The sequence below is a fragment of the Pseudopodoces humilis genome, chromosome 8 (assembly GCF_049639895.1).
Source record: "Pseudopodoces humilis isolate 2021_Gansu_Grassland_sample_001 chromosome 8, ASM4963989v1, whole genome shotgun sequence".
NCBI classification, from domain to species: domain Eukaryota; kingdom Metazoa; phylum Chordata; class Aves; order Passeriformes; family Paridae; genus Pseudopodoces; species Pseudopodoces humilis.
In genome coordinates this window covers 26,668,949-26,904,276 of record NC_142207.1, presented here as the reverse complement: position 1 = coordinate 26,904,276, position 235,328 = coordinate 26,668,949, and the positions used below count along the sequence as shown (strand labels likewise).

The following is a 235,328-nucleotide window of genomic DNA, read 5'->3' as shown; positions in this document are numbered from 1 at the left end:
TTGTTGATAGTTGACTTTTGGATTTGACAGAATCACACTGAGGTTTGAATAAGGAAATCTCATTGAGAAATCATGGAGGGAAGTCAAGTGTCTACAGTACGGGCCAAAGGCAGCAAGGAAGAAAAAAGCACTTCAATAGAAATTCAGTAGTAAATAGGATCCAGACAAAGCAATACCTTGAGTTTCCAATTGAGAGTGCCCGTGTGACAAGTAATGCAATAACATCATACCATTCAGCTTTCATTTTTTGTACTGCTTCCCCTCTGCATTCCATATTGTGCTGTCAGCTGATAGTTTTCTGGCAGTATCTGATTTGTAAATGATGCCAAATGCAGGTGATAACTCACTACCCACACAACTTTTACACATTACAATGGATAAGGTTCAGGCCCATTTTGCAGCAGAGAGACATTTTTGATGAGATAGAAATAAGGTAACTTATTTTAGTTATAGATGGTGGTTCTTCATGCATATGCAGTAGATGTTAGTTTACATGGGCTTAAAAATTCATCAGACATATTAATGGAAGAAATATCTATGAGAAATTACCAGAAACACCATTTGTGGCACAAGATGTTCCTGAATTGCAAATTTTTCGAAGATGATTCTGGAGAAGCCTTACTATGCCTTTGACCAATTATTGTACCTTTTCCAAGGACATTCCTTGTTGACACTTTCCGAGACAAGTTCTTTGGTTTGCTTGACGTTTTGTCTGATACAGCATGTCCCTTTTTAAGAGGTTTAACTGATATTCTTAAATGTATAATATATTTTTTAAAGTATACTTTTATAATATATTCTTAGAAAAATTATATTCTTAAAAACATTCTTTTAAATGTACTCTTTGTACTTCATTGTAGATTACATTGTAAGCTGGGAAGCTGCCTGAGAAAATAGTCCTTTAACACATGTTAAAAACAAGAAGGTGGTTGGGAGTAGCTGGCATTGATTTGCAATCAGGAAATCTGGCTTTATGAACATGATAGTCTTCTACAACTGTCTTGGTGGGTCAGGGTACAGCACTAGATGTTTGTCTCAGCTGTAGTAGGGCTTTTGACATTTTCTCTGATAACATTCCACAGACAAATTGACGAAGTATGGGTTTGTTAAGGCACAATGAGGTGAGTTGAAAACCGGGAAGGTTGTGATTAGTGCCAAATGGTCCAGCTGGAGGCAAAACATTAGAGCTCCTTATGGTTTCACACTGGTGCCAGCAGTGATTAATGAGTCAGTGCACCCTACACAAGTCTGCAGCTGATACAAAACTCGAAGGAGTGGCTGAAATACCCCGTGGTTCTGAGGGATCTGGTCAAGCTGGAGAAATGTGCTGAGAGGAATCTCAAGAAGTTCAGCATGAGGAACCAACATCCTTCTGTGAGTTGCCAGAATTTCAGCTGTGTATTTTGACAGAAAAAGGACTCATACATATCAAAACACACTCCTGGATATAGCTTCCAGGTTTGTCCATTCAACATGTAAGGCTGAATAATAACCATAAACACTAAGAGGCGTAAATGTATTATTTACAAACACTTAAATAATACCACAACTATTTTCTGCTGTGGTTATTTTGTTATGGTCTGTAGCCCTATGGCAGCGTCCTCAAGATCCTGTAGGATTTTCCATGTATTAATTTAGAGTTAAACGTATCACTAGTGAGTTTACAAAGGGGACATTTAGTCCCTAAACAGAGTTGTCTAGCTGTGGTACCAGTGGCAAAGATCATGTAAAGATTGTAAATATACAGCAGTAAGTAGAGCAAGGTATTTTCATATGGAGCCTTGCAGTACAAATAGAGTATTCAATCAGTATGAAAATTCTTCCAGTAAAAAAACTTATCACCCAGGCAATGTGATCTGCATTGCAAAACAGAGCTGTTAACATCTGGGAAGTTTCAGCAGTCAGTTTTTTTTCTTTCTGAAACATGCTGTGTATGTCACCCCATCAGCAAGACTATTATGAAGAGGTGCAGAAATGGTTGAGAAGATAGATTCTATCCTCCTTCAATGTTATTTTTTAAAAAGAAGTACACATAGAAATTATTAAGCATTTTTCTTGGTTTTTAGTTTATAATTAATTTATTTTCAATTGAAGTGTTCTTGCTAGCTTCTACTATTTATCAACATCACCAGCTGTGTCATTAGAAACCCTCAAGAAACACCTGTTAGAACTTGTGTTCCCAGTACTGGCACTGCAGCAGAAAAACACTGTGGTTTTTTAAATGGTTGTTTCTCTCTACTGCCTGTGGTTGGAAAGCTAGAAACAGAGGCATGTGTTTTATCTCCCCAGAAAACAAATGATCTCTTTTTGGATGGGCTTAATTATTTTTTCAGTGAAGGTCCTTCTGCTCTACACAGGCTCAGATGTTAGCAGCTAGACTGCTAGGGTGTCCCAAATACAAGCATATAATTTTCAATAAAAGTAAAAGGCCTAGGGCTTTATGCCTTTATTTCTTCCATTCCTTTAGTATAGATATCTTTCAAAGTAAGAAAGGATAAAAAGGTGGCTTGAAGATACACAGAAGTTATTTTAAATAACTCTGAAATCATATTATTGCTACTGCCCTTCTTTCCTTGTTTTCTCCATTCTCACTCTTGTTGCTCAAATTGATGTTCAATAATAGAAAACAGAGAAAACTCCCTTTGTTATTTCCTAGGTTTCTTTTGTTACACAAAATGAACACATAAAAGCAGCATAAAGAATGTTGCATTGTCTTTGAGCCTTTACTATATGTGCTTGTTTTACCAGGTCATTTGATATATTAGAAGCTCTTTCCAGGAAAATGATGTAAAAGCGGCTCATGATTTTTGACATTAAAATCAATTTGTAGCCATCACCAAGAATTAGGATAATTTTGCTGAGGATAAGGTAATTTGAACTTCTTTTCATAGCTTTAAAGTTGCTTTTTCTCATGTTTACTCAATCAAATTGAAATTTTGTAGGAAATGAATTCCATATATTTTGATTATACAGAACGGGTATTTTTTTAAATATAAACTCTTGCCTGCACAAGTAGCCCTTAAAAATGGTTATGATACCTGGACCTTACTGCTGATTATTTTGTGAATGCAAGTATAACCAAAAATCCCATTGGCCTCATGATCACTACATTACTGGATTTTATCTCAATTTAAAATTACTCTTGGTGACCTTATTATAAAAACCTGGTAACAGTCCACAGTGTTTATATTGCCGTTTTGCTCTGCAGGAACACCTGTGTCCTTTGACAAAGTGTAAGGTATGGCTTAGCTTTCGAACACTTAAATAACACCTTAAAGGGTAAGTAAATAAATGTTTGCAGTCAGCTCAGGCCTGAAAACAACACCCGTGTTCCCCTCTGGGTCGGGGGTGCCGGCGGGGCGCGGGGACCCCTCGGAGCGGCCGCGCTCTCGCCGCCCGCCCCGCGGCCCCGCCCCTCACAACAAAGCGCCTCCTGCTGCACGGCTTTCCCTGCTGCTCCCGGGGCCGGGACTGCGAGCCATGGCTCTGCAAGGGACCGCGGCGGATGAGGAGCTCGTTTTCTATGTGAATGGGAGGAAGGTAAGTAAAGCTCGGAGAAAAAGGGGCTGCTGTGGCTAAAGGAGCCCCAAAGGGCACTCGCAGACTTATTCATGCGAGTGTAATCGAATCCTCACACAAACCTCCAGAAGGAGGCTGGATAGTTGCATCCCATTTTGGCTAGCTCTGCTGTGTTTAGGAGAAAAACCGTGTCAAAAATGAAGTTGACTTTCAGCTGGGTATCAGACTTGGCTGATAAGGAAACCGCGTTTTTCATTCGTATGTCTGGCTTCTCATCTTTGACGGTGTCAGGTTTTCAGAGGCACAATTGAAAGCAAAGACTCCAGTACCCAAATTTGGATTATTGACTAAGATGATATTGCAAGGGCTGGTTGTTGATCCAAAGTAACTGTACGGAACCACCTGATTTTAAGTTACCGAATAAGAAATACTGTACTCGATTAAGAGTGTGGGTCTTTCTGTTGCTCTCTGTTGTCAGTTTCTAATGGCGAGTGGAAGTTAATAAAACTAGAAAAGAAATTGCTGCTGCTAATAGCCTTACAGGTTTCCTCTACGGTTTCTTCTAGTATGTCAGAATGCCAGGGAGTCTTTAAAATCTGCAAATCATTAGTTAGTTCTTTATGCTGTCTTTAAAGTTCTGCATTTTTATTTCTAGTGTGGCCGAAGGTCAGTTCCCTCAGTATAACGTTTCACTGAGCAGCAGTTATTTTTAGTTCTTGCAAGGTGCCCTAACACTTCTTTTCTGGAAATGTATCTGTCTGAAAAGGAATTTCCAGAACGAATCTAACTCTTCTGCAGTGTTTGGCAATTAGTGTAGTTCTATAAAAGGGAACCAGAGAAAGATTCTCTTCTGGCTTTGTGAATGTAGTCTGTACCCTGAATTTTGAAAGGCCTTGGTTTCTTAATTAAACCTTTCTTTTTAAACCTTGTTTTTTTTTACTTTTTTGCTGTAGATAATAGAGAAAAATGCTGATCCTGAACAAATGCTCTTGTCTTATCTGCGAAAGAGGCGTATCCTTTTCTTGTCTGTTCCCTAAAGTCACTCATGTGAAAGCCTTATTCAAGCAAAATCCTAATAAATTTTAATTCAAGGTTTAATTACCAGATTAAAGTAAGTTGTGATTCCTTTAAGATAAATCATTGACACTAGATGATGTCTCTTTCTTAATCCAAATATTCTTCAGCTGAGCTGCTGTATTTTTAGCCTGGCTTTTTAAACACACAGAGTTACACCATCAGGCACAATAAATATGTGTCTGCATTCTCCCTGCTTCCACCTGGTAAAGAAGTCTAAAAACCTAGTGGTCAGTGTATATAAACCTTAGACAGAATAGAAATCCCAAAGCTTTGTAACAGTCTCTCTCCTGGTAAAGGGGAGATCTTGTGATGAGAACCTGAGACTGATGGAATTTTGAGGGGCAAAAAGGCATCTTACTTTTGGTGGCTTTGGAACATTAAATTAGCTGTTTGTTGATTCACAGTTTTAGGTTGGCCACTGTTCCAGATTCACAGAAATGAGTACTTTTCTCAGAAGTGTGATCTCTCAGATGAGATGCAAGGCAAATATCCTGACTATAAATGGGTCTTCTAGGAGAAACTGGGAAATTGATTTTAATGTTCCACTGGAATTTCAGATATAAAGCTGGTTTTCCCTTTAGACATTTCTTCCTTTCATATTTTCACTTGGAGAACTATTTTTCACTGCCCTTATCTGTCCCAACTTACTATTCTTCCAAAATAAACCATAATCAAATTTTCTGTTTTCTTAAGAAGAGGATTTTGGTCATGTAATTCCTTAGCTTCCATCTTGCTTTAATTGAGAATTTTGTTCCAGTATAGAAAGGAGTCCAATACATATGCTGATACCAAACTGATTCTGTGTTCATTAGGGGTTTAGGAAAAAAGATGGTCTCAAGCCTTTGAGTGGAAGGCCAAAATGGAACCAGATAATTATTTTCCCTAATGACAACATTTTCAGTCTGTCTTACAGGAACTAAGTATGGCTGTGGAGGAGGTGGCTGTGGTGCCTGCACAGTGATGATATCAACTTATGAGCCAGCTTCAAAGAAGATACGGTATCCTCAACAGAATATTTTAAAAACTGCAAAAAATTTTATTCTAGTAGTTACCATGTCCAGATATGAAACTTTAAAAGCAGACTTGTTGAACTTGTACTTAATAGTAAAATAATCTAGAGGAATGGGCAATTTAATCCAAAAAGAGAATGCTGTAAAAATTGCAGCTAATTCAGCTATATTGTAAATTTGGTGAACTATCATACTCCAATGCTTGATTTACTTATAAATACTGGCAGCCCCTGCAAGAGGTTGTAGGAGGTGTTAATTTAAGATGCTTTGTCTTGACCACTGGAATGTGGCTCCTACCTGCAGCTTTGTATGGTGGTTTAAGTCCAGCTAGTAATTGAGGACCATGTAGCTGCTCACTCATTCCCCGCAATGGGATGGGGGGAGAATGAGAAGGGTAAAAGAGAAAACTCACGGGTTGAGAAAAGACAGTTTAATAGGTAAAGCAAAAGCTGTTGGTGCAAACAAAGCAAAGTAGGCAATTTACTCACTACTTCCCATCATGAAGCAGATGTCCAGCCACCGTCAGGACAGCAGGACACCATCATCTATAATGGTTACTTGGGAAGACAGACACAATTACTGTAAAACTCCCATCCTTTCTTCTTCTTCCCACAGCTCTGTATGCTGCACATGATGCCATATGACATGGAATATGGCTTTGGTCATTTTGGGACAGCTGTCCCAGCTGTGTCCCCTTCCAGTTTCTTGTGTCCCTCAGCCTCCTCATTGGTGGGGTGGGGTTAGAGGCAGAAAAGACCTTGACTCTGTGTAAGCCCTGCTCTGCAGTAACTAAACATCCCCGTGTTAGCAGCACAACACAGCCTCGCACTGGCTGCTGTGAAGAAAGTTAACTATCCCAGCCAAAAGCAGCATACTGGCATATGATTGGTGGGAAGGTAGGGCAGGCAGAAGTGTGAGTCTTACCAAACTTTTAAAACTCAACTCCACCCATTACACCCCACCCACAAAAAGGAAGACTTTGAAACTCAAAACCAAAGTTTCGTTAAGCTAAAAATTGGAATAAATTGCTCTTAAGTTGAGGAAACTCTAATCAAATTCTTAAATGGTTACATGTCATTGTGCATTGAAGTGTTTAAATGGGGAAAAAAGCATTCCAGTTGTCCTTTTGTACAGTTACATTACGTTGGAATGCAACACAAATGAAAATGTTTAAAGTTAATGGAAGAGCTAAACTTAAAGCAGACTCCTGAAAAGAAACATTTCAATTGTGTTAAAAAACCGAATAATTTTATTAAAGTTATTAAATGCTTTGAAGAATTTTCATTTTGGTGTGTTGTTCCTATTTAGTGTGACATTTATTTTACATCAGAATTTGCTTTGGATCAGAATTTTAATTATAAATTTGCCGCAGTAATTCTTTACTTCCTTCCAATGCCTACACCAATCTTCCCTTCCCTATCTTCCTCCTCCAAAACACAGTTGACAGATTGCTTGTGGGCAAGAGAGACAAGAGGGCAATTAGAAAAGACTGAGATATTAAGGAAGATATAAATTCCATGGAATTTTTATTAGGTACATTTTTACCCAGAGGACAAGAGACATAGCTAGAAAGTGATCCCTTCTCATTCCAAATGTTAATAGTGGCTGCTTTGTAGGTATGAACTATGTTTTGATTGCCTAAAAAATAATACTCAGACTTACTAAAATGATATTCATGTTCTTTATTCTCCTTTATGTTCCAAAGACACTATTCAGCCAATGCATGTTTGCTTCCCATTTGTTCCTTGTACGGTGCAGCAGTGACTACAGTGGAAGGTGTTGGAAGTACAAAAACCAGGATTCATCCAGTTCAGGTGAGAATACAGTATCACTGTACTGATTCATTTTTTGTTTGGATGGCTTTAGTGACAGGGCATAGGAATTTCATAAGATGGTTGTTTTCCCCGCTAAATGACAACAGAGGACAACAATGGTTTCTGGTGATTGATTGATCAAGGCTGATGACATGGCTCATGATGGATCTTACTTTAATATTGACAGTGTGATCAGTTGGTATGTAATGATTGTTCGAGTGGGTCAGGCTTTGCTGTCTTTGGGCTAATGACACATCTTGGACAATGTCCCTTTGGCTCATGTTTTAGTATAAATGCCAAAAAGACAGAAGTCCACTGAGGGTTAATTAGCTTCTTTAGTAAGATGTGCCTGAACATCACACCCAAAATAATTACTCTCATTTGATATTACTTAAAGTGTTTTAATTAAAAGGTCTGATTTATTACGAAGGCAACATTTTGTAATGGCATCTCCCATTTAAGAGAGCATTCATTGCGAGATGAGTGCTGGAAGGAGTGTTGTTTGTGGTATTTCATTTCAGGAAAGACTTGCCAAGTGCCATGGCTCCCAGTGTGGTTTCTGCACACCTGGAATGGTGATGTCCATATACACTTTGCTAAGAAACCACCCAGAACCAACTTCGGAGCAGATGATTGCAGCTCTGGCTGGTAAATATGCCACTTTTTAGTTTGCAGGTGTGTTCCTGAAGCATTTCTGCAGATGCTTTGTCTATGTGAGTATACATGCCTGCATGTGTGGATGATGTACTCTTACAAACTGTGCTTCCTAGAAGAGTTGCTCTGGATGCAGGCCTTGTATTCCCTGTAATTCTTTTCCCCTGGAAAATGAAACATGGAGCTGTGGATTGCTTCAGGTGTTCAAAACATTCCCATATGTGTCTTTTGAAGTGCTTAAAATCAGATGTGTAAAAATGATGTTATATTGGAGAAGCAGCTGCATCTGAGCATCTCCAGAGTCCTTTTATATCTGGCACTGACAATGTCAGAAGCCTTGCAGGACAGGCCCTTTGCAGTAGGATTAAAACAAATAAGATAGAAAGGTATAGACTACCTTCAGTAAGGGAAAGTGTAAGCATTTATTGTAGGTAAGATAGCCCTCTGTCATCTGTTGTGCTCTAGAGTCACAGTGGAGCCAAAACATTTCCTGTTGCTGTGTGGTGAACTTAGAGGTGTAATGTGAACATCCTTCATCTCTAGAAAAAAGTTAGGGGGAAGGAGAACAACATTTTGCGTGTGTGAAGAATACTGTACAATCTCTTATTCTCCTGCGTACTGAGCTGTAGCCAGCATTCACTCTAGTGCAGATCTTAACTATTTCACACTCCCCTTGAAACAACAGCATTTTTTGTCAGGAGCTGTGAGGTCCTAAGTCTTGTGACACTGTTCTATTTTGTCTTTCTGAGAGCTAACACTTCTTGAGCTTCAAAAACACAAGACTCACATAAAGAGATGACATTCTAAAGCCACGGGTTTTGGAGCAAAGCTTTTTCTGACTTGATTTCCTTCCTTCAGGGAACTTGTGCCGCTGTACTGGATACAGGCCAATCCTAGATGCCTGTAAAACTTTCTGTAAGGTAAGAAGTAGCAGCAATAAGATTGCTAGATTGGTGTCATCAATGTATATGCATAGACAAGCCATCAAGATTTTCATTAAAATCTTCCCTCTGTTTAAAAATGTCATTCTAAGTAAATGGCCTAACCTGTTACAAAAATTGATTAACACAAATTAACACAGTGTCTAGCCTGGATTATGAAGAGTAATCTGAAGTAACTCCACGTGTTTTACTGTGGGATAGTACTGGCATGAATAAAAGCAGAATTTCATTCCATGTTCTTAGTAAATTTATCATGCAATGTGTCAGAAACTTACAGAGGAGAAATGGGAGTGAACTGTTGGTAAGGGGAACAATACAGACTATCTACATCTGCTCTCACAATGTCAACTGAATTCTACATAGTAGGAATTCTTTTGTAGTAAGGACTTCAACATCTGATGATTTAAAATTATTTTTTTAATATCACTCCTTTAACACTTAATCCTTCTAATTTGACTTGTTATTAAACTTAATCTTTATTGAAATACAGAGTCACTCTTATGAGCTTTAACTCATTACCATTCTGGGTAGTATTTCACTAATGGGATATTCCTATTTTAGGAATCTATTTGTTGTCAAAGGAAAGCAAATGGAAAATGTTGCTTGGATCAGGAAGATGACTTGTTTGACAATAAAGAGAAGGTAAAGTTTTAAATATATTACTGACCCTACTTCAATATAAAACTTAGAGAAAGAATATTGCATAGAGTATTTAATAAATAAATTATTATTCCTCACAAGAAATTTAGAAATATTTTGAAAAATTGAGGATTCTATAGGTATATTTGTACGAGGAGGCAGTGATGTGTCAGATTGTTTATATAAGGTAGTTTGGCTCTCCAGAGCTGAGACTTGTACAGCTCTTCAGATTCAGTAATATTAATAGTCTGAGCTCTGCCAATACAGTGAGAATTATTTTGTGCAAGACATTAGGGCATATGTAAAATTTGCTTAAATCAATGATCAGTGATGCTCTAAGTAGTGGTCTTTTAGGAAAACTGCTGACTTGAGTCTAAAGAATTGATACACTCTTAAAAATTAGAGCTATGATTGTGATTTTATGTGAAACCTCTTATCCATACAAATATTTCACCTTGTTCTCAATTTTCTTTCAGTAGTATCTGATCTACTTCTTTCGGTTTTGAGTACTTTAGGTTGGCATGAAACTACTTTGTTATAGTAGAACTACAGGAAGCCTGTATTTAGTCCTTCAGTTGCTTGCTTCTGCACTGACATTTGTGTTAGCAGTAAAATTTGAGAAAATGTTATGAACACTTCTTTCACCTCAGCACTTCCAAATGGTGCATGTTGATTTAACAACAAATCAAATGATAATGAAATGACTGATTTTTACTGACTTCAGTGGCAGTCTCCTGGTTTGGTTTTGCTTTTGTTTTTATTGTTGCTGTATAAAAGTAATGATGAGAGAAAATTCTTGGTCTTTGCTTGTCTTCTTTTTAAGGTCTCCACCAGCCTGTTTTCAACAGATGAATTCCAGCCCTTAGATCCCACCCAGGAGCTTATATTCCCTCCAGAACTAATGGTACCTTTTGCTGCTTATAGACTATTCTGATGCTCTGTTCAGAATTAATTCTTAAGTTCTGCTTAGCAGTAATTCATCAGAAGAAATGTCAAAACATTTTCATGTTATTATACTCCTTTTTGGTTTTTTTCCCAGTAAGCTTACTGTATATTCACATACCAAAAAAGTCATATTGGGAAAATGAAGTTGCAGAGTTAAGTGTTAGGTGAGAAGATAAAGAAACAACCTAAACTGGGTTTTCAGTCCAGCAGCTGAAGTTACAAATACTTTGCAGTAAACTGAATGGCAAACAATTTTTAATACTGGAAAACAATTTTGTGGCTAAATAGTTTTGTTAGTGTGTTCTCAGATAGCCACCCAGATCAGAGTGTGTTTAACCCTCGTGATTAAAGCATGCCAAAGATATAAACTGCTGGAATGGAAAGTGTTATAATAATCCTTCATTATTTACAGCAGTATTTGCCCTAGAAAAACTGAAAGCTGCTTGTTTTACTCTATTGTCAGTGTAGAAATTCAAAGCCAGGTTCTCTATAGTTAGCTGACTAGCTTTCTGGAGAAAGTTTGATGACTAGAACATGAGTTCTTGGCTGTGCATTTGTACCAGCACTGGTTCACAAGCTATTTCCAAGTGATCAGTGAACAGTGCTAGAACAGCCAGACACCTAAGTGCATGCAAAATCTAGAAGGAGATGCTGCTGTCAGTGTCATGGATGCTCTCCAAGCAAGCTAAGTGGACAAATACCTCCGTACATATTTTTTATCACTTTTCTAACAGTTTTAGCAATTGCAGGATCTAGTCCTGCATATTTTGCTAGGGGACTGTTTATTATCAATCTTGTTTATCAGTCCATTGGAATTACTTGAAGACATTTCACCTACACAGTCTCAACTTTCATCACTTTGCAGAGAGCCAGCATAACATTTCTGTCTCCTTTTTGTCCAATTTTAAAGGATTATGTAGAATTGCTGTTGTTTAAGAACATTTTGGACTTTCAGTCTAGTGTATCTATTAGACCACACTTCTGTCTGTATGTCTATAAATATTTAAATCTGCCATGTTCCTCCATCAGAGAATGGCAGAAAATCAGCCAAAAAGAACTCTGGTTTTTCATGGGGAGCGAGTAACGTGGATTTCTCCTGTAAGCTTGGATGAACTGCTGGATCTGAAAGCCGCCCACCCTAAAGCACCTCTTGTGGTTGGGAACACTGGTGTGGGTATGTTTGTGATCAGAATGGCTCCTGTTGTTGTTTTTGCTTTAGTTCCGGTGTGCATGAGAGGAGTGGGGTTACATTTGTCCTTTTTGCATCTTCATCATCCCACTATGTGGGAGTTGTCGTTTTGGAAAAGCCTTTTGCCTAAGTCTATTCCTATCTTGTAGGACCTGACATGAAATTCAGAGGTGTGTTCCATCCAGTTCTTATTGCTCCTGCAAGGATCCCAGATCTGAATGTGTTGAAATACACAAATGATGGTCAGTAGACTTTACTTTTTTCCTAAGTAGGAGATTTCTTTGCAGTAAGGAATGCTGCACCATTCCAGAGTGCTGACCGTGTGAAGTGCTGTGCAACTCATTCCTAAGCATGCTTGGCTCTTTCCCAGGTCTAGGGGGCTGTTGCCAACATCACAGTGCAGGATGACTTTGTCTTCATGACGCAGTGCAGAACTGACCAGCAGTATTTTTTTGGGCTTTAGTGCAAGGGTGATTATTCTGGTAGTACTGGTTCTGGAGCTCAGTCATGCAGGCTCTGCTGAGTAGCAGAGAGAGACCCATACAGAACCACAGGGAGAGTTAGCATGTGGCATGCTTGGTTATGTTAGAAAAAAGGCTGTGATTAAACTGGCATAGCTGATATGCATTAACTAATCTTGTTCTCAATCATAACAGCATTGATTAGAATAGGTTAAAAAGTTTGTACCTCAACTTACATGCTTATAATAAGCATGGAAGTTTTTTTTAGTTAGACTAGGTTTTGGATTTTAAATAAATTCTGGTGGATTAGAAACACAACTAGAAATAGGTTTCAACTTACTATAATAGTCTAAAATAATTGAATAAAAATTACCCTATACAAGCTTATAGCCTTAAAATTTCAATGAAAGTCATATTTGATGAAATTACTTGCTCTATGCCCAAAGCCACTTTTTTTAAGTGGTGAACTGTGTTTGATAGTTCTGTCATTGCATTTACTATATCTATTTTATTTCAGATCAGTCATTCAATTTTATTCAAAGACTAGTTTTTCTTAGCTGAAAAGTAGTTAGGAGAAGCTGGGAGAACGCTAACTGCTTCTTTAAAGTGTGTAAATAAAACCTAGGTATTCAAAGCTGAGACTTACTAGTTCTAAAACAAGAAATATGAAGTTTAACTTATCAGCCAGAAATAGCATTTCCTCTCTTTAATCAGATATAAACGCAAAACATGTTTTGATTAAGTTTTTCTTTTAGATACACAAAATTTAATATTGCTTTGCTTGAGTAGAATTCATTAAATTTATTTATATTTTCATTTATACATTAAATTGAATTCCAGTATTCATTGAAAACATTCATATATTATGTAAATAATTATTTTTAATAGAAGGGAACTGTGTACCATTTAAAAAAATTCGAAGTATAATCTTACAATAAAACTTAAGTAAATGCATATGAGTTGTCTTTCTAGTGGGAAAAAGAATACTATTTTCATTGCTAGGGCTATTTGAGTCTTTGCTGCCAATGCTACCTACCCACACCTTAGAGGAATAACTAAAATGTATATATGCAAAGCAAGATCAAATTAGGATGAAAATCGTACTTAAAAATAGGAAGACTCTGTTAAAAGTATTTTGAAGCTGACTCATCTTTGTGTGAAGTGTCTCCTAAATGTTTACTCAGTCAAAGCATGGTGCAAGGGAAGCAGTTGGAATGTGCAGCTGGAAGCAGAGAAGGGATTTCCCTTCTTCAGAGAAGGCAGAAGAGCTGAGGTATTAGTTCAATTTCATAATTTCTGGGGATTTTACCCTCAGTCTCCTGAAATGAAAGGTTCCAGTTCCTTTAAAATGCAAAGGCCCATCTCCTTTTATCTGCCTTAGCCCATGTGAGGTGTCCTAACTCTACAGTCTGAACACACTTTCAAACCCAGGCAATAAAGCAATGCATACATTACACTTTCATAATCTTTTGGTTACAGGATTAACTCTGGGAGCTGCCTGCAGCCTCTCTCTAGTGAAAGACATCTTGACAAATGCAATTGCCGAGTTCCCTGAAGAGAAGACAAGGGTTTTCTGTGCAGTCTTGCAGCAATTGAGAACTCTGGGCGGAGAACAGATAAGAAATGTTGCTGTATGTTGGGAATTATTTGCAATTATAGTTTGAAAAAATTGTAACAGATGTGAAATTGGTCCTCACCACATGTAGAATTTGCATTTTTAATTTTGATTTTGCCATGAATTTTCTATCAATACCTCTTTTTGTAGCTTTCAATATGTATAAATGTACATATAGTTAGCATGTCATATTGTCACTTAACATAAAGATGTGACGATCATAGAGAAAGGTAACATAAACTGCTTTATTTTTTCAAGTCATTTGGTGGAAACATCATAAGTAGAAAATCGACATCAGACTTGAATCCTGTTCTGGCAGCCAGCAATTGTGTGCTCAATCTTGCTTCAAGAGGTAGGAGAAGATAGCCTGTCTCTGTAGCATAAATGAGGTTTTAAGTGTTCAAAGGGCTCTTAGAGATTTAGGTTTCTTGCAGAATTTTGTCATCTTCCCTTCTGAAAAATTTAACTTTAAAATTTAACTTTAGAATAACAAGTATGGTCACTTTTAGAATAAAATATCAAAAACAAAAAGGAAGAAGCAATAGCATTTATTTCTTTCTGGACTCCTGGAAATGTTCATAATCTCAGGAGAAAAGCAAACAAAGAAAAGAAGAAATGAACCTAAAAACTAAACAACAAAAGCCCCACCCTCCTAATAATTTTTCCTTTTACAGCAGTTGTTTATCACTTAGTTTACTTCCTCATTTTTTATGTTTTAGAATGAAAGGTAGTTATGACAGCAGCTGCAGAGATTTGGAATAGATTGACAGGAGTGAGGGTGGGATCATTATGGCAGTATCTGAAGGGAAGATTACAGAATGGGGATTGACCTCTGGGTAATTTTTTATGAATCTGGTATTATGATGTTATGGAAGATGGAGCAACCATTTGAATTTATATAGCATATCACTGTTAATTTTTATGTAAGCTCTGTAGTGGTTATTTGTTCAGGAAGGTAGCAGGTATTTATTGCCAATTAAAATACTGTTGATGTGTTGATTGCACAATTGTATGGAACTTTCTGGATTTGGGATTTTTTAAATTTTTTTATTTTTTTAGGACAAAAGAGACAGATTCCTATGAGTGATATTTTTGCAGATGGAGTTGGTAACAATGCCATTGCACCAGAAGAGGTCTTAGTCTCTATCCATATTCCTTATTCTAGGAAAGTAAGTTATTAGTTTGTTTAGATTTGCTTTATGCAGAGTTAGACTATGAAATAAAGAGCAGGAGGGGGCATAATCCATCTGTTTAAACTAGCACTGTTACTGCTCACTTTCTGAATTCCTTACATTCAGTGCCATATCTCCCATTTTCAGCCAAAAAGCACAATTCAGCAGGTATCTGGTGATGCTATATAAAGAGTAATATTCAAACAAAAGTTTGCCCTAAAATGATGGGGGCAATAGCAGCTGTCTAGATCCCCTACAGAAAGGGGTCTTGGACAAAGTTGCCATTGTGCTCACCAAATCAGGCTCCTCACTTGCGATATGGCTGGCATCAAATAGGTAAAGCATTGACATCTCCTGAGGATTTTTCTTTAAAATGGGATAAGACTGGATGTATGTGGTGGTTCCATAAATGTTTTTGAACTGAATAATAATCTTTAACTGATACTGGGTTTGCAAGAGTGGATATGGGATCTTGCAAGATCCCATATTGCAAGAGAATTCTGGATTATGTTATCTGAATAGTGAAGTATGGCTATACCTTGAAGCCTCTAAACTTGTGGTCTTCTTATAAATACAACTCTACAAGATCCCTGCCTTCCAGTTATCTACTATGAAAAATCTAGGTCATCTAAACTGTATAGGTGATGGAGGATTGGGTATGAGCAGCTAGAAAATCAAAGATGGTAAAGCTACTGAAAGGTCAAGAGACGAAAGTGCATGGTCTTGAATGCTCAGGAAGTTGTGCTCTTCATTTTTTTGTTCTCTTGCTTCACATAGTGCAATATCAGGTTCTACTTTCAGCTACTTACATGTCTGCACTTCTGTCTGATCTTGCTCAGGGGGAATATGTCGCTGCATTTCGACAAGCACCAAGACGGGAAAATGCTCTTCCAATAAGCAATGCTGGGATGAGAGTCCTTTTTGAAGAGGGAACAGACATTATAAAGGATCTAAGCATTTTCTATGGAGGTGCTGTCTTGACAACAGTCTGTGCAAAACAGACCTGTCAGACACTTACTGGAAGGTAAAATTTCCCTGTCTTGTCTGTGTCTCTGAACAAATGGACTTTGAAAGCTTGGGTTCATGTTCCTTGGGACATGAAAGTACAGAAAGATTTCATTTGCCTGACCAATGTTCAGGTAAATGATCAAGCCTTAATGATGAATTTTCAGGATTGTTACATTTTGGAGTTTGCACATGAAATGCAACTCCAGTGTGAATTATGCAGAGGGATAAGAGAGATGAGCTGTGAGATAGGTGGGTGAGATATACATCACTCAGTTGTGCACCTAAACCCAAGTATGGGTAAATTAGTCTGTATCCCATACATTTGATAATACTCTCATCAGTGTTCTTGAGTCCTTCAGCTTGTCTTTAAAAGATACAAAGTTTGAGAACTTTAGATGTGCCCAATAAAGTTAGAAGCACAAGTCAAGTCTTCACCTTTTCAATTACTCTTCAGCTACAGGGTCCAAATAATTTCTGGAATTAGTCCCTGACTTTCCCTCCCAGTTTGCAGCACCTTTCCAAGTTTTGGAGGAAAAAAATTCCAAATTCAAGCAGCATAAAAACAACACTAAATGAAGCCCCACTGGCCTGGTTTTCCATTTAATATGCAACTGTTTCATTAGTTGAAGTGCTCATTATTTTTTGATGCTTTACATGATTAAATTTAGTCTAACAGACTGATATTTTGGTATCCGCAGTTGTGTAACTGTGGAGAAGTAAGAGTGTTGAGATACTTGAAGAAGACAGCTTCCTCAGGAAATGTACAGCTAATTAGATCCCTTTAAAGTAGCTACATTTTGCATCTGTATCTTTATCTACTTTTCTTTAAATATGGGATAATATCTGCAATATGGTGAGAATCTGTAAGACTGCTAAAGCAGCTTTAAAGCTGTAATAGGGCTTGTTTAATTATGTATTTGTTTATTTAAAAATGCTGGCGTAGCACTTAATTCAGTTTACTTATGGGAGCTCAACTCTGTGAGCAACATTGATCTACACTGTTTTTAAAATTGCAGATATTATTAGAATCAATATTTTGGCTTCATTGTGAGCAGGATTATGTCTGTGGTTGATGGTACACATATATTACTGCAATCTGTATTTATTTTTTATTAGTCCTGGTCTGATTGTGTCTATTATTCTTCCTAACAGACACTGGAATGAACAAATGTTGGATGAAGCATGCAGACTAGTTCTTAAAGAAATGGCTCTTCCAGGCTCAGCTGATGGTGAAAATGTAGACTATAAGAAAACTTTGATGGTCAGTTTCTTCTACAGATTTTTCCTGGAAGTATCACAATCATTAAAGACAATGGTAAATTACTTTATAGAATCATAAAATCATGGAATATACTGAGTTACAAGACACCCATCAGGACCATTGAGTCCCACTCCTGGCCCTGCACAGGACACCACGGGAGTCCCACCCAAGTGCCTGATAGCATTGTCTAAATGCATTTGGAACTCAAGCTAGGGGCTGGGACTACTACTCTGGGGAGCCTGTTCCCACTCTCTGGGTGAAAAATCTCTCCCTTCCTGGCTTCATGACATTTCCTACAATCCTACCACTGGTCAGCAGACTGAAGAGGTGGGTTCCTACCTTGTGAAGATGTTGAAGACCTCAGTGAGGTCTCCCTTGAGTCTCCTCCAGGCTGAGCAAACCAGGCATTACCCATGTCTGCTCTTGTGCCAGCAAATAAAAGGAGTGTTCTTGCTATATGTTAGTGCTTGCAACTTGTACAGTGTGCTAAATCATTCTCTTTGGTGTTTGGAGCTATGCAAAAATCTGGGTGTTTAACTCCCAAAGAGACTGATAGAGACAGCCCATTTAACTTTTATGTGCTCAGATATCTTTACCGTGGACATTAGGCTTTAAAAGACATTTGAGTAATATTAATACAACATTACACCAGTAGCAAGCTCCCAGACCCAAAGAAAATATACAAGAGATCTTACTCTGTCTATAGTTCAAAACACAAATAGATTAAATGGCAATAAAGAATTTGGAAAAAATCTGTAGATGTTAAACCAGCCCTCCTTCTTGTATGAGCTGTTGATGGGGAGATGAGGACACTAAAATTTCACTTGACAAGACATTCTAGGTGTAATTTACAGGTTTTTTTGTCTTAAATATTGTTATAGAGAAAAATATCCCTTTTACATTTTTCTTCTGTGTTACCTTGAGGTCTTTCCTCTAAATTGCCATTACTAGGTAATTGTTTATTACCAGGAGTGATTCTGAGCCAGTTTTGATCAGATCTCAAAACAGAGGTCTTCTGTCTGTCCCTACTTTTGTTGCTTACTTTAAAAAGCATATTTGTTGAATCCAATATATTTTCAAATATTATTTAGTGATGTCTAAAGCCCCTACATTGTTTTCAGATTATTTTTTTTAGAGCCTTTCTAGTTTGAGCCTGGTAAGCATTTCCTGTATGAAGATTTTGTTTGATGTTTGTTGGCTTTTTTAATTGTAATGTACAAAATGTGAGTTTTAGTTGTAATTCACTTACTTTTCAGGATCCTTGCCATTTTCCTGGCATACCTATGGAATATGGGAGTATCCTACAAGATTTCAAAACCAGAATGCCCCAGAGTATCCAAATATACCAGGCAAGTGATTTCATTCTGACACTGTGTGCTTTATAAGACTAGGTAAAGTCACAATTCAAGCATGAGCCTTGATGTGAAGGTCAGGTACAGATTTTCCAAAGGACTGGAAGCAAGAGGGTTTTAGTGGTTGATTTTAACTGTATCTCATTTGGAGAGCCCTTGTTTTTAAAATTAGATTCTGGGGTATACTCACTTCTTCTAGACATTTCTTTGATAAATATGCTAAGCAAACTCCATTGTCAGACTGCTTAAAATTGGTTTATTGCAGTGTGCAACACAGTTAGAAAGAAATTAAAACAAAAAAATATTGCAAAGCTAAGGTATGGAATATATATATATATATATATATAGTGTAGCATAGCTATGGTGTTGTTTGTTGTCTCAAGATCTCAGGGAGCTCTTAGGTCTTACTGTAGATTTGGGAATTAAGATGGTGTGTGATGGTTGTGTGCTCTAATCAACACAAGCAGGTTGTCCTAAATCAACAGCAGAGAGCAGCAAAGAACACCTTTGGTATTTTCTGAGCTCATCATATAAATAGTTCCTGGTGGAAACACCTACAATGATTTTTGATATTTTGGCGCCCTCAATACGCAAGTCAAAATACCAACTTTTGAAAACCTAAAGAAAAATTCAGATGAAATATAGGTAAATTTTTGTTTTACTTTTAAGTTTTGGATATTCCCTAGAAAAACACTTTAGCTTTAAATACTTTAACTTTGTTCAAATTATCTTAAGTTTCCTTCAGAGTGTTTATTATTATTCTTATTAAAAATAAAGACAACAGGCAATAAGAGGAGCCAGGATCAAGGGAACTGTGTTTCTCTGTGACTTTTCCCCAGTTTTTTCACCATCTGTGATAAAGTAACTGAACATCAGAAATAGAAACAATTTGTTACTCAGATCAATTGGCACTGAGTAATAAGAGATTAGAAACCCAGAAAATTTGAGTTTTTCCACTTTAAATTTCTATTTAGATTTTGTAAGGCCATATTTTTTGTCTGCACTCCTTCATTTGGATTTTGTTAAGCTTTTAAAATAAAGATAAAAAAAAAAAAAGTTTATCCTGAAATCCAAATACCTTGTCATTCTTTTGTGGAAATGTTGAAACATCCATTTGAGGAGCTTTAGGCAGTAAAGTGAAGAGTGTTTGTTCTTGACTTTGTGCCAATAACAGACAGTGTGCCAGAAAGTGCAGGAAGGAGAAGTGTGTAGCCTGAGCACCTGTGTGCTGGAAGCTTTAGAAGTAAAAACATTTTAAGTTGTAAGCAATTAGCTAATTCTGAATATAGAAAAGGAAAAAAGTTAGCATGAATACCAGCACAAAAAATTGGAAAGGTGTGCTGGAATTTGGCAACATTAGTTGATGTGGCAGATTTAACAGGAAACACTGAATTAATTTTCAGAAAATCTTAGCAGAGTAAGATTATTAAGACACTAAATTCATACACAGGCGCAAGGAAATAATTGGGAAGAAAATATTTAGGCAGTATTTTGTCACTGACTTACAGTGAGGAAGACAAATCCTAGAAATCATTGCAAATAGCTCACAATACACCACCTGATACTGATAACGTTCAGAGCAGAATCTTGTGAGAATAATTCAGAAAATTATCAAAGCTTCATGACACCATTCAGTAAGGGAGGAAAATGTCCTTCTGAAAAAGTGCTGGGTTTGTCACTTTGATGTAAATAATTAAGGAAAAGAAATCTAACAAACCTGTGTGGTGTTCTTGGAAGGGTCCTTAAGGGAAGGAAGGAGGAGAAAGAAATCCCCATGAGCAGCAGTCACCTCCTACAGCCACATCTCTTTCAATGTTGAACCAGAAGATGATAGTATGAGCAGATGTTCATTCGTGTAATTTTCTGAGTAACAAGACTGTTCTTTTTTTAACTGGGTGTGCTGGGTGTGTGTTTCTGACTGTACAGGACGTAGGACCAAGCCAGTCTCTCCAGGACCCTGTAGGACGGCCCATTATGCACCAGTCTGGGATAAAGCATGCCACTGGTGAAGCAGTCTACATTGATGACCTTCCTTCTGTGGATGGGGAGCTTTTCCTGGCTGCTGTCACTAGTTCCAGAGCTCATGCTAAAATTGTGTAAGTGTTCAAAGTGGACCTGAAGAAAGTGTCATCATGAATTACTGCCTGAGATTTTTAGAGAGACTAATGAGTTATGCATGGACAGAACTGCATGCTTGATACCTGCAGGCAAATCCATGCTGGAAGCAGTATCATTGCACTAGTTTAGGGTTTGTTAGTATTTAAGTGTCTCACCCCATTTTACTGTACTAGTAAAGGTGAGCTGTTTCTGGTCCATAAACCAGCCCAGAGCTAGCCTAGCTAGCTCCACAAAGTGCTCAGTTGTGCAGTGCAAGCAGACTTCAAGATTCAGTTTTACCAACACTGCTTTGAAACCTCATGTCTATGATGAAAGAAAAAAATTGTTCAAAATGTAGGAAATGATGTGGCAACATTGCAGCAGCAAGATGGCAAAGCTCAAATGAGGCTAATAGGAGAAAGAGTGGAGAAGAGGATTTTATTTTGTAAGAAAACTGTTTTCATGTATGCTTTTATGCTGCCAGGATACACCTATTCTAGCAATTTGTTCAACATTTAGGCACCAAGACATATTCAAGTGATCTAGTCAGGATTGTCATGACATATAGGACTGGGGCTTCTAGCTAGAAATATGACAACAGTCCTTGTCATATCTCCTGACTTATTCTTAGGTCAGTGCTGGGTTTGACAGCCCTCTTTGGCCCCATCACAGAGCTGACATTACCCCCATCTCTGTGAGTCAATAGGATCTATTCAATCACCTTTGTCTCCTGATCTGGGTGTCCAGAGAAGATGCCTGTATGTGTGCTGGTATCTGATGACCTGCTGAATTAGATGCTATCAAAATACATTATCCTTATAGACCTTCTGCTGTTCCTTCTGATCCTTCTACACCTCAACATTTCCATTCCTTCTCCATTTATACTCTTCTTGTAATTTCTTTTATATCTCTCTACTCCATCTGAGTATCTACTCCATCTGAATCCTCCATCTGAGGGATGAGTATTTGTATCTTGCAATATATATGTAGGCTGTTAGGTCTTAGAAAGTTGCAGTTGTAACATCATAATTGTGCAGTGATTTTTATTAAACCAATGCAGTTCAGGCAATCTAATGGGCCAATGATTTCCCTGTTGTATCTAAATTATCTCCTAAAAATGAAGCAGGTTAGTAGAATCTTAAATTGTCTTTTATCTGTACTTTTCCACATACCTGAAAGAAAGACAGAAAGAAAAGACATGTGTGTGCCTATGAGCAGATCTTGGTAGTACAAGAAATATACCTCTGTATTGTGTTCCCTTCCTCTGTGACCAGTTTGTAAAATTAATGAATTGCACTTGTCTCTTCCCATATCCCAATCAGATCTATAGATACCTCAGAGGCCCTAAAAGGAGCAGGTGTGTTTGATGTCATAACAGTTCGTGATGTGCCAGCTGCAAATGAATTTTATTTTTTTGATGATCCAGAGATTATATTTGCAAGAAACGAGGTATAACTACAATTTTTTTGCAACTGATTTTCTTAATTTTAACTGTTTTTTCTACAGCCTTTTATCTTCTCACTATCCATTTGTGAATACTGTATTTTCCTTGATTCTGTAGTTGTAGTGGCATTTTTATCATTTGTTTGCTTCATGGATGATGTAAAAATACAAAAGTTTTAAGTGAAAGAAAACTTCTGAACAGGAAACATAAGTGGTGGTTACATAAAATAAGAATATCAATAGCACATATGGGAATTGTTTGAATTCACTGCTCCATCACGTGATGTGTATTTTACAGGTGATTTGTGTGGGTCAGATTGTCTGTGCTGTGGTTGCAGATTCAGATGTTCATGCCAAACAAGCAGCTGCAAAAGTGAAGATAGAGTATGAAATGCTGGAACCAGTAATTTTAACAATTGAGGTACTAAAAATTTCTTCTGCTTTTTTATTATTTTACCTGTTTAATTAATAAAAGCAGTACTTAATACACTAGTTGCTTTTTAAATTTAATTTTTAAGGAAACAAGATTAATTTAAACATCCAATTAAACAGTCTGAGTATCTCCCTATAAATAAATTTTTAACTTTTTTGTCTAATTTTGACCACTTGTAATAGGCAAAGTTTCAAAAGTATGAAGTTTTCACAAGTTTTACAATAAGAAACATTAGAATGCAAAAAAAAAAAAAAAACCACAAAAAAACCCACAAAAAACCTCTTCTAATGCTCCTAGTGAGGAAAAGATAATGAGCATGCTGGTTTCTAATTTTTTGGTAGCTACCAACTGGTCAGTCAGCATATGTATAGTGGCTAACAGTCAGCTCCTGATTAGCATTTTTATCTGTTGTCTAGCTTGAAAGCTAGGCTGGAGACATAGGAATTGTTGGGGGAATATGAAGGAAAGTTGTTAGGCATGTACAGCATTTTAGAAGTTTAATGTGGGAGTCACATATGGATTGCCCTGGATTAAAGAGAGTAGAAGTATTGGTAATCACTTTACAACTTGTTTTAATAATGTGGGTGTGGTCTGTCTGATAGCAAAATAGATAAAGGCTGACAAATTTTGTTAACATTTCATTAGAATTGAAACTTCAATGAAATCTTATTAGAAATAAAGCAAATGCTGATGTATAAATAGATCCCACCTTTACTTACTTGTGATTTCTTCCCCTCTTACTGGCATCACTCTTTGGATGATGTGGTTGCATTCTTGGTCACTTCCTCAATGTATGGCAGGGAAGAGCAGGTTGAATAAATTGAATGCATTTCCTTCAGAAACTGCTGTCATCAGTTACACAAGATGCATCAGAAAAGAATTGCTGCTATTGAATAAACAAACTCAATAATGACAGACAGTAAAGTGATGAAATACAGTTGTTCATTGACTTTGGTAGCTGGTAGTTCCAATCTCTGAAGATAATGGTGTTAGTCCTGAGACTAAAATGCTGCAACAAGCTGGGGATCTTAAAAATATTTAAAACCCCCTATTTCTCTTTTTCTCCATTGCAGGAAGCTATAAAACACAACTCGTTCTTTGAGCCAAAAAGAAAATTAGAACAAGGAAATGTTGATGAGGCATTTGAAACTGTAGATAATATAATTGAAGGTAAACTGCAGAATACATTTCATGAGGAATTTTTGGTTGCTTGTATTTGAGTTTGTCTGTGTGCTCTTCAAGTCCCGGTTGTACCTTTTTTGTATAGGTAAAGTCATTAGACCTTTAGGAGAAAACTCTTGGGCACTTGGAAGACAATATGACTAAACCTAGTGTATTGTTGTTCTGCTACTACATTCAAGCTTTCTGCATCATCTGTTCTTGAAAATGTTACAGAGTAATGAGGTTGGAAAGGAGTCTTTTAGTCCAACCTCCTACTTAAAGCAGGTCTGGTTAGAGCAGGTTGTTAAGGGTCATGTCCAGTCATGTTTTTAGTATCTCCAAATATGAGGATTATGCAACATCTGTAGGCATCCAGTGTTCCATCGTTTTCATACTGATTTTGATTTTTCTTATATCTAGCTGGGATTTCTTGTGTTCTTTGCCTCTTATCCTTCCATTGGAAATCTCTGAGAACAGTCTGGCTTGCTCTTGTCTACACTATTAGGTAGTTGTAGACAGCAATAAGATCTCTTCTTAAACCTTTTCTTCTTATGGATGAATAAATGCAATTCTCTCAACCTGTTCCCATATATCCCATGATTCAGCCCCCTGATGATCTTGGTGGCCCTCTTCTTGACCTGCTCCAGAATGTGCATGCTTTGTTTAACTTATCTATGCTTTATTTATTGTTGTCACTACTTGTGGGCAATAGTGTTCTGATCTTAATTCAGTTCTGGTGATGCTATGGGAACAAGACAAATTTAATCTTACAAGGATTTTAATTTGTGTTTTTATTTTAGATGTTGCTCTTTCACACAAAAAAAAAAAATCAGAGGATTTGACACCAATTGCCATAATTTACATGATGGTGGGCTGTTAGTTCTTCTCTGGTTCATTTCTTCTGTCCATTTCCCTCAGTTACAATTGTGTTTTTCTCACTGGATCAGGGGAGATTTGCATTGGGGGACAGAAACACTTTTACATGGAGACTCAGAGTATGCTTGCTGTTCCAAAAGGAGAGGATGAAGAAATGGATTTGTATGTGTCAACACAGCATCCAGCAATTATTCAGGTAATGCAGAGCATTCTCAGAGGAAGTGCTTGGACTTGTGACAATAGAGCTTTCAAAGTTTGGCTTACAAATCTGTAAACACGAACAGAAGCCATAGAAACATGAAACTGCCCATCTGGACTGTCCAATAACAGCTGCTTTGTAGTACTGCTGTATTCTGATAAACACTGAGCACTACACTGTCAGGAGAAGTCTCTCCTTTCCCTTTGAACAAAGTACTTCATACTCCACTATTGTAAGCATGAAAAACTCCCTGTGGACTGTTGAGGCTCCTCCATCTGTCTTATTTTTCCACTGGAATAAGGAGCAATCAGTTCCCTACAGAGTCAGAACCTGCTGAGGATCTGATCAAGTCTAAAAGCTGTAGGGGAGACTGCTACTCCATGCAGCAGTCTCGTAATCACAGATTGGTTTGGGTTTCAAGGAACGTTTACAGACTATTTAATTCAACACCCCTGCCAGAGACAGGGATGTCTTTGCACCAAATTTCTCAAAGTCCCATCCAACGTGCCCTTGAACACTCCCAGTAATGGGGTGTCCACAAGTTCTCTGAGCAACCTATTCCTGTGCTTCACCACCCTCATTGTAAAAAATTTCTTCCTCTTGTCCAGTCTAAACCTGGCCTCTTAGTTTAAAACTATAGCCCTTTGTCCTGTCAATACAAGCTTTGCTAAAAAGTCTTGCTCTATTTCTTGTAAACCCCTTTTATAGTTTGAAAGGCCACAGTAAAGTCTCCCTGGAGCTGTTTTCTCCTGGCTGAGCAACTCTTAAGTGTCTCAGACTTCATAGTAGAGGTGTTCTAGCACTCTAAACATTGTCATGATGGTAAATGAAAAAACAAAAATGCCATAGCTTGTGGCCTGAATAGCAATAGCCATAGTGCATGAAACTGATGGTGTTTCAGCTCAACACTGGCCTTTTTTGTGTTCAAATCCCAGTTCAGCTCCTTTTATAATTGCCATTATTATTATTATTATTATAATATTATTATTGCCATTAGCCAGGTAGTATGAAGAACTTTGTGTTTGAGAAAGTAATTTCAAGCAAAACATTCCTGACACTAGCACAGCCTTAGATTGTTAAGACACAGATATTTTTATTACTAAGATAATACCTTTTATTTTAATTTAAAATAAAACTAATAGATACTGTATACTAATCCATTTTTATTATACCTGAAGCTTTTTAATCTTTAGATAATGTAATACAAGGGTATTATTATTCATATTGGCCAATGTCCTTTCCACAGTCTGCAGGGTAAAGATTTGAAATGTGAGCGCTGTTGAGAGTTTGTTGTTATTATTTCTTTGCTTTTTAACCTAGGGTAAGAGAAAAGTTATAGTCATCTGGTAGAAGAATAGAAACATCTATGGAACCCTTTCCTAAAAAAGGTTTCTATTTCAGAACCTAGGTTTTAAGCTTGGTTTGAGTTGGTGTAAAATATTAAAACTTGTTTTACAGGAGATGGTAGCTGCAAGTTTAGGTGTTCCAGCCAACAGGATCATGTGCCATGTTAAACGAGTTGGTGGAGCTTTTGGTGGGAAAATCCTGAGAACTGGCTTGCTGGCATCAGTTGCTGCTGTGGCAGCAAACAAGTAAGTGCAGTATGTGCATGTTGGAATATGAAAAAAAAATGAAGCAAACAAGTTTTCCATTTTGGTTAAAATGTTTTGTCCCTTTCCAAAGCTGCTAGTCAAAAAGTCATACAATCCTGATTTCACATTTTACAAGACTGTTTGGTGCATTTCTTTGTTTTTTTTCGTTGGACTATTTATGTTAAGCAGCCCTAGCCTCAACTAAATTAATGGTATGTGAGAACTTGGTATTAGTATAAGCTAGAAATACTCAAAAGGACCAGTCCCTAACTACTGAGACTTTGTACATACATGACATTAACCCTCCAGTTGTGAACTTCACTGACACAGCAGAATGCAGAAGGAAGAGTTCATGAGCTCGAGCTGCTTTTAAGAAAAAGCAGCTCTCGTTCAGTCCTCAACATCTTTCAGTCAAAATTAGCTTAAATCTATGAGGTGTTATGCCTTTTCTAATACTGCTTGTATTAGTTTAAGAACGTTAACACATAAGCTCCATCCCCCATCTTCCAAATTTGGCAGGGCAATATTGGCAATTAGCTGTCAGGGCATACTGAACTCCTTTAAAAGTGTAACTGATTTGCTGCAGAATTCACATCAGGCTACATCCTGTATCTAGCCTGATCTTGTTATCTGAGGGGTTGCTCAATAGGTTGATGTTGCTTCTACTGTCACTGGTATAAAATTTGCTCTTGATTATTTTTGGCCACATTATGTGTTTTTTAATAAAAGGTCATGCTAATTTTTTTTTTTAATGCTTTAAACTTTTTTATTCTTAGGACCTTATTTTACACCTTATGTCCATTTTTCTATAAACTAATTATTTTAAATGGTATATGCATTTCTAGATTAATTTTCATATTTTTATTGTTAATCATATTTTGGTTTCATTCCAAGACACTCCATTTCAGTTTGATTCTGAATAGCTAATGGGTGACAAACACTTAATACTGAGATAGTTTCTTCAGGAGTAGTTTGCACTGAGTTATCTTGTCGGTTTTCAAGAGATGAAATGAAAATTCTGACATGATTGTTAATGTGAGAAATATGAACTCTGGACCTAGTGTTAAGCATATGTTCAGACTTATTAAAGTTAAGTTTAATCTAAATGCATGTTTATATGCATGGCTGGATCTAGGTACATAATGAGTAGCCATGGCCATCTTATAAATAACATGCTTTATTTTAATTGCAATTTGACTTTTCTTTTTTGAATTTAGAACCAGCAGAGCAGTCCGTCTTATTCTGAGCCGAGAGGATGATATGGTAATCACTGGTGGCCGACATCCTTTCATTGCTAAATACAAAGTGAGTGCCACAAGAATCCAGTGGAAAAATACCTACCTATATTCTGTGAATAAGTACTTCAGTGTTAATGTTACACAGTATTTCAGTATAATGTCTTCTATTAATGGAAATTGGTATAACCAATTCAATATTAAAACAAAACTACAAGCCAGGAACCCAAGAGATAAAGCTGCTGTACAGCCCCTTTTTCTGCTTCTAGCTCTTCTCTTCAGGGTTTTATTATTTTTCTAGTTCCTTCATGGTCGTTATCCTTTTATAGCTCTTTCTGTCTTTCTTTCTTGGAACAGGAAGCTAACCTATAGCAGACTTCTGCAGAACTTTATTTTAAACTCTCCATGTGGTTAGATTCACACAAAGAAGCAGCTAATTTTTCGTAGTGTCATGTAGAAAACTCGCACTGTGGAGGAAATTAATCTCATCCCTGCCCATGTATTGTCGTCAGTCATAATTATTCATTGGGATAATTTCTGCCTTCTTTTCCTTCTCTACTTGTCATATAAATTACTTATGCCAGCCACCATAATGGGGTTTAAGTCCAAGTTTCTGCTGAATCAATAAGATGAAAGATTTCTCTTAAAAAGTACCTTTAGTTAATAGTACTACAGCTCAAGCTGAATGCCTTCAAAGAGAGACTCTCAACAATGGGATTATACCTGGGCAGTTATACCCTTACAGCCTAAGCTCCCCATCCCTCATGTGCCAGTACAAACCAATAGTAATATTAAGGGTCTGGAGTCTTCACATTCTTCATGGGTTTCTTTGATTGTCTGTAGCTGGGCCATTTATTTTCTTGTATCTAAGTATGCAGCCTCTGCTAGAGATTGTAGCTTCCTTATCTTTCTGCTTGAACTGACTCTGAGGTCTTCTTTTACTTGACTAGGTAACAGTTCAACAAACCTAGGTGAAAGTTCACTGCTTGCAACCTAAGGCTGCTGAAAATTTAACTGTTAATACTAAGCAAGTTGAATGACATTCGACATACTTAAAGTAAGAGAGGTTTTATAAGATGCATCACTAAAGCTGAAAATGAGCTATAGCTCATGTTGAGAATTCAGGAACTCCTAGCAGAAACAGGTGAAAAGAGAGATGTGAGATAAAGATAACATTTCTTCATTAATAAACATAAATGTCATACTCCATCTGCCAGACACTGTTCCTACCACTAAAGTGGGATTTGATTTCATCTACAGTAAACACTCCTAGGTGACACTCTTGTCAGCCAGCTCAGGCAATAGAGAGGAAGCCACTGCTTCTGCCTTTCTCAGTGATCTTATGTTGCTTGTTCTATGCTGTACCTATGCAGATCAGATACCAGGAGGGAAAGCCTATATCTTAGAAACATGGTTTCTTTCTCTCTTGCCCTTCTATAGTTTCAGAATGCTGCCCAGAAATTAATAGTGCAGTATGACCCTGAATGTGTGGCTTATGTTAATTTTCAAAATATACAAGTGCTTCAGAAACAAATGAATACTGAATTCTAAATAATGTACTGTTGATCCTTCTAGGTTGGCTTCATGAATGATGGTAGAATCACAGCTGTGGATGCCAAATATTATGTTAATGGAGGATGTACCCCTGATGAATCTGTCCTGGTAAGGATTTTGTACTGACAAACCTTACAACGCAGAGGAATCATTAGCTGGAAGATTATGAAGCCAAATTCCCTTGCCCATGTATTATTAATCATATTGACTTTTGATATAGGGATTGTGGGTTGTTGGAAGAATCTACTCTGAGCAGGTTAACATTTCCTTATTAAATTTAGTGAAGCATCTTACTACTTTCTTATATTGCCCTACACATTGACTTCATGCATGTTTTCTCAGGCTTATTTTTCTGTTATGAACATCTCCTCTAACAGTGTGTTCCTTTTAAAACACATAGTACCTGCATTTGTCCCTGCCTAAAGCTTTATATCTTCAGGGCTGGGAAGACCTTTCTTGACCTTCAGAAAATTGATAGTGATAGTTATCCTGTTGCTATTGATATACATTTCTGTACTGGGTCAGCATTTGTTGTGCTATATACCTCAGCTCCTCACTGACAGGTCTGCAAAGTATAAAATGTTTCTTGCTTTGATATCATCACTAGGTATTTGTGCTTGTACAGGCTATTCTAGCTGTAACTGAAGTATTTACTGTACTACCCCTCATCTGCTTGTTATTGCCCCACCTATGAGTATTTTCTGCATCCTGAAATCTGTCAGTGTAACTGCTCATGGTATTGCTGCCTAGCTTGTCTATGAAAAATAGCCTAGGGTAGAAGAAAATCCATTATTAGAAGCATGTACATTAATGCAGATCATGTCAGAACTGTCTCAAGATGAAGTCATACAATGATACAGTGAAGCTACTGGACCTAGTGAGAATAACCGAGGCTTAAATTTGTCATTCTGAGAAATCTACTTAACATTGAAGAGAGACAGTGACCTCTTCATCAGGCATCAAAACATTTTTAATTTTTTTTTTTTTATACTGACTCCTAGAGCCTAATTTTGACTCTCTAGGATTTTCCTCTTCATGTGGTTTTGTGTTTGTCATGTAAAACCTCTAAATGAAAGCCTTAAGAACAAGAAGACACTGTAGATTGCACTACATAGGCTTTCTGGTGGAACTAAACCTTAAATGTGGATTTCCATAGGATGTGATAGTTCAGAATGCTTTAATCAGTTCCTTTCATAGCTGCTCTTGCTTTTTAAATTCAGTCTGCCTATTTTTAGTTTGTGTGGCTTTGGTGTTGAAGTAGAAGCAAAATCAATCAAGAAATGATCTATCTGTTACATCCTTAACTACTGCTAACATTCACGTACAAGTAACATCACCTGTGTTCTATATAAAAAAAAAAAACCTGAAAATTAATATATTGCATGAAAAATATATTAATGAAGTCTGTATGTGTGCATGAGTACCCTTACTTACCAGTGATTGCCAGAAACTCAATTTTAAAGCTAAGTGTCTCAAGTTAAGGTCTTTTATACAAGAGATGAGGAAGATATAAACGTAAATTTGAAAGAAGCACTGTTCTGACATTAAAATATATCTGTTTGTCCCCTCAGGTAGCAGAAGTATCTTTATTAAAAATGGACAATGCATACAAGATTCCCAACTTGAGATGCTGGGCTTATGTCTGCAAAACAAACTTGCCATCAAATACGGCCTTCCGAGGCTTTGGCTTTCCTCAATCAGGACTGGTGACAGAAACTTGGATAACAGATGTTGCAGATAAAACTGGTTTATCACCAGAAAAGGTGACTAAATGAAGGCATCTTCACTCCTGAAATGAAGTCTGTGGAACTGGAAAGTTAAAAACCTTTAGATTAGTTTAATTGTTTGAACAAGTCTTTTCTAAGTCAAACATCACTTGTGCTGAAATTAATATTTTTTTTTAATTGGTGTCTGGTTGTTGAATGAATACCATGGTCTTACAAAATGGTAATGTTCAAAAAAAACACAGATATCTTCTTGTTGTCTATTAGTCCCCCTAGATGGTCAGTCTGACTAACAGGATTTTGTGATAGCTGTAATTTCATTTTTTCAGATTAGGGAAATAAATATGTATAAGAAGAACAAGCAGACACACTTCAAACAAAAACTTGATCCACAGAATTTAATACGATGTTGGAACGAATGTATGGAGAAATCTGCATACTACAGTAGGAGAACAGCTATCAATGAATTTAACAAACAAAATTACTGGAAGAAAAGAGGGATTGCCATTGTACCAATGAAATTTCCATTTGGAGTAAGCACACCTTACCTTTCTCAGGTGAGTTTCGTTAAGAGCAAGTGAGCTCAGCATTTATCCATGGACAATTACCGTCACTTTATCTTAGGATACGAAAGAAATATGTTATTTTTTCTTGGGAAATTATGATCCTCCTGATGACTATTACCTGAAGAGGCTATAGTAGCCTGTAGCTCTTTTCAAGCTGAGATCAAAACTGTTTGGTTTTCAGGACTCAGGCAGTTTGGGCCCTGCCCAAAGGTTGGTCCCATCTGCTGTGGTGCAGTGTTGGAATAGGTGAGTCGAACTAACTTGGAAAAAGTTTTTGAAGACTGATAGCAAAATGTTCATTGAATAAGTTGTCCACTCCAGAAATAGTTCTGAATCTCCTCTTTCTGCCCATGGAAGTACTATGGGATGCTGCTCTTACAGACTTTAATCCTCTGATGCCATCAAAGGCTAAGATTAAGGATGCAACAAAGGACAGTAGTATTTTTGGTCCTTGCATTTTTTTAATGTAGGCATCCAGTGCTTCTGAAACAGACAACATTCTATCAGTTGAAAATTAATTAATTGACTGACTTATGTCCTATCAAACTGGCTGTCTCTGTTCAATATTGAAGTCACAGTGTCTTTGTAGTCTACAGTGCTACATCTAGCTGAGTCTAGGAAGAAAATGTCATTCAGAAATTCAACCTATACCATTTAAAAACCTACAGGCTCTCACATGTCAATGAGAAAATGGAACTTGTAGCAAATTGAACTTAGAGCCCCTCCTCTTAGTGAGGGGTTTCTTCCAGCTTCTTTTGGAACCACTGAAATGCTCTTGCATTTTGTAGGTTTGTTTCAGGATCTACTAACAGGAAAAGCAAACCACCAAGGATTTGTATCTTTTTCTTTTGTAGTTCATTATAGAGAAAAAGCAGAGAGTAGACTTTCAAATTTTTCCTTCTATTCAAAAGCACTAAACAGATAACTGAAATACACTCAAACAGTCTTTTTTTTTTTTATTCAATTCATTACCACATAGAACAGATTGCTCACTAGTCTGATCTTGATTTTGTTTTTCTTTTTTAGGCTGCTGCACTGGTTCATATTTATACTGATGGGTCTGTCCTTCTGACACATGGTGGAATTGAAATGGGGCAGGGTATTCATACAAAAATGATCCAGGTAACAAAGCATCTAAATAAATACTGCCGTGTGCTTTATCTGTCATGCATATAAACAGTGCAAAGGTTTTCTTTTTGGTTAGTGCGCCAGCAGGACAGTTTCTTTATCAGCATAGCCACTACTTCTTTACATTGACAGAGATAGAAAACAAAGGTACTTTCATTAATTCATAGAGGCAGAAGGAAAGGAAAAATAGACTGGTTTTGTTCTTCCAATAGCATGGGAAGAGGCTTCTTAGAACTAAGAGTTTTGGGGGCTGATCCTATAAAGCCCATAGTGAAAAAGGCAGAGATTATTCAGATTGGTATAGTAATGATGATAACATTATGATCCTATTTGGTTAATGGATAATTCTGAGAGAGATCTGTAAAGATATTTTTCAAGTTAATGAAAGTTTGCGATCTGGGCTTGCATAATTTGCTGTAAGTCTTACAAGGTATAAGCAGAAAAATCAGGAATGAATGTTGGACTTCAGAGTCTCAATCCAGAGTTTGAGTACAGCTAGAACATTGTCCTTTTCTGTTTCTTAGTACTACCAAATTGGACAGAATGATTTCAGCTGGAGATTGGAAGAGAACTTGCTAAATTTTTTATTTTTCCTGCTATCACTGACTTCTAGCAAATACTGAGGAATTGTTGGAGTGTTCAGATTTTTTCTAAAAGTAAGAATACGTTGTTCTTCCTGGAACAGGTTGCTAGTCGGGAATTGAACATCCCCATGTCATGTATTCACTTCTGTGAAACAAGCACAACAACTGTTCCCAATGCATGTGCCTCAGTAGGATCTGCAGGGACAGATGTCAATGGCATGGCTGTGAAGGTAAAGAATTTAGTTGAAAAAAATACCCTATCCCTTAAGGTGTGTGCTTACCAAACTTTAGGCCCTAGTGAACCCATAAAAATCAAGTTTGGGATTACCAATAATACTGCTGGAGATGGCCAAGAAGAAACATGACTTGACAGTTTCTCAGTAATGGTGCTTATGAGTTTTCAGAATATGATCTGTACTTTCCCAAAAAGGCTTATACTTGACAAAATCTGTTTCTAACTAGTCCCATACAAATCTTGCACCCTGTTCGTGTTTGAAATGTACTGATTCATACAGATCCCAGCTCTTGTAACTTAACCATTAGAAATTTTATGTCTATGTAGTTAATATGACACTTCCTGCAATACCTTTTCAAACTAAGATAACAGAAAATCATATATTAATTACATAGTAACTAGAACATAACTTGAATAGTACCAAATGTATAGTGTTAATTTTGTTATATATTGTCCTGATTCTCACCAGGATGCTTGCCAAACTCTTCTGAAACGCCTGCAGCCCATCATCAAGAAGAACCCGACAGGGACCTGGAATGATTGGGTAAGACCTGTAAATCCTACGGAATGTGTTTGAGTGCTGGCAAAAACTGTGATATATATACTCTAGTCTATAAATCTGCTCAGCCTAATAATCATAAAATTAAAAACTGTATAAACAGGCTATTTCACAAAAAGGTGAAAGTCAAGAGAAGGTTCTTGGGTAGGCACAAATGATAATGTGGATGTTAACAATTAGACTTATTGCTAGTACAGTATTTAAATACTGGCAGTGCAATATCTATCATCCGTTACAATGGATTACAGTAAAATCAGATTATGGTCCCTCCTGTTGAGTCAAGAGCATCAGTGAGATCCCCTGGCTTTCTAAACTTTCCAGAGGAGTCTAAGTGCAGCCAGGCCTGCTTAGTCTCAGATTTGGTCCCCAGCCTGTGCCTAAAGGGTTACAATATGTTGTGGTGTAACCTCAGCCAGCCACCAAGCACCACACAACTGCTCAGTCATTCCCCCACTAGTGGAATCAGGGAGAGTCAGAAGAGTGAAAGCTAGAAAACTTGTGAGTTGAATTAAAGACAGTTTAATGGGTAAAGCAAAAGCCATACACACAACCAAAGCAAAGCAAATAATTCTTTCATTCTTTTCCATGGGCAGGCAGGTGCTCAGCCATCTCCAGAGAGCAGGGTGCCATCACATGTAATGGTTGCTTGGGAAGACAAACTTCTTCAAGTGTCAGCACTTCAAATGTCACCCTGTTCCTCCTCCTTCCCCCCACTTTATATACTGAGCATGATTCCACACGGTCTGGAATATCCCCTCAATCGGTTATCCCTGCTTCCCATGCACCTCCAGCCTCCTCACCAGTGGGGAAATCCAAAAAGCAGAAAAGGCCTTGGCTTTTCTGTGTAAGCCCTGCTTAGGAATAACAATAAAACACAGATATGAAACACCTGATCTCCTCTAATTGGTATACAATTACTTTGGATCATTCAGACACACCAAAAGTATTATCAGAAATGGCTGACCAAAGAAGGAATGCTAATATATGCAGTGAAGTAACTACATCTTAGAAAGTCACTAAAACCAACCAAAAACCTCAAAAGAAATTCTTGACTTGTAAACTGAGTAAATCTAACATGAGAATCAATCAAAGGGAATAGATTTTGGACCTCATACTGTCACTTTTCTGACTGGCAGAACTTTACTAAGAGCATTCCTCTTGAAAACTGTCATTTTTGTGCAAATAGGTCATGCAGATCTTTTATGCCAGTGTAGCGGTTTGACCTTGGAATGGACTCCAGGTGCCCAACAAACTGCTCTATCACTCCCTTTCTCAGTGAGATAGGAGAAGAAAATAAGATGGAAAAACCCCAACAAGTCAGTGGGTTAAGATAAAGGCAGTTTATCAAAGAAAAAGCAAAAGGTTGCACATGCACACAGTCACGTGACCCAATAAAAACAGTGACTTATCAATCAGATCTGGTTAGCGGACAGAGAGGGACCCATCTCTATTGAACTTGACCAGAAAAACTGAGCAGGGCCCTTTCTGACTATGGCATTACCAGTAATAAAGATTTTGCAAGAACACCGCTGTTGACAGGTCTATTCCTTCTTGTATTGCCAAAAGAATTCAGATTTTCATGCAAGAGAGGTTTAGTTCTGTAGTACTAGACAGCATGTGCAGCTAAACATGCTGAACTCAGCTTGTCTTCCTTTCTTTACAATTTTTACAGTTTGGGTTTTAAGTAAATATGTGTGGGTAAGTATATATATGTAAATAAAGTAAATATGTCTATGCTGTGTTCTTCCCTGACTCCTTCCTTGGTTTACCACAAGCACTGCTATATTTTACAGATTAAAGAAGCTTTTAAACAGAGTGTGAGCCTTTCAGCTACTGGCTATTTTAGGTAATATATTTTTGTTCCTTAAAAATGCATAAATTAAACAAGGACTGATTTCTGAAGATAATGCTGTAAAGAGAAGATCCTGTATAACAGGTCTTTCTAATAGCTCATTTTATGTTTTATATAATTAGTTGATATATGGAGGGTTGGAAGCATAAAGTTTAGGTGTTAATTTATATCTACTCCTCTGTGGACTCTCTAGAAAGTATTAGAAGAATATTTTGTGCCATATTTGCTCCATGATTTGACATTCAGCAAATCAGAAAGCATCAAAAATGTGACTGCTTCCTGTAACAGTCATGTGCAAAGTGGGATATAGTAAATAAACTATAGGAGGCTGGATTGCTATAAGCTATAAATATCATCATTCCCACTGCTCTCAGAGCAGTCTCTTGGTCCTTTTTCTTTGAGTTCTTTCACAGTGTTTATAAAGAGCCAGAAATGGAAAATTTCTGTGCTATAACTCAGGTGGGATTCAAAGCAAAGCTTTGCTCTTAGCCTGCTGAGCCTTATCTCTTCTCTTCTTCTGCTGGTGGTTCTTCCTTATCAATACCAACTTGTCAGGTTTCTGGGCAGTCGAGTAAGTTGAAAGGGCACTTAGGAAACCCATACTTTTATAAAACACTGAGAAATGTCCAAATAAAATGTCCCTTCCTGCTGTTAAGCCAGTTCAAGAATGTTTTCTGTTTATGCAGCCCTTCAGCAATGTCAATATCACCAAAGTAATGAACAACAGTCATCCTTTGCTTCAATATTTAATGGTGTCCAAAAACATCTGCAGATTCCTGAGCCTCAGGTCCTGTATTTATCTAGTTCTTACCCAGTTATATTCTCTATTGCCAAGAATCTCAAAGACAGCTGAGGTAAATGGATTATGAGAAGTTGAGTATATGGATTATGTGTATCCATTTTTCAGTGCATGGTTCTGTATTATAATTGCTTTATGGTAATCTTAAATATGCTCAATGAAGACATTTCAGTCATACATAGTCAGAAAATACACCTTAGTCACATAGCTTCCATGTTTGGAAGATACCACATTTCACTGTCCTCTCATGTCCTTGGATTTACCCCATCATTCCTGACTACTATGGTGTCCTCAGTTTATCCCACTCCCTTAGAAGTAATTAGACCTTTATTTCAATATTCCTCTTTTAACCCTCACTCAATTCTGTAGGCTGTTTCTGTAATTTTGACTTTTTCATTTATCTCTTGTAAGTTATTCTTTAATAGGTTCTGACAAGTTTTCCTCCCTTTTTCTGAATTCCTTTATGTCCTATTACCCCAGTAACCATTATCTTAAATGTTTATTCTGTATTTGGTTACTGTGCTTTTCTTAGTATGTTTCTAGGATTATGCTGGTTATAGACTCTCCTGAATGGAAATAGCTTGCTTGTCTGCTACATTTTATACAAATACCAGAGGCATCAAACCTAAACTAGTAATGCTCTGTAGGCTTTCATGAAATTTTGAAATTCTGAGCTGTTACTTAAGATTTCCCTTAAGATTTTGTACTTAAGATTGCACAAGCTGTTTCAAAAGTATATGCTTATCTGCTTTGTTATAATGAAAACTGTGGTCAATTTTCTTCTTGTGGACTTTGTTCTTCCATCAGAGGTTACAATGAATACATGGACTGGGAGAAAGGGGAAGGACGTCCATTCACATATTTTATTTTTGGAGCTGCTTGTTCAGAGGTTGAAATTAACTGTCTAACAGGAGATCACAAGGTAATAACTGAATGTCAGACGTTTTGAAAGTAATGTGAATAAGGCTGCTCCAACAATTACTCAGATTTGGGGTTAATAAGTCATCTGTCTTCACATGATAGTAAATACATCAACTATGTATGTTTGAATTACAGGTGGAGCAGAATGAAAACTGCAGTATTAACCAGCTTCTGACACACGTCACTGTCATATGTGTTCACCTTTTGGGTTATGGCTGACATCTAACATGTGCTTTGCTTGTTCTGTTCCAGTTTGCCAGCAAACACCTTATAGCAATATTCTATTTCCAGGCTTTTGACCATCTGGATAGCTAAAGACTGATGATCATATCAGTCTACCTGTACATTTGTATGGGGATTTCCTTGAGCAATGGGAAAAAATCTGGCAGAGCTGTCTTCTAAAGGCTTCTGTCTGGCTAAACTTCTGTAAAAGTTGAGACCAAGCCTATTTTGCTTGAGATGAGATATTGGAAATTATTCTGAAATTATGTACATGGAGGGGCCTCTATCTCAGTATTTCTTATTTCACTGAATACCATATCATCTGACCCACATCATCTTCTAATGCTCAGTCAATCTCTCTGGGTAATATAAATCTGAATTTTATTAATAGAACCTCAGAACAGACATTATTATGGACATTGGATGCAGCATAAATCCAGCTGTGGATATAGGACAGGTATGTGCCAAGAATTTTCTGATGGCTTATTTCTATTACACTGTTGTCCTTATCTGAAGTGAAGATCACCTCATTAATTCAGAAAACATTAATTTCTTACTAGATTATAGATTGTATTAGAATGTCTTTTACCTGTAGACTTGCTCCAATAGAATTAATGTCAGAACTCTGTAGATGTCAAAGAAGCTGGAATTTTACACGTGGGTTCAACCTGTAGTACTTCCAGTATGTGTGTATGTGTTCTATCTACGGGGCTTAAATCCTGCTTGTGATCTACAGTCTCCAAGTTGTTTGACCTGCCTTCCCCACTTGATAGCAGGGAAGCATTTTTATTCATTGCAGGCTGGTCCACAGATCTCATCGATTCATAATACAAGCATTTCTCTTCTCAGGTATGAGAGAGGAGTGTGAAAGCTTTTCCATTACATTTGCCCCAAAATGTGGAAGAATCTCATTATGCAAACAGAAGTGCATTAGGCCTCACATATATTAGAGTAACAGCTAGTGATACAAATGAGTTCTTGGTGAAGTTTTCTTGGTTAACCAAACATGGATACATAAATGCTACTTATTTTCTTATTTAAAGATTGAAGGTGCTTTTGTTCAAGGCATTGGACTGTACACAATGGAGGAGTTAAAGTATTCTTCAGAAGGAGTCCTCTATACTCGGGGTCCAGATCAGTATAAGATTCCTGCTGTTTGTGATATTCCAGAACAGTTTAGTGTTTCTCTGCTGTCATCTTCTCAAAATCCTTATGCCATCTATGCATCCAAGGTAAGCATATCATCACGGGGCCAAATTCTTAGATCCCAAGCCAAACTAAGAAATTACTTTGATATAAAACACATATAAGTTTTCAGTTTCTCTCCTTTAGCATTTCAAACAAGTGTCCAGTAAATTGTTTTATTTATGACATCAGGGAAGCTAATAAGACATAAAGCCAGATATTGTTGTGTCACTTTAATGGCTGGCAAGTAGTGATTTTAGAGTTTTGTTAACAGACCAATCACAGAAGCTGCAAGATGAATTTAAAGGCGTACTTCTAAATGTGGAAAATTTAGAATAAAAATATTAATTGATGGAGAAATTATAGTGTCATTCAGAGTGTGCAGCTTACTTGTGTATACTGTGCAATACAAAATAGGACTGTATGAGAGACTGGCTTTTTTAAATCTTTTTCAGGGGATAGGTGAGGCAGGATTTTTCTTGGGATGCTCTGTGTTCTTTGCTTTGAGAGATGCAGTAACCAGTGTGAGGAATGAAAGAGGACTGAAAAAGACCTTTTTCAGGGCACTGAACAGCCCCCTGACTGCTGAGCAAATACGAGCAAACTGTGCTGATGCCTTTACTGAGATGGTAAGAGAAGGTGAGGAAGGCTCTGTTTAACAATGTCTGGGAAGGAGTGTTCACTATTTCTGGCATCCCTAAATAGTGGAATGCCTAATGATGTCTCCAACCAGTCATGTTTTATATACAGCTCCTTGTAATTGAAATGTCTGGTATCAGGTCCCATTTACACAAGTTATTTCAACAAATGCTATTCAAACATTGTACAGGAATTTTTCTTTTAAATTTACATAATTGTTACAGCCCTCTCTTTCCCTGAACCCTCCTCCTTTCTTCTGGATGTCAAATCCCATAGAGATTAAATCGCTCATCTTATTAACATGCAATGGATCAGCCTCTAAGTGTCTTTAGTCTCCTTCCAGGTGCTTTGCCCCATTGACTGCATGCTGGTACTGTCACTTCATTCTAGTACTCCTTGCTATGCCCAGTACGCTTTGGGAGAAAAATAATTAACTCAGAGCTAACACAAAGAGACAGAAGAAAAACAAACGAGGCAATACACTTTGTATAATGCTGATCCTTTATGCTCTGTTTTCTGCAACTGCTCACTGTAGTCATGTTCCCACTGCTATTACAATTCTTTTTCTGGGTAAGTTTTTACTTAGTGAGGCAAGGTCCTTGCCAGCATATAAATCCATGCTATGCCCTAAACCTCTGAGGCTCTGCTATGGAAATTCTTGAGCTGTCATTCACAGATTACTCCCATGATATTTCTGTTATTGTGGTGAGGCACCATTGGCCCCTGAATCAGTAATTTGTGGGTTTACTCTCAGTGCAGGAACTTGCAGGAGGTGAGGGTCCACCAGAGCAGGGACCATGCTTCTCCATCCCTCTTCAGTCCTAATCCTAGTTATCACTGACTTGGAGGCACCTGATAGGGACAATGCTGGGAGGTTGCCAGTCAAATAAAGTCACTGTTGTCATTTCTTGCTTATCTCTTAGATGGCAAACAATGAAGTGCTTCCTCCTCAGGCCACATCTGTGTGAATGACAAACCGTAGTGCACGTGACCGGAATGGAAAACTGATTTACTGCCCCAATCAACACACAAACAAATGTATTTTCTCTTTTTCTGAATAGAATCAGCTTCCAAACATATGCATTTTATATCTTACATCTTTATCTTCATTCTTCCTCCAGTGTACTCATTACAGTATTTTGCTTAAATGACTGCATTTAATTGTTAGAAATAAATCTTCTGCATTTGAACCATATCTTTTTAACACGGTAGATCTGCTGATCAGCACAACTCAAATGCTGCAGGAGAGGGAAGTTAGAATGAAGTGTAAAGGTATGCTAGATAACTTACTGCCTCATATTACACTAAACAACTTAATATGATAAATGATTTTATAATGGCTTCAGCTAATTTTCTAATTCAGATCTGAGTCTTGCAGTGAAGTGTGAATGCAGAGATCTGTGTCAAAGAATCAGAACCTTGTTTGTTGGATTCAGAACCTTTTTGACCAGAAGTGGTGCTTTGACTTGTAGTAAAGCTGGTTTAGAATCTTTTGGCACAGGTATCTTTGTATTAAAAACATGTAAGAAACAAGAGTTATGATTCTCTTTTGCTATGCCAGATAAGTTGCCATGGCTGGCCTAGATATGTAAAATTTTATCCCAAAAGTTGACAGAGTTGTAATTTCCACCAGAAGCTTTCTTTATCTCATGGAGCAAGCCAAAAGCATCTGAACACAATGGGAAAATTGACATGGAGTTCAGTGTGTTTTGAATGGGGGAATGGATGACATGTCAGCCTGCAGGCTCTTATTATTTCACCACCTCTCAGTGTTCCACAATTTCTCTTCTCTTTCCATCATTTGTTGAGCTGACACTGTATCTGCAACAGAAATCAGGTCAGTTGCTTAAACAGCTTTAGCATTGGCTATTAAGATATGAAGTCTTTATTGTTTCAGTTTGTCTCTCTGTAACCATGATGAGTCAGTGAAATGCAGTTGCTTAAACATAGGTGTCCAGACCATTTTAGATGTCATAAGACAATAGACGTGGCACAGGAGAGCACAGGACTGAAAGATATACAGCAGCTTGAGACCAGGCAGGTGATAGTAATTGTAATCATTGGAAGTGACAACTTATACTTCTCAGCTACTTCACAGTATCTTTAGCTTCCTGTTATGTATAAAAAAGTGTGTTTTTTACCAGGCAATGTAATGATCAGATCTGAATGAAGGTTGTAGACTGGTGATGGAGGAAATTTTTCTCCCTCCACCAGGTCTGGGTAGAAAAGAAGAATACAGAAGAACTCTGCTTGTCAGATTTCTTTTCAGATTCTATCTGGAACTGTTATAATGAGAACTTTACCCTTCTAACTTTCCATTCTTAAGCCTCTACTAATTGTAACATGAAGCTGCTGAAACATTTGATACTGTGGGCAGTCTTTTATATTTTTATAGATTTCCTGGGAGTTCAGGGTGCAGATGCACTCCTTGCCCTCAAGGTGTTGTGCAGATCAGGCTGTCCTGACACAGCACAAACAGGGACACAGCTTTCCGAGATGCAAGAGCAAGAGCTCAGCAGAATTTAGTTAAACTGTCTAGTGGGTCTCAGGACAAATAAATGAAATGACCTACTGTGGCACCTCTGTGATTGTTCAAGTCTGAAAGATCTATTTGTAAAGCTACAGTATGAAAAGGAGAGGTGATTGGCATGTGTAAGTTTGTTCATGGGAAGACTTCAATTAAAAATTTCCAAATTTCATCGTGAATTTTCACCTTTTGTTTTGTTGCAAAATTTTGAAACTTCTAAAATCAAAGCTTTGCTGCTTCTTAGCAGTTTGCCACTAAAACTTTCAGCATCATCCAAGAATTTGTTTTTTGTCCTGTAAGAGATTAAAAATATGTTTTACAGTGTACTCTTTACTCAGTAAAAGCCCAACCAAAATGTAAATGTTTGAAGATTTTCATGATCCCTGATAATAGTCTGTTTCAAATTAATGTGAACTATCAGCAGTTCAACAACAAAGAGCACCAAAGATGTATTTTAATTAAGTAGGTCTGAAATGCTTTCAATTACAGGCTGACTTTGAAATAATAAGAGGAGATTGATTATGAGAATTTAAATAGCAAAAAAATGGATGAAACCATTTTTCAGTCTAGCCAACAATGGCCAGAATAGTAATTTACCTGTCTCTTTAGCAAGATAGGAAAGAAGGAATTAGAATGATTCCCGACTGTATTCCTGACTTCAGATGCATTTTCTCTGAAGTAAACAGTATGAAAGACGATTGTTTGAAGCAGTGGTGATGCTGAAGTCTGCAAAGGTGTGGCTTGCTTCACTTTTTTGGGCTCATCCACCTCAATTCTGTCAGTTTAATCCATATAGATTCTGACCACTGATGATTTTTTTCTGCTCTGCTTTTTACTATTTCCAACTGTTCCAAATCAAATGTCATGCCACCCTTTAGTAGCTTCAGTTCTGATTCTCATTACTGCGTGAAGACGTGTTCCAGGAAACACGTTTCAGGAATAACCAGCAGGCCAATATTATCACACTCAAGGATGGCATAAAGTTGAGGGTAAAGCACAGAATTTGCAGAATTAACTGTTATTCTGTTTAATGAAAATGGTACAAAAGTCAGTGGAAATGGGTAGAAAAAAAGTTACTGATGGAAAGAGGTTAAAAAAGGAAGAGGAATAAGAAAGTTGTATTTTCCCTCATAGAGTGATTCAGAAGAATACATAATCCTGTTTTAACAGAAGAGATGTAACCTCCTAAAGAAGAAAAAAGCATGAGATGTTAAATTGCTAGTGATTGAATAATTTTCTCCTAATAAACACAGGTCTATAAATAAAGGACGTGCAAGCCTAAGATTCAAAGAAACAGAAAATAAATGAAAGTATTTTTCTTCTGTGACAAAACTCTTTCTCTGCCTTATATACACATAGATAGTCAAATATAAATTCCCTTGCAGTTCATTTGAAACCCAGTTTATTTTTCCTATAATTATATACATAATGGGTAAATTTCACATGGGAGGCAGGAACATTTTTGCATGGAAACAAATAGGGTGTTTGTTATTCCAAGAGTGCAAGATAAAGAAATGGCTGTGTATGTGTCAACTCAGAATGCACCAGATGTACAGGTAAAACACAGTATTAATGGTGGGTTCAATGCACACATGGACCATTCATTAAGAGCTGGACTTGACAATCCTTATGGATTCCTTCTAACTGTTCTGTGATTCTGTCATACTTGTTTCTTACCTTTCTAAATAATCTTGAAGCTGAACTACATGACCAGGAGTTGCTTTCATATTTCTCTGCTTCTCTTGAAACCCCCTAAGGGTGTTCCCAATTCAGATTAATTTATCTGAATTCTTTTATGAAAATAAGTGGCCTGACTGCTGCTGAAGCAGAGTGGAACAGCAGGTCTTGTGCTGTTGGTATTATACAGGGCAGTACAGACACAAATAAGCAGTGTTACTATGGGATGAACAAAGGGTATCTTGGATAGATAATATGACTGGTAATCTTCTTGTTGAGAAAAGACGAATTCTGTCTTAGATATATTGGTTAAATCCTCCTAAAATCAGTGACAATCTGTACAATCCTGGAAAATCACTTTTATTGCAGTAATGAGTGTCTTCTCCTTGAGAAAATGTATTTCAGACAAGTTGCATTGCTTGTATGAGTAGTGACTGATGATGATGGAGTCAGAATAATGTGTAAATAATGATAAATTAATATGGAAATAATAATAACATATGAATGGTGTGAAGTTTTGGGGCAAAAATCTAACAGGTCCCAGTTAACATTAAAGTGGGATTGTAGGCCAGTAGCAAACAACGGTTTCAAAGAATATATGTTAATTTCTACATGTTTAGTATTAACGTTTGCAGTTCATTGCTGGCTTGCACTTTCTAAGCTTTTCTTTTTGTCAGCCTGACAAGTTAAAGCTCTATTTACACCTTTGGAAGCACTGTCAGGGAAGGTATTTTCAAAATGCAATGTCAGTGTTTTAGTGACAGTGACTGTGTGCTGTAAACAATCCCTCAGTTCCATTTGGCTTGCTGTTTCAGTCCATGCTTTATCTCCAGCTGCAGATGCAATGTGCAGTTCTATATAGGGATTATCATAACTGGCATCAGATAATCAAACTAGTTTACAGAGCTGGTTTTACATTTCCACTGTTATTTTAAAGACTAGATTGTGCTTTCATTGGCATTTTTAGTTGTTTGAAATTTTTTTGTTTGGTTGTTCCTATAGCAACTCTATTTTTCTGCCCTGAAGTCTTAAACCTGATAGCTTTTAATATATAGTTAGTCATGGAAAAAAGGCATTTTTTTAACATGTATTTTGATAGGTAAGATTCTGGATGCTCACTTTTGCAGGAATTGGTGCCTTCAGTTTAAAACCTCCAGTCCAAAAAAATTATGTGTGCCATGTGAAACATGCTGGTGGAGCATTTGGGGGGAAGGTAGTAAACCATCACTCTTTGTTGTAGTTGCAGCTGTGGCAGCCAACAAGTAAGTTGATTTAAGTAAATCAAAAGAGTGATATAACTAAAATTAATTAAAGGTGACAAGACTAAATTAAAAAGGAACTTCAGTCCTGAACCCTCCCTGGGGGGTTATCCCAATGACATAATCTTTTTTATCTCTTTGGCAGTAAATCTTGGATAGAAGCTTGAAAATTCTCCGGTCTTTTGGCAATGGTATTCACTTACTGTCTGAAAGCCAGAACAAAGGCATGGAGGCAGTTTCCCCCGGTCTGATCTGTATAAATCCCAACAATTCAGGCCCCTCTGACTGTTATCCAGTCACCAGTAGATGATGTACTATCTCCAGGAACGCATAAGAACTGTAGGCTTTCTTTGCAAACATCATGGCCCCCACGGTCAGTTCCTGTAATCTGAGCCTTTCGGGCTGAGAACTCACCTGTGCTGTGGAGATATGAGCTTAATTACATGTTCAGTTACAAGGATGCCACTGTTCACTAGATGTAAGTTGGTTGATTTCCCAACCTTTTATAACTTGAGAAAATTGAGATCTGTGTGTGCAATGATATTTGCATGGCTGATATGGAACATGCATTTATGAATTACAATAAGGTTTTTTTCCCCTTAGGAAAATGATTTTTTATATTTTATTTCAGTTTCCTAAAGACAAACTTGGAACTTGTAAGCCATGGGCCATTGATATAGATTAGTACTGCTTTCCTAAGGACTCCTTCAGCCACTTACTGCAAGCATTCCTGCAAGAAAGAACTGTCTCACTTACACACACAGATAGATATAGATATAGATATATAGATATATCTCACACACTTATATCTTGGTAGAACAAGATATAAGTTCTCTTGTCCTGCCAAGTAAAAGACTTGTCATTAATGTGTTTTGTGCTACACTGGAACAGTTCTGGAGTTACCTCAAGAACTTAAATGAATTTGCATGGAATTTTGAAAATACCTGCAACAAAGAGCAGATCACAAATAATACCATTTTGTCATTTGTACATCCAGTACATCCTCTACAGTTTGAGAGTCACGAGTGTCTATTTTTTTTCTGTTCTTCCAGAGAAAAAAATCCCAAAGATCAGAAGGAGACACTGTACAAATTAACGATGGGCAATGTATCAATATTTCAGTAAAACAGAGATTCTAAAAGTACATACTGCCAAGTATTTCTAGGCACCGATACATTACCACCCCAGTAACATACCAGAGCTGAACTCTGCTTCCTGGCAGCCCACCTCAGGCCTGCTCCACATCATCAGATCTCTATGAACCACTGTCAACTCTGGCCTCTCCCAGAGGTGGAGTATAACCACTGTTATTCACTGCCTTGACATCGCTCACTCCTCCTCTGTCTTACCCACAGTTTTGTCCCTTCTTTCCAGCAAAATGGTGCTCATTTACTCAAACACAAATTTATTTTCATTTATTTCAATGATGACAGTGCAGGTTTAAATTAGCATGGTATAGAAGAGAGTGTGACCTGCACATAATAAATCACATTTAATCTAAATTTGTAGAGATACAAAGAAATCTTATTCCTTTACATTGGTAAAATTTTCCTGTTCTTTTCTCTTGGTAAAGTGTAAGAAACTATTGGGAAAAGCTCAAATGGTAATGGGCTTTGCAGTTTTGTAAGATCAAAGACTTTAGGGAACTGACAACAAGAAATATTACATCTTTGTGTTTCCTTTCCTTAAAATGTGATTTTATTAATTTCTGATTTTTCTTCTTGGCTTTTTAATTAATTGTGATTTAGACAAATGCTGTCATTTTAGAATGAGCACCAATTGGGTTTAGAATTAATGGACAAATAATTGCTAATATTAAGGTGAAAATACTTCCTCTGAATGTGGTATTTTTAAAGTTAGAGTTTTGGGGATTTCATCAGGCTGTTAACTAGAATCTGCAAAAAAGTTTTTTGAATAAAACTTGTACGGCACTGTACTGCTATTTCATGGCACTGAGATATATCACCAGTACTGTTTCAAGGACAAAATAGTAACAAAAATGGTATGAGATGAAATCTGGCTCCTACTGATAATAAGAATGATGGTGTTTTCCCTACTGCAGCCCAGGGCTTTGTTTCATCATTTCAAGAGCTTTAGGCACAGGAACATTGCACTTAAATCTGGTGGAAATTTGCAGCTGTGTACAGTCTAAAAGGAAAGTTGTGTTTTCTAAGTTGGTTTGGCCTTTTGGGGAGTGAAGAACTGAGCTGCAGTTGCAACTCCCATCCTACACGGCGAGTATTCCCCGTGTTCTCTGTGCTGCTGTGCGCGTTTGGCAGCTCGTCTTTATAACACAGTACTTGAAGGGCCTCCACTAACACACTGGATGTGTTTTTGCTGTCTGCTGTCAGACCGACTGCCCTACAGCCTGAAGGTAGGATGAGACCTGTTGATTGCTAGTGAAAGAACCCGTGTTTAAACGGCAGTAGAGAAGGCCTGCGCTTCTAGAGCCCAGGGACTTTGCCGTGTGATGGGCACAGCTTGTAACAGATAGTCCTGTCCGCACAGACTACAGTATGCCAAGTGCTTGTACGGTGCTGTTAGCACCTGGATCTGAAAGAAGAAATTATCACAACTGCAACAACGAATCTAGGCTCAAGGAGCACAGCAGGTTTGGTACTGAAGTTCGATGCACCGCAGATCCCGGTGCTGCCCCGGCACGTATCAGCTGCGCTCCGTGGGCCGCAGAGCAGGCCAGGGTCGAGGTGTCCCTGCGGTGCCGGGCTGGCTCCGCCGCAGGGCCGGGCAGCGCGGCAGGCACCAGGCGCTGGGGCCCGGGCGCGGTAAGCCCGGGCGCGGGCTCGGCCGGGCAGCCCCGCTGGCAGGCCACAGACACCCAGGAGCCAGCAGGCCGGCACCACACGCGGCCCCGAGAGAGCCTGCCCCGCTCTCCGCCCCTTCCCTCGATCCTCTCGGGCAGGGCGGGGCGGAGCGTGGCCCTCCCCTCTTCCTCTGGCGTCGGTTCCGCTCGCAGAGCTCTCGCTGCCGCCGCTCCTCGCTGCCGTTCCTGCCCGTCTCCGCTCCGGGCCGCTCGGGCATTTTCTCTCTGCCTTAAAGTCGGTGAGGAGACGGGCGCGGGCGCGGGCGGGGGGCGGCCGGCTGGGGCAGGCTGCTGCAGCCTGGGCCGTAAGGGCCGCGCCGCGGTGGAGGCTGGGGGAGGGAGGCGGTGTAGCCCTTCTCCTTCCCCGGCACCGGTACCCCGGAGCGGGGCAGTGTTGGCGCAGAGAAGGCACCGGCAGCTCGGGCCGTGCTGCGGGGCCGAGGGGCGAGAGGCGCGGACACCGCGGGCCCCCGCCCCGCCCTGCCGGCGCCTCCGCCCCGGGGGGCCGGGGCGGGCCGGGGGCGGGGCGGGGGCCGGCGCCGCCCGCAGCCGCCCGGCGCCGCGGGAGCTGGAGGGAGGAGCGGCGCAGCGCGGCCGCTGCCCGCAGCGTCCTCACGGGTGTCTGTGCTTCCTTGCAGGGTGTCTTTTATGAATAATCAAAAGCCGCAGAAGCCGACACTATCGGGCCAGCGTTTTAAAACCAGAAAAAGAGGTGAGTGACCGCACCGTGCCCGCTGCCAGGGCCGGCTGCCAGTGCTGTGTGTACGGTAAAACGCCGGTTTCTGTCAGTAAACAAACCAGTGCTTTCACGCGCTCACCATAATTTTTTTTACATGAGACCATGCTATGTGCAGTCTTGAGGCTGACTGGAATTTTCTCTGCACTAATAAAAAATACTTGGCAGTCAGAATTTTCACTGAACTTACTATGACAACCTTCGCTTAAAAGATGGTCATGCTAGAATTGTCATGAGTGTTTTTATCCTGCACACAGAAGATCTAGTACCCCAGAATTACAGGGGAGCTCCAGCACAGGCTTGTTGCAGGTTAATATGTACATCTAAGGTACATCTAACATAGTAGGAATTTCAGTATTAGCTACTGGATAAAAGTTAAATTGTCCTCTTTTACATTTTTAAAAACTGACGGAAAAAACCCACAACAAAATCCCACAAATCCACCCACCCAACTGTCCCCCTGTTAACATCCAAAGCAATCCTGAAGTATGGGATATGCAAAGGCTTGTCTCTACATGCAGTTACTTGCATAAGGAGAGTTAGTGGCTGAAGAGGTGTGATGAGTAACTCAGTATTTTGGAGGACTTTTTTTCCAACATGAAGAGGAAGTAGGGACGCTCTTAGGGTTTCTGTTCAGTACAGTTTTACTTGTATTCAAGCAGTGTTCCAGCTCTAACAGGCAGCTTTAGAGATGCTGTACATGCAGAAGCACACTTGGATTTATACAACTTGTTTGAATGTCAAAGCACCTTGAAATTCTCTTGAATGATAGAGTTTGCTGTGGTCTGTCCAGGAGATGAAAGGCCAGCAGCCATGGGTTTAGTCTCTTTTTAAGCATTTAACCATAGTTTGACTGTGAAGCAACTCTTCTGGAACAATGAGCTCCGTGGATCTACCCTGGAAAATAACTAGTCCAGTATTTCCACACTTGCACCCAGCTGTTAGCAATGTGTTGATACTTGCATTGACACTGAATGCCAGTATGCCCTACTAGACTGCTAACAGGATTGGCTAAGGTGTTGTAGACAGCACTCAAAATAAGATTTGCAGTTGAGTTCTCTTATCTTTGGAAGCTTTTCATCTCATGATTTCCATAATCTAAGGACAAATTGAGATGAGCAAGATTGAAGACCTCTTTAAGACATTCTGTTAGTTACATGGGTGGATTTGTTGCATGTTGACTATGCTCTGCCTGCAGTAAAAATAAGGTAATGATGAGCTGATGTATCAGGTGTGTTCTGCTTAACAACAGCAAAGGATGCTAGCTAGATCTGCAGTTACAGTCCATTAAGTTAGCTCATATGTCTACATTTCCCCCAAGCAAGTGAGGAAAAGTCATTGCCTCAAACTCACTTAGCTGCAGGTTAAGAGGTGTTGTAGCCAAAAAGCAAATTGCCAGGTGACTGGGATGTGATAATGGTATGCAGTTTGTCAGTCAGAAGACTTCATCTGAAACAGTGTTCCAAAAAGCTAAGATGAGTAATGAAATCAAATACACAAAATTATAGGGGCATGTATTAAAAACTGCCTTCCAGCATGAGTTAAGTCTCTGGTTTTGGAGGGAAAGAGTGATCTAACATAAGAATAAGGGTATATGAATCAAACTGAGAGGTCATGTAAGCTTTATTAGAGCCAAGTAATGATCATCACAAAGAACTCTTCATGGAAATCTTATTTCAACACTTCTGCTTTACAGATGAAAAAGAGAGGTTTGACCCTACTCAGTTCCAGGATTGTATTATTCAAGGTTTAACTGAAACTGGCACTGACTTGGAGGCAGTAGCAAAGTTCCTTGATGCTTCTGGTGCAAAACTTGATTATCGCCGCTATGCAGAAACACTTTTTGACATCCTGGTGGCTGGTGGAATGCTGGGTAAGTCCCTTTGATGTGGCTGCTGTCAGCTTCATTCACTTCACTGCAAAAGCTCCCTTTTCTTTCAGTGTAAAATCTCTGCTAAAGAGCCCATTGAGTGTGTAGAACAGGGTTTAAGTCAATCTGTGGTAAACCGCCTGAGCAGTTACTGTGACTATTAGTTACTATTTTTACTACCTAAAAATACTCTGTAGAACCTGCCTTAGTTTTACTTGAGTCTGTTTGCATTCCTTGAAGTTCAGATTTTACAAACTCTGCTTAGAAGTAGTTTGGATTTTTGGGTGAGGTGGGTGTGGTTGGTTTTGTTTGTTTGGCTAGTTTTTGTTGGTTGGGTTTTTTGTTTTTGTTTTTTTTACCAGGAGTAGATTTTGACTCTGGTCAGTATCACTTCTAATGATAAGAGATGGATGAATTCTTGTTTCAGGTGTGTGGTCTGTGGTTACAAGATCAGTAGTTGCCCTGAAAGATTCTGACATGATCCTATGATTTATGCATCCTGCCTTGTTATTTTGGAAAGGAAACTTGTTTACAGAAGAATCTGAAGTGCTTAGTCTTGGACATGCTATTACAAATTATTTGTTACTGACAGTAGTGAGGTTGTGGGCTCTAGCAGACATCCGGGAGTAAGAAATGAGAGGGCGGTCGCGTCGACAGAAAACAGGGACTGAGGAAGTGAAATGTGATGATGAAAAGTTTTGTAAACTCAGGTACGCACTCTGTGTACAGAGCAAAGAGGAACAGATGCTCACCAACCAGCACATACTAATTGTTACCAGTTGTGGGTTTACATTCAAGAGTTAGCCAGTGCATCTTGTGTTAGGAAGTGTTCCTTCTAGGAATGAGGCTGCTGGGGAAGGCAAGAAGGCATTGCTGTGTTAAGGGTGATATGGGGTGCTTTACTCAACTCCCGCTCTGTAACAGGTAGCTAAGAAGACCAGCTTTGATCTTCAGTCAGAGGAGGCCAGACTAAAAACTGACAACCTGTTGCCTTACCAGCTTCTAGTATTATTGCCAGAAATATTCCTCTCAGGTTTTAAAGTCATATTTCTGACTAATACATAACAAAGGATCCATTGTATGTAGAAAGGCACAGAAATCGATGATGAGGTGTTCTGGAACTGAACTGAAGCTGGTGACCTGAATGCACCTTCATTAGTGAAGCGGCCTAAATAAGTAAAAGTTTCAAGCTCATCTCTGTAGGACTGCATTTTGAACTGTGTGTCTCTACATGTTTCAGTCAACTGTTGTGTCTTACTCTGTCATGCAAAAGGCATGAAGCAGCGCTATTGCAGCAGACACCTGGTGGAATTAAGCAGCTTCAGTGGCTTCCTTTAATGGAAGAGCTCATATGGCTGTTACCTTATTCATCTGGAAACAAGATGTATTGTTAATCCCCTTAGCAGTAGGGGGCCAGGATAGTTAAATGTTCAAATTTAAGCTGATTTTAAAGTCCTGGTGCAGCAGTGGAACAGAGGGAAATGTAGGGTGTCTGTGGTGATCAGTCATCGACTTCATAATGAAAGGACAATGTGTTGCATGTTACGGGTGTGGGAGTTCTGCTGTGGAGACTGCTCAGTGCTCTCACTGGGACTAACACCACTAATGCTGAAATCCTCCTGCAGCCCCAGGCGGGACCCTGGCAGACGACATGACACGCACAAACGTCTGTGTGTTTGCAGCACAGGAAGACCTAGAAACCATGCAAGCATTTGCTCAGGTTAGTTATGAAATGAGGACTTAAAAATTTAACTTAAAGCTGTTTAATGGTCAAAAATTAAACATTTGTGTAATTGTAAGTTAAGGTAAAAAGTAGTGCATGGCTTTAAGTGTACTGGAAGTGGTAGAGTAGCAGTGTTCCAAGCTGTAAATGCTCTAAAGAGTTCAGACCTACTTTACTGAACTTACTACTATCAAATGATAGTTCACAGAAAAGATAATGTACTCTGTGTCTTTATAGGTTTTTAACAAGTTAATCAGGCGTTACAAGTACCTGGAGAAAGGCTTTGAAGATGAAGTCAAAAAGGTATGGAGTGGCTTTTTTATCAGCAGACAAACAAACCTTCACATTCTGCTAGTTAATCACTTTGTAGAAGGTTTACATCATAAAACGGATTATTAAAATACAGCCCTTGAAAGTTGTTCATAGAAGAACAGCTGGCTTGCATGACTACCAGTGACTAGTGCTTCTGCTGGCTTGATGAAACAAAGGTGTTTAAAACAGAGACAGTGGCCAAAGTTTAGTGAGGTGCTAGTTTTATGCAGCTCTTCTTAATTTTTCCTGCAGTTGCTGCTGTTCTTGAAAGGGTTCTCAGAATCTGAGCGGAACAAACTGGCCATGCTGACGGGTATTCTGCTTGCCAACGGGACTCTCAATGCATCAATTCTCAACAGTCTCTACAATGAGAACTTGGTTAAGGAAGGTAAGTGCGGCCCACCTCCTCCGTTAGGAAGGGGAGACAACCATGACAAGTAGGTGGAAACTGTGATGACTGTACACCCTTGCAGCTCACAAGCTTCCTCTGGTGATAGATTGACTACAGGATTAGCAAAGGTAAACGTGATGCCTCACAGCCTGGAAGATCTTGTTAAGACTTGAGAAAATTAGTTTCTTGAGAAAGCTTGTGTGTAGGACTTCCTGCATGACACTGGGGACTGCTGTCGCTAGCGTTGCCCAGCAGGGCACTACTGTATTTTGGAGAGGGACCTTTTAGGATGCAAAAGGTGCGTGATGTCTTTAGGTTGCTTCCTAAATTGCAGCAAGAAGAGTTTAGTACAGGGAAGACTTTGTGATGCTGAGTGGTAGTCCAGTGTACTGGAGGCTGCAGTGTCCTTGGGCAGGGGGTAGGACTGCAGACTCTGCTGGGAATGCTTGGAAGCACAGCTGCTGCTCTGAGCAGTCTGACAAATGAGGTACCCTGTACTCAGGCCTCATGGTTCCTTGTGTTTTGAATTTCACTAATAATAGAACTATTCCGACTGCACAGGTGTTTCTGCAGCTTTTGCAGTCAAGCTGTTCAAATCCTGGATAAATGAGAAAGATATCAATGCAGTGGCTGTCAGTCTTCGCAAAGTAAACATGGACAACAGGCTCATGGTGAGTACCACCAGAACTACTCTGCTGCTCCATAAGCCTGTTTAGTGAACAGTATTTGCCAGTAAAGTAGTCAACACACATTTCTTTTACAAAGGAGTTGTAAACTTTGTTTTCAGGAACTCTTCCCAGCCAACAAACAAAGTGTTGAACACTTCTCCAAATACTTCACTGAAGCAGGACTGAAGGAACTTTCTGAGTATGTTCGGAACCAGCAATCCATAGGAGCTCGGAAGGAGCTGCAGAAAGAACTGCAGGAGCAGATGTCACGGGGAGATCCATTCAAGGATGTAGGTGTTTGTAGACAAGGTGGAGGTGCTTTCTGTGGCTGTCTCTCTTTCATACTGAACTTAGCCCTCACTGGGAACTAAAATGAGGACTAAGGGGTGTTGATAGTAGCTTTGTGGTCTTTCCTTAATGTCCTGAATCCTGCTGTATGATCAAGGAAGTTTGCTGTCATTCTGAAACCTTCTGGGTTACCTTTAGAAGAGAAGTTTTAATTTAGTTTAGTGCCATATGTGGCCTTTGTGCTGACTCTTACTCTCCTGGCAGATCATCTTGTACGTGAAGGAGGAGATGAAGAAAAACAACATCTCAGAGCAGACTGTGGTAGCCATAATCTGGTCAAGTGTAATGAGCACAGTTGAGTGGAACAAAAAGGAGGAGCTGGTAGCAGAGCAAGCCATTAAGCATTTGAAGGTATTGTAACTTCAATATGGACTTCTGCACCCCTTAGGAAGAGCTTGGTTTTCCTTCTGTCAGCTCCCTTTTAAATGTTAAGGCTACAACTCCGCTAGTGCAGAGACAGAATGAGATGGGGAATTCTCCCCCTTGTGAGGGGGAGGCCAAGGGCCTGAGGCAGTGACTGCTGCAGAGCTGCTCTGGGGCGGGGCCATGGTTGCAAATTTCTAAGCAGTTGGCTGATGGAAACTGCAAAACCAGCTTTATTCAGGTGGTAAATGTGAAGTTCTCTGTGTGTGCCAATCTGTTGTTGTTACAGCAATACAGCCCTCTACTTGCTGCCTTCACTACCCAAGGTCAGTCAGAGCTGACTCTTCTGTTGAAGATTCAGGAGTATTGTTATGACAACATTCACTTCATGAAGGCCTTCCAGAAAATAGTGGTGCTCTTCTACAAAGGTAACTTCTGTGGGTTTGTAGTTTCAGGGGTTTTTTGAGGGGTTGGTTTTGGTTGGTTGGGTTTTTTAAAGCTTCTCAAACGGAATGCTTTGGTTCTGATAAATTCTTTAGGGGAGATCAAGTGCTACAACATTGCTCTTCATAAGCTGAAGAATTTTCTACCTCCTGTTTGTAAAAATGCAAAAGTGCACGTGGTTGGCACTTTGCATGTGGGGAAGTGCAAGACAAAGATGGTGCCTGTCTACAGTAGATCTGCTTAAGAGTTGCAGGACAAAGCTAAATCTAGATTTTTTAAGGCATTTTGTTAAGTTCTATGATAGTGTATTCTCCTTAGGTCTCTTAACATTGACTGTGAGCAGCTGAAGATTGAGACTACCAATGTGTTCTTGGCTGCTCTGGGCTCTCTTTAAGTGTCTGATAAAAGGTGGTACTGAAAAACACTGTGCGCCTATGGAAACTTGTTAAACTGAAGACTCTATTGTACTTGTAAAATTTAAAAAACACACCACAGGAAGCGCTTGCTTTGGACTTTAAAAGAATTTGCGTCTGTTCTTAGCTGTTAACCTTTGCTTAGAGTGTGCCATCTCAAATAACTCTGAAACACTCCAGACTGTTAGTGGGAGTGAAAGTGCAGCTCCTGGATATAGTGCTGAGGAAACTCCCAGCATGAGAATAATCCAAAATGCCTGGTTCTCTGAATTCCAAAACTGAAGGTGCTCCTAGTGCAGGTCTGTCCAGCTGTACCCAGAGGAGAAGTACATGAGGGAGGAAGCTTCTAGGGGAGGAAGCAAAGGCTGCCAGTCAGGTTCTCAGCAGTTCTCTCTGTTAATGTTGCTCTTGCCCATCTTCACAGCTGAAGTTCTGAGTGAAGAACCCATCCTCAAGTGGTATAAAGATGCTCATCTCGCAAAAGGAAAGAGTGTTTTTCTGGAACAGATGAAGAAGTTTGTTGAATGGCTCAAGAATGCTGAAGAAGGTAACCAGCAGCTTAGCTTAGACATGGAGCTTGTTAATTTTGGGAACCCTAATGCAAAAATGCTGTGTTTTGGAGTGGGGATGTTAATTGCCTCTCTGAGACTAGTGTGCCCCCTCCCCTGGTCCTAGCTAGAAAAGCTTGCCTGGACAATCCATGTGGAGCCAATAGCAGCTGTAGCAGGCTGCAGGGCAGCAGCTGAGCTGGGGCTGGGGGGCTGAGCCATGGCCAGGCTGCTGATGAGGTCTCTCTGTTGCAGAGTCGGAGTCTGAAGCTGAAGAGGGTGACTGACCTGTGAAACTCTGGCCTCAGTAAAGCAAACAGGAGCTGTAGATAAGTGTCCATGTCTCATGCGTCCTTCTGATTCTTACATCCTACCTCCCTGTATCAAGCATGATATAAGGGCTCTCATGGCAATTTATTTTAACTGTTTTCTATAGTTAATGAAATACTGGATTTAGTTTTTAAAACCATGTTCAAGTAACTTCCAGGAGCTGTTAGATTTCACTCTTAACCTGCATTTGTCCTTTCAGTTACCTTCTACCTCCTGTATTTTCTACTGTAATAATGTAATTTAAGGCCTTCCACAGTGAAATCCACTTCATCTGTTGGGATTTCTGTCTGTATTGGAGTAGATGTGGTAAGGTGAATGAGACTTAAGGCAGTCTGCTTGCAAATTAAACTATGGAAAAGCCTGCCAAGTGAAGAGGCCATCACTTGTGTGGCACTGCAGTCTGTACCACAAATAACCCCTGTCATAGGTGGTTGTCCATGTCCCCAGGTACTTTGTCATCCCTTTACCAGACTTCCAGCATGAAGCAATCCTCTATTCCAACTCTTGGGGAAGGTGGGAGCCCCACTGCTGGAAAGCAGCAGTTACGGTGGCAGCAATTGGTTACCATAGTGGGGCACGGAGAGTGGCATCTCTGAGCCTGCTGGCTGTCACAGCTGGTGGCCTGTGTTCCTGAGAGGCTGTCAGGAGCCCTTGCAGCTCTGGGGGTGCCTTCCTTTTCCCTTTCCCCCGTGGAAGTACAAGCAGTGCTGTTCCACCCAGAGCTTACCCAGCAGCTTTCTCGAGCCAGGCGCTGCTGCTGGCAGGGCTGGGGCAGAGGGAGCAGCTGCTTTGTGCTGCTCTGCAAATGCACAGTTGCTCCAACCTCAGGCAGCCAAAACTTTGCCCCTCCCCTTTGAGGTTTAGAGATTCTTTTATGCTGGCAGTTCACATACTAATCCAAACAATTTATCTGCTCCCTGAAACTTTAATTCCTAATGGAAATTCTCAGGACAGTTCAATTCAGAAAGATTGGGGGGAAAAAAGTGAAGTCTATACTGTTGTAAGCTAAGAGTGAGCATTAACTGAAATACTGGTAACCAGAGTACACCTACTAAAATAAATGGAAAAAATTTGTCATCACAATGCAATCTGTTCAATACTACAGTGATCTTCCTTACTTTGTAACTTTTTTTTTTTAAGCAAATAAAGGCCATCCTTACACTTAATGCCAAGGGCTGTCTCTGCTTCTTACCTGAAAAGAAGGCACCAGTGTCACTACAGGGTACAAAGCAGTGCACAGTCTTTTGTCTGATTTAAGGACTGTTGAATAAAATGTAATTAAAATAATACTTTCTTGCTGTTAGGGTGCTCTCTTGCATGTTAGAAGTGCTAACATCCCACGAGTTTGAAAACCAGGTTCATCTATATAGTAAGTAAATTTTATGTCAATATTGGGGTAAGTATCCAAGAAGTCATACTAGAAAATAAGGCACTTATAACCAAATCTAAAGTCAGCACTGTTTAAGTTTCTTTGGTCTGTGTGACTCAGCCTGCTTAGCTGCAGGAGCCTGTGCCCTCTTTCTGCCTTTCAGTGGAGAGAAGAAAGGAAAGTGCTGCACATTAAGAGCAGTGCTTATTTAGGATATAATCCAGCATCTTCTGAAGCAGGTCAAAGAGATTCTTGTGGTCAGAATCCCGGCATGATTCATGAAAACTGAATTCCTGAATTCCTTCATGAAAATAAAATAAACAAAGAAATAGTATCTTACAATTATGCTTAAAGCTTCTCTCCTCAAAAGCATTTTCCCTGTCACATCTTGGCTTCAGTGGCTTACAGGGGGTTGATAAGTATCTGCCACCAGGATTTTGTTCATCCCAATCCAGCTGTCCTTGACAGAAAAATTTTAATTTCCTTTAGACTGTTTTTGTTACTCAAATATTCTGTTTTGGCCCTTCAGTAGACATATGTGTTTGCAGCTTGGGAAGTGATCTGGGAATACTCCATCAGAGCAGCCAGCTTCTCAAAGAGATGACGGGCCTTAAACCTAGTCTGAAAATATTTGAATTAAACTATAGCTGTCCAGGTACATAAAAATATAATTACCTGCTTTTCTTATCATGTGATATGGCAAAGGCCCCAGTTCCTTGCCATGGCTCTGAAGGGAAAGCCAGAGAGACATTTTTGTTCATTGTTAGAGGAAGTTATCAAGAACTATTTTTCACTGTACCCTGCAACCAATAATCAGTTTCACATTAAGGAAAAAAGAGGCTGTCCTAATCTGTTTCCTAAAGTAAGGTAGAGTGTACTGGATTTTATCCCTTGAATGTTTTTACTCTTGACCCTACTTTTTTTTTTTACTTTGTTGATTAATCTCAAGTTTCAGCAATATTATCAAGATGACAAAGTTGAGGTATTTGAATTTGCTGATGGTGACAGATGAAGCAACATCTGTTACTAGCATGGCTTGTAAATTGCAAATGTTAAGAGAGTGATCCTTCACACCAAGCTGCTGCCAAAATGTTGACTGAAAGCAGTGTGTAAAAATGTTCTGTTCATACCGTTCCCTTGTACCTATATCTCTTTTCAGTTTGGCACCATGGAGGAAGGCAGCTGAAGTTCTTGCATAAATCATTGCCCTGAGTTCCTGCCTCTCCAGAATCTTCTCACACACCTGAGGAGCATAACAGATACTGCATCATTCTAAAGTTCATAGTAACTCACAGGAAATAGTGCTGCTCCAAGGTAGCATTCCATGAGAACACACTGTACACATATGTATTTTTAAATAGTCTTGTGTACAAATTAAAATAGCCATCTTAAGCAATCAACATTAAATAACTTACATGAGTATTTGGCAAGAAGCTACTTTTTTAACCATAAAAGCATATGTGTTTGCTTTACACTGCCTTGGCTTAAGATCGTAACTTACAACTCAAATCTTCGGGTTTTTTAACAGTATAACAAAAATCAGAAAACCCACCCTGCTAGTGGGAAGACGTCATCCATTTTTAATTCTACAGATTTCTCAATGATACTTGGAAAAAGTCAGTCTGGCATGACCCCCCTTGCTATTTCAGTGACACTTAGTAAAAATCTAGTTTAAAAGCTTGTCCTTGGAGTAGGGGTTAAGCAAATGCTTGACATAATATAAATTTTGAAGGCATGAAAGTGATGCCCATATTTTAAATATTCCAATTAATGGTTAGTGTTCATTAATCTGCTCAAATATATTCAGTGAACAAATAGCAGGACCATGTTCTGTGGTATCACAAGCATATGTACAAATTATACATTTTTATTGAAGGAAATGGAATCCTAGCAAAAAACAGTCAGCTGCTAATATGAGCCAAAGGAATAAACTGTTAGCCACAGAATTCCACAGGCCCAACACTCAATTACTACTGTGAGATGAGAATCTACCTTCTTAAAAAAAAACCAACAAACTAAATTAAAATTGGTCCTATCACCTGTGGAGGTTTAGAATTACTGTATTTATAAAGTGTCTTGTATTTCCTTCTGCCACCAGCTGTCACTTCAGACCAGATCCCTCGGATCTGAGCTCCTCGGATGCGCAGTGTCGCATCCTTCCTTGGACTTGTGACTGCGAACTACAAAACTGTCACTGACAACAGCCTCTTTCATTCACAGAACTGGTTTCTGAATCATTGCTACAAAAGTAAGATCCAGTAAATGTAACTAAAATCATTCTGTGAAAGCAGCTTTTTGTTTAAAGCTGCAAGACATCTTTCTTGAAATACCTTCAACTCAAAAATTAATCTGGCATCACATGACCTGATTAGAATAATAAATTCTTAAAACATGCCTGCTGATACCAGAAGCCCAGAACTTATAGACCTGGCAGGAGTTTCAGAAAGATGGTTGCAGCACTTTTTCTCCTGTGCACTTCTGAATGGTGTCCCCTTTCCCTTCTTAGCATTGCTGCACCTTCTGCGAAGTGGTCTTCTATCCCTGCCAGCACCCTTAGTTTGACTGAAATTACCCAAGTGTAACGTAGATATTTTACTCTTTGAATTACATATCACAGACAATTCATTTTCAAGGCCATTATCAAATTTAAACTATAATGAGGATTTTTTTCCCTCAACATCCCAGGTTTTGGCTTTTTTCTCTGCTTCTCCTTTGAAGTTATTTTTTAATTCAAGAGTTTTTTTTGAGTTAAGTATTTTTGCTAGGGGAAGTTAAACCTGTAACCTTCTCCTTAAAAAAAGCCTTTTAAAGACATACTGTGGCTTGGACACTCCTGCCAAGCTACTCAGGCCCCACTGCTGCATTATTTTAGGAAGAAGAAAGGCTTTTGTGTGCTGAACAAGGGCAAATATTAAGATTTCAATGAAGCTTTTCCATGGGAGACGACAGAACTCGGGTTAGCCCACAGTTAGTTAGTTAGCGCCGCATGAGGAAAAGGGGCCTAACTCTCTACCCACCCGTCTCTTACTCCCATTTCAGCCCACAGCCGACTGCAGCGCCTCAGGCCGGAGGTCGGCGGCCGCTGCCGGCCCCGGGACGCCCCCGGCAGGCGGAGCGAAGGGGACGCGGGCCCGGCCCCAAATGTCCGCGGGCCCCGAATGGCTGCCCCGGCGAGAGGCTCCGCGCTGGGCCCGAACGGGAGCTCCGGGAAAGGCTCCGGCCCCGGCACAGCGGCCGAGGCCATTTTCTGCCCGCCCGAGCAGGCGCACAGAGAACATGGCGGCCTGAGGGGGGCGGGGGATCGTAGGGGGCGGCAGGGACTCCGGGTTGGGAAATTGTTCATTTCTTACCCTGCTGGCGAGGCTGTTTGTCGTCTCTGTACTGCCCTGGACGTGGTTAGTGGTCCTCTGAAATCAGCTTCCCATATGGAGAAGTTTGTCACTGCTCAAAGTTCATGCACTATTATTTTCTTCCTGCCCACTGCTCTCCAGCTTAGACCAAGTCCAAAAAAACAGAAGGAATACAATTTTGAAAAGTTTGTTTGTAATTTTGTCCCCATAGGACTACTCTCCTTTCAATACACAACATAAGGGAAAAAAAAAAAGTATCTACATTTAATGTGTCTCCTCCAGAGAGCAAAATACTTGGTGCTGCCATATTTCATGTTTTCTATGTAACAGCCTTCTTTTTGTGGGGGGAAAAAAAAAAAAAAAAAAAATAAAGACCTAAAATTGTTTCCAGTTTAGTGCAATTTTAAATTATTAGTTATTTACAGTTCCTTTGCACTGTAGGAAATTTCCCAGTATGTCATTCCTCCTGCATGTAACATTCATGTATTACACCAAAATATGTTAAGTCTGGAACAAGGGCTGGAGGCTTAAAGCAACATTCCATGAAGAATACAGAAACTTCGTATCCTCAAGCAGGTATTGATCAGCTCTTCTCATTAACACCTCAGTAATCTGTACCTGGCATACCTTTGCCTTTCTCTTGCAAATGAGCGCCCGTTTTTTGAAGAGGCCAAGTCTCAAAAGGGGAAATAATGGTCTGAAGCAGACTGCAAGTCAGCTGGACCTTAAGCCTCCCAAGGATTACAAAGCATATACATATGTGTGTGTATGTGTGTATGTATATATATGTGTGTATATATGTATATATATGTGTGTGTGTGTATATATATATGTATATATATATATATGTATATGTATATATGTATACATATAAGAATGGGCTTTGCTAAGGGATGCTCACTGAGTGGAAAGAGGACTGGGGGAAGAAGTCCAAAATACCTCTTTCTTATCTGTTCAGCATTATGTGACCAAAGCCTTTCTGGCAGTGCTCTTTGTGTTTACCCCCTAGTCTTTGTGCAAAAAAGTGATGAAAAACAAGTTACAATAAATCCACGTTACCTAGTTTGAATCAACAGCTATGTAAGGACAGAAACACTTACTCTTTCATAGCAATAATGTTGTACCAGAAGCAGAAGAAATTACTCCCATCTACCTTTTGGGGAGGCTGAAGAGGTTATCATTCCAACTCAGCAGCACAAGAGTAAACACTCCTCTAAATATGTTCTTTAATCTTCTGGGAGGGAAAGGTTTCATCTATTTATGACACTATTCTCACCTAGGGGAAAAAACTGTGTATCTTACTTTACTCTTTTGAGAAAACTGAGTAAAGGAAAAGACACTTTACAAGAAAGTTTCACAAAACTGGTAGCATGAAATTATAGCAAAGGATATTGCTTTAACATAACATCAATCAGATAATGCAAAAACCAAAGACTAGGAAAAAAATTAAAGTTTTTTTCTTTTTTTACTTTACAAGTATAAAAAACAGTGTTTAAAAATCAAAATGCTGGAAGATACATTGGAAAACCTGGCTTCTGAAGTGCAAGACTTCTCTGTGACAACTCCCAAACAATGTCACAGCTCCTGAAAATTCTGCATTCAATGAGCAAATATATGATCCAGCAGAAGTAACCCTTCTTGATGGCTCTTTAAACCCCATGATTTGGGAATGATCTGACCAGTCTCTGAAGAATGTGTTGAGGCATTCTGTGGCTACAGAGCAAAAGGGTTGGCATGAATTGTAATGTCTTTAATGCGAACATCATTAAGAGGTCGATAGGTTTTCTCATTCACAGGCAGCTTCTCCAGCTCATCCAGGGTCTCCAAACCATCAATAACTCTGCAAGAAAAACAGAAATGCTGGAAATTGCCTTCTAATAATGATTTAAATTGCGCAGTTGAGATATCTCAAAGCACTTCATAGTTAAGTATCACCAGGCAATGACTTTGCAAGCAAATTATACAAAATAAGACAACCAAAACATTTTACATGGCAAATAATGTATTTTGAAAGGAAATATTAAGCATCCATGACAGAAGTTCAAGCATTTGCATGTGCCCTGAAATACTCAGATCCCTCACACACACTGACAGAGAGGTACAGTTGAATCACTTACTTTCCAAACACCGTGTACTTCATGTCCAGGTGTGGCTGTTTGCCGTAAGTGATGAAGAACTGCGATCCATTGGTGTTGGGACCATTGTTTGCCATGGAAACTACCCCACGGACACTGTGCTGAACAAGGGGAAAAACCTCAGTATGAATACACCTCTGTGAAACCAGGACTAACCTGTGCAAAGTGCTCCATGACTTAGAGCTCCTCCTTAATACCATTATTAAGAATAAATCTCGGTTGCTAATATATTCTATCACAATCAGTAATTAGCTCCTCAAAATGGGTCTTACAGTGAACAATTACTTCTTTGCCTTCAGTGCATGAGAAATGCTGTCAGAAATTCTTTTTAGTTCTGTTTTCAGTGATGAAAACCCTCAAACCTAATTTGCTAAGCACAGAAATTCCTGTTCCTATTTTAATAATAAGCTATTGTTCTCCAAGAGAAAATTTTTGTAGAGAAAATTCAGATGAAAACGTAAGTGCATATTGAGAGCACAGAAATACCTTTAGATATTCACTGAATTCATCTTCAAACTTCTTGCCCCAGATGCTGTTACCTCCTTTCCCAGTGCCTGACAAAGAAGCACAACAGTAGAAATTACTGGATTTTCAGACTGAAAAAATCCAGAACTTATGTTCTGTTACAACATTTTGCAACAAAGACCCTAGACAGGCTGCAATTAGCTTGAGGCAGGTTCTTGACACTGCCCTGAGAGATAATTCCATATAAGAAACCTATTAAGTAGCAGAACAAAACACTGAGGTATCCTCAAATTAAATTCAGTATGAGTAGGAACAGACACAACTGAATCAGCTTTTCTCCCTAACAGCTGTCACCTTCTGGGACATTTTCCCCAAATGCTCTAGATGCAGCCTTTCAGGCAGAACCCACACAAAGCACAGAAGCAGCTGCTTCTACTTAAGTCAACAGAACCATTGTATTTAGTGGAAACAGCTGGTAAAACTTAAGTTTTTAGAATGCGTGATTACTTTAAACTGGGATAACGCCTGCACTTCTGTAAGCCCACCACAGAAAACTAATCATAAAAACCTCTTATCAACAATACAGTAACTCTTGTATTTTTACTTTACTTACATTTTGGTTTTAATACCTATAATTCCTTTTCATTTCCTTACATTTTATTTTTACGTGTATTTTTTCCATAGAAAGACCCAGGCAGAAGAATTTACCTAATGGATCCCCTGTCTGAACCATGAAGCCCTTTATATTTCGGTGAAATACGCATCCATTGTAGTAGTTACTAGCACAAAGAGCCAGGAAATTCTACAAAAATCAAACAAACCATATTAACAACAACTGAAAAATAGTATTATCTTACTAAAATGACAGCATTGGCAAGAAAAATCCTTTAACCTCTGCTTTGCTTTGTGACCATGTGAATTCCACAGAGTATGCCACATAGTCATAAACAAATTGTAGCTAATAAACTCATTTCATAGTGTCACACACACAAAGAATAAAAAGCTTTCAGTGCAAGGTTCTCTGGCTTAAGGAACAAACAAGAAGCCTAAGACATCCTCTCAAGTATCATTCCCATTCAGCAATTTTATTTTACACATGTAATTTTGTAATCAATAACTTAATGCCTCAGCTTTTTCATCAAAATTAATTAAATTTATTTCAATTTCAGTTTATTCCAAAAATTCAAAATTTGGGTCTCTGACAAACTGAGCGAGTCTCACTCTTTTAAACTAAAATCAAGTCTCTGAGGGTATGAGTAAACCCATGGAAATTTGGGAATCCCATGCTAGGTGCTGTATTGCCCCTTAAAGGACACTTTGGGAGATGCTGGAACTTCAAGAGAAGCAGCCCTTAAATAAACCTTATCAAATGAGAAACAGGCATCAAACTCTAGGCAGTATGACAGAGTGCACAAGTTCTATGAGTGGAACAGACACTGACTGCACCAGTTTAAAATGTTGGTATTCCATTACATGAAAAGGTGAAATTGCAAAAGCCACTTCACCTCCTTCACAGTCTGCACTATTCCTACTACTTTGTTTCACCACTAGGCAATCCTACTCCTGGTACTTGACTTACTTCACAAGTCTTTGGAGTACGCTCACAGAACAGTTCAATTTTAATATCTCCCACATCAGTATGCAGCGTGACAGCCTGAGAAAAAGGCAGAAAACAGTAACTAAATCAGCAATAAAATATTCACAGAGTCCGTTTTATTTCCCAGCCCCACCAAGAACATAAGCAAGTTTGCACTGCATATAATCACTGTTTCAACATTTGGCCATAAGCAAGGCTACTGTCACAAACCAGCCACATTTCCAGAACAAACACCAGAAAGCACTCGGTTTCATTTAGTTTCAGGACAAATCCAGTTTGCCATGGTAATGCTGCATGCTGTTACACTCCAGTATACATTATTCATTTGCAAACAGGACCTACTCAGTCACTTGAATGTAAAGGTGAAGAATCAAGGTTATATCTGTTTTAGATGGTGCACTCACCTCACTGCTTTACAAAGGAGCAGCTGATGCCTTTTGATTGATAAGGCTAATTCTGAATGGCAGCATATATAATGTGCTTCACAGACAAGTAAATCTACAAATTAATTTATTTTTCTTAAGAATTTATAAGTTACCTTCATAAAATTTAAAATCACCCAGTGACTTAAGCAAATTTATCTCTACATGGCAAATATGTCTCAGTGCTTCTACGGGAAGTGCTAAACTACGCAAAAACAATTACTGTAGGGATAACTGTACAGCAAAACCAACAAAAATCAGCATCATGTTGATATTGACATACTGCTCCAAAAGTATACAAGGAGACAGTTGCCCACAATGTCCACGAAGATGCTAGAAGGTGTATGAACAGTTTAAGACATTTAAAAACATTTAAAACTGTTTTATCTCTATTTCTTGAATTGCTAAACTTTTAAAAGCCTGTGAGTGCAGAGGTTTGCCTATGCTGAAGCAGAGGTATGTTTTTGCAATTAGACTAATGCTTCTTTGGCAAAAGAAACCAAACCAGATTATCAAATATATGCCAAAAAAGAATTAAAATCTGGGATCTCTAAAGTGAAAGAATAATTATGTTTTAGACTGATGTAAATCAACCTGCTTTCCTTTTCACAGTATCTTTTTATACATTTTAAATGAAAACCCCGGACTTTTAATGACAAATTCCTCATAGCATCAGAGTAAAACATGTAATCCTTTGAGATGGAGAGCTGCTATTTGCTTTCCAAGAGATGACCATTTCAGAAAACAAAAATATATAAAATCTGCTTTTAATCTTACCATGCCTGCTTATCAAAAAAACCTGACGTAGCCTTCGATACAGCGATTTCCTGCAAAGATAACATATGAAATCTGTTGAGTTTTTTTTCTGCCAATCTCCATTTGTTTTTAATTCTAAAATATGTGTTGATTACACACTTTTACGCCACACGGTTCTACGGTGCCATTCCAGTGACTCTGTGGTTAAATTTTTGCACTAAGCAACTACATAAAGAATGAGAAATTAGTAGAAAAAAGACCACTTAGAGAAAAGGGAAGAGGGCAAAAAGCACTTTTTCCTAGGATGAAAATTTATACTAAGCAATCAGTTTTTGCAAATACTATGGCATTTGCTAGAATAGTAGATGGCAGAAATTCATAGGTAAAAGCCACTTGCCAGTACCTAACAGAAGTGTGATTTGGGGCCAACTCGCGACAGCTGTGAGTGCCTGCAACAGACAGGTACCTGCACCCGAGCCCAGGAACAGACGTTTTAAACCTCTGAAACACTTTCAAATCAAGCGCTTAGAATGACGGTAACAAAACCGCGGCTGCGTAGAAGCCGACAGATTTACGCGCTATTATCTCCTCTATACACCCGCCCTCGCCGGTGAAGCCCCGCAGAACCCAGGGAAGCACCAGTCCCGTGTCCCCACCTCAACCCGCCGGCCCCCGGCTCCCTCTCACCCACGGCAGCCGGAGCTCCCTCCCTGCCCGCGGTACCGCCACCGAAATGCCGCGTACAGAACAGGTGGGCTCCGCTCGCCGCCCGGCTCCTCCAGCGGCGAGCCCCTGCCCGGCGGCACCGCCCGCCCGCCGCGCTCGGACAGCGCTGTGACCTGCCGGGGCTGATGTACACCCAGCCCCGCGCCGGAGAAGCCGCAGCTCTCCCGTGGGCCTCAGCTCGCTCCCGGCGCTACCGAGGGGCCGCCCCAGCCCCGCTGAGCGCGGCGGAAGCGGCGGGGCCGAGCGCAGGTCCCGCCCCGCAGCGCCGGCCCTGCTCGGGCGGGAGGTGAGCGCGGTGCCGGCCCGGCCGTGCCCCGAGGCCGCCGGTCCCGGTCGGTCCCCGCCGCCGAGGAGTGAGCACCTCATGGCCGGGCTCCGCGGGTCGGATGTGCCGCGGGAAGGGGGATGAAGCTTGAGCTCCGCGCGTTTGGTGCGGGGCACGGGTCGGTGTGTGCGGGGCGGGAGCCCGATACCGGGTGGTACCGGGTGGTACCGGGGATGGGCGGGCGCACTGACCGGCAGTGGGGCAGCCTCCGCAGCCCGAGCGGTCGTGGCTGCTGTTTGGCCGATGGGTTGCCGAGGCTCACGGCGGCCTATGTTTGCCCCTCACAGATCCCCGCATGCCGCTGCCTGCGTCGCCGCAGCTCCGCCCGCCTCTGCACCGAGTCCGTGCCTTGGGCCGCCAGCCCGTACGCGCCCTCATGAACCTTCGGGAACTCGTTTCTGCCCTGAAAGACTTCGCAAACCCCGCTCTGGCTGAAAGCTGGGACAATGTGGGATTGCTGGTGGAACCAAGTCCTCCCCACACCGTGAACACCCTCTTCCTCACTAACGACCTCACTGAGGAGGTGATGGAAGAGGCTGTGCAGAAGAAAGCAGACCTCGTTCTTTCTTACCACCCTCCTATATTCACACCTCTCAAGCGAGTGACATGGAAAACCTGGAAGGAACGGCTGGTGGTCCGAGCCCTGGAGAACAGAATCGGGATTTATTCTCCTCATACGGCTTTCGATGCCATACCTCACGGAGTTAATAACTGGCTAACAAAGGGACTCGGTGAGATTCTGTTAAGAACAAACAAGTTAAAATTATTAAAGATGTATGCTATTTTAGGTGGGATCTTTCATCATTTGCCTTCTAGCTTTTACAGGTGTGATTTGAGGACTGTTTCTATTTTTCCTAATATTTTTATAGTACTGTAACCTTAAATACATTTCAGGAAATTTATCTTGGTGATGTATACCAGCTAACAAATACAAGAGGGTATTTTCAGGTGCATGACTCTACTACTGGATCTATCTGGAACTGGTGGAGCATATTTATTGTCCACTGTGGTTGCAACACTGAGACACATTGACTTTAAATCACCACCTTTAATGTATAAAGTACAAGATCCCAGTGTTTGCAAAGTATTTAAGCTATGTGAAATTATTTTAGATTTTTTCCTGTATTATGATTCACAGATGTGTCTTTTCCAGCCTGCCATACAAACCAGAAACAACTTCTGGTTTTGTACAATCATTAGAATAAAACAGATGGTGTTAAAGATAGCAAATAATAAACATCCATCAGCTTCTTTGGACTTAAAATAGACTGTGCCTAATGGAGACAGGAGAATGAAAAGCTCACAGCTTTGGTCAGGGAAAAAAGGATTCGAGTGCAAAATTTTTATATTTGTGCCACATCTCTTTAAATTAGGTGCTAAATCACTGTTATATATATATATATATCACCTGCTTTATAAACCAGCAATCTTTTACTGTTCTCTCAGGTGCCTGTACTTCTGTCCCACTGCATCTATCAACCGCGCTGAGCTCTCCAACTGAGGGCACTCACCGGGTTGAGTTCTGTGTAGATGCTGAGCATCTGGATGCAGTGCTGTCCAAAATCAAAGACATCCCAGAGATCTCTTGTCTCACTACTCTTCCAGCTAGGTATCTGCTCCTCTCTCTTAATGTTGTATTCTTTCTGTTGTTTGAAACAATAAGTTGCTGTATTTTACTGTTCAAATAATTTTGTTCCTCTGTGCATTGCTGCTGTATTTTTCAGCAAAAGAACAAGAAACTTAAGGAATAATTGTTCCTTTCTGGTCAACCTGTGTCATGCTGAATGGCAATAGGAACTCAAATCTAGCATCACATAGATGAGGAGTGTTAAAGAAGAGTATTAACAGGAAATTTAATGACAGTTGAGTTAAATTGCCATATTTGTTTCTTCAAAGATATAATAATAATAATGATAATGCCAAAATTAATAATTATGATGCTGTAATATAACAATTACAATTTTACAGAATTTTATCTGGCTTCTTAACAAGCACCAGGCATGTCTTTCCTCAGGGTTGAAGGTGAGGAGCAAACACGAGTCAGTTTGAACTGCTCTCAGAAAGCACTGCTGGAGGTGGTGGCATTATTGTCCCAGAACAGCCTTCTTTATCACAAGACTGAGATTCTCTTACTACAAAAGGTAACAAAATCACAGAATTACTTCCTGTGAATGAATTACTTGTGTGAGCTGAGTACCCTAAACACTAAAATGCAGTACTCAGCTTTCCAGTGCTCTGAAATACTGGCCTATGAAGATTTGAAGCCACACACGTTTTCCAAAGCAATGAAACCATGTGGTCTGTACCAATTCTTGAATCAGTTCCAATAGCTGGCGTAGTTCATTTGTTACATTTGAGAACATTACATACATACATTTTTATAAAGTTCAGTGATGTTCCTGCGAGCCCAATATACTTATTCTGTTACGGTGTGGAAAGCAATGCAAGCATCTGGAATCGGCTTTCTAACAGGAATTTAAATTTTTTTTTCAGCCTCTTCTTCCCCGTACTGGAATGGGACGCCTGTGCACCCTGAGCGAGCCGGTCTCCTTGTCAGACATAATCGAGCGTATCAAAGGTCACCTGCAGCTCCCCCACGTCCGCGTAGCCGTGGGAGCAGGCAGGACACTCGGTAAATGGGCCAGCAAGCCAGACTCCTGCTAGGACTGGCACTGCAGGAACACAGGGAGCATGAGTGTCTGCAGGACACTGGGAAACACTGCTGCCTTTAACAAGTTTACTTCCAAGAACTAGGAAGCGCTGTTAAGAAACAGCATCTTAGAATTTACAGTCTTATGAAAAGATTCTCATCTGTATTTTAATGGGATTCTATATTATGCTGGTTGATGTGGTGAAGAAGGTACAGCACAAGTTGAATGAAAGATACCGTTTTTTGTAATTTATATAATGACTAAGATTTTTTTTTTCCTGCCCAGGATATCAGGCACAAAGGTGTACTCTTTCATTGTGTGCTCCCTTTTGTGACTGAATGTTAAAATTCAGAGCACTTAAAGAGTAAGACACTTTATGGTATCATTATGAACACAGAACCATGTCAAAGATAAAATAAAGGTGAACTACCTCCAACAGTGGGGTCATTAGTAAGATGTGGGGTAAACATCCTCTTATCCCAGCTACTTATCCTAATGTCCAAGGCGCACAGCTAGTAGAATTTGTGAAAGTAAATTTGTTGAGAAGCCTTTGTAACTTAGGAGGCAGAAATCTTATTGGACGGACAATTGCAGTAAAAATCCCCAAACTACTTCAAAACCTTTTTATGGTATGGAATTGAAGTGGTGTGACTCCACTTAAATCAACAGTAATTGCAAGGCAATATACTGTAAAACCTTAACAGATTTTGAAAACTCCCTGTGTTGTGTGTCCCCTCTCCTTAGTGAACGCAATGTATATGAAGAATTAAAATTCATGCCACTGTCATATATGTAATAGCTTGGAATTAGCAATCACAGCAAATGGACAATTTTTATTGGCATGGAGTGGCTTTCAGCTTTTACTTTAAGACTGGCCTTCTGAGCACTAGTAGTTAGGAAACAGTATATGTCAGAGGCAAAATGCTGCCTTAGTGGCATCATTAGCTGGGAAACTAATGTTCATGGAACACAAGAGTCCTGGAAAGAGTAAGGGCCTATTAAAGAGTTCAGAAACCAAACTAACACCTCACTAGGAGAAAGGTTACCAGCAGCCAGCCTCTGTGTTAGAGTTTTCTGCAAAATTTCCTGCCCCTTGAAAAAAATCCACCTATCACAGAGGATTTTGCTGTATTGTCAGAGGTGTAATAGGCCTATGACTCTTTCAAACTGACAGATGTGTCTCTCCCTTCAACAAATTTACATTTACTCTAGAATCAAGGTAGTAGTTAACCGAAACAGTTACAAGCAATACACACATGAGAGTTGAAAAAAAGGGAAGTTTAACTGTGGCACCTTGTATCCTGCAGAATCACCAGTGAAGAAAGCTGCTCTGTGTGCTGGTTCAGGGAGCAGTGTCCTGAAGGGAACAGAAGCTGACCTCTATCTCACAGGTAACGGACTGCTGTTTCATTAATTTTATAAAAAAAAATCATTTGAGACAAAAACAAACAAACCCCAGCAAAAAATAAGAGGGTTGAATGGCTATTGAAAGATTTGACCACAAAGAATTGCCAATTATTTATAATTGAGAAACAATTAGGTAGTTTTTGGAACACCAAACTAAATTATAAACTCTAATGATGAACTGTTAGAGATAACATGGATCAAATGGCAGTGTGGCACAGTGAAAGAAACTTGAATTACAACATTACAGCATTTATTTCAACACAAAATCAGTGCTGATGGCAGTGAGTTGCAACTTCCAGTGTGCTTCTCCTTTGGCAACATGTATTTCCTCTATTCCCTCCAGAATTCCCAAATGGAAAACTGAATATAATGTAGTCTACAGAACCTTCCAAAGAAACTCTAACCAAAGGGACACTTAGTCCATTGTTCTGTATTCCAGCAGTGGGACAGCTATTCCCTGTAGCTCAACAATGTGAAGGCTGCCTTGAATTCTGTAGGAATCACTGCCCCTTCTCCCCGTTATGTGCAGCCCTGCAGAGCTGACCCTCAGACTGCCCAGCTGCTTTCCTCCATCCTCTTACAGACCACTCTGAGCTTTTTTATTTTCTGCCCAATTGGCAGAATTTACAACTAATCAAAGATGACAAGGAATTTCTGTGGTTTGACTCAGCTGCATACAGGGATATCGGGACCCTGGAGCAGGAGTGTTCCATGTTCCTGCTGAGCAGGTGGTGGTGCATTTCTGCTTACAGCCTGTTTTCCATCACATCACCACAGCTTTCACCTGAGACACTCCATACATTGCAGAGACCTGGTTACCTGAACTGTGCCATTAGTGATGTCTGTGACATTTCTTTCTCAAAATGGCAGGAGAGATGTCCCACCATGACGTGCTGGATGCAGTTGCCAATGGGATAAGTGTTATTCTGTGTGAGCACAGTAACACTGAGCGAGGCTTCCTGTCAGAGCTGCGTGACACACTCACCATTCACCTACAGAACAAAATCAACATCATTGTGTCTGAGAAAGACAGAGATCCTCTCCAGGTGGCATAGGGGGAGGAAATTGGAGAGAGAAAATTAGTGTTATCTTGCACAGACCTATCCAACTGCAGAGCTTAATGAAGGTGCTTTCAATTGGTCCAGTACAGAATGATTGTACTGTATGGTCCTTCAGAGTATGAGGTATATTTTGTCATGTCAGAAAATAAATGTTTGTTTCAGAATGCCAAAGGCTCATTTACTCAGTTACTGAACTGTACTTGAATAAATTTACTTTTACTGCTTAATGTTATTAGACACAGTTGATAACCATGATACTTAAGGATTGGTTTGGGTAAAATACATAAAACCTGACTTTTATCTGCAGATTTAAGCTTATGCAGCAGTTCTACCCTACTACAGTTATGTCAAATCATGTCAGTGCAAGTCACTGATGTTTTACCTAATAAATTTCAGAAATAGTAGTTAATGAAAGGATGGAGATGTTTGCATTAACAATTATACTAAGGCACCACTCAGATGCAAATAAATAGAGAACCCAAAGCAAGTCGTTGGTACTAGTTGCACAATCTACCACTAATGCAGCTTTAAGGCTTTTCAAAAGAGGGACTCTCAATTCAAAAAAAGCTTTGTAAGGTTGAAACTGAATTCCTTAATTAATTAATTAATGCGGTAAATTAATGTGCCTTTGTTATTTTCTTTTTAAAAAGTTTCCGTAACTGTGGCTTTTAATTACAGGGTTACTAAAACCAAACAAAGTAGTATTTTCACCACTGATAATGAGTTTTATTTTCCAAGTTAGTTTTTTTCTGTTGGGATTTTTTAAGAAAAACAAATCTCACCATTGTATACTCTCCCATCTCTGGATGGTAAGTATTTTATCACAAATTTGTAAAGCTCTTAGCTCTATCCTTTTAAGTTAATAAAAGTGACTCATCAAGCAATGTCTCTGTCTAATAGGAATCTCTAATAGGAATCTAATTGCATGTCTTGTTCCACTTAAATTTAAGTGGAAAGAGATGACTGGTTTATCTGAAGCTACCTAGGCTATATCAGGGTCATCATTCTTACCAATACCATGAAGGCACCTCAGTATCTTGAGAAGTGAGAAATTTCTTCTTTCCCAAGTAAAGGGAAAGGACCTGTATGAAGAATCAAGATGATAGTGAGATGCTCTACGTTTCTAATACAAAAGTCAGGCCATACCATCTCTCTTGCTTCTGTCAGTAGGGGCAGATGAGGTAACTATTACTCCATGGGATGTTTTGGTTCTCTTCAAAACCTATATATTGGTATTAAAAGGCAGGCAAATGAGTCTTGATTTTGATATAAGAAACAATATGAAATATTTCTACTCAGTAGTTTGTAATCTTCTGCACAGATATTTGACATAATAATGAAAATTAGGCTTTTGCACAACTGCCACAAAGATCTCTATCTTCCTGTAACATAAAAAGATTGTGAAAGACAAGACAATGAAAATTAATAAAGTACTTTATTTGATTGATTTGAACTATTACAACACTGAGCTGTAACACAGCTACCAAATATTAGGCATACAGAGTCCCTGAAGTCTGGCTGGCAGACTATAGATGATGGAACTACAGAACTTCCTCCCACATAACTGAGAAAAAAATAATTGAAGAAAAGATGTCAAACTTCAGCAATCTCCCAACCTCTAAGAACTTTTATAAAGGGAGAGTTTCTAAGTGGCATTTAAGGCCTCCTCCAGGATCAGTGGACACTCCTCATGTAAAAAATATAAATATACAATCAAGCTTTGAAAAAATAAACAAAAAAAGCTACATAGCCTCTTCATATTCCTGGATTGCACCTTGGAAAGTTGCAGGCAATGACATGAGTCCATAATTTTGATTATCTAAATCTTATAAAAGGAAGTGGGTTTGGGACAAGTCCTTCAGTTTTATTGCCAGAATTTACTAAGTTACCTGCAGCATCCCAAACCCACTAGTATTCTCCTTTCCTCATGCAGTTGAGGCAGGTCTCGTAGCATTATAAATCTTGTCTTCATACACTGGAAGCTAGTTTTGTCTAAATGGTAGAGGAATACTAGATAGCACTCAGTTGAGAGAAGCTGCACCAACAGTACAAACTAAAGCTCTTTACCATCTTGTGATTTGCACTTCCCAAGTAAATTGTTCCAATAAAACTCTCATGTCTACTGAGGTAGAGAGCAGAAGGCACAATCCCACCGAGTCAGTTTTTCTGGCTGTGAGGTTGGCTGCACAGATAGGAAGAAGGCATTGTCTGAGCTAAGAGACAAAGCAGACAAATCCAACTAGAGCACAAGAGAGGCCTTGCTTACAGAAGTCATCATTCCAAACTACCTGAGGTAGTTGAACAATGAGCAAGATTGATTAGAATTATTACTTATCAGTGCAGTTGTGAGGCTGGAGAAAGATCTGAGCATAGGCCCCTCTCCAGCAGCCATTGAGAGCAATTGCTGTAGACACTGAGGACATTACACATCTTCATCCTCTTTCTCTAAGAAGTCAGTCAAGGTACTGTCATCGACAGGAATTAGTAAGTATTCCACACCATCAGCTCCCTGAAAACAGACATGCACAGGCATCGTTAACATCAGTGTACAGTGCCAGGCAAGCCACTAGACAGCACTGCAATGCTAGCATTTATCTGTAGTCTGGATTACCAGAGCTGGACAGCATTCTGAACAACTACATTGCTGAAAACCTGGAATATTTCACTGGAGCAACACAGGAAATGCACAAATACTGAGGAAAGTCACTAAATGAGAAATCTTCTGGTGGGTTATGCTTGTCTGGAACTACAAAGCTCCTCAACACTGTGTTTCTGTATCTTGTACTGCTATACTGCCTCATTCTTATGACAAGTCTGCATTCTTTCCTTATAGAAATACAGGTAATACTATTGGAAGCAGAATAGCAGGCTCCACAGTCTGCTACTTCCCACAGTCTTCAAAAAGAAGTAGGTTGCTGAATAAACAAAGCACACTGTGTTTCTACAGCCCTCTATCCACGTAAAGAGTGTTGACAAATTGAAGGCACGGAAAGAGCTTCAATTACAGAATTTCAGTCCCTTGCCAGTTCCTAGGTGCTTAAAACAATACAGCAAGTAAGCATTTTTTTAATTCAAATTGGCTGAGTATCCAGAATTCTTCCCTGGACTCACCCGCTTGGTCCGGATGAGCTTGTGGTCCCTGAATTCTGTCAGCTGTGCCCTGAGTGTCAAGTCACTGTTGACAAGGAAAGCCTCCCGACACTGCTGGTAAAAGTCCTGGAAAGACAGCCCTGGAGACAGAAAAAGGCAAGAACAAGAAACTGAAGTCGTAAAATTGTCAGATTTTTCCAGGTCCATCACCATATATTATCCACCTGAAAGTCTTGCTTTGGCTGAGACCACAGTGGCTACAGTAACATCATCTCTTGCAAGTATACAGCCAAAGTAATAGTTCCGTAATTAATGGGTAACAGCTGAATTAACATTCCAGTCACCCTCGTGCCTGATGGAATTTTAACAGCACTTTAAATGCACCTTCTACAATATTAATCTTTCTTAATTTCCAACTCCTCTACTTTGCTTTCTTTACCATTAAAATGTTATTCATATCCACTCCAACACCTATTACAGACAGTGACAGAATATTCCACATGTATCCTAGAAAGCAAGGGTACGTCAGAAGTCATTTATATAGGACATGCAAGTACAAGTTACACAAATTCAGTCTTCATTTCAATTTTTTTTTACTCCACAGCCCCCCACCAACAGTCTCAGTCCTGTCTAAGCATGCAGGAGGCTGTCTTTCAGAACCAGCCAGTCTGTTGAATTCCTGTCTGAATCAGACACAGTGCCACTAGAAAGACAGCCTCACTGAACCAACTGTTCCAGCACTTCTGTTGCTGGAGATGTAAACTGCATACCAAAACCCAGGGCTACTGTGAACAGCGACATCCCAAACAGATGAGAAAAGGTGGGTACTTACCTGGATAAGATGGGCTGTCCTTTTTCTCCAGCTGGTGCTGAGCAAGCAGTCTGAATATCCCCCTAAGTGAAAGGAGGAAAGGGAAAATTAAAAAAATAAAAACAATGAAAAATAATAAATAATTGAAAAAAATAATAAACCAGCCCAAAATTCCCACCATTAGAAAATATTAACTAATTTTGCCTTATGCACAAAGACCTGGTTGTGAATCTCATCACTGGACAATGCTGCTCATTTAATGCTTAATTAATCACCCAAATGCTGCTCATTTAAAGTCAACTGGAACCCAGGTCATACCATCTTCATCTTGAACAATATTATCAGAAAACACAGAATGTAAAGATTGGGTCCTTGGCAAATGCTCCTGTGAAGTGGAACAGTGTCTTACCTGGCATTGAGAGTGAGGCTATGCAGGACATGCGTTAGGGAGCTCAAAGCCAAAGATCCAGACTGTTGTACTAAAAGCGAGTTCTCGTAAGATGTTTCTTCCACATAAGGATTAAATGTGGTTGTTTCATACCAAAGCCAGTTATAGAGACTCAGCTTTGCCTGATCCCACACTAGGCAGAGTGAAAAGAAAGAGCAGACAAAACTGGGAGATTTATGTTTTCTAAGGTGTTCAACAAGCAATATTAAAATGCACATAGTTCTCCTGTAGGACTGAGGAAACAATATATGCTTGTGAAATTCACATTACATACACTTTGATAACTGCAGTTCCAGTAAGATAAATTCTCTGCAACAAAACATTTGCAGACATCCCTTTTCCACAGATACATTGTAAATCCTTCCACAGTCAGGAGTGTGCAAACAATTTCTGGCTGTAGCTGCAAGATCTGCCTAGAAAGGGGGTAAAATAGCTGAAACAAGACCCTTCTCAGAGTGTGTGGAGATTCCTCCCCTGAGTGGGAATGCCCCTTCAAGGTTACTCCTCCAGGCTGAGCTAAAGAGATCTGCCCATGATTGTTGGTATGGGTGAGTAACATCAATCTCTACTTGTACTGTTTTTGCTAGCTTTAATGTAATTGTTTCAATATTGCTTTAAAAAGAGTGAACAATACCAATAGTTATAGCTAACTGTGTTGCGTAGTGAATAACTCTGATTAGGATCATTAAGTTCTAATCATAATTGTAATCCATACACTTAAGTAATTTATTTAAGTGTATATGCTTTGCCATCCTTAATTTTATGAGACAAAAGTTCAATTAGACCTATATAATCCCTTAACATAAGCTAGGTCTGGGGCTAAGATTTGGTCCAGCCATGCCTAGATCCTGTCTGAGAAGGAGTTTAGAAAGGAAGGGGGTCCTTTCTGCACCTGGTGGCTCAAGAGGAGGGCTTCTCTAATAAACTTTGTCTGAAGCTCCCATTCTGCCCACAACACTGTCTGATAGAAGAAAATTGTTTAGATGCAATGATAGATTTAACATCCACTCTCTAGTTCAATAACTTCCTAAAATCAAAGGGTGCCAAAAGCTTGGAATCTATTTGTATATTATGCTTAGGGGTATTTCTCACTATCTTTATACAGTTTTGGTTCAGCACAGCCACACTCACAATCAGGATATACATACACCAACAGTAATACATATTAAGTAATACTAATACACAGTAATAGTATGTAGCCATGCATCTGAACAACTTAGGGCATAGTGTGCCCCAGCCAAACTGTGGAATTTCTTATCAGACATTCTGGAATTTCTCAAGGTTGCTGTAGCATAAACTGTTCTAAAATAAGAAGGAAGAAGCTGAGAAACAGAAAAACAAGACCACAAGAACCAGATAACAGAAGGCATTTGGACACCTGCACAGTGACCAATCACAAAACCTGAGGATTGCGTGCTCAGCGTGTGAGCCAGATAGAAGCACCAATCAAATCATGTGTGATCACGTGAACAGCAGTTTTAGAATCTATAAATAAATGCATAATGTAAACAATCAACGGCTTCTGCACAATCATATTGGTTCATTGATTGGAAGTCCTGAGCTCCTGCAAATACATGAGCTTATGAAAAATGCTTAGCAGCCCCAAAGCAGAACATAGATTCTTCTCTTGGCTAGATCAGGCCCAGGGGAACTCACTGAGAGGAGCATTGATGTGATCAATAGAGGCAATGAGGTAAATGCTAGGCAGGGAGGATAACTGTGCAAGGATCTGCTGACTTCTTTCTCCTCTCAACATCTGGCTGTCCAGGTTGTGAATGAGGACATAGAGCTCTAAAGATGAATCTGCAATGTCAGAAAAAACAGCAGAGAACCAATCAAGGAAACTGCACACAAGCTGGTTTCCCATTCCCAATGCAGCATAGTACAAGTCTATTCCACCACTCTCCATATACATCACTCCAATATCACTTTCCTTGTACAGCTTAATTTAAACCTGGGTTATACTGGGTGTTTCTGGGCACCTAAAAGGGTGCTCAATTCACTGTCATCACAGCTGCAGGGTTGGTTTTTTCAGTTTAAGCTTTTCTGTTATAATCCACTTTCCACTTGCTCACAGCTTTATCAGGAATTGTCCCTTTAGCTGTGTTTCTTTAGCAATTGAAGGTCATTTAAATATATTTTAGTATGGAAGTCTGAGCACAGTTTATTCAGCTGCTTTTGATTTACATGACTAGGATCTTTAAACTTCTCCTCACAGTAAAAATGCATTTTCTATTCAAGGCTGGATCCAAAGCATCATAACCTCATTGAAAATTTTAACAAGTTCTGAAAAAAAGTTAGAGACCTAGCTCAGATAATGCAAATGGTATATGTTAAAATTTCCAGCTAGCTTCTTGCTGCTGTACTTATCCCTGGGAATAACCATTTCCTGAGTCCAGAAACAATTCTAGAACTGTAACCAGTTTACTTGCCTGCCAGTGGAAATCAGTCAGATCAGCCATAGCATACTGCAAGACTGACTTTCAGGTGGGAACTGCTGTTACCCCGCCTTTTTCACTTTGTCCCAGGAGAAATACTCATAAGGTTATGATGAAAAACAGAATGGAAACACTGAAACACCAGTGCCATGCACAATTAAGATTCCATGGCAATTTGTGTATGAATATACAAGCAGTAAGACAGACATTCATAAATAATTCAGCAAGCATTTTGTGAGGCAATACCCATTTAATTTTACTTTTGAAACCAATTCTAACCTGCTTGCTTGACGGTGCTGTCCTGCTGTAAAATACTCTTACTGAGGTGACAGCTTACATGGAGCTGCTACACATGTATGTACACATATACTCCTGGTGCATGCATGTTTTCATATATGCTGCATAAATTACAAGCAAGATAGTATACTAGCTGTATACCAAGAAACTGTAACTGTCTGTATAAAAATTATAAGGGAAGAAAATGTCCAGGCTCTCTTAACAGTAAATAGACTAACATTTTTATGCGTATAGTCATTTTACCTTCTTTAAACCTTTTGCTAATGAATTCAAGTTGGTCAAGGGGGCTGCGGAAGGTCCCTATATGGTCCAAAACCTCCTCTGTGATGGAGTTGAGAATCTGAAAAAGACAACAGGAGTTCCTTATGAAGAGCTCTGATACCAAAGTGCAGAAAATCTGAAACTGAGCCCTCAGCTGCCTTGGGAGAGATAATCTGATTATTACCATAAAACCCCTAAAACAGCCAACATAAACAAAAAAATTATACTCCTTTTCAAAACAGTGACATAAAACAAGGCTTTAGAGTGATGAATATCTATTAATGACAGAAATTACAGCAATTCCTTGGAAATGTATGGGATCATTTCGTCGAAGTATTAGAAAAAAGAAGAACTGCTCTTCATTCAGAGTCTGTTGCTATAGGGTGCAGCAGGTTTCCTTAACATTTTCTCCTTAACATTGAAAGACTAGAGGTATCTGTATCACAGGATGATTACGTAAACCCACAAGCTTTTCCCACACTTACAGATCTCACAGTGATGCTGGGGAAGTATCCATTAACCACCAGGTGAACAGAATCCTGGAGCAGAGACGTACGAAACTTCTCCAACAGATCACGCTTTGAGCCCAGTCCATAAAGCACAATATTGAAACCCAAGCTGCAGAAAAGTGAAAAATACACTGGATCAGAAAAATGCAAGTGTGATTTTAGGTCCATACATTCATTAAGCAAAATGATCCACTGCAATCTTGGTTTTAAAAATTTCATGTTTTGTCAACTCCAGGCTTACCTTAAGCTTACAGCTGATAAATAAGGTTAGCTACAAGGAATCTGAAATCTGGCATATGCATCCTGGCAAAAGAATCATTTTAGCAGCCTAGAGGCTCACAAATTCAGCAAAACATTGATGGAAGAAAATGCTATTGACTAAGAACAGAATACTAGATCTACAAATTCAGGCAAGAAATGGTAATCAACATTCACACACATCCCCTCACCAGTAATTGTATTAAATGTTTAAATTAAATGTTTACTACAGGTCACAGTAATTACAAGAAAAAAAAGCAAACCTTCATACTGGTTTTACACTCTGATCCTCAGGCACAATTTCAAAGCAAAATTACTCTATACTCATGGTATATTTCTTATTGTTACACAGAAAAAGAGACAGGAAAGCATAAAGACAGCATGGTATGGATCTGTAGAGACCCAGAGGTGCAACTAACTGACTTTAGTTGCACCCCTCACCCTCCCTCAGGCTGCCCTGTGATATGGGAAATGCTCATTAGGCCTCAGCCTTCATGAACTGCACCTAGACTAAACCCCTCTCCAGATTATCAGAAACAATGTCTGTTCCCATGAACTAATACTGTCTAATGAGCACCTGTTTTTTAATGAGCAGCCTTGTAAACTCTTTTTTCTTGCCTGAGTAACAATCCAAGTGGAATAATATTTCTGTTGCTGAACCTTCAAAGCAAGTTACTGACTCAAACTGTGGCCAGGATGAAAAAATCACTCTGACTGAAGCCCACTGTCCTGTGTCCCTATAAAAGCAGTCTAGAGTGACACCCTTTGAGCCCTCCATTATGGGGACTGCTGCATACTAAAGCCCACTCTCTAGCACCACTGCAAGCAGTAGTTCAGAGTGAGATCTTTTTGAGCTCTCAATTCCCAGAAGGTAAATAACTGATAGTATGTCTCAAACACCAATAACCAGATGGCTGTGAAGCCAACCAAGTAGTAACAGACAAGAATAATTGGTAATAATCAAGGACTAGTCGTATTAACATGCTGTGGTAAAGAACAACACTTGGCTGGATAAGGGGGCCCAGGTGGGGCCTTTCCATGAGAAAGAACAACAACAAAGTACAGTGTCAGCACAGCAATGACTGGCAGGAAGGGGACATGGACTATAAGGTGGGACTGTGACTACCAAGGGCCCCCAAAGCCCTCTGACCCTTTTCCAGAAAGGCCTAAAGAACAAACTGTGCATAATAACTAATTAGCATAGAAGGTAACAAACTTGTCTTTTGGGCAGAGACACCTGTCCATAAAAAGGCAAACTCCCAGACCAAAGGCAAGCTCAGGCAATGGCCCCCAGACCATGGGCATCTCATCAGCTGAACCAACACAGCTGGATTGTCACTTATCACCTGGATCAATGTTGAATCCAGGACCAGCATCCCCTCAGCCGGCTCAATGCTGGAGCAAGGCCTGGTGATCTCTTCTTTGCTTTTTAATTCAACTCTCCTTTTTAAAATTAAGCTCTTTTCCCTTCACCCTGCCCCTTTATCCAAAACCCAGTGCCAGGTACCTATATAGTAGGTCAGAGACTAACATACCAATTTTGATGCCAAGTGTGTGCTTTATGAATAAAACTCTATGATGGTTTGTGGACCCCCTGACTTCTGTCATTCCTTTTGACCAACACGTATTTCTGAATCTTAAACACTTCTTTACTCTCAGGGGTAGGTCATCACAGCAATCAAAGCTTTGTTTAGATTTGAGAAGCAGGAAAAGCATTATTTTGATCAGAAAGAAAGAGTATCAGGTTACTCAAACAGCACTAGGCAAAGGCAAGGTGTTCAACAGCTGTCACTGCCTTCATTTTCGTCAAGGGATTTGTTTCTTCTGCCCTTCCATATACATCTCTAACCATCTGCCCATTTCACCAAGTAACAGAGAATTCTTCCTCTTGCAAGTCTCCAACTTTCAAAGCTGATGCCTTCTTCCTACTCTCTGTCCCTCCCCATGGACCACAGATTTCCTTATACTCCACTTCCTTGCAAAAGCTTCCAAGAGGCTTTCTTATCAGCAGTACTGGCTCCAGCCTCAGAGGTTGTAGTCTGCTTTCTTTAACGTGCTTCAGAATCTCACAGGGTCTCTATAGTTCCACTTGCTTTCCTAAATGTTCACCCTTCTCCTTCCCATGAAGATACACACAAAGCCAAATAAAATTTATATTGCCAGTATTTCCAAAAGCATTAGGGTTTCCTCATGGCCTGAAGGGCATGATCATTAGGTACCATGGGCACTGAAAGTTAACTGCTACACCACTTTAGATAGCCACAGACTGAAGATGATGAGGGTGGGCTACTCACTACTAACTCACTGCTGTAAACAAAAATGATTCCTCACAAAGAGCACTTTTCTCATAATTCATTTTCCCTGTTCTCTTACTATTCATGTTCCTTGTTTGTGAATGCCCTCTAGCTTGGTTTAGAGAGGCACAGGCAAACTAACCATGCACATGCAGGTAGAATGCCACTTCAGACATTTGGTTCAAGGAGTTAATCAGATAGGATTTCGTCTACAGGAAGCACTGAATTAAATTATTGTCACCCACTTTTAAATTTAAGCAATTGAAGAAAAAAAATTGCTCCTTAATTCATCCACAGGATGTTACTGACATGAGGGTAAGTTTACTGGCAGTGCCTTTTAACTAAGCTTCTTCAGTGATTCTCCTTGGATACTTACTGTAGCTGCAGCATCCACTTGGAAAACAAGGTTTCATGTTGCTGGTTAAGGTCTCTAATTTCAGCAGCATAGGCAAGGGGAGCATTTTTCAAAAGATCACGCAGTGTTTGCTGTGTTGAGAAAGAAATGACAGTCATTCAAGGCTGAGAAAAAGCAAGAGATATACCTGGAGTGCTTAAAACAACCTCTAGCATGCTCCCTATCTAAAGAGAATAGTTTTCACTGTCAGTGCACTCTGCTTGTGGTTAGTTTCTTTTCCTTCCCATGAAGGCCCCATGAAGCGCAGTTTTGCTACTGGAGACACAAAGCAGAGATTAAGTAAACTTATTATGGTAAACGGCAGCTAGGTACTAGGTACTAGGTACTAGAAGAGATGACACACTGTGTACTTTTCTCTTCCTGCCAAGTATGGGAAAACCACTACAGGAAAAACAGATACACACAGAGCTTACAGAGCACCAAGTACTGTACCAACAAGACACAACATCACATCCCTGCTCATGGGGAAAAAGGCTCCAATCAACATGCTTAGAAAGGTTTCAGGTCACTACAAGAAGAAGCTCAAAATACCAAACTTCTTAAAAAAAAAATACAGCAGGAAGGATATAATTTGCAGCTGATAGCTCAATGTAGAAAAGCATCAAGAATCGAAGGGTTAATTCAACTTTGAAGATATGATGTGATGCTGATGTTTAAACAGACATTCGCATGATAGTCAGCATCAAATCTATACTGGCCTCTCTTTCTCTTCAATTTTAACAGCTTTGCTTCCCACTCCCTTGCAGTAGAAGACACTTCACACTCGAAAGGCAGCTGCAATGCATCAAACAAACAAAGTACTGAGAGACAGAACTGCTAAACCTTCAACTACTTTGAAGCCAGTAGTTTTAACACTGTAAGCCTTGATTTCCTTCCACAGCTATATGAAAGAACTTGTTAAGAATCCAGATGTTACTCTGGGCAGCAATTCCAGACAACAGCAGGCATCAGGCAGTCTGCATATACGCCATCTCTTAAAACACAAATGGATACAAAAAACAGTCACAGACACAAGAGCTCCAGGTATTCTACACAGTTCCCTTAGACCTGTCCTTGTAAGGTACAACTGCTTGATTTGAACTGCCCTGCGGAAGTAACACGTGGAGAAAAATAAAGCAATTCAGTCACCACCATCAGACTATTCCTGTCTCCTAGGAACTGCAAGGAAACAAAGTACATCTAACAAACTAGGTGACAACATTTAGAGCTGTTCCAATTCTGCAAGTGGTTTGACCCAGTAATGTTTAGATGAAATCAGCTCTCTTGATTTCCTCTACGCATAAATGACATAAACAAGACGGTTTGTAATTTCCCCTACCATTTCATTGACAAAAATGCTGTTTCAAAGCAAGTCTACAATTCTGCTTCTCCCTCTTCTCCTCCCCTCCCCTCAAAAGCAAACTTTAACCTTTTCTGGTAACTGCAGCTCTCAGCTGTGAGCTCACCTGATAGAGCTTTCTCCCTGCATTTTTCCTACTGTCTCACCTTCAAACAACTCGGCACTGTCCCTCCTCAGAGCAACAGTAGAAAACAGACTGCTTAAATTGGTACTTAAACCAGCATTACCACTGACCATGTAATGAGCAGAAATAAAGTGAAAATAGCAACATCAGGAAATTTTGATGAGGGAACTCTCTACCATAGAAATCAAAAAATCTGAGACTTGTATGATTCACTATGAACTGTACCTGATTAAATCTTCTTTTCCGCAACTTCTGAAGCGTTCGGTCTGAAGTGAGCACTTTGGAACTACTGTGAGCTTCAAAGTATTCCTCCACCAGGTTGTTCTATAAAAGGACAGCAAGATCAGCAAGATAGCATAGATCTGGCTATCAAGTTGCCCCTCTCCCTAAGACGGCCAATGAGACACTGAGCAAGGGTGAATATAGAAAGACAGAAAATATTTGCAAAAATGGCTTCTATAGCAGCATTCTACCAATGCTAACCTAGTCAGATGATTCTTTCCTGAAGAGAGAGTCAGAAAAGAGATTCCGAGAGAGGTAACACAACAGTAATTCTTAATAGGTGTGGGAATCCCTGGGTTGGAAGGAAGCAAGACAATTACGCTGAACACCAAGACAACAGTACTGTGTGCTTTTGGTACTACAGGAATCATTTTCTTCACCCTGTCTCAATACAAGGTCTCCCGCTCCATGGATATCTCACCTTAGACTTCCCCTTCTGAAGCTGCTAATGATGCCAGCTGGATTAGCAAAGAGGTTCACATGGTCCCTGTCCAACAGGGATTACCCAGAAGTGCAGCAAAAGCCAGCCCAGCTGGTTTGGTATGAAATGAGTTTAGCAGTTCTTCCCCAAGGTCAGGTGAGGTCACTAACAGCTTATTGTCACTATACAACCCTTCACATTTGCTAGCTCAAGAATTTATTTTTGCACACTCACCATCTTTTGCTCCTTAATTTTTTTGGTTAGGCTGTTTCTGGGAGGAGGTGTACATGCAGCCTTAGTTTTTGCCGGAGTCTTTTGATCTGAAACAGTGCTGACTTCTTTCTTATCTTCCTCATCCTCCTCCTCCGAGCAGGAAGCAGAATATTCACTCTCACTTTCTAAATAGGGATCTGGAGCTAGAGCATAAATTTTAAGGTTAAAAGCTAGGAATTACTTCTAACACAGAATTTATTTTGCACCATCTCACACACATTCTCTAGATGTTTTACAAGCACATGAATCCTAAATATATTTCACGGAAAGGTAAAATCAATGCTTAAGAGAACTGCAAACACAGATGGCCATTTATTTTGCAGTTCTAGGATCACAAAGTACTGTTAAGTAAAGCTTCCTCCTTGATACCAACTAAGAAACATCATAGTACCATAGAAAGAGTCTAAAAACAGACAATGGAATTCCCTATTTCTCTTAGCATCTCTATTTCAGTTTTCCCAAAGGTCAACCATGCAGGCTGAGGATCTTCTACATCACATTCTCCAAAAAAGTTGTTGTAAAATACCTCTGTTAGCAGGGCTGATTGAAGAGCTCAGATGAAATCTGGCTCGGTCTTGGTCTCTCAACACAGTGAAGCACCATGTAATAAACTCTCCTCTGCATTCATTCTGCCTTTGTCAACCAGTTATTGAAAATATTTTGACATTGATGTCCCAGCCATCACCAAAAAGTTTTATGCCTGGTATAAGTATACCACATACTAAATGTCAGCATAGGTAAGATTACTGAAAGTTTTGTCTCTTTTGGTCATGTTACTGAAGTTCAGTAACTTGGTGCTTCTAACCCTTCCACCCCTCACCTTAGTAGCAATCAGTTGTAGAGGAAAGGTCTACATAGATTTCCTTAAGGACATTTCTACACTCTGCAGGATGAAACAGATTGTCTCAGTCACACTGCTACCACAGACAGAAGCTCAACAGTAAAACACTCTCCCTTGAACACAGTGCCTTACTGACTGTGGCAGCTGACTGCAAAGGCTGATCTTTACCTGTTAGTCTCTTTCTGAGTCTGTATGGTGTAGTGGACACAAATTCTTTCTTTTTATTCTGGAACAGCAAAGAAAAAACATGCATTAGAAGAAACATCTCTCTCCTCTTAACAGCCCTCTGCCAAGCACAGACAGGTTACATTTTCAAACTATTTCAGCCCACGTGAAACTGGAAAAGCAGAGGGAGACAGGATCAAGTTCCAAAAGGGGCTTAATTCTTTCAGCTCAAGATGCAGAGTAGAAAACTGTGAAATCTCCAACCAAGATGCCAATCTTGGCCCCTCGGGCACAGTCAAACCAAAGCAATGACAAACTGGAAATGCTTCTGTCCCCACAGCAGTCACCTTCCATATCATGCTGTCTACTCAAAGTCATCTAAAAGTCCTGAAAACAACTACCAGAATGCCAGAAAAACACTCAGCCCAGAAGTACAGCAAAAAAAAGTACAGCTGCCTGGGTTCACCAAGTTGTAGTGGCACATCTTCCTTACATATGCATAAAGCACATGCCTGACTCGGACACTGGATCAAGTCTGCAATACTTAGGAAATACTTTAGTTGATCCTGACAAAGTGGATGTGAAATCATCAAGCAGTGAATATGGCATCCCCAAAGTATCTTTTTCAGGTGTATTTCATCCTGGAACCTCATTCCAGAAAAGCTGTTCACACATTTCTGCTATGATGCTGATCATTTTAGAAAGCAAACTCTTTCACTCCACAGCCACCACAACAGGCAGTTCTGGACTCTCTGTAGCGTCACAAAACACAACATCAACCTACATCTGCCCATTACCCCAATTTATTCTTTATAAACCAACAGTAAGCAAGAAACTGGACAGCATCAGAGTTCTGGAACTCCTAACAGCATTTCTTACAATTAGGGCTATTTCTTCCTTTAGTGAGAAACTGGAAAGCTGTGAGTTTAACTGTGTACTAAGGGATTGTCTAGCATCCTCACTTGTGTGATGCAAGGAAATAGTTTCCACCCATGATAATTAAGCTGTCAAAACTCCTGTTTGCCCACTGACTCCAAACCCCATAGCCCTGATTAATGGTTCTCACTTGAGTTACTCCTGTCTGGTTAGAACAGAAGAGACATCTCTACTGTGGATTATGCTTTTCAAGGTCCTTCCTCTCCAAAACGGTAGTAATTGGCCAGTCCAAGTGGGGAAGAAACCCAAACACAAAATCTAAGCAATGTAAAGTCATTACTCACCCTTTGCTGCACTTTGGTTGAACTTGAACGTTCTGAAAAGAAAGAAACAGCATTGTACAGAGTACTACAAATTTTCAGCAGTGGCACCAGATGGTCCATTAGAAGAACAGGCATTCACTGTTCAAAGTACACTGCACCAGAATATCAGCTCCCTGGATAGTTAATCCTATGAGGGAAGCCTCTAGTTCCTCACAGGTAGGCAAGGAGAGAACAAAGAGAGCTGCTGGTAGGAATGGGTTAGAAGTGGAAGACCAGCAAGGAGAATTGTAAATATGCTCAAGTGACCATGCAGCTGGGGATAGCAAAGACTAAAGCAATGCAGAAAAATGGATATACCAGGTCTATTGCTGTTTACCCTGTGTGTGCTTTGGGAAGTAGAACATCTGTGCATAGATAACCTAGGTGTCTGCTAGGCCTGGAGGCACCCTAACAGACAGATCAGAACACAGTGAAGATCACAGCATGGGGATAAAACACACATGTGCAAAACTGCTGACAGACCAGTGTGAACAGCAGGCTGGTTCTAGCACTGAACCACATGTAAGGGTGCCTGCATCTCCACTCAGTGCCTACATCTCCAATCATGTCCCTCTGCCCAGGTGTTGCTTCAGGAACATAATAGAACTAAATTTACTCAATTTACTCAAAAATTTATTAATTTTGCATTCTGGCTGTGAGTCTGTGGTGGCTCCAGCAGCCTCCCTGACAAGAGTCAATGTCATTATCACAGAAGGCAGCTTTTAATTCTTGGTCACAGCTTTGTGAGGCCAGGAAGGAAGAAGAGACTCCAGTAGGAGGGAGGAGGCTGAAAAATGAGCTAATATTTTCTCCCTGAGCACACCAGACTCCACTTCCAAACACAAATGCACATGCTTTTGCCAGTGTTGATTTGCACTGACTTCTCCCATTTTTATTTCTCTGCAGCACTAGGTGTTAAATATTATATAACGAAGTGTTAATTTACACATGAACACCCACACAGTCCTACCCAAAAGGTGTTTAACACACCAGCCCAGTTCATAACTCTCTCAAGTGTAAGTATTTGTCTTGAACTGAGAAGAAGTCATTAAATGTCAAAGCAATAGATGAGAGAGTTCATGTTTCCTCTAGAGCAGCAGGGCAGAAGAGATCTGACACCCAAGTGAAGCACAGGCCATGCACATCAAATAGTTCAGTCCATGGTGTTAACCTGACTAGAATACTTAAGCATCCACTCCACCACCCAAATAGAAACGTAACTCCCACTCACTCAGCTGCAGTTCCCCAAACCATCACAGGACTTACTGCTTTGAGGGGTTTTGGCCATCTTCTCAGGGCACTTGGAGTGATCAGGTGCCACATTCTTTTCTGGTGTCTGGGCTAATTCAGAGGCTGTAGGAAACAGGGGGAAGGGAAGGAAGCACATGTCAGGTATAAAACTTCCAGCTCTGTCTTGTCAGAAATGGAGCCATACACCTGAAATGCTCTCCACATGTTAATTCCTTAGGTATTTCAGGAACCAAATACTTCTAAATTTTTCTAACCCTAAAGTTGGCTGTATTTCTCAGTAAAGATTTTCAAAGGCTGAACTCATCAATTAATTGATTTTACAAATACAGCAAATGCAACAGCAGAGCATGTTTTGCTCCCTGGGAGACCACATGTCCTTGAATTAGAGCAAGGTTTGGTCTTTAAGACTGCTCAGCTGGACATAGCAGATCATCAGATATAGCAAACACAGTTTAGCAGTGTCAGTATAGCAAAAACAGTTCCCCAGGAGGAACTATTTACCTGTGTCTACTCCTTATCAGTACAAGCTGAAGTTGAATCTGAATCACTGATGTGAATTTGAAAGGTCAGCATATCCTGCTAATAGTCTCTACCATTGTATGACCAACAGTCTGCTCCATGTAACAACACTGGGACTAACAGACTGTCACAGCATGATCTCCCTCAGTTTTCAAATTGAGTCATAGCTCCAAGGAGGGAGAACCAGTGAAATCCACCCTGCTGCAAAAGGAGGTCTAAGACAGGAAACATAACTTCCCAAGACACAGCAGAAGCTAAGAGGCACCAAAACCAGCTTCTGTATAGTGATACAGTAGGATGATCCCCCTCCCTCAGATAATCCTTTGTAGGATTGTATCATTAGCTGTGACAAATAAATACTAATGATGTCCAGATGGTGCTGGACATAACAAAGACTCTTCAACCTGGTGACAGGTGACTGGACAGGAGTGACAACCTAGCTCAAGCACCTTATTTGAACCAAAGCAGTCCACCCTCTTTGGAACTGCCATTTTCTGCTTGCTTCTCCTAAGTCTTCAGAGAAAAAGAGAGTAAAACATACCCAGCTCTGCCATTTTATTGGAGCGTTTAGGAGTCTGGAATGAATAAACTTCACCACCACTTATATCTGAGCCATTTCCCACTGAATCTGTGAAAAGAAATGTTACTTGCAGCTATTTTAAAAGCACTGATAATATTCCCAACCCAAGAAAGATGGAATGCAACATTTCACTATTTGGCTTTATACTGCAGGTGTTAAAAAACAAATATAATAATAAAATCCTAGAATCATAATCTTCTCTTCTACTTGTTACCACAAGCACAGAGCAGATTGAGCCCTCAAAAGCAATTTCACCAACACTTTACAACCCTAACACTGCAAGAGTCTCCTGAAGTCAGATCTGTGTTAGGTTTTCCCAGGCTAATACCTTGGGCACATATTCCAAGAGCGGCAACATAGTTCTTCTCTTCCAGGATCTCCTGAGCTTCATTATCAGAAATATTCTCAAGCTTCTTCACAAATCTCTTCACACTGACACTCAGCTGAGCCTTGTCCTTCCGTACTTTAGTTCCTAGAATTGCAATAAAAGCTTTAACCTCCTGCTACTTCATTGTTTCTACTGCAGTAGTACACAGCCATCAGACTTAGAGACCAGGTTCCTGTTATGCAAACTAAAGAAATTCAACGTTGAGATGTCCTGCTAATAGAGCAGCTTATCAGTAGCTGACCCGACAGCCATTCATCCCTCCTTCGCCACAAATGCTGCTTGCAGACACCCATTTCAGCGAACACAGAGAGAAATGGGAGAAATTACAGTGGATCACACATTACAGTATCAAATTGAATACAAAGGGGATGGTACTTGTCAACCCTTATTTTTCCTAGAGAAGAGGAGCAATTGGAAGATACTTTGCCTGGAGGCTTTCAGTACACTCATGGGAGAATTTAGGCTGAGAGCCCTCTGGAGACCATCTGCATGAAGACCGTCTGCTCAAAGCAGGACCAGTAGTGAAGTCTGAACCGGATGCCCCGTGCCGTATACTGGCAAGTTTTAAGCATCTTTACAGTGGTTCCCCACCTTAAAAGTAGTCAGAACTGCTGCAAAACGCTCCTATAGCAAACACCCGGAGCCTCGTCCCGCTGTGACTGTGCGAGTGTTTAACCGCGTCAGGCCCGAGGAGTTTCCCTGCGCCGCTGCCCTGGCACCCGGTACACGATGCTGCGGCGCAGCTTGCACCGAGAGCTCGTACCCGCCCCACCCGCAGCCAGCCTGGGACAGAGACACTCCACGGAGGGGTCAAGCGGGGCAGAACAGCTCCGGAGGCCTCGTCCTTCTGCTAGGCTCTGCAGCACCCAGCTCGGGTACTGCAGAGTCCCTTTCCCGGAGGCCGCCGCGGCTGCTCTGGGTTGGGCTACACCCCGGGCCGGCTGTACCTGCGTCGTCGGCGATATGCCTGAGGACATCCTCGTCGGGCACGAACTTCACCTGCAGAGAGCGGCGGGCGCTGCGCGTCCCATCGGGCCGGCTCAGGGCGGCCCCCGCCACGTGGGCGCGCCCCCGCCGCCGGGGGGCGCTACCGCCGGGGGGCGCGGACCGGCCCCGCCTCAGCCCTCACCTCACCCCTCACGGCGCCGCTCCTGCGGGACCGGGGACCTGCCTGCTCCCCGCGCCCCCGGCAGAAGCGGCGGCAGCAGGAGGCGGAACCGGGCTCACGTGCCAGCCAGTGGCCGTCCCCCGGCCCGCCCCGAGGGAGCCAACCCGGGCGCCGCGCCTTCAGTGACCTGTGCCACTGCCAACCCGCGCCCTGCTCCAAGCCCGCCTCGGCCGCAGGGCGGGACTTCCGCCGCCGGGCGCGCGCGGCCCCCCGGGCTCGTGCCCGCGGTCGCTGTGGCGACGCGAAGCCGCCGCGAGCCGCGTACCGGAAGAGCGCGGCCCCGTCAGGTTCCCCCTCACGGCGCCGGCTCCCCGGGGAGAACTTCCCCTCACGGCCCGTCCCGCCCTCACCAGCCTGAATCACACTTTTAAAAACCAGCAATTCACAATGTACTCATTTCTGTTCAGAAACAGCACGATATTTATTTAACATCTTTATATATTTATATATATATATATAATTTTTTTCTGCATTGCAGATTGTGTCGAGTTTTATACATCTCTATTTACAATGATTTAAAATAATTATATTTCTTCTCTGGTAGGTATTTACAAAGTCAATAGTAACTACATTTCACATTTCAACAAGTCAACAGCATGAACCAGCTCAGTAAGACAGTTAAGATAATGGCTTACATGCACCAATAACATGATCTTCAATACATGCCTTCTTCAGGACTAAGAATGAAGACTTTCCCTGGTCCCCAGGTTAAAGGACATCATACAGCAGAGGTCACGGTTATTAAAAACCTGTTTGATTTAGTTCTTCACCAGTACCGAATCTCAAACGTCTGGGGTTCACACCAGCAAGCAGGGCTGCGCTGGCCAAGAGGGGCTCACACCACCAATCCATGTCGTTTTGCCTAGCCTGCGTGCCCACAAGAAGTGGGCTACGTGCTGCTTATGCTCCTTCTATGAGATTACATAATGCTAAAGTAGTAAAAATCCTCAGAAACCTTAATTCAGAGAAACAAACCTGGTATGACGAAAAAAGTAAGAAAATAATTTTTTAACCCTTGCAGAATGTTTCTTTTTGCTAGTAAAACAGGTAGCAAGTCCCGTATTCTTACAAGGACAAAAACAGATCAAAAAACTCATTGTCAAGTACAGGAATTACAAATTTTAAAAATGCAGCATGGGGTATATATCAATTTAGTTGTTTGGGTGTTTTAATAGCAAATAAAAGCTACCATAGTAAATCTAAAATGTATTAAGAGTAGCTGATTATTAAAAATCTTTATTAGCTTTTTCCTGGAATCTTCAATGTGAAAAAAGTGTTAAATTATTCTGTTTTATTTAATCATATGGTATTTGTCCATAAATAACCAACAAGTAATATCCACCCCTAAAGTATGTACTACGTGCAAGAAAACAAGTCTTGTTTCAAAGTAATCATTGAACACTGACACACACACACACACACACACCACACACCCCAGTACTAGGAATCTATTAATACTTTGACATGTTGATTTATCCTGAGTGTTTGTTAACTCACATCTACTGTATACTTGAAGCCACAAAGTTTTTACTAGTTGCATTTTTCATAAACTAATAACATGAAATTCTAGCACAACAACAGTAACTGTCTGAACAGAAAGAACAGTGTCAATAGCCAGTATTTCTGTTACTCCCAAGTACTTGTTTTAGAACTAAAGGTAAAAGGTTGCTCTACTTTTTCTGTTTTATGATCAGCTCCGGGGAGGACGAGGACTCAAAACACATAGGATTCACTACTGATTTGTAAGGAAGTTTCCATGACAAAGCACCATAGAGACACTTTACCAGCAGATACTTCTAAACAGAAATCTCCCCTGATCATTTCACTCTCTGAAATCAAAACCTGTGAGAATTCTAAACCACATTTTAAAGCAATTTAAATTTTGACTCCTGAACAGATTATTAATCATTCATTAAAAAGTTGTATGAGAATACAAAGATAGTCTTCTCTAAAACCGTTTATATCTTACAGACTGTAGAACACTGGGAGCTCACAACCAAGTACTTGGTCAATAAAACTTGATCTCATCACTCTGCTCATCATGCACAAGCTAAAATGTGGGGCAATGTTTTATTGTACAGATACCAAGCTTTAATATACATCTGTTCCCATCAACAGCTCCTCACAGGAAAACCTTAGTAATCCTTTATGATAGAAGGGATTATTTATGGACCCGTTTTAAGTTCAGTTGGTCCCTCAGATACTACCTTTGGTAAAATCTGATGAACACTTTAAAAAAATTCAGGGACACATATAGCCTAGAGAAAAATAAGCAAAAGGATGGAAGCAAAAATTGTATTTTTTTCCAATGAATCTCAAATATAGATGATTAAAATGGGATAGATTTTTACTAAATCTTTTTCCTGAAGCTGTAAGGTACCCTTAAGACTTGCACAGCTTACTTCTAAACTTTTAATATCACAGGCTTTGACACTTGACTTACAAGGCAACTTATCTTAAACAGTTAGCTGTTCTTTTAAACTCTTGTTCCAAGATTTATTTTAAATAAAACTTCATAATGACTCTGTGGGAAATCTCATAAGTATCAGTCCTGCAAAATCTACTTACTGTTTTCACGAACAAACCAAGTAGCTCACAGCTCACCATCATCTTCCACCATTGTGAAAGAGGTAGGCAAATATTTTGTCTCTTCAACTGGTCATGACATAGAAATTTTGACAGGCTGATACACATATTCACTAACACAACACCCCATGTCATGATTTACTACCCTGAATCACCTACAGAAAAGTTTTCAACAGCAAAGGTTATCCAAGTGCCAGTGAGGGAAAAACAAAAATAATGAACAAGGATTAAGGCCCATATGCTAGAAACAAATAGCATTTAAAATACTGAAGAAGATATAAAATATTGGAAACTTATATAAATCAAGAATGTGATGCAAGTACAGAGGGTCTGGCTTGTTTGCTTAGCATGCTTGAAAAGGAGAGATATTTTGCAACTTTAGTCATGCAATTATCCTAAACAAGAAACTGAAATAAAAGGGGCACATTTACTCTTCAGATTAAAACTGTTCCTGTGATATAAATGCTTGTTACAAATGACACCTAGCTAATGGCTTCAATGTTATATTAAACATGCCAAGGTAGAAATATCTTTGGCAATGAGAGAATTTAAGAATGAGTTTATTAGATCTACTAACATCAAAGTATTTTTGTTTTGTGTGCAGTATACATTTCATTCAAACATATTCCATTATATTTTCCACACCTCCTCTAGGATTATAAGTACAGTACCTATACTGTACAACTTGATTTTTATTATTTAATTCAAAGAGTTATTCTTGATTCTCTCTTAGTCTTCAAATTAATTTAAATTTGTAAGCCAAGATAAACAAAATGTCTGGTTTCTGACCAAAGTTAAAATGCTGAACACTTAAAGGAGATAGTCATTGGTTTATGATAAAATAGGACAAGTTCAAACTCTTAGGTTAAAATTCAGCCATAGCATAGAATTATCTATTTCAAAATTAATTTTTCAAAATATAATTCTCTGAACATGTTATACATTAAATATTGAGGAAAATTTCCCTGGAGCTACAATTTTCCAAGAACACTAATAAACTTCATTAAAGAAGTAAAACAAACCACATAGTATCTGAAGACAAAAAGCAGAGTTGGGGTCACCTTACTGCAAAGTAGCTTTACCACCACTAAAATACAGGTTTCCCCCTTAATCTTGAAAAATACGTTCCTATTTACATACAGTATACACATAGTTGAGGCAATTGATTGTCAACACGTGACAAATGTATGTACCTACTCACACACACGTAAACCTCACATGGTGAGAAAAAACCCTGTCCCAGTAAACTCCAGTATTCATAAGTAGTGCAAATAAATACTTTGTCAGAAAACATCTTTTTTTTTTTTTTCTCACTATTTTGATGACTGTAATTATGTTAAAGCTAGCAGGAGTATGTTGGAAATGCATTTAAGACCAACACACTTGCAAACTACAAATACTAGACCTAATGGTTACTTGGCTGCAACATGATGTTCAGCAGAATGAAGTATGCTGTTAAAAAACTTCAAATTCACATCAGAAAAGGGTGTTCAAAGAAATCAGCACTTAAAATGGACAGTGATACAAAGTATCCATTTTATGAAATTTTCCAAATGAAAACTAAAGGGATAATATAGCAATTTACATAGTCATCTTGCAACATTAATAGGTATTTTTACTTCACCACTTTGCTCTCTGCAGAATGAAAATATGGTTTACCTTTCAAACACCTTTCAACCAAAAAGCTGCTCAAAATAAATCCCTGAAAAGGATAATCAAGCTAGAGTTCACAATCCCAACACTTTGTATTTTCTTAAAATTACAAAGTCCAAAAAATGAGTTGCAAAATGGCAGCATATTGTGATGTGTATTAAGGAATATTTCACTTTTCCCTACTGAAGTGTATGTACACATCAGAATATAGAATCTACTCTTCTTCACCTAAGAATTGCATGTATGTGCATGCATGCACACATATGGGGGGAAAAATCATAGTGTTCTGCTTCTTGTCCTTTTACAATGCTGCAATTGCACTCAAAATTGCAGAAATCATTGCAGAAATCTAGATCTACTGCCTCAAGTACCAAATGTTCCAAAAGAAGAGACAACAGAGTTAATTTAGGATAAGGATGTTTGATTTAAGTCTAAACATATGTCACAGGTGTCAGAAAATTTAAGTATGTTCTGTACTTTGTTTAGTATTTAGCATATATAATCAAAAACCCAGCAGATTATTCCCTCCACCCATATCCCAGACACTTATAATTTTATTTCTGCCACAGTACTCTGGAATGTACTGAACAGTGTATAAAGATTTACTACGATCTTGATACACCTTAGCATACTCTGAGACACGTCTAGAAGCATTAATGATAAACATGAGACACAGCACTGCAGAGCTTGGTACTACAGCTGGTTTGTAGATACTTGTGATGACTTGATTTGTAAGGTAAATGTTCAGCAGTACTTGGCTGAAAAACCATGAAACAAGCTCCCACAGCTGAAACACTGCACTAAAAGGGTAATTTTTGAGAAGCCATAGATGTACCACATCAGCACATAGAAAACATATTTTTTTTACAAGGATAAATTTGAACTCCTTTTAAAAAGACTGATATGGAGTAGGTGTATATACACAAGAACAAAATACAATGAATGAAATAATAACAAAAGGCACATGATCAAAATGAGAAGTGTAAAAATATTTTAAAAGGTAGTTTGACTGAGGTTTTTGCCAATTTGAATTTACACGTGTACATTTGACTTCCCTATCTGAAGCCAGTAAAGCTGTCTCTTGCCTGAAACAGTTTTGACAGTGTGGGACTCCACACAAAAATAAAAAAAAAAAAAAAAACTTTTAAAAAATGGTTGTAAAATCTGAACTGATGCCAATTTAAGTTTCCTAAAACTTATGGAGTAATGCATCTAATGACAAACATAGAAAGTAGAGAACCTTGATAATGAACAACTTTACTTTCTAAAATACTAAAATTAAGTAATTCTTAGAAAATTAGCTGACATTCCTGACCTTTTCTTTCCTAAATATCTAAGCAAATTTTCTTTTTGATAGTTTCTACAAAGTATAAACTTGGTACTTCCAGTCATGACTTACCAGTTGTCTCCACTAGGAAAATTTTATTTTATAAAGAAGAGTTTAACCATATGCAGCTTTTGACATTTTTATAGAAAAGTAAGCCCTGTAGCTTTATCTCAGCTTTTCTTTACTTCCATCTGTGCATGACTGGTGGTCCTTAAAAATTAATTTCCATTTAGAAATTGTCAGGTTTTCCTTCTGAAGAGTCTATTTACTCTTTACCTGGATTTCTACATCAGATGCTGCTAAATTCACTTTATGACTGTATGATATGAAACCTAGGCTACCAAAGTGACTCATCAAACTACAAAAAAACTTTCAAATATTTTAATGAATTCTAATGTAATTTTGAAAAAAAAAATCTATTTGAAATAAACCAAAAAAAACCAAAAAAAATCCCCACCAAAATCAACTATCAGCAATACCACACCATGTCATTCATTGTTCTGAATATCTTGAAGTGTATCATTCAAAGAGAGCCTGCTGTTTGTAACTGCTTACATTTATCCTTCACAGTGAAGCCAAAGTGCCCACATAAAAATTGTAACTCTTTCCTGCAGGTTTACAGTTTGTAAACTTCCAGGATATCATACAGGACTTAAGCAGAGAGGATGAGCTTTCCCCATTTCTATCAATCCAAAAAGAGATACAGAGAGATGGAGAGAGAATGCCAAACACTCTCCAGTGTAACCAGAAATGTGCTTCTAAGCAGTGTCCTCTAATGTAAGTACCAGCCAGTGGCCACGCACCAGTCATATACATTCGAGGGTTGGCTCAATGGCACGAGTTCTGAATTTTCTAGAGTAGGGCCAATCCACGAAAATAAGAGTTTAAAAAACTCAAAAGATTATATCTACCAAGGCAATTAAGTGTGATCCTTCTGGAGAAAAAAAAAGGACTGTCAGTACCCCTTTGCACAAATGGCATTGCTAGAAAAGCATTCAGTATTCCTAGCAAACTATTGTCTCTATCCCTGAGACAGCACCTTGACAGTGTGGTCTGTCTGGACTGCAGGATTGCTCAAATGACTCCATCATTGAATTCAGGGACATTGAGAAAGCAGCTGAAAGGGGTGGGGGTGTCCCAACAGCCATGACACAAAAGACAGCAGCCTGAGAAATACTCTTTACCCGAATACACCTTTCAATTCGGTGATCAGCACCTCACAATAACAACAGCAACAACAAAAATGAAGCAGTGTTAGCTATTATTTCCTGGGGAAGCAGTGTTTCCTTCCCACTTAGAAACCAAATTGCTTTAACAGGATGGTGGTGTCTAACTTTTAGTCTAAATGCAGAATGACCCTGTGTCCTGGAGGGGAAGACATGTAACATTACAAATGGCTACAACGCCATTAGAACTGCATTGTAACCTACATTATCAACCTAGAATCCTCTCTCCGAGGGAAAACAGCTTCTTACTATGCATGTCTCAGTTGCTGAACATCAAAAGCTTCTGGGATGAGAGACTGGGGGCAGTCAAGAAAAAACTACCCTCATTTTAATGAAAAAAGTGCTGTAGGCAGCCAGGAGCAGCAATGACAATCCCCTCCCCAGAATTGATTGCACACACTCAGAGAGGTCCATAGTCACACTAGAATCTCTGAGGCACTCCTGGTTCTGAGAAAGACAAGTCAGGATCCAGTAGTCTTTGCAGTACTGTAGACCAAGAAAACAAACCCGTTTCTATTTCTTAACAAAGCCAAAGCATCATCTCATAGGGATCACATTCACCATTTCCGCCGGTGTCTCCAGTCTCACAGTGTTGAAATGGGACTGATCAGCCTACGATGGATTGCACATCACCCAAGGAGAAAAGAAGGCATGGAAAAAGGCATACAGTACATTATATACTGCTTCACAACCATGTTTACAAGGGGGAAGGAGGATGAAGGTGGGGGAAGAATTATTGCTGTTTCAGTAATACAGTATGATAGCTAAACCAAATCAAACAAGATCACAACAGTCAGTATTTTCACACTGTGGGATGATGGTTTATGTTTTGCCTAAGGATAAACTTGCCAGGGATTAAGGGGGAAGAGGAATTACTAAGGAAGGGAGTCCAAGTTACACCTGGGATATCAGCTGCATATTGAAACTTGGAGATCGAGACTGCTTGGTTAGGGGAGCTCCTGGGGAAAGGAGATCTTTACCTTCCCCAGCTTGGCCTAGCCGGTCCTCCTGTAGGCTGATAGTTGAAAACCGATTGGTGTTGCCAGCTGCTAGACTGGTAAAACCTTCTGTACCAGCTCCAACACTGGAGCCTGCTTGGCTGCCATTCACATAGTCAAATGATTTACTGGAGGAAGCACTGGCGGTCCTGATCAGGCCCAAACTGTTGGCTTTTGGCACCACCTGCCCAGCAGGCAGGCTGAGGTGTTTCTTAGTAGGTGTCATCTCAATCATATCTCCATCTAGGTCAGAGGATTGGTGCGTGTACTGCTTTCGAGCTACTGAATCTCGAGGACTGTCATTGGATTTTGCTGCAGAAGAGGTTTCTTTCTCCTTAGTGGAACGCCCACTTGCTGTTTTCCTTAAGCTGCCCTTCTGGGATACAGAGGATAGAGGTTTGGTCCCAGCTGGCTGGCTGCTGAGGGAAGCTCCCGATGAAAATCCTTCATCAGCATCATTAAGGTTCACAGACTCCTCTCTTCCATTTACATCTTCAGTATCTATTAAGAAAAAAAGAAGCAACCAAAAACCCCCAGACCAATCAGAAAACACAGAATGCATTCAAGTTACATGAAGGCAAAGATGTGCACAGAAGATCAAATCAAACCTCATTTGCTAATCCGCTTGGATTCCACTTGCTTAAATTTTTTTGGATTCTCAGCCAATTTTCCTGCCATATTTAGCAGAATTACAGAGTCTAACAGTAAGTGCTCCCTGCACTTGACTGGCCTTCCATCTACAATACTTTTATCAGTCAGAATATTGGTGCCAAGCTTTGTCTATAAACAAGAACTGGGTCCCATTTGGTTAATTAGTTTTAGCTTGGTCTGCAGATACTGCTACCCATTCTCCTACTACATGCTGTTAAAGAAACCAAACCAAAACAAACCCACCACCCTTTTGGACTATTTTTATCCTATTTTGAGGTAACATCTAAGCATCTCTTCCAGTCAGAGTAAGTTCTGGTGAGTGCTCAGTAAGCTTCAGAATTAGGCTACTTCCTAGGCTAGCAATCACAATGTTCCAACACAAGTAGAAGGCTTCTCTTGTGGGTAGCTGGCACTTGGAACAATGTGACCATACCTTCTATTGGAGATGAACCTAATTCCTAGTTCTCTCTTCTCTAAAATTCAATCTTCCCTGAATTTACAGCAATCCCATCCAGGTGCTTCTACCGTATTTACTATTATCTCAACATCTACATTTTTCAGAGAATAAAAACAAAGGCAACCCTTGCATTTAGAGAAATTAAATCTCTGAAACACTTTACATTATAGAAGAGGCACTGTGCTTTTGACTGGAATCTCAAAGAGAAAATAAAAGCATTACAATATTATTTCTTAAATCCTTGTTTTTAGGCCTATAATATGATTAGGGCTGCACACAAATACTTTTTCTCTTTTAATCTTATTCCTGCCTGTTTCTAAGCTCCAAGTTTTCAGAAGAAGTTATTGTTTTAGTAGAAAACTGAGCAGAATTCAAATTTCAAAACTGGAAACAGAGCTACAGTTTTTGCACCATGTATCTCATTTAAATGAGAAAAAGGCATAAATTTTCACCATGTTAGCAAAAAAGGAGTCATTCAGGCTATAAGAATTTTGCTTTTCTTTGTAAAGGCTGTAGAGTCTGATTATTTGGAAGAAATACAGATGCAGCCTAGCTAAAGCCACTGTGGTGCTTTACTGTTAAGATTGTTCAACCCAGCTTGCCACCAAGCAAACATATTTAAATCTTTTCTGTGGAATGGGAAAAACATGGTGGCAAGTATCTGAGAGAGTCTGACATTTGAGTGGCAGCTCATGCTCTCATGCTGGGTGTTAGCTAAGGAACATTTTACATTGTGGCAAACAGAACAGACAGAAAGCTTTTGGTGCTGTTTCCACCTCTGTGTAGCAGGAATACAGCCTGATCTAATTTCACATTTTTCAGGTGTAATGCAAACCCAAAACTTTACAGGGAGGTTTCATTACTCTGCTCTACATTTACTACTTCTTTTCAAGAAACTTTGCCTTGGAATTACCATTACTGTGCATCAGCCTACAAAAGCTACTTAGACATCTCCAAATCAGACCACTCTGAGTCTCTCCCAAAACAATGCAGAGAGGTGATTCTGTAGTTTTCAATAGTTCTATTTGACTCATTAGACTCCCAGAAGCAGAAAAATAATGTATTTCATGTTACTGCAGTCTTCCTGCCTTGGTTAAGCCTTTTGCCTTAGAAAAAGAAGCTCTTCTTCCCAGAGAAATTATTAAAACGAAGGGTGCATTACTTGTTTTAACTTCCTGTAACCAAATTTAAAATGCATTCTCCACTTCCTAACTACCCTGTTTGGTTAAATTAGGCCTTCCTCTTCTCCTTGACACACATCTGTCTTTTCTTGTACTAGACAGTGATATATTTTATCCACAATCCACACTGACATTCCCCCCTCCAGCCTTCCCACACACAGTCAAAAGTACTGATAAAAATCAGACATTACTGGAACATACCAAAAGCAAGACCACTTTTTTAATTAACCGACATTTATGTTTCTTTATATAACCATGCAAAGCTGGATGAAAGCATGTTCAGTTACAAGCAGCAAGAGAAGCAGCTGAAGCCCCCTCTCAAGCCCTTCTTATTCAATAGAAAGATGTGGAACTTGTAAGATGGTATCTCCAGACAACACTGCTAAGGTTTTTATTATTACAAGAACATAAGTAGTTTTCAAAGTTTCTGTTAAAACATTGCTGAGCACCAGGATGCTCAAGCACATGTCCTGTTCAGGGACAGTGAAGCAGAGTAGTTACACTGAAAAAGTGGCATTTTATGCAGATGATTTAAAGATAAGACTGAGAGGGGTTGTTGCAAGCTTTTGGATGATGTAGCTACACAGAGGACCAAGCTGCTTAGCAGTGCTCAAAACTGAAGAAGATAGAGAAGATAACATGCAAGAGAGTCGCTGTGTAATCAGACCCACATACCTACAGAAGTTCCCAGTGGGATTAAAGTAACTCAGCAAAGATATTCTTTTCCTAATATATCTTATTTTTCCTCTAAAAACTTCCCTCAGAAATAATAAAAAAATGTTTGAGTCCTTACATACTCTGAGAAGGAGAACAAGATGATGTAACAACAAAGTTTTCTCTTTCTCTATTTTTTTTTGTTTGGTTGGTTTTGTTTTTGTTTATGTTCCAATGGACCAATAAGACAATTTCAAAAGGAAACAAATACTCCCTTCCAAATACTCTTTATTTTAAGGCCAAAAGAGAAAGAGACAGTGCAACTCAACAGAAATCATATCCATTGCACTACAGTGTGTATTCAGGACTCTCACTGTTCTTTATCAGAATAAATCTGTCCTCAAATAATTTGCTATTTGTGCATATACACAACTAGTACCTTAGATGCAGACTCAGTGTTCTCCACTGACCCAAAATAGTGCACATAACCACAGCTGCAACCATCCAGAAGCAGAATATCCTGTACTGCATTACTGAGTCATTCTTGAAGTCTTGTCTTTCTCTATTTAAGAGGTCAAAACACTGATCTGAAGAAGGGGTTTTATAAACCTTTTTAAAATTACTTTTAGCATGTTTATCCTTCCTATACTTGAAGACTGAAAAGTCACTAGAAGTGATCAGTCTCTCCTTGTGCTGTTTGACATCAAACTGGTATTGTTGAGAGGGAAGTTTCTGGCTGAAGCTCTCTGTGAAATCAGCATCAGAAAAATGAACAGACCCTTGGATATACACTCACAATTTTATGTTGATAATCAAGCCAAACTCCTTTCCTTGGCTTTTCTCCCATATGCTATCAGCTGGAGAACTCAATTTGATCAAGAATGCAATTATACATTGCTAATGTTACAGAAGTAAATGGTATTCAATCCATTTGTATTGAAGCAGAGAATGTAGAATGATGCCTTATCCAATAATATGCCAAATTATATCAATGGCTTCAAACAAGATGAAAATGCATCATCTCTATCAACTTCTCTTCCCACTTCCCATCTGTCCCAGAAGGTTCTCTGCAGTTCAGGACTTCTCTATATCCTTCAGGTCATGCACATGCAAAGAGTTATAGAACAGAGTAAGATCAAGTGAAAAGTGAATTTAAGAGAAGACAGGATCATTTACTGAGCATGCTCAAATTCGTAAAGCACCAAGAAGATTTGAAAACTGCACTAAACATTTTTAAGCCACTCTCTTCTACAGAAGCATGAGATCCTAATTATTGTTTGATAGCAACTTTAAGTTTAACACTTCTGTGGTAACACTGCGTTTAAGTCTCAAAATTCTCCATATTAATGTTTCCTGAAGAACAAATGTAGCTCATATCTGAACGTGCAAATAAATCTCATTTATGATCAACTAATGCTCTTGTAGAGGCTGGAAACAGTAAAGGAATGTTCACATAGAGAAGAAGGCTTAAGATAGGAGAGTACTTGAAAATATGTTCAGCTAAATCTCTAAGAAATCAGTTCTCATCTCTGAGTAGAAATCACGATTCAAGTTCAGTACTTGAAACTGTCTCTTTCATCAAGGAAATCATCTTTACTTTGAAGTAGATGAACTTAAGTAAAATAAAATTGTACCATCAACTCTTATCTGCTATTCTTGGCTGCCAAGCAGACCTCTGAAGCCCTACAGCATTTGTATGGACAGGACAACTAAGAAAGACAGCAGTAATTGTTTCTAAAGTTTTTAGAAACATGACAACCTCATTTCTTCCTGAAAACACAAGCACTTTTTTGGTGCTTGTAAAGCAGCCAGCTCTAAATGAGTTGTACATATATGCATTTTCAATTACAGGATGACTGAAAAATAAAGCATCAGTAATTGAATACCTGTTTTAGATAGGCTTGACTTCTAATGGCAACAGGAAACTTCATTCTTGAAAATTTAAAAACTGCAGACTAACAAGACACTATTTTAACTAAAATGGAGCCAAATCCATTTATACTCTGTACTGTCTGCTTTTCAGGACTAGATTCATGTTCATCTGGTACATATTTTTTCTTCTTAGTAATAGATTAAACATGCTCAGTAATAGAAAGTTTCCAAGCAATCCCAAAGCTCTTGGATATTACCCCTGTTTTTTTTTTTTGTGCCATGCCAAGCAGTATTTCACCACACAGATGCAAGCCCCAGGCCAGCCCACGTGATAACAAAAGGTAGTTCCTGACCTGATGTTAGGTATATAGGGGATGTGTGTATTGCAAAGAAAGCTAATACACCCTGGGATAGCGGAAACACACACTAGAATGGAAAGAAGTTCTGCTTGGGGATAGGGAGCCAGGATCCTCCTCCAGCAACTGCCTCACTGACTTCTGCCTCCTCATCTCTGTCCTACCCTCTGTTGTGGCTGCTGCCAAGGTGGGCTCCGGGAAGCCATGCTCAGGGGTCCTGCGCATCAGCACCTCCCCCTCTTGCTCACGTTTGATCCCTAGGTCTGTGGAGCCGTGTTGGATCGGTGAGCCAGGAATGCTTGAGTCAGCCTCGATTGAGAAGTCAAAGCCATCTGGGATTCAACATATAACATTTTAGTGCTTTTCTATTCCTTTCTTGGCATTCCAACCCAGGCAGGGAAAATAGAAAGTTTATGCGGATACGGAACAAACACAAAACACTACCCATGCTTAGTTCAAAGTGGTGAGAACATCCACAGAAAGGGACAGGTGGGCTGTACTGTAGACCAGAGACCAGCAAATGAATATAATGGCAACTACACTGAAGACAAACATGACGCAGAGTCCTTAAAACAGGAGACCGCTACTTGTTTTTCTGGACATCCTGATTCAGCTGAAGACCAGAGGTCATCAAATCCTTTTGCACATGACCAAGAAGAATAACAAAAAATAAAAGGGGAAAGAAATGTACCACAGGAAAATATGTAATTCCTGTTTTCAGACTTTTTACCCTCAGTTGATTCTTATGTTAATCTCCTTTTTACCTTCACTGATTTATGCAGCTTTTTTAAACTAATGTTTTATACACGAAGTAACAAAGCTTTAAAAGTTGAAAAAGTGATTTCAAAGCAAGTTTTTTGCTACACCTACACTGAAGATGTCATCACATCAAGGTAAAGATCACTTTATTTTTTTTCTTCATACAGTCAAGCCTGCTTCCACATGATGTAAGTACTCACTGAGGAAAGACCAATTCTAAACTATCCAAACCTATTTTATAGCCCCCCCAATAAATTGGGTCATATGATGGTAGGTGTGATGTTCAGTTTTTCCCTCTCCCACTGCCATCAGTAGCTTTAGGCAGCTCGAATCCTACTAAAGTCTAGATGTTAGCATTCATTCCCTGAGCTATTTACGATAGAAGGCAGTTGAGTTTTAGTGTAGATTAAACAAAGAACTCAAATTCTAAGCCACACTTTACCCCGACAATTTCATACTGTGTTACATGGAGAAAAAAGAAGTCTTATTAAGCATTTTCCAGTTTCTCATCTACCTCATCTACCTCAATATTTATCACAAAATCAAAACCAAAACAAACACCCAAAATAGTCATGTTCATGCAGTGCTCTGAAGATGTAAAATATTATATACTACTATGGAGTATCACCTTCAAAAACAAACAAACAAAAAGCCCCCCCCAAATGTTCTGTAAACATTCAAACTCGGAAGCCAGATTACAGGGATGATGATGATTACAGTACATTGTAACATGTGCTCCTGGCAGAGAAAGCTTACCTTCCCTTCTCCAGCGATGACGACGGATAGAAGCTGTTGTAATAGCACTCCGAGAAATTCTTGGGACTGTTGGAGTAACTTCTACTTTCAGTACCTTCTGGCCTTCTTGTGATGCATCAGGAGCATCAAAAGGCAGCGAATTCTTCATGGCATTTGCAACCTAAGACAAAAGTAAGATGCTGTACTACTACTGTCTTTCACTGCACTAATGGCAATATTGGATCTCTTGCTGGGTACAGAAAGCAGAACAAGCAACAATTGGTAATTATGCCAGATTCCCCCCAAGATGGATGACCCCATGCCCAGGAATCAAAGTTGACTACATGGAAAAGCTCATCACAAACCTATTCTCAAAACCAGAGTTAATTTTGTCAATTTTTTTGAGGTAATTTATTTTGTTCTATCTTTGCCATCTGTAGTGACAGACATTAACAGCACATACAAGACAGTCTCAATCCAAACCATTTATATTTTATGACAAGAGTGTCAATAAAACTAAGTCACAGCCCAAGCCAATGCAAACAGTGGACTTGTGCACAGGGGGACAGGGCTGATTTCCACCACACCTTTCCCTATACCATTCTCCAACCCTCCCTAAAAACAACCCCAACATAATCTAACCAAGGGGATTAGACTGCAGGTATTTTCAAGATTTATTTAGGGAAAAGAAAAAAAATTTGCAACCTAAGCAATGAGCATCGAGTTATTAAAACACTCTTATCTTTATTAAACCTGTATTTTTTTATTGTAATAGCCTATTATAAAGTCAAAAGTTATGTTTTGCAGCTTTGAGGAGAACAAGTGGCTTCTTTTGGCTTTGATGTTTTAATTGCTTCTTTAAGTTTCCCATAAAATGCCTTTGGGATTAGAGGTTTACTTTAAAAAAGACAAAAACAACTTTCAGTGATGTTTCTTACTTTACAAGTAAATTGTTCAACAAAAGTGAACTTGTGTACCAGCTCCAGAAAAGCAAACTGGTTCTCTGTGACATGTGCAATATTCAACAATAACAAAGCTGATGCACACAAAGTACTACTTAAAACTTCAAAATCCCCCAAAACCACAACCCATAAAATGAACACACCTTGATTTTCCAAAATCTTCTACTCACTGAAGTTGCTACCTCTTTTGAATAGATACCCTTATCAGTATACAAAAAAAAAAAAAAAAAACCAACAACTAAAAATTCATCGCAAAAGGCTTCCACATCATGACCAGAATCGTGACAGAGCATTTCTGCTTGCTGAACCTTTTAACAGCTGGCCCTTTCTAGCAGCACAAACTGTACTTCTGGGGACTGAGGAAAACCATATGGAGATAAAAATCAATGCAACAGTAAATCTAAACAACCAGTCTGAATGAGTCACAGTCCTTGTCTGACAAAAACACCCTCAAAACCATGATCTTTCAGGATGCAAAAACACTTGCTCACGATGTCTAATCCAACACTTAAAGGCAGGAAGACAAACACACAGCGCAATACAGACTTGGCAAGCCAAGTCTGCAGCTATCAATGACAATGGAAGGTTGGTTTCAGGCCAGACAACCACTCTTGCCTACCAGAAAGAAGCTCTAAGGAAAGAACATTCAATAAGAGCAGTAAGTGCATCAATAAAATACATTGGATAAAGCTGCTGTCACAATAGGAACTTGCTGATCCATGGTTCCTGTGCATTGCACTTGGAAAGCCTGTGTCTCTGCTCTGAAAACTGGGATTTGTCTGAAAAATATGCATAACTCTTTGTTCAGAGGAAAAGACTGCGTGGAACCAGTCTGCTTTCCAGGTCCAAGGTGCTACTAATTCTGACACTTAGTGATTAGGTGATTACGTTGTCTCTGTAGAAATTCTCAGGTTTCTTCACCAGTGCCTAGTGTTTGTTAACAGAAATACTTTTCTTTAACCAGAAAAGGCTTTCCCTTGTGTTACTTCCTGCCCTTTCCACAGCAGTCCCTGGGTAAGAGCTGGAACAGAATACCACTTCTACATAACAGATGTTTCATAGCTTTCTGATGTTGCTTTTCCACTTGTTTTTTTTAACCTTAGGTTGTTTTTTCCTACAGGAAATAAAACCCAGTGTAAATAAGAGCATGGATCTATTAAATGGTCAAAAATGTTTCTCCAAGAAACAAACGAAGGGATCATGATGTTTCTCGTAATGGTGACTGATGGTATTCCCATAATTACACAAATAGGTACTTGAATACAGGTATCTAAAAATAATCCTAATGTGGGGGTTTGCCTGAATATTAAATAGACTTCAAAGAATTTGCTGCTCTTAGGAAATCCTAGGCAGAAGTTGAATTAGCAACTTACCTGTGAAGCATCCTAGATATTTATTTGATGCTAGTAGTTTTAGGTTTAAAATACAGACTTTTACAATGCTGCTAAATTATACACATCTCCTGAAGAATGCAAGGAGAGGAAAGGGCTCCAGTCTTTGAAAAAGTCAAATTGCTTGCATTTATAGCATTAGGGGAAAGACATGCAAATATTTTTTCTAGTAAAACAGACTACTTCTTGAAGAGACTTTTAAAAATGTTAGTAAAACAAGACAAGAAGCAGGCAGTGATCAGAGTATTAAAAAAAAATCCCTCCCCCAATAAGCCTGCATGCATATGCAGGAAAAAGCTGACAACCAGGAAGGGGTAAAAACTGGTGATGTCATGATGTCACCAAACAATTGGATAGAGAATCAATAGGAGCTTTGGAAAAAAGCCAAAGACATTCTAGAAGATTCTTACAACTAAAGTAATCTCTAAGGACAAACTGATTAAAAATGAACAATGAAAACTAAAAATTGTCACATCATCAAGTTCCAGATCCTCCTACACACTTTTCAAATGTAGTAGTTTGATAGGATGGCCCAATTCAGCAGGTTCAATATTTAATTTAAAACTTTCAATCTGATGGAGTGATGAGTCATTTCCAAAAGGAACCAACTATTGTAATAATTCAATGGATATCAGGCTTTTTAAATGCAGTGATGTCAAAAAGCCTGTAGATAAATTTTACAGCCAATATTTCTACATTAGGAGAATAATTTTATGCAATTTAGTTCAGAAAAGAGTGATCTCAGATTGCCACATAAAAAGATTTTTGCCAATCCACTCCTTCATCAGTTATGTAAAAAGCAGTGACATTTTACTGCTGTTAGTTCAGAGAAGGACTAAAGGCTTCTAGCCACAATTTTAATGCAGAAGTTGAAACAGCAATCTAATTTACTTTATTCTTCTTCATTTTTCCCTCTTCTTTTTATTCTCATTCCTACATCTGACAAAAATGTCTCCTTTCTTTCTTTCAACCTTTTCATCCTTCCCAATCACATCTACCTGCATCCAGCCCAGTTTAACCACTTTTCCCATTTCTCTTCTCTCTTTTCATGATTGGAACAGCAAATACAACGAAAATTGAAAAAGTCCCCATCCCAATCAGTCCTCCATTTTATTTCTGTTCCTCCAAACAAGGTAAAGATTAAGATCTGTGTGACTTTTATCACACAAAATCTGGCAATGACTCTTGGATTGGAGGTCCTTTTCACTTCCAGCTGTATCCTGCTGTTGCTTTCTCTACTTTGTTATCAGTTAAAACCCACAGCTTATTCTCAACCCTGATGAAGGTCTAAAAGCAAACACCTTTTTTTGCAACCAATGCCTTATATCACACAACTATTCAGTTAAGCTTCTTTGAACCACTCATCAGTAGCTTATATCAAAACAATCTAAACATTTAGAGCCAACTGTAATACATTAGCAAAATCCTAGCTTTCAGTCTCAATGAGTCCTACAAGATTCCAACACCCTGGCTTAATACTCAGTGGAAAAAGTATGGTATAAATAGCTACGTTGCAAGGACCAGCTGTTAACAAATCACTTGCATTTGATAGTGCAGTGAATAGACACAAAAGCTTTCATTACCAGTCCACTTCAGAAACACATCCATACTCCTCTTAACCAAGCCCATAAATTATAACGGATTGTTTCTTACCAGCAGGGGCTGTGAGTAGAGTTCAAGCTGTGCTCTGTAAATTATATCCTCCAATACCTCCTGGCCAAGCTCCCACTGACCATTATATCTAAAAAGTAAAGACAGATATTTATCTTCCACATCTTATGAAAACAAACTTGTCCTTTTTTCTATCCAAATCCAGCTCTGCACATCTCAGTTTACGTAGGAAATTCATCAACTGTAGGTACACCCCAGTGTACAATCACTTCTTTTAACACTACAATGAATTTTATCACCTTGTTGGTGTAACAAGAAAGCTGTTCCATGTTCCCTCCAAAGAAGACAAAATTGATGCCATAATCAGGACAAACTTTAAAAAATGGGGTGAATATGCAACATTAATGCTACTGAGCAGGACTGAATTTGCACCAGAAATGTATTTTTGCTACCTCAGATGCTACTGACATTTAAGTCATCATTAAGACATCTTAATTTCATCAGTTTGTCTTGGCATCCAACCTCATCATGTTTGTGAACAGAAGGTATCTGTGGTAGTGGCAAGGTGTAAAAAGCTGAAAGCAAAAGCCTAACTCTCTGCAGCACCTACTGCTGGTCCTTCATCACCTGATTCACTGCTGACAAAAATATTTTCAGATTATCTGTTGGCTGAATAAGCAAGTAAGGGGAAATACAGTAATTGAGTACAAATGTGTTATGAGTCTAATTATTTTTTTCAATTATCAAACAAGTAGCATTTATATTTTAATTCATGTAAAAGCAGACCTTTCTCCTTAAGTAAGAAGACTCTATTCACTTACATGGCGTAATAGACACCTGTGAGCAGCTGCACCATGAAGTCAGGGTCTAACACCACTCTACCACAGTGTTCCTTCCAGCGTTTCTCGTGCTGCCGTGGAAATCCACTCACACACAGCCTAAAAACATTACAAGAAAGTATTAACTCCACAAAGACTACAAATGTCTTTGTCACAGGGATTTTAGTTATTTTCAAATTTATTTTTGAAAACATAAATACACAACACAGAACATTCTTATGCTGCGTTCCTAATCATTAGAGCAGTTTTGTAGCAGTGCCTTGATATGCAGCCCGCTGATAGTCCAGTGTTACTCCCATGTAGCCAATAATTCCACTTGTTCTTCTCAAATCATAACCAGCTTCTAAAGAACAAGGGTGACAAGATGTTCTCTCCTACCAGCCAGGAGACTCTCCCTAAAATTCAGTAACTGAAACCAATTTTCTTTAAAGGAAACATTTCAGTGGTACAGAAGCGAAGTATCCCATCTAATGTATGATGACAGCATGCAGTCACCTTATACCTAAAGTCAGATAACACACATACTGTAGTCTTGGGAACTGCCCTCAGCTGCCTTGTAAGAAATATTTCTGACCTTTGAAAAAGGGGCCTGCCTTCCCATACACTCCCTACATTAAAACCAGCATAATTTATTATATCCTTATTGCATCAGTTTACTACCTGAATCTTCATCATGGAAGCAACACATGGCCACTGAAACATAGCAACTGTGGCACTTAACTCCAAAACAACAGAAATCCCATGCATATAAAGTGTTGTCTTGCTCCTCTACTCAAAGAACAGATCTAATTTTCAGACGCAGGAAAATTATATATATTTGGCAAACTTAGCACAGCCACAACTCAAGTGAAAATGATGGAAGCATACCAAGAACCAATCCATCCCCATCAGAAAACACTTTTCTTTACTGGATGAATATTTAAAAATCTAGATGACCCTGAAGACTACTTCAAAGGCAAGTGTCTCACCTGGAACCCATTGTACAAAGTGACTGGTAAGAAGAAGCAGGCATGTAGACAATAGCTGAATTGTAGCACAGCATAAGAAAGCTCAGCACCTCAAACCTGAAAAAAAAAAGAGCAAAATCTTGCATTGCTTATATTCCTCATATTTCACTGAAATTTAACAGAAGAAATCTACAATTCAGTCTCAAAGAGCACCCCACAGGAAGAAGTGTCAGAAGTAAACACCCAAATCCTTTAATCCTCTTTCACTGTAATTCACTAACTTGAAACGTGCTATCAAAGGTTCACTATAAATGTAGTCTTCTGAAAATCCTGAAAGCCATTAGCATATGCAGGAACTATAAAGGAAACGAGATACACAGAATATTTGGACAGTTATAGGAGTGGAAATGTCTGCGATGCATTCAAAATTGTTTTATCAGTTTTCCCAATGCTGTCTTTAGACACAGGTCTAAAGCTGGCAGTCATTAAATAGCAGGGAAATTTCTCTCCCTGGTTCTGTCTATCCACTTAGCTCCATTCCCTTTTTCCAGTTGAAAAAGGAGTCACAGCTCCTGATCCAAAGCTGACTTTTGTTACACTTCCAGGAAAAATTGAATCGACAGCCATAAAACCAAAGATATTCTCTGCAGACACAGAAGTGACAGAGAAGTTATTCTTCAAAATTAACTAGCAGAACATACAAGGATGGAAAAAAGAAAAAGAAAATTATACCTCAAGATTACTAAGGCTGTTCTCTAGATTTATTGCTAAGGCTGTTCTCTAGATTTATTTCTGAGCACTTTATGCTGAGAAAGGACTGATCACAAAATATTTTTGTTTTGTTTAAGGACTTGTCTCCCTAGTGAAGCACCTTCAATATTCAGAGTACATCCACCTACCGGTTCTGTGCTGTGAAGGTTTCTCTTTGAGGGTGAAGATCACTGTAAACTACTCTGATAAGATCATGCTGACTTAACGCTCCTTCAGTTAAAGCCATGGATCCAATGGTAGAGGGCTAGAAGTAGGTGGTGGGAGAAAGAAGGAAGGAGGGGCGCAAAAAGTTAAATTGTAAGTAAGAATTCCCCAAAAGCATTAAAACTCCCAACTACCAAAGGCAAAAGACACACTTATCTTGTGATCTGTAAAAATGAAGATTACTCCAGAGTACAATAAATCCAAAAACATTACCTTGTTTCATTGTGATAAAGTGTACACACTTAATAAAGTAATACAGCAGGTGAGAGACATTTTCAACCTTGATTCTTACATATCCATCTACAGTAAGTTTGTCCTAATCACACAGACTTTTTGACCAGAAACAGTACTGAAAGAAAAACACAATTCCAAGTTCTAACTGAGCTAAGCAGGAGTTAGAAGGAAGACTATTTTTATGCTAGCATGTAAGAGGCAAAAAAACACAGTTGCAACTACAATATAACTAACCTCTATTAAAAATGGGCAGTCAGCAAAGATTTTTTTAACATTTATATTCCTGTTCTTCTACAAATTCTATTGCATTCTATCACACTAACTACAAGCTACAGACATTGAAAACTTACTGCAACAAGATGCATCTAAAATGGCCTGTGGCATCAAATGGATCCAGTTTCCATTCCTCTAATAGATCCAATTTTAATTTACCACAGCAGCACTCTTACCTCATGGTATATTGAGGGTTTAGACAACGAAGGGATGGTGAAAGACAAAACTTTGTTGTTTCCATCTTTGTCAGCAATTTCCTGCATTAAAAACAAAACCAGGACTCAAACAGAAGTAAGGAGATAGAAGCTGGATTAACTTTCAGCTCGTAGAAGGAATTAAAGAAATAAGTTAGATGTCCTGATCTGATAAGACTATTAACACTATAAGCACCTAGGACTTTGTGCATCTGCAGAATACCAACAATACCAACATACATATTTATTAAGTGGGAAAAGACCTCTATCAAGAACTGTTCTGCAGAATTAGTGTGCAATACTTAAAAGAACCCCAGCACTGGCTCTTTGATGAGTGAGACTAAAGATACTGACACAGAAGGGCTGATGAGTCACTTGCTGACAATGGGTAGTATTTCATAATAAATGCAACACAGAGAAAAGGTGAAATCAAGGGGACTGGCAAAGTTTCCTCAGGAGGAAACACACAAAATGTTTTCTTCTTCAAAGGCTTTCAAATGGGTCAGATTTTGTAGTTGCTAGGCTACTACATAAGCAAACCCTGCAGTTTTTAAAGAAAATATACTAGGAGCAATTACACAAGACTTACACCAAAAAGGAGCTTAAAATCCTGCCTTTGCACTTTGTACAGCAAATTTTTAAACAGTAAGCTCCAGTCATTCCAGTTTATGTAAATGTTTAGCCCAAGGTAGCTCAGTACTTGCAGCAGGCTTCAAGGATTATAACAGGAGGATGGCTGACAGAATTTCTCAGAACACAGATTTCTTTATCCTTTTCACTTTCTAAGCATGCAGAAAATAACTTCACTCTCAGGATATGTGCAGAAAAATATCAGCTTCACTAAAGATAATAAATAGTGGAAGCCACTGTTCTTTTTGAGGTCACTTTCCTTCTGAATATGGAGAGAATGGAGAAATTACCATCCTTAAAAAATATGAATCACCAACATGACTTTCAAATGAACTGCAGAATATTCATGAAAAAAAGGGAGAAAAGAAACATGCTACTTCAACCCAATAAACACAAAAAAATCCAAGCAGTTTCCAGTGTTTTTCTTCTATCAGAATACATTTAAAATAACTACATCTTCCAGTAGTTAGAGCTCATCTACAGACAAAAATAAAATGTATTCTAGTTATGTAAGTTTCACAGTTTGGCTATTATGTGTCATGTGTAGAAATACAATCCAAAATTTAAAGGAGGGGTTTACAATAACATTAGAAGGAAGGGTGTTACTTCAGCAAAGTATGTTTTAAGGTCCTATACTACAGAAATTCCCACTAGAGAATGTCTCTTGTGGCACTATTGCTGAATTTATCAAACAGCCTCATAACATTATAAAAGTAAATATTTCCAGGCTAGGCAAAGGATATAAAAGACTGCTTTTATATCCAACAGCCAAATTTAATGATTCACAGTTACTTTTACTTATTCTTAAAACCACAGTTCCCCTCAAAATAATTATCTGACTCAAATGTAAACATGCATGTATCTGAGTGCTCACATACAGAGTGGCTTCAACTCCAAACTACCCACAAAAAACACACATTCAGAGTACGTGGGAGGGCAGGGGTAGTGACAAATCAAGACTGACTAAGCATATGAGCCTGACAACCATTAAAAGTTGTATTTTGCAGCATTAAGAAGGGCTACCTAATTTCCTTACAAACAGAAGTATATCGAAGTTTGAGAAAACCCATGAGATGATCCTTTTTGGTGAAAATGTTTTTTCCAAAAAAGGTAACTATAAACAAAAAATATTATTTTTGCAAACACATTTTTACTAAACCTTCATTACATTACGCTTTTCTCCATATTAAACACACTTTCCATTAAGTGTTATTTTAATTTTAAATATGTTGTTCCAATAATTTACTTTATTCCTAGGGGTCAGTGATGCAAATCTTCAGCTCAAAGCTTTCCTCAGCCATTCCCCCTCATCTCACTTACCAGGTTGTAAATGCCAAGCAGCAATGCTTCAATGCAACCGTTACTCTGTCTATCCCTGCTGGCAGTGAGACGCAGATAAACCCAGATCAACTCTGGCAAAAACTGCAGCGTGAATCTCTTGAGCCGAACTTCAGAACTCCGATAAAGTTCAAAGAGCTGGTGGCAAACAGGCTCCAGGAGCTGTGGAAAGGCAAAAAAGCTAATCACTTACTGGTAGGCTGCTCTAACAAGGGAGAGTGAAACAACAAATCTAGGGGCTATATCATATAGCTACCGCAGTCAGTAAAAATTGCATTCCCTGATGGCAAGTGAGTGAATGGATCACCCTGGTATCTGCATTCTGTTTAAGGAGATCCATAAGGACAGACCTGAGGGGCACTGGTATGCAGTATTTGGACATGTGGCCACTACCATGTGTGCTTTGAGAAGATTCTTCTCTAGGGCTGTCAGTACAAGATTTATTTTCAGCACACGTGGTTTGAACTATGTGCACCGTAAAACTTTAGTGCAGTTGTAAGATCTATGAAAGTACAAAGTTTACAGATCAGCTGCTAATGACAAGCCAATTGACAGAAATATGAATTAATTTCTTATCTACACCTATTGAGTCTCAAAACCAATAACTGAGCATGTTCATTACAATGCAAACTGATCTTTTCATTTTGAGTTGCACTTCAGGTTTCAGTACAAGAATGAGAAAAGAGGCCCCTATCAAGTCAGTGTGACAAAAGCATGAGGTAAACTTGCCATTTTAAGAGCTTACCAATGCTAAACCAATACCTAAGATGCATCCATGGAACTGTTAGGGAACAAAAGAAAAAGCAGAAAGAACCACACTAAACAATCTCATTCTTTCCCATGACTAATCAAGCTTTTATTACCAAAATCAAAATTTGAGGGGAAAAAAAAAATTGAAAAAAAATTGAAATTTCCAAGACAAATTTTTGTAAGGTTTGTGACCACGATCTAATATTGTGTTGTACCAAATGGGATGATCTGACATAAATAAAATATTTCTGGGATTCACTGTCCAAAAAGACAGAGGCATAATGTAACCTAAGGCATGCATATTCGTATAGAAGAGCTACAGATTCAGAAAAATAGAGGCTAGAATCTCAAGTCCTCTTTCAAACAGTACATGCTTCATGCAACTCTTACACATACAGATTAGATAAGACATATATGACCCCTCTTTTACTCCCAGGCATATGCACCTTAGGACTTTCAGAGCATTACCAGTGTATTTCATGGACTTTGATGCATTCTTTTTTCATTCGTCTACTCATCATAATCACAGTACCAGAAAGTTCCTGTAGAATTGAGGGTCACATTTTTCCTACACTGCACAAAGATATATTTCTGTGGTTTATTGTGAACCATCCATCCCATTAAAAAACTTAGGAGTCTCTTGCTAACAGCAGAGGAACCAACATTTCTGCAAGTGAATAGTTAGAATGCTTGATAAATGTGCAATGCCATAAAGCTCTATGAATGTACAATTTCACATATCTATATTTACACTTAGATATTTTACACTGGTATATCACAAACATAAATTTGACAGAATTATCTATTAAGGAAGCATCACCCAGGAAACAGTTTCATTTCCAACACACAGTATTCTGGTCAATGTAGCACACCATATTTAACCACTAATTACGTAAGCCATAACATGATATTTACGTAAAATAAAATTCAGCTGTCAGAGAAATCTCTTCTTAAACAAGGCTGTGGTATAAGTACCTTGTGTAACAAGGCTTCTGATTGACAGACCTGTTACTCTAAGCTACAAGCCAGCATTTCCAACAGAAGCAAAGACTCTACAAGGAGAATGAAGAAGGATGATGTTGATACAGAATGAGAAATCCAGTCATTTAGAACAAATGGATTTTTACAAGTCCTATAAATCTGTCTATCTATACACACACACATCTATATTTACACGCATGTATATAAAGACACACAGACAGACAGATAGATACAGATAGAAAATAGCCAACCACTTAGTTTTGGCTTGGAATCTAAATGAAATTAGAAGCCTGCAAAGCTTCTATTACAATCATTTTAAGGAAAAAATGGTATAGCTTTCTGATAGTATATTTATTCCAGTATTTCATACATGTATAGTAGCACTTTATGTTCAAAAAAGGCGGAAGTATATTCTGTCTTAATATCTACTTGCTAGAAACTCTCATCTAAAAGTGACAATAATTATTAAAACTAAGTGTTACAGTAAATGTTCAAATCCTTAGAAATAGAACTGTGTCCTTGCTTTATGAAAGGCCTAATACATACCAGATGTTCAGATTTGAAAAGTGGTTACTAAGCAATTCAGACATCACTAAATAAATTTGTAGATTTTTTTTTTTAAAGAAGATATGATCAAGAAGAGAACAGAAAGAAAAGAAAGAAATCTCTGAAAACAAAACATGGAAGCATATCTGCTGGGAAATGACAAGTGCAAGAAAAGCCAAAAATACTATCTGAAACCAGATATATACAATGGCAATGCTATAAATAGTACTTCTGTTAGATTAGAGATGACAGCAGCCCAAAGCTGTTTCCTATTTGAAATTAGCCAGTCTAATCCAAGTCCCATTAAAAACAGTGGAAAAGAAAAATTTATTTATTTTAGCTAAGTCAGATGACCCTCAACCAAAGAGTTACTAAGTCTATTCTACCTACTTCCAAATGAAAATTTTATAAAATTAGTCTTTTAAGTAAAGACTAGGGAGACATGCTCCCTAGAAATATACAAGCAATATCCAGTCAGTGGTGCTGCAAGCATCTGAATTCTCCTTATTTTTAGTAGCTGTCATATCTGTTGTGGAAAATGTTTAGCTGCAATTAATTTGGTAAAAACCTGCAACTATTACAGCACTTTTGGTGTGTTCAGAGATGTAAGAAAAGCTGTACACTTTTTCCACAAGAACAAGCTGTCATCACAAAGATGCTACACCACCAATATTTTCAAGAGTATAAACACCCAGGGTTTTCCTATCAAAGTACAGTATGATAGTCTCCCGCCTGGAAACACAAAACTTGACACTATGAGAAAAAACAAATGTTTTCCTTGCATCCTCGTTATCTGGCTTTCCAAAGAGCCAGCCTCTTCCAAGTAATTCTCTGAACACACATACTGAGAAGACACTGGATAAACAAGGGAAACGGAGCTTTTGTTATCAGTAGTGGATGTACACGTGAACTGGCACACATTTTTTAATGCCAAAGATCTTTCAGTCCAAAGTCAAAGCAAACTGAGTAGCACAGAAGTCAGCAAATAAATCCAAAGTAAAATATCTCCTATAATCCTTTCCATTTCCTAACAAACAGAATGATTTTAATTATAAGAGCTTTCCTATTAGCATGAGCAGAAATAAGCACAAAAAGCAAATTACATTTTTATTGGCTTAAATATGCAGCGAGTGTCAATGATCTAATTTTCACTCTTCATTTTATACCTCACAGAGATGCAAACTGGTCATGTTTTAAGGAAGATGATGAATAGCTTTCTTTTGGCTTATTTTACAAGTTTTCCAAATTCTAAGAGTCATATCTTTAAGTCAAATATAATGCTTTATAAAGTGCATGACAAATATTGGCAATACTTGCCTTTTTGAAAAATTCAATTGTAGAAAATAAAATGTGCTTATTTTAGACTTAACTGTAACATAATAAGTGAAACAATTTATTGTTTGAAGAGTACTGGGTCTGAGATTGCTTGGCATTGCAAAGGTGAGCTCACTCTGCTTCAGAGCTGCCCTGAGTTAAAACTAATTAGGTCTACATAAATATCCAATATTTGAATTTCACTAGTGCCTTAACTTGGCATCTACAGAGTATTGTCTACAGCCATAAATCAACCCTAAAAATTATAAAACTATCTGAAAAACAGCACTTCAAAAGCACTTTACTTCTGAATTCAAATACTACACAAAAATCAGTGTATTGTTCAGTTAAATTAGCTGCTTATGAGCAAGATCACTCCCTACACTTTATGCAAATCTCTGCTCTTTATAATTTAAAAAGTCAGGGAACTTCCTCAAAGGTACAAAGTAACAATTTTATTTAACTCGTCAATATGCTTGCATTCATTCAACAGCTCACAAACTAATAGACACCTGTCAAAAGAAACACCTTGGTTGTTTGGTTCCTAGGCATGCTGATTCCATGTTAAATTAACAGTCCTAGTCTTATCAGGATATAATGATGTGATTCTAGAAAAATTCATGTTTGCCCTAAACAGTTTGCCACTTTCCAGAAGTTTTAAAAATCAGTCAACTTTATGATTCAATTGTACTAAAGAATTACTTGCCCATCAAGTTTAAGAATCCCGAAAGTGTATTTTTTAAGTCTTCTACATATGCTTAATCTTCATAAGACATGAATTACCCTTCTAACAAATAATTCCTTATAAAGCATATATAAAAACCCCTCTCCGTTAGAGACAAATATTATTACAGAATTATGTAAAGTAACAAATTCACTTTGGTTATATTCCTCACATGCAAATAACTTTGGAAGAAGTGAAACAAGGAAATACATCCTGCCTTAACAAGTAGAACCTGAAACTGGACATCTTTGTGTCTAGCATTGTTTATCTTATACCTGGTATCACAACCAGGCCCAAACAGCAGCAGCTGCTCCAAAGAGTAATGTTTGACAAGCATCAGTGAGCAATAACATAAGATCACCGTAAAAAGATACCGTTTTTGCAAATCTAGTTCTTTGCTCTTTAAAGAAAATAAATCAAATGCTTACTCTCAAAGCAATGAGAAGCTTTTACATTTTCAGGAGTCTACACAAACACAAACACATTGACAGCAGAAATGGTGGCTTCGGATTGAAGAAAGAATAACAGCAGCTTTTCAGTACAAAGAAAAAGGTCACTATGCAGGTTATTTATAATATTGAAATGAAGCTGTCAGCTATGAAGCCTTTCTTTTTTTTTTTTTTAATTGCATGAGCATTATGCAATCTCCTTGAAGCTCAATCAAGCATTCAGCTTCCTAAAACAGCTGAGCTGTACTTGGGAAAATAAAGAACTTCCTTGCTGTGTACACTGCCCATTTAATTTATAAATAAATGAGAAGTCACATGATGTATTGATGATACATCAAGTATTTGTAAGCATTTTATCTAAAGTAGTTTACATGTCAGAGAATGGCATGCTTGCACAATTTATTCAGAAGTTATTTTTCACACACTTGCCCAGAAACACTCCTCGCAGAAGCCAATGGGTTGGAAAGCCCAGTCTAACATCACTTGCAAAATGAATTATGTACAAGGGTAAGCTAAGTTTTCATTGTGTCTATTTATATTTTGGGGCCCTGGTTCTGCTCTTGTTTACACCAGTGTAAACCAAATTACACAAAAGTGATACTAGTATAAGCACAAGAAGATCATGTTATCTTAAATGGCATTTAAAAAATTGATTCCATCTTCCACAGCAATAAGCCACCACACAAGAACAACATTGGTCTTTCTGAGTTTCATGGTAAGGCCTACTTTGTCTCAGTTATGATTGAAAGGTGGTTTCTGGGAATTAAAAAAACCAAACTCTAAAAAAAAATGCCAAACTTGACCCCCTCCCCAAAAAAACCTCAACAAATAAAACCCCAAACCGAAACACCAAAACCAACTCATGCCAAATAAAACACACAGTCAGCTGTGCCAAGGAGAATCTAGCAGACAGCATAAACAGTATTTTTGGAAACAGAGGAGACTGAGTCTTACTAGAAAGGCATTAAAGTAACTGTCAAAAGAGAAGAGACTAAAAAGAGGGGTGATACCCATGTTTGACTACATTAGAATAGCAAATTAATCTTCCTCTCCATTACTTTAGTTTTAATATAGAGGTGAAAGATCCAGGAATGAGAACTAAAATAGTTTTTTTAAATCTCCTACCTCATTATTTGGGTCTTGAATCACCTTATAAAGAGCTGGTACCAGAGGTTTTTTTCGGTGCAATGTAGCTGCATAGCTGGAAATTTGTGATTCAGGTAATGCCTAAATGAAAAAAAAAAAGGTTACCCTGACAAATAAATGCTTCCGAGAATTCAAGATTGTCACATAAGAATGAAGCCTCACCCCAAAATCAAAGAAAACTCCTGAAGTTCAGTAAATTTTTTGACTTGCAACCTAACTGTTGAGTACAAGTCCTTCGCCATACAAGCACTTAACCACTTTCAGGGTTAAATCCAAAAACAGTTTAGCTTTTCCTCTTTTTCTTCTTTTAGCTTCTTTCATAGATCATTTGCTCTAGTTTGGTATGAGGACTTTCTTGATAGCCTGTATTTAACAAGCTCTTTTTGAAGACTATCAAATCAACTCAACTTTTTTAAGAGGCGTGGAGAGTACAGGACAAGCATGGACAGCCTCGAGTCTTCCCCAAGCAACCATGTTTGTGGATTTTGCATCCTTGGAACTTAAACAAATTTCCAACAATAGCATATAATGACTTACTCGAATCAATGATGTGAGGAACTACTAATTCTTAATTTAAATAACAGACTAATTTCTTATCAGTCATGAAATCCTGGTGTCTTGTTTATGCATTATCCTGTATTTCATTCAGCATAATTATCAACATGCAAAATAGCTTAAAAATACTTCAGATTCTTCATGCAAAAAACATTAATTTTATGCAGACCACAGGGCGGGAAAAGTAAAGTATTTTTCTTCAAAAAAAATATCAAAGTCCAAATAAATATATACTAATAATTTTTAAATTAAAAAGTTCCTCAATTGGAAATTTGGGCAGCATTAACCAGCTGTTAAGTTAAATTCTATCAGCCTGATCTACACAAAATACACATTTAAAAGACCACATTACTATTGCAGTATTCTGCTCTACAACAATAAACAATAAAAATAAACTACTATGAGAATTATTCATTACATATTATGTACCAGCCAATTCGATTACACAGACCTTTGCATGCTTTATGCATTATAAGAAATAAATTAAGAATTAATTAAATAAGAAAATAGAATGTTAATTATTTTATATTAAAAAACCCTACTACTATGTTTGGTGGCATTAAGCCAAGGGTCTAGATATCATTCATCTTCTCAGTTCACCTTGAATTCTGACAGCCATTCTTCCACAACACCTCGTTCTGATCCCAGCATTTTCTTACTTCTTTTGCTTCTCTCTTACCTTTGGAAGAAAAAAAAGGAGTTAAATATTAGTTATGGTAGGAAAATTTAGTTTTTTACAGTCCTACCCAATGAAAAGCTTTTCATATCTTTCCAATAGCATTATAGAATACAAAACAATAGAAAAAGTCTCATTGTTTAAACAGTGATTTAACTGTTTTCTTTGCTTAGTCTAAAATGCTGTGCATAAATGGGGAAGGAGGAAAAAGAAGGATTCAGTGCTTCAGGCCAGTTGTCTTTCAGCTGTGCTCTGAAAATTATTTAGGTTCAACAAAAAATTATATGTGTGACATACAAGTTACATCACAGAAGTCCTACAATAAAGGACCTTTTAATAGCCAGACTACATGACTGGAATCACCAATTCTCTTCTCTGAACATACTTATTTTGAGTTCTGAAAGACCTGTATTTAAGAAAATTCAGTATTTGTTAAACAAAAAGAGAAGTGAATAAGATAAAAGGCTTTCCAACACAATTTTTAAGTTAATGCATCATTTTTTCAATGGCCCTTGGCAGGAAGTCATTAAGAGAATACCAACTCTCTTGTGGGTATCTGTGGCTTCAGATTTCTAAAGCATGTTTAAACATCCTAAAATACAACAAATTCAAAAATAACGTTTATTTAAATTCAAGTAACAGTTGAGTGACTTATTTCACCAGAAGCACTGAAAAATAATTCTGTAAAATAACAGAACACCTATTAGATCTCTGCAAACAAAAGTTCACAAAGACATCCTTTTTGATACAGGGAAACAGATTCCATGTCAGAGTGAGACATGTATAGAATTTAATTTAAAACATCATAGCACATGCTACAGAAGAAGCTGAGTTCTAGTTCACTCTGCCTGGAAAAAAAACCCAACAACATTCAACTTTACCTCTTTAAAGAAGTCAGTTTTCTAAAGGAGGAAGAGGAGAAGGAATGCAGAAATTTTTCAACCTGGGATGCATTTGTCAAGCCTTCAAGTACTGCCCCGTTTTCTATAAGATAAAAAAAAAGTATGATGATCACAAAATCAGGAAAAAATATAGTAAAGCAAGCATTAATGTAAACATTTTTTGGCCTTACAAACTGAAGTTTATCAAATCTTCAAAGTTCACATGAACCCTTCTGCAATAAAGCAATTTTCCAATAAAAAAAAAATAGAAAAAAAGAAAAAGCTCTGTGTTTTAGCAGAAGGAAGGAATTGCCTTAATCTAAAAAAAAAAATAAAGCTTTTGTTACTCACGCAGAAAATCCTTCCGTATTAGTGGTGCAGAGCCCCACTGGCATAGTACTTACAAAGAACAGTGTAAGATGAAAGAAGAGAGTAAAAATTTTATAAAATGTGAACTGAATTCATACCCTGACTTTGAAGAACATGTAATTCTTAAATTGAATATACTAAAGACTCTCCCATGCTATAATTTCCTTAGTACATATTTCTTACAGAGCCAAAATTTCGGTGTCATTGTGAAAATCACATATTACACTGAAGTTCACCTTTTGCTAAACAATTGCTTCATAGGGAGCATGAGGAAAACAACACACACAGGAGGAGCAAACTCTAGGTATGTTACTGGTATACTAGGTATGTTATTTTGCCATACACTGAGCTTCAAGCTTCACTATTTGGGAACTTCTTTCAGCGTAAATCAGCTTGAGAACCACAACTGCTGTATCAATGCATAAACAGTCCACATCTATTTTGGCTACAGTCACTGCTGGTACAGTTTTAGGAGAAATCATCTCTCCCTTTTCAAATTATCTGCCTGGATATTAAAGACATTTTTAAGGACCTGTACAAAGAGGCAAGATAGCTGATGGATTCCCTGCAGAGAAAGAGTGAGGAAAAGCAGGGTGAGCCCCTCAGCTCGGTGCCCCGTCCCGCTCTGCACCGGCCAGGCTGCACTGGGCGCACTGGGACACTGCTCCAGAGGCACACGAGCACAGCAGCTGTGCCTCACACATGGATGGCACTCTGGGATTTTCAAATGTCCATCTGCAAAGCACACCTCATGCTTACACTCACTCCCTGGTTTGCTGTACCTTTGGGGGGAAAACAAATATATCAAACACTGTGTGGGTGTGCCCCTAAAGTAAACTGGCTCAATACATTAAGCCCTATGCGTATTTATTCAAGGCTGAAGTAGCCTGAACCAAGAGTATTGAGTTTCATTTCCAGAGTGTTTACATCTCTCCCAAAGCAAACAAAATACAGGGAATATAAGAGATTTCTCATGTTTATTTAAAAATATTATATTTTTTCTACGATGATTCAAAGGTTCTTATAATATATAGGAACCATCATAACTAATCAAAAATTTAGTTATTAGCAACAGTAATAATAAAACATTCTAAAATATTTTTACATATGGTCTGCTGAAGATATCTTAAATACTGAACAAGAAAGCAAGTTTGAATTCATACTAAAGCATGGAACAGGAAAGGTTATGCACTCATTCAATGATCAAATGGTCAAAAAATCAAATACAGAAATCAATTAACAAAAAGCTTCCCCATAAAAGCACCTGAAATGATAGTTTAAATGTTTTCTCCTAAACTTATTCATTTGGCATAAATGAGAAGAATATGACACATAAGGCTGTTAAATCAGACCTGCAATTTTTATGCTCAATATAAAAGCTGTAATACTCTGTTCTGAAGGAAATCACAGTCTTGCACTGTGCATCTGTCAATTACAGTTAAGATGTAAACAGAATTTTACCAAGTCAGAGCACTCTCCTAGATTATGCTATGCACACAAATCATGAAATCATAGGATCATCTTGATTGGAAAGGATGTTTAAGACCATCGAGTCCAACCATTAACACGGCACTGCCAACTCCACTAACATACCATGTCCTGCAGTGCCACATCTACATGGGTTTTTAAATGCCTCCAGGGACGGTGAATTCATCATTCTCAATATTTTTGCCTTTGAAAAGATAAAAGTCTGAAAAAAAGTTTATTCCAACAACATACTAATAGAATAATGAAACTTAAAATTCAGGTAACTCCCAAAAATTTTTGACTACAGTAAAAGAAATAAAAAAGGGTTTAATCAACTATGCTCATCAGAGAGCTTGCTTTTTACTTACATTTAGGAGACATACTGAGTACATTATTATTTACCTGTGTGCATTTAAACCACTAACCAAGATCAATCTGCAACAGCAAAACGATTACCCAAATAATCTCAGCCAGTACCACTTGCTACACTATCAACTGTCACAGTGGGCATTAGAAAAAAAAATAAAATGTCATCAATTAGATATTCATAATTGATGATATTTAAGAAGATATGATTATTCAATCATATTCACTACATATTCAAGTATGCAGAGGGATTTTTGGTGGTGCTTTACATTTTATTCAGTGTTTTTGTTTGTATGCTTGTTTTAAAGAGGCCAGTAGTTTATACTGGTTTAAACATACATGGGAGAGATTATATTACAGGACATGCACTTCAAAATGAGTCCAGTTCTTGGCCATTATATATTAGATGGCACTGTCCATACAACGTAATTTTAGTTCTAGTTGCAAAACGAATTAAAATATTGTGTATTTTTACCTTAAAGGCCATGAGAAGAATAATTTGTAATTAAAACCTGAACTGTGTCAGCCAAAAGAATAAAGCTTTGTGCTACATGATTTCTTCACAGTTCCACTTGTATAAGAGAGTATTATGGACTGACAGGTTGAAAAGAACAGAAAACTCCATTATCAATTATAGCTTGTTCTTCCAAGCTACGTAAACAGTCCACTCATATCAATTATTCATTACTGAGCATGGAAAGAAACATATTTTAGGAAAGATTTTTCCATGCTGCTTCTGTAAAAAAAGTAGCATGGAAAGCATTAAGCATGCATCCTTACTCTGAACTAAACAAACATTCCGTTTCTTTGATCCAGAAAGTTCATAGCTCTGTAAGAAGAGCACCTGTGTGAAACACGATTAACACCCTGGAAAGCAGAATAGGCAGAAGACAACATCAGATGAGGTGGTCAGAAGTACACAGGAAAGAAGCTTCCCCACCACACACCCACACTAACGAGACTGGGAAACTCTGGAGGAAGAAAACCAGGCAACATGCTGATAAATGCAGATAACAAAAGCACGATCTGAATTTCTCGTGATGAGCTATTCCTGAATTTAGAGGTGTAAAAGACTAAATGGAAAAAGACTAGGTAATACATTTGATGATGCAATGAAAACATCTGTTCAGGAATGCATCAGCAACTAGAAAATAAATCAAGATCACACAAGGCCATTTAAAGTAAATCTGAAAACATGAAAGTAGAGTGTACAAAACTGATAATATGCTCTTATTTGAAATACAGGCCTACATTTCATGCAAACAACCTAGAAGAAGTATGTATAAGGCAGAAAAATGTTTAAGAAGCAGTTGAAGACACAGACTGTGAAAATTAACTTCTAACCTGGATATGGTTAAAATAATTTTTTAGAAACAGAGAAAGAACTCCTTGTCTTAGAAGCACATGGAATTAAGTGGTTGTGAAGGTGGAATGGACTTTTTCTTGTAACAGAGTAATAAAAAATAAAAAGTTTGAATGCACCAAGATGGAAATCTGAGACTGTTAACAGCATGCTGTTTCTCACACTGTAAGTTACCATAAAATATCATGAGGACATAAGAAGCTATTATAGATAAACACTGTAACACCTGTTTTACAAAGTTACTTCTGTTGTAGAACAAAAAGAGTAAAGAAGAAAACTCAATGGTGTAAACTAGCACTTCAGTGATACGCTTTTTAAAAAAAACTTCTCCTATAGCAACTCCTGGCTTAACCAGTCAGTATATAGGTGTAGACAGCTTCATCCAGCCACTCTAAAGTTATATACCAGAAGATATTAAACAGCCACAGTATGGTCTGTTTCCACACTAGAAAAGGGTCTGACTCTTACGCTAATCTAATCCCAAGAAAAAATAAAACCAGCCTTGGAAATGTTCGATTTTGGTGGATGACTTCTTGTACTTATTTAAAAGTCTTATGATAAATATAGTACAAATATCATTATGATTTCTCTGTATCCATATAAATAAACATATTATTCTATCTGAATCCTATTTAGCAGACACTTACATAAACTGTCATTTTGGTAAGAACATAAAATAATAACTTTTAAAACTATTGTCCTCAACAAATCAGAGCTATAACTACAACTTCCCATTAGAAACAGATTCAAACATTCTGCCAGAATTCTCTTGGCCATACAGCTCCACAGTACAGAGAACCAAGGCAAAAACTGACAAAGACAGAAAGAAACAAAACCTCCCCTGGACAGCTATTAATTTAAATTGTCAGCTCAAGCCTTCTCCTTAATAGAAAGAGCACTCTTGCAACTCTTGTTTTTAGGTAATTTAATTGCAAGCTTCAGCAGACAGGCATGCATTCCAACTTTAAAATATAAATGCTGATGTATTCTGTATGTGGGATTTAGGTTGCCAGCCTTATTAGACAAGCCTTAGTCATGCAAAACAACTTGGATAAGACATTTCTTCCCTGCCCACTCTGACTCACTAGTAATAACCAGGCTAAAAAGCTTTCTTTTTGGCTATCAGAAGCAAAGAAAGTCATGTGAAAACAATGGGAGAAAGCCTTACCACAGGGAAGTCAAAGATGATTGATAATAGTCTTGTAAATATTCATGGTACCATACTTGCACAGTAAGATCCATTTCTTATCAAAAAGGTCACAACAATTTCAGCAGCTGCCAAAAAAGGGGTAAAGAAAAGGTACAGCCCATCTGTTCCAAAAAGCCTCCTCTAAGCTCTAAATTATCTTCTGTGCCTTTTCAAGCACCACAAAGCTCAGCTGCCAACCTTCTTTCTACCATTCCTACAGTGAAATTGTTCTTTACATATACAAAGTTACTGAAGACAAACAATTAGGGCAGTGAGAATGAAAATACAACAGTGAAGATAGACACTATATAACAGTTTAAAAAACTACTTTAAGGCTGATGTTTTCATAGCTTTCACAGTGTTGCACAGAGTAGTTGCAGAGAGCTACAAAAGTCAAGTGACTCTACAGAGAAAAAATTAAGTGCCATTTGCCTCACAGAGGCAAATAAGCAGAACCTGAATTAAACACAATTGTACACTCACAGCTAAATCCCTCTCTTAGGAGTTCATGCAACAAATAAAGCAGAAAAGAGTTGAGATGGTCGAGAATGTGAAACAAACTTCTGTATTTGAAGAAAATACTCCTCTACATTACCTACAGGATTTTGGAAACAATAATAATAAAGACATTACCCTACAGCCTTAAATACCACAAAACACACATTAATTATTCTATTATAAGGACCTGACGCACTTAGAAATATATATATACACACACACGTAGGTTAGCCACAGAAATGTTACCTTATTCTCTCAGCACCAGTTTCCTTAGAAACAACTTCACATAGTCATCCTACACTAAACCTAAAACATTCTCTTGTCAGGATCCTGGTGATAACCCATCCTACGCCAGACAATACAGGTTTGTCCTCCCTTTGCATCAGTTCATATGCAATAACTCTTCCTATGCTAGCTTGTCTGCATTAACCTCTTTACTTACAAAAACATTTCCATGCAAATTACTTTCCGTGTAACCCTACCTCTCCCAAACACCTTCTCTTTCATGGCTTTGGCTGGTGAAGTAAATTAAATCTAGGTAAGTAAAGATATAAAATGCATAGTTAAAGAAGCCTAAAAAAAAAAAGCCTCAGCAAACTAACACTTGCAAAATCACAGTTAAGGTGGTCTTTTTAAGGTGCTCAGTGCTAAGTGCTAAAAATGAACAGACACAAGCGAAATCTTGAAACAGAATTTCTGTGGGAACAAAACCAAAACAAAATTCAAAACCAAAATAAAACAAATCAACAAAAAGACACACCACCAAACCCCGCCCCCAATATGCACTTTGGAACAAGACTGCAAACATTATGCTAAGATCACTATCTGGTCTGTAAAGGGAAGAAATTCATGCAGAAACATTCTAGAAATACCAGCTGAAGGCTCTAAGCAGCTTCCCACTTTTGAGCTGTAAAATCGTCACTTGAGAGAAATCAATGCCTGTTATATTATAAAAATACCCATAAAAAAAGTTGAAGTCAATTCCACACCAATATCTGAATTCCAATACCAGTATATATTTCTCACTGCAGTATTCCCCACCAACTGTAATTCACACAAAATGGAATTTAGGTTACATATTCATTAATTAATTTACCTAACCTCCTTTCTTCTGCCACATTCTCAGAGATCTAACCCAGAGGATCCTCTGCTGAAAGTAATGAAATCCCTTATTCTAATCTTTCCAACTTCCAGATGGTAAAGCCTCCACCTCCAGGAAGAGGAGTGTAAATAGATTAAGCTGAAGTGACAAATTTCCCCCCATCCATACACTTACACATTCACAAATTCTTAAATGAGTGGAATCTCCAAATTTATCTGAATTTACCTCAATTACAGCTAAAATTATGTCATCTTGCTGACTTGTAAAAACTGATGCAGTAAGAATACAAAGTTCCAAAATAAATTTTCAAAATGGCAGAGTTAAAATAAAGATCCATAGGAATTATGACATATTGTTTTATTCCACGATGCCATAAATTTCATATGTGACTCAGATGCTTCACTCACATTTAAGATGTTCGGTTTCCAAGGATAAAATTAATTCTGATTGATAGGCTGGTCTTACTTTTCAATTACAAGTTCCCAGACTTTAAAAAGCAAACTGAACAACAAATGTAGTTAAATGAAACATCACTGACCACACCACTACTCAAGATGACACAATTTCAGAACAGCCCAGATCTCTAATGGAGAATCAGATTCTCTAATGGAATATATGAACAAGTTGGACCCTACACACTTACAAGGAGGACTTAAGTCACATACAGAGGCTTTACACTATTGAGAGTAAAAGAAGAGTAGCATCAAGAATTCTGAAATCTAAGATCTGCTTCAACCTTCACAGTCAGAAATGTAGCTGCCTTTATTACTTCCAACTGTCACTGCAGAGGAAACAACTTGTCTTCTTCATGTCATGCATCACAGCATCATTTCAGTGTCAATCATTTCCAGTCTCACACTAATTTTCTGAAAGTTAGAGAAGGGTTTTAAGAACTGCAAAGAACAATCTCACAAAACAGACAGAAAACCACTGCTAATTTTATATTGAGATTAGACACACTGTACAAGTCAGATTTTCCACACATAAGAAATAAAACATGTTCCTGACCATGCTAATTCTATAGAACGCAATCCATTAAGAACTGTGTGAACATCATGATAAAAATAATTGACCCAACTGATTAATGTGATTGTACTATAAAAATTGATGCTTATCAGCAGCCCTACTACTAACTTCACTAGGATTCCTCCAGAGCAGGAAATTACACGGTCTTTGTTGGACTCTCCTTCACAGAAAACAGGCAAAGAAACAGTGTCTCTACAGAAAATGTAACCCCTTTTCATCCCCTCATTAGAAGCTCTCATGAAACTGAAACTCAGCTTATTACAACTGGCACTCCCTGGCCTATTACTTGGAGCTATATGCTGCTTCTCAGTGAAACAACTCTGCGAGAATTAAAACAGTAGTAAATGTAAATTAGTGCAACAACTACACTAGGTACCCCCTTGTGTTGGTATGAGTTTAATAATTAATCCTCACTGCTGAATAGTTAAACACAATGCATATTGTTTACAGTCATTATTCTTCTACTGTTAAACCAACATTACAACAGAATACAAACCGACCAGTCATAAGAAAGGACTAATTAATATTTTAGTGTGCAATGATTCATTTTTCATGTATTTTTTAAATAGTGAGGACACTAAGTTACTAACATATGTGGGGGTGTTACTTGGGGAGGGTTTGGATTTTTTTTGTGGGTTTTTTAATCTGAAATTTAAACTATTTTTTTTCTAGAAAAAACTTCATACATAATATCTTTAGGAACATAACATAAACACAGCAGAAACAACTTAAATCAACCCAACCTTTCATGTTAGGCAAGATTTTCCGCAATATTTTTCACTTATCCAAGCTATAGACCAGTATAAAAAATAAAGTAGTGCAAATCCACAACAAGCAACAAAACAAAACAGAGACAAAAAGGAAACAGCCTTCCACAGGCGCTTGATGACTCCAGTTGGAGTACACAGCCTTTTCTCCTCCTCCTCCCCCCAACACTGCAGAAACAAGAGCAAGATTTTAAATGCACACTATTTTCAAATATATTTTCTATTTATAGCCTGAACAAAATTAAATTTTTTGTCAAATACTGTCTCAACGTATGTTCAGAAAATGTTCAAGATTATGAAAAGTTACAGATTTGATATGCAGCATTGAAAATCCATGCAGCAAGCTTCATGGGTATGCTTCCCCAAGTTTTTTTGTGTGGACAGGGGAATGGAATTTATGTAGAGATGGTTAATTTTACAATGTCCTAGGTTTTCAAAAATATTTTCTTGCACTCAAAAAAACCTCACTGAGGACTCAATGTTCTAATCTTCAGCCATTTTTACATAACCTCATCCATACACAGAGATACTCGGGCTTTTTGTCTGTAATACTGAATAGTTTTCCCGCTTAAAAAAACCCAAAAAAACTTCAAAAGTAGTTGGTAAAACATTGCTTTTCCTTTCCTCAAGTTTCTGGAATAAATTTACCCTTGGAAAAAGACCAGAGATGGCCTTATATGCAAACTTGTTAGGAGTTATACTACTGCTTTTTGCAACATTCATCTTATTTGAGAAATTCCATATATTATATCTACTTCAAATGGAAATACACCCACGTAAACTATACTAAACATAAATAGTTTGCCTAATCTTTTACAGGTACTGCCCACCCGGGTAACATTTATGACCTTTTACTTTTTCGTTAGTTACACTGGCATAGAGCAAATTCAATTCACTCTCTTCAAACACATCATCAAAAATTTTTAATCAAAGCCTGAGTTTAATTAAAAGCCTGTTCTGTTTCCCTATGCAATTGTGCTGATAGAGATCAGCAGCATTTACCGAAGTTCAAGCAGAAGGCACCTGAAACTGCTAGATTATACATTTTTGGTGTAAGTAATATACTCATCTTTCATACAGCATACTCCACCAAACAGAGTCTTTCAAGGGCAACTTTGACAAAAGGTTTAGAAATACTGAGGTCACTGGAATACACAGTCGACCTGCAGAGAACGTGGAGTAACTTCGCAAAAAGTAGGGCTAATCAGGTATAAAGCAAAAAAAAAAAACCACAAAAAAACCAAAAAAAAAAAACCCCTTAGAAAAAGCCCACACCACCAGGACAACAAAAACCCCCCCAACACCCAACAACCAGCCAAAACCAACATGCACAGTCTACATGTGACTCCTTCAGCACATGAAAAAACTGATCTGAACAAAATACAAACCTAGACCTAACACCCCCGTACTTGCAATTATGTTCAGATTTGCAAGTTAAGATGATTACACCATAATTATTTCCTATCAGTGAGCAGCAAGGGTTTCATAACTGGGGGGAAAATCCTCGTGCTTTTTGCCTTATCTGCCAGCTATTCAACTGGCACTTTGAAAAGATTTTCATAACATATTTTAACAATTTTATTCCTTAATCAGTTCTATCTGTTTCATTTAAACTAGTAAAACCAAGAAGATGGCAACTTCAAACATTCCCCTGCAATAAAAAAGGAAATGCTAATAGATTTTTTTTTGGTTTTTCATAGATGCGACACACATGCATAAACACGCAGAATTTACTTATAGCAACCTTACGTATTTCAGAAAGCTCTAAAGTGTGCATTCAGAAGGAGAAAGAGATAATCATTGCAATCTATTCAAAGTCAGCACACATTACTAAAGCAGAATGCCCCAGCAGTTCATAGAAATAGCAATAAAATAACTACTACTAGAGTTCTGCATAAAGTCAAGAAAAGCCTGCATCCTTTCCCTGTAGGAAAGATATTTTGTCTTTCAAAAGCTACCCATTGGAATATTAATGTGAAATACATCACAACTTGATAGAGCTGACAACGGACAACCAAGTGATTAAGGTTTCCTAATTAGCATGATAATGTCCATTTAAGATTTGTTCCCTCCTCTCTCTCACAAGACCAAAAATTTATTATCAAAATAAGCCATCAAATACAGTCACTTGAAATCATGGGAGTATCATCAGCAGAGAAGGGCAATGGACCATCACACCCACACACATCTCCACCAGCCAAGTGTGATAAGGTTCCTGAAAAATGTTTCAGTAAAATGACAGGAAGCTGTGCTGAAGCAGCTCTTTCCTAGCAATTGACAAAAAAAAAAAAAAAGTCACAGCAGTCCCACTTCCCTACTGACCAACACATCTTTAAGCTTTCTGCATTTATTAGACAAACTTAGTATCTAGAGGCACTGTACTTCAATTTTCTTGAGTTTCCTTCTACTTTTCATGCACTGAACCTACCTACTTTTCTGTCTTTAGTACAGACGAGAACCTGCAAGTCTAAGAAAAAGGGCACAGAGGAAATAACAAAACTAACCTTTGAATATTTAGTAAATTTTAAGTTCTCAAGTAAAGGAGGGGGGAGGAATGGAGGAGTGGCACAAAACACACTGTGTCAACCAGCACAATACTCAGTTACACAATTTCAGCAGCATCAATGCCAATTAGTATTGGCTGTTGACCCCTAATTTGATCTGGAATCCATCCACAATCTTAACCTGATTAGGACTTTGTGCACAGCAAATGTGAAATCCCACTGTTGCACATTTATTTTTCTGCCTTAGCATCCTAAGTTTTACTCAATTTAAACACTGAAGTAGATAGGGGAAAAAATGACAAAGTTAACATATAAGCATTATTGAGCATCTTCAACCATTTCCTTAAAAATGTCAGAGTTTAATTTTGGGCTGATTTGGCAAGTTAAAAACTAGATATATAGGGCTAACATTTTAATTTAAATTAAGAAGCAAAATTAGTGCAGTAGCTTTAGTTATGCCATGTAAACTGTAACATTAACTGTGAAAAACCTTATTAAACCTGCAGCTAATTGAAGGGATTTAACCTACAGAGAGGAAAAAGCAAAGCATGTACTCTCTCTGAGAGTTTAATGCCATGATTCCTGAAACACAAGGTATGTGTGGAACACAGCTGCCATTTGAGTGATTTAAACACACAGATGCTTCAATAACATTTTTCTGTGGCTGAGGAGACATGCAACAAAAGTCTCAAATTGCAACATCCAACGAAGTTTCATTTCACCTACAAGGAAGAAATGACTGCACAAATATTATCACCACTGATGTGGAAAAGGTGCATATTCTGAAGGTAGCAATTGCGCTTACATGATCATGCATAGTCCAAGTCCACTCAACATCTGCAGAAGCAAAAGGGCATCTCAGTTACTTCTGCAGTGGGTTCTTTGGAGACACGCAGATAAGTCATGCCTGAACTGTTGTAAAATTTCTATTTGCTGTCTCAACTTCTAACACAAATTGTAGTGAGGAGAAAGAAAATCTTATTCTCTCCTTCTCCCCAAAAAAAACCAAAAAGCAAGCTAGAAAGTTTTCTTATTCAACAGATACACAGAGGCTTCTGGAACTCATGTGGTGTTTACACTAAGACGGGTGAAGACAAAGCTGAAGACTCAGAACACATGAAACAAGTCTTGGCAGATGCACAGATGTAAGCAGGCAGAAAAGGCAGTAGCCTGCCCCTAGCCCTCCTGTTCAATGGAGAATCATGCAATCTATGTGACACCTGTGATTTTAAGGAAAGGTTGCTGTCACAGGATGTCTATGTAAATAAACAGTGGAGATATGCAGTGCATGAATGCTTAGCTTAAATACATTTAGTATTTTAGGTATTTCTTTTCTACTTGCTTTCAAGTTACCTTCCAGTCCAAGACTCCTATCTCTATTTGTATGTCCATAGGTAACACAAAACTGTTTCAGAGAGGTTCATGAAGCTCTTACCACTCTGACATGGCAGGAATTGCACTGCAATTTACTGCAGTCCATTAACATGAAGAAAGCTATCAGAATGGCTCATATGAAGACCAACATCAGCATCTCTCTTCCCAAGAAATTGCCACCAATATGGTTTAGTAACTTCCAGAAGCTTAAGGATGCTACTATTTGAAATTATTGCACAGATGCAACATTGGAGACCATCAGGTATGGCGGTTTGTCAATTACATAACTTCCAAACAGAACAAATACATAATTAACAATCTAGGAGCATCTTTGGAAACCCAGCAATTTCATCTAAGGCCTGCTCTATGCTAAGAACAAGAAACAAGCACCTTAAAAAAAAACCCAAACCCACAGGCAGAAGGATCTAGTAATTTTTCCATTTCACATTTAAACTCCCCTTGCTCTCCCCTCTGTGTCCATATTTAGATTACTTCTCAATGCTGTTTCGGCTCAACAAAACATCTTTAAAAAAAAAAAAAAGCAATGGAAAGTTCTCCACTGTTACACAAAGAAATATGAGCTTGTGCTGGGATAAATCCTTTGTCAGCATGCCTTACATTTCTGTGTAAAAGGGCACATTACTATCATTTAAACTCCTCAATCACTTCTTGTGTAAGTTCACAACAGTAAATGGACTTTAACCAATTATCTCTCTATCCCACTGCTGCAGATACTAAATACCAAGACCCGTTCTATGTAGGGAGCTTCTTTTAATTACCATTTTTAAATGGGTGTGTGCTTCCAACCCTAAAGCATGAGGATACACTGAAGAATCAAGTATCCTTTCAAAAAAGTATACCTCTCACCCAGAGTAATAAACAGATATCAAAACTCAAAGTTGAGCATTTAGATTTTTGTTCTTTGCCCTACTCTGATGGCAAGTACCAGGGTGCTTGATAAATTGCTCACTCCACTCCCTCTAGAACTAAGTTTAAAGCTTCCTACTTTCTGAAACATGTTTTGTCTGAAAGGCAATTGACCCTCATGTTCAGCCATCACAACACTAAATGGGATGGTGGAATCACCACAGTAGCTTACACATGGAGCACACCAGTCGTAAGATACCACACCTTCACAAAGCTAATGTTTAAAAAAATTAATTAAAATTCTAGCTTATTTTTCACATGCAGAAAATATAACATTCAAGTTTACAGATACAAGCTAACTGGAGCTATTTCTACCACAAAATCTGCTACACTTATGCCCATGTGTCTCCAGATCCCATGCTTTAGATATTTAAGAAAGTTACTTGAGTAACTACTATGGACTGTTTCATAAGTTTTTCTAAATCAACTTTTTTAAATCAGCTTCTCTACCTTGTGGCCCTATTCCAAATCAGAAGAGAGGCAAGCATGCTGCTCTCCAGCCTCTCCTTAAACTCAAGATATCCTCAAACCTAAAGGAAACAGAAAAGACAAAGCAGAAAATAAGAAAAGGAGATGTACAGAAGAAACAGACACCAGAACTCTCAGGAATAGCCAAACTACTTGAATAAAAATAAAATAAATTAAGACAGGAAGGAAAAAACCCAAGCAAATTTAACACATATTTCAGCTCATTATCTTTCAATCCAATATCTTCTCAGCTGAATGGCCATGAAAAATGAGATCATTCTTTTAAATTTTCTCACTGTCCTTCCAGATAGACGTCAAATAATTCCCCCAGCTCACATATGGGTCAAGGTAAGGCAGAAGAGGGGAGGAAAACCGTAAATAAAATTACAATTTAAAATTTATAAACTACTAAATATAGGGAATGGAAACAGAAAAATATTCCAGACTTATCAATTTTGCCCTGTATGAATCAGCAAACTGCAGTCATGCAGTCTGCACAAATGTCCATGTCACACATCTCAGTTAAGCAGAAATTCAGAGGAACAGCAACGTGGAACTATTTAAAGAACTCACGAACCATACAGAACACCAGCAGACACCCCTAAAGGAGATCTAACTGGCTCCGTTTTCTGAAGAATCACAGTAATTACAACAAAAACATAGTAAGATTAGCTAGATTATGGAGATTACACACAAAAACACGCACTTTGCACTTTCAGAATGGTAGCCAAGTACTTGTATAACCGTTTAATATGAGATGTCATGAACTACTTTGTCCTGTAGAAAAAATACCCCACAGAATATGCAGAAAGAAGAATTCCTGGGAGAGTGTTTTAACAGATTTAAACTGCACCAACCATCTCCATCAGGTCCTGTGCTCAACAATGTTACACAGCTAGAGAATTTGCCATTTTTCAATGTCAAATGACAGCAATGATAATCACTACTAAGAGATAGATAAATAAATAAATAGTTTACCATTTTGCAGTAGTTATACACCTAACATTTTATTTCTATGCCCTAGTGGGATCTCTTACCAATTGTTACTGATGCTCTATTTCCAGGAAAAGTTAATAAATTTGACCATAAAATCTGTATTTCTCTACAGAATCACACCAAGAGGTCAAGGCAGCAAATCTGACATAGGCAGTGGGCAGCAGAGGCAAGCTAGACTGCCTGCAGAACAGAAAACAATCAAGGAAGACTGAAAAAGTGACTTGCCAATGGTATTTTTGTCTTTCACTAATCATCTGAATTAATAATAAAACATCTATTGAACCCTGTGCTCAAATTCATTATATTTGATAGAAAGATGTAACATTAACAGAACCAAAAAAAACTGCTGTGTGGCCGTTCATCACACAATATAAAGCTTTTACTGCAGCATGGACTGAAACAGTTTGCAAACTATATACTATCTTACCCAGTACCTGATCTTGGTTTTTATGTTCTTTTCTTTGTAGCACAGCTGGTAATACAGAATTTTGTTTTACAGTAGGGTTTTCCTAAATAACTATATGTTGTTTCATCAGTAGTGCCCCTCTCTCTTTAGTTTTTATTTGAAGCTTAAAATTTTAAGTCAGAATTCTATACAAATAAAGGAGATCCATTGAGTCACTCCACTCTGTCCTATGACTAAATTTTTAAAAAAGACATTTGAGTTATTTGTCTTGCTATTAGAAGCAGGAATTATTCAAGCAAAGGTGCAGAGAGAAAAATTCAACTAGCTTGCCATTTCATCTACAGTGAGTTATACAAGCATAAACTCAAACTACTTTCTTACTCAAAAAAAACCCAAAAACCTCTGTAGAAAACAGCATTAAATAAGTCAAGAATTACCTTTCACAATTATTGTGTTTGGAAATGAAAATAACTGACTGAAGTAGCAGTCAAACTGTACTACTTGTGACTGTTTCTGCTCAGATCAGTTTTCCCTGAAAGGGATTTCTTTAATGATTATTACTGTGGCACAGATGTCCTTCAACAAGACTCAGCTGGGGAAGCCTCCACCTTCACTTCCTGATACTCATTCATATCTTAATTCAAGGAAAAGAGCATCAAGAAAAGTAATGGAATTGAAAATTTTTTTCCAGCCCAGACAAGTCTTTGAGTGAACACATGACCCTGATCTTTAAAGATTTTCAACTCATATTAAACTGCTTGGTGAAGAGCCAAACAGGTCTGCCTCTCATACAGAAAACAGGGAGTATCACATGAAGTTCTCAGGTAACAGGTTCAAAACAGAACAGAATGCAACTCTCTCACACATGAAGTGCAGCTCTTACTGACAGAAAACATGGTATCTGCAAAAACTATACCTAGGCTGAAAAATTTTTATAAGTATTTGCATGAAACAAAAATCCATACAACACATCATTCCCACTGAGACTGGGAGAGGTGACCTGTGGAGCAACCCTATATCCTAAAAAAAGAGTGTAAGAGTAAAGCACCTGCTGTCAAATGAGCACCTGCTCAGCTGTAGTAGACAAGCAGAACTTGGAACAATGATCCTGTCACAGTCCAGGGTTTCAGAGCCTTAGGCTTCAAGAGAAAATAACAGATCAGACCAGTGTGGCAGTTCCTGTGAAGAATGGTCTTTGAGTTGCCCAAAAAAAAAAACCAAACAAACAAAAAACAACCCACCAGCAAACAAGCACCACAAAGAGAAAGAAACTAAGACTACTGCTCCAGCCCATCTCTTCTCTAAAACAGAGGTGAAACAGTGACTGGATACTGTCTATAAAATATTTAGCTCTCTAATGATACCTGAGAAGACAATATTCTGTCCCCACCATTCACAGTTCTTTTTTAAAAAAAAAGCATTCAAAGAAACCAAGGTGAACTAAAGAAAGATCTTTTCCATCCTTATTGTAATTAAAGCAGCATTAACCATTTTATTCAAATGACAAGAGGCTTCCAATGATATAACTGACTACTAACACAACACCACAGGAAGTAACATGCAATTTCAGGGGGGAAAAAGATGCAAAGTTTAACTAGCTCAAACATGTATTCTGATATTGAAGGGGAAAAACCAAAACAACAACTCCACAACCCTTTCTTGTCATCTCAAAATTGAAAATGCTTCAAGTCACTGTCAGTCACACAGTCCTCTAGTCCATAAAACAATTATATAGAGCACAGCACTAAACACTGTCCAGTGCTAGAGAGAATATCGGATGCACAGGCAGAGAAGAGTGGTTCCTATAATGTATCTCACAATCTCTTAATCCAGAATGCACAGCAACACAAATTTCTGTAAATATGGACTTTTGAAAGCTGTCCAAGAAACCCTGCAGCCTTCCTCTAGCTTAACAACACAAGCAGGAATCCCAACAAACCATAAGTAGCATGGCTGCATACATGCTAACATAACTTTGTCCTAGAACCCTTAATCTTTGCAGTAATAATCACCAGTGTGAATTAATAAAAAAAAAAAAAACACCACCAAATAAACAAAAAAATTCCCCAAAAAAATCACACCAAAACCCACCACCAACTGAATAAATCACAGAAAGTATTGATTATTTGTACATGGAGTTTCAATGACCTTTCCTTCCTAGAGGACATTAAGTTGTTTGCTGGGTTTTTTTTACACAATATAAAAATTTCTTTTATGTTATTTCCTTGTACATATTATTGATTTCTCCAGACACTGCAATTACAGTGAAGCTTCCTTCTCAAAACACACTGTAGCAACACTTGAAATTATGCAGACTCACTCACTTAAGGATACAGCATCAAAGAGCTTACTATATTCCTAAAATATCACGTCCCTCATATTTGCAGTCTTATTTTTAAAAGAGTATGGTCCATACTGAAGAGAAAAGGAAATTCAGGAAGTAAAACATGGTAGAGCAGATCAACTGATTGCACAAAGCTTTTCTTACCGTGAGTTTTTATGTACTTGGGGGGTGAGGGGGAAGGTAAAACAGCTACTGAAAATCTTGTTAAACCTTGAAAATTATGGTGGACCTGAAGACAAATCCTGCCAAGTGCACTCCTCTGCTTCAATTCTGCTCATGCACAACAGATCACACAAAGCCAATGCTCTGTGATCAGAACTGAACGTCCTTGCTGACATACTCAGCAATACCAGCATAGTTTTGTGCATAATACTCAAGTCAGGCTTCCAAGCACCATAAAGAAAACAAAACAAAATAAACAACTTTTTATCTTTCTCTCAAAGAATAAAACCAAGCTATCTGGTATCTTACATGTCTATGGGTCACTGGAAAAAAAAAATCTGGGAAAAATATTCACATTCCTCAGCACCACTGGACTTTGGACACACACACATAAACTTGCAGCCACAGTAAGAAACAACAAATACCTTGCAAGTCTCCAACAGAACTGCATTCTCTGTAAGACGGGTTTAAGCACCTCACAAATAAAGAGCCCTCCTACAATTCCACCCCCCCATACATTACAGAAAAACAAATGTGTGTCTTCTCACCCTGAGAAAAGACTGTGCTGAATCTTCCTGACTTTATCTCACAGGGAAAAACATTCAATGCTGAAACCAGACAGAGGCAGTCTGGATTAAACAGATGGCACCCTATTTAGAACAGTTTCACTGTTAATAACACGAGAATGGCATTCCTCCTGGAAATCTTCTCATGTGCTTCCAATACCCCTATTTAAGAAACCCTGAAACCCAGAAGTAGATTTTCATGAAAATATATTAGAAAAAGGCACTACAGTCTATCCCAAAATTCTGCCAGCATCATGCTATAATATCTTTTCATTCATGATACTGTCTGTCCAGTATCAAAAATTAATGTAACAGTTTGCATTCTGTTAAAAAGAAACAGTATTGTACTATAGACAGCTGAGGAATAATTTAAGTCTTTATAAGTCGCTGACTGTGTAATTAACTTTTACCAGCCTCTTCCTAGATGAAGTAGACTATATGCTCAAGTTTGATGAGCATAAAAATAATTGTAATTAACCAGATACTAAGGCAATTGACACTTCACGGTTACATAGCCACACATGCAAAACGCCGAGCTCCGGACAGAAGCACTCAGCGAAACCAAGTCTACCTCACTCAAGAGGCAACTGTCAAGAGAATTCCTCACTTTCACTTACCTTTCAGTGCACTTCCAGGATTTCGGGACGTCTCCCCACTTCTCCTAAGGAAACAAACCGCAATGTTCTTTTAAGACGTACCCACTGAAAACCGAAACTCCGTTCCTGGCGCCAGCCGGGCTTGCTGGGAGCTCCGATTTCTCCCCCAGCCTCTTCCCCTGCCCGAGGGCGGGCGGCGAGCGGGCACTGCCCGGGTCCCGCCACCGCTCCCCGCGGGCAGGGCGGGGGGCCGGGGCTTACATAAGCGCGGGGAGAGGGTCACTGTCTGAGCGGAGAGGGAGCGGGAACGGGAGAGAGGAGAGGGAGCGGGAACGGGAGAGAGGAGAGGGAGCAGAGCAGTAGGGGCAGGAGAGGGAGCGCAAGCGCCGCGAGTGCTGAGAACGGTTCGCGCCCCCGCACGCACAGACCCTGCGGGGCTTCCGTTCCTGCCCGCACAGCCGGCAGCGACAGACGGCGACGGACAGCCCGCGAAGGGTGGGAGGTCCTCGTTCCCGGCGCCGACCCAAGCCCCACCGCCCCCGACACCAGCACCGGCCCCGCCGCCCCCTCACCCCGCTCTCCTCCTCCGCCGCCACCTCCAGCCAGCGCCAACCCCGCACCTCAGCAACGCGCCCGCCCATTGGGCCACGCCCCCCGCAAGAAGCCGCGCACTGATTGGCCGTTGTCCTTCTCTTTCGCCCCCCCGGGCCCTCGGCCCGAGCCCGCGGCGCCGCTCCTGGAGCGGGGCTTGTCCCGCTGAGCCGTGCCAGGAGAGCTGCGGGCGGCAGCAGCCCAGGAAGGAGTCGGGAAGCGGCTCCACGGCTTCTGTGTCCGCACCAGGCCAGCGGGGAGAGCCGGAACGGAAGCTTAACCGAAGCTGTGTGGCTGTCCCGCGCTTCCTGTGGCGACCGGTCCTCGCCTGGGTTCCGGTTCCGGGTAGCGGCCGCGTCCTGAGCAGGGTCGCAGAACGGGCAGGTACCGCGGGCGGAGCTGGCACCGGCACCGGGCCGTGCTGCTGTCACCGGCGTGTCCGTGTGCGGGCAGGGCAGGCGGCGGCGGGGGTGAGAGTGGGGGTGGCTGTCACTGCGGGTCGCGCCCTCCCTGCCCCGCTCTGTCCGACCTCTGGGCACAGCTTGTGCTGGTTGTGCCGGCAGAGAGCGCCTGGCTGGTGCTGCAGCGCAGCCCGCTGGCCGCGGCGTGTGCGTGACAGGACATAACCTCCTCTTGTAAAGGTGAATATTGGCAGGAGAGAGGTCTTTCTATCACAGGGTTGGAGCCTGGGGTCTAATTTGCGGGGAGCTTTTCGGCAACGATATTTTAGTGCTGCTCTCCAAGTTTTCTCATGCAACGAAGTCCCTCTGCTTGCCTTCATGGCCTGGAGCCATCTTCAAGAGTTACGGGCTTTGAAACTGTGTCCTGCATTCCAGTCATTTTCTAAAACTTATGGATAGTGAATCTGTTCTTTGCTACCTGATATGAGTTAAAATGGGAAACTTTGGCTCAAGGAAGACTCAGGTGCTTTGTGAAAATGGAGCCTTAAAAATCTATCATTTTCTTCCAGTCCTTCATGATCTCACTGAAAATGTTCAGCTTCACATCTGTTTTCAAAGCGAAATTTAATATTTTTATAGTTCTCCAAGGTGCATGTAAATAAAGCATGCATTTTTCACCCTCATCAAGTAACTGGTAAGGTGCATCTCCTTGTCCATGCAGCTGTCCTGGTTTTGTTGAATGCCAGTTACATCTGGCTGAACTGGAGGCAGCTGAAAAAGGAGCTGGGGAGCCAAGTCTTTGTTTTTCTCAGGTTTTTTGTCAGAGCTTAGCAATCATAGCTTTCCCACACCCAAATCAAAAATTTTTTTTCCAAACTCTCTATGATTATTCTGGAAAGTCTGGAGCCAGAATAACTATCGAAGTTGTGGGGGGCTGGTGTTGCTGAAGTGCATTTATAGACACTGGAAGCCCTGGGTTTTTTTACCTGCTTCTCTGGCACAGAAGGTTGACATAGGTGCTCCATGAATGTAGTGACTTACAACACAGTAATGCTTAAGTTTGCTTTACTGCACGTCATCACCAATCTCTGAAACACAACACAAAGTCCCTTGGTTCTTTGTTCTGTTTCACTTGTTGCCTCCCTATTTTTCCTGTACAGGAGATTGTTCTTTGCAAGTGTATCAAAATAAGATTATGCTGTCTGCAAAGTAACAAACTGACCTTTTCCTCTAGGTATGGGACATGGAAGTGACCACGGCCATGGCCATGGCCATGACAAAGTGGAACTCCCTGACTACAGGCAGTGGAAGGTGGAGGGGACTCCCCTCGAGGAGGTGCAGAGAAGGCTGGCTAAACGAGGTCTGAGGGATCCGTGGGCTCGGTAAGTGGAAGAGCCTCAAAAATCATCTTGGTGCATCATCTTGTTGCATCAACCTTGTGATCTTGTCATTGTAGATCATTCTTTCTTCAGTAAAAAGTGGAAATTAGTCAGAATTTCAGTTAAGACTTTATTTACTTTTTGCGTGAAGGTCACACCTTGCATTGTGTTGACCAGCCTCCACATCTTGCGAGGCAGCCTTGCACTTTGTGATGTTTCATGCTGAGACAGATCAGGCACAATGACCAATACCTCATTTATCAAAACATCTAAGTAGTATTTGGTCTGCACACGTGAATAATCCTATTTTTCTCTATAGAGAGATTGTGTGCTCAGGTCTTGATGAAGATGATGGAACTTGCACTGACATTCTGAGTAGGAATAGCATTCCTCATACACAGCAGGAAGCCTTTATTTGAAAAGAATACATGTATACAGTGTGGAATTGCATTCAACTGTGAACGACATCATGGAGAATCAACTTTTTATTTCCCATGCTACCACTCTACAGTGAATATCTCCTCCTTTTTAGGTATTTAGGCAGCTGTTAAAACAGGGCTTAATGTACTTCTTCCACAACAAGAATTATGCAGTACTTTGTTCAACCACCCTTTCATCTTGGGGAATGAAAACACCAAATGTCCTGTGCTGAGTAGTCTGGCCCTTCTGTAAGGGAAAGGCCACATGAGCAAACTGTTCCAGTAGTCTTCATAGAAAAGGCTTTACTGTGAATCACTACAAGGAAAATGGAAGAGCAAATAGATAATCTGTTAAAAAAGTTGTTAACCTGTGGAGGGGTTTCAGGCTGACAGCACTGTTTTCATTTCTTTGGAATAGTTTAAAGATGTAAGCATAAATCATACTTTTAATGATGATAAGAATAATTTGAAATACCAGCCCTTAATGAATTTTCTAGGCCTGTGTCACATTTATCTTGCCTCTATTTCTGTGGAGTGCAAGCAGCATAAGCTTGTTTTCCCTTTGGTTCAAACAAAATTGTTTTCAGCAAGCAATAGGCTTGTTCCCAAAAAAAAAAAAAAACAAAAACAAACAAACAAAAAAAAAAAAAACAGTTTAATATCGGAGGTTTAGTGTAAATTACCCTGACCTTTAATACCTACGCTTTCAATTTCAGGAAGGGCTGCAAAACAACACACTGCAAAAGACACCATAATATTTGTTGTCCCTCCAAGATAAGAGAAAATTTTTGTTTCTCTGGTAAAAGAAGGGGATTGAGCCAATAATTGAGCCCATCATCAGGGGTCAAATAAGGAAAAAAGTGAAACCCAAACCATGAGATGATTCCTTCTGAACTTTTTAAATTTTACATAAAGTAGTACGTCAATTCCATAGGACAGTACAAGTATCATGCCACTCTTCCTTAATAAATGAGAACTTAAAGTATCACGCTACTTGCTTCAGTAGTGTGGCAGAAGATTGAATTATTAATGTCTTGCACAAGTCTTGAAAAAGTCTCCCTCTCCAGAGCTCCCTCCCCTTTGGTATGCTGAGTTCATTTTAACAGGGAATCTGCTTTCAACCTTTATGGCAAATGCATATTAATGTACATATTAAATACAAAATAAGCTTTGTGAAAGATGTCATAATTGTAAACTTTAAGTCTGTATCAATTAGACCCTACACTGGCACCTAGAAGTTACTCTTCCATGCCGATATGCTTTCATCCCAAGCCACAAAATCCATCTGCACAAGAGGATTATCTGTGAACACAAATATCTACACCCCTTGCTTAAACCCCCATCTCTTCTCCCAAAATGACAGTTATTTTATTGCTTGGTTCTTTTTCCTTTTCTTAAGGACTTTTGAGTCCTTACAAGAGACAAACTACACCCATCTCCATAGATTACACACATTTGTTCTACAAATAAATAAATATTTGTAGCCAGAGCAGTGACTAATGTTTCAATAACAAGAGGTTGAAAACAGCAAGGCACAACAGTGTGAAGTTTGTACATACTCTGTAGCTCAAGCTAAACACCATATTTCCCATCTTTCTTTTTAAAATCATCTGACTCTTATATAGTTAAGTGTTGTATTGTGTGCCTCCACACTAAGATGTCTGAAGATTTGACTGTGTTACATACTGCCTAGTACAGTGACTAGCCTTTGTAGTTAGTCCAATCCATGCAAGTGCTAGTGGGCTGTGATTTGTTACAGAGTAAAAACAGAAGAATACAATTACATTATTTCAGGGAGGTGATTCTGTTCATATAATTGTGTGGTTTACTGGCAGTACTTGTATCTCAAGTTACATGGTAAGGATTAGAGTTCATATCATAAACTTTACTTGAAATTCCTGATGCTTAAATGACAGAACATATTGTACAGCTTCAATGTCTATCTAACTGAAATACCTTCATCATTCTTTTATATGTGTATGTATATATATGTGTATGTATATATATATATGTATATATATATATATATTCTTGTTCATTTGTATCGCAGTGGCTCCAGTGACCTTTTTTCTTTTTTCTTTCCATTTTCCTTTCTAGTAATGAAGCCTGGAGATACCAGGGCAGCTTTGCAAGACCTATCACCATAACAGAAATCTTTACTAGGGGATTCAAGTGGGGAGCTGCAGCTTTCATCATAGCTCTGGGCATTGAATACTCACTGTTTCCTCCAAAGAAGAATGGAGGCCACCACTGAAGATCAAATATGACAACTTAATACTAATCATAAGCTGAAGCATACATAAGCCTGATGCTCATTCTGTACTTACAACCTGCATATTAAAGTCTACCACAGGCAGACCCATGTTTCTTTGATTTTATTAGACTTTTGTGGAAGGATCAAAAAACACAGCCAGAGCAATTTAACTGGCTTTGATCTGGGGAAAAAAAACAACCCAAGATGGCTCCTGGGTTTGCTGTACTATCCTCTAAAGAACTAGATAAACGATCAGACCAGCTCTTCCCAAGCTTGCCAAGATTCTTTTAAATGAAACTGAGAAGTTTGTTGCTTTTAAGACAAAATTTGTTCCATATTTCCATATTTATTACAGGTTTAATAACTATTATTTCCCAGTAAGTGGTAATGAATGACTTGTCACTTCTTAGAAGTGTTTGTTACTATTCGCTCTTATTTCTCTAAATAAAAATAAATATTAACTTAAAGCTTTAAAACCAACTCCAGGCTGCCTCAAAGTATATGAAAGTACCAAAGCTTATACTTAACCCTATTGAACAGTTATTTAGCCTGGCAGACACTATGCACCAGAATAATCTGCTGTGTAATATCCAGACATCAAAAATTACACTGCTGCCAAAAGTAGAATAAAATGTTTAACTCAGCAGTAACTGTACCTTATTCTATAATGTTTTCTAGCATACTTGACTGTAATGTGAAAAAAGAGAAAAATTTTTTCCTTTACTCTGGTGTATTTATAGATTAATTTATTTTTTGCATCTACTCTCTTTTAGCAATTTGTTTTAAATGTCCTGGTTTTTCTTAAATTATTTTGGCAGCTTCTGGAGTGCTGTAAGAATGCCTGGACTGAAGACTATAGTAGAAAAGGACCTGTGAGCAGTATATGTCCTCTGCAGTACCAGGAATTATAATTGTCTGAATATCCTACTGTCAATTTTGTTATGCCATTAGTTGCAAAGTAAGGAGGATATATTATGTAGTTTTTCAATCCAAACAACAGGACATCTGTCACTAAAATGAAAAGCAAAATTAGACAAGTGAGAAATGGTAAATGCCACTAAACAATTACATAGTGTACTTCCATGGTGAAGAAATTGAAATTTTTAAACATCCTGTCACAAATTGCACATGTTGAAGGTCCTACCAAACATGGCTAAAATATCTATTTTTTAAACATATATATTCACAGACAATGCTTTTGAGTGAGATTATAATAGAGCTTTATTTTTAGAGCCAATAAACAACATCTGTTACTGTGTGAGTGCAGATGTACTGTTCAGTGGAGCTTGTCATCTTTGTATGACATTGCTCAAGGTACTGTTCAGAGTGCAAACACTCATTTTAGTAAACTCTTGCCTAATCCTTTTCTCAAACATTCCTATCCAGTTGCATCATTCCCTGAAAAACAAACCAAGAATCTACTCTGTAAGGTATGTTGCACAAAACATTTCTGTTGTCCTTTAGGTACTCCTACCCAGAATACGCGTTTTCAAAGGCTGGTACTCACTGCTTGTTTTCTGTCTGGTTCCAAGACAACTTTCTAGGGAGTACTGAATTTCAGATGGTTGTTCAGGAAAACAACCTTTATTTTATTACAATGTTAATAATTGTTACTGTGTTACTAATGTTAATAATTACATGCAGTAGACTTAGTCTTTTTAAATTGCATAAGCCCTCCACTGATACAGCAAATGTATCAAGCATATTCAGCTAGACTAGACTTGTTTTGGTAAAATTTATGCATTTCTTAATTAAGGTGGTATCATTTGGTGGTTTAATAGCCAGATGGCAGCCACTGCCCTAAATAACTGTCTTTAATTTACAATGAACATCTTTTGCTAATCTTGTAGAATATGTCTCATCATTGTTATACATACAATACTCATAAAGATTGTCTTTCACAGGTATAATAATACCAATCCTGCCTGGGGAACGGAGTATTTCCTGTGTATTAAAATAATAGTACCAAATGTGTCTTCACTGTAACCACAGTAATGGCTCTGCTTATTTTAAAACAGCCTTTCTACCAGAATAGATATTTTACAGTGCAAAAACCAGGGTCACAAACAGCAGTGGCACCAGCAGGCAAGGAACATATGTGATTGTAATACCAGTCAAGAAGCTCTTTTTGTATCATAAGGTCTGAAAAATAAAACTCATGATGCTCCACTTTCTGAAATACAGGTAGAAATGTGTATGGAACAGATCCAAGGAGCAATTGTGCATATTGACTCATAGTAGGTAGCTGGTTTCCTTCTGAATCAGCTACATCTTAATAGCAGGGACACCATGATAGCCTTGAATGATTGATATTACAGTGAGAGCCTGACCATACAATTTCAGTAAGAATACAAGTGTTTTTTCAGAACACAGAGCTGCCACTTGGTACAAATTTTAGTGTGGGTGAGTATTTTCTGTCTCCTTTTTCCCTGCAGTTCCAAAGACAGCGTGACTCTTCATGTGTGCTATCCCAGAGTACTGCGCTTCCACTGCTGTTTTTAGCAGCACCAAAAAAAGTGATTCGCTGTTTCGTAAATGCTTTGAAATCCATTGAGCTGGGAGTTATATGTGTCTGATTTCACCATATATGGAGATGGCTTTTGTCTAGTTCAGCAGAAAAACTTTAGATTTTAGGCCTTTTGAAGAGCAGCTCCAGCTGCAATGCTAGCATACCGCAACATGAAAGTTGCTCGTTTATATCAAGGGAATAGCAACACGCAGTTTTCAGGAACAAGGCCTTACGCAATATTTACTTAAGATTATACAACGGGAAGCATGCAACTTTCACACAGCTGTAATTATGCTCACTGTGAACGAACAAATTGAGACATGAGCCATACAAGGGGTTACGGCTAAACTCCCGCTAAAACACGTACCCACACTGACCGCAGACCTTTAACCTCACCGAAAACCCTGCTAGCCAACACAGCCTTTCTGTCTGTCCCCACACCAGCAGTGGGACAAAAACACGGCCTCACAAACCGAACCCACGCTGAACTCGGGACCGCGCCGCCGCCACCGGAGTGGCCGAGGGAGGTGCCGGGAAGGCCGCAGGCCCTGTCCCGCCTCCAATCCGGTGGGAGCTGGGCGGTTCTGTTTGCTCGGCCCCGACTTCTGTGTCCAGGGGTACAGCGGAAACAAAACTAAAACCAACATCCTGCAGGGCAGCTTGTGGGCCGGTACCGCCCCGCCTCCGCCCTGCTCCAAACGCCGGACCAGGCTGCGGTAGAGACTTCCCCGACGTGTCTGGGTGCGTTATACCTTCCTCCCCTCCTTTCCCTCCCACTTCTCACCCTGAGCATCGTCCCGTGCTCCGGGGTCGGGTGCCCGTCCCTGTTCACGGGGAGCGGCGTCCCGCAGAGCCGCAGCGTCCGGCGCAAGCGGGGCCTGAGCTCGACCTTGGCTCCTGACCGAACCGAAACCGAGTGAGATTTAAAACGACGTACTTAGGAAGATGACTGGAAATCTGCATAAACCACGTTTAGTAGTTGAGGATTTTTTGGTTGTTTTTTGTTGTTTTTTGTTTGTTTGTTTGTTTTGTTTTAATTAGGAGGACTGGGATGTTAAAACAAATGACTGTGGCCCATACTGGTTTATATCAGCAGAGTTATTCAAGTATATTCGAGTATATTCAAGCGTAGTAAGGAATGCGATGGTTCCTGCGGAAATTCCTTGGTTTCCTGCGTACGTTGTGCAAGTCCTGTTAGAGGGCGTGAGGCAGTGAGGAAATAGGGAAATTTGAAAGCTATGGAGCATGCTGTATAACTTTAAAAAATGCCAGATGGGCCTGGCTCCAAGTGCAGGCGTTCCCCCATCTCCGTCTCTTCGAACAGTGCAGAGCAGAGCAAGCACAAAGCACAGGCGGTGCCGCCTTCTGTTCTCTCCTTCCAGCACGGGGCCTTCCACACGAGTTCGTCTTGTGGAAGAAACAGAATTTATCAAATCAGAACGACGCCCGCTGGTGTCATATCCTGGTTTTGTTGCTGCAAAGATGATTGTTAAAGATTCAAGATACAAAATGCCAGCAAGGAGTTAACTGGAGCCTTGTGCATCTTTGTATAAAATTTTAGTATGTTATTTCCTGCTCCTTTGAAAGTATGTAAAAAAACCAAACAAAAGCCTAATTAGATATTCTCATGAACACGAAAATTATTGAGGCAGCTTTATCTATGATGACTATGAACTTCTTTTATTTTGTCTTAGCAGATAAGCTGATTTTTCTCTCCTCTTTGTAGAGAATTTACATTCAATAAGTCATCTTGTTACAAAGCCCAGATAATCAAAAGCTAGGCTGCTGGGTTTATGTTGTGATTGCTTTTTTATTTCAACTTCTGCAGCTATGATAATTGTATCTGTGATGTTTGAAAAAGTCATCATCAGATGGAGGAGTGGAACGTGATGTCCTTAATCTCTTATGATGGAGTGGATCAGGCTAAGATTTTCACACACGGAATGTATCAGGATTGCCCTGGTCCTGTGACATTCCTGCATCAAAATACAGGCACATGGCTTTAGGATGAAAAGTTACAAACTGTTTCTGTTTATACTAAAAAATCACTTCCCCTTGCTCTTACTCATTCCCTATGCAGTGCCCAATGAATGTATATGCACAGCTGGTTTTCCTTTTATTTAGAGCATTTCTGGTTCACTGCAGTCATACAGAAGAATTACCCTTGGTCCTTTTCTTTGGTTTTCCCCTCCCCATAATATTAGGAAGTAGGCCCCTCACAGTAATTTGTGATCTTGGTATTTGTCCAACAGAGAATGAGTTGATGTAATCACTGGGAAATCCTGGATGGAAATCAGTGTGTGCTGGATCTGGATCAGTGATTTGGCAGTGGTCAAATGCTGGTTTCCCAGTCTTCTTAGGAACAGATTTACATAGATAAGTAGTAAGATAATTTCAACACTGAGAGTATAATTAGCAATTTTTTTATAGTGGGCATGTGATGTACCATATATAGGGAAATTCATGAAAGGAGATGATTCATATGTGTGTTTTAAAGGCAGATTATTTCTAAGTTAACATACAAATAGTAATTTTGCGTGCCTGAAATTCCAACTCAGTAGGAAGTTCCTCCCTAACACATACCCCCCCTCTATTTTTTTAACTAGTTTTAAAAGATTAGATAAAAATCAACTGGAATAGTTAAAACGTTTTTCTGGTATTTCCAAAAATGACGAAAAGCTGTTCAGTTCCTGTTTCGCTTTAGAGTTAACTTTGAGTTCTTTTGAAAGTCCCAGCTGAATGTACCTGAGAGATACTTTCATATGAAGGTGCTTTGTGCCTCCCCCTTCTTGACTGCATTATGTCATGAGAACAGTGTCATTCTGTAGAATTCTCACAAGTGTTTGACACTAGATTGAAAACAAGTTAGCAATAAATATGCTTTTCTTCTGATAGAAAACTTTCTGAAACACATTACAGTACATGAGGGGTTCTTCTGTTTTAGATGAATTTAGATGAATTTACCTGCTTAATTATGGACACAACATGCAACATTTTTGACTGGAACTCCAGAACGTGTAACAAAAGGATGAAAATCTTAGTAAGATTTTACTCTGTAAAAAAAATCTTACTCAGGTGCTAGAATCTTTTGGTATATTAGGCTTTGAAGTTGAATTGGTGTTTGCTTTCCAGTGTGGTTTAAATAAAATCCTGCAGTATAGTGATCAAAATTCTGTGGAAGGGCTAAGATTTGTCTTTAGGTTTGCTCATCTGCTGTTTCTCCATGTATGTAATGGAGATCGGAGGAGGTTAGATAGAATTTCCATAGTTGGTGACAGTGGAAATTGAGCACAGCACCCTACTGATTTTGTTAATCACAGGGCTGGGGGTTTTTCTAGATTTGAATTTTTTTATTCCACTTTCCAGTATAATGGTACATGAACGTTTAATGAAAAAAAAGGTGGTCTGTGGCTTATCTATACCTTCAGAATTTACCAATTTGCATATTTAAGGTTGGAGTATTTTCTTTGAGTGGCTTTTCAATCTCTTTGAGCATGGAGAGTGTGTGTGGAAAATCCTTTTAACCCCAGACTGGAATCACTTTAAATGATGTTAATAATAAGAAAATCCACACAGTCCTGAATTTATAAATCGTTAGTGTTTTAAAAATTACATGTTACATTGTTGCTCGGAAGAGGGCAGAGCTTTCAGAAATACTTAATCTACCACCCACCAGCAAGCTGATGACTTTTGTTTCACTTCCTATGGAATATACAGACTCATATGAAGGTAATTTACTCTAAAAGGAGCTTGCATTTCTTTCTGATTAAAATGACCTTCCAAATACTTTTAGTTTTGTAATGAACGACTGGGAGAGTCCCTTGAATAAAGGAGGTCTGTAGCATGTGTTGGAGTGTTAATTGAAATACTTCAGATAGGAGAGTTAACTGTGAACTTGTGCAGCAGATCACTGATTTATTGCCTTTTAATTCTCTCCCACAGAACTGCCCTTGTAAAAATGCACCTAGTTAAGAATGAACACAAGAGAAGTGCTGTGGTAGACACAGGCTTCATGCCATGTTGCTTTCCAGTTTAAAAACCAATAGACTGGCAATTTTAAAGGAAAAGCAACAAAGTGATGACCAGGTGCCAAGTTCCAGCTTTCCTTATTCATCAGATTCAAGAAGAATTGGATAAAGAAGAAGAAGAGATGATGGTTTTCCTGTGCCGAGATCTTGCTCCTGATTTGGCCACTGCTGATCTTAAAGAGATCTTGGTGGCTTTGAATGAGAGAGAAAAACTGACTCCTCTTGGCTTGTCTGAGCTGTTGTACAGAGTTAAGAGGTTTGACTTGCTGAGGAGGATCCTGAACACTGAGAAAGCATCAGTGGAAGCTCACCTTGCCAGGAGTCTCAGACTTATCCCTGATTACAGGTAATGTATCTATTTCAGATTTTAAAGCTATGCTATTTTGTTCAAAATAAGTGGGTTTTTTTTTCCTTCTGTTTGGAGGGGGGCAGTATGGGCGAGTTGTTTTTTTTATTAATTTTTTTAATACTTCACAGATTCAGAGAATATTTATTGAAGGTAGAAGAAAAGCAGAAAAGGACATTATATCTAGAGTTATAGTTAAAAGAATATGTCAAGTTTAGTCCCTGAATTAAATTTTAGTAGTTTGTTACTAGTCATGGCATTAGAAACATCTGTATTTAAGGAGTTTGTGAATGAAGCCAGTGATGTTTGTAGAGTTCTAGATTAGCAGCTAAAAATGAGACTTTAAAGGAATATAATCGGTTAGAGATATTTTCTTTTCTACTTTGCTTTGGGCACATAGCTATGTGGTATAGCATTTCTCAAGGGACCTCTCTATTACTCATTTTACTCTATTAGTTTTGAGGGGCTTAAATGAAGAAATTCCAGTTATTTTCTTTGAGGGACTTAGAAAGAAATCCATGTACTCATAAGGAAGATTTTCCTGTATTAAATTCTTACTAAAATAAATACCCTGTAACTAATAGGTAAAAAAGTTAAGGATGTGTTCTGTTCTCTCATTTCATCTCTATTAAACAATAAGGAAACTTCTGTTTTCCTAACACTGTTACACTATTATGCTGTCAGTCTGAAAAACACAGGTGTAGATTAGCAAGAGTAGATATTTTATTTATTGGATCTTGAACCAGTATAGGTTTTTTGCCTGTTTATTAGTTAGAAATGGTAGATTAAGACTGGAACATGGGGAGAAGTTGAGTAGTTGGGAAAGGGAGGAATCTTGCTGCAAGCTAATCCTTTAAAAATATCTCAACTTTATTTTAGGGTATTAATGGTAGAGATAAATGAAAATCTGGAAAAAGATGAAGTGGGTTCTCTTGGTTTTCTACTCAGAGATTATGCACCTCGTATGAAAATGGCAAAAGATAAGGTATGTTTTCCTGATGGCATTCTGTGGAGCAAAGAGACATTAAAGTAAAAAAATAAGTAGCTAGACAGCAAAGGAAAGAAGACAGTACTGCAAGGATTATTGAGGCAGGAGTATATGAACATTAGGAAGCAGAGAAGAAGTTGTGGCTTCTATTTCATTTTGTTAATTTTTAATTCAAGGAAAGAAGCCTGGAAAACTAGTAAAAAAGTAATGGAAAACTAGTAAAAAAGTAAGAGGGAACAGTGCATGTTATAATGTGTGGTGGTTGAATGAACTTCATGAACAGAAGACATTTTAAAGTCTTCAGTATTTCTGACCTGAAAGTTCAGATAAGTGATCTCAAACCAATAACCATTTGAACTGTGTATTGAATTACAAGGTCACTTTTTGTTAGTGCTGTGCTTCACTCAAAAAAGAACAGATATATTGTAATTATGTCTTTATACCTTTGCATGCTGAATATTTATCTCAATTGCATTCTGAATATTGTTGTATTTTTCTGAATTTGCATTCTGAATATTGTATTAAGTGCTTTGAGAAAGCAGAAATTCAGTAGAGAGGATTCAGAAACCTTGACCACTGTGCAGAGAAGACTTAAGATTTGTCTTCTTCCTTTGAGTTTTTTTCCCTTTTTTATCTTCAGTCAGAGGAGAGAGGCACTGAAAATTTCCCAGAGCTTTTCTTGCCTCTTGCTTTGTGGCATGTGAGGTGTCATTCCCAGTAGCTGGCTTTGTAGCAAAAACAAAATGCAAAACTGTTTCCTCAAAAATTTAAGATTGATTTTTAAGAATATCACTCTGTAGTTGCTGTTATTCCTGTGATAATATCAAGGATTCATATGTCTCTCAGATAATTTTCTTAGAAGGTGTAATGTCTCTAATTGTTTATACAGCCTTTATGACCTTTCCATGGTATTTTCTGGGTTGCTTTGTTACTTCTAGTGGAGAAAAAATATTAATGTGTTTGAGTTTATGTTGCTATTCTAGAGTTTTCTAGCTCTTATCATTGACCTGGAAAAGCTAAATTTGGTGGCTCCCAATCAACTGGATTTGATAGAAAACTGTTTTCGAAGTATTCACAGGATAGACTTGATTAGGAAGATTCAGAAGTACAAGCATGAAGGTAAGATGCTCTTTTTGCACTGGTTACTCTTGATAGCAGCAATCAGATGTGCTGAAGATAAAACTGACTTAAAAATAAGGGCATTTGCATTCCTCATAGATTTAGATTTTTAAAACCATTGAAATATCATGGTGTATTTGTGTTTCTGTTAAATTTGCAGCTTCAGTGTCCTCCATTCATTCTCAGCCAGTATATGTAAATGCTCATCAGGCCTCTCTCCCTAATCTCAATCTGATTGATCCTCCTTATCATTCAGGGGTAAGTATACAAGAAGTGAAACAAATCCTTTATTTCTAAATATTGCCAGACTTTAAAAGGAGATCCATCTTTCAGAACCTGAGGAATGAGAGATTGCTAGTGACTAAAATATTGCTTGGTTTATTTCTGTTATTCCTGTTACTTGCTGAGTTAGGATTTGATTTAAATCTTCTGACTGAGAAAGATGCCCTTTCAAGGACTTGTGTGAATTTTTTCCTATTAGTTGAACATATAAAATCTGTATCTTGAAAGTCTTTCTGTACTACACTGTGGAGTGAAAATTTTGCTTTGACTGTTCTTTGCAAAAAATATTCTTCTTGTTTATACCTCTGGACCTTTCAGGGAAAGTAGCTTTTAATTTTTGAAGCTGAAAATTACAGCTTTTTTAAGAAGAGTTTTTCAGGGGTTTTTTTGTGGCTTGTTTTAAACTCAGTTTAAGAAGATATCTCAGTATCTGAAAAGTCATCAAATCCTATTGCATGCAGTATTCTTTATATTTGGGTTAGCTCTGATACTGTATTAGGATGACCTTTCTTGAAGTCTTTCACCTTGCTAAATTTGTTTTTATGAGTTCAGTAAACACATAAACACATGCAGCTCCCTTCTGCTGTATAGGAATCAAAGCTCACATCTTTAGAGGTTTTTCCTTGCTGTCCATGACAAGCAGGTGATTTTTTTTTTGAGGAGGAGGAGGAGGAACAGTTGGGTGTTTATTTGTCTATGATCTGGGTAGGTTTTTTTTTTTTTAATTTGTTATGTTGTAATTCTATTTAGCTGATAGAAATGAATCTAAAATATCCTTTTATTGAAGAAGAAATACTAGATGTTTTGTTTTAGAACACATTTGTTAGTTCTTGAAGGAGAATAGGAAAATTACGCCTTTTTCTTAATTTTAGATTCAGAATGAGAACACAGAAAGATTACAAAATGGATCAAGTCTTACTCTGGGTAAGAGCATTTTATCTAAGTTTTGATAAGCCAGAAGAGCCAAATGATGAATTTCGTTACATCGAAAGGACTGTTGTTTGATAGTTGTGCTCCTGGCTAATCCTGTTAATAACATCAGGAGCAGAGAGTGCTTCATACCTCTCAGAACTGAGCCTGGCCTTACTGTTTTGTCTTGTATTTGCTTTGCTTGTGCTGCCACATCTTAAAACATTCTTAAAAATTGTAAGCTACTGTCAAATCTTCCTAACAGAATAAATACTTTATTAGTAAAACCATGGATTAGATTGACTAGCCAGCTCTGGAGGCCTGTGTAGTGCAATTCTGCCCATTAATTCTGGACTAGAAAGTTTTTGTGTCAGCTCAGCAGTGAACTCCCCACCAGGGCTGCCAGGAAGTTGTGCATTGAATACCAGGTTCTTTCCATACGTACTGTGTTTTCTCTGGAAACACCAAATACCTCTCAAATATGGTGATTTTTAAAATTAGTTGGCTGAATTCTTTTAGTGTAGAAGACATTCTTTGTTTCTTCTAGTCCTAAGCAATGTAGAATGAAATCCACATAACATTTTAGAGGTGAATAATTTAGGGATTTTGAAATGTTAGTAGCACACATAGAAACTAAGAGGTGCTGATGGGTGAGAACTTTGCTGAGGTAGATACATTCTTCTTTATAACTGCTCTGGTGACAAAAAAATATCACTTGTTCTTAAATACTGAGATTACTTCTGTATGTTTTAACTGCAGCAGAACCAGTTCACATGTCCATTCAGGAGTCGGGATCAGTGCCACATAAGGTATGTGCTTGTGTATATGTATGCATGTAAATAAATGTAACCTCTGTGAGTATTTACCTTAGATTTCTTTGTGTTTCATTTTGAAATTTCCTTGAGTTGTGTGCAGACAGAACAATGGGTATGTCCTCAGCCATAAACAGATTCTGTGAATTATTTTTGCAGAATATATTTTAAATATAAAATATTTGCATCTACTCTGCAAGCAGCAGTGTGCAAAATGCATGTATATATGATATGCACACAGAACTTGTACATTTATAAGTGTAGGCCAAGTTAAACTTTGGTTCAGACCAGTGAACAGTTTGGGTTCAGACCTCTTGCCACATGCATTAGAAATCACAGAGCTTCTTTGCACACAGTAAATTTTGTTCTTGATTCCCTCCTCACACCTTGCTCTCCAGGCAGAAGACAGACATGCTTTGGGTATTAATGATAAGAATGGCCAGCTGCTATTTTCACTAGTTCTCCTGTAGGTCAGGAGCCAACCTGTAACAAATTGATTTACTTCAAACAATTCTCTTCAGAGGGGAGAGGAATTGTGATAGAGTCATTATGGATTATTTAGGAATAAGGAGGTTGTTCCACTAAATAAAGAAATAAATTTTCTGATGAGCAATGGTTGCTTGCACACCCGAAGAACACAAAAGTTCTCTACATTTATTGTGTTGGCAGTATGAAGCTTGTACAGTTTTAGTCTCTGTTTAAGAATCTTTATGGTAGTGAGATTGCATAACACAAGGACACAAAAACAAAACCTGTACTAGAAATAGAGGGAAAAGACTCATTAGTCCATATCTCCTGATTTTTTGTTGTGTAGATTACAACCCAGTAGATAGATTTCTGTTAGCTACTTGATGAAAAACAACAGAATGTTATTTAATAGATCTGACATAAAATTTGAGAAAATAATGCGGTCTAAAAGTTGAGGAAAAGATGTATTAACTTTATAATTGTCCTTTCACATTTTTCAGATGTCTGATGATTCTTACAGAATGCAAAGTCAACCTTTAGGAATCTGCCTGATAATAGATTGTATTGGCAATGACACTGGTAAGTCTTGGGAATTTGAAGTCCTTTAACATGTTAATCTTGGATAATTAGAACAGTTTAGTATAAATAATATAATGTACATTTACCGGCCAGGTTAGTGTAGTGATGTCCAAGTCATTTAAACTACCAATTCTAGTAAGACTTCTAAAGCAAAGAGTTGGACGGGCCAACATCAGGTTAAAGCCAACTGTCCTAATTATTGGAGACATCATTTGATTTTTTTGGTGCAGAATCTCTGAATGAAAAAACTTGGAAGAGGATAGACTGAATTTTGGGAGGGACAAAAAGGATATTCAGCAACCAACAGAAAAATTAGGCTTACAGCAGTCATACAGTCATACAGCAGCTTACTGGCAGAGATGGTAGCGTTTCCCACCAGTTAACAAAACCAAACCTGTTGTGGATTTGAACTGCAATCATATTGGACACCAGAGATTTTGAATAGCCATGAGGTCCTTCATTAATAATGCACCTGGGCTTCTGTCATATCTTGCACAGTTAAGCTAAAGTGTCAGCCCAGTGAAACTGAAAGTGTTACCACAGCTGTCAGTGTAGTCACTGCCACGGTTGAAATGTGGGGGTTTCCCGATTGCCTTTGTAGAATCCTGGAATTAGATCTTTGCACAGTCAAAAATACCCCTCAGTCTCTAATTGCTGTAACACATGAGGCTAAAGATAAAAATGAAAGCAGTATTTGCAGTCACTTCTGTAATAGGCTGGGAGATGTGGGGGAAGGAGAGGTATTCTGGGCATGTCTTTTGGTTTTCTCAAATACAATGGTCCAGCAGATGAACTAACTTTGAATCGATGATGTAGTTGAAGGGCAGTGGTAGTGGAGCTCACACACAGAAAGTCTGTATCTCAGATGTTTAAAGTCACCAGAGCATGGTCAGCATTTAACATGATGGAAGGCAAAACTCACACTGAAATACACAATGGTGTTAGTGAGATTTGGAAGAGATTTGGAGGAGGCATTGCTTAAAGGAGTTTGCTAGAAAGGGCAGAATAGTTGTGCCACACTATTCTGGAGTCTGAAGAAAAATAAGAGGGCAAGGAATACATTAGAAGTTGTATCTGTGGCATCCACTAGAGTCTGTAGTTGTCCCAAGATTTAATCTCAGGAAGGCGAACGAGTAATAGATACTGTAGGATCAAGAATTACAACATTCTATTCTATAATGCCCAGTGTAAACACCATGAATTTATCAAATGCTGATAAAATTCAAACTGAAATGCATTTTGCTGTTTTGTAAATAGCTGCTTTTGACTTTTCCATTTGGATATCAATCAGTTTTAATCTTTACATTATAAACAATGAGGGGAGAAAAGGCTAGTGTTTTATGTAGAATGGAGATGCTAAAATGTCCGTGGAGATTTGCTGGGAGATGGCTAGTGTTGAAGAAATAGGTAGTTTCTGATCTCAGGCTGTGGTGTGTCTTGCCTTAAAGTATCCAAGACTTACTATGTACAATTTCTGATTAATTGTTAGCCAAGGTGTCAGCTCTAAGTTTTTGAGTTGGTTTTTTAAACTATGACAGTTAGTGTGTGTGGGGACTATGGTGACACCAGGTTTTGTATTTGTGCATGTATGTGCATGTGCCAGTGAGATCAGGACATTACAGGAAAAGCATTCTCACTGCTGTAATTCTCATTTTGTACATGTACTGCTACCCCCTGACTGAGGGAGGGCTTCAGCAAGTGTGTAACTGCTAGACCGTAGTGATACTGAATTTTGAGAGCATGCTTTATTGCATAAAATAAGGGAGCTTTATATTTCTATTCTCAAATTAAAAAATGTCTGGACAGTTTTTGAATTATTTTACAAAATTTAATAAAACCAGCAGAACTGGAATGCAACTATAGTTCTTTTCTATCACCTTACTATAGTGTAGAGTTTGTATCTACCCTTTCTTTTGCTGAGGAAAGTTATGAGTTCTGTTTCCTGCGTTCACTGTGGGCTTTTTGGGGAGAACAGAGTGGTAGCATAGCTGCTTTGCTGCCATTACCTCTGAAATAGCCCCTGCTAATTAGGACTTGTTAAATTTTTGAAGTCAAAGACAGCTATGTGTAAGCTTCCTATGTGTGTAAGGGATTTTACATAAACATGGCACTTGATAATTCTTTTCCTAACAGAAGCTGTGCATGAGCAGTGTATATGTGCTTTACATTAAAGACACAATGCTGCAGCTGGAAGTCATAATAGTAGCTTGTGGTTCTCTGAACATGTAATACCCGTGGTTTTAACCATCATGTGTCTGGTTTCAGTCCCATGTTAAGAAACATCCAAAGTAGTTATTCAGGTCTTAACACATTTTCCTGAAGCACAGGTTAACACAGTAAGAGTTAAGTCTTAGGGTTTGGCTACCTACAATTTTAATTTCTAGTTTGATTGAAAGCATTCATTATTAAGCTTTATTTTTTTGCCTGAAAATGCCATTCTGTCCCAGTTAAGACTCCAGTGTCCATTCTTCAGCTGGAGCTTATCACTTAAAATTTTAGGTAGAAGAAGGGACTGCAGCAGGTTCATTTTTGACCGATGAAAGAGAACCTCTGTGTTTCTTATGCAGTTCTGTGTATCTATAATAACCACTCAGAATAATTCTGAAAAACTAAAGGGTGAAACAGACTTCCTATGCTGTCCAGATCACTCTTTATTATTTCAAGTGTGTTTTTTCTTGCCTTGTATTTTAAGTCTTAGGAACCTGGAGTACTGGCTCCAAAGGAAAGCTTGTGTCTGTGAATTCAAAACAGATAACAGTGTCTCTGCTGTCATGAAACATGTAACTCACAGGAAAGAAAACATGCATATAGCACTATAAGTATGTAATGTACTGTGATCAACACCAAATACTCCTGATTTTTTAATTATTGTGATAAACTACTTAGTTTCAATAGCAGAACACTATAAGTACTGCAATTCAGTATAGTGAGATTGAGCTTCGGTGTGCCTTGGTTTAATTGCATCTTGCTTCTTTCAGATGTGTTGGAAGAGACCTTCAGAGGCTTAGGCTATGACGTTCATTGTCACAGATATTTAAATATGAACTCCATGAATCAAACGTTGCTTGAAGTTGCAAGGTGGCAGAAGCACAGAAATTGTGACAGCTTCGTTTGTGTATTGGTCAGCCGTGGAAACTCTCAGAGCATCTTCTGTACAGACCCCACCTTTTCTGGATTCCCTTTGGAACAAATAAAGAAATACTTTACAGCAGACTCATGTCCTGGACTCCTGGGAAAACCGAAGCTTTTTTTTATTCAGAGCTACGTTGTGCCAGAAAATGAGCAAGAATGTACCAGTCTGTTGGAAGTTGATGGGAAGGGTGAGAATATCAGTGCTAAAGTCTCTATCCCCCACGCAGCAGACATCTTTTGGAGTCATTGCAAGGTAGATGTGTCTACATTAGAACAATCCCCAGCTTCATCCTCCTATTATTTGCATTGTCTGGCTGAACTACTCCGTAATCCATATAAAAGGTAAACTAAAATAAGAGGAAAGAAATAACCCTTTTTCTGTGATAGCTTATTGTCATGGAGAATAAGAAACCTCAAGTTTCATCCCATCTGGTCCTAAAATGTATTTTCTTGCAGTGTCATAGGCTAAAAGACAAGTATCGTCACACAATTGCATATAAAGGTAGCCTCAACTAGGAGTGAATTTTCTGATTTTGAAGAGTAAAATTAAAGTGTGTTATGGCATTGGGGTTTGCAGAGTGAGAAGGGAAGAACCTGCCCTGGATAATGTATGTCAGTGCTTTAGATAGGATTGGAAATCCTGCTTCTCCCAGATAAACAGGCTGCTGTTAAATTGAGGATTGCCATGTACCATTAAGTAAAGCTGTGCTTGCAAGTATAAATGGTCAGTGCTTAAGTTCAGGACAAAGGCAGTAGAGAGGGAAGGATTTTCTACTTTATACTTTCTATAAATTTAATTGCTCACAGAGGCAATTGATTGCCAATATGTAATCTTGAACTTAAGCTGACAGAAAACTTGTCTATTTAAAGAGATCAAAAGAAATCTGTGCAAAAATCAGATACATTTGGATATATAACTTACCAACAAAGGTTTTATTTATACAGCTGATCTACAAGGGAACTGTTATTCAAGGTAGTTGCAGTGCTAACATTTAGTACCTTTTTACAAACCCTAAAGGCTTGTAATGAAATCACAGATCATCATGTCAGTGTAATTTATATCACAGCAATGATTTAGGTCATAAGTGTTTGTCTCAAAATGCGTGTACAGCTTTGTGTTTTAGAGATCTTGCCTCTGCAGTAAGACTGAAATTGCAAACTTTCTCCATGCTGTGTTTGAAGTTATCTTCTCTCTTGTGAATTCTTAAATGGTGTCTTCCTTCATTCTCTAATGGAACACTTTTGCTTTTGTTGCTGCAGGAAACTCTGTCTATTGGCTATCCATATGGAACTGAACAAAAAAGTTTATGATTGGAATATGACCACTGACCCAGGCCAACAATACTCACTGCTACTCCAGCACACACTGAGGAAGAAACTTTTTTTTCTCACTTAACTGCTGTTAGAAAGTACATATCTGAAACAGTTAACAATGGAAACATTTGCAGTGATGCAAACAGTTTAATGCATACTTTTACTTTATGCATTGTTACTTCATGTGTATCTAAAGTGCCTGTTGTTTCCAAACACAGGAATTTTACAAGCATTTTAGTGTGCTAGGACACTAGATTTTATATTTTAATATAGTAGTCTCTGACTCCATTCTCATTGGATGAGAATGGTAACTGTTGTATAGCAGTGCAGCATATCTTGCTATTGAGTACAACAGGTAAACAGAGTGGAAAGGTATATAAACTGTATAGCTGATGGGTGTTCCAAGAAAAAATGGAAGTGCTTTTATTATTTTGGTGGTGGTTTTTAACATACCTCATAGCATTTAAACAAATACAAGCCAGCCCAAACCACTGAAACACACTGAATTACTTTCCCTCTCACCTAATAGTGGCATATGTCTCAGAAAAGCATTCATACCCAGTAATACCAGATCTTTGCTAACATGTTCTGACTTGCATGCCTCTCTAGATTGGCAAAACAGAAGGGAGAGACATTTGATCTTCTCAATAATCTGGATTCCATCTGATTGCTCCATTAAAGATTGCATCATTAGCACTGTCCACAGCACACAGGGATTCTATATTAACAAATGAGACAATCTGCTGTGCTTTGGGCCAAGTATTTTCTGCTGATGCAAAAATGAGTCTGCATGTGACAGGACATTACAGTAATCTGCCATACAGTTAAAAATATGTGAGATTTTGGCAGATGTCTTGTGGAAGCTGAAATATGATTCACACTTGTTGTACCAGGCATAGTTGTAAAAAGATATTTTAAAGTATTTGAATGTAAATGTAGTATGTAGCAGCCATGAACCTTTAAGACTGAAACACCCCACCCTCACTCCTTTTGCTTATGAAAAAGAATATGCCTCTATTAATTAATTTTTTCCCAAGTGCTCTTGTGAAAAAAGAAAAGGGAAAATTGTCCTAAATACAAAATTTTTTCTCCAATATAGCAGTTGCCTAACATGAAAAATGCAGCTAACCTACTTGTATAACAATATAACCTGGATGGCTTGCATTGAAGTTTATTGTCACCAAACTTAGTGACAATAAAGTAGGCCACTTGTAAATGTTTTATTTTTACTCCTGATATAGTCTCCTATAAAAATCAAAACCAGTCAAAGCCCTGGTGTACCTTGCTTGGTTTCTGGTTAAGTTTTTAATGGAAAAAGAGGAGGATACAAAATGACAGATACAGAATCTTAGAAGTTGCTTCTGGTGGCTGGAAAATTAACTACATGGTGAAACAAATGTTTACTGTGGTTGCAGAAGTAAGTTATCATTTCAAGTTACATATATCTAAGTAATGTTAATTTATGTGATCTTCACAGATTAACTTCACTTTCCCATTTCCCTTACTAGCTTTTGCATTTGACAAGCACTTCTGCTACCCTATAGACAACCAAAAGCAGGGAGAATGGAACCAAGAGGAGGCAGATGAGGAAAAGAAATGTGGAAATTTTAAGCAGGAACAAGAAGGGCAATGGTAGGGAGCATCAAGAGAAGAACAAGTAGGAGAGAGACAATTTGGAGGAGAAATACTAATATTGGAAGGAGAAGAAAACAGGAAAAAGGAAGTGAGAATTATAGTGGCTATCCTTACAGACTAATGATGTGGTGAGTTGGTTGATGTTTTGTGGATTGATTGGTTGGGGGGTTTTGAGTGATGCTAAATGCACCTATTTACTTAAAATATTAGCAGTAGAATATATTCTGCTTTTGCAGTTTTGTGACAAGTTTGGTTTGAGGGTTAAGGAGTATATATGTTCTTTGCCTTACTGCAAGACACAGTAAGTCCATGTTCTTTTCATTAAGAAATGATGCAGGAATGCTGTTTTGGAAACCAGAGGCTCATGTAATTAACTCTCTAAGTGGAAAAGGAAAGGACTCTTGTTGTGTATGGCTGCTTGTTGGAAGTGGTTATAACCCTCTAGAATGTTGGGGACAGACATGTATTGTGCAGCATTCATAGGTGTCTGTGATTTTTCACTCTGGTCCTCAGTAGATTCTTAAACCATAGGCATACACAATCTGTAATCATACATCTAAGCAGTATTTATTGCCTTGACACCTCTTTCAAGAGTGGTATTTGGGTAGGCTGATTCCCTCTATCTGCTGCTTCAGGAGTATTTATCCAGGACTTTTTTTGATGGCAGCTGTCTGTCACTTCTCCCATAGCTTACAGAATCATAGACTCACAGTATGTGCTGAATTAGAAGGGATCCATCAGGATCATCTAATCCAACTCCTGGCCCTGCCCAGGACACCCCAAGAATCCCACCATGTGCCTGAGAGTGTTTTCCAAAAGCTTCTTGAGCTCTGTCAGGCTTGGTGCTGGGACCACTTCCCGGGGGAGCCTGTTCCAGTGCCCAGCCACCCTCTGGGTGAAGAACCTCTTCCTAAAATCTAACCTAACCCTCCCCTGACAGTTTCATTCCTCTTGTCAGAGGAATGAAAGGAAATGAGTCTTGTCAGAGGTCACCAAAGATAAGAAGTTGATACCTGTGCCACTCTGCTTCCCCTCATGAGGATGCTGAAGATTGCAATGAGGTCACCCCTCAGTCTCCTCCAGGATGAACAAACCAAGTGACCTCAGCCCCTCCTCAAGGCATCCCCTCCAAAACCCTTACCAGGTTTCTTGTCCCTCCATACACACAGTGGGGACTGTCTCTTCTTGCTGTAGCACACGCATAAAATTTGAGTCTAGAAATGGATGCAGGGTATGGACTGCATCAAATTGTCCCTGTATTGCAGACAGTGAAGTGATTTAAGGTTAAACGATCCTTTAGCCGAAAGAAAAGCAGGAAGAGAATTTTGGACCCATCATGAGTTTAGGGTGTTAGCACAGGAACACAGAGTGTCATTCTGGTGAAATTTCATGCTCTTGGACTGCCAAAATGTCTAGTTTTCAGAACCTACTATTGAAGGAGATAAAACAAGTTACACTGCTTCTGCATTGTCAGAGCTTGAAATAAAGCTGTCAGAGTCACTGCTCTGGCACTTTAAATTACAGTTTTGGTTTCTGATAACTGGAAAAAAAATTCTTGTAGTTCTGTATGTGTTCTATATATGGGAGAGGGAAAAAAGAATTGGCAGAATATGGGAGATGCCTTTAAGTGGCTGGGAAGGTGTACTCGTGAGACAAGAGATTCATTTAATACCAGACTTACATTGCATGGTTTCACCTATGCTGATGTGGCTGAGCCATAAATTGAGTTTACTTTGCACTGTTACATATTTGTGTATTACAGTGGCTGCTAACTCATTATCCAAAAAAGAAGTTATGTTCAAGGGGAAGTTACTGTGCTAGCACTTGTAGATGGAGCATGTTGTATGGCTGATCTCCCCTTTCAGCTCTGCATAAGGAGGAACAGGGTCCTGCTACAGATACATGAGTCAGAGAAGCTTTTTATGGGAGTTTCTGAGAATTCTTTTCTGCTCTCCAGAGTTCTAAGTTTCTGACATGCAGAATGGTATTGCTGAGCAGAGGCTGCCATCCGTGTGGATGATTTACGTTCCATTTAAATTAAATCTCTTGTACTGAATTACTTGACAGCTTTTCTGTGGCTGGTTTAAAGAATGTCTATATTTCAGCTTCTGTATTAGAAACAATAAGACACTTTAATTAGATACAAATGCTGGATTTCAAGCTGATATTCTGAATAAAATTTCTGTATTGATTGTCCCTGTCTCCCTCTACACCATAGAATAACACTGAAATTCTTGGCTTGTTTATCCTGCAGACCTCTATAACTTGTTCAAATTGGCTGTGAAGTTTACAGCTCTATAAAAATGAGCTGGCTTAATAAAGGACGGCAAGCCTTATAGTTTCAGCAGGTAACACGGCTGCTCTTGGTGTGTTGGACAGCAACTTTTGGCATGAGCAAGGAGATGCTTCCCATCCTGTCTCCGGGGATACAGGTGACCCCGGAGATGCAGAAGGCACTGAGCAGAGTCTGCTCATCTTCCTTCTCTTCTCTTTATTGCAGCGGACACACAGACCCACAGATAAATGGTATTGCAGCCCTCTCCCACAAGCACTGCTCTTCAGGCTTCCTTCCAGTGGGGAAACAAAATTTAAAATAATGTGCCTAAAATGTTTGAGGCCTTTTTGCGATGTAACTTGCTTTAAAACGGCTTGGCAGCAAAAGCGAGGCGATTTACGGGCCACGTCTTACACTTCGTACCCGAGGCTCTGCCCGAAGTTTTTTCCCGGAACCCTGGCAGCGCTCCCCGAACTCGCGGGCCCTGCGGCCGAGGGCGGGCGGGCTCCGGCCGGGACAGGGCGGTGCCGCTGCTCGTGGCCGGAGCCCTCACGGGCAGCCGAGCCCCGCTCCCCGGACGTGCCCCGGCTCCTCGCTCGCATCCACCTGATCTCCCATTCCGCCCTGCCGCTGGCGCCGCCCCCTCGCCGCCTGCCCGCGGCACTCGGCCGCCTCTCCCGCCCGCGGCAAGCCGCGAAAGGGACCGCGAAAGGAGCAGCGAGCCGCCGCCCTGGGATCGGGACTGGAGTTCGTGCGAGAGGTACCAAAGCGCGGGGCTGAAACGGAGAGGGAACGAAGCCCGTGTCCAGATCCCGAACTTCCGCTCGCTTTTTGAGTGGCTGCTCCCGGCTGCCCGCGCGGCCTCCGCGATGGAGCCCGCGGGCTGAGCTTGCGGCGTCTGCGGGCGCTCCGCCGCTTCGCATTATACTTAAACCCTAGGGGCAGTGCTCCGGTCAGTAACACTTTAAAGAAAAAGAAAAGGTAGTCTCACGGTCCTTATACTGCTTGTTCCGTACGATTTTCCTTCTCCGAGGCGATATCTGAAAGCATACATCAGAGATGCGGATTCGTAAGTTTTCTGTGTCGGTGCCCTGCCAGGTCCAGCTGCGGAGGTGCGGGTGAGGCGCGCCAAGCCTGGGCAGCGAGCACATCCTGCACTGATTGCGCTCCCTCATGTAGGAACCTTTGCTTCCAGCTGCTCCAAACAAAAGATTGAAGACCTACCAGATAGAAGGCACTGACGCACCCTCTTACCTATTTAACCTTTCACAGGCAGCATAGAACTGCCTAGGCTACATCGAAGAAGTTGGTGTAGTGGAAGGTTGATAAGTGTCTATTAAACCTCAGTAAGATTGAGTTTCTCATGCAGAGCCTACTTAGACTGAGCATCGAGTGCTATTACATTTTAACTGGCATTCACTTGTAAGAGAGGCTTAAAAGGGTTTTTCTATACCAAATGTCAAATACAACCTGGAAGCAAGTTACAGCTGGGAGTGGATGGAAATTCCACAGCTTCAGCTTGGGTGTCAGCCTTCTTAACACTCTCCTGCTACAGCCAGAGAACAAGAAGCACTTGGACTGCAGATCAAGGAATATACATGAACCACTGTGCTGTCTCCATTAATAGTTACTGCAGGTGCTCTTCCCAGTTAAAATGGAGAGAAGCAAAGACTGAAAGTGGAAGATGTTTGAAAGAAAAGAAAATTCAGACCTTGAGGTTGTCTAGCACAGTTTTTTGCTCAGAGCAGGGCTAACTTCAATTATAGACTGGGTTGTTCGGAGCTTCTGCCAAATCTGGTCTGTTTTGTAATCTTGTGTTTAGAAAAGGAAGTAAATTTCACATTTATTTAAAACCTTTATTTATTAAAAGGTAGTTTAGGGCTTCCGAACAGTCATTGAGTAAAATTTTAGTAGAGGATTGCTGTATTGAAGATTCGAGTGTTACTAGTATTTGCTTTCTGCTTTCAGGCAGAGACTGTTGGTTCCAGCAACATGGAGAATGATGTCAGCTTTAAGTTCCATCAGCAGCTTTTATTTATTAGTGAAAATCTGGTGACTGAAGATGTAGCAGCTTTAAAATTTCTCTGTACTGACTTGCTCCACCTCAGGCAGCTAGAAGGTGTGAAGTCAGCAGCAGACATCTTCAAACTTCTTATGGCTCAAGACTATCTGAATGCAGAAGACACTTTCCTACTAGCTGAACTCTTATACAGAATTAAATGTCACTTCTTGCTCGAGACACTTGGTTACACCAAGGAGAAAGTACAAGAACATCTGCGTGAGAAGGGAAGAGTATCTCCATACAGGTAAGCTTGCAGTGGAATTCTCTTCCCTCCATTACTGCTATCTATGCCATAGTGTTTTCCATTTTTAAATTCTTAGATTGCCTTTGTTTTTTATACCATCTTCTGTTCCACTGTTACCTCACTGCATCTCTGTTACAGGCAGATGCTGTATGAATTGTCAGAGAACATCACCAATGAGATGTTGAATGAAATCATATTCCTCCTGCATCTTCCAAAGCGATGGATAATTCTTGTACGTGAGGAGTGAGCCAATGTGTATATGGTGGGAAGAGGGAAGGCGGGAAATGGGAGGAAAAGCATGAGAAGTGTTTGGCAGAATAGAGCATAATATGCAACTAGGCTGGTTGTCTTCATAGGGATAGCAAGAAGGAAGTTGTTGACAGGCAAGAGTAGAATTTGGTCCCTCCAGCCAAGGTTGGTCACTGACAGTTCACTGTCTAGCATCACATTGTAAAATGGTGACAAAGCTTTGCCCTGCTTGTGCCGTATGCAAGGGAGATTTGTGTCCATATGTCATTGATACTGTTTCACAGCAATGAAGCTTTCTTGAAGCCTCAAGTCATTAATATAGTTTGGGTGAATCTATTTAAACAAGACCATACTAAATAAAAATACAACCAGTGACTTTCCATGAAGCAGCATTTCTGCTTTAACAGTGATATAAAATTGACTGGTCCCTGCTGGTAGGGAGCAAAGCAGATAATAATGTGATTGTTTGCAGCAGGGCTTGATTTCTAAGGAAGTTTTGATTTCTAAGGAGCAATAATTATATTTTATTCTCTCCTTTTGACTGTCAGTCTGCTTTGGATTTGCTGACTTTATTGGAAAAGCAGGGCCTTTTAACTAAAGACAATGTACAGATACTGGAGAATGTCTGTATGAAAGTTTCACCTGATCTCCTGAAGACAATAGACTGCTACAAAAAGGCAAAAGGTGAGAAATTCATAGTCTAGCAGTACGTTTTCTAAAATGCAGGAAGCACTAGATGGGCCTGGGCAACTGAACTTAAGGTTACATGTGTGTTTTGCTGGAACAGGAGCTAGGGTGGCATCAATCTGGCATAACAATTCCTAGTTTGCATTATTTCCTGGCTGAATCCCTGAAATACAGAGACATACTGGAATACCTGAGGCCACACAGGGCAGCTCAGCACACAGAGAACAGGCTGGAAAACTGAAAATCTGCTTAAAGTTATGTCCCACTTCTCCAATTCCTCACTGATAGTATTGAGATGATGACAACTGCCCTGTAAAAGGCACTTTGTGATCTGTGCATGTGCATTGCATAAAGTCAGTTGCCTGCTAATAGGCTGGCAAGACAAACTCTGTGTGCATGTGTGTCTGATACATGGTATGAGCGTACAGATGATTTCTGGTTTTATATTTAAAAAATGAGATTTATCAGTGATTCAGGAGGAAAAAAAAAAATGAAAGCTTCAGTAGGAAGAATGCAGATTCTTCTTAAATACAGGTAATTTGTAAGCTAATTTCCAGATGAAAAATTAATTTGAATGTCTTGGGTAGAATCCGTCCTTGTGCCATGGTATTTTTATTTTGCAATATTGATACAAATAGAAGCCTTGCCTTTGTCACAAAAATAAATAGAATAAAAATAATCAGAAAATGTTCAGATCAGATCCGTTGAACATGACCATGCTATATTGTATGGAACAATTATTCCTTTCAGCGAAACAGTACTTCAAATACAAAAAGTGATGTATTGTAGCTAAACTGCTTTTTGCTGCATCTACAAATGCTGGATTTATCTTCATAAATATCTATGTTGGGGTTTTTTCTAGATGACAAGGCAGCTAATTTTACACGATGCTTCTCTGAACTAAACCTGGAGCTGCGTGGAGAATTCAACAATGTAGAAAATGGATCCAAGGTTTGAGACAATCTCTTAAATCCTTCTTGAATATCTGAGGGTGTGAGGTTTTCATCCTCTCTCAAATGACATTTATCATGCAAGGACTTGAGAGATATCTCTCTGTCTCATAAAGTTTCTTGACTTGACTGATAAATTGGAATGTTTCAAAGAATATTTTAACCTCGGAGGCCAGATATATAGCAATGTTGAAAGATGTGTTGTAGACAGAATGGCCTATTATTCACACATCAGTGGATGTGCCTATCTTCCTGATAAAGGCAAAACATTTTGCATTTGTCTAATTTGTGCATTTTGGACATGGCAGTAGAACGTGCAAGACACAGGGACAAATGGAGCTCCACAGTTCTCACTTTTTGAATCTGGCTTAGAAAAGGCCTCAGGACATCTTGAAACTAGAAGTCATAAGGGATAACATACAAAGCCCATGTTAGAATGATTAAAAGGAGGCAAGAGTTTTTAGTAAACTATTGCAGAGGTCTTGGTACATGAAAAAAGATCTCTTTTGTGAGATCCGTTCTTAGAGGCCTTATATGCACTCTTTAACCACAGCCGTGTAACCATTCAGTTCTCCCTCTGGCCTTTTCTTTGTGATGGCCATGGCTATTGAAGGAGCAAGTTGCTCCATTTGTTTATAGATATTGAATTTCTTGAAATTCTATGCGGTAACATCTTTTCATCTTTTGACAAAAGCTGTCAGGAACTTGGAGTGCTGCCTTCATTTTGTCCTACTAAAATGCACAAAAGGAGTGCTCTAGTGAGCAGGTAGAGACTCCAGATGATGGAATTTTTTTATTTCAACTAAGTTTGGACTTAAATACATGGTACTTGAAGTTTTGGTACCTTTCAGCTTTAAAAATGTTCTTTTTTTAACAGTGGAAGGTAATTTTAAATCTTAACCAAAAAACTAGTGTGGTAGTTTTATGCACTTCTGAGATTTCTGTTCTGCTTGCATCCTTTACCACTGGATCAGTATGAATTACCTACTCCAGATATTCATTACTGTTCTCAAAAAAACCCAATTCAGGTTAGAATTCTTAACATCCTATAGTTTCACTATGATCCCTCTGCCATGAAGCTAAAATACTGTTTTGACATTGAAAACAGTTGGGGTCTTCTGTCCCCGTCACTGACTCAGATTGCAGAGTTTGGTTGCTGAATCCTGCCTTTTGCATACAGATGAGAGCACAAATGCTAAACCCTTCTTCTGCAGTTTAAAAGGGTGGTGACAGTGTGCTTGGAGTTTCACTGATGTTTTTTCACACAAGGAGGCACCACTGAGTTCTAGATGTTCAAAAATAGCCCACAGTCTTAGATGCCTCTAACGCCAGTTTTGAGACATGTTAAGGAAATACAAGTAAGTTGAATAAATTCATTGAAACTGTAAGCTTTTTTCTTCTCTTTTCTACAGACCATGGCAAGCTACAAAATGGATGGGCCACACAGAGGATTTTGTCTCATTATTAATAATGTTAACTTCATTAATTCTCAGAGAAAAGGTTCTTGCAAAGATGCTGGTAAGTTACAGAAGTGAGATTTTTGGAGATTAGTCTCTCTGTTTCCCCAGCTGAGTTGATTATGTAGTATTGCCCTATATTTTATTGTCTATGGTTATTTAATATTCAAAAATAGTAAAATGTTTGATATGTATTAAATTATGTCATTTGTGTATCCTGGGGAAGGAGAGGTTAGAGGATGAATAACCACAGGGTTTTTCAGTTGGATTATTCCTGAATAATTTTAAGAATCACTTTTTACTTATCTTTTATCTACAGCTATAATAAAGAACTAAAATTAAACTAAAATAAACTATCATCCCATCTAATATAATGCAAAATTACATAACTAAGCAACTCTGTGCATGCTTCTTACTTTGTTCTGTTTTCTCTATTTACCTCTTATGAATGGAACTCTTAATAGTCAAAACTGCAACTGGAAAATAATGATGCGAGGAAGGTTTTGAAAGCTCTTATCCGAAACTGGGGAAGGGCAGATTCTTTGTGTTTTCAAGTGTCATTGGTGTGTTCACTTACAACAATAATGTATGCGCTATTTTCTGAAGGTTGTCTAGAAAAATCCAGGAACTGTGTTTGAGCTGATGCCATCTTTTTTTTATTACAGTTAACCTTTAGTTGGTACTAGTATGAGGATGAATCTGCAGTAGTGTCAAGGAGTAAAATCTTTCCCTCTCCAAGATCAGCTTGCATGGTGACTTCATAAAATGCTTTTCTCTTGCCTCAAATTTTCCTTTTATCATTAATTTATTTACAGAGCAACTGGAGAGAGTATTCACATGGCTTGGTCTGGATGTGAGGACTTACACAGATCTAACATCTGGGGATATTAAAAATCTCATGGAAACTTGGCAGCATGTGCAAGATCACAAAGACAGGAACTGCTTTATATGTTGTATTCTATCTCATGGAAAGTCAGGAGCAATCTACGGGACAGATGAGAAACTTGTGTCAATCCGCATGCTTACGTCCCACTTCAGTGCCAAACAATGTCCCCAGCTGGCTGCAAAACCCAAACTCTTCTTTATCCAAGCATGCCAGGGTGACAGTATACAGCGTCCTGTCTATGTTGATACTGATGAACCAACTCCTGACTCATCTTCCATGCAAGAGAGAGTTTCTCTTTATGAAAGTATTCCCGAAGATGCTGATTTCCTCCTAGGCATGGCCACAGTTGACGGATGTGCGGCTTTCCGTCACATTGAAGAGGGTGCTTGGTATATTCAGGCACTCTGCAGCAAGCTACAGTTGTTGGTACCAAGGTAAATACTTGACTTAGTGCTCTGATTAAATTTTTCTTCTCCAAAGGTAGTTCATCTAGGAACACTTACCCATGTTCTAAGGTGGATGGAATTACTTAAAGTGATGATTTTACACTGATAAATTTACATTAACTCTGTGAATACTATACATGTAATATGTAGAATGTGAAGTTTATTGTGAAAAAACACTCAAAATCTCACATCTGTAATCTTTAAGACAACACAGTTTCTTGAGTGATAGGTAAAAATATTTTATTCCATTATTTTTCTTTATTGGTTGAATTAAGCAAGACAGCAAGAACAGGTCTTTTGTTTTTAATATGGCTCAAATGAGGACAAAAGAGAAATTTGGAGAAAAGTATGTGTTTTCTTTTCTGTGTGTTAAATGTTCATACTCTGTCTTCTAGCTGATCAGGGAGAAGTTTAATGGATTGCCATATGCTCACTAATAACTAATATTTTTTTTTTCCTCGCTCTTCTTCTGGCTGTAGGGGTGAAGATATTTTGACGATTCTAACACAAGTTAATGAAGATGTGGCCAAACGTGATAGCCCTTCAGGGATGAAGAAGCAAATGCCCCAACCAGCATATACCTTAAGAAGAAAATTTATATTCCCAATACCTATGGCCCCTCCTCCTTCACAGCAATATCGAGGCTTTTAAAACACATCATTTTATCATCTCATTTAAATGCAGTACATCACACTACCTGTTTTAAGACAGTTATCCAAAACCCTGAGGATGTTTGCTTTGATGCAAGGCCTCATAAATTTTTTATCAAACAAACTGCGAAACTGGAGGAGACACAATTAAAACAATCCATGTGCCAGCTATTTACATCATCTATATATTCAGAGTTATCAGTGTTGGAAGAACCACACTTCTGTCATGTTAAACATTTTTGCACCTGCACAGGCTGCAGATACAAAAGGTTTTTCCTGGCAGCATAGGGATTGCATGTAAGCTTCCATATTTAAACCAGGATTATTAATGGTCTGGTTTAGACTCATCATGTTTTATTTTGCAGGCTAGCAATTCTAAATACTTTTTCTAAATCCACTATGTTCGTAGAGAGAAAAAAGTGAGAATGAAGAGACAAAACCTTAAGTAGTAAGGAAAAGGACCAATCTCTAATGAAAATTACATTTAACTTAAAAAAGAACCGATTGCCAGCTGAAACCAGCAATTTGTTCCACAGTGCACACTGATACCCTCAAATGGCTGACATAAGCTTCATGTACAATGAAGTTTTTCAAAACTGAGTAAAGCCAAAATGCTGCTTATTATTCTCTCTGTGAAACCTTGTGAACTGTTATTTCCCCATCACTTCTGAGAAGACTTAGGGTTGAAGATTTGCATGCTATGAAATAGAGCAGTCAGATTAATTTTGTTAAGCATTACATTTTTTAATTATCATTTGTTGGTTTAGGATCAAAAATGCAGCCAATTCGAGAAGGTTTCTATCAACTAAGCTGCTGGCAGAATTTTGTGAGTTAACTGAAATAGTGCCATGTTGTTTTGTTACGAGCACTTGTTATGTATGCCTGTGTCTTTCCTGTTTGTTACTGCATTAAAGTCATACTTTTTAAGAGCTTCGTGAAATAAAAATTTTGTATTGGGGTAAGGGTTTATCCTTGTTTCTGACTGATTCCTGCACTTTGTTGGGCTGCATGAATCAGTGAGGTTTTAACTGCTTCAGGGTTTAAGCTGAAGTGAAACTTTATCAAAATACTCATTGTTATATATGATTAGCAATGCCGTAAGGTGAAGATAGGAAAGAGTACTGTCTGGTGCTCTCAGGTGCAATTTCTAGCTTGCACTGATTTTAGGAGGGGTGTTTTGCATTATACAGAGCATTGAAATGCAGCCAGTTTTCCAAAACATGATGGTCCCTTTATGATAATGAAGTGGTACTTGTGTGAATCATTTAAGTCTTCCAAATTAGCATGGCTGCCACACTTGAAGTCGCATTTATGCCACAGATAAGGAAAGTGTTTCATCCTTTGGTGGAATATATAACATTGGGATGGAATTGTGATGTTTCTGGTTTGCAGTTACTGTTCAGACCTGATGCACTCATTTTGTATGTTTAGGAAACTAATTTTTATCACTATGGAGTAACCATTGACTTTGTTTTGCAGGATCTTGTTTTCATTTTTAGTTTGGTAGACAGGGAATGTCATCATGCTCTCTTGCTTTCTCTGTAGAGACTTCTGCCTGGGTAATTTCCAGTGAAATCATAGGTAGGTAAAGGCAGTCAGAAGAGTCCGAGTTCACCGAGCCTTGAGTTTCGTGGGGGGAGGGTTCCACACTTGTGAAGTGTAAAAGGCTGGTAAAGTCTCCCTTGCTCATAAGGAGTTTGTTTAAACAAAGTTTATGCTATCCTGATTTGGACTGTTTAGTGTGAGTATTTCACTTGTGTGTCGAGGGCTGTGTTTATGTGGCTGCACAGTTTATCTGGGTGCATGCAGTGGTACTTGTCAGCACCAGCCCAAGAGCTGCACAGGCTGGAACTGGAAGTGCAGCTGCCATCCACCCAGTTGGGGAATTCTGTGTCATCTCCTGCAGGGTGTTGTGAGATGGAAATTTGAAACCCTTGGTGTGGGGAGACTGGGTTGGTTTTGTACAACTTAGGTATTTATCACTCCTTGCTGCCCACACTCTACACCTTTCCTGTAACTCTAGTGATACAGAGCTGTGCCAGAAAGAAAACCTGAAAATAAACAAATGTGGTTGGCTGCTGTTGATGCTTACTGATAGCATACAGAGCCATGCATGTGTGCACTCTCCACCTAAAGAATTAAGGAAGGGTTGTGTCTTGTGCAGCCCCTGTATAGACAGATTTAAGTGGAACTAGTATAAACACTCTTCTGGGGAAGTTGCTGTCTTGGCAAGATCGTGATGTTGAAGTGGTTCCTGGTATCCTGTCACTCCTGTCATTTTTGTGCAGGAGCTGTGTATCCCACCTTGTGCCAGTGCAGGTGACAGTCGCTACAGTTGCTGAGCAGGTAGGAGCCGCAGCAGATTTCTTCCTCAAGATCACCCTTTCTAGGGAGATGAATTTTTGGCAGGCTGTACAAGGAAAATACAGGGTCACTGAGACAGTTCTGGAGGAAACTAGAATGCAGGGGAGCTGAGGGAAATGAAGGAAACTAATTTAACAAAAGCACAGTAACGTTTCCAGGAAGGGCGAGAGAGGAAGAAATCAAAAGTGAAACTTCTGTGAAGTGAAATAGTGCGAAAAGGGGTGGTCCTTCAAAGTGCTGATTGAGAGGAGAAGCCATTATTTGTTTGTCACAGTGCATATCTCAGCATTGTGGCTCTTTCAGATTGCAACTGAAGTCTTGGTTCAGGTAAGACACAGAAGAAATTATGGAAGGAAAGAGATGCTGAGACTTGGAATGACATGGAGACAAACATTTTGGACCTGAAGTTAGAGTACTTGTGCTGTTCCTCTGTGCTGTTCCCAGTCTTCGGGTGATGACACAATTCCTGCCAGTGAAACAAGGTTTTCTGATCTGTTACTAGAGTGAGCCTTTTGAAAGGAATTTGTACACCTCATTCTGTCAAAGGGTAAGCTATAATTTTGAGTTTGTAAAGATAGATAGGTTGAAATCAATGAATGTCTGTTTTCATTGCAAAATCTTAACGAATTTCAGCATTCCTAACTCTCTTCATAATGCTGTCTTGAAGATCTTCTGAGAGTCTGGTAGCCAAACTGAATGCTGCTTTATTTCCTGCTGCATGGAAAATTCTGGCGACTTGCATGCTGGTATTATAAATGCATATCACATTATTGGCTTTTTGCAAATATTATAATAAATGTTATATGTATAAGATTAGAAAATTTAGCTGTATTAATATAGTTTCCTTTATTTCTGTTATTGATGAAACTTAGAAACAGTGGTATAATACATATATGTTAAGCTATGGCATAGTATTAAAACAAAAACTACTTTTGTTTGTATAACCCAAAGATTGAAAAAGATAGCTAGAGGCCCCCCTGCATTCATAAACTATTTTATCCAGATAAAGACTGCCTGACCAGAGTTCTGGGGGAGGAATGTATTGCATTTCTGTTACCGGGGAATGTAAATCTCGATGGCGCCAAGAAGATTGATCTGTTGGAAAGGGGGCAAGAGAAAACTAAACAGAAGAACACCAAAAATCTTAAGAAGAATGTATGAATATGTACCAGAATTTATGGATATGTAGTAGGGTTCTGTTTTTAAGGGACAGTCCTTTGTTAGTAGGTGTGCTCTCTTGGCTGAATGCAGAGACACCCAGCTGTATCTGTGTGCTTTACTTTATTTTTATGTCCTAATTGTCTTTTTTTTCAACTTTTAAATTCTATAAGAAAAATACGTGAACCTTGTTTTTCACACTGGGAACCTTTTCATTGAAGTATATTACATAAATAATTTCAGAAGAATGTTTAGTTGTTGATTTCCCTGTATTTATTGAGCGCTGCTACTGAATTTGGTGATAATAGTTGGCTTTTTTCTTAATTTAAAAAATATCTTCCTGTTAAAATGGGGTGAGTTGGAGAGGGACTTCAGAGAAAACGGGTAAGTCATAGCAGAGTTGTTGACACAGCAGGGCAGTGGACTGAGATATTTTAAATGAAAAGATGTAGATACAGCCATCTCTCACTGTCTTTTAATTAGGATTTGTGTATGAGAGCAAAACTGCTGAGCTGTGCTCTATGCTAGAAAGCACTACGTATGCTACTTAGTTGTTGCCGTAAAACAAAAGCAAAACCTGATTACTTCATGGCTTGTTTACCTTTTTTTTGCACAAGTTCAGTAATAACCAGTTCTCTGAAAATGTAAGTGTGTAGTAGCTGAAGTAGGGATCTCCTGTTTTATTAGTATTTAATTCCATTGTAACATAGTTCTTGGAGGTCATGTGACAATACCGTGTTGTGAAAAAGGCAGACTTCCTGGAACTTTAGAGACTGGCTGTCTCACTTTCTTCAGAGTTGCCCTCCCATGTAAATGATTTAAAATTACTATTAATAGCAATAGTAATTTTACTTGTATCAGTTAGCAAACTGGGAGAAAAAAACAGTGGCAGTTAAATATTGTTTTAATTGTGCTCCCTGTAGTTACAGACCGGCTTCAATGTAACGTGTAGGCGGCAGTTCTCTTCTAACTGCAATAATTTGATGGGTTTGAAACTTACAGCCTTTGAGAAATAAAATGAAAATTTCCTTTACAAGAAAGATTTGCTTTTATAAACAATATCTCTTGTATCTTAAATGAAAGGCATGATTTATGTGAGAAAGATGATTTTACTTGCTGCAGATAAACCAAAACAGGAAGAGGTGCTTTGGGTGTGCTGACCAGAGGCAGTATAAAAAGAAAGGAGAAGCCAGATAGCTTAGCTTAGAGTAGCTATACTCATGTGAACTCTTAGTCTTGTTACGGTGTAAAAGCTTTGTTATGGTGTAAAATTTGGCAGTCTCATTTATTAGAGTCTATATTTCAGACTGGCAGGTGGCTGTTTCTCCCAAATGGTATCAAACTTCATAAAAAACCAGCAGCAGGCTGCCAGGATTGTACATCCTGTACATTGGTACTTCCCACTGTCTAGAACACCATAGAAAGCAAGAATGATCTATGAGTTTCTCTGCTAATGGCAATAACTACAGAGGTTTCAATATTCTTTTTTAAGTCCAGGGAACTGAAAGAGCTAAGCACACCAAAGCTACAATAGCAAGACAACCTCTCTCTATCAAAATACTTCTGATTGCATGTATTTATTTTGGGCTATTCTACATGATGTAATGCCCCTTATATAAATCATGTTGTTGCACTAATCTTGCTGACAAATGAAATCAACTGTTGTTTGTGTTTAGATCCAAACCCTGATGTGAAATGAGTAGAGACTTCTTCAAGCTGCTTTTTGAAATTTCTGAGGCTTTGGTCACAGAGGAAGTGGCAGCTCTTAAATTCCTCAGCCTGGAGCATGTCCCCAGGAGGAAGCTGGAAGCCATCCAGGAGCCCAAGGCCTTCTTTGAAGTGCTGCAGGAGAAAGACATGATTGGGGTGGGGAACCTGTCCTTCCTGAAGGAGCTGCTCTACCACATCAGTCGGATCGACCTCCTGGCTGCCCACCTGGGCTCCAGCCGTGAGGAGATGGAGAGGGACCTGCAGGTCCCAGGCAGGGCACAGGTGTCGGCTTACAGGTAAACACAGGAGCATGCAGGGTGCAACAGTTCAGTGCCAACTGTCTTTTCTGTCTGCAATGGTGTCTTATGAATATCCAGCATAACTGTATTTATTACACATGAATTCCTGCCATTGTGAGTTTTGCATTTTGCAGTTCAAGTGTTTAATTGTGGTCTTTACTTCTTATGGCTTTCTTGAAGGTCACTCTGTTTTTTATTGTCAGGCAACTGCTGTATAGAATTGCAGAGGACTTGACTCCAGAAGACGTTGCAAGTGTGAAGTTCCTGCTCCAAAAACTATTACCAAAGAACAAGCTCCAGGAAAACGCTGTATGAAAAGTGCTCTTGAGTTTTTTGCAAGGCTAGTTTGGTGTCCTCTAGTTCTTGTAAGAAGGGAGGAAAGAGAAAGCAGTGTGCTCTCATGAAAATCTGGTTTGAAAGAATTGTGATGTTAGCTAATAGCTGCTGTGTGAAAGAACAGATCCTTATTTTTTGCATTGTATCTTTGCCTTTTTTTCTCTTCTGATTCTATTTTCTCTTGCAAAATCCATCATTCTCTTCCTTTAATCTTTGTTTGGCATTTATAAGGCAAATGTCTTTATAAGACATATGCTATACCTAAGAAGAGTGATGTTTGCTAAAGGAAAACAATGTTTTGGAGACAGAAAATTGAGTTCTAATGTGAGTTCAGCCACAAATTTTTGTGTGTTAATGGATAAATTTTCATCTTTATTGTAATTTGGAGTAACAACATATTGCTAACTTTCCCCCAAAAGTATTAAGAGGTTGCGTGAGCTAGTTTAATATTTGTAATGAGCTGTGTTATAAAAATGCTTCGTATTATCAAGCACCTTCCTTAAAAGTCCTATTTGTATTGTGGCACGTAGAGGAAAATTAGCAGATTTACTTCCAACTTGATGGACAATTGAGCTTTAATAAACAAAATTAGTATTGAACAGCTTTTCTGTTCAATAGGAAATGCAAAATGGCATAGCTACAGGACTTAGCAGCACTTCATCAGAACACAAAGGCAGAACAGGATGTTCTGTCCTCATCAGTGTTTTGTACTGCTGAAACAAAGCAGGATAGCCTAGTTATAAGCAATTTCTAATTGTCCTGCTTTAACGTTAGTGATGATGTGTTTATTCAGTTGCGTTGTATCTTGGCCCTTGCTTTAATGAGTTTTGGAGGAAAAAGTAATAGGTCTTTAGCTGGCAAGTCTCTGGGAGGGAGGATGTTGTCTTCTGCCCTGTTGCAGAGGTGCCTGATACTACTGTTATCAAAGGTCACTGGATGAGTTTGGGTTATGTGTTTTTGTTTTACCAGTCAATGTTGCAGGTCTTTCTGGAAATGGAAATAAATGGGATAATTAAAGAAGATAATCTGACAATTCTGAAAGATCTATTCCAGAGCGTTAGAGCTGACATAAAGAAAAAAATTGATGCCTATGAAGAAAAAAAAAAAGGTATATTTATTTAATCTGCTCTTTAGGAACATTTTGTGGGTTTTATGGCTCCATCCTTGTCAGCTTAGAAGTCCAGCCATAAGGGAGAGATCGTATTACCATAAGGGTACCTAGGATAGGCAGAACAGCTCTGAAGAGCTCTGATTTCTGAAGTTTTCTGCTACTTCATTATCCCATCGTGGATTCTTATATCTATCCTTGAAGTATGTTCTGTGCCTTGTAAATGCTCTTCTTCTGCCTTCTCTTTGCCTTAAATGTAATTTATCTGTTCAGGAAAAAGTGCGGTACTGGTTTTGGACCAGCACAACTTCCAAGTCACTGTAAGAGACAGAAAGTGACAGTTGATTTGGGGAAACTTGAGTTGGGAGATAGTCAGAACTATTTTCTGTTAGCTAGGCCCTTTGTTCTTTGTCAAAGGAAAGTCTCTGAAAACCAGTCACTTGACTGAAGTGTAGCTTTCTGTAACCAGATGGAAAATTTCAAGGACTTCAGTATATCCGGGCTGTTGCAGCTGAGGTGGTGCTTTCTGGCACCACAGCTGGGTGTTCCTTTGGGAAACAGGATGCTCAGTCAATAACAACTTCCTTCTGAATGGCTCAGGACCTGAGTTTCCTCAGATACATTTAAACAGTCCATGCAGTACCCTGCAGAGCTACCAAGCAGTTTTCCCTGCACGTCTTTGTGCTGCTGTCCTCTGCTGGTGTCTCTAAAAGAGCAGAAGGTAATTGCCAAGGGAAGCTAGTGCAAGCAAGTGCTGTGTCAGGGGAATGGCTTTTTAATAGCATTGTTATTATTTTGTCCTCTTGATAAATAGGAAAAAAGCATGCTGTGTAGAGTTTGTTGTCCTGACAAATAAATTTAATTTAAACATATTTTTGTAACTTGTAAAATGAGTACTGTGATTTTGTTTCCTTGGTTAGTGTCATGGATTTGATGATTTCACTTTTTTCAGAAAGTTGTATTCAAATAAGTGCTCTGAGAAGATCTTTCATTATGCTGGTATTTTGCATCCTTGCATCTACTCACACAGTAAAGTTCTGTGGAGCAGAGACAGTAGCCTCAGAAATAAATGGACCAGCATTTTGTACTATTGTACAAAAATGGGTCTCCTCTTTCACTTACATATCCCACAGTGGAGATGCTGGTGAATGGCTTGCCTTACTCACATCCAACCTTTTATTATCTGTATCTTGCTACTGTAGAAGAGCAGGGGAGCAGAGAAGCAATGGGGCACAGCCTTGCATGGCTTCTATAATAACCAGTAGTCTGTGAAACTGGAGCTGTGTTTGGCCCAGCTCTACAAAATGCTGCTGTCTCACTGGTGTGAAAACCCCCTCCACCTCACTCCCTGTTCTGGCTTTTTGAGCGTTGAAGTGTGCACAGCAGAATATTTATCCTTTTAGTTCTAAAATGTTTTGTTTATCTTCTCCTTCTTAGAAAATTATTCTAGGGAAGAAGTCCGCTATCCTGTGTCTGTGTCTGGGCATCCAGAGGAACAAGGAGCAGAGGGGGAGGCAGCAAAACAGGTGAGAAATACCTCAAGATTACCCTTGAAATATTTGTCCATCTCCTGGGAGAGGGAGGATAAATTCATGATACTAAGTAGGTGGAACAGCCAAGATGGAGGGATTCTAGCTCTATATGTAGGTCTCAGAACAATTCCTATTTTTCCAAACAAGACCAAGCCTTCTTTGTGGGGACCTGGTTGTTAGCAACCTTTTAAGCAAGAAATGAACCAACAGTTGAGTGAAGAAAACCAATCTTAATGATAATGGAGACTGGGACATTAAAGTCCTGGCCAGGATGTGAAGGGAATAGCAGAACCTGCTTCCTCACTGAAATTGCACAAGTACCCTCAGAGATAGTGGTGGAGTGCAGAAACTTTCCCTATGCACATGCAAATTTGTGTTTCTGGTTCCTTTCTCGCATGTCAAAAGCATATCCTGACAGAAGAGAGAAAGAAGGAGGGGTCCAGGGAGACAATGCAGATTCCTCTCCTCTGTAGCTAAATTGTATACAGTTATTGTAGGCTTTTCCTTTCTTGTTTCTTGGCCTTTGTGATTTACATAATGATGGACCAGCAATCTGTATATAGTGTATTTCTCTTTTGAATGCTTGGCTCCGCTTTCCTACCTGCTTTTTTTCTTGTTTCTGCAGCATGGGAAAATTTATACAATGAAAAATAACCCCCATGGTTACTGTTTAATTCTTAACAACCACATTTTTAAAAATCCACGTGACAATAGAGAGGGAACATTGCAAGATGGAGGTAAGTATTTTTTAAATTAAATTATTGGTTTGTTTTTTTTTTTCCTCTGATAATTCTCCACAAAAAATTACCTAATCTTTGCTGTGAAGAAGAATCATGTCCATGGTACTCCCTGGCCTCCAGAGACTGGGGTGAGTCACTGTACCAATTGGAAATATGCCACTTCCAACATTTAGCTGATGGCTTAAAGAAGGATCTAATTTTTGTTCTAGGAAAAAGGCATTGTCTTAATTGGTTATATGTACAACTAGTGAAAAAGTGATTATTATTCCACCTTTCCAATTTTTGATTGTTTTTAGTTCTTAGCTATGATAGAAAAATATTTTAAGTCCTCAAATTCTCTTCAATGCTCAAACAAATGCTCTGTAACTTTCCTTAAAGCCTGTCTTCCTGCAAGTCACTTATGAGATAAATAAGAGTAAAACAGTAAAATCAGATTCCTGAAAGGACATGTCACAGATACTTTAACTCCATCCAGCCCATTTACAGGCTGCTTTCTTCCCAGCAAGTTCTCTGCCCACACAACAATTAAGCCATTATTTGCTGAGAAGTCTTCATAGCATTTGTGAGCAGGTTACTCGGACTTCCTTCGTGCTGCATCGACCATTCTCACAGAATGAGGGACCGACTTCATTTAAGAGTGGCGAAATTTGTCATTCTAAAGAGGTGGCACTTCTTTAACTTGCCAGGTGTTGTTCTTAGGCATCTGAGACTACTATGCAATGCATAGTTACAGCTTGTTTTAGCACAGTAAACTTCACTGATTTGTACCAATACAGCACAGAATCTGAAACATGTTTGTGTTTTAGATAGCATGATACTTAACCCAGTTGTATTTAAAAAAAAATAAAATTAGGCAAATTAGGCATTTAGGTTTTTCTAATAGGATTTGGCAGGCTAAGAGCTAGTCAGGTGATTTTACTGGTGGGATCTGAACACTTCTGCTAATATCTGATCTACCACACAGACACTGATGTTTCAGCATCTTCCTTGTCACTGTGTATGTTTAACAAGTTCCTTCTGATTTTTTCCCCAGAGGCTGTGAAGAGGGTCTTTAAGTGGCTTCAGTTTAAGACAGTTGAGTACATGAATCTAGAAGGAAAAAAATTATATGGGACAGTTAAAGAATACAGCAAAAAAGATCACAGAAATATGGACTGTTTTGTTTGCTTCATTTTCTCCCATGGTGAAAGAGGCAAAATAAAAGGTGTTGATGATGAGTTCATAAATATCGAAGATTTAGTCTCCTGCTTCACTGGAACTAATTGTCCTTCTCTTGCTGGCAAACCCAAGGTGTTTATCATCCAGGCTTGCCAAGGCTCTGTGCGTCACCCACCTGTTACAATAGAACCAGACTCTTCTGGACATCTTGAGGTGGATGCTAGTCCTTTGACTTCCATTCCTGATAAGGCTGACATTCTGATTGGCATGGCTACAGTGGAGGACTACTTGTCCTTCCGCAGTCATAAGACTGGCAGTGTTTACATTCAATCCCTCTGTGAGAAGATGGAGTTGCTTTGCCCACAGTAAGTACTACTTCTAATTCTTGTACATTTAGGTTATTGCAGATGTGCATTCTTAAGCATGCTGTGCTGAAACAGAGTGGTTTGCATTTGTGCAATTATGGCTTTTCACATGCAGGACAGTGGAGAACAGTACTTATTTTGAAGTTGGGCACTGTTAATCTTCTACAGATGAGCCAAAGTGTGACTTCCCCTGGTTTTCCTGTGACAAAACCAGGGTTGTAATGCTGCAACATTACACACAAACAAGTGTGTGTATGTGTGTTTTTTAACATTTTTTGACTGATAAATTATTTTTCTTCCAGTGACACCTGATTAGAGGTGAATTTGTTGAGTGCTTACACAGACTAAACCCCCCAGTGTTCTACAGGCATAATTTTCATGGTTGCCTCCCACCCATCCCCTCATAAACTTCATTTAGAAAATAGAAATTTCCCTTCAGATATCATTTTCTCATGGCATCCAAAAGAAGACATGGAGAATGTATAGGTTTGTTTAATCTTGGTGACCTCTTCTGGTTGCAACCAAAGTAATGTTACATGGAGGTTGCTTTTATTTCCCTAAAACACACTGAATTCTGTGGTTATTCAAAGGAATGTGCAATTTTAGTGGCAATAGGGTGAGGAAGATACCAGCCTTCCCTGGGATACCGCTTTACTGGGGCAAACACACATCACCTTCTTGGCTGAGCTGCAAGTACCATGTGTTTCAATGTAACTTCTCTTCATTTTTGTTCAAGGCGCGTGGATTTCACAGCCATCCTAACAGAAGTGAACAATGAAGTGGCAAGAAGAGAATTAGAAGGATCTAAGCAGATGCCAAAGATAACATCAACACTACTGAAGCAATTGATCTTTGAAGTTCCACAATGAAAAGTAGACAAGTAAGAATACACTAGGTTAGGAATAACATCTGGAGTGGGCTTTGATAGGGAAGAGAATTTACATGAGAAATTATCTGGATCTACGTAGTAGCCCCAGCCCTTTAAGGAAGCATAGGACCTAAATTTTAAAACTTCCATATTGAATCAGTTTTCTGACACCTGGATCTGTAGTGGTCTGTTAAGGCTGTGGAAGACTACAGATCTTTGGGATTTTTGTCCTGCAGAAGCAGTGGAGTATGTTCAGTCTGGGTTTCAAGTGCAAAAGGACTTTCAAGTAGTATTGAAATTGTTGCTGGAAATGTCAATGGAGTCTCATTTGTGTCTGAGTTGTTTCAAGTCCCTAAAATCTGAAAAAAAACCCAGAATGCTGGATGCATTCCCAGGCAGCATGTGTAAAGTAACTGCCTTACACAGTTGAATTGTTGTCTGTCTTTGGAAGCTAAAATTGTTCATGGAAAATATTGTCCTGCTTCAGAAGAACCAAACCCCCATTATTATGTTAGTTTGGTTCTTCTAAATATTTGGTTTTATTTATGTCAATCATTTACTTGAATAAGCAGCTCAACTGTATAAGTTTTTCAATTATAAAGGTTCTCATTTCGTTATTTCTCAGAGCTCTCAGGGCACAGTGTGTCTTGAATGACTGTGGAATACTGGAAGGAAGCTCTGTAATCGTGTTTCTGTTATAATAAATTCTCTTGGTTTTTATATCACCTCGGTTTGTGGTGTGTTCCTCTCTTGGATGAGCTTTCTGAGGGACAGTCAGCATGACAAACAGTTTTACCCCAGCAGAAGTCATTTTGCTCTTGTTGGAGTGTTTGCTGGCAGCCCCCCTGTGGGGAAGCAGCTGGAGAGATGGTAGGAAAGAGTGGCTGGTGGATGTTAGGGACCGAACGCCTGCAGGGAGCGGGCTGCCTGTTCTGACAGCAGCCCAGGAGGCTCGCAAGGAGGAAAGCGAATCAGCGATGTTATAAAAGCTTCCTTCTCCTTGTATTAAAATCGCAGCGCTTTGTGAGTGGAACCGGCGAGACTGCAGGAAAAGCCCGGGCAGAGGGAGATCCCCGCATCCGCAGTAGCCGGTTCGGTTTGCTCAAGAATGGGCTCAAGAGGTGCAAACGCGAGCAAACACGGCACACCGTTCCCCAAGGGACTGCGGCGTCTTTTGCTCCGGAAGTTTAAATCCAGAGGGAAGCGCCGCCCCGCTCGGGCCCCGCCCTCCGTCCTGCGCGGCTGCGGCGCGGCCATGGAGCTGCCCCGGGGGCGGCTGCTGGCGGTCAGCGACGAGCTGGGCCAGGCCGAGCTGGCGGCGCTCAAGTTCCTCAGCCAGGAGCACGTCCCCAGGAGGAGGCTGGAAGCCGCCCGGAGCCCGCACGACTTGTTCGAAGCGCTGCAGGAAAAGGGCGTGCTGGAGGCGGGGAACCTGGCCTTCCTCAGGGAGCTGCTGTACCGCATCGGGCGGATCGACCTCCTGGTTGCCCACCTGGGCTCCAGCCGGGAGCAGGTGGAGAGGGAGCTGCGGGCGCCGGGCGGGGCGCGGGTGCCGCCCCTCAGGTGGGTGAGGACGCCGGGCCGGGCTGGCCGCCTCATTCTGTCCGGGACAGCCGTCACCTCAACACTAGGCTGAAGGGTTTGACTTCAGGAGGCCTGGGGTTTGCGTCGTCCATCTAAAACGGGGAAAAAAAGGGGGAATATGTGCTGTGGGGACAGTAGACAAAAGGAGTAGTGCAGTAGTACGGAGTTAAGTTGTGCTCGGAAACATGATGAAACAACGCCCTCCACTTCTTTCTCTAGATCCTTGCTCTTTCAACTATCTGAAGATACCACTGAAGATGAACTGATGTCTTTCAAGTTACTTTTGGTCAAAGAATTACCAAAAAGCAAGCTAACCCGTGAGACTGTAAGTATCTCTTTAATACGTTTTAAAAATTATTACTATAATCCATAGATGTAATTGGGTTGCTCATGGGGGAAGGAACATCACTCTCCTTTATGGTGTCACTCGTATGGTGAAAACACAAGAAAAAGGGTGCCCTGGGTGCACATGGGATTTGTTTGTGCTGGTGTCAGGCACAGCTTTTGCAGAAGTGTCACTGTGCCGGGAGTGCCAGGCACTTGAGGCCATCACATTCAAGCACCACACAGGACTCGGGGCACTCAGTGGCTTTAATCAACAAAAAACTGATAAGCACATTTACTTATCTTGGCCAACAGACTTTTTTTTTTCTTCTTTCTAAGTCATCAAATACAGAAAGTGACCCACTGTGGATGTTATTTTATGATTTTCTATTAAAATGCATAAGATACAGATCTAAGCAGCAGATTCTTCTCAAGGCTAAGTCAAATGAGTTGGAATTTACAAGTAGGCTTGCAGGAGATCCAGTGCTTTTATGCTGTCCCAGGCTGCAGTTCTGACTCCTTGGTGCTTTGTTATGTCTAATAAAAGTTTTGAGGATTTTTCTTCTTTTCTTAGAGGGGAGACTATGAGTGCTGTTCTAGTAAATTCTTGGGGTGACCACTCTGCTCTGCCACTCACTGACGAGTTTCTGTCACTTGGGTCCCCTTTTACTTCAGAGCAATCTCTACACCATCATGTGAAGTTATTCCCTTTTTGCCAGCACTTAAAACGGTCACTGCAGTGATTCTTCTGTTTCAGCAGAGTGCAGGATAACCACTGTAAGTTGAATGAAAGCAATCATTAAAAATATTGTTGCGTATTCCTGTATGACCACTGTTAGATATCTTGGGTTAGATCTTGGCACCTCTGTGCTACAGAAAGGAAGTAAGTATGTTTTGAGAAGATGTTGGTACTTAACAGTACTTCTAGGTTTTGTTGAAGTAGGATTAATTGGCTCAGCTGAGGTCTCACCTGAGCTCCCAGTCAGCTGGAATGGCTCTGTGGGTCGCATGTGCTGTCACTACATTAAAGCTTAGGTGTGCATGCTGCAGCTTTACTCCCAGTGGCAGCATGGAGGTGCCCTAAGAGCAAACTGCCTTTCTGATTACCCAGACAATGCTTGACATTCTCACTGAGATGGAGAAGAAGGGCCTTCTGGGGAAAGACAACCTGAGTGTGCTGAAGAGTCTGTGTGAAAAAGTTAACATCAGCCTGTGGAACAGAATTGAAGATGGATTAAACCTGTTTGGTAAAACAGAACAAAACAGCCTCTTCCCCATAGTTATTCTTGAAGTGATGTGCAGGACTAATCACAGATGCTTTGCAGGCCAAGAAGAGATGCTCATCACAGAGGAAGAGAGGGGCAGCACAGGATGCCCTGAAGGATGTCTGGTATCATCTGTGGCACCTGATCCTCCTGTCAGTTTTAATGACCCCTCTCAGGTAAGGTAGTTTATTTCTTAGAACCATCATCATTTTGTCTTAGAAGAGCTCACCCCTCCATGAAGTGAACAGTTGTTCTAAGACAACTGTTAAAGGAACTGTCTATAAAAATAAAAATGCACAACTCTGCATCCTTTATTCTGAAGCTGTGTCACAGGCACAGCTGCTGCAGTGTTGTACTTCAGAAACATCTGCAAGGGGGTAGCAAGGTAGGCCAAGTTCATGATACCAGGAATTGGGCAGTTGGCAGTTGGCTTGGCACAGAGATGTGAATGAAGAGAGCATCCCGTGTGGGCTGAGCCTTTGGTTGTCCAGCAGGGTGCTGTCCTGCACAGACTGCCAAAGGCAGTGGGACAGGGCACTGCCAGGCCCTAGGAGCAAAGCTGTTGAGGGAGAGCTGCCTGGAGAGGAGGCCAGCTGGCTCCATACCCTGCTCTGCCACTCCCAGCAGCTAAGGAGCACTTTGAGGAGAGTGCAGGAGTTTCACCTGGAGTCTTTCTTTTCAGCTGCTAGAAGCTTACAAAATGACCAGCCGACCCTGTGGAGTGTGCCTGATCCTGAATAATCACAATTTTGCAAAAGCTAGGGAAGGAGTGCTGGAACACAAACACATGAAGGATCGGAATGGGACAGATGTGGATGCAGGTACAGTGAATGTCAAAGATGAGTTTGCGGATCTTTAAAAATAGAAACCTTGTTTCTCTTTCTAAAGGTCTGAATTTCAGTCTTCCCTTTCTAGGATTACTTTTGTTGTAGAGGCTCAGTTGGCTGTTCACTGTGCTGACAAGTCCTAATCAAGTTTTTAGTGCCCTGACACTGAACAATTCACTTGCATTTTGCAGTTTTAGTGAGGTAACTGCAACCTTAAGTAGCACCCTGAGCCTTGACTTTACAAGCTAGGCTAGCTTTGCATCAGCCCTATGCATACTAATTCTAAAATACACAGAAATAAACAAGAAAATATTTTAATGACAGGTCAGGGAACTCAGTAGAGATATGATGAGTGATTAGACTACTAGAGTATTTTCAGACCCAGAATGTAACTGTGTAGATGTAGTCATGTAGAAGATGACCAATTATGTCTAGAAATGCAGTTTGCAGTTGCAGAGTCCAACTTCCATAAAATGAAATGTCTCTAATTTCCCTTCTCTTTGCTTTCCAGCGGCTCTGAGGAATGTCTTTAGCAAGCTTCATTTTAGAGTAGAAGAATATAGAGACCTCACTGCAGAAGGAATCCGTAAGACTGTGAAGAGCTTCCAGAGCAAAGACCATGAGGACAAGGACTGTTTTGTTTGCTGTATCCTGTCTCATGGGAAAAAAGGCATTATATATGGTGTTGATGGGCAGGAAGTACCTATCCGTGAACTGACCTCTTCTTTCACTGCACAGAATTGCAATTCACTTGCTGGAAAACCAAAAGTTTTTTTTATTCAGGCCTGCCAAGGTGATGCTTTCCATAAAGGTGTGACCATTGAGACAGATTCTGGAGAGCAAGATTCTTCTGTAGAGCAAGATGCAAGGTTTCAACTCGACTGCATCCCTGCAGAGGCAGACTTCCTTCTGGGCATGGCCACCCTGCAGGATTACGTCTCCTACAGAAGTCCCAGGGAGGGAACCTGGTACATACAGGCACTGTGCCAGCACTTGGAGTACAGCTGTCCTCGGTACCTGTGTTTCCATAAGCTTATTTTTGGCTACACCTGAATTTTCCTTCTGGAAGGAATTTGATTTAGATGCAGAGGTAGATGATATGCAGTGGGAATACTTGCTCAGAGTGAAAACAGTGGTGTAGGACAGAGCAGCACCATGCAAAGTGTTCAAAGCGACTTAGGGGAGTGCTCTGAAGTCTGTTAAAAACAGAAGCCATTAGCATTGGTGTATATTAAAATAGGGAGAATGTTATTTTGCTGATGTTAACTGCCTAATACAAACTGTACTCATGTCTTTGCAGAGGGGAAGATGTTCTCACCATCCTGACAGCGGTGAATCGAGAAGTGAGCAGAAAAACTTGTGAGCGAGACGCAAAGAAGCAGATGCCACAGCCCAGTTTCACACTGAGGAAGAGGCTCATCTTTCCTGTCAACTAAATGGGAGGAAACTGCATGGCAGAGAGCTGCTGCAGCCTGGAAGTGGCTGGTTTCAGTTCAGAATTCAGTCTAACACTGAATTTTGTTTTGTATGAAACAAAAACTTTCAGTGCCTGCTCTTAGCAGAAGAGCAGATATTTTTAATTGATAGTACAACTGAGGAGAAAAAGCCTTAAGAAATTTGTATTAATACGTTAATTTGTATTAACACTTTATACTTGAGAGCATCTCTGAGCTGGTCTCGGAGTTATCTCTGATTTAGTTGATCTCTCTCAGTGGTTTGCTGGCTAAAATAGACTCAGTGTCCTCTTATCGGCTGTACCACACTGCTATCACTTTCATGAGGTGTCTTTACAAGGCAACTTTTAGAAGACAACCATTATGAAGCCTATTGTACTTTATGCCTAACCTTTGGAAAATAAAGTGAGGAGTGTTGTAAATTTTACAGGATATAATCAGCTCACATCAGTGTTTGTTACTTGTCCCCATCACTTAGAATAATTCATTCTTCATGGCTTGGTACACTTCAAGATAAAGTTAAGCATTTGTCATCTGGCATCCTCAGCACGATGTGTCTGTGACCTGGATTTCAGAGCATCCTCTACAGAGAGTAATATCAACAGTGAAAATCAGTTGCTCTGGTGCAGCTTCATGGTTGGAGATACCCAGTTATCCTATGTTCACTTACCTAGCTGATCTTTGAGTCTTAGTTTTAAGCACAGGAAAAGTCACTAGGTAAGTACCCAGCTCCTTAAAACATTTTATATTGTCTCCCGTGTTGGGCATGCACACAGAACTGCTTCAATCTCTACCCCCATTTGTCACAAATCTACAGAGCTCACATAACATCAGCTACTGAGATGAAAAAACAGCCACGGTGGTGTTAGCCAACGCTGCAGTGCTAACACTGTAATGCTAGAGGAACTCACTAGTTACTGTAAAAGAGGGGAAGAAAAAACCCCAAAGCACCACCCATGCACAAAACCCCCCGAGATACCAGAAAATATGAACAGATTCCTTTAAAGTGAGGCTCAACACTCAAGTACTGTCTAAATCAATTTATTGGCTTCTAAAGCCACCACTTCTGCAGATACCAACTCACTTTACTAAGCCTGGGTACAGTATAATCATGATAAATTTTAGCCACAAAAAGGCCTGATTTTAGGTTTGTTACAGAACACTGTAATAGAGAAGATGACATCTGGAACAAACCACAGAATATCAGCAATATACTGAAAAATGGCATGTTATACATGTTTATTATCAAATTTACATTCCACTATGAAACAACAGTAAGTGCAAAAAGCAGATGGAAAAAATACCATGAAAATCCCAGACTGTTCAAACATTGTGTGTAATCCCCTCACATAACAGCCAAATGAAGCCCAAACGCAATTACTCCCCTTCTCTGTTGCTATTCCACTGCAGTAGATGTTTAATTTTGATCACAGGTAATTTGAGCATGCAGGTATCACCGAGTTTATCAAAAACTAACAGTGAAACTAGAAAGCTTTAAGTCTGTGCTTTAAGACAATCGGAATAAGTAAATACAAGAATTCCCTTCTGTCTCTTGTAACTTGCACAAGCACAGGTAAGTTCTTTCTAGCATCTGTGTTTGACTCAAACCTGCAAGATAACAGAACCCTGCCAAAATGGAATTCTCCATTCCTTCTAGCTCTATCTCTACTCAAAGAAAAGATCTGGTGCAGGATGTCAGCCATGCAAGCTTGTCACCTCTCATCTCTCTTACGAGAGAAAAAAGCCAAATCATGCCTAGAATCACGGTAACTTCTAAAATGTTCTCAGAAACATCTTATTAAAAAAAAGGTTTATCTTCTTGGCACAAAATGGTAAACTTGGAAGTACCAATTTTCCCTTTTACTGCAAGCCAGTCATGTATATCTAAACTGCACAACCATCCAAAGGCATAAATGCATGACAGAATTTGAACACTGCACCACAGCATCAACCAACTGGATAAACACACGAACACCATGGTATAGAGGTTCTTCCATTTTCTTTTTGCCTTATGTTAAGTATCTGATGATACACCTCAGCTACAGAACAAACTGACCCCTCAACACCCACAGCATTGTTTGAACTGAGCCAGTTTATATTGCTGGGCTATGGAATAGGGAAGCATCTCCCAAGAGAAACATGCATTTAATTTATATGCTTGTAGGTTAGTTTTACCTGAACCATGGTCTGCCAAAGGAATTCTACCTTAGCTGATTTGCTACTCTGCTGATCCAACAGCTGGAGTTAGGAAGCCAGTTAGAAACACAGTGTAATACCTTCAAAAATTTATCTCTAACTCAGGTATTCCTACAGTAAACACATAAAATGGATGGACTTTTGACATGCTACACACTTCTCTGTTGGTACCAAACTGTCATGCTTTTGCTAACTTGTTTCCCTGGAATTTACAGATACACAGGAGACATACCCATCTCAGGCCACTGGAGACCAACACTGCACTCCCTCCTTTCACTCTTACTGTAGGTAGCTAGGCAAGACACCATGCACAGCTAAGTACATACAAACATAAATACTTACATGAAAAAATTAAATATTTTTCATTTAAAAAACAAAATTAACCCGTATATAGTCTTTTAAATAAAATTCACCTTTTGTAACTGTAAGATTTTGCTTAGAGAGCAAAAGGCAACTCCAGGAGTTCCTAAATATTTCTGTGCGCTGCTGACAGACAAGCTTCTGCTAAGAATCCCTGTGCAAGTTTGAAGTGGTTACACCTTATCCTTTTACAAAAAAAAAAAAAAAAAAAAAAAAAGAGTCATCACAAGATCTATAGAACTGTAAAATCAGAAAGGCCACATTACAAATTTCCCATAAACAAGAAGCTTTCTTTTCCTGCCCTACTTCACTCACCCCTGCAGCAACGAGGGTGCTGATTATGGAGGATGTGCCTTACTGCCTTACGGCAAATGCAAATTGGTGTAATTGCACTGATGTTTCACACCACACCCCAAGACAGCTGCCAGCTATACCCCACTTACATGGTACCAGGCAAGGGAAATTTAACTGTTTAATCTAATTATATGGAAACAAATAATTTTATAATGTTGATAGGTACAGTGAAAATTTACATGAAGACTAAGAAGCTGTTTCAATTCAGGTCACTAGCAACAACGACGTTTTCTTAAGTTGCACAAAACATCTGTTGTAGATTGTTCACTTATGATTAGACCCTTGGACAGGAAGGAACCAAAAAAGCAGCATGGGCAGTAATATTTTGATGATTAACACTCAGAAACCGGATTTCTAAATTGAAGTTCTTTTCTGAGTTGGAAAGTCTGCCTCAGCTATGTTCAGAACCACCCTCCCTCACTGACCACTGGATTTCAATATTCATTAAAATGCTACAAAGAACACCAGCTTTTTTCTTTCTGTTTCTATATAGAGACTGGAAAATTTTGCTCTTAATGAAATCTTTTAAACAAAATCTTGCATAAAATTAATGGATGAAAGGCATAAAGTTCAATAGAGAACTCTCAAATATACAGGATGTGTACTTGGCAAGACAAGAGACAGTTTTCTGAATTTCCAACACTTTCCTTGAAGTAAATGCCCTCCATTTAAGTCTTTAAAAAGGAACCCTGAATCAAGCACCTAGGGTTTATTTCCTTTTGCAATGCTGAAATGTGCCTGAGATATTTGTGTGTGTGTGTGTGCACAAAACTAACCTCATTTAAACAGATGCATACTACATTTCAGAAAGATTTCTTAGTTTGACATTTTCACCCCAACACACACTTTCCTGCTGATTAATTCTTATTCCTTGCACATTTCTCTGTGTGCTTTGTTCTCAAGCTCAGGAAAGAAATTAACGTCTGTTAATATCTCACTAACATAATTGCACTGTCAAAATATAAATCCTGTGTTTGTAAACTGAAGTATTACTTTCTTACACAGACCTAAAGGTTCTTTCCCCCACTTCTCAAAGTGAGGAGGAGTTCAAAAGAGCACAGTTTCTGAAACGGAAAATAAAAGAATAAAACAAAAACAAATCCAAGTTTTCACATTTGTTTGCTGCAGAGAGGAACTTGGGATGATAATGCTGGTCAGACTGACATTTTAATATTATATTTAAATGATGTAGCCTGACTGCAAACAACTAGTAAATACTATGGGTATATGGTGGAAAAAAAGAAAATGCCTACACATAAAGGTTAAAGGGTTAAAACCCTTTAATGTCTAGAATAGTCTTCACTTCTGACTAAGACAAGATGCTGAAGGGGGACTTGAAATAAAGCTTTGGTTTTACCTATCTCCCACAAAAACCTTCCTCAAACCCAAGCAATGTTTCTTTGCTCCTTGATCCCAACGCTTCTCTCTCCCACATTTTAACATGCACATACCTTCTCCAACTCTTCCATAACACACCTAACAATGCCTGTACTGGATGTTCATCCCTCAAATTATTTACTGTGCTCTAAGTCAAACACCTTTCAGGTCAGTTAGTCTTCCTTTAGTATATCCATTTTTGATGACTGTGTGCAAACAGGAGCTCCCAGTGCTCCAATCATGGCTGGAAGACTCTGGTTTCTTCTCAGTCCCGCCATTAAGTTGCTACCTGCATTTAAAAACCCAGCTGAGTCATGCCTCTGCAAGCCAACCTCTGGCCCCTGGTTCTTGCTATGGCCCTGTGTTTCTGGGGACTTGATCACCCTGGCAATGCCCAGCCTCTTCAGTCTGTCCACGAGGTTCATCTTCAGCTGGCCTACGTCTGGGACGTTACGAGAGGGCTTTAGGCCATACATTTCCTGCAAGAACGTTTCTGCTGGTCGAGAAGCCAGGAAATTCTCTGAGTGATGCACTCGAGGCTCAAACAGCGGAGGGGAAGGACAAGGTGAACGTGAAGGAGAATTTGGTGGAGTAGAAGGAATGGGAAGAGTTCGAGAGGGTTGTAGCAAAGGCAGCTTTTCTAACATGGGGCTGTCATAAACCTTGGCAGAGATGCCTCGTTCTTGCAAAAGTTTAGCCAGGCTGCTTGTGCTGCTGAAAGTAGTAGTTGAGTCTCTTCTGTTGGTGAGAAATTCTCCAATACTGAGTCTGTAAGGAACAGCTGGAGTGCTCACTACTGGGTTTCCAGTACTGCTGCCAGTATTTCCCAGTGAAAACGGAGCACTCATGGAGCTGAAAGAAAATAAAAATTAAACAGAGACTATACACACATTAGACATTTTTATACCTGCTCTTCATTTGCTTTTTAGTATACAGAAGACTCAAGAAAAACCTTAACTATTGCTATTGGCTGTGACAGCTTCAGTACTTGGGAATATTGTTCTGCAAAGTACCAATGAATTTACCTTTCTGTGATCACCTGTACTCTATTAGATAGAATATTAATATATTTGTCTAGTTAGTTTAAAAAACAATATAACAGAATCAGAAAGCAAATTATCATGGAATCTTTTCTTCCACAATAGTTATATGATACAAGGCATCTGCTACTCAAGGGTTAAAATTTACTCCAAGTTACCTTAACCTGTTTTGACTCTTACTCTAGAGAATTCTAAGTTTCCCTTTGTAATTAAACTATTTTTATTAGTAACATCCTACATCTTGCCTAACTGCCTTAGTATTTTTTAAAACTGGTCCATGTACCAAAAGCCAGGAAGCAACTGTTTAATCCTATGTAGCAACATTTAGGATGTAAGCAGTCCTCATACCTGGGAGTAACTTGAGTGACATCAGATGGGTGAAGGATCCTACAGGTAGTGAAGGTAAATGTGGAATTTGTTGAAGATAGACACTTCCCTGGATTTGAGGCTGGAACGTGAAGAATTTACATCCATTAAGGGTAAAAATACAGACATACAAGTATGAATCAAAGTTTAAGACTATGTTATTACCCCTGCTAATTTTTTTGAGTCCTTTTTTTTGAAGTACAGAAACAGCAAAGACAGCATTACCACACAGTCAAACACTTTCCAGAGAGAAAAGGACACTACTAAATAGAATCAGGAAGAAACACTACCCATGCTTCTTACCAGTGAGTGGTACTGCTGCTGAAGTAATAGGTGGCAGGAAAATCCCTGCCACTGGCTTTGCCAATGCACATTTCTTTTCCTCTGGGAAGGACTGTTGTGCTTGAAATGTTATACCGCCTTCATCCTCTTCCTCATCATCTTCCTCCAGGTCAGAGATGTGGTGCACAGTATCATCAGACAGAGGGGTAAAGCCTTTAGTAACAACACCTGGTCTTGGGTCAAGAATGGTGCCTAGGTTGGGTCGAGCAAGCTGCTGCCAATGAAAAAGGGTCTGAGATCCTGGTGTGACAAAAGAGAAGAGATTCAGAGAGCCATTACCTACTACTGTGCCAAGTTACAAGAAATGCTTTATGAAAACTGCAGCTGGCTGGTGCCCACACTGTGATCCACACATCCAATGGATGGCAATCCCAAGAAGCAGCCTAACACTTAGCACCCTCTAGGCAAGCCAAATAGGAAACGATGCTGATGAGCTCGCTGGCATGGAGCCTATCAAATAAATACTACTGCTTCCTGTTACTGCACATCATACCTAGCTATACACACCATGATTTAGCTGGCAAATATAAAATCCTTTTCTGCTAATGAGAGAAGGAATATCATCCTCTTACCTTCAATGGGTTTGACAATTTGCAACTTCTCTGGTAGGAGAACACGGAGATTACTAGAGCTGGCAGAGAGATCTGTGAATTCTGAGTTTGTACTTGGGGAAAAAGAGCTTCCTGTCGGTGTACTGCAGCCACTAGCCTCTTCTTTCTGCTCAGACAGCAAATGCATTTTTCGGTCCCACTCCTCCTCAAAGAACTGCTTCTCACTCAGGTAGTTCTGACGACGCAGGGAGAGCCTGTGCAGAGCTGTGACCAGGTCATTGTCTCCAGGGGTTCCGGGCTGGCCAGGACTGAGAGTGTCTCTGTGAGAAACATCAAATAATAATAGATATTAAGCCCATTAAATTAACTATTTCTCTATTACACAGCAGAAGTCCAGTCTGGGTTTAGTTTTGAAACAGTTCTTTTCAGAAGAAGGTAACAGGCTGTGATTCCTACTTCATATTCTTCTCAGAGCTGCTCCCTGGGACCATCTGTGTGTGGCTCTCCAAGTGATGCACACCAGATTGGAAGGGCTTTGCTGTCATAACAGCACTCGAGCGATTTGATCCAGGGATTGGCAACGGGGCAGGAAAGGAAGAGGAGCGGCTACGGATGATATTAGCAATCTTGACAGTGTCAAACACTCGTTTCTGTTGACCCCTGCAGAAAAGACAAGCAAACAAACATGGTTTTCAGAAGCAAAAAAGATGTAATAAAGAAAAATCTCTGAAAAACAAACTTTGAAAATTCTGCAGAGACCTCACTAAAGAGATGTTCAGAAAAACACGATTGCCTAAAACACTCATATCTTCAGGAGATCTACTCTATTAAGTATCAGAATTACCACTTCTTTACCTGAAGACCTGAACCTCTACTGATAACTGTTTTAGACTATTCAGAAGTATATATTTTATGGACATAATTTGTATATGCCTTCAGGAATGCATTTAGTTTATTATTTCTTGCTCAGAATTATGAGATCCACGAACAGTTCTTCATGGCTTTGAAAACTGTTACCTATCTTTCAGCTATAACATCATTTGCCTGGCAATTTTTCTCTAAATATTAGTCCTGTGGATCAGAGAATTTGGATCAAAAAATCTCACAAATTAAAGAATGAAATAACATCATTTTAGCAATTCCCAGCTTCTTCACAGAATCAAATGGTTTCAAAATTGAAAAGATTATCAAATATTACAAACCTTTTTTTATTTACAATGAAAACATAGAGGGAATATATGCATTTATGGAGTTCCAAAAATCAGTTTCACCTTAATCAATACAAGTCTATGGATAAATATTAAAATAGTACATAGAGATCTGGAAACATACTTTTGCTTGGAGAGAACAGATTCATCACCCTGACTCAATTCCTTCCGCATTGTCCCTTCAATTTCTGCTGCAAGGGAATCCTAGAGAAAAATGGAAACCATAAGAGTTGACAAATTTGGTTCAAGTCGTCCTTCTGACAATTTTAGCAGAAAATATCTATAAAAATTACCTTTAACAATCTGCATTTGTTTGCCTAGTATCAGTATGCTTTGGACAAACCCTTCTGCCTCTGAAGGAAGGGCATGTGGGACAGTTTTCCACCATAAGTACACCCATGTGTGACTAGGATGGGTTCAGTTTTCATTAGCAACACCTCCTTTTCCTTTGTGTTTCTTTACGTACTCTGTATGTTGGTTGCTTTAGTTAAGCTACAGTTTTAAGAGCACTTCTTACAAGTGTACACGAGTTATTCCATACACACAGAACAATCAACCAAAACCTGAAGAATTCCCAGATATTTTGAGTATGTGAGATGCTGTGTTTCTTAAAGAAACATTGTTGAGTTATAAAATTCACACCAACATCAAAAAAGACACTAGCATGCCTGAGTGTAAGGTATAGATCATGCCAATTCCCTTATTAAACAGAAATGGCATATAAAAAGGAAAAATAATTGCAGTGTCACAATATGTCAAGTGAACAGTTAATTTCCTAAATTTCTCAAAAGTGTACACATTGAGGAATTGAAAAACCAACACATCAGCTCCTTTGCCTACTACAAAGTAGTTCTGGCTGCAGCTCCCGCAAAGGCTCCTGTTGAGTTCCTAGAGCTGCTCACTGCCTCAGCTGTGTGTGCCAGCTGGTGTGTGCCATGCTAGAGGTGCTGGTTACCACAGGAAATGCTCCACGGGACTGCAGGTGGCAGAGACAAGCGACAGAGCTGGCTCTGCTGCGCAGCAACTTCACTTCTTCCTGGGACTCGTGCAACATCCCCAGACACTCTGCATTCCGATCTTGCAACTCGTGGAGCTGGAAGAGAAGAGAAGAGAAGAGAAGAGAGGCCATCCTCACATGATCTCTTCAGCGAGAAGACAGACTGAAACTGAATGAACTCCTACAGTAACCTAGAATGGTAGATTCTAGGTAAGATTCTTCCAGCTGCAGGGCACATGCCCTCAACTGGAATGGACAACAGTCAGCACAGCACCCGTAGTGGTTTTAGTGACAAAGCACAAAGATTCAAAAGAGGAAAAAGTATGATGAAATTCAAAGGAAAATACATAAAAAATGCAAATACACCAACTACTGATGCAAAAGAAGCAAAAAAACGAGAACTGCCTTAAAATCTTATGAACCACAGTACTATTGATATAATCAGTAATATTCACACTAAAGCACTCATTTTCTCATAGCTAAGAATAGTAAGACCTCCCTATTTGAAACACACTTCTTGACTTTTGTTCTCCTGTGAACTACAAAAATATTTGTGTAGGCTTAAATAAAATAATTATTCTTTTCCTCCAATCATATGACTTAATACACTGAAAGATTAAAATCCTACATAATTAAAAAGCAGTAGTTCCCACTCTCTCTGTTTTCCTTCTCCTGTATTCTATCCCAAACACTTCTCTAAATGTATGTTATCTGGAAGTCTTAAGTACCTCTGCTGTCAGTTGTCTCTGAGCATCTTTGGAGGCTTGTAAGTGAAGTTTCAGCTCCTCCTTCTCAATCACATTCTGAAAGCACAAAAAGGGTGCTCATCATTTTCTCAGCCGATTTCCCCAAGAGACTGATCCTCTGCCAGACTTTCCTGGAACCGCCACTCTCTTGCAATGCAACCCCATGGCTCGCCAAGTCAATTTTTGCCTGCTGTAAGCACTGGCATGCACAAGCTGCACAGACACCTGCGTGCACACAGACACTTTACCAGCATTCCCTTACTTCTTTGAGTTTATGCTGAAGATCAACAATCTGGGACAAAAGGGATGAGATCTCTTCCTGGTAGCGAATCACCTCCTCACTCTTCTCTGACAACTCCTCTGTTATTCTGGAAATCTGAGCATTTGTTTGCCCTACAAAACACAAAAGGAACTTAGTCGAGACCTTCTCCCACAAAAAAAAAAAAAAATAACCCCAAACCAAAATTAAATCCTAGAAAGGATGAGTGAAAGTCAACAACAATCTGCAAAACCACCAGTACTCTAAGGAAATCAATTCATAATACATAAAAGTAGGTGTGTTAGAATATCCATAAGGAAAAGACTAATAGTGGGGAGGAGGAGGAAAAACAGTTAATTTCAAATACAGGTCTAACATATTAAGAAATAAGCATGCAGAATCTAAAATACACATGACCAGTATGTGAAATGACCACAATAAAATAATTTCAAATGACATAATGACTCATGATCAAGGCCAGATATGGAATATGCTAGAAAAGTCTGGTTCTGAATTAATCTTTTTATTAACTGCCATTGTAAGCAAAGGCATTTTGTCAAACCTTGTGAACTGTAACATACACTCTCGATCTCGGTCACTATCTATTCCCCAAAGATCCACTGAACACAGTTCCCTGATTTTTTTTTTTTTTCTTTTAACAAGCACTTCACAAAGTGAGATGACAAAGCAACTCCAAGAGCTAAAATAATTTTATGCAGTTAGCCTTGTTTGTACACTTGCCCCGAAAGCATTGCAAAGTCACAAGAAAGTCTGATCAATCTTGCATAAAGGTCACACTACTACTTCAGTGCTTGTTATACCTCACACATTTACTGCAGAACAAGGCCCTACTTATGGGCCTATGAGCATTTAAGCTCATTCAGATACCTTTTTCCTGAAAATGCAAATTTTAAAGCTGTAGGCAACACAGCTTTAGAAGAATATTACTTCTGTGAGTCTAAATTACCTAGCATGCCTACTCATGCTATACAATTCCATAAAAAAGTGAACTCACAGACATTCTCACTGAAGGAAAATAGGAGAGCATATTTGAACTAACTCCTATTTGCAAAAGATGCATATTTTCTCGGTGGATCAGTGTAAATTAACCAACTAAGTATAAATTAATAGTATTTTATGACCATCTGTAACAAGAAAAATTAAGCAGCAACCCAGTCTTTATGGTGATTGTATAGAAAAAAATAATCTTAAATATAATTTAAGGTTATTATGCACAAAGGAAGTAATACACATCAAATGACTACAGATAAAAAAAGGTACTGCTCTTTATTTTTTCAGAATACTTAGCATGCATTTATATAAGAGTAGCTGCAATTCTTGCAAATAAGCATTCCCCAAAACAAATACAAACAACCGCTCTAAACAAATTAAGCCACTTGCTGATTTAAATGCTTTGGTTCATAACATATATTTTAAAACTAATGTGTTCATAGTTTTAAGAGTCTATACACCGACCCATTATACAAGAAGAGTATTTTGTTGATTTTCTAGTGTCTGTAGGCTTCAGTATAGGAAGTTTAAGAACATTACCTTTTGTGTTCATTTCCCCCTTCTAAACATGACACACACAGCTGAATTTTAATACCAGAGTGAGACTTGGTGAAATACAGAAACAACCTTGCTCTTGGGCAAAGGGCAAGACTTCAATGACTGGCATAAATTACTGAAGCTCATTTTTGGATTCAGGGTTAGCTAAGAAAGTTTAGGCACTAGGTATTTCACCTACCATCCTGTCATTGCAAAATACAGCCTGGATACTCACTGAGTTCTTTGACACAGTCATTGACCAGCTGCTGTTCCTTCTCTTCGTATGTAATGGTTTCTGACTTCAGATGGCAAGCCTTAGAGAAAATGATTCGTTTATCAATAACAATTTCAGTTTATCTATAAAGTTATAAATTTTTACTTCTAAAATTCTTGCAACTGAAGAGTCTCCCCACTCTCTTCAAAAATTCTATGCAACTGTGTTTTCCACCATAACTTGCTTGCCAAAATTTTACAGGTGTTTTGAGTAAAAGACAGACTGCAGAACAAAGCCTGATCTCTTGGCTCTAATAAAAAGGCAAAAAGATTTAATTTGGTAGGGAAAGTGAACTAAGATAGAAATCAGAAATAAGCAATTTAATTTGCTTCAAAAAACTTAAGTTAAAAATCTTGAAAACTGACTGATGTTAGCCAACTCTCTTACGGCACTGAAAAGCTCTTGGTAGAACAGCTTTCCTCCATATTCCCAAGTTGTCTATTTAGTCTAAATTTTCTGGGCCAGAGACTGAGTATCACATCATATGTAAACAACATGAAGCACTCTAGATTCCTACTTCCCTTTTGATTGTGAGGATGGTAATGTTACATTTAGCACAGACAGCCTTCTACACTCAGGACTGTTTGCCAGTAAGGGACTCGCACTGTAAAACTCAGCAAATGGTTTTAAAGATTATCCCAGCAAACAGTACATTTACACAAGTGCAGGCAAATACACTTCTTTACATAGTGCTGTCACATGGAAAGAAATAAAAAAAGCAAATAAAGGCTCATTGTAATTGAGGCTATTTCAAGTCACTGAAGGTTATGTTGTATCACAGAATTATTAAGCCCTGGTTGGTCTGTAAACTTGTGCAATCATATACAGGCTTACAAGCAAAGTAAAGGCAACCTGATCTTCTCTTTCTTATCCTACAGCACTACTAATGTACCCAGTTGGTCTTAGGGAGTTTTAGGAAGAATGTGCATCTCAGGCTGAGTATTTTGGACACAAAACAAGGGCAGAAGTGTATTTTGTTGACATTAAAAGAATCTAGTCTGGTACTGGTATAACAAGCTTATATTGGGAAAGACTCACATAAAAAGTCAAAACACCACACACAAAATAAACAACATCCCCTTTCCTTAGAGGCAACAAAAAGTACCCAGTTTTAAACAATGTCCTATTTTACAAGTTCCACTCTTCACTACCAAAAAAACCCATTACATCTGTAGATTCCAGTTCTTGGAACCTTTACTGTTGGTTCCATTTTATAGCCATTTTTTGTCTGGCCATTTAATCTCTGTCCTTCTAATGGCACATCTAGTGCCTGTATTCAAGTTTTATACACATGAGAGACCAGTTAAAATAGAGAAACTCATCACATAGTCACAACTAAGTGTCTCTTTAAAATAATTTAAGTGAAAGCTTATTAACCCTTAAATATCTTCTGACCAAAACAATGGCAACAGAATGGAATTCCCCAAATACTCCTGCTCATTGCAGTCAGATTTATATCAAAACAAACTCCATTAGCTTGAAGGCCTGATGTGTCCAAGTACTTTTGCTGGGTGCTTACATATGTTCCCATACATTTTCATGTATCACAACTGCACTGAGAACAGACTGCTAGAGAACTCTGGGGACAATAAGGAATGAGGGAAACAGAAGGATGTGAGCATGGAGGGAACGTGCACAAAATAGCCATGTGCTTCAAGAGAAACCCTGGCACTGGATTGTTAAGACCCTGACTCATTTCACACCCAGCACATACAGCACACGCCGCCAGCCGGATGTACCTTGGATCGCAGAGCCAGGTTCTCCTCCTCCAGCTCTCGGAGTTTGTCCTGCAGGACATCCAGCTGCAATGGATCGTGGGAGACAGTGAAAGACTCGTTGAAACGCAGTGGTGTGGAACAGCTGGAATCTGTCTCGCTCTCCTCAGAAGCGATGGAAACGATACGCAGCAGGTCATCCTTCTTTGACAGCTCATGCTGCAGCTGGTTAACCTAGAGCAAGTGAAGATCACCACCACGTGAAATACACTTTACATATACAATATCATACTGTATTATTTATGCAGCCTCTTGAACACCACTGCTCCTGAATAGCTCTGTTTTTTTCACAGGAAGTTTGCAAAATCCTAATTTTACCACTGCAAGGGAGAGTGAAAATTCAAGACACCACAAAAATGAACACCAGAACCTACTTTTAAAATAGTTTACTGCAAAATCATTTTCCAGCTGCCTTGATGCATTATTTCATTATAACATGCTAGCTATCGTTTTGATTATGACCATTACCCTGAATTGCTGTTTCTGGAGCGAAGGATTGAGAGACAACTATTTACATGTACAGAGTGGGACCCTCCAGGCTGCACATTAAATGATCTGTAGGACAATTAAAAAAAAAAAAAAAAAGAGACAGATCTCATTTAGATAAAATCTATTTTGCCTATCTACATTTTTAGATGAGTACCTAAGTTTATGCTGTCCTGCAGCTGATTATGAGTACATCCTTGTTACCAGCATACTGTTTTATACAAGCAGCTGAAGCCATTTCACTGTAGCTTACTACATCTGTTGACCACAGGGTTATTTGTCAACTATTTAATTCTTCTTATAAGAAAGAAAAACAAAGAAAAGGTTAGATTAAGAATCTGTGCTTAAAGGAAGAGATGGAATGAAGATTGGAATTCACTTTTCATTACATTTTATTTATTCATTTGTTTACTCTTAGTGTAAGCACCCCATTAACCAGCTCATTTTCTCTTTCCTCACTTATGAAGTTGTTATATAGTAGCACTTATATTAGATACCAATCTCTTATTTTGACCAATCTCTTATTTTGACTTATACTAGTCCATTTTTAGTTTAACGGTGGGAAATGAGACTGATGATCTGATGTACCCTAATGATATCTAACATTTTCATAATTTCTCAGTAATTACAATATGTTGTCTTCTTATTTAATTCCTGGACTGCAAAAAGTGATCGAACAATGATTAGGAGAATGACATCTAAGCACACTTCTGTAGTCAGAGAGCACCAATACCCCTTTCACTACAAAATGATATATTTCTATTAATCCTGTTACCACCATCATAAATGGAAAAAAAAGAAAAAAATGCAAAAAAGACCTAAATCAAGGAAAAAAAGAAAGAAAAGTGACCACTTACTCTGTCTAGAGTCTGTCCTAACTGCTCTTCCAGTGCTTCATTCTGTTCCATCAACAGATGGTTTCGCTTAAGGAGGGCTTGACCAATTCGCGCTGCCAGTTCCAGGTCCCGATCTTTCTGCTCACAAAATGAGAAAAAATGTTTCCTTTTGGTCATGTAAGGTTTAAATTCAGAGTAGTTTTACATTCTCCTAGATATTGCTCAATGCATCACCACTCTGAGATCCCCATTCACGCTCAAATGGATCAACACTAGAAAAATAGTGTTTGAATATAGAATAATAGAAAATTATTAATGCTTCATCACTTGGATCCAGAACACATCCACAACTGTGGTTTTTGATACAGCATATTCTCTTCCATAGCCATTTGCAGTAGGAGGGGAAAGCACCAAACCTGGGGATATTTCTGGGTTTTGTGCTGAGTACAAAGACTATGTGGGCCCTGTTGAATCACACACACACAAAAATCACATTTACTTAGGCCTGTGGCCTTCCCAGTGACACTTTCTCCAGAACGGACTACTCAGCTTAAACACTGGTGAAAGGGTAGAAGCAGAAGAGCAACAGGAAATCAGAAGAAAGCTGTTTCTTTCTTACACTCACTGGCTTCATGGGTGCCCATAATTTCATTACATTTTGTTTCTGAGATGGTGCAAGCAAATGGGCAGCTTCTCATTACCCATGTGTTTGATAAGCAGCTCTTGAAGATAACTTCATGGTCAGCAGCTGAATAAAGCTCTCCCTCAAACACATTCCCTCAATTGTATTTACACAGAGACAAGCATACCTCAGCTAACAGACGTTTGACCATGTCAGCTTGACTGTAGTCTTTCTGCTCCACATTATCTGTGCCAAGAACTGAAGAGAGACAAACATGCTTATTTCATTGACAGAAAGACAAGAAGATTGTGAGAAGTGGGAGAACTGAACTCAGGGGATGTTGTTTATATACAAATACAGTACTTGGTTGATGTAGCTAGCAGAGGCTATGAAAATGCATCTTCAGCTTCAGAAATGTCAAACAATACTTATTTGGGAGACTGATAAATGAGGTATTACATTTACAAAATGAAAAAAAAACTCCTAAGAGCAATTAGCAATTGAATCCTCCAGCCTGCTGGGGAGAGGAGGAAGAGTATATTGGAGCATATCCAAATATAGTTGAACACATACTTTAACCCTGAAGCAAAATTCCCACTAGGCTGTGTGACAGCTATATGCAGGAAGTATGGAGACTCCTGAGACTAGTCATGGAAATACATTTATTAAGGGCTTGGCCATCTTGGAAACAACTAAGAAATAAAATAATGTATTTCTGCATTTTAGATGTAGCAGTAAATGCTATCTTAGTAATCAAATTACTCCAACGTTTGAAGAGTTTGCAAAACTATTAAAAAACTGAGAAAGAATAGGATTGGACAAACAGGACTAAGTGAGGAATGCATGAAGAATTTGTGATGCCTCTGAACAAAACACAGTGCTAAAACTGCAAAGCATTGGTTTGCTCTAGTTCATGTCCCGATCAAAAGAAGATGGCAGTAACAAAGGCTTCTTAATTACCTTGTGCAAATTTGTGAGATCCGTCCAAGGAGGAGGAAGGAAGTTCAATAAGAGCTAGAGTGACAGATAATGAAAGATACAGAGGGGAAAAAGAGGACAAAGAGGAGAAAGAATTAAAATGTAAGGAAACAGGTGGTTTTCTGACATGCATCTACCACAATCAAAAAATAAATGCATGTGCAAACATAGGTTTTGCACTATTAACACCTTCTTAGACCTTTTAGGAAACCATTTAATCATAATTTCCTTCAGAAGCAGAATTATACATCTCTCTATCAGGTGATAAATGTTTGTGCTAAGCTCAACAGCAATTTGCTATTTTTGCTTTATGATGTCAGAATCACTAAAGTGAAGAAGCAGCAATACAAATTTAAAAATTACAGAACCATCTGCTTCAGCTGAAGGTTTAAGTTAACCTGTTTTGAAACTAATTCCATCACCACTAAACTGCAAAATGGGATTATTGTGGGTTTGATCTCAAGATTTCCTTCACTCTTTTACCTTGTTTAAATCTCATTCTTACTCTGCATACACAATGGTATAGATTACCAGTTTGTCCTGATGGGACACTTGTGGCTGGGTTCTTTTTTCCCCTTGGACTGAGATTGATGAGAAAGAGGCAGTTTTCTTGTGTTCAGACTTGGTTGTTTATTCTTCTCTTATCTATATTACACGTATACAAGGCACAAGGAGCTACATGCACTAAGATAGAGAGGTGCAAAATGGCTAACAAAGAACTTCTTCAACGTCTTTTATATGTCTATTTATCCCACTAACAAATGCCAAGTAAATTATTTTTCTTAGTGACCCAATGACCCAACACCTGTGTGCTGCACTGCAGCACTTTTTATCCAATCACTTAATACTACCCAAAAACTTTTAGAAGAAGAAGATGAAGAAGGAAGAAGAAGGAAATGAGACAACGCCCTAATTCCTCCATCTTGCCTCTTATTTTCTAAACTAGCTTAAACTTTAACTTTTTCACCCAGTGACTTAAGAAAACTCTATAATTTACACACACTCTAAGTTTTTCTATTTAACTTTAACAGTTGTTTCCAGGGTGTTATATGAAATTCAGTGCTTTCTTGCATGTCAGAACCAGGTATCAGAGATACCTGTGCCGCTGACTCCAACATCAGTTCTTTTCTTTGTTTGTTTTGTTGAGAACTACAGACTTAGTTATGAGATACTAAAGTGCACACTAACTTCATTTACATATGTTACATAAGCTGTCTATACCCTTTACACACATTATGCCCACAATTAACCTTTTAAAGCATTACACTACAGCTATGCTAAGATCAAAACCAAGTTGCAGTTTAGTAACAAAAGAAGCATTTTTGTAATCTTGAAAGATAGAAGAACAGGAAGAACAACACAGATGGAAAAGTTTTACTGTTTGTCTAAAAGCTTAAAAGAAAAATATATCAAAGTAACAAACCAAATGCTTTTCATCATCAAGTAGATCAGTAGGCACAAAAACCCAGCACATGCTGTTTAAGTATGCAGGAACTTTGAACTTATAGCACTGTCACTTACTAATTGTACTTCTAAGCATGGAAAAAATAAAAACTCTCCGCTAAATTCAAAGTACCTATCTATCAGTAGCACAAAGTGCACTTGGAGGACAATTTTACTGTATTATTTGGTTGCTGATACTGGCTGCTGAAAGGGGACTCCAAACTCATCCAGCTTATTAGTGTTTGGAAAATTCACTGCACTTACATAACTAAGTTACAGCCATTACAGGCAGAATATTATAGCCAGTTCTCCTGTGCTAACTATTCTTAGCAGGTGATTTCAAGTTACAAGTTTCTATCCAGTCCCTTTAATAAAAATTTACACTAATTCCATAAGAAGTTACTCAGGTAGGTAAGTTCCTAAAATCAAGAGCAAATATCTTTACTCTGATAACTAAAATCACAGAACCGACAGCTTTGAAACTTAGCTCTAAGTAAATTTTGGTGTTTTCTCTCAGTTCAGGATCAAAACTATACACAATTTATTAGAATTCTGTCTTGAGAACACATGCATGTGCAATACTCACCTTGCCAAGTGAAAGTTGCAAGCAACTCTTCATTTTGGTTAAAATTCTTGTTATGTTGTGCCATGACCCTTTATTCACACATACCAAGTGGTTCCAAATAATTCAGGACTTCTTATGCTAGCACAGTCAAAGCCAAAAACATTCTTCCACCTCACTGAAAACACTGCCAAGTGTGAACCCAACTGGTTATGGGAGAGACCTTCTTATAGGCAGCAGCAGCCATAAAAAGAGGAGGAGCTGAAGTGCAATAACTGCTGTGTTGTTCTGGGGCTTTTTTCTCAACTAAAAATTCACTCAAACCATCTATTTAGCATTCTCTCTTGAAAAAAATTACAAAAATATTTCCATACATATACAGAGGGAGGAAGACACACAGTTAAAACTACATGTCATGCTTCATGTCACATTTATTCCCAATTGCAGGCAACAAAGAAAGATTAAAATTTTACCTAACAAGCTATTCAACTATAATTATAACTAAAATTTGATTTATATCTGTATTTGTCTGGGACCTTCCTGGTATGCCCCTGTAGGTTACTAGTCTCAAAAAAGCTACTATGATTTCAAGTGTAACCAATGTCTGGGCAATTTCTAGAAGAAACATAAACCATATTTATCTTTTATCAGCAGTTACGAAAGTGTCCTTAATTGATACAAGAATTAGTTTTGTATGTTATGCTTAACAGCTACATTTTAATTCAATTTCAGTCACTGTTCCAAGAAAACATTTATAGTTTAAAAAACTCCTACAAGCAGTTTACTGTTTTCACAGGACACTTTCTCTATTTGAAAAGAACTTCCCTCTGGGAGAAATAGGAAGACAGCCCTTTCTGCAATACATTGACAGCCAAATAATACACAACAGGCTTCATGAAAACTTTGTTGATAAAACCCCTCCCTCTCCCTGCAGGCTGAAAATGCAAGTTCACACTGACCAAAGTTCCTTTGTAGCCCTGTGCTTTGTCACACGGGTGAGGTGCTGAGCAGAAAGCTTCAGCAGAGCTGTGTTTCATGCCAAGCTCCATCCAGCACGGATAGACTCTGATCCCACCTCTCTATGATTAACACTTGGAGGCAAGTACACACCCCACCAACTGCACAACTGCTTCCAGTGAACTACAAAAACATTCACTTGACTATAAAATCATTTATGCTTGCAATATTATTATCAGAAACAGACTGAGCAACAAACATTAAGCAGCTTTCCAATTACTTTCCACAGTTAAAAGAGTTCAAAGCCTGCAAGGTCAACTCATAACAAGATCACTCTAAATTGTTGAGTACTGCATTCTTGGGAGATAATGTTTTAGTCTTCCTTACTCCTTTGCTATGCCCTTGGGAAGTTTAAACTACAAAGAAAAATGACAAAAAAAAAAAAACCCTTCAGAGGTGGCATGTACAAGGAAGAGGTAATCATTACAGATTGTATATAAATAACAAGTTCACTCTTCTGTGTGGTTTGTTCCAATTCACGGAGGAAACAGGACCTCCCCACTTCTTTGAAGAGATTACAATGCATTCTCCTCACAAGAAAACACTCAGAAACTACCAGCAAGTAAGTGTACAGTTCATTCAGCAACTTTCTATACATTTTCTTTTCAACAAATTAAAGGTTTCTTCATGTGATTGAAGCTGTCCATTTTCTTCTTTACCATTTGATAAGTTTAGGAATAAGTTACTTAGTATTTTTAGAACTGGAAGGCAGTGATCAACATTGATCTAGTACCCACCTATCTGCCATTCATCCCTTTTCTATCTCCAGAAGAAACCACTGACAGCATTTCACAAGCATTGCTGACATCAAACATCAGGGGAATATCACCAAATCAACCACAGCACCATTAATATTCCTGAAAAACAGAGCTGCTGTACACTGATATTTCTTGTATTACATCTCTTCTAGCACAATGCTTTGTTTCTAGATAATTGTACCTTCAATATTTGGGGAAATAAGTACCGACTCACTCATGTAATGGAAGGAGTCCTCCTCATGAGCTGGAGAAGCGATCTCTGGCAGCCGGCCATGGCAAGTTGTGGGCTGAATCCAGTCTGGATTTTCATACAGGTACAGAGAGTCCACTCGTAACTTGTAATCTGGCAACTGCTCCTCCAGCATGCTCACCAGCTCCACCTCAGGAAGGTCCTCATTGGAGCAGCCATCTGAAAGAGTAAATGCCAGTAACAGTGTATTGTTAAATATATGTAAAATTTAATAGTGTTGCTACATTACTATACATTTTATGTACTAAAAAATACTGCATAAATCTTTGGTGGATTTGGAAATAATTTTTCTGTACCAGGCAAAATACCAGAATACTTACTGAATCAATACTTGATTTATACTGCAGTACTTTTAAGTTCCTCACTCCCAGCTGACCTCAGAACTTACTGAAAAGATGGTATACTGTGTCCCTCCAACTTCCTGAATATAATGTATGTAATGAGTTTAAATTTCTAGCTTTTCCTCTTCATTGAGATAAAACACAAACCTACATTTTACCAGCTATTGATTTCCTAAAAGTGTCATTGACTTTTCACAGTTGTTACGCTTCCCTTTTCTGAAGGAAATTCGCATTTTTCTTGTTCTTCTGTTTTATGCATTGGTTTGATAAGGAACATAGATGTAAACAATCTAAAAGTAAGTAAAATCAACTGAATACTGCTTTGAAATCAGGGAACAAGTATAAAATTACATTATCATCCTTATGGAATCACACTCTGAGAAATAAGATACTGTAACCCCTGCAATCAAAGTTTAGGTCTTTCTGTGTTGCAGGGTGTTATGTGTGTCCCTTAATATCTTCACAATTATTGCAAAAAAAACCCCATTAAGATGAAATTCATAAAATATCAATGGTATGCAATGATTATCTTTGCAAGATTTCCACTCAAGATGAACACTGTCTGCAGTATCTTTCAATGGAAAAACCACTGATATTGACTATTAACAGTGAGAATTTTACAAACAGTACTTTACAGCGCACACTGACTTTACCAGTGAGTCAAATGGACCCACTGTTGTCGTTCCTCTGCAATATCACATAAGCAAAGTACAAAGATTGTGAAACATAAGGTTGTCTTCAGTTTGGTGCTTTATGACATGTTAGACACATTCAAGATTTGTAATAGTAATTCTTCAACTTACCAGGGACGCTCTCCAAGCCCCTGGGATCAAAACTCATGAGTCCTTCCTTCACAGTTCACTTCCTTGGAAAGAGCATTCTGTAATCAAACTGTGCACCATTCCTTTATTGCTTTGGTAAAAAGAGGGCTTTGGTTTTAGAGACAGAGTAAGTGAGAGCCATCAAGACTCACAAATCTGGCATCAACTCACTTCTGTAGGCTGGTTCATATTCCAGATCTACTGCCATCTTAGGACATGCTTATTTCATCTGGGCTACTACTGATCAGTAGAAGTATTCCATATAAGCTTCAACAGCTTCTCAGCTCACCCATCACCTAAAAATAAAACAAAGAGAACACTAAAATTTAACAGATTTCACTCTTTCAAGGGAGACAGGTAAATTGGTGTGACTTTGTCTCTTTTAGTCTGAATTTCCCCTCTGTACTATAATTAATTATTATTAAAAAAAAAAAAAAAAGGCAAACAAGCATTTTATTTGCAGTCTACACAGTACATGTAAAAGGTAACATTAAAATATGTTTTCTCCCTGCAGACATCTCACCTTAAACATGGACTCACTTAGTCAAATATCTCTTTGTCTGTACTATTCATCTTCTTTCATACAATATTTAGTGTATTCAGGTCATTCACTGAAATGAAGGCATTTCCTTTTTATGCTAACAGACAGCAGCTCCAACTAAACAGAGATCTTCTTCAGGCCACTACATTTATTTAAAGTGATGGGTTCTAAAGGCAAGATTTTAAAAAAACATCACCCTTAACATTTCTATTGTTAAACAATTTAGTTTTTATACAACTGTTTGCTTGAGTCACTTTTCCTTTAGGAGTCTGTTAACTAAAAATTGCACCTATCAGAAATTTGCTTTGTGGATCATGATAAAATTTGTGTTTTCTCTTCAGCAGGGACTCATGTAAACCAGAGAATGAAACTACTGTGACTAATTCAGATAAGCTATCAGAAGAGTTTAATAAAGTAAAAATATGCTTTTCCTTCGTCAAGACTGATTAATCACCTTTCATATAAAACAGTAGTTCTAGAAAGATATAAAAGTGAAAGCAAGTGTCATTTTCCCTCCTCTGGCATTCAGTTAACATAAAATTCTCTTAAAATCTAACATTAACTCAACAGTTTCCCCAAGATCTCAAATCATCAAGCACAACAATCAGAGGTTTGTTTTGCTGTCTGTAGCAACCTCTCATTTGACAAGATTAAAATGGACAGTGCAGGAGCTTTTTAAAGCAAGCCTGGAGCCTGCCAGTTCATCTGCTTGTAGACTTTGGCATGAGATCAAAAAAGAACTTTCTTCCATTACAGTCAGCTCATACTTGTGAGCAGTATCTTCTTGTTTTGTCATTGATTTCTTTATGTATGTACTCTGCTTATCAGTTTTAATTCTTATGCATTTAAACACCTAATAAAAAAGAAAAACTTGAGATTTCAGAAACATTTTCTATATGAATGTATAGATTATTCTAGCACTTTTTAGAAGTTTGGGGTTTTTTTTTTCCTAGAGGCTATTTTATAAATGGATTGCTGAAAAGCATGAACTATACATACTTCTGTCTCTAAAACAACTTAATACAGCAAAATAAAAGACATTTAAGAAGACTGCTGTAGATCCACATATGCGAATGACTATTTTGTAATAAGAACAGTCACTATATAGCTAGACGAAGTTCAACAGCATAGGACAGTTTCTTCACAACTCTAACTCAGTCTTTTACCTCTGAGTTTTAAAAATGTAAAAATAAATGCTGCTACTTCTCAAGATTGGTTTTAATCTCTCCTCTAAGCACAAAGCAGAAGCACTATTTGTTGCAGGTCAATCTCAGTTCAGCCAAAGAGAAGAGAAAAAAAAAAAGGTGATTTGGCTAAATGTTTTCTAGAGCACCAGGCCAACACCAAGCTATTGAATTGAAAGGACAAACTCATTTGTAAAATCTTTGAGAAGTTTACTAGATAAGCAAACACCATAAAAGTTAATGCTTGCATTTCCAGTGCCTCTTTTATCTTTAGTTTCCTCTACTATGGGGCAACTTCTGTAGAAATTCAAGCACTGGGCAGTTCCACCCTGAAAGTGACTCCATGAGACTTCTACACTGCAGCTATAAACCTATTTCCTAACTGTAGATTCCTCCTGCAAGCCACAACTATAATTAAATGCATTTAAATAAAACCCATAAAATTTACAATGTGGCTTTAAAATATATGACCATGCTATAAAAAGATGGACTAGAAATAAAAATCATGCAGAAAGACATGTCCAAAAGGGAAGCCAGAAAACTTTCTCAGGTACTGGTTTTAATCTTTATTTATAAAGATTATTTCCACTGTCAATTTACTATATTCATTCTACACCAATCTACATCTTATTAGTTTTGTCCCCCTACTCCCTCATAGGCCAATTTCCCATTGGTGTTCATGTCTTTTACTAATAGGTTAACTGAAAATGAAAAAAACAAGGGAAATTCAAATATTGGGGAACAACCCATATGCAGGGGTGGTGCTTCTCAGAAGGCTTCCTTCAATCCTTCAAGGAAGGGTCATGAGAGATGGAAATATCAGACAACATTTTATATACATAATACATATATACCTATCTCAATCTCAGTATTTCTGTACTCTCTAGATTAAATTTTACTCCCAAATGTGTGTCTCACATTTCAGCTATCATTTGGCTCCAAACAGTGAGCCAAAACCTGGGGTACATATACACATATATACACAGGGGGTACATATACACTTCTTGTAGAAGTGGGAACTATTCCTACACCTTCTGTATCTGCCCTAGGGAATCCAAATTGCTCTAAAGAGACTTTATAAATTTTTCCTTCAGTGAGTCAGAACACCCTAGTGAAGATTAACTTGAAAAAGAAATACTGACTAAAGCCTTAGAGAAAGATATAATAGTTATGAAGCATTAAAAATTGTTCTTGCCTTTCTAAGTAACACTTTAAGCAATTTCAGATGGATGAAGAAAGAGTTGGGGCACCTCAAGATAGGATATAATTCTGAAGACATTCTACCACTAGAGAACTCCAAATCTGAATTATGAGAAAGATGAGGGAGTTGCTTTGCAACTGGAAACTACAGACAACTGTACATGTGATTTCTCTGGGCACAAAAAGTTAAAAATGCATGCAAAATATTGGCATCTATATTGACAATATCAAACTTCAACAAAAATAAACTGTTATTCCTGCTATTTTGCATTTATTGAGAGCAAATGTACTTGGAAAGACTAAACTAGGTCTGCTCCTCTGTACAGTTCCAGGATGCAAGACATTAGGCCACAAGTAACACAAACAAAATTTTGACAACAAAGAAGATTCTAACTTGATTAAGAGAGAAGACAACACCCATTTTCCAAAAGCAAGCCAAGTAAATCATTATACTCAGATGCCAAGTTTTACTGCCATGTAAGTATGCAATTAAAAAAATTGTATCAAGTCATTAACACAGTACTTTTTCCACTGCTAAAACTGGAATGCTGTCAAGCCAGCTAATAGCAATCAACATATTCTGCATTTCAAGGTTAATGAAACAGTTCTATTCTTATAGCAAACATGACCACACTGAATTGGTGCCAAAACATTCCTAGGACTAGTGCTCAAAAGCAGAGGCCAAATTCAACACCATCCAGTAGAAGATGAAGGACAAAGGATTGTCAACTGAAAAACAAATCTATGTGAACACAAACTTTGCCTATCATAATTAACATTTGTTGCATGCCTAACACCTTGTTATTTTCAGCCAATACTATCCCCTAAGAAATCTATTTAGTGCTTGTGTTCTTCTCATGTAAGGGAAAAAAAATTAAAACAGTATGCCAACACAATCCTAAAAACAACCATAATAATCATAAACAACCCTGCAACAGACTTTCAATCATATAAAAATGGTATAAGAAACTGTAAGAAAACAAACAAAATACCCCTCCCCCCCATCTTCTGGATTGTTTTGCTTTTGGAATGGGGGTAAGGCTTCAGTGGGGAAGCTGGAGAACACCTCCTGGAGAATGATGAATCACATGGGGATCATGAAGCTGGCCACAACATTCCCTCATCCTATTTCATCTGCAGTTCTGCCTAACCAGGTTCACTTATTCTCCTTGTCTGTCATTTGTATTAGCTCATATTCTCCGAAGTGGCAACACTACCTGTTAAGTACATCTATATATGCTTTATGTACATGTATACATGCATTCTGTTGAATACCACAGCTTGAAAGTTAACATTAAAGTCCTACACATTTGGAGGTTGTCTCTATCATCCTTAGTACAATGTAAAAACAGCAAATGCCTAATTGAAGCCTCCCTTTGTCTGAAACTATAAGTGTTAGCTACATAAAAGACACACACTATGTTTTATTAATTCATTTTCTGTAAATGTACAAGCAAAACATTACTGTCTATGCATATTTTCTATCAAATTTTCTCTTTTCAGAATAAATTATGTATATATGTAGTAATGTTATGATCTCAAAGGAATCAAGAATTATCATGGATTGCCTATATATTAGTTAGGGTATAAAATACAATAAAGGCTCTTGCGGCATTCTGCTAATGCCTCATTCTGCTATGTTCTCTGCTAATATTTCATTATAAAGTTTGTAATCAGCTCCTTTTAAAACTCAAGCTTGTTTTCTATAAAGTATACTTGAAGGGAACATGAATAACATGTAACTGAAATCACTAACACTTTCAATGGATGCATGGCTGATCACCCCAAAAAAGTAGTTTCAATTCCTTGACACAGACCCCAGCCAATGCTCAGCATTTTAAGCTATAATTCAGTATTAGAAATAATCAAACTGATCTATACAGCTCAGTCACCAGAATATCACTAGCAATCAAACCAGCAAAAAAGATGTCTTCTTTTTTGTAGCCATCTCTGTGAAAATGCTCTGTTTGTGTTTTCTTGGAAGACTAATCAACAAATCACAATTGTTATTCCTGAAAGACAGCACTTCAACTGCACAATATTAATTCCACAAGCCCGCTAATAGAGGCAAACCACCATCAGGAAAGTCTGTGGTTTCCCAATGCTCTTCAAACTACATCTTCAGATACTCCTAACAGAAATTCGATAAACATATACAGCTCTAATAATCACACTGCCATTACAGAGTGGAAAAATTGCAGGTATTGGAAAATATTTTTTTTTCAATTTAGCTTCAGTGTCAGAAGTGTAATTAAAAAGAAGTTCTGCCTATTTTTACTAAGAACTACATCTTTTGAACGAAAACAAGTATCTGAAAACAAACCTACCATCGACTGTTACTTTCTAATGTTGCTTTATTAGTATATCAGATATCTGCATCAGACTGTCATAATCAGTCGAGAATAACTGTGAAACATAACCAAGAAATAGGTACCTATGCAACAGCTGAAGACTGCATTAAAAATAAAATACGAGCATGCCACTCCACTTACATTTCTCCACTAGCACGGTCGACAGAGTAAATGACATTTACTGACAGATATTTGTACTCCAGTTTAATCAGCTGATAAAAATGTAACAACGTGATTACGAAGTTGCTAAAAGCCAGAATTCCCTTGCCTTCCTTACACAAGCAGGACAACAACTAAGATGTCACCAGCAAGGGCTGCCTCGTGCTGGCGGTGACAGAACCCTCCAGGGAGCCCCCGCTCGCAGACGGGCACCCCGGGCCGCTGAAGGTCACCCCGGCCACCGCCTGCGGGCACCGCCGCCCCGCAGCCCACGCTTACACCGAACAGAGGGAGCTCAACGCAGCGCTACGTTACATCAGAGCATCACCACCGCCGAAAGAGTCCTGTCAGCTGCCAACCCGGACAGGCGCCGGAATTCCTTCTCCGCTCGGAACCGCGGGGCTAGCCCCGGACACCGACTCACGCTCGGGCCACAAGCTCCGACCCCAAGCAGCCGCAGGGAAGCCGCCGCACGCCCGGCGCGGCCCGCCGTACCTTCCGGCCCGGGTGGTGCCGCGGCCCGGCGGGGAACGGCCCCAGTGGCGAGAAGAGGGAGGGTTAACCCCTGCAGGGGTGTGAGGCACGGAGCGCGCCGCTCGCCCGTGAGGCGGCAGAGCAGCGCCGGGCCGGCGCCGAGCTCTCGCTTACCCGCCCCACGCTGCGCTCCCTCCGGCACCGCTCCTTCCCGCCGCAGCCCCGCATGCAACACAGCGGCGACTGAGGAAGGGCCCCGATGGCTTCCGCTCGGTTCCCGCCCAGAACTACAGCCCCCGGCGGGCCCCCGCCAGTGACGAGCCCCACAATGCGCCGGGCCGCGTGGTACGAGCGGCCCCCGCCGCTGGGCTCGGCGGGGCCGGGGGCGGGGCGGGGTTCTGGCGGGCGGCGCGGCGGCGGTGCCGGCCCCCGGCCCTGACTCCGGCGGCGGCGGCGGCGAAAGGGGACGGGCCCCGCGCTGGCCGCGCTCTCTGCCCCGCTTCGGGGCAAGCCGGACGGGCCAGGGACAGAGAGGGAGCGGCGCACACCGAGTTCGGGAGGAAGCTGCGAGGACCGAAGCCTTGTCCCGGCCTCCGCGGGAGGCCAGAGGGAGGCGGGGGCCCAGCGAGGAAGGCGAGGTACGAACTTAACGGAGCGAGTGAGGAACTGCTGGGGAGCCTGCGGGGCGTCCTTCCGCACGTTCCGGTGCTTTGTCACGGACGGATCATTTCACTCGAGATACACGACCGAGAGCTGCCTCAGTCACTGCGAACGCTGAAGTAGGAGCTGCAGCTCGGCGTCAGCAGAACCCAGTAACGCGCGTTCCCGGTACCGGGGCTTCGGCTCCGGAGCCTTCACACTCCCCTAGCTCACAGGCAACAGATTTCTATGTTTTTTTTCCTGCTCTGCACTGTTAGCTGGCTGAAGCTTTGGCCAAAGTGTGATGAATATATTGTTTAACCTGTACAACACTGTCACTATCTACAGTACAAAAAAAACCCCAAAAACCTGCAGTACAGAAGGAAAAATGTGGGGACAGGGGAAGGTTTATATGGGGACATGATCCAAAGCCGTATGAAAAAATGGAAACAATGTCAAGCTACATAAGAAAAAAAATAAAAATCTTAAAACTGTACTGTTATTTGCATAAATGTGCATCACGGATGTTTCTGTTGGCTGGCTATACATCTTTGAACTAAGTCTATAATAATTTGACTTTGGTATATCATAACTATTAAAAGACTTTATTCTTCAGCTTAGCTTTTGTGGTCTCATACTGCAAGCAGCAGAATAAATTGTCTCGTGTAGCAGAATGAGGCATCTTCTTTCCAGGTAGGAGAAGGATGCTGTTGCCATTACAGTGCTGGGCAGTATATTGAAGCACCTGCGTTTGTTTTGGTTTTTTTTCTACTCTGCTACAAACTTCCTCAGTGAAGTTATTCAAGTCAGGTGCTGATCCTCTGAAGGTGCCCAGTATATGCTACGGGTTGACTTTTGTTTCCATCTGGTATCTCTAAAAAGGAATTACAGCAGATCTCCAAGCAGATCTTTAGGGTAAAAATGTAACTGGAATGGATTGGATATTTTTCAGTGAATGGAGTGGTGGGGGCTTGTTAGCTTTTCAAGAGCATTCCCTTGATTAAGTAGCATACATAATTTAAATGCAGGATATACTCAAGCTTAGGTCCTTTATAAACAAAATCATCAGTTTCTGGTATAGTACTTCAGCTTTTATAAGTAAACTTTCATACAAAAAATGGCATAATAACATACTTCCTGTAGCTGACTTTTTTATCAGCCACCAAGTAGCATTCCTCATGATGTGTGGAAAGCTGCCTATCAGAAAAGGACCTGGTGTTGCTGTTTGACAATTGGCTGAACATGAGCCAGTGGTGTGCCCAGGTGGCCAAGGCCAGTGGCATCCTGGTTTGTATCAGCAATAGTGTGACCAGCAGGACCTGTCACCAGTCCCTCTGTACTCACTGGTGAGGCCAGTTCACATCTCAAGTACCATGTTCAGTTTTGAGCCCTGCACAAGAAAGACATTGGGGCACTGGAGGGTGTTCAGCAAAGGGCAGCAGAGCTGGTGATGGGTCTGGAGCACAGGTATTACAAGGAGTGGCTGAAGGAGTTTAGCCTGGAGGAGACTCAGGGGGACCTTCTTACTCTACAATTACCTGAAAGGAGGTTGTAGTGAAGTGGCAGTTGGCCTTTTCTCCCGCATAACAAGAGATAGGATGACAGTAACTGGCCTCAAGTTGCACCAAGGGAGGTTTAGATTGGATGTTAGGGAAATTTTCTTCACTGGAAAGGTTGTCAAAGCTTCCCAGAGAAGTGGTGGAGTCACCATCCCTGGTAGTGTTCAAAAAACACGTAGATGTAGTGCTTAGGGATGGTTTAATGGTGGGCCTGGAAGTGTTAACTTAATGGTTGGACTCTGATCTTTGTGGTCTTTTCCAACCTTAGTGATTCTACTGCTGAAGACTTGTTTATAGTCTTCTATAGCTAAGGTAAAATAGTCCCATTCTTTACTTACAGAAGCTTTGATACGCTTACTAGACATCTCTCTCACTGCCTAAGCTTTCAAAGCATCAGACTTGATGAACAGGCTACTCTGATCTGTGAGGGAGTTGCTTCTTTTTTTTATTTTTTAACTCAAATCCCTTAAAATAGAATTTCCTCCCTCACCTCTGAAATGTGAAGTGCAATTGCTTCTGCCTTGCTTTTTTTTGTGAGCTAGTTCAGCTGCACACATCCAAGCCAAGATCTGCCTAGCACAGCTGTGCTTCTTTAAAACAACAAATGATTTCTTTTCCTACAAACTGCCAAGGATTCATGAGTCTGTTTTTTTTTTTTACTTTTTGCACTTGTGCAGTTAACTTGCAATTAAATTGTTTATTCATAAGTGGCAATAACATTTCTAAACCCATAAATGAAAAAGGAACACTTGAGTTAATGTGTAGTCCTCAGTGTGGAGTTTCAAATTGATTTTCTACTTAAATAGAAGCAGACTTTCCCTGAGCTGGAGCTCTTGGTGTTTGTGTGTGATAGCTGACAGGAATGCCTCACAGTTCTAATTAAGGAGATTTAAGTTTATGACAGGTTTATGTATCATCTTACTTTGCTATTTTATTTTTTTTTCTAGGATAAATGGGTGTGTATGACTTTTCCCCTGACCTAAGGTGGTTCCATGTCTTGTTTGGTAAGTTTGTCTTTAAAAACTTTGGCCTTGTTGTACCTTGTTACCCAGCTATACCTTAATATGAAAAGCCCTGGTGAAACATCTTGCTTGAGGGAATTTCCACAGTGCTGAGATGTTTGAACTTCACTGTGTCAGCTTTTGGTGAAGGAGACTGGTGTGTCTCCTCTCTAGGTCTGCCATGTAAGTGCTTCATGCTGTTTCTTAACCCCTTGATTGATTGACTTGTAGCAGAAGACTTTCTGAACTGCTCCTGCTTTTTTACATTTTTGCACTGCAATATTTAATAAATTGCATCAACTCCACCAACATTCACTTGTTTCTTTTCTCAAGGACTGCTCCTGTATTCTGCGTACACCAGTTGAATCAATCAGACCAGAAGAGCTATCTCAGAGCAGCATCCATGAATGCCTGGTAAGAATAGAAACTTTAGCTCCCAAGGTTAAGTATGAAGCTGGTGGATATTAAAAATAGCCTAATTAGGGAGTGCTTATTGAAATGCTGACAACAAAAATAAACAAGAGTACTTTGGGGCTTCCACTTTGGTAGAAGACTATAGGTATCTGAGTGTTAATCTTGTGCCAGTGTGAAAACAAACACACACACATAAAACTTGTAGCTCATAAAATTAAGTCTTAGTAATGGTAAAAGTACCAGCTTGAATGTTCTTATTTAAGTACTGGACTTCAGGATTAAGTCTGTTTCTTCTCTGTTAGGCTGATTCTGATCTAGCCTGGGTTCCCCCATCTACAGGAAAAAATGAAATGGTATTTTGCTCTTCTAATGTCTCTCACTATGAACTCCAGCTGGAAATAGGTAACATAAATGTACCTTAAAATATTTCTTCTTCCTGCTATCAATAATTTATTGTTAACTGCAGAAAACAGTAAGTTTGGAAAATAAAGGACTATTCTTCTCTCTCAGTTGAGAAAAGTGCAGAGCATTGCTCATAGTTTAGTAATCTCTTATTTTAAGAACTAAGACAAATCAACTATTACCTGAAATTGTCTCTTGATGTTTGTGCATGTACATGTCAGTTTTCAAAATCAGTGGTATGTGACAATAAATGCAGCCTTAAGTAACATCATGTCTTGTAACTTGGCTACCCAAGCTGATTGTTCTAAGGATGGCTGCCTTAGATCCTGCTATGCATGCATATGTTTATGTGAATATGCATACTAAGTGTTGTTCATTTAGATATATTATTGGTACTAACACATGTTCAAACACTTTTGGTTGTTCTCAAGATAGTACAGCCATGCTTCAACTAATTTGCTGCATATATTTTTACTGCAATTACTTAAGGTCTTGGCATTCTCAAAGAAAAGGACACGCTTCTATCAATTGCAATTTTAAAACTGGAAAATTATCTCTAAATATGAAGGAAACCATGTGATGGATTATTATGTTTTCCAATGTTAAGGTAGCCATTTCTGGTTTCAGGAAGGAGGTTCAACAATTTAACTTCAGTCTACCTTGCACGGCATACACCTACAGACAGGCAAGTTGCTGTAAGGATCACAGACCTTGAAAATTGCTCTGAAGAGCACTTGAAAGCCTTACAGGTAAAGGAACAACATTTCTTTACAAAGCCTGATGAAGATAGAGAGGAATACATATGAGATTACTGAACAAAGGTAGCTTGCACTGGGTCATTTCAGTCAGGTTTCTCCCTCCAAAGGAGTAGAACATAATAAATACAATGCATGTGTAAATTTGAGAGTTGCTTTCTGAAGACAGCAGCTGACAATTGCTTTAGAAATACTTCTGTAATTGTGCAACTTATTTGAAATATGTTCTGTACTCTTATTTAACACCAAAAGTTTGGACTATGAAGAAACTAGATTTACTTCAGACAAATGCAATTATGGGCAAGCTATTTACATTTGTGTTGCAGGCTATTCACATCACCTGCATCTTGTATAATTGCAAAGAAACAGTTCTCTATACTGATAACTGATGTAGTTAATGCTCTTAGTAGGACCGCTGTTCTGTGGTTAACACATCCATTTTCATTTAATTCCATAGAATGAGGTGGTTTTATCACACTTTTTCCAGCATCCCAACATAATGACATTTTGGACAGTGTTTACAGCTGGAAGCTGGCTTTGGGTCATCTCCCCATTCATGGCCTATGGTAAGAACTGTTAACTGCAATTTTGGAATAGGAAAAAGGGCTGATACAGGTTAGACTGTATGGTTCATGAGAGGTTTCTCTTTGATTATCTCCTGTCTTGTAGAGAAACCAGACTCTCACAAACCATTTGTTTAGAGAAGATTTCCTCCCCAGTGAAAACTGGTATTTGAACTGCATTAAATTCCACTTAGTCCTAGCACTCACCATGTGAGGAATGGTAACTGGGAGATGTATCTGGCTTTATTCTGCTAACAGAAGACCTATTTACACTGAATACAGGTTGGGCACAGACTTCCAGTTAACAGAAGCATGACATGGGGCATCAGTTACATCCAAGTAATAATGCACCAAAGTCAGTATAAAGATGAGAATTCTGCTCTTGATGAGTGTGCACAGTGAGTGAAGCATAGACAAGTAATTTAACAAGACTTGTTAGGCCTAGCTAGGTTTTTTTACTTCCAGGTTCAGCTAGACACCTGCTGAAGACTTACTTTCCTGAAGGAATGAGCGAAGCTTTGATAGGGAACATTCTGTTTGGTGCAATCAGAGGATTAAATTACATGCACCAGAATGGATATATTCACAGGTAGGAGAATGTCAATAGGTAAGAACCAGAACCAGCATCTTACCTTAAGTATTGTTTCCTTCCTTTTCCTGTATACCTTCTTATATCAGACAGCGTACAAGTAACATTTTTTTTCAATGGAAAGTTTTCAGGAGAACCAAGTTTGTAAAATTTTAAGAGGAAATGTATTTCTGCTTTTCTTCAAGCCAGTTTTTACAGGGATTATACTTCTGCCTGACTTTGTTTCTTTGAAGCAGAAGAAAACCAGAGTTATAGAAAGGGCTTCCTTAGTTTACACCCCTTGCAGGGAAGAAGGGCCCTTCTCCTATTTCTGGCACTTTTTTTCCTGATCATCTCTCTTAACTGAGATATGAACTCCATGCTAGCATCTCACTGTAAGTTAATGAAATATGAAAGCCTTTCTGTTCTAGTAGTGCTTTTGAGTAATTCTTATAACTAAAATTTACCACTTTATGTTACAGGAATATTAAAGCTAGCCACATTCTGATTTCAGAGGATGGGCTGGTTTCTCTCTCTGGCCTAAACAACCTCTACAGTTTAGTTAGCAATGGACAGAAGTCAAAGGTGGTATATGATTTCCCCCAGTTTAGTACATCTGTGCTTCCTTGGCTGAGTCCTGAACTACTGAGACAGGTTAGTATAAATTACACGTAATTTTTCCTATTCAAAATTAGTAGCAGTACTCAATTCCAACTTAAGTCTGCTTGTAGAATTGCAATGAAAGATGTTGAACTGCAACTTCTAAAAATATATGTGTGTACTGAATTTTTAATTCTTTTAGAGAAACCATTTCTAAAGCTGTTGGTAAGGTGATGCTATACTAAAACTCTTTACCCAAATCTCCTGGAAACTACTGCAAATCCTGAAACTTGTGTTTAGTACATCTATCAGATTTCTCAAATGTCTGAGGTTTCACAATTTAATTGGTTCAATACTGTGTAGGTAATGGGGTATTAGAATCTTGGTTTGAAGCAGGGACTTGTATTCTTGTTGGCACTGCTCAATGGTCTCAGTGATCATTAGTGTCTTCCTTCTCTAACAGGATTTGTCTGGCTATAACATGAAGTCTGATATTTACAGTGTGGGAATTACAGCATGTGAATTAGCCAATGGACATGTTCCGTTTCAGGATATGCCTCGCACTCAGGTATAATGCTCAACTTTATCTGTAGTTAAAAATGTGCTGAGCTTGTTCTTGTTTTTGTTTTACTCACAGAAACCAGTGCTATTACTGCTAAAATAATGTCTGCTTTTTGTTACTTCAAATATGCATGTCTCTTTCTAGAATAAATAATCTTTCCATCCCTTCAGTTTCATAGCTTACCCTGAAAAGGTCTGGATAGCTGCCGAACTCTCATACTGCTATTCCTTCCTACTAGATGCTGCTGCAAAAGCTGAAAGGTCCCACCTACTGTCCTTGGGATATAAATACCTTTCCCCGGGGAGAATCCAGGATGAAGAATTCCCGATCAGGTGTTGATTCTGGAATTGGTGAGAGCATGACACACACAATGACCAGTGAAAGACTTCAAATGCCCTTTTCCAAAACATTTTCACCTGAATTCCACAACTTGGTGGAACTTTGCTTGCAACAGGACCCTGAGAAAAGGTAATGTTCTGGTGAAAACTAATTTTTTGTCACTTCAATCCAAGATCAAGTATAGCTCACGGTTTAGGGTACAGTAATCAGTTGAATGCTGTTAGAGTAGAATTTCAGAGCAGATGTACTATGTAAAACAACACACTTCCATTTTTATTTTAAGAATTATCTTGTCTGATAAAGGAATCAAACTTTTAAAGTAATTTGACCCCTGAATTTCTTGTAATATGACTATGCTTTGTAACAAGTAAAATTAACTTTCAAATATGTGAAAGAAAAAAAACCCAGAAATCTGAAATACATGTTTTCAGTTCTATGTCTCTTTTGAATGAGGCATTAAATTTCTTGTTAAACAGAAACATGAAAAGACCTTTAAAAATAAATTTCTTCAGTAGTGCTTTAATTACAAATTGAGGCATAGAATGTAGGAATTGTGTGCTGCTTTTCTCATTCTTCACATTTGTCCTGTGGAGGAAAAACCTCAGGGCTTAAATTTATTTGTCAATCTGGCCCATTATCCAAATGCAGTATTTTACTTTCCAGAACATAATTATATTGTTCATTTTATGATTCAGGCCATCAGCAAGCAGTTTGCTTTCGCATACGTTCTTCAAACAGGTGAGTTTCATATATTTCATTAAATGACACAGCTATAACCTAAATAAGCCACAAAAAGAGCTAGATTACAAAATAATGAAGTTACCTGGAGCCAAAAATCATCCTGTAAGATCATACGTGCTTCAGAATTTTTTTAACAAAATGGTATAGATGGAGTATAGAAAGCATAAGATTAATCAATTTCCCTATTGATGAAGTTGATTTAACTTAATGGCAGCCTAACTAATTTTAAAATGGTTAATATTCTTAATTTAAAGCAGAACTGCACAGCTGATTTCATTACTTCTTGAAGGACTAATAGACCAGTGAAAGCAAAACCTCTCATTCTTTTACTTTCAGTATTGTAACATGCAAAAACATGGCTCTGATTTCCCATGCTTTTAATGAAGTCAGTTGAAAAGTTATGGAGGCTTTTACACGCAGCTTTGTTTTAACTTTTTTTTCTTTCTAGATAAAGGAACAAACAGAGAATTCACTACTGTCCCTATTACCACCTCCTATTCAAAATAACAGATCAGACTTCTTGGCACTGCCCTCAACAGCAGTTGGGGCTGAACTTGGACGTATTGCCACAAATCAAGATGATACAGACTGGGAATTCTAAATAAATACCAATGATACCTCTCCAGTGTTTCAGAGAAGGAAAATGTGATTTGTATTTGCTGCTTTTGTATGGTTAAAATACAGTTAGACCAAGTATACTTGAAATGCCATGAAGTGGCTATAATTCATTAACTTCCTCTTGGCATCACAAAATGCAGTGTGCCTCACTCTGAGTGTAAGGAAAATTGTGTATAAAGAATAGCTGAGTGCTCACCTCTCTCTTTCAAAGCCTTTCTTAACAAGAGAACCTCTGCTGTAATCTTACTCTGTACTGTATTATCAGCTCATAGTGCTGCAGGCCACATGCCTTTCTGAATTCAGGCCTGGGGTTTGTCTGTGATCTTACCTAAACATCTATTTGTCTTTTCATTATGACCCAAATCATTTTAGTAAGGAGAAATCCTCCACCTCCAAGTTGAAATGTGAAGCTGCACAGATTTGTTGCTTATGTAAATAAATGTTTCTCTCTCAAAAGACATTTTTCTCACTTGATACACTGTCATATTTGCCAAAGGTTAGCTATGCACCATTTTTCGTGCAGTTTTAATACTGTGTGTTGCCCAAAGAAGTTAAGCTGCTTGGAAGTGGGACTCCTGCTCTTGCATCTGTTCACATTCTTAGTACAAATCTGGGGTTTTGCTCCTCTATTTATTGTTGTGTCATTTTAGCAGTTAATCTGGGGATGTCTCACTATGCAAAGTAAGTCTCGAGTTCTAGCAGGTATGGGTTAATTTTGAAGAGTCAAATAATCTAAAGTTATTGTACATATTTTTATTTATACTGTATGTTACCGCTGAAGATGAATAGATCATGCGGACACAGGTCGAGGTGTGGTGAAAAGAAGAGAAAGTTTATTTTTCCCCCCAGGATTTATAGGCTCCTGACCACGGCCAGGGATTGGATGGTCAGGATAACACTTTCTCACTGCACTGGCCATGAGAGATGCCCATCACAAGATGTGTAACAGAAAGAATGTACACATATCTATGTTTACAGTTACTGTCCTGGGAAAGTCCTTAGAAAACTATGTTAGCAAGCTCAGAAGCTGAGTTTTCAGGGCGACAACTGTATTCCTGTTCACCACCAGAATTTACCAGAACCTAATACTGTTTCTCAGAAGAAAAGGCAACATGCATTAAGCTTCACTGGCATTGCTGCTGGCAAACAAGCCTCTTCTGCAAGGCACAGTTAAATTCCCCTGGATCAATTCAGCCATACTAAAAAACTAATAGATCCTAGTTAATTTACCCGTTCTAAGTCAGATGAAAAGCTGTCTTCTCCCTACAATTCAGTAAATTCTCATCTCTCATACTGTACCAGGCAACTCAAACTGAACAAAAGCATTTTTTTTTTTTTAAATGGATATTCTCATCATGTTGTAGCAAAAGTTGTGTCCCAAAGCCACTAGTACTTTCCTGATGGAAGCATGATGATAGTAAAAAGGTATGAATAGATATTGGATGGATATATTTTAAGTTTTCAACATAAACAACATTCCACATAAGTCTTCAAGTCTTCCATAGCTGAGCAGACCTGTAGCCAACTTTGAGAATACTGCCAGTATTGCCAGCAGCTTTGCTACAAGGTCTTGAAGACCAAATGACTGAAATACAAGCCTAAGAGATACATAAAATTCTAAATGACTACATAAAAACTATCCAAAAAAAAGTTTATTCATTATGCTGTGAAGAGAGCTCTATATTTCTAAACTTAACATGTTTAATTTGAGATTAAAGACTTGTCAATAAACTTATAAACAAATAACTTCCATTTATATCTATAATACTTGGACTTCTGTTTTCACCATAGTCCAGCCATACTTGTTATTACAAGCTACTTGTTATTACAGGAAAATTACATACTTGTTATAACAGCTACTTGTTACTACAGAAAAAAATGTGATCTACCCAGATTAACTTGCTCTCATACATGAATTCCTCATTTTAAATTAGTCTCAATGCAACAAATACCCATTGAAGAGAGAACAGTTTCTTCCACTTAATTAACAGAAATAATTTTTTTTTAAAAAACATTACAGAGTTTTACCTTACCTCTCTCTTTTCCCTACCCCTCTTCTCTTCAAGTGCAAAATAGTTTTTAACCTAGAGGATGCTTAAAAATACAGGAAAGCATTTGAAAACCATTGTTCTGAACCTTTTGACAAGAGGCAGATACCAAAGTAGGTGACTTACATACCCTGCCTTTGATGATATTAAGTAGCTTTCCTAAAGTATATTAGTTTGTCTGATAAACCTCTGAAACAACTAAGGTAGCAGTAATGACCTGTCCTAGTGATGGCCATCCCTATCCTGTATGAATGAGGAAAAACTACTAAAATTCAGAAACAGTATACATTACAGCAAAGACCTCAAGGGACTGTAAGAACCATACTATGAAATTAAACAATCAGATGTGACAGACAAGCGTAGATTTGAGTTTATTAAAAGAAGAAACCACTGAAAATTGAGATGGTTTACTAATAACCAGGTATCAAAATAACATTTGGTATTTAACATAATTAAATCTCTCCAGAAACTTGAGATAGGAGGAAGGAAAGAATATTAAGTTTAAACAGGGGCCTGTGGAAACCTCCATAATGCCCAGATGAAAACAACTACTTCTACTCTATAAATTAGTTCTATATATGTTTATTTCTTATCTGAAAGTCACAGAAACTTCTGGAAAAATGTCCCAAAATCCCATGTGATGTTAGCTGCAATCGAGTAGTGGTTTTATTTTTAGATATAATTATAGAATAGACCATTACTACTGGATTTACCTACATAGCCAGATTAATAGAATTCAGTTGTCCTCTCATGAAATCCATCTGCAATGGAGGAGAATGGATTGCTCATAGGATGCAGAGGTTCTCCTGTCTTTTGTCAAAATTTACATGACATATGGGTTAAGAGTATCAATGCTGAGTTTATCTACTAAATTTTATTTCCAAAGTTTGTTTATTCTACATTCAATATCAACTATCTTTCTAATTCTCACATTTCATGCAGTCAAAAGAAAAATACTCTTACAGGGAAATTTCCTTTTGCCCATGTGAAATCTGGCAAGTCAGTTACAGATAAGTTTTCTTTAAATTCTTTCCTGGTTTGAGGTGGCCGTTGTTCTACAGTAGCTGATGTAGTCATCATAGACCTGTGGAATTATATATTTGGCTGACTGTCATGCCCTTTTTCCTGCTCCACTTAGTTTTCCCTATCATGGGAGAACACATGATTTTGAATCCTTGGAGCCTGCAGCATGTGATGTTGAAAAAGATGGTTCAGCATACTTTCCATGATTTTTCTTCACATTACTGGATTTCCTCAAACTAGTTTTGAGGACAAAGTAGTTTGGTTTTCCTTCCTATATAGCATATTTATTAATATTTGGCCCAGATGTTGGTGGCATGGCAATGCACATTTCTCTACATTGCTTCTATTATAACTTCCAGTCAGGATTTTATTGGCAACTTGTCTTTTTCCTTATGCTAGACTTGTAAATGACAAATTTTGGGCCGTTTGGTGAGCCATGGCCTACAAAGGTACTCTGCTTGAATATCAGCATCATAAGCATTTAAAATCGAAGAGTTTTACTGTTTCAGACTTTGTTCTTACTCTTTTACTGTGGGACTTTTTAACAATTTAAAATTTGCAGGGTTTTTTATTTGTTTTTATTTTCTTTTTTCAAAAGTGGTTGTTGGTTGGTTTGTTTTGGGATATTTGGGGGGTTGTTTTGAGTTTTGGTTTGAGTTTGTTGCAGTGAGGAGCGGAGAGGGTCCACCCCCACCTCCAAAGTACATTAATCTGTTTATTTTCACAATGGGGATTAACTATTACATCTGGCATGTTTATCCACGAGAGGATCTTGCTTTTTGTCTCTGTATCACTGTTTGAGGCCTGCCTGTGTCCATCTGAATAGCCGTGCTCTCGTGGCTGTTTTACTGAATACAGTATGGGGAAACTGTACAGGGAATTCTCAGCTAGGGAGGCCTCTACAACTTCTACAGGTCGAAGGAAAGGTTACATCAATTTCAAATACAATATTATTAAAGCGAACAGCTCGGTTCGTGTGTAGGAGCATGTGAGAAATTTTTCCATTTTGACGAGTACCTCGTTTAGATCACATTGCCCCAAACCACCGACCGACAGTAGCGCAGCCCCTCCCCTCATGCCGAGTCCGGCATAGCGGCCCCGCCACCGCCCCCTGGCGGCCATTAGCGCTGCCTGAAAACGGCTGACGGGGAGCGGGGGGAGAGGGGCTGAGGGGGAGAAGGGCGGGAATGGCTGAGGGGGGGAAGGGCTGAGGGGGAGAGGGGTCACTGGGGCGGGGGCCGGTGCGGGCAGGGCTGAGGGGCAGCGGAGTCACCGGGGCGAGCATGGCTGAGGGGAAGAGGGGTCACCGGGGCCGCCATGGCTGAGGGGGAGAGGGGTCCCCGGGGCGCCATGGCTGAGGGGGAGAGGGATCCCCGGGGCCGGCATGGCTGAGGGGCAGCGAGGGGACCGCGGCGGACAAGCTGCTCGGCAAACAAACGCACCGGGGACTGGATGGCGACACACGGCAGGAAAAAAACATGCCCTAAAGCACCTGTCCCCGGAAGCAGGAATAAGCGGCGGGTTTCAGGCGAGAGGCTGGGAACCCTTCCTGCCCTTCGTGAAGGGAGCGAGCAGCCCCGGGGGCACAGTAGAAAAATAACAGCCAGGGAAAAGAGTCTTTCTGCAAGTGTCTGTAGACTTACGCAGAAGTTTCAAGCGCAGCCGCCCTGAGGAAAGCAGTATCTTCCACGAAAAAGGAAGAGAGAGGTAAGGCTTAGGCTTAGCTGTAGGTATTTACCTGATGGTTTTCTCTGATGTCCCAAAGTCTTCAGTCCTTTAAATTAATTCTGCTGGAAATATGCAAGCAAGTAATTCTCACCTAATCATAACCCTCTTAAAGTTTACCTCAGCAACACCAAAACTACTTTAAGAAGACACTGCAAATTAATGCCGCCTGGCTTCACGTTGAGAAAACTGCCTTGAGCGAGTAACATTTAAACCAAGTCGAAATTAACCAAATATTAAATTACTAGAACAATTTAAGTAATTAAAACAGTTTAGCTTGGGAGTCCAGCCTGTGCTCAAGCTGCATGGGGCTTTGTCCATCCAAGTCTGGATCAGCCCTAGCCAGCCCCTCGGCCTCCCATCGCAAATCCACAGACAGGCTGATTTATTTTAAACAGACTAAACACCTGGAAACAAGACAAAGTAGTACCATCATTTCTAACTAGTTTACAGCAATTTTTTAATTGTTTCATATACATGAAAACAAGAATTTGGCACCAACATATTTGAAAACATTTTTCATTAACACAAATGCATTAAAAACAATGACATGGAAATGCACAAAGGCATTTCAGTTAAGGCTTCTACAAATATTGCATGTTCTAGAATTCAACATCTTTTTTGTAAACTCATTCTAAGACTTTCCAAGAAACTAAAAAAAAGCTCACTTAAATTCATATTCCACTGTGAGGCTTAATGGAATGGAAAGTATTTTGTAAAATAGATAATTAGCCATCAAACTGTTTATTGTGCTTTTTATATGGCAACCTCAAAACTCATTAATTTAAATATGGATATACTCTGACCCTCCTAAAAATACACACTAGAAAGGCAAGACTGGCTTGAAATACTGATGACATTAAGTTGATTAATTCAATCCCTGCTCAACCATATCAAAACTACTGTATTTCACAATAAGAATGAATCTGGCTCTTGGTTGGCATCACTTTGTCTAAGGGATAGTTGGAAGGCCAATTCCTAGTGTTAATGTCAGAAATCAAGCAATGATGTTATCCAAGTTTTTCCTGCACTGATGTGATGCCTTAGCACACCTCTGCTGAGCTCCATATTTTATGGCCAAAACTATACTTCTGACCATAGAAAGATGAAAGAAAAGTCACGCAGTCATGCCATTAGTAATCTCATCTTCAGGAGGGTCATTGACTCTGCAAGCAAACACGTAACACGAGGAGAAAGTGTGGTGGCAAACTACATGGGAACACTTCTTGTCTCATCCCTCATCTCCTACAGCCAACTCATGGCAAGAACATCAGAGCACAATTGGGGAAGACCAGCACCCTTAATCACCCTCCATGTTAATGTACAATGCAGTGCCAGCCATAATTTAGCTCTAGTTTTACAAAAATACAGACACAAGAGCCACAACCATTTACAAAAGAGGCTAAGGGCTCCTTCCCAGAGCAAACTGAATGCCTCAGAATGCAGCCAACAGCTATGGAATATCTTTTAATTCTTCTAGATGTCTTTTTCCTCCCTGCCAAGATTACCACAGCATTTAAATGATGTCATGAACACAGAATTTTTGAATAACTTCAATTTGCTAAATGGACACAAGAGAACACAAGTCCTCAAAAGGGCAGCAACAGCCCTAGTTATTCACTGTGTTTTGAAGCAACCCAGGTAACAGCACAAAGTTAGCACAAAAACCATTGAAAGCTCTTTGACATTTCCTTCCAAGTCTTATCTGGCTACTCTTAAATTCACTACTAAAGAAGTTCAGTAATTCTTCAGTGAACTTTGACAAGTGCACCCCTTTTACAACCGTCCCTAGATACACATATTAAATCAAGCAAGGCAATGTCAATTTATCTTAAGTAACACATAGAAACAAATTTTGGGCTTTAGGTGATATTTTCTTGATAAATGGTTTCAAACTAGAAACTAGTAGACCTTGTCTGTATCTGCTAAGGAGATTGTTTTGTCCTGCAATATATCTGTATTTATTCACATCTGCAATGCTTCCATTTTGCCACTTTAATATAAAGGAAAAGGAATGTTGCTTCTCGTCAGCAAAACCCACCACCTGCCCCAATTACTGCTTTGTC

The 235,328-nt window shown here is 39.1% G+C and overlaps 13 protein-coding genes across 41 annotated transcripts; 9 read left to right on the top strand and 4 right to left on the bottom strand.

Annotated features, from left to right (window-relative positions):
• Window positions 1-3,465: 3,465 nt before the first annotated feature.
• Window positions 3,466-42,277, top strand: AOX1 (aldehyde oxidase 1). Of its 2 annotated transcripts, none has more exons than XM_088058948.1 (35): window positions 3,466-3,540; window positions 4,473-4,530; window positions 5,498-5,594; window positions 7,312-7,420; window positions 7,942-8,068; window positions 8,933-8,994; window positions 9,577-9,657; window positions 10,478-10,558; window positions 11,629-11,773; window positions 11,938-12,030; window positions 13,729-13,880; window positions 14,123-14,216; window positions 14,924-15,033; window positions 15,876-16,060; window positions 17,197-17,359; window positions 18,562-18,654; window positions 20,584-20,753; window positions 22,077-22,203; window positions 22,496-22,618; window positions 23,704-23,800; window positions 24,739-24,863; window positions 26,325-26,458; window positions 27,676-27,763; window positions 29,269-29,355; window positions 30,819-31,010; window positions 31,301-31,528; window positions 32,564-32,659; window positions 33,351-33,479; window positions 33,954-34,028; window positions 35,837-35,889; window positions 37,502-37,616; window positions 38,229-38,294; window positions 38,881-39,069; window positions 39,478-39,651; window positions 40,585-42,277. In XM_088058948.1, exons 1-35 carry the CDS (start codon window positions 3,481-3,483, stop codon window positions 40,627-40,629), a joined length of 4,023 nt encoding a protein of 1,340 aa, XP_087915074.1. In that variant the 5' UTR covers window positions 3,466-3,480; the 3' UTR covers window positions 40,630-42,277. The 2 variants fall into 2 exon arrangements, with proteins under 2 accessions (XP_087915074.1, XP_087915075.1); XM_088058949.1 differs by having other exon boundaries at window positions 39,478-39,661.
• Window positions 42,278-48,062: 5,785 nt separating this feature from the next.
• Window positions 48,063-57,257, top strand: BZW1 (basic leucine zipper and W2 domains 1). Its single transcript, XM_005519910.3, has 12 exons — window positions 48,063-48,184; window positions 48,584-48,657; window positions 50,378-50,554; window positions 52,177-52,271; window positions 52,512-52,577; window positions 52,839-52,974; window positions 53,539-53,648; window positions 53,765-53,935; window positions 54,198-54,344; window positions 54,646-54,784; window positions 55,638-55,760; window positions 56,017-57,257. The coding sequence occupies exons 2-12, from the start codon at window positions 48,594-48,596 to the stop codon at window positions 56,046-56,048; spliced, it is 1,260 nt and encodes a 419-aa protein (XP_005519967.1). The 5' UTR covers window positions 48,063-48,184; window positions 48,584-48,593; the 3' UTR covers window positions 56,049-57,257.
• A 4,999-nt stretch (window positions 57,258-62,256) lies between these two features.
• PPIL3 (peptidylprolyl isomerase like 3) lies at window positions 62,257-67,069 on the bottom strand. 3 transcript variants are annotated; one of them, XM_014249621.2, is made up of 8 exons: window positions 66,930-67,031; window positions 66,589-66,651; window positions 66,207-66,256; window positions 64,990-65,064; window positions 64,119-64,212; window positions 63,432-63,499; window positions 62,928-63,046; window positions 62,257-62,650 (listed from the first exon to the last, which is right to left on the bottom strand). In XM_014249621.2, the coding sequence occupies exons 3-8, from the start codon at window positions 66,207-66,209 to the stop codon at window positions 62,524-62,526; spliced, it is 486 nt and encodes a 161-aa protein (XP_014105096.1). In that variant the 5' UTR covers window positions 66,210-66,256; window positions 66,589-66,651; window positions 66,930-67,031; the 3' UTR covers window positions 62,257-62,523. The 3 variants fall into 3 exon arrangements, with proteins under 3 accessions (XP_014105096.1, XP_005519966.1, XP_014105095.1); XM_005519909.3 differs by lacking the exon at window positions 66,589-66,651 and having other exon boundaries at window positions 66,930-67,069; XM_014249620.2 differs by lacking the exon at window positions 66,589-66,651 and having other exon boundaries at window positions 66,873-67,003.
• Window positions 66,845-73,239, top strand: NIF3L1 (NGG1 interacting factor 3 like 1). Of its 6 annotated transcripts, none has more exons than XM_088058452.1 (7): window positions 66,845-66,936; window positions 67,524-67,967; window positions 68,683-68,845; window positions 69,251-69,377; window positions 69,730-69,868; window positions 71,195-71,278; window positions 72,165-73,239. In XM_088058452.1, the coding sequence occupies exons 2-7, from the start codon at window positions 67,532-67,534 to the stop codon at window positions 72,347-72,349; spliced, it is 1,134 nt and encodes a 377-aa protein (XP_087914578.1). In that variant the 5' UTR covers window positions 66,845-66,936; window positions 67,524-67,531; the 3' UTR covers window positions 72,350-73,239. The 6 variants fall into 6 exon arrangements, with proteins under 6 accessions (XP_087914578.1, XP_014105092.1, XP_014105094.1 ...); XM_014249617.2 differs by lacking the exon at window positions 66,845-66,936 and adding an exon at window positions 67,061-67,197; XM_014249619.2 differs by lacking the exon at window positions 66,845-66,936 and adding an exon at window positions 67,200-67,264.
• Window positions 73,240-73,771: 532 nt separating this feature from the next.
• ORC2 (origin recognition complex subunit 2) lies at window positions 73,772-94,385 on the bottom strand. The gene is made up of 18 exons (XM_088058968.1): window positions 94,363-94,385; window positions 91,825-92,129; window positions 91,545-91,721; window positions 90,538-90,681; window positions 90,171-90,257; window positions 89,126-89,212; window positions 87,842-87,873; window positions 86,625-86,682; window positions 85,577-85,758; window positions 84,865-84,963; window positions 83,138-83,247; window positions 80,186-80,318; window positions 79,683-79,779; window positions 78,361-78,507; window positions 76,666-76,837; window positions 76,278-76,339; window positions 75,467-75,585; window positions 73,772-74,864 (listed from the first exon to the last, which is right to left on the bottom strand). Exons 1-18 carry the CDS (start codon window positions 94,383-94,385, stop codon window positions 74,778-74,780), a joined length of 2,121 nt encoding a protein of 706 aa, XP_087915094.1. The 3' UTR covers window positions 73,772-74,777.
• On the bottom strand, window positions 92,191-142,741 carry HYCC2 (hyccin PI4KA lipid kinase complex subunit 2). 4 transcript variants are annotated; one of them, XM_014249433.2, is made up of 15 exons: window positions 142,699-142,741; window positions 142,148-142,191; window positions 123,637-123,739; window positions 122,680-122,758; window positions 121,504-121,605; window positions 115,597-115,776; window positions 113,629-113,709; window positions 112,870-112,985; window positions 111,992-112,087; window positions 111,006-111,122; window positions 110,227-110,314; window positions 106,242-106,401; window positions 104,891-105,058; window positions 99,538-100,056; window positions 92,191-99,169 (listed from the first exon to the last, which is right to left on the bottom strand). In XM_014249433.2, the coding sequence occupies exons 4-15, from the start codon at window positions 122,728-122,730 to the stop codon at window positions 99,165-99,167; spliced, it is 1,683 nt and encodes a 560-aa protein (XP_014104908.1). In that variant the 5' UTR covers window positions 122,731-122,758; window positions 123,637-123,739; window positions 142,148-142,191; window positions 142,699-142,741; the 3' UTR covers window positions 92,191-99,164. The 4 variants fall into 4 exon arrangements, with proteins under 4 accessions (XP_014104908.1, XP_014104906.1, XP_014104907.1 ...); XM_014249431.2 differs by having other exon boundaries at window positions 92,191-100,056; XM_014249432.2 differs by lacking the exon at window positions 142,699-142,741 and adding an exon at window positions 142,555-142,646 and having other exon boundaries at window positions 92,191-100,056.
• Window positions 142,742-142,838: 97 nt separating this feature from the next.
• NDUFB3 (NADH:ubiquinone oxidoreductase subunit B3) lies at window positions 142,839-147,274 on the top strand. Of its 4 annotated transcripts, none has more exons than XM_005519906.3 (3): window positions 142,839-143,101; window positions 144,353-144,500; window positions 147,014-147,274. In XM_005519906.3, the coding sequence occupies exons 2-3, from the start codon at window positions 144,355-144,357 to the stop codon at window positions 147,168-147,170; spliced, it is 303 nt and encodes a 100-aa protein (XP_005519963.1). In that variant the 5' UTR covers window positions 142,839-143,101; window positions 144,353-144,354; the 3' UTR covers window positions 147,171-147,274. The 4 variants fall into 4 exon arrangements, with proteins under 4 accessions (XP_005519963.1, XP_087915418.1, XP_014104716.1 ...); XM_088059292.1 differs by having other exon boundaries at window positions 142,966-143,097; XM_014249241.2 differs by having other exon boundaries at window positions 143,055-143,187.
• Window positions 147,275-150,114: 2,840 nt separating this feature from the next.
• Window positions 150,115-167,483, top strand: CFLAR (CASP8 and FADD like apoptosis regulator). Of its 3 annotated transcripts, none has more exons than XR_001331268.2 (11): window positions 150,115-150,420; window positions 153,622-154,053; window positions 154,933-155,038; window positions 156,025-156,160; window positions 156,321-156,418; window positions 157,315-157,366; window positions 158,111-158,160; window positions 159,132-159,210; window positions 162,189-162,684; window positions 163,603-165,073; window positions 165,165-167,483. XR_001331268.2 is itself a non-coding variant. In XM_088058735.1 (11 exons), exons 2-10 carry the CDS (start codon window positions 153,758-153,760, stop codon window positions 163,736-163,738), a joined length of 1,449 nt encoding a protein of 482 aa, XP_087914861.1. In that variant the 5' UTR covers window positions 150,115-150,420; window positions 153,622-153,757; the 3' UTR covers window positions 163,739-163,751; window positions 165,165-167,483. The 3 variants fall into 3 exon arrangements, 2 of the variants coding, with proteins under 2 accessions (XP_087914861.1, XP_005519962.2); XM_088058735.1 differs by having other exon boundaries at window positions 163,603-163,751; XM_005519905.3 differs by having other exon boundaries at window positions 163,603-167,483.
• LOC102103849 (caspase-10) lies at window positions 165,284-176,126 on the top strand. 5 transcript variants are annotated; one of them, XM_088058731.1, is made up of 9 exons: window positions 165,338-165,419; window positions 167,546-168,326; window positions 169,535-169,872; window positions 170,011-170,104; window positions 170,670-170,805; window positions 171,671-171,759; window positions 173,171-173,276; window positions 174,031-174,535; window positions 175,027-176,126. In XM_088058731.1, the coding sequence occupies exons 3-9, from the start codon at window positions 169,559-169,561 to the stop codon at window positions 175,196-175,198; spliced, it is 1,416 nt and encodes a 471-aa protein (XP_087914857.1). In that variant the 5' UTR covers window positions 165,338-165,419; window positions 167,546-168,326; window positions 169,535-169,558; the 3' UTR covers window positions 175,199-176,126. The 5 variants fall into 5 exon arrangements, with proteins under 5 accessions (XP_005519961.2, XP_087914857.1, XP_087914860.1 ...); XM_005519904.3 differs by lacking the exon at window positions 167,546-168,326 and having other exon boundaries at window positions 165,284-165,419; XM_088058734.1 differs by lacking the exons at window positions 165,338-165,419; window positions 167,546-168,326 and adding an exon at window positions 168,343-168,635.
• A 1,442-nt stretch (window positions 176,127-177,568) lies between these two features.
• Window positions 177,569-187,560, top strand: LOC102110759 (caspase-8-like). 2 transcript variants are annotated; one of them, XM_088058839.1, is made up of 8 exons: window positions 177,569-177,888; window positions 180,396-180,725; window positions 180,932-181,037; window positions 182,034-182,172; window positions 183,610-183,698; window positions 184,330-184,441; window positions 185,478-185,967; window positions 186,704-187,560. In XM_088058839.1, exons 2-8 carry the CDS (start codon window positions 180,415-180,417, stop codon window positions 186,834-186,836), a joined length of 1,380 nt encoding a protein of 459 aa, XP_087914965.1. In that variant the 5' UTR covers window positions 177,569-177,888; window positions 180,396-180,414; the 3' UTR covers window positions 186,837-187,560. The 2 variants fall into 2 exon arrangements, with proteins under 2 accessions (XP_087914965.1, XP_087914964.1); XM_088058838.1 differs by having other exon boundaries at window positions 177,571-178,108.
• Window positions 187,561-188,048: 488 nt separating this feature from the next.
• On the top strand, window positions 188,049-193,192 carry LOC148183866 (caspase-8-like). The gene is made up of 7 exons (XM_088058836.1): window positions 188,049-188,398; window positions 188,639-188,744; window positions 189,855-189,990; window positions 190,069-190,184; window positions 190,691-190,829; window positions 191,347-191,848; window positions 192,136-193,192. Exons 1-7 carry the CDS (start codon window positions 188,091-188,093, stop codon window positions 192,269-192,271), a joined length of 1,443 nt encoding a protein of 480 aa, XP_087914962.1. The 5' UTR covers window positions 188,049-188,090; the 3' UTR covers window positions 192,272-193,192.
• Window positions 193,193-193,501: 309 nt separating this feature from the next.
• Window positions 193,502-220,000, bottom strand: TRAK2 (trafficking kinesin protein 2). 7 transcript variants are annotated; one of them, XM_014249594.2, is made up of 18 exons: window positions 219,880-220,000; window positions 213,968-214,092; window positions 213,779-213,866; window positions 212,599-212,793; window positions 208,587-208,640; window positions 207,814-207,884; window positions 207,026-207,142; window positions 205,647-205,856; window positions 203,869-203,947; window positions 202,089-202,219; window positions 201,809-201,883; window positions 201,039-201,176; window positions 200,208-200,287; window positions 199,332-199,535; window positions 198,897-199,195; window positions 198,286-198,564; window positions 197,965-198,064; window positions 193,502-197,428 (listed from the first exon to the last, which is right to left on the bottom strand). In XM_014249594.2, the coding sequence occupies exons 3-18, from the start codon at window positions 213,813-213,815 to the stop codon at window positions 196,750-196,752; spliced, it is 2,748 nt and encodes a 915-aa protein (XP_014105069.1). In that variant the 5' UTR covers window positions 213,816-213,866; window positions 213,968-214,092; window positions 219,880-220,000; the 3' UTR covers window positions 193,502-196,749. The 7 variants fall into 7 exon arrangements, with proteins under 7 accessions (XP_014105069.1, XP_087914954.1, XP_014105070.1 ...); XM_088058828.1 differs by having other exon boundaries at window positions 213,779-213,840; XM_014249595.2 differs by having other exon boundaries at window positions 201,042-201,176; window positions 213,779-214,092.
• A 102-nt stretch (window positions 220,001-220,102) lies between these two features.
• Window positions 220,103-228,924, top strand: STRADB (STE20 related adaptor beta). 2 transcript variants are annotated; one of them, XM_005519901.3, is made up of 12 exons: window positions 220,103-220,343; window positions 222,851-222,907; window positions 223,238-223,318; window positions 223,621-223,720; window positions 224,348-224,469; window positions 224,963-225,041; window positions 225,504-225,627; window positions 226,089-226,260; window positions 226,670-226,774; window positions 227,007-227,236; window positions 227,803-227,845; window positions 228,297-228,924. In XM_005519901.3, the coding sequence occupies exons 2-12, from the start codon at window positions 222,896-222,898 to the stop codon at window positions 228,447-228,449; spliced, it is 1,221 nt and encodes a 406-aa protein (XP_005519958.1). In that variant the 5' UTR covers window positions 220,103-220,343; window positions 222,851-222,895; the 3' UTR covers window positions 228,450-228,924. The 2 variants fall into 2 exon arrangements, with proteins under 2 accessions (XP_005519958.1, XP_005519957.1); XM_005519900.3 differs by having other exon boundaries at window positions 224,933-225,041.
• The last annotated feature ends 6,404 nt before the right edge of the window (window positions 228,925-235,328 follow it).

What these genes read in the sequence shown, in the direction of transcription:
- AOX1 (XM_088058948.1), top strand. Translation starts at nt 3,481, where the DNA reads ATGGCTCTGCAAGGGACCGCGGCGGATGAGGAGCTCGTTTTCTATGTG. An exon ending in GTCTTATCTGCGAAAGAGGC is followed by an intron (nt 4,531 to 5,497) that starts GTATCCTTTTCT and finishes CAACATTTTCAG; the next exon opens with TCTGTCTTACAGGAACTAAG. An exon ending in TGTTTGACAATAAAGAGAAG is followed by an intron (nt 9,658 to 10,477) that starts GTAAAGTTTTAA and finishes CTTCTTTTTAAG; the next exon opens with GTCTCCACCAGCCTGTTTTC.
- BZW1 (XM_005519910.3), top strand. Translation starts at nt 48,594, where the DNA reads ATGAATAATCAAAAGCCGCAGAAGCCGACACTATCGGGCCAGCGTTTT. An exon ending in GGTGGCTGGTGGAATGCTGG is followed by an intron (nt 50,555 to 52,176) that starts GTAAGTCCCTTT and finishes ATCCTCCTGCAG; the next exon opens with CCCCAGGCGGGACCCTGGCA. An exon ending in GGGGAGATCCATTCAAGGAT is followed by an intron (nt 53,936 to 54,197) that starts GTAGGTGTTTGT and finishes CTCTCCTGGCAG; the next exon opens with ATCATCTTGTACGTGAAGGA.
- PPIL3 (XM_005519909.3), bottom strand. An exon ending in TCAGACAGGGGATCCATTAG is followed by an intron (nt 63,500 to 64,118) that starts GTAAATTCTTCT and finishes CTTCTTTGTCAG; the next exon opens with GCACTGGGAAAGGAGGTAAC. An exon ending in AAGTACACGGTGTTTGGAAA is followed by an intron (nt 62,651 to 62,927) that starts GTAAGTGATTCA and finishes TTTTTCTTGCAG; the next exon opens with AGTTATTGATGGTTTGGAGA.
- NIF3L1 (XM_005519908.3), top strand. Translation starts at nt 67,317, where the DNA reads ATGAAGCTTGAGCTCCGCGCGTTTG. An exon ending in GCTTGAGCTCCGCGCGTTTG is followed by an intron (nt 67,342 to 67,523) that starts GTGCGGGGCACG and finishes TGCCCCTCACAG; the next exon opens with ATCCCCGCATGCCGCTGCCT. An exon ending in CTCACTACTCTTCCAGCTAG is followed by an intron (nt 68,846 to 69,250) that starts GTATCTGCTCCT and finishes GTCTTTCCTCAG; the next exon opens with GGTTGAAGGTGAGGAGCAAA.
- ORC2 (XM_088058968.1), bottom strand. Translation starts at nt 94,385, where the DNA reads ATGGTGGAAGATGATGGTGAGCT. An exon ending in CAATAAAATGGCAGAGCTGG is followed by an intron (nt 89,213 to 90,170) that starts GTATGTTTTACT and finishes TGTTTCCTACAG; the next exon opens with CCTCTGAATTAGCCCAGACA. An exon ending in AGCCTCACTCTCAATGCCAG is followed by an intron (nt 76,340 to 76,665) that starts GTAAGACACTGT and finishes CCTTTCACTTAG; the next exon opens with GGGGATATTCAGACTGCTTG.
- HYCC2 (XM_014249431.2), bottom strand. Translation starts at nt 122,730, where the DNA reads ATGCTGGGATCAGAACGAGGTGTTGTGGAAGAATGGCTGTCAGAATTC. An exon ending in ACAGGTGTCTATTACGCCAT is followed by an intron (nt 110,315 to 111,005) that starts GTAAGTGAATAG and finishes TTTACTTTTTAG; the next exon opens with ATATAATGGTCAGTGGGAGC. An exon ending in GGCAGCAGCCACAACAGAGG is followed by an intron (nt 100,057 to 104,890) that starts GTAGGACAGAGA and finishes TTTTCTTAATAG; the next exon opens with ATACTGAAGATGTAAATGGA.
- NDUFB3 (XM_005519906.3), top strand. Translation starts at nt 144,355, where the DNA reads ATGGGACATGGAAGTGACCACGGCCATGGCCATGGCCATGACAAAGTG. An exon ending in CTGAGGGATCCGTGGGCTCG is followed by an intron (nt 144,501 to 147,013) that starts GTAAGTGGAAGA and finishes TTTCCTTTCTAG; the next exon opens with TAATGAAGCCTGGAGATACC.
- CFLAR (XM_088058735.1), top strand. Translation starts at nt 153,758, where the DNA reads ATGACCAGGTGCCAAGTTCCAGCTTTCCTTATTCATCAGATTCAAGAA. An exon ending in AGACTTATCCCTGATTACAG is followed by an intron (nt 154,054 to 154,932) that starts GTAATGTATCTA and finishes ACTTTATTTTAG; the next exon opens with GGTATTAATGGTAGAGATAA. An exon ending in TTGTATTGGCAATGACACTG is followed by an intron (nt 159,211 to 162,188) that starts GTAAGTCTTGGG and finishes TGCTTCTTTCAG; the next exon opens with ATGTGTTGGAAGAGACCTTC.
- LOC102103849 (XM_088058730.1), top strand. Translation starts at nt 169,251, where the DNA reads ATGTTTGAAAGAAAAGAAAATTCAGACCTTGAG. An exon ending in GGAAGAGTATCTCCATACAG is followed by an intron (nt 169,873 to 170,010) that starts GTAAGCTTGCAG and finishes TCTCTGTTACAG; the next exon opens with GCAGATGCTGTATGAATTGT. An exon ending in CTACAGTTGTTGGTACCAAG is followed by an intron (nt 174,536 to 175,026) that starts GTAAATACTTGA and finishes TTCTGGCTGTAG; the next exon opens with GGGTGAAGATATTTTGACGA.
- LOC102110759 (XM_088058839.1), top strand. Translation starts at nt 180,415, where the DNA reads ATGAGTAGAGACTTCTTCAAGCTGCTTTTTGAAATTTCTGAGGCTTTG. An exon ending in GCACAGGTGTCGGCTTACAG is followed by an intron (nt 180,726 to 180,931) that starts GTAAACACAGGA and finishes TTTTATTGTCAG; the next exon opens with GCAACTGCTGTATAGAATTG. An exon ending in GGGAACATTGCAAGATGGAG is followed by an intron (nt 184,442 to 185,477) that starts GTAAGTATTTTT and finishes TTTTTTCCCCAG; the next exon opens with AGGCTGTGAAGAGGGTCTTT.
- LOC148183866 (XM_088058836.1), top strand. Translation starts at nt 188,091, where the DNA reads ATGGAGCTGCCCCGGGGGCGGCTGCTGGCGGTCAGCGACGAGCTGGGC. An exon ending in GCGCGGGTGCCGCCCCTCAG is followed by an intron (nt 188,399 to 188,638) that starts GTGGGTGAGGAC and finishes TTCTTTCTCTAG; the next exon opens with ATCCTTGCTCTTTCAACTAT. An exon ending in TTGGAGTACAGCTGTCCTCG is followed by an intron (nt 191,849 to 192,135) that starts GTACCTGTGTTT and finishes ATGTCTTTGCAG; the next exon opens with AGGGGAAGATGTTCTCACCA.
- TRAK2 (XM_014249594.2), bottom strand. Translation starts at nt 213,815, where the DNA reads ATGAGTTTTGATCCCAGGGGCTTGGAGAGCGTCCCTG. An exon ending in TAGGACAGACTCTAGACAGA is followed by an intron (nt 205,857 to 207,025) that starts GTAAGTGGTCAC and finishes CACTTGCTCTAG; the next exon opens with GTTAACCAGCTGCAGCATGA. An exon ending in AGCAGCAGTACCACTCACTG is followed by an intron (nt 198,065 to 198,285) that starts GTAAGAAGCATG and finishes TTCACGTTCCAG; the next exon opens with CCTCAAATCCAGGGAAGTGT.
- STRADB (XM_005519900.3), top strand. An exon ending in CAGAATGGATATATTCACAG is followed by an intron (nt 225,628 to 226,088) that starts GTAGGAGAATGT and finishes TTTATGTTACAG; the next exon opens with GAATATTAAAGCTAGCCACA. An exon ending in AGGATATGCCTCGCACTCAG is followed by an intron (nt 226,775 to 227,006) that starts GTATAATGCTCA and finishes CCTTCCTACTAG; the next exon opens with ATGCTGCTGCAAAAGCTGAA.